Source organism: Homalodisca vitripennis, chromosome 3 (genome assembly GCF_021130785.1).
Source record: "Homalodisca vitripennis isolate AUS2020 chromosome 3, UT_GWSS_2.1, whole genome shotgun sequence".
Classification (NCBI taxonomy): Eukaryota; Metazoa; Arthropoda; class Insecta; order Hemiptera; family Cicadellidae; genus Homalodisca; species Homalodisca vitripennis.
The window spans coordinates 132,664,626-132,952,983 of NC_060209.1; the positions used below are offsets into that span (position 1 = coordinate 132,664,626).

The 288,358-nt window shown below is 33.8% G+C and overlaps 4 protein-coding genes across 8 annotated transcripts; 2 read left to right on the forward strand and 2 right to left on the reverse strand.

Annotated features, from left to right (window-relative positions):
* Positions 1–6,195: 6,195 nt before the first annotated feature.
* Positions 6,196–90,665, forward strand: LOC124357528 (putative protein FAM10A4). The gene is made up of 7 exons (XM_046809410.1): positions 6,196–6,353; positions 17,795–18,078; positions 23,110–23,277; positions 25,242–25,486; positions 79,305–79,538; positions 80,284–80,484; positions 87,534–90,665. Exons 2-6 carry the CDS (start codon positions 17,802–17,804, stop codon positions 80,479–80,481), a joined length of 1,122 nt encoding a protein of 373 aa, XP_046665366.1. The 5' UTR covers positions 6,196–6,353; positions 17,795–17,801; the 3' UTR covers positions 80,482–80,484; positions 87,534–90,665.
* LOC124357527 lies at positions 30,848–69,562 on the reverse strand. Its single transcript, XM_046809409.1, has 13 exons — positions 69,418–69,562; positions 46,167–46,271; positions 45,691–45,749; positions 43,660–44,932; positions 41,226–41,293; positions 39,723–39,927; positions 39,184–39,300; positions 38,664–38,836; positions 38,215–38,406; positions 36,237–36,419; positions 33,627–33,707; positions 32,503–32,688; positions 30,848–32,048 (listed from the first exon to the last, which is right to left on the reverse strand). The coding sequence occupies exons 1-13, from the start codon at positions 69,467–69,469 to the stop codon at positions 31,863–31,865; spliced, it is 2,880 nt and encodes a 959-aa protein (XP_046665365.1). The 5' UTR covers positions 69,470–69,562; the 3' UTR covers positions 30,848–31,862.
* Positions 90,666–94,303: 3,638 nt separating the features above from the next.
* Positions 94,304–215,690, reverse strand: LOC124357529 (proton channel OtopLc-like). Of its 3 annotated transcripts, none has more exons than XM_046809412.1 (13): positions 215,637–215,690; positions 189,126–189,185; positions 116,921–117,065; positions 113,260–113,374; positions 112,224–112,473; positions 109,435–109,589; positions 107,889–108,144; positions 106,998–107,154; positions 105,568–105,745; positions 103,097–103,294; positions 102,718–103,005; positions 100,851–101,101; positions 94,304–95,681 (listed from the first exon to the last, which is right to left on the reverse strand). In XM_046809412.1, exons 1-12 carry the CDS (start codon positions 215,647–215,649, stop codon positions 100,871–100,873), a joined length of 2,046 nt encoding a protein of 681 aa, XP_046665368.1. In that variant the 5' UTR covers positions 215,650–215,690; the 3' UTR covers positions 94,304–95,681; positions 100,851–100,870. The 3 variants fall into 3 exon arrangements, with proteins under 3 accessions (XP_046665368.1, XP_046665367.1, XP_046665369.1); XM_046809411.1 differs by having other exon boundaries at positions 106,998–107,157; XM_046809413.1 differs by lacking the exons at positions 189,126–189,185; positions 215,637–215,690 and adding an exon at positions 188,759–188,917 and having other exon boundaries at positions 94,305–95,681; positions 106,998–107,157.
* A 10,051-nt stretch (positions 215,691–225,741) lies between these two features.
* Positions 225,742–236,464, forward strand: LOC124358731 (achaete-scute homolog 3-like). 3 transcript variants are annotated; one of them, XM_046811029.1, is made up of 4 exons: positions 225,742–225,822; positions 232,884–233,041; positions 234,446–234,542; positions 236,325–236,437. In XM_046811029.1, the coding sequence occupies exons 1-4, from the start codon at positions 225,769–225,771 to the stop codon at positions 236,376–236,378; spliced, it is 363 nt and encodes a 120-aa protein (XP_046666985.1). In that variant the 5' UTR covers positions 225,742–225,768; the 3' UTR covers positions 236,379–236,437. The 3 variants fall into 3 exon arrangements, with proteins under 3 accessions (XP_046666985.1, XP_046666987.1, XP_046666986.1); XM_046811030.1 differs by lacking the exon at positions 225,742–225,822 and adding an exon at positions 231,082–231,166; XM_046811031.1 differs by lacking the exon at positions 234,446–234,542 and having other exon boundaries at positions 236,325–236,464.
* The last annotated feature ends 51,894 nt before the right edge of the window (positions 236,465–288,358 follow it).

Here is a 288,358-nt window from a genome sequence, read left to right on the forward strand (position 1 = left end):
AGTAGTGCAGAATACATATTGTATTGGTAAATACAAAGGACTTTTTTATAAATGGTAAAACAAATTAAAACATCTATAAAGAGGGCCTTCAGCATTATCTTACAAGTATTCTAAACATTATCTTTAAATACTATTCTACTGGAAGTGGCCAAATTATGAGACGACATTCCAGTTTCCTAAATTTTAGGTATTATAGTAACTAAAGTTTGTGCTTCTGCATTATATATCAAAGGCAAAGGCCTTTACTCGCTCATCACTAATTCTCTAACTTCCCGATATCACAGAAAGTTGAAATGTAATACACATAATATCTCAAGATTTATGGTATAAAAAAATCAACATTTTCATAGAGATTAAACACCCATAGAGGTTGAAATAGGGTTCCAATCCTAGAAGAACTATATTTTGTTTTAATCTTCCCGAAGTCTTAACAGACAAAGTAAAGAGTTTTCATGAAGATTAACCATGCAAATGGAGTTACAAGCCTAGAAGAACTATATTTGTATTTATCAACTTCTTGATGTCCTAGAAAGATAACATTTCATATATTGGTGTTGAAAATGGTTGCAACCCTTAGAAGACCTATATGGTAGTCTTTATGTTTGCTTTCTTTCATAATAAAGTCGAATTTCACAAAGAAACTAACTGATGAATCTTAATTATTCATTTTAACATGATTGATTATGAACTAACTTTATGATAAAATTCTTAATAAGTTATAAATACACAAATCAGTAATGATTTTAATGATTATTTTGTTGGTTGTTACTTAATAAACGGCAGCTTTCAATGTGGGCCATTTATTCAGCTACGGTTTATTCAGTTTTTTTAATTGTTGGTTATTCGCTGAAAACTTCAATGTAGGCTGTGCCTTGTTATAGTAAATCCACTCTAAATCAGTTATTAACTATTCTATTTAAATAATTTTTGTGTCATTAGATATGTAATAAAAATTTGTGATTCTTGAAAAAAATGCTGGATTGTATGATAGCCAAAATTTAAAAACTTTAATGGCGGCCATTTTGAAAATATTAAAGATTATTTCATGATATTTTTCAGTGACTGGCCTTGTTATCATACAAATTTGGTATAATTTAGTTTATTAAGTTTTTAAGATATTATTTTTTTTATAAAAAACACATACAGACAGACAGATGGGAAACTAAGCATTGGAGACCCATGTTCATGTGGTGAAATATGATTGTCTTGACCTGAGCAATAACGTGGTATACTTTACGTTTGTCCGTAGAATTACGAAACACCCTGTATAAAAGTTATGACAATTCTATTTAATTAAATTAAATTGTATTCACTCTGAAGTAGTCTCATCCAGAAGAGCAAACCTCGCCAGCTCGGGACTTGTCATCTTGAAGTTTCCTGGTTGTTTTTTGCGTTTTTCGTCAAGTGCATACGTTTTTGTTTCGCAAACATATAGTGGTTTACTTTTAGATATCAAATTGCTCTCTGAATGCTCCAAAGAAATGTGACTTGAAAACTTCTACGGCGACTGCTAAAACAATGTTTTTACTTCATATTTGCTTTCTTGATGAAGCCTAATAGTTCCCCATAACTGAGCTATTACAGCTGTATATAACCGCAACAATATTTTGATAATTCCTCTTGCTTCCGATCGAGTACCAGTTTTTTTTTCTGGTTCGCTCTCTAATTCTTCAAGAATTGTTATATTAGTGTCTGTACTTACCTAATACATAATCCATCTATATGTTGAACTACTGAAAAAATATACAACTCTTGACGGAGATTAAACAACTGTTCCGCTTAAAGACACGAATCTACTGCGTGAGTACCAAATAAGTTTAGAGAATTTGCCGCACTAGGGACATATAATGCAAGTGGACTGACTAATAATTATTGCTTGTAGACCAGAATATATCCCAGACATGTTGGTCGCGTTGTCGTAAGATTGTGCAAGCGGCACTTTATTATGTCCAATCCAAAAAGTTGTATAGCCTCGGTGACGGCAGTAAAAATATAAAAAGTCTCCTGTCTAACTTCTAAAAAGAACTTAAGAAATCTCTTAACTGGCTCTCCACTTCACTTCACACAGCGCATTACAAATTACAACTGATCAACATGTGAAATGTTCGGAGTAGAAATACGCACAAGAACTGAAAAGTATTGAGAGTTTCTAGCCTCATTTAAAATGTAGCTTAGTACGTGTTTTCCATGTAGCTCAATGAATTCATCGCACACAGTAGGTGAGAGATACGAAATGTTTCCTCTCCAAGGATTTCCATATTTTCTAATGTGATCGACCAAAATAGTTCAAACTCAGCAAGAACTTTAAAGCGTCATTATGTAGTTTCCATTTGAATTAGAACCAAATACTTCTGATCCACGAAAAGCTATAAAGCCTTTATCGCGACGACAACTCACAGCAGTATTATTTTCAGTAACTCATTTCTTGATAAATCATTTCAGTAAGTCTGAAATCAATTTTCTTCTATTTTCTCCCTTTTCTTTTAAAATAATTGTATTGGTTTTGTTGGAAACTGAGTTTTCATGTTCTTTGAGTTTCGACGATACATTTTCCAGTCACTGAAACTTTCTTTCAAAAAAGACGGATCAGGTTGTGTTTCTGAATCATAAAGACGGCAAGGACCACATAAACTACACTTTTAGTTTTAGAGAACACCAACCAGGCTCTTTTTTGATTTCCTCCATTCCCAGTTGTCTACTAGAACTACGAGTATTTACATTAAAACGCCTAAGAACTGTTCCAATACATCTTATTTGCTCTTGAAAAGTACGCATTTTTAGTTTAAACTAACCCATTTTCGGATACGCAATCACGCAATGCGTTATTTACAGCCTAGTTTGCCAGATCGGGATTATAGCTAAATGTTTTGGGTTCTAAACTTGTTCCAAGTTCATTTACATTGATAGTGTAGAAAGAGAGTTCATAACTAGAGATGCCAATAGTACTTGCACAGTACAGTAAAGGAACAGATTTATCTGTTCTACGTTAGTCCTCTTGTGGTTATGACAAATTTTTCAAAGTTCCACTGCATTTTTGTCCTCCAGATTTAATTTTACCTCCCTTTCTGAACCCAGCCCCAGATGGAAGTTTTTTGTTTGACACATGTTAAAAACTGAAATTTTAGGTGAATAAAATATACTTGTTATAAGCGTTACATTTATTTAAAAAGTTTAGTGTTCGATGAAACTTAGTCTTTAAAAGAATTTCATTTGGTTATTACAACAAAAATATCATGGGGTTACAAACCATTGCACAGAAAGGCTGTGTAGAACGCGCCCTTATGTACAGATAATAGTATAGCCTGTTTTAACAAATTTATTAACTGAAAACAAGTTCAAATTTACCGGGCTATGATTATTATATGACACAGACATTAACATAACCAATTCGTCTGTATCTCCGATGAGCCATCGCCTGACTTCAGCCCAGGGCTGGATTCACATATGGGCTGAATGGGCTATAGCCCAGGGTGGCAGAATTCAGGGAGAGGCAAATTTTGGTAAATAAAAGTAAAAAATAAATTATTCCAAAAGTTAAAAATATGTGAAAAAACTACTTGTAGTAATATGTAATGTAAATGTAATAAATTTGTAAACATAACAATTTGTAAATTGGAATTGTTTGAATAATCATTCGCTTTATATATTACATTTATCTCGTAGTCGTAACATTAATGAAATATGGTATGTTCCGGAACGCGACAGTATTCGCCCGCAAGTAGTCAGCCGATAGCTCTGGACCTTGAAGGTATTATTTGAAGTTGCCGAGCCCGCCGCAACTATAAGAAGCGTAACTTCAATGTTGACTATTCAAACTATTTTATTTGAGTTTTATTAGCGTAGCCGCATCGCTGCCACCGACGGTCGCGTCAGCCCACCGCGGTACCAAGGTAAGCCTACATGGGTGGTAGGAGGGAGGGCGCCAAATTGTGGGTAGCTCAGGGGCGGCAAATCTTCAACTCCGCCTCTGATTTAGCCCCATACCAGCTATCCACTGCCTCCTGCAGTCTATGACATTCAAGTAAACTCCTTATATTCTGCTCTGAAAACAAAGAGCAGTCGCTTATCCTTATAACTTCCTTCTTTATCTCTATGCATGTTGCGTTTATATTGGTTTTTACAATTTTATTATTTTTTTGGTCCCCGATCTGTGCTCCCCTCAGCTTGCGCCCTCATGTCATGCCTAGGTTACCCTTATAGGTAATCACTGGGCCTGTCTGGGATAACCATATTGACCAAATAATATTTACAATTAATTCTGGGCTGTATGCTCTAAGATACATGTCATATTGTTGTGGCATACCTGTTCTAAACACTTTTTATGCTCATGTTTAATCTCATATCTCTTAAGGTGTTTGTGTCAAAGAAGCGGCTTTTTCTCAAAATCTTAATAGGATTCTCATTTTACAAACAAAAAAACGACAAAAATAATGTTTAAATAATAAAAAGGGCAATTCTGTAAAAAAGTATTTTTCAAAACTCCAAATTTTAACAATATACGGTATATATATATATATATATATATATATATATATATATATATATATATATATATCAACGGAAATAGATCTACGGAAGTATATATTAGAAAGTATTTTAAACGACAAGAAAATTATCTAAAATTATATAATAAACCACATCCTCACAATATAAGGAATAAAAATCATACTGCCTCGAAACAATCTGGAATTGTTTCAGATAAAAGATCACATACTCCTGAGTACAAATTATTAAAACATTACTGAAAGCATTACTGACATACAAGATCAAAACATACGTAGAAAGGTTTTGAAGGACTGTGTTGTTGGCCAGGCTTTTTATTACTTAGAGGAACTATAACAATAATTGTTTGTTTGATATTAGGGCCTAGCTCAATTGTGTTTAATTAAATCTAATTTCAGGTAAACTCTTTGTGTTATGTCTATTACATTTTACTAAAAGTATATTTGTCAGCGCATGCGTAACTAACAAAAACGATTTTTTCTTAGTTACGTATAATTTAAAACAAATCTAAATCTATGATCGGAAGGATGTACATAAAACATTTAAAATTATTTTAAATCTAATTATATTTTATTAGAAGTTTAGAAATCAACCTTAAATATAAAAAGGCAATTCAACTTAGTCTGTCACTCCTATACGTCCGCATAAAAATCAATGGAGTACATATTACATATAGCTTACAAAGGTTATTTTGAAGCTTGGGATGTTTTATTCAGATATACCAAATGATGCAAACACATCTTTTCAACTACAACATTTTTGTGTAAGGGATATGCTTACCCGTAATCTAAACACTATTTGATTGTGTCTTGTCAGATTAGTCCAACTCTGATAATAATGGTGACATTAACGTTTTTCTGTTATACTCTGTGGTAACATAACATAAAATATCCAGCACATCCAATTACATATAGAAATGTAATATGTATTAATAGTGTACCTAAAATAATAATTTACATTTTAGTAAATTTTCAGCCTTTGTCGACCACAGTGTGGCGTGCTGCCGTAGCACACACTAATGGTTGGAAGCATCCTTGATCAGACCGTTGATATGTTTAGAATGGATAAATACTATGTTATTTAATATCGAAGGAGTTTTTATTGTTCTTTAATTACAAACAATGCGGGCATATTTTGTAAAGCCAGACATAATCGAATGGTTAATGTATTGAGATGTTACATACATATAAAACAAATTCATTATTCATTAGGGCTGCCATTTTCTGTCTTTGCACGACCATTCCTTCTATTATAAGCAACTTATAGTATATAAAAGCAAAACACAGTTACAATAAGTCTCCGTTAAAAACAAATATTAGTTTTTTAAAAGCATCTATAACATTTAATAAAAAGGTGTCTTAAAGTTGAAGACGTAGTCGGTAAATTTATTATTTGTATACACCCGTAATATTACATCATAAGAAACTATTTAAAATTTTGTAAAAACTTTCTTATATAATACATAAAGATTTATGTTTAAAATACTTATGTATTACATTCAATCAACAAATAGATTTCAAGAAAATTTTAAAATTCGCTAGGCTATCACTATAAACAAACATAACTGTAATAACTACCCTGAATTCGTAGTATCGACTTTGTTTGGTGTTTGTGTCTGAATTATACGCCATTGTTCTATTAACTCTATGTACCAACGTGCTTAAGCATATTTTTTTCATTCTCTATCCAATGAACTAAATACTAAAAAAAACTTGTTTTTACTGAACCAGTGCATTCGCATTGTATCATCATTTGTATCTACATATTTGGTGCCGTAAATTGGTGACTGAGGTTAATTTAGTATATACACTTGTAATTTGTGCAATTTGTTACTAAAATAAATAAATTATGTAAGTATGATACATGCTGCAATTTCTCTTAAAACATTTTTGTTATATGATACAAACCAACATAAAATTACAACTCATTGTAATGAGTTTTAAGCTATATCCAATCCGGCTTTGGCTATTAGGATTATAAAGGTGTAGTAAATAAAATACATAAGATTAGTATTGAAAACTTGAGTTGAGCATCGTAAAACCTTTGCATGCTTTTGTTACATTTAGTTAAAACTTGAATTCAAAGCTGTTTATCAAATTATTGATACCCTAGGCTCTGGGGGTTAACCCATTTCCATGATCCAATTTTTGTTGTAATTGTGCAGAAATTTGCAATGAACATTTTATCCCTTGGCCCTCTCCCCTTGAGGGATATAGCATGACCTCCTTTGGCTGCAGTATAATAAGCGGCCACCAGCACAATCGGATGATGAAATATTGAATGATTCAAGTAATTGATTTTCATGACCATCCAAAGGACTGAAAGGAAGATGTCCGACCAAATGATATAATAGATATTTCAAAGGACAATATGGTTTTGCTAGTTTTCAATCTTGGACATTAACCCTAGAACTGTTAATCGACAAAATTTTGTCGGTCAATGCCGCTTCTGTGGTGTTAACCATCAAAATTTTGTCGGTCAAACATTCCCTCGTATAATTACTTTTTACAATATACTCCGGTAACGTATCGATATAATTCATGCACCATTGGATTCGGGAAGAAAAATGCTAGGGAACAGATGAGTTTTATTCCTTTTTGTATTATGGTTATGACGTAGCAAGCTTGTCATTTTGAACGTAAAAGAAAACGACGCAGTTTGTTGTGACTGCCATATTGCCGCTGCCGTTCTGTATCACTTTCGTGCCGAGCTGTGGATATTTGTAAGTTTTAATAGTTTTACGCGTGTTTTAGTGTCGTATTTAATGTGTAGTGTGTTGTTTGATGTCGTAGTAGTGTAAACATATATATTTTAGAATAAATCAATTTCTATTTACTGAAATATGTTTGAGAAATTATCGGCTTTGTGTAGGCTATGGCAAAATGACTTGGCTAAAATTCATTTCACATAGTTTGTTATTGTTTTCACTTACTAAACGTTATTTATAGCACTCTTTTAGCTCTGAAGTAACTATTTATTTTTGGTAAATAGATAGTTTTCACAATAAAATATATATTTCCTGTAATTTCTTTGGTTATATATAATAACTGTTTGGGTTATTCTATAATTTTTTTAGTTATATTTATAGTTTTCTAACTACATAATATTTCCTATTACTTATAAACCATAAATTTATACATTTTGATATAGTACAAGCTTTAGAAACGATTTTATATTTTGCTGAATGAAAATTTTTTGCACAATTTTTGAATAATGGCAAAATGCAACTTTTTTTACTTTTCAAAAAACAATTTATGGTAATTATTTCATTAGTACTGTATATTCTATTTTATTATAAGTAAGAAAATATGCAATATAACATGTATTCATAGATAAATGTATTAGCAAAACTTGTTTTACCAAAGTCTTACGTGTACACCTGATTTTCAGAATTTATGCGCATCGCTGCTTTTTGTTCTATAGCTTTATGATGCTTTCATAAATGTGTATAATGTTTATGTTTTTCTGAAACTAGATAAAATTTGACACAGAATGGCTATCTCACTTTTAAATATATCTCACTATAACTTCATTTGCTAGGTATGGTCCCCCCAAATTTAAGAAATATTTTTCGTAAATTTTATATTTGATTAAAAAAAGTGTTTATTAAAAAAATTTGTATGGTTAATTTTACAATATAGTATAATTCTACGTTTAATCCTGAACACAGAAATATATACTTTTATTTATATTGCTTTTACTTTATATTTTTAATAATTTTTTAATAAAAACCTTGTGCGAAGCTCCAAAACAGCCCGACACTACAGGATGAAATGACCGCCAGTTCTAGGGTTAAATGTATAATATTAATATATTTTACAATTTAAAATATTGTATATTACTTTACAAATTATAATATACAATTAAAATAAATTCGGCTGCATTATAATAAGAGGCCACCACCACAATAGAATTATATTTATGATTATCTAAACTATATACCAAAAATGTTGACACGAATTATGCTATATAAAAACTATCTGTCATATGTATCCATAAAATGTAACAAACAAAACAGTTTAACATTAGTTACTTTTTACTGTTTTTAAGGTTATACTATGATTCTATTAAGATGGTGGCCTCTTATTATATTGTAGCCATAATTGCAACTAAACATAAATATTTACTTACCTTAAATATTGTATTTGTGGATAAACAACACTGGTTGAGAAGGAAATAAGACACTTACGTCAATTGCCGCCATTATTCAATTATGAAACACATGATTTTAATTTGGAATTTATTTACAAGCGCGTTTTTACTTTGAATACAATTTTTAATGGTGATGTCAAATTTAATGAAGTTTTAGGCTTTAAAAATGTTAATATGAAGAAACTGTGTTCTTATATAAAAGAAATGAATTTTGTTTTAAAATAGTATGAAATAACTGAACTGTATTAAAAGTACTCTTGTACCACATAGTACTATTACTTAACAGGATACACATGTTTTATAGCATTTAAAAAATGCTCAAATGGATCACCTCCAATAATCATAATGTCATGTCTATACATAGATTCTGCAAGATGATCGGCAATGCACTCACTTCTGAGACCGGTTTTTAAAGATGTCTTAGTGGCTCTCCAATTTGATTCAATTGTTTGTGTATTGTGTATAGTAACTTCGTACTATGCTTAACAGTAAAATTGTCAGAACCTTGTGTTTTTAGTCTAGAATAAGCTTTCCATAAATCAGTAACGATTGTTGTTCCAGGTTTAATAACATGTTTCATAATTACTGAGATGATTGATTTGGCATCGTGTTTATTTTCTGGGCAAATCTCTAAATGGAATCTACCACCTCTTCTCTCCCCTTTAGAAATGTCTACGTTAGTGTTTATTTCCATCATGCCTATTACCCATGTACCTTCTACCAGTCTTTCACGATTATATTTTCTTTTTCCAATCTTTGCTTCTAATAATAATGCTTGCTAATAATACCAAACTTTGAATTTCAAAAAAGTCTTCTCCAGTGTGTTTTTAGCCACATCATGTTTGTTCTAGCTTTTCTAGCAGCGAAACACTATCTGATTCTCACCTTTAATCCTGGTTTTCACCTCGTCATTACAAACTGGACACTGATTTAAAGGAGCTAGCTCCTTTTCTTGCAATAATTTACAACACTGTTCAGTATTAATACAAACATTTTGAGCCAATACTTGCATATTAATAGCCATATTGTTGTTTTCACTAGCCTTCTTAAATATAAATGAAATAACAACACTGCTGGCTATGACACCAATAGTATCAGCTGATAATGACATCACTAGCAACAGCTGGTAATAACGTCACCTGTCTAAATAAAGCTGGGAATGATCTTGTCGTTTTCACTAGCCTTCTTAAATATAAATAAAATAACAACTGCTGGCAATGACACCAATAGTTTTAATGGAAAAGACATTTTTTATACTTCCACAATTAATTTATTGAAAAAGCGCTTTTGCCGGTTAAGGCATCATCAGTTTGATATTGTTTACAGAAAAACATATGTGTAAAATAGAATAAACATGTGATAAAATAGAATAAAATTTAAAACTAACTGTCTTTACAAAACTATGAAAGCGCTTTTTCAATAAATTAATTGTGGAAGTATAAAAAATGTCTTTTCCATTAAAACCCACTCACTTCCACCAAGAATACAAAGAAGACACCAACATTATCAGCTGATAATGACATCACTAGCAACAGCTGGTAATAACGTCACCTGTCTAAATAAAGCTGGGAATGATAATTATGAATATCTATAGGTCAAATATTGTATTCAATAGTATCGAATATTCATATTGATTGTTATCATCATCTAATTGTGTTGGTGGTTGCTTATTATACTGTAGCCTCTCCTTTGATAAAAGTTGTCCGATTTTGACAAAATATTTCTAAAAGTTTACATTAGGGGGTTCAGAAAACCTGCCAAACAACATGAGAAGGGGTGTGGTGGTAGACTACAAGTACTTGTACTAGTTCCACAAAAATGAAAATCTAGAAATATGTAAGCACAGAAGAGGTAATTGAAAGTCAATGATGACTATGTCCAGAAAAGTTCTCTAGCGGTTACTATTAAACTGTCTCAATGTTGTACAATTTTTACCAATTTTATTCTAACACTTGTTAGCTTAGTAATGTCTATTTTCTAGAAAGCACAATAACGAATTCTCATTCTCCCAACTTGCTCTGGATGGGAGAGTGATTCATAATATCTCACCAAACAATATCACTTAATTACATTCTTATGAACCCCTGACCAAAATAATGATGGTAAAAAGGTAACAAAACCATTTCCTAAACCAAGGAGCAAGGTATCCTATCTTGTAACCATTTAAAACATTGTTCAATGTTTAAAAACACATGTTAAGCGGCCACCAGCACAATCGGATGATGAAATATTGAATGATTTAAGTCATCAATTTTCATGACCATGACTGAAAGCAAGATGTCCGACCAATCCATCCATCCATGGGCTAACCCCCTTAAACATATGTTAAGACAATAATTGCATGTTCATCACTATTGTTTTTGCCAATGTCATTAGCCTACTCATTACATAAACGAATTAAAAACAGCTGGAATGATTAATTATGAATATCTCTAGGTCAAATGTTGTATTCAATAGTTTTGATATTTCTAATTGATAATCACGATTCAATTGTGGTGATGAGCGCTTTATACTGCAGCCATGTCATGTGCACAACAAATTGTCAATTAACCCTGCACTGGGCACGTGGTGTAAAAAGGACTACTCAGGTTGTCAATATTGAAAAGGCACCGCTATTATTCACTTAACAGGACTGTCTTACCCCTCTCAACAATCTTGAAGCCTAGCCTATATTCTCTTCTCAGTTTGAATGAGTATCTGTACTGTGAACATAAAATTTTAAGGTGTCGCCAGTTTGACGCTGTGCAACTACATGTGGGAGAATTTAGTGCAGTCATTGTGATTCCACATGACTGCATTAGTGTGCTAGTTTTTCTCCTATGATTTGTTAATACTGAAAGTTTAAATATTAGATTTAATTGGTCGTTGTTAGAGATAACGTATGTATGACAGTAAGGGAAGTCCCTAAACGTAAAAAAGCTGTAACTAGAGTTTTTCAAACTTTGTAGTTTTAAATGAGTACTCTGTTTTAAATCTTATATGTAGTTATGCAGTTAATTACACACTTTGAAGTTATATAGTTTTATCTTCAAATTCAGTGATAGTTTCTTGAGAATTGTTAAAAAAAATGAGAAAATTTTCAGGTAGAGTTTTGATATATTAATTATCAGGACTCAAGCTTAACTGATAAGAAGAGCTCACCAGGGTTTTGGTATCCTAGATACATTACAGTATAGTAATAAGTCTCAGTCTTGGAGTTAGTACTAAAAAAATACATACAATACTGGTACATAAAATGTCATCATTTGTTAATGAATTGCATAATTGCAACACTAGTTCAAAGCTCAGTATAAAGGTTTTGTTAATAAACTAACATTCTAGCTGTCTGCTAACCAGATGATAGTCTTGACTAGTTTTTGCCTGTTGTCTGCTACGTGTACATTTGAAATATTAATATAAAAATATGGTTTAAAACAAAGAAACTCCTGTTAAACCTCAGCAGCATACTTCTTCACCTGAGGTTAAAAGTGGACCACAAATTGTAAAGAAAAATAATAATAAATTAGCTCTAACAAGCCAAAAGAACACTACCACGCCTAAACTACCTAATAAAAAAATGTTAAATTTCTGCCAGCATCAAAAACATGTGCCACAAACTATAATGAGTATTGATTGATAATGGTGTCTATCAAAAGAAAATTACACACTGAAACTAGAATATAACTGAAGATTTAAATGAAGTAAAACATTCCAATACACTCTGAGGATGTAAAAACTTTGAAAAATAAGCTAGCAAAAGCTGAAAATTCATTGAATATTGTAAAAAAAAGTTGGTTAACTGATGAACCAATATTAGTTTATACTCCACAATTGTATCAAGCAAAATGGTGGCTGGAAACAGCAAAGTTTTGTTATGGACCCATCCATTTGTCACACTGTAAGGTCTTTGGATGACTTTAGCCCCATTCTAGACATTCATCAACTATCAACTAAATATATAATAATTTTTCCAGTAAGTAATAGTGACAGTAAGTACCTAGAAGAAAACACTCCAGAGGGGACACACCAGAGTCTGTTGGATTTCAGTAAATATGAACAGAAATTCTTTCACTATGACTCGCTTAACAATTTGAGCATAAAAACAGCGCAACTTTTGGCTGTAAAGGTAGCACCTTTCATCTCTGAGATAAAAATACAAATTGTACGCATGAGGGATCCACAGCAATCAAATTATGTTGACTGTGTTATTTACATAATTTTTGCTGTTAAGCACATAATTTTGAATGCCTTTAATAGGGTTGCTTTTGCTGGACTCGACATTACCATGTATCACTGAACCTGGTAATTACCAGATTATATGTAAGCGAGCAATTTTGGTCTATGTTATTGAAAATAGGGATCATGTAAATAGAAAGATATTGTTCCATTTAATGAGTAAGTGACTTTTAGGCCTTCTAGGCACATCAAAAGATAGGTGTACTCTTTGGAGACACAATGTGCCAACTGAAGACTGCACAGATGAAGTACCTAAACAAACCTAAAGCATTGATGGGCAAGAGTTGGTGACATACAGCCGGTGTGAAGAGGGTTAATCAACTAAAATCAGCAGCACCCGCACCTGACCATATCAAAATATTATAGCTGTTTGTCGTCATCAGATGATGAGGAAAGTAAAGATCTATTGAACTCTGAGTACAGTGACTTTAAATCAAAAGAGGCTGTAGAAATATCAAAAACGAGTAAAAAAACATCAATATTCAAATTTTTATAACTATAAAGGTTACCTTTTGCTCAGGCAGTCAAGGCAAATATGTACCTCATAGAATAACAAACACAAGTAACGTTACAGCGGTTGACTTTGGCTACATTAGATCTAACACTGTGTTGACCCAAGTTGTGTACTCTGCTTCATTGGTGGATGATGGCAGCCCAGTAATTATTGTTGGAGACAATAACGCCAGCTTAAAAAATAGTTTTTATGATATTTATAATAACTTAGAAAGCAAACTAATTAAACTTGGTAAGGCAAGTTCAGCCTTTTTATCTACCATACCAATAAGAAATGACAAAGTAATAAGTAGTGTAGTGAATCAGGAACTGAGACTGGTTAACAATTATAATATAGTGGAATTAACTGCTAGATTGGAAAGTGTTTTTTTGATTAAGTTGAGCTTGTTTAAGAGATTTCATTTTACAGCACACGGTTTACACTTGAACAATAAAGGCAAAACTAAATTGGTGTACACCACTGTAAAAGTGCTTTCTTCATGGTCTGCCATGAGTACCTGAGAGTTTTCAAGTCCTTCTACAGACACCAACTTAAAATCAATGTCTAGCAAGACTTTAATGGTGCATGCACAAGAAAACATATCAATCAGGCTGAATACTGTTAATGTCGTTGAAGCAGAGATGAAAAGTATGTTTAGTAAGTTTAAAGACAAAAATAGGATAGGTGCATGAGTGCCGGAGTTGCAATGGCTTTTCGTGAGTGGCTTGGAAGGTCTCAAGTTTCAGACCAACTCAATGAGAACCTGGCTTATCAACAATCTCTTACTGGAGCTGTAGTTTGCAGTATTATAAGAAACCTTCCTCAACAGTCTACGAGAAAGCTTTTACTTTGATGGCAGAAGATTTAAAATTTAGGAAGTTCACAAATTTAATATGCTCTCCAATGGTTTACATCCGGGACCACATTCCAGTTGCAATATTTGTCAAGAACATTATACTACTCTAACACAGTACAAATGTAACAGTGATTGTAGTTACACACACGAGAATCCTGGTGGAATTCTTTACAATGGTCTTAGCTATTCAGCTTTTGTAAAACAACTGAAGGAAGAGATTCAGCGAGAAATGACAGCAACCCCAGTCAGCATAGATCAAAACCTATCTACCTGTTTGGAGTGTCGAGTGAATGTGAGGGAGACCAGTCGGAGCAAGCCAATTTGTCTGTTAACTCGAGTGATGTTAGAGCTTCAGAAGAGAAACCCTCCTCTACTCCCATAAGAGGAAAAATTTTAAAGGGATTTTGTGCTTTTCAACATCTGATAGGGGTAAACTGGAATACTTAAAAAACGTGATTGCATCAACAGTAAAAACCATAACTTAATCAACGTTCCTAATTCTCCAAGTTACAGCATTGAAGATTATACTATTTCTAGTATTGGGGAAGATTTGTCCTCAAACTTCGGTTGGTTCATGCATTACAATGTTCAAGTTTACGCACAAACAAAATTTCATAATTGAATTGAATTTTTTAATTTAATTTATCAGTTTCTGTAATTGAGTCAGTGTTGTTTCTTTCCCTGTCTCTTTACGTTTGCTGGTTTCAGGCTATTGTACAGGTCATGATGCACTTGTGGTATGAAAGGCAGGAGTGACCATTAAGTCACAGTGTTTTAGGGAATTAATTTCTCTTCCAGCAGGGTTAAGTGTTGTTACATTAGCCAAAACCTCTTTCAACACTATGGCAGTTAAAGATTCTTCCATTATATATTTTTTACAACGGTCAGGTTGATTTTTTGAACATATGGACCTCGATCCATGATTCAATGTCTGAGTAGGAGTATATATATATATCTTGGGCTGTCCTTAGTCACTTTGACCATCTCTAACGCCAACTTTTTATCAGTATCCGTAGTATTTTTTTGTATTGTATTCAAGACTTTATTTCAGGTTGAAAAAATATGAAGTGTCCATGTCAACTACTTGGAATGGATCTTTTACACTACACTCCTTAACAACGTTTTTCTAATCAGATACAATAAAAAGTCTTGTTACCTTTTTTTTTCAATGGCACCACAGTCACTGTCATTTGGCATGAATGTGTGCCCGGGTACAATAAATAATTTCTTTCAAGAACCAGTTTCTTTAGAGCCACCAGAAGCCATGTGCACATAAACCCTTTGTTACTGTTACATACATGAAACTCAAGGTTGTACACCCACAGGTACCTGAAATAAAATACTTTTTCAGTGGGTATTTTTGGCAGTAGCATTGCTTGTTGTTGACAATCATAAGTAATAACACAGTATTCATAAGATGGACTTTGCGACTCTCTTTTAGCTTTTGAAAGTAGCCTGCAGCCTTGATCTGCTTTTGTTTAAAAGTTCTGTCTCTTTGAACTTCCACTCATCACAAATTGAGCAAGTGTCAGTTAGGGTATATAAACCCAATATTAAATTTGTTGTTGAAAATAGGTACTTTTCATATTTTACAGGTGGGCCTACATCATCATCAGATCTGTTTTCAAGATCTTTAATGTAGAGTCTGTACATTTCTTTTACAGGCGATACACAGTGAATGAAACATTTGTAGGGATTATTTCCTGACATAGTGGTTTTTATACCTAGGAAACATTTAAATATGATTATTACAAAATTACTGTGGAAGCTTGTAAACATTGCTATCATGTTTGCCAAGTTTATCTGAATGTGGTAGTGACATAGGTCCACTTGATTGGAATGACTAATTTAGTTCATCTGCACATTCTTCGTCACTTAGGCCTACAGTACTCATGGCTCCTGCAGGCTTATCTCCAGTCCTTACGATTAATACTCACTTCTTAGAAATAAAAAATTTTTCCAAGAAAGATTTCAAACACACCCTCAGTCATTACTGTCTCCATTCAATAAAAATAACAGTATGATACCGTTCTACTTTAGCTATTAAAGTCAGTTTGTTTTTATAACTTCATTTGCAAGCATTTTTCTTAATAAATCCCCACAAAAAGGCATTTTGCAAGTTATATTCACCTAATTTATAAAATCCCTAAAAAATTGTCTTTTTCTATCTATATCTGTTAATGTGTGAAACTTACACCAACCTTAGTGCTGTTAAAACCATCCCACTGTTCCTTTGCTGGGACATGTTTATTAGTTTTGTCACTTATAATTCATTACTGTTTTTCAGTCTTTTCTCAAGATTTCTCTTTGAATTATTACAGTTTCTTACATGTTCCTTAGGCCTAACTAACTTAGGCATCATCACATTTATTCACATCATCATTCTCCATTTTTAGGTTAGAAACCAGTAACGTTTACAACCTCACAACAGAGAATATTCAGCTGTAATGGCTTCCCTCACCTCTGCCAATGTGGCATAAAACCCATCTCTATCTCTCTCTTTCTCTCTCTCATAAAATAGCTGGTGCTCCTACATTTAAGTATGATTTCTGACAAATCACTTCTTGAATTTTGGCATTTTCAACAGCGTTTTGAACAGAGAAGAGATATGTCAGATATCCAAATAGTTTTGTTATATAAGTAACAGGTTGCAGCACTAACCAGAACCATGGAAAAAATCAAAATTGAAGGCGGTGTGGCTTAGCCCCTTCTCTGTCTCAGGAACTTAATTATTTAAATATAATATATTTTACAAGTTATAATTACTAATATTATATAAATTGTTAGTAATGAAAGTAATCTAAAAACAACTGTGGAATAACATTTGTTTTAACTGATTGTTAATGTGAGTGAATAAACCATCCATCAGGTCAGAATGAATTGTGTATCTGTACACAAAACATAGTAAATATGTGTACATTATAACAAAACTTTAGTATGAATGATTATATTTTGATCCAGAGGTTTTGGTAAAATGTTGCAGGATAGTTATAATTACATGTAAGGAAAGATGGTGTATTGTTTCTTTCAGTTTATAACTAAAATAATAATTTCTGGTCTTGTAATGAGGTAGGCAAAAGTATTTGTTTGATCGATTGTTCTGAATACCCTGTGACATAACAGTAACGAATTACTGGCTAAAATCATAACAGTATTATTAATGTCTTTTGCAATGTTTTGTTTAAATTATGACAAAATTTCTTAACATATTTATTTCATCATTAAATCTGTTGGTAGGTTATAAAATTATAGTACTAAATACCGTCCAAAGCCTGGTGTAACAGTGTTGATTTAGTACCTAGTGGATTCTTAACAAAACTATGTAATATATGAGATATTTTGGTAAAACTGGTAGAGAGAGCTATTAATTTGAAAAATATTATATTCTTAACAACACACCACCAAGATTGGTAGTAGAAGGGTGTTATTGGCAAAAATCGTTATTTAATTGGTTGTAGTAGAATTGGCCAATCACTTTTGAGAAATATATGTAATGAGAGTAAGTCAATTTTTGTTAGTCATATTTTGTGTGTGTTCTGTTGATTTTAAAGTTCTGAATCATTTGCCTTTTCTAGATTTACCATGGCGGCATTGCCTAAAGAAGCTATTGCTCAACTGAAAGTGTTTATCCACCTTGTAAAAACTAATCCAGAATTACTGCATACACCGGATTTGAAGTTCTTCAAGGATTTTTTGGAATCCTATGGAGGAAAGGTGCCTGAAGTGTCGAGCCAGAGCCAGAGCCAAAGCCAGAGTTCACCATCCAAGAAGCCTACCCCTGCTCCGGAACCCAAGCCACCGACTCCGGAGCCTGAGAGTGAGGAGAGTGACATTGAGTTGGACAACTCTGGCGTGATCGGTGAGTCCATCAGCTAACATTTTCACTTTTATGATTTAATAAGTTCTTTCAATAACAATAGCATAATGCCACACTTCTTACTTTACAGGATTGTCAGAATTCTATGAATTGTTATTACAGGGTCCGTATAATAAGTATGGGAACTGGTTCCAAAAATCAATTATATTGTTACAATTACTTAATAACCTTCAAAATACTTCCCTCCTGCATCGATACACTTAGTTCGGCACGTCTGCCATTCGTCAAAAGTCCGCTTGAAGTAGGTTTCCGGAATACTATTGAGAACCTTTATGATTGCCTCTTGAACTGCCTCGATGGAGTCAAAATTATGTCCTTTGAGCTCCCTTTTCATTTGTGGAAACAAGAAAAAGTATGGTGAGGCGCATTGTCAAGGTGAAGTTTCTAACTTTTCACAATGGCTGGTCGCACTCATATTACGTGATTTTGCAGGCGTGTCAGTACATGCACTTTAAATACAGAATGAACAGTCTTTCTAGTAGGCACGAAATCCTTGTGAACCATACCATGTCGGTCAAAAAAATCAGTTAGCATGGTTTTTATTTTTTATTTTGACATACAAGCTTTCTCCGGATGCAAGGACCCCCTGCATATGCTATTCTTAGAAATTAGAAAAATAAAAGAAGAACCTGGAGAAATGTTTTTAAAGATATAAACAGCCTACCAGAAGCTGCCAGCTTAAAAAAAACTGTCCAATCTGATCACTCTAACCCAATGGGGTCCTTGTAAAGGTCAATGGTGACCTTACAGAGGATAGGAAGGAGATCTTAGAGCTGCTCTTGGAAACACTCTTTCTGGGGGTCACTTGACTCGAAAGAGAATACTTATTCTCTAGTCGAGGAGAGATCTAGTCGGGAAGTAGCCAAGTCCAGACAGCAGTCTAAAATAGTATTCACACATGAAAGAATTAAATGGGCAATAAGATCCTTTAAGCCATTTTAATCTCCTGGGGTGGATGGAGTTTTTCCAGCCCTTCTTCAAGAAGGGTTGGACATCTTATTAAATACTCTAATTATTCTGTTCAGAAGCAGCTATGCTTTAGGACATATTTCAAAAACTGGAGGATGGCACTGGTGGTGTTCGTGCGGAAAAAAGATAGGGATCTGACTCAACCCATTTTCGTACAGACCCTTAAGCCTAACCTCCTTCATGGTGAAAACTATGTAAAAAATAATCAATAGACATATTTAGAGATGAAACCTTACTAGCACACCCACTCAGTATATCTCAACACGCTTATGTAGAAGGTAAATCAAGTACCACTGCTCTCCACAGCTTAGTGGAAGTGGTGGAGAACACCTTTAATGAAAAGGAAGCCCTAGTCACTTCATGGACATTGAAGAAGCATTCAACTGAGTTAGCATATCAATCCATGGAGGCAGCTATGGAATAATTTGGAGTTCCCTCGGATGCAGTAAAGTAAACAGTAGCCCTCCTAAAAAGCAGACAAGTGAAAGTAAAGAACGGAAACGAATCGGTTACAATCAAGGCCTGTAAAGGCTGCCTCAGGGAGGAGTTTTGTCTCCTCTCCTGTGGGCGATGGTGGTTGATGATATTCTAAATAAAGCAGAGAAGAGGAGAACAAGGCTACTACATTATGCAGACGACCTTGTGCTTATAGTCAAAGTAAAAAACAAAGGCATGCTGGAACGCCTAATTCAGGAAGATCTAAATTTCATAAGCAACTGATGTCATGGGGAAGGGCTTCGGATCAACCCATCAAAAACAAATATAATAACCTTTACCAGGAAAAGAAAGTTCCAGCTTACACAACCTATCCTGGAAGGAATCAGAATAAAACAATCACAGGAAGTCAAAAATCTGGGTTTAGTCCTGGATGGGAGACTGACTTGGAACTTACTTACTGAGAACATAATATCTAAAGCGACAATGGCCCTTGGAGCCTGCAAGAGACTCTTTGGAATTAAATCGGGCAATTATTACATTCCCCATTTCAAGAGGCATAATAACATGTAGTAAATTTCATAAAATTCAGAAACAGCCTGATCAGCATCAATATTTGTATTGTTCAAAATAGAACCCCAATCTGCTAACCTTAGTTGCCTAATAAACAATATTTTATCTAATATTTTACAAAATAATGGACGGTTTCCATTACTCCATTAATATTTCGTTAACCATCTTGCACGAAATTTATGGTAACCTAACTTCTGCGTAACAATATCGTATAACAAACTCCTTGAAATTTGAGAAAATATAACAGAGTTTTGTTATTGTGAATCGGCGGTCTTCTTTAATCTTCTCATCGACATTAGAGAAAATTTCATCGGTCACAATGTTTGGACCTCCATTTCATTCCTCATCATACATTTTAGTTTAGCCATTATTAAACCTAATGCACCACTGACACATTACACTCCATCTTCAGTAATCACATTGTTCCCATAAACTTCACAAAGTTGGCGATAAATCTCAATTGCTATATTGTGCATAGCCAATAAAAACTGTAATACCGACCACACATTACAACTTGCAGGATTTTCATTTGTGTTACACATGTAAAACTGCTCTTGTAAAACAACAAGGAACAACAGTAACATCTCACTAGCACGGCTGAATAGCCACTGAATGGAGAAATGCCCTGACATCAAAATGGTCACAATAGTCCCACTCCTAGTGGCTACAGAGCGAAACGTAATCTACTTTCTTGATAGCCCTTGAATCTCTTTAAGAAATGCATAATGAATGTTTCTAAGGAAAGGCATACAAAACCTTCCAAATTCTTCTTCTATGTTGTATCACCAAGCTCAAAGAATTAAGTATTATAAGACTTTATTTCATTATATTATTATCTGTCACTTTTTAGTCATTCTATCAGTGTGTAATTGATATATAGCATATTATTAGTCCGTATTGTCAATTCTGTTTGACCCATTTCAGTATTTCCAGTATATACATATATCTTACAATTAATAATTAAATGAATTAATACAACAAATTATTGAGGGACCTGACAGAACGTGACAAAGGCACATTGTCCAAGTCTTTCGGCTCACACTGGTTGTAATAGTTACCCTTAATATTTAGCATAAACTATTAAACCTCAATATTCTCAGTTCAATAATCTTGTTATACATGTATTATGTATGAAGTATGTTTGCATAACATGTAACATGAAGATATATTTTTTAAAAATAATATGCAAAGGTGCAGAATAATTTTTACAGTTAAATATACAGGTTATTGAAACATTAAATATTAAAATTTCAGACTTTTAATTTGTATATTTTACTAAACATTTTATAACTGGCTAATAAAACTATAACTTATAACTATACTTAAAACTATAACTATTAAAAGTATTATAACTTATATAAAAACATTTCATATGGTCTTGAATTTATTTAATTTAATTGGTCTAAACTAAATGAATGATTGTTAATTGAAACAGTTAACTTGACATCAAGGAATGGATTGCTTCTCATCCATTATTACATCTTACTTCATTTAAAATTATAAAATATTGTGTTAAATTATTTAAAATTGAAATTAAAGAAATTATTAATTAATTGAATAATTAAGAAATTATTTTAAATGTATTTACTTATAACTTAGTCAATTATTGCTCAGTTATTTAAAAAAGTCCAAGCACACTTAATATTATTTAATTTTTGTATAGTCTTCACACAGTTATATTATTATATAAGATTACAAACAAAAGGCTTTATAAACAAAAGCTTTATTTTTGTGCTGTCGACATATTGTTTTCTGTGTTTTGTTTGTGTTTTATAACTCTAATAATTATGATCCTACTAAACATGTACATTTTAGTAGTTAGTTATCTTGTCCATGAAAATACAAATTTTAATAGTTTTACAGTACGAGATGATATCATCAGCAGTCACATAGACATAGACATACTTTATTTGCACAAGACGTTTACAATATGTACATACACATAGAAAACAGGTGCATCGTCAAACCTTAAAATTAATAAGGTCAATTAGTATCAATTTACAATTACAGAGAAAATAAAGTACTTATCCTAAAAACCAAGATACAAATCACTTTCAAAATATTCTTGTAATGAATAAAATGCTGTGTTCAATAGTTCATTTTTCAATTTTTCTTTGAACTCTTTTTGGTTCATTTCCTTATATGCCGCAGGTAAACCATTGTACAGCTTCAACCCCGCATATATAGGACTTTTTTTTAAAAGAGCTAAGCGATGGGATGGATATCTTAAAACGAGGCCATTTCTTGTATTATAATTATGCTGAAACCTGAGATGGTCTGGCAAAGCATTTTTTTCAAAGTGAATATAGTAACACAAGAACATGCATCTTCCTAGCTCTTGAAGAGATAATCGACAACTCATAATATTTTACAGAGTTGCAAATATCTTAGCATATTGTGCAGTTTTTCAATAAATTACCCCAACAAGCGTCATTGTTTACATTAATAAGATTTAAAAGCATACAGGATTATTGGTTGAAAATTAAATCCTTTTATGCAATTGACATCTTTTTACAGTCTAACTTAAATGTCTTGCAGTTCTAATTTCGTCATATAATGTATATTGTTTTTTATTAAAATTTGCTTTTATATCTACTTTTATGCGTGATTTTAACTTATGATATTTCTAAACACATAATGTAAAAAATAATACTACATTATTCTGAAGTATATTATTATACTGTACTCATAAATGTACTTTAAGAAAACATGAATCGATCTTAAAAGTTAAAAATTTTAGATAAAACGTGATTGCTTAAAATATTATTGTTCTTAATGGCATACATAAATACAGACATTGTATTTTTTGACCATGTCAAATACATCAGTGTATGTGGACGTTTTCATTAAATGGGTTAAATATCAATAGCATTACTGTATAATTGTAATAAAAGTCTTACATCAATTCCAATCCCAATCCAATCTTAACAAGTAGCATCAGTCAGAGCTGCTTACATTTGGAAATGACATACAATTTATTTCTGAGGTCAACTTTTCATATTACTGTTTTTTGTAAATTTGATTTCGTGTGCTCAGAGCCAGATACAGCAGAACCATTGCCGGAGGTTGATGAGGCAATGGAAATCACTGAAGAGCAGATGGACCAGTCCAACGAGAAAAAACGAGAGGCTATCAAAGCCTACTCAGACCAGGAGTATGAAAAGGCAGCGGAATTTTACACTGAGGCTATTAAGTTGAACCCAGGTACATATCAGTGTATGCATTTTATTATATATACATTTTTTTGAAGAAAATAAACTTAAAATAATACATGTATAGTCGTAAATCAATTATGAGTAACTATTTCACTTAAGATATCCGAAATAAACTACAAAAGGAAAGTACATTAGCTAAAACGATTTGGGTAATATGCCATATAAGACCACATAAAAAGGTATGCAGGGATTTAAAACAGTTGTTGTTGTTAGAATGTAGAAACCAAACAACCAAATAGTTCTCTAGTAACTGGAGATTTTATATAAATATCGCATTCCAGTTATCTATGTTCCTTCAACAGATAATATGAACTATCTACTGTTTCAAACCACCCATCTGTGTTTATTGTGTACTCTAGCTAGTAATGTTTACTAGCAATGTACCGGTAACCCTGTCAGTGCTACATCCGGTCATGCACTGGGGTTACAAGATGAAGAATTAATGTGAAAGAATTAATCAATTTAATGTATACACGAAAACACTGTTTAATGATTTTTTTCATATATCAAGAGATCTAAGTACAATATTCAATATACGAGGGCTGTTTTTTAAGTAAGGGCCGTTTTTTTTTTTTAAATAAACAACAATTATTTTTTTCAAAATACATTTATTTTCAGAATCTGCATACTTTTCTTTATTTTTCTACATAGTTGCCTTGTTTGTTAAGGCACTTATCATATCTTAAAACTAAGTTTTGAAATCCTCTTCAAAGAAATCTGCCGCATGCTCTGACAACCAGGAGTTCACGGCCGTCTTGACTTCTTCGTCGTCATTGTAGCGCTTCCCGCCAAGATGATTTTTCAAGTAACGAAAAAGGTGGAAATCGCTCGGAGCAAGGTCGGGGCTGTACGGCGGATGATTCAAAACTTCCCAGCCAAAAGAGTCGATCATTTCCTGTGTCCGAGCAGCGGTGTGAGGCCTTGCATTGTCGTGGAGGAGCAGAATTCCCTTTGTCAGCATGCCGCGTCTTTTGTTCTGAATGGCGCGTCGGAGACTGGCCAGGGTTGCGCAGTAGGCTTCTGAGTTAATCGTCATTCCTCGCGGCATAAAGTCCACTAGCAAAACACCGCGCCTGTCCCAGAACACAGTTGCCATAACTTTGCGCCGCGACAGCGTTTGCTTGGCTTTGACTTTGACTGGAGATGTTGTGTGCCGCCATTCCATGGACTGTTGCTTTGATTCAGGAGTGATATGGGATACCCATGTTTCATCTCCTGTGACAATTCGACTCAACATGTCGTCTCCTTCCTCGTCGTCGTAGCGGGTCAAGAAAGTCAAAGAACTGCTTAATCTCTTTTTTTTGTGATCCTCAGTGAGGAGTTTGGGTACCCATCTTGAGCACAATTTTTTAAAGTTTAGGTTTTCTGACACAATTTTGTACAGTACTGACCTGGACACTTGAGGAAATTCCATAGAGAGAGTGGTTATTGTGAACTGTCGGTCCTCATGAATTTTTGCGTCAACTGCAGTAATCAAATCTCCCGTGATCACAGATGGCCGGCCTGAGCGATCTTCATCGTGGACATTTTCGCGGCCATCTTTAAATTCTCGGACCCATTTCCGCACTTTACCTTCACTCATTGCCTTGGCACCATACACCTCACAAAGCTGACGGTGAATGTCAGCAGCCGACATGTTTCTTGCAGTCAAAAATCGTATCACTGACCGAATCTCACACGCGGCGGGTGATTCGATAATCTTAAACATTTTAAAGATCCACAGTAATGCATACAGGTTAGCTACAGAGCTGCAACTGGCATGAAGTTGTTCGCTAAGAATGCCGGGAGGCGGGGCGCACGCTCGTTACGGCAGGAACGCGAACTACTACCGTGTACGGGAGAACGGCCCTTACTTAAAAAACAGCCCTCGTAGGTATGTGTATTTTCCTTCAATCCAAGATGTGAAATTGCTTGATTATTTTTAGTAGATGACTGAACTATGTCATGTTGTAGGATCTGCTTTGTTGTATGCTAAGAGGGGTCAATGTTACCTGAACACCAATAAGCCCAATGCGTGTATTCGAGATTGTACACGTGCGCTTGTCATCAATCCTGACTGTGCGCCGGCATACAAGTTCCGTGGTAGAGCGCACAGGCTACTTGGTAACTGGGAACAAGCTGCTCAGGATCTACGGAATGCTTGCAAGATTGACTTTGATGAACAAGCTGATGAGTGGTTGAGGGAAGTCACACCTAACGTGAGTTGTATTCTTCATTTACTATTAATAATTGAATTTTCCTTTTGTTAAAAATGCATGATTATTTCTCATGACCAGTTAATATTTACAGTTTCAATTTTCGGACCTAAACTAACAGCTTTTGTGAGTTGTGGTCTGATAAATGAAACTCTTGTGTAATTTGAATCGCTTTAAACTATAGCTTAATTGTAACCGCACAATAACATTTTACCTGCCATGGCGTAATTGTAAAACTTAACTCTAGAATTGGCAACTGATTACAACATGGTTGGAGATTCAACATTATTCAACTTATTTTTGTCTATATAGAAATGGAGTTTCATGCAAAATTTTAAGTCTAAAGATAAATCTTTTATGAGATAGCTCACCACCAAGTCACTGTGTGGAATAATTAGGCTATATCTGTTAATTTGTCACATATTCAAACTTCTTATGAGAATACTGAGTTTAAAAATTTATTTTTCTGCTATTTTCTCTATGGCATCATGGTTACCCATAAGACCAATGTAAAAATATTCACTAACACTCAGCCAAATCCAATGGAGTGACTTGCACCATCACTGAACTCAGTGTTCCTTGCATAGAAATGAAGCTTCATGCACTATTTCAAGTCTATACGTCAATTGGTTTTTGAGATATCGTGGAGACAGACAAATATAGACAGATAAACAGAAATGAAATTCGTTTAGCCCCACGAGTGATAGGCATTGCTAATGCTCAGCCAATAAAACCAAATAACAAAATAATGTTATCCAAGTAAATTTTAAAAATGTTATCAAAATTTTAATGATTTGGAATATTTGAAATCAAATATAGTTTAATTATGTTTGATTCATTACAAACAGTTGTATTATTAATTGGAAACAGGAAAAATATATGTTACAAAATGACACTATTAGCAATGTAATTATATAAGGTATTTGTCTTTTATGTTTTGGCTACAGTATAATAAGCGGCTACCAACACAATCGGATGATGATTATTGATTTTACTATCGAATACTACACCTATAGATATTCATTCATAGTTAATCATTGCCAGCTTTCTTTATTTAGATTAGTGACGTCATTACCAGCTGTTACTAGTGACTTCATTACCAGCTGTTGCTAGTGACGTCATTATCAGCTGTTGTTAGTGACGTCATTACCAGCTGTTGTTGGTGAAGTCATTACCAGCTGTTGCTAGTGAAGTCATTACCAATTGTTGTTATTTTGTTTATGTAGGAGAAGGCTAGTGACAACAACAAGGAACAAAGGCAATGAATATGTAAATATTGGCTCAAAATGTTTTTATAAAAACTGAGCAATGTTTTAAATGGCTGCAAGCAAAGGAGATAGCTCCTTATTATATATATATATATATATATATATATATATATATATATATATATATACACACACACATAATAAATGCATATACAAATGCATATACTATAGTGATATATAGTATAATAACATATTATGTATACGTATATAATAATATACTAAAAAAAACATTCTAGTAGTCAGATGATGCTACATTATATATGTGTGTGTCCCAAAAATTAGTGTCAAGCAAAAGTCCAGAAATAGAGCATCCCTAAAGGTATCCCTTAAGTTTTTGTTTTTTACTCAAGTCTTGACTCAGTTCTTAACATTCATGGCTATAGCTTCGTAAGTAGTTAAATATAAATTTGTCACCATACATCTATCCATGTTGGTTTGAAAATCACTGAATATTGGAAAACATGAAATCCTCAACAATTCCAAAATCATTGAGGGCAAATTAAAAATGAAAATCTTACAATTTTTTCAGACTTATTTTAAAAAACCTGTACATTTTGTCAGCTGTTTATCCTAAAAATATGGCAGTGCTATCTCAATCGCATCATATCTCAAATTCCACTTACAACCTATGGAGCTCAAAATGTAAATTTTACTGGGAGAGGAAAGTTTGTTAAAAGTCGATGAAACATTGCTGTTAACATGTTTTATTGGTCAAAATTAGAAAAAAAAACTTGCAAAGTCATATCAATGAAGTTTTCCTAAAAAGCTCCTTTATCAGGCACCCGTTCTTTCAGGTAAGCATTATGAACTCTTAAAATCATATGCTGATCGGGAATGTATGAAGTTGAGGATCTCCATGACGGACAACATATTGCCTGAAGCATTACCTATTGCATACCCGTAATAGTAGTGTATTTCTGCATAATCTCTAGGTAAAACAGGCATACAATATAGTCAACTTTCAAACAAATTATTATCCACTTTAAGTCCAAAAATGGCAAAATTATCTTGTTAAGACAACGCGTATTCCAACACGGTTGGCTTATTCTTCAAAGTCCACAAAATAAATTAAAATTCACCATAAAAATGTGCAAAAGCAAATGGTTGTAGTGTGATGGAGAAAGACAAATGATTGGAAAAGGAACAATAATAATATGAGGCTTATCTCCCTTACCTTTTCCAGATAACTTTTGCCAATAAATTACTGGTACTGTAGAACCAATTTGAGAATAATATAGATAGTCAGGCTATCAGATAAAATCCAGTCCTAAAACTAAAGAGTTTTATTATTGTATGAGTATTCCTATTACAACTGTTTGTAGTACTTATTATAACACCAGGTTTTTGTAATGTTATAGTTCACAGTATTGTTTGGTTGTAAATTGTGTTTGTATAGTTTAATTAACATTAAAAAGTCTATTGAGATAAAAGCAGGCACCTTCTATCTTGGTCAAATATGAATTTAGCTTTCAAGTCCTAAAGTAGGGTTTGGAAAGAATCAAGGTGATTTATCAGACCCCACTTGGAAGTACTTGTGTTGAATGACTAGGGCAGTATTGTCAGCCTAAATAAACTTCCTCGACAAAGTTCCTAAAACGTTGGCAATGTGAATGAACAGAGAGACCAGTGGGACAGCCTGTCTGTTAGATGTACAAGAAAATAATTTATTATTTATTTTCCATAAAAATCATAGTATGAATGTTATTTAGAATTGTTAAAATGTAAGATATGAGTAATAGAATAAGCTTCTCTTTTGATTTAACTTGTTATAAACAATATTGTGAATCCAAGAAGTGGTAGCTCGATCTGTTGTAACATGCTATAAACTCAAGTTTTACAATGAGATTTACTAATGTGATCAGAACATAACCAGTTTGTTTGTGTAGGGTGAATGCAGTGTATTCATGTCTTTAGATTATATTGGCATTATAGCAACATACTTACATCAAACATTTTCAATAAAATTGTTTTACTAAAAGATGCTATGTTGGAATTTAACTGATTGTATTCAGATAAGATTACTTTTCTATTGTAAAAATCAAATTTCATTCCATTCATACATAAATGAACAATTGCTTTGAAGGAATAACATAGCAATTCCAGATTTTAGCCATCTGTATGGGTTGTAGGGTTATAAAGTTACATCTATTTTCACCTTTGGTTCTACTTCATAAAACCTGTTATGTCTAAGAACCCCATGAGGTTTTTGAGATAATGTTTTGTCCTGAAAGCAATGACTCCTTCAGTTGATATTCTATATTTATGGTTTTTACCTGTCATAGAGACAGCTAGCTCTATTGTTAGCCCAGTGACAAATATAAGTTCAGGCAGATGAGGCATTTTATTGTGCCATTTATAATGTGACATCTTCAAGTTTGGGATAGCATTTTCTATCATATGGCTCTATAATGGTTCTATATAGGAGATGTCTCAATGTGTTCTTGAGCTTTAACCACCAAAAATTGAACATCTAACCAAAAATTAAATCATTAATAATCCTAGAATAATTATTTAATTTGTGATAGGCCAAATTAAATGATTATTAAAAATGATCAGACAATAACAAAATACCAGAATGTGATACAATTTTCTGGAAATTTTTGCATTTTTGAAAATTATGGACTTAAAAACCATCATAATTTGAAAATTTCTCAATTCAGGTCAGAAATCTAATTGTGTATAGCAAGTCTTTTTGAAAAACGTAATCTTAATAGTCTGAGTTTAACTTCAGTAGTATGTTGTTTTACGTAGTAGAACCTTAATAGTAGGAGTTCACTCTTTCCAGTGAATATTTGCCACGATCAGTGACATCTGCTTTGAGGGAAATACCATCTTGGGCACAGGTCTAGACACAAAATTCCCTTCTCCTAGACCTAGAGTCATGTGAATTAGAGTATTCTGTAGCACCATTTATACACAGTTGCATGTCTGTTGTGAAATCGGTGAAAAGATCTGAATTCGTGTTTTTACATCTGTAGCTGTAACAGAGACTTACATTTTTACTACTCTTCTGTTTTTGTGTTTTTCCGTCTATCATTATTACAGTATTAATATACTGTAGTATTGGACAATTAAACTATGTTTCTGTTAAAATATGAGTTTAATTACTAACCTTGTTACAATAATAATACACTGCACACTACTGTACTGTAAACGTACTTTTTAAAACAAAACTTGTTAGCGAGGGTTAATACTAAATTCACTTGATATAAAGGGGTTTTAGGTAAACCAGTGTGACCCCTTATAACACAACTTTTTAGACTACATAGTATTAATGGTACAATCTTCAATTAGAAGAGTCCTCAACAAGAATTTTTTTAACTTGTGAGACTTATTATTTCACATTCTCAATATCTCTGTTAGGTATGAAGATGGTGGCTGTTGAAAGTTTGTGAAAAGAGTGGTTATATCTCTGTTATTAGGCATCATGGAACAAAATGGGAATGTGTGATCGAATTTTCAGGCCATTTGCATTAGTGATCCTTTTTACATGTTTTTTAACTACCCAAGATTTCAAGATAGTGGCATTGCAAACTTTTGACAAGAATACAATTAACATCAAACCATTATGAATCAATATCTTTACAAACATAATTTCTTACTGATTGCAACCAAATTAATTCATATATATATATATAGCAATTTTAATCATGTATGTAAGGATTCAAGAGGATGGAGTTTTAAGTTTTTTAAAGTGTTACGAGTTTATTAATATGTCAACAATTATAACTGTCATACTGTATAAATATCGAACAAATTAACCTTCAAACTAATTATCTTCAGTTTTAATACCTTTGCTCTGACTGTGATAAAACGGGATATTTTTTATTGTTCTTAAGTTTTATATTCGAAGTAATTATTTCTATAAATTTAAAATTGATTGGACAGGTACAGTTTTTGTGTAATACTAACATGTTTTTAATCTCAGTGTTTTATTTTACATTAAAGATTTTTTTAAATATAAAATATGTTATAAGCTTTCAATAAGCAATTATTATAGTTGCTTGAAACTTAATTTTTTATTATGAAGCTGTGCACTAACAGCGGTGTAAATATAAGTTTTAACGAGAGAAGGAAAATAAAGGATATAAAAGGGTTAAACAGTAACATTGTATTGTTTGTTGTAGTACATACACTTTATACACAGGATATTGCCAACTACTTACGTACAGAACACAAAACATAACTATGTACACAAAGGTCTATCTAACGAGCGAGGAGAGTCATGGATGAGTTGATCTCTTCAACAAAGGTGGTCTAGTCATCACTTGTATATTTTTGGTTTGTTAAATGCCTGTTTGAACAGTGGATCGACAAAGTGGTAGTCAAAAACACACAAGTGATGGGGATTTGCCGCAGTCACTTTTCAGTAGAAAGCGTAACGATTAGTGTTCATCACTGGTTATTTTCACATCACTGGCCGAAAATGTTTGAAATACAAAATAAAAATGTAACAGGGTTTGAACACATAAGGAAACAAAATAAATACAATAAGTCTGGTCTTGAACCCTCCTTGGCTGGGTTCATCGTCGTTCACTTCAGTCCGCTTTATCACTTTTGTCCTTGAACAGTCCCTCTCGCAGACCAGCAGAGTTACTTTGGCGGCAGTGAATCGTGTTTGGTTTGCAATTAGTTCTATCAAATTATTTACCTGTAAATATTGTTTCTTAGTCGTGGAATTTTATGAGTGTAATTTATTATTTGTAATTTCATACAACTAACCGAATTTAGACAGTTTGGTTAAAGAAATAATTCAGCCTAATTTCTTTGTATTAGAGAAAAATCTGAATTGGTAAATTTTAAAATCATTGAAGCTATCTATTTTGCAGTCAACATTGAAGAATTTTTTCTTCTCAGTTTTTTTTTAAGTCAAAAGAGTACATAATTTTAATAATAAATGATCAGCAGGTACTTGTTTCAAAAATTATAAAGTAGGATACATAGTTTAGTGTTTGTGAATCAAAATAATATATCCTCTCAGGTTTACTTGACCCCTTTTATTCAGTGGAGTTCATTAAAGTAGCTCTGCTGGACCATTGATGGAGAAGCAGCCACAATCATGTACCAGCATGTGGTGGCGGGATGGTGCATGATTGTGCACCGGCCACAGCTCAACTCTTGGCCGCTGCCTCCAGGACCCTCTCTGCCTGTTTCTTGTACTTGCCGACAAGCTCTGGGAGGTCGTACGCGATGGCCACATCCAACCGGTTGATGGGACAGCCACGGAAGTAGGTACAGGTGTCAGATAACCGTTGGAAATCGTATACGGGATTCAGCCGAAAGAAGTCTCGATAGACCTGAGAATAGAAAATATACTAATACAAGGGAATAAAATACATAGGTGGGACAATGTTTTGCCTATTTAATGATTGTATCAGTTTTAGAAATTTCAACTATATTTTTGTTTTAGAGCACATTCTTAGAACATTTTAATTTACATTAACATATTTTATTAAAACATTTTTATTACGTTTTATTATTTCAAACAACATTTGAACAAAGACTATCCTGTAAACTCAAATTTACTCATTCATAGATTTTCAACACACTTTCATTCAATACATTTAAAATCTAGTGGAAACTTTTTTCTTAGCGCATCATTACACACCAGGAGGCAGAATGCACCACATTACTGCTACTGATGGATGTTTGATGTTTACCATTCATATCAGTAAGTGAGAATATGTGGCATAAAACTCCACTCACTTTTAAGACAGATCCTATCACACAAAAATCAATAAAGACTCTTACTTCGGGATCAGGCAGATCGTAGCGAGAGATGTTGGTCAGTGTGCTCAGCCCTTCGTAGATGTGGTAGTTCTGAGGGTGTTCAATGATGTCATCAGCAACCTTCTTTCGGTTGCCAAAGAAAGTCTTGTGGTTGTAGTAAGTAGTCAGGTAACAGTCAACCATTTTCGCATGGTTTCGTACTCGCACCTACAAGAAGAGAATGTTAGTTTCTATAATTCTTTCTAATAATACACTATTTTTTATTTTTTCTAAGTATTGAGTGATTAGAAATACGATTTTCAACAGCTACTTGTTACTTAGAATGTCTGTTAAGGAACCATTGATTCAAATCATATTCCAGGAAATTGATTGTAATTACTGAGCAGAAACTGTCAGTTCTCTTATAAAAAGCTGTAATGCTATAATTGGAAGTTTATATATCTTTGTCTTTAGATAAATTTTTACGTTTTATTAAAAAAGTACATACATTTTAATGTACTTTGTGCAAAGCGTAAAAGTGTTTCAAAGGTTTATTCTTGTTACTTACACATACATTTTAACACTTTCACTGCAATATTCTGCAATAGTAGTAGTCTGTTATGACCTACTGGTTATTAGCATAAAATATTTTGGTTCTCTAAGCGTTGATTTGCATCCTGTACTATAGTAATAGCCTGTTATAACTGGTGTTCTGGCTACAGTCTACAAACACCAAGGCTTCAATTAGGTAAACATCAGAGCTTAAGTAAAAATTTATTGTAAATAGCAGTTTCTTTTTCAAATTTAGCTGTCAATTTTATAATAAATTTAAATCTGTCCAAATATGAAATTAGTTCATAATATTTTTGTAATACTTTTATTCCAAGCATATACCCAACATTAAACTTGAGTTTTGTTCATTTTTAGTTTAATCTTTTATGTACTCAAACTTCTTATAAGATAAAGAAATGTTATAATGGTTTCACAAGTGAGTTTAAAGTGATTAACCCAAGAGTAAGCAGATGAGGTCGGGTTTATGTAATGTAAGTCACTAATATGGATCTCATATCACTGAAGGAAGTTGTTTTACTAGTTTTCATACTATTGTAGTGGTGTCACTGATTCTCTGCTTAAATCTACACATCTATGAATTGGTATATACTTACAGCAAATCGGCGAGCGCTTGCTATCTTATTTTCCACTCTCTTGTCAATAGCTTGTCTGAGGTCTCGGAGGAAAGCTCTTTCCTACAATCAGTCGCAGAACAATTAATTGTCATTTAAATTTTGTTTTATTATGTTATTTAATTTTTAATTTTAAAGGTTATAAAGAAATTGAATAATCTCTCACTTTATAACATTGATTTTGTTTCTGTAATAGTTACATTGTTATAATACTAACACAAGTCTATATATTTTACTTAGATCATGTTATTTTCATTTTTACTTATTATAGTTATTGTTTGAAAGCTGAATCTGCCTTAAAATACTTGTCAAATTTCTCAGTTTATGGGATTGACAATATCTGTGCATGTATTGTCATTAGTTGTATCTGTTGTTACCTTTTGTATAATTCTGTCATTGGTCAAATGAACTTTATTGAAAAGAGAGTTTCTATCCATCTGATAGATAGAAATAGTCGTGCTGACTTCAAAATAGATCTCCAAATCTCTCCAATGTTTTATTGATTTCTGTTACAAGTGATTTATGAGATATTAAAAAGTTGTGTTTACTTTTTGTTATATAAGATAGTCTGTTATCCCATACTTGCTAATCCCATACAGCAGGGGTGCCCAACCTTTTCTACCCAAGGGCCACATTGTAAAGCCTTTATGGTCAGGTGGGCCAACATCCCAGGGGATTTGGAACCCCAAACAAAACGTATTGCCCGGGGTTTGTTCCAGAAATCTTGTGAAAAATATGATTTTTAAGGTTATTTGGCCCTTGTTTCCTGATTATTTTGTAATTTCTTATTATTTATTAGTTGTTAGGTAAAGGTTTATAATATATTATGTTTTTAGGTTCTTTTAGTAGAAATAAATATAAACCCAGACTTTTGGATGTTTGCTCTAATTCTGAGGGAACAATAAAAAAGTCACCAATAAATTGAATACATTGATTTTAATTAATCCTACTAGAATACTAGGACATACAAATTACGTGGCGAGTGGTGATCTTGAGTTGGGTAGGGGTTACGTCGCCGCACCGCGCGCTGTGCCGTGCTTTACGCACGCTCTATTCGCAAGCCGGCAGCCACCACCTTAGTCAGTGAAATCTGTCTGCAACTACTTTACTTCTTTCAACACTCATACTCCACCAAATGAATACGGTTCGTTCTACGTGTAATCGGCTGGACTGCTTGGTTCTCAAAATTTGTATTTATTTAATATTTCAAATGCTTGTAAACAAATTTGGTTGTTTTGGGCCGGATTCGGCCCGTGGGCCGTAGGTTGGGCAGCCCTGCCATACAGTACCATACTACCACAAACAAGTTTAGTGATGTCAGGTTAACCATCATGTCTTAACCTTGTATTTGGCAACCTCATCTCTTTTTGAGAAACTTCCACCTTTTGAATTTTCTTCAAAGTAGTAAGGAAATAAAAATTTAGTTAACAGTTAATTGTGAGTATTCAGAAACTTTATTATTTGTTCAGTAGTGCTTGACAACTCAAAACTCTTGCATGATTAATTAATAACAACATGTTATCTATTCTGCATTTTATGTCCAGCTTTATAGTGATAATATTAAAATCTCTTAGAGCTAAATCAGATTTCTCTGATCTCAGATTTTCAACGGTTTATACCAATTATATTTTACATTATCTTTTAATTCTGGTTCAAGATAGTCTTGAACTTAGAACCAAATGCCTCTGTACTTCAGTAAAACTTTGTTAGTTATTTGTTCCCCCTTATTTTATGGGGTAGGGGACTACAGATGCAAAATCTAGATTTTTAATAGACTCTACACAGTAAGCAGTTATATTTTATAAAAACAGCAGGAACATGGATCTTATCACAGCTTGATTTTTTACAATGATAAAATTTTTGTACGATTTATATAAATTTATAGTTTGAAGCCACCATGAGTATAATACAAATTAAACACAGACCAGTTTTACTTAGGTGTAACAATTAAGGCTTTGCAGAGAAATGACATTTTGATAGTCCAGAAGTTGCCCGAATTGACATAGATTGCAAACGAAGCATTGCAGTCTTGTTGCAGTGTTCTGTGTGATCATGATTTCTAGCAGAAAATATGCCTGAAAGTTTTAAGGATACCTTCCGGATGAGAAATATGTTTTTTGCCCTTACTTGAAGGCCTATGACACAAATAATTGCACTATAAATAACTTTTGGCAGGTTGAATGTTTTACAATGCAAGTATATAGAAAGTGTGACAGTGACATGTAACAACCAATGTTAGGCTGATATGATAACTCACTGGGCTTGAATACAAAACTCATTTCTTCAAGTGAGTGTGAAGATGAGTGTCAGGGTCGATCTGAGTACTTAATTCGTACTTAGTTCTACTTGCCAAATATTCACTGGACATTCAGAGATTCATTGGGGTCAGTGGGGGAATTTTCGGTTTTTTGTGTATTATTTTATAGGGGTGATATGTGATGAATCACATGCAAAATAACAGGATACCAAGGTTTTATTAGTTTAAAGTACTTTAAAAATGTTAATAAATGACATTTCATGCAATAAAAATAAGTGACATAAATGAGGAGAATACAAGAATAAGTTTTCTCAAGAAATGTGTGGGTACAGTACCTGAGCATGCAGCAGCCGGCTAGGGGCACCCTGCTCATATGGAATGGACCACAAGCTAGTAGAGTACATTACAGGAGGCTCCTGGCTGGACATGAGAGGGGAGATGTTCCATATCAGGGTACCCTGAACACGCATTAGCTCCTCGGGCTTCACCTGATCTGCCTTGTTCAGGATTATGCGTGTCTGGAACATTTGTAGGGAAGGAACATTGTGTTAGTCACATTGTACTAAACCTATACAAGTGAAGCTATTTTTGTCATAATTTTATTTAACATTACATATCAACTCTCTTCTTCTTATTCTTCATTTCTCTAGTATCTCTTCAGCGACTATATAATAAAGTAATAGGCTATATTTAAATTATCACAAAACACATTTTGCATATTTCACTATATAGGCGTGATGTAAACTTTAAAAAAGTAAGAAAACTTTAAAATTATGATAAAAAAATACTGAATGTAATTTTTAAATTACTAATACAGAAAATTAATCAAGATATTTGCTTATTTAACTAAATTTTGTTCAATCAGCAAAGAATTAAATAAAAAACCCTTATTTTAAACACTACCACTAATCTTGTGTTGTCATGTTTTTAAGAATACATAAGAGTTTAGGTTATAATTATGTTTTAGTAACTGTAGAAAGAAATGAATTATTATATAGTAAACATGTCAGAGCACAATATTTCTTATTGAGAACCATAACAAATAATTAATGAATGTAAAAAAAGCTAACCAATCAAAGTTTTGATTTGTACCCAAAAGAATTAAATGAGGAATTCTATGATTTGTGCGATGTTAGCATACATATAATCTTATTAATGCTTGTCATACTAATGTTTAAAGATGCTTCAATCTCACAATATTTCACATGACAATTATGCTTCATCAGCTCATGCACAGCATCGATGTTTTCTTTCATAACAACTGATATTGGACGACCTTCACAGGATTCGTCCTGGAGTGATCCTCAGTCACGATTGAACTTGTTATACCAGTTCTGTACTGTGTTCTTTATAAGGAATTTAGTTCATCTGTGCTCAGGCCACGTCAAAAGTTATGAAAAATTATTGCACGAAAATGTTTCCTATTTAATTCCATTTTCACCTAAGATAAATTTTTCAATCTGGTGTCAATAACACTAACAAAAATGAAATGACAAAATGTTTTGGTTGAGGTTATGTTTAACAATGTGAACTTTGCACTGAAAACATCAGCTGGTGCCTTCCAACAATCAGTATTATCAAGACCAGAAACTTAAATAGCAGCTCTCGTATATGTAAGCGTAGGAATTTCGCTAAAAATTAATTATTCCTCTTTGTAATTTTTAAATACACTCTATAGGGTATACAAGCTAAGTTATTCTACTACAAAGGTCTTGTAAGTGTGTAACCAGAAAAGAAATCTAAGAATGAAGCAGAGTAGGTTAGTACCTATTGCTCTTCCTCTTCGGATGACCCAACAATGTGCCTTTAAGTACTTCGTTACACAGACTATTAGGATTAACTATCATTGAGTTGTGTTTAGCTATACATTTTTTCTACTTTACCCATGGGCTTAACAGTAGTATTTTCATTATCTTATCCGTGTATAAATAGTTAATACTTTGAAACCGTATTCTACAAGTGTCATTACCAGCAACTTCTATCATGAAACATTATTTTTTTCTTATATAGTATCTTCATTATTCTATGATCCTGTTCCCAACAAAATCAAAATAATTAATACAATTGATATTTAACAGGATAAATAGGTCCTTCTTCAACAGCATTTGTGGTAGAGTCTAGCTCTTTAATTAAGAATAATTTTCAGTTTTTTAATGGTTTATTATCAACAATCAAATTATATTTAATCAATTGTGGGGCAGAGGAGGTAGGTACCTATAAATGTATATAAAGATACAATGTTGAGTTTGGGAACATTCTGCATAATATTGTATAAGGTCAGTGTTGAGATGAGAACAAAGCTATCTCTCCTACCTGGTATTCCCTACCCTTCAGTTGGTCTAGGATGGCCTCAGTCTCTGGCCCCACATCCAGTTTGCTAGGGTCATAGACTAGGAAGATAATATCTGCTCGGTCGATGAACCACTGACACGCATCGTTGAAAGGGAACAGCCTCTCTACCTGCTTGCGGATCTCCAGGATACCGGGTATTTCAACAATGTTTACCTACAGACATCACTCAGATCACTATGATATTGATACTATGACTAAGCAACATACAAAATTAAGGAAGATGCCATTGAAAACTAAGTGAACATTATGAGAATATGTTTTCCATCGGAAGTGTTGCAAGGATTGCTTGATTATAGTTTAATTTTATCACATTGTTGAAGTAAAGGTGTAAAAGCAAAGATGGAAAGAGAATGGCAGGAATTTTATTGAGATAACATAATCTATTAAAGAACAAATTATGTTTGCATCACCTTCTCTAAGAGAGGAGCGTTGAGTCGGAGGCCCCTGAGCCGGTCCAGCAGCCCTTGTCCAAACTTCTGGAGGCCTGAAAACGTCCAGTCTGCTGCCAATTGTGTGCCATCAAGCACCTCCTCTCTGTCTCCCCACATCAGTATGTTGAAGTATGCAGGAGATGGCTCTGCTCCTGGATTTATATGTTTATTTACAATAATATTCAGTACCCACACTAACACCGTACAAATTTTATTTTTATTCTTCAAAATGTTGTCTTAAATAATAGATCTCAATATATACTTCCTTGAAGTCTAAAAGTTGTTTTAAATTTCAAGAGATTAAATTTATTTTGTTTACTTAGATTTCACAAGACTATATAGTTTTTCTGTTGACTAAAAAAATTATCTTTTAGATCTTTATGGATATAAAGTTACTTTTTTAAAGATAATATTTAGTTATTATTTTATCACAAAAGTGGTTCTAAATAAGAAGAAAATCTCTTTGAAATTAAATGAAAATTTGAATAAAACTGTATACCTGTACGAAGTGATGAAGACTTAAATTCATTGTCCAGGAGGTAGTTGAGTATTGTAGACTTTCCACCACTCCAAGGACCCATGAACAAGATTAGTGGTTTGGAGAATATTTCTGGATCTAAGGAATTATCAGAAATATAGTCATTAAATACACTTTTACAACGAATTACTAATCGTACTAAAAACTATTCTAACTAGGCCAAAATTAACAATTTTTAATGTAAAAAATGGAACACTATGTTTTGAGGATAGAAATCTTTTCTGTTCGTGTGACACTATTCCTGATGAGAGGATGGAATATCACTTTACAATCTACCTGATGAAGAGGATTCTTGAAAACGTGTAATCTTAGAAATTACCCATTGTTAATAATAAACTGTATATGAAGAACCAGTATTAGCTTAGAATATGAATAATTCATAGAAGAAATGCCAGTAATTTGTTAAAATGTTAAAAATGTTTCCTAAAGTGATCTAGTACTAAAATCCTTAGTTTCTACTTATATCAGTAATGATATATATATAATTTAAGACAGATTACCTCCAAAATGTCGGTTGCTGAGGTCACGGTATTTGTAGAGAATCTCAAGTGGATTAATGGCATTATCATAAAGTTTCTTTAAGTCCTTGAGTGTAGTCTCAATTGTCTTTGCCAGCAGCATTTCTGTCTCAGCAGACTCAGGAGTGAGGTGCAATATTTCCCCAATGTGCTCACGTGGCCTGCGAATTTTTGGAGCTTCAAACTCCTGCAAACAGTTTTGCAGATTATTTATAATTCTTTTAAATATCATATTATAGCTAAGATTTGCAGAATTTTATTATTTACTCAGGGTGGCCACCCAACCAGGAAACCGGGAGTAAGCCGCGAATCTTCCCGGGAAAATCTAAAAAACAATTCTTCTGTGTCTATGAACTATGAAATCAAGAATAGTTTCACAGCTCCTTGAACCAGGAGTTCATTAAACCTAGACATCACATGTTACGTAATGTGAACTTGGGAACTTTGATTGTTGATTGACGATATGTGGGTGATGATGTCTGTCAAAATTATTTACAGAGTTGGTGGGCAGCGTGTGGTTGCTACAGTGTGTGTGATCAATGATGTGTTCATGAGTCTCAACTGACGCTGTTTGATCCAAGATTGTCTCTACTAATGTAGTGGAGTTTATCTTGGTTAGTTCTACCCCATACCTCGACTGAGCTAATATTGTCGCCAGCAGACAGCGTTTTTGTTGTTAGAGTGGCATTGGTTGGACCACAACTGGTGGAAATCCTATCACTTCTCCAATCACCTATTTGTCTGAATGACTTTCCTGCATACATGACAATTAGTCGGGAAGTTTGAACTATACAAACCAGACCATCCACACTGATTTAAACCACAGTCATTATGTTTTTTTTTTCTTATCCCAATAAAGAAAAGTATGTATGTATATTTTCCTTATTGTGATAACAAGGCACCTCACATATTGCACTGGAAATGTCTTACACCAAAAGTGGATTACAAAAGCTGGAAGCAGACACTCTTTGACAGAAATATATTTTTGACAGAATATATATTTTGTACATACAAAAATCAAACAATCAAAAAACAAACAAAAATACATCAAAATCAAAAATCAATACATGTTCAGTATGATCTATACAGTACTTTTATTGCATCTTGGTCTCACCTTGTGAACTTTCATGCCCCTGGTCATTATGTAATTCTACTCATGAAATGTTTAGACTCCATGTACCTATGTAGATCGTTCAAGAAAAGGATTCAAAGATAATATGCTCAAAATAATTGTTATTCAGTGAATAGTCTATTGATTAATAAATTGGTAAAGTACAAAAGTGTCTAATATTATTTTATAATTTGAACAAGAAAACTTATATCCAAACAGAATTTTAAACTTGTTGGTACACGGCTTTACGGTTCATCATTATTTGAAGATATATATATATATATATATATATATATATATATATATATATACAGGCTATAATGATATTAATGTTGGTTGTTATACATAACATAAAATACATAACATTAACTTACAAGTGTGAGTTGGTCCTCATCAGTGGGCTCTTGCTCTTTTATTTCTTCCTCAACAGATGGCTCTTGTTCTGAAATCATAACAGATTTTATTGGTTTAAAAAAACAATTTGTTTTTGGTGTTGATTATTATTTATTAATAAAAATTACAAATTATTTATTAATACATATAACAATACATAAAGTAATATGGAATTATTGAAATGTAGAACCATATGGGTGATTTGCTTCCTGATTCAAAGTAGAACTTGTTACAAGTGTTTATAGCTATTTGTATTGGGCTTTAAACTCGGGTATCCATAAGCTTTGTTTAGACAGTTCATACAGCTGCAGGAACCTAGCTTTGAAATTGCAACTATTTGGCTGTTTATTGTTTCCAAAAACCCTACCTGCTAATATATTTTAAAATATTCTCGAATCAATTAATTGTTTTCTATTATTCCTAAATATGACAGCTATAGGTAGCTATTGATAGAAGTAGGTAAGCTGAGTTGTACCATTGTATTAACATATGGTAGGTCAGTACACATCTATGTGCAATGGTGGGAATGTCATGCCTTCTGTTACTCTGTCCATTAATCACTTTTTATATAGTTTTATATTCATAGCGATTGTATAGAAGTGTGCTACTGACATAATATTCTGCATTGTAATATTTTTCCTATTTTATTCTGTTACCTACCGTAATATTGTGCAAGAAGCATTTCTATGACAACATCGTGCAAGCAGTTCTGGCATTTTTTATTAGAATATCAGCACTTCCTTGGTTCTTTATCATGAGTGTTAGCACCCTGGTGAGTTTACTGTAGTCATACAGTGCAGACAGCTATCATGTGTTGTTGTTGTACGTCGCCTGCCCTGGAGTATTGTTTTGTTTTATTTCTAGTGTTTATTGTGCCATGGAAATATCCGACGCACAAGTAGGCGATTGGCTTTGTTTGAATTTAAACATAGCCGATTAATACAAAGCTTTTTTACTATAATAGCTAAAAAAAACAAAATTTGAACTAATAATAACTATTTTGCATAAAAAAACTACATACTTAAACTCTACAATCCCGTCTCTGTAAAAAAAAAAGAAAAAAACTGTGATCTTGTTAAGGGATTCAAATAACTAATTGAAATTAACTTACAGTTTGAAAACCCCACTAATTATAAAGTCTGTTAAGCAATAAGAATGAATTGAAAAAAATCCTAAAAGCTACTGACGTGATTCAGGAATATTTTACAATGTACAGACCAGACAATTCTGTATGTTATTGGTGTAAGGGCAGACAGATAAATGTCCATAATGATGATAGAAATAATTGCTTGTCTATGTTAAACAATTTGCATTATTGGCTGAGAACATTGCACAGCAAATATCTGTTAAAAACAGTATTTTGGTTTAATGAAATTTGGAAATTTTTGTTATGTTTCTGATTTTATGCCTTAAGGTATATTTATGAAGTTTCTTTAACCCATTGCCTTATACATATTTTTACTATCAGCTCAACTGGAGTTATCCTATTAAAAATGCTAAAAATGTAATTGTTTTGTTATATGTTTATACAAAATTTATTTTTCAAGTTATTTGGTTATATTTTATATCTTTTTGGATTAACATGAAATGGGCTTTAATAATAAATAGATAGTGATATATTTGGTCATAATTTAAAAATAATAATGCTGTAAAAACTAAAAAAGTTTTGAAAAAAATTTTTAGTCACATAATATAAAATAAAATACCCCATTGTTGCTTTTATTCTATTTGAAATGTATTTCTCTACCTATCAATACTAGAATATGTGTGTGTGTATATATATATATATATATATATATATATATATATATATATATTATATATATATATGCATAGTTTGTCAGAATAAATATGTACTGAAAATTCCAAGAATATTGATTTTTTTCTCTTGTAGTACACTAATATTCTTATAGTAACTTGTTATTCATTTAAATTTCAATTAATTGTAGTATTGCAGTTTTTCTTATGTGTTACAACAATATTAGTCTAATTTATACTAACATTTGGTTGAAAAAGGAGTTAAAAAAAAATTATTTAGATGGGGCTGTACTTGTCACGGAACGGTTCCGTGATATAAATTTTGAGCCCAGACTAGCTGTCACAGAACCGTTCCGTGATACAAGGCCAATGGGTTAATATCTAATAATCACCTATCAGAATCCTGGGAAAAATAGATTACCAAAGTTTGCATTATAGTTAAATCCATTAAAATGGAGAAAATAGTTTCTATAAACCTTATGTCTTAAAGAACTTACTTTTCTGTCTATCTGTATGTTTGTGTTTTACATTGTCAAATGTTTTACATATAATGAGATGGTTTTTTCTAGACCAAGTCGAATGATCTTTTAACAAGATATCTAAGAACAAGTTTATGCTTTTAGAAAAATTCACTCATTATTTTAACTTTATTATTACCTGTAACATTTTCTGTTGGTTCTATTAGGGGCTTTTCTGCACTTTCTCCATCTTCCTCGGTAGCTGGCATGGCTTCCTTTTCAATAACTAAGTGTGGGTCAGTGGTTGATACATTTTCATCTGTAGGTTCTGTTATAGTTTCTTCAGATCCTTCCTTGCTTTCAGTAGTTGCTTCACTTGAAACATCAGGAGATTCAGTTGACACAGTTTCTTCTACATTTGCAGAAGCTTCTGCACTCTCTTGTTCTGGTGTGTGAGTTGTTTCTTCAGCAGAATTCTCTGTTGTTTCTTCTACTGAAGTTTCCTTTGTTTCTTCAACTGAAGTTTCCTTTGTTTCTTCAACTGATGTTTCCTTTGTTTCTTCTACTGAAATTTCCTTTTCTTCTTCTGCAGATGCTTCTGTTGCACCCTCTTCAGAAGTTTGTACAGTTTCTTCTCTGGAAACTTCTGTTGTTTCTACAGATTTCCCCTCAGTTTCTGTACTTTTTTCTCCCAATTCAGCTTCTGTTGAATCTGTATTTTCTAATGATTCAGTTGTTTCAACAGAGTCTGTCACTTCACCCCCTGGGATTTCACTGGATTCTTCAGCAGTATGATCTTCTGTGGACGCTAAAGGTTCTTCAGCTGTTTCAGATTTTTCTGGAGACTCCTCTGTAGTATCTTGAGTCTCCTCTGGTTTTTCTTCCTCTGACTCACCTTTTGTCAAATGATCTTCCTCGCTAGTTTCTTCAGGTTTGGATTCATCTAAAGTTTCTTCAGTTTGTTGTTCACCTTTTTGTTCTGCTGATTCTGTAGCTTCTTCACTTTTTGTGTCCTCTTCTACATTTTCTTCTTCATTTGTACTATCTTCAGGTGTTTCAGCCGATTTGTTCTCTGCTGTCAGTGCGTCCTCTGTGCTTCCTGTTGTTTCTACATTCTCATTGGTTTCTTGTGATTCATTTCCTTCTTCTATAGATGATTGTTCACCACCATCCTCCTTTACATCTTCAGTTTCTGTACTTTCTTCTGTTTTTTGTTCATCCTCTGTGCTATCATTAGGTGCGCTTTCTTGTGTTCCAATGCTCTTTATATCTTCAATAAGCTCATCTGATTGTGGTGTTTCCTTGCTTTCTGTTGTGCCTTCCTCTTCTGAGACTTCTTCAGCATTTTGTGATTCAATTGACCCTTCTGCTTCTGATGATTCTGCTTCTTTTGCTTGTTCATCTTCAGTGCCAATCTCACCCTCTATGGATTCTTTCGTAGTAACCTCTTCGATTTCTTCGATCGATCCTTCCTAAACAAATATAAGTGTTATAAACATGTATATGACTACGCATATTTTGTTTTGCTTATATATCTCTAAATATACCCAATTTTGTAATGGGCTCATTGACAACATTTTGCTGTAGCTTTTTGTCACGGGGATAAAATTAGTTAACTTAGGAATGGAAACAAATATTAAAGATATACATATGAGCAATTAAAAGTGTTCACTTAACGTTCTTTTCTTTTTTAGTTATTAAGCTTTTAAGACAGGTGTCGACTGTCATCTAAGTTATAGTTTACACGGCGTCAAACAATTCTTACACAGATAAAATCTTGAGAATATGTTGACCTCATTGTGGGAAGCTATTTTTAGTCAACAAATTAAAATTTAATTTCAAGTCCAGATTTTGCTATCCAGTTTATGTACATTAAATATGTGGCCTGTATGTTTTGATTAAAAAGAAATATGTATTAATTGAAACTAAGATGTTAATGTACTAAATTTCATAAAAGGAGTAACACCAGGAATGCTTATAGTGCTCATTCATGAGAAGTAAGACAGTTATCTTCTGTAAAAATATGTCTATTGGATCCAGACACACTTGACTTATTTCTACATAAAATCATAAAATTAAAAAAATCATAACACGTAGTCCTAAAAATAATAAACTGTTACAAAAAAGGAAAAATAAAATACCAAGTAATATGACACCTAACTTTTACTCACCTTTAGTGTACAGTACTCATAAGCTATAATAGAGTTTAGATTATTGAATACTGAGATACCTGGTCGGCTGTCTGAGAGGTAGATGTCGTCTGCTCAGAACCTGTCGCATCTACTGCCTCTATAACAGACACAAAACTCACTACAACCCCTGTATAACTTATCAGCACACAGTAGTTCAAAATTTAATTTGTAGTTGTAAAATCAAAAACTGAAGTACAATTAAGAAAAACACTGTGTATGACAGTACAAATGAGTGTGGAAATATAATTATAAGGAAATGGTTTTTTGGGCGCCATGTACAGAACATCCTTTATATTTTGTAAATGGTAAATTATTCTCAGTTTTTTACAATCTAAATCATTACAACTATTTTGGGATCAGAAAGTAAGAACCAAATTATACTAAATCTAAATTGACGGCTTTTCACTTTTTACTCAATGCTTTTTTTAGGGATGGAGTCAATTTTCATAAAGTATCAGTATAAAATGTTTAGGGTTTTGAGTATTGAGAAATGCAAAGAGGCGATGCTTATTACCTTGTGGGGTCTCTGGGGTGAGTTCCTTGAGAGCCTTCTCTATGTAAGGCCGACACTCACTCTCTGAGGGCACAGTGGACAATCCACCCCAGCCCTTGACTCCCTCTGTAACATCAAACACGATATAAATATATTGTGTTTCATAAACCAGTCAATAGTGCATGTCAGAAAAGAAAATTTACTTCCAGTTGTGTATGTTTTGAAAAGCAAACACAAATTTTTTCCAAACATTTCTTAATCCTGGAACTGGCTGTCAATTATTTCTCAAACGGCCGGTTGTATTTTATTGCATAAAATAAATTTTTATTATAAACTTATATGTGTAATATATTATTTTTTTCAGGAGAATTTGGAATAATTTATGGTATACAAACATTATGAATATACCACTAAAAATATGACTACCCAAAAAAGTGTTTCTTTAAAAAAAGTTGTGGGATTTTACTTGGTAACGTGTGATAATATAATAAGTATTAGAATCTTAAATAGCCACTTTATTCTTGATTTAATCTAGTTTCAGAAAATGTATAATGGAATCCAGGTTCTCTTTGAGAAAAATTAAATACATTGTAAAAACCACGAATATTACACAAAAGGCTAAATTTGTTACCAAAAGTACAATAACTTTAAAACAATTACAAAAAATATAATTCTTACACTAAATGTTTTAAAAATATATCAAACTTTAGAGAATTATATTCACTAGAAAATAATAATAAATTAACAACTAATTTTGTTAAAATTTGAACAGTAGTGGATGTACCTAAATTGTCACTATTGGTACAATCATTTTCAAAAATTAAAAAAGTAAATTGTTATATTGAAATATTTTATTTATTACTTTTATTAAATTAGTTGATTAATTTTATAATAAATAAATACTAATTTTTAACTTGTGCCTTTTGATTGGCTTAGCTTGAGGTTCCAAAAGATATAAAATGAAACCTAGCTGTCACTGTCAAGGCCTAGTTTGTTTGTCTGACAAGTCAACAAGTTCTTTAATGTAAAAAATCAGTAATTTTGGAACATTATTAAAATGAGAGCCTAAATAAAGCTATAACAAGCTATAAACAAATATATCCATAACTATAACTCATACCCATGATATATCACTAATATTGGAGTGTTCAAACACTTTCACTGCACTGCACAATAGCCTAGATTTGTCTAGGATTACTAATTACAATATATCACATATAAAACCATTTAATTACTAACAATAATACTACATGTTGATTTTAAAATGTTTATAATAAACTCGTTTAAAAATAAATTAACACTATCTCGTGAAATAACTACATTTTGTGACTAAATCTAAAGACCAAAACAGACAGACACCTGCTTCTAAATGGCTGCATGATGATGATCGTTCTGGCAAGTCTGTGCCCTCACCGTGACATCACTGTTGCTAAAACAGTAAAATAGTTTTACCGTTGAAATCAGTAATTCTTTCTGTTTGAAATGGTATATAAATAGTGGTGTTAGGGTTTACTCATGTACTTTATGAACTGTCAAAACGGGTGAGTGTCATCAACATTATAATGTTGATTGCCACTTGAGAATCGATCAGATCGATGTTAAAATGTTGATTGCCAGTTCCAGGATTAATGGTTTATTTATGTATTTTGTACGTTTTTTGTGATATTTTAAAAACTAATACAGGTTGTGTCCAAAAACTATACTATAAGTGAAACTTTTCTCATCATCAATCAACACAGATCATCAATTGTCTATTTGAGATCAAATCTGCTTTCATACATACTGTTATTACATTTTGTAATTTTATTATAACGTTTAACTAAAACAATAGGTTAAAAAACTAAGTAAGGGATTTGTGGTGCAATAACCCGACAAAGGGTGAGACTTGAAGGTATTAATAATAATAAATAAATACATAAACAATAAATATTAGCTTCTTTTGTACTATTTGTTAGTTTTAAAATAAAACCAAAATAATGGATTTAATTAAACAAAAATGTATAGTTATTCAGAGATACAAGACATATCTTAAAAGCAGTCACAGGTGAATAGGCTATTTAAGTATCCAATGAACAGGACTGTTGCCAATGAACTTTTTTTGACTTGGCCATGTGACAAGAGTACATTCAATTTCATCTGGACTGTCTGGCACGACACGATTGCTCCACATCCACATAACTTAGAGTAAAGCATAATTCTGTCACTGCCACTCAGTAAACTATTGTGAGCTTTGTCCGATGTGAACCAGTATAGTTCTACTCACGCCACTTGGGTTAAAATAAGAATCATCAACTTCCTCCTTGTGACAAAATTAAGTTTAGGAGATCGGTGTTCTTTGCTCCCATCACAATATCCTTTTATCGTTATCTTTATTCAAAAAAATTACCAGAGTTGTAAATACTTCCTTTTTATGTTATAACTTGTGAGTTATCATTTGTTCTATGACAGTTAGGTATTTAAAAATGTTTTTTCAGCAAAATAGGCCTAACAGTTTATGAAATCAGTTTGAGTAAAATAATTTTGTGTCTTATACAGAGCGTTTTAGACCAACCATCTCAAATATCTTAACTGTCAAATGGCTAACTGCAATGATTTAGTTTGAACAGATTTCCCCTCTAAATCGAGTCTAAAAATATGTTTTTTTTTTTATAATTTCAACTCAGTAAAAATTCAGGGTGTTCCAAAAACAGAGAGTCCCATATTCAAATTTCAAAAGTTTCTAATGCTTTTACATAATTTATTGTCATGTTGTACATAATTTTAAAGGTCCTTGTATCATAAAAATTTGCCAAAGAAAAAATTGCGTTCTATTTGTTTAGAAATGGTGTTCTAGTGTATAGAAAACAGTGTTATTTGTTTTGTTTTTTATTGCTGTGATATGGAAACACACAAAAATAAAATAGTTTTTAGTACTTCATAACACAATGATTTATAGATCCTTCCCAAGGATAATATTTAATAGCTCAGCTGACGGCCTATCTTACCCATTATTGTTTGATTCTGTTGACTAATTCAAGTTGCAGAACATTACTGATAGTAATTATACCTTCTAACCAACCTGGAGACACCATGTGTACCACAAGAATGAGGTGTATGAATTCACTATAGATTTTATGTGTTTTTTTTTCAATATAAATTAATTTTATATAATTTCTCTTTATTAAAATATAGTTTGTATTATAATGTGGATTTTTACCCAAAACTTGAAATAAAAAAAAAACAAAAATAAATCTCAATGTATTAACATATTTATAAATAATGTGCACCTCCATTTTGGTGCAAATGTAATGTTTTCAAAAGAATTATTCATGATTGGTTGCATTCAGTATACTCTGTTTGTTTGTTTTTATACATTATTAACATTATCATACATTAGGATTGGCTCAATACTTAGTGTCAGGCTGATTACCGAAGTATCCTCACTTCATTCCTGCTGCTGATGCAAGTACTGTACTTTCCCCTATGTATTAAATCGATTATTGGCTAATGTTGTAGGGCGAGATGATTTGTATCTCATGTTGAATCCTAGCATACATTGGAAATTTGATTATATCTAATTTTTTTATTTAAAAAGTAAAGTTTATTATTTTTTAAATAAAAACTGTTAAATATGTGTTTGAGCCAAACGTAAAGTTTTTTTGCCAAATTTAGAGTGACCCGTCACATGCTGTTCTTATTAGTAGTATTTTTTAATTAATAATAAGCTTTTATAGATAATGTACTTTATAAAGATTATATTTCAATTAAATCATTAATTTCTTAACATGCAGTTCAATATGGCACATAATAACATTTACAGAGTAAAACTTACAAATAGTTAGATTTTTGTATATCGTTATAATCAATGCCAAGTGAAAAATGTTAATTGTCAATCAGAGTGCAGTGGGCAGGATTAAGGAGCAGCATTTGTAAAAAGTTAGTTTTATTTTGATTTGAGAGAGTGTTAGGTAGAGAAACCTGAACTATTTTCTGTCCAGAGAAGTTAAAGAAGGTCCAGTGGTGACAGACTGAGATGTTGAAGGCATGTGTGGCTTCTATGTGTGGTGTATGTTAGGTAGAGAAACCTGAACTATTTTCTGTCCAGAGAAGTTAAAGAAGGTCCAGTGGTGACAGACTGAGATGTTGAAGGCATGTGTGGCTTCTATGTGTGGTGTATGTTAGGTAGAGAAACCTGAAGTATTTTCTGTCCAGAGAAGTTAAAGAAGGTCCAGTGGTGACAGACTGAGATGTTGAAGGCATGTGTGGCTTCTATGTGTGGTGTATGTTAGGTAGAGAAACCTGAAGTATTTTCTGTCCAGAGAAGTTAAAGAAGGTCCAGTGGTGACAGACTGAGATGTTGAAGGCATGTGTGGCTTCTATGTGTGGTGCATTCTGTATGTCTGACGGATGTTCTAATTTTAAAACAGAGTCACTTTTCCCTCAGGTGGGGAATCTTACTAATGGCAAGGTGTTATATTTGTTGGAATGTTCTTTCAGGTCATCTTGACTGATGTTGTTTTGTATTACTTTTCACATATATTTTTATTGACAACAAATTGAGTCAATATGAAGTGGCAGTGCTGGATATGGATTAATTTTGTCAGTAGCAAACTTTTCTTCACAGCTATTAAAGATACCTTTCCTGAAGAGAAAAAAATTAGAAAAGAAGATTTTGGTCAAGGAAATTGTAGACATTTAAAATGGTATTTTGTAATCAGGCCCATAGAAAAATAGCTGAAGATAAAATGTGAAAAAATTAACTGAAGAGAGCAACATATTTATTTTATATTTATAAATTATATCATTTCTATAAGTAGTTTATTTTTTTAAACATGTAATACAAAGTCAGAAGTATCCAAGAATATTTCTTTCTTTAGTCATAACTTATATACATTTTGTTAAAACATTAAGTGGCATAATTAATAATAATGCTCTATAATAATCAAATCAATAGGACACTTAATATGATTATCCCTACTACACTATCAGGAACCAGTGTTGTGGATGCAATCAGGAATATACTGTTCCACATTAAAGTGGTTTTAAAAATTGAAATTGCTGTATGGGGGTAAAGTCCTTATTCATTTAGATGAACTTACAAAACAGCCATAGAATTTAAAAATTTAAAAAATAATATCAAAATTGTGAGTTGACTAATTTTTGTGACCACTTCCTGAATACAGGAATGCCAACACCTGTGTCAAAAGTGAAGTAAAATTAAAAATAGAAAATTTTTATGAATTGTATGAAAAAACATTTGACCTTTTTTTGTTATTTTTTTAATTATCTCCCATGTATTAAGACATTTATAGCAATTCCTATGAGTATTTTATCAATTATACAGTAGTTTAATTTTAGTAGGTCATATTTTTCATCATTGTATTTTCTATCTTCAAATTTTTATATTTTTGATATTTGTTGTTCCTTCACATAAGCAAGAAACAATATTAGTATAAATCTGCTTGCTGGGATGGCTCGGGTGTTAGCCTGTCAAACTGATAATTTAAGATTGACCACAGTCATTGCTGTAAAATTTAATAAAAGCCTTTTTGTATTTTGATTCCTAGTGATCGTTTAAAATACTCTAAGTAATGCAGCAGTTATGAATTAAAGTGGCTTAAATACAGAAAAAATCATGTACATTTTTGTACTTATTGATGTTGAAACACAGCTTATGAGTTAGCAAGATTATCTGAATGTGGCATTTCATACGTTGATAGCCATTTCCGATAACAGTTATAGTCGGATTAAAATATGAACTGATTTGTTTTGCAGATGAATTGGAGTAACATTTGTAAAAGTAAAACGGATAATAAATATTTATTCAGACTTGCCAAGCAAAATTAAACACAACTGAGATTGTTGGCACTTTTCTTTTGATTTAGGGTAAGATAAGTCCTGGCTGGCACGGAATCGATAACTAGGGTGCTTCTTGTGGTAAAATGTTGCGCCAAAGTATTATTAGCCCTGTCTCCCCATTGCTGTGGTTATTTAGGGCAAAGCCCAGATCTCTCACTGAACAACTTAATGTCTTATCTCCTGGCCAACACTGCACCATTTGCTCCAACATACTGAAAGGCCATTTAGTACGTTTGACTATGTATTCTGTAGGTGAATGTTCGCTCATTGACTATATCCTCAACATATTTCATATTCAGCTCTTGTCTAATAGTGTTGTGATGTTTTTCTCACTATCTTTTGTACTTTAATTTTAAATATTGATACATACTTTTGGTAGTATTATGAGAGTAATCCTATTTAATTATTTGCTACCTAAATAATAAACTGAAATTTATATTACAAATTTTGCCTCTGTTGGTAAGAATTTATTAATTTTTGTAACTAGATTATTATTAAAAGTGAAACTGCACATGACCATAGCTAATTATGTAAAAACTACTTTTGTTCAATTCATCTTCTCAAATCTGTGATGAAATAGTGAGTACTTTCTATGTAAGCCAAGTCAAGTTTCCATATAGTTCCAAAAGGTCTTGATGAATTAAGACCAAAAGATAATAAATTATATTTGAATAATAATTTAATAAAAGTGGAAAGATTTTAAGTTTTGAATGCTTTATAAGAAATTAGCGTATAATGTATTATTAAACGTTTATTTAAAATTCAGCTAAAACACATTAGCTTTCAATTGGGTTATTATACTATTTCCTGTCCTATACTCCAAATATTAGCTATTCTTAAGAGCTGGGTGTACTGGCGACGATCTGCATTTTAGCATTTTATGAATAATGTTAAACTTCTTATAGTTGTACAGCCTTACTTTTAGTATTGAAGATATCTTATTTTAAAAGATATGATTAATATGCATCCTAATGTGTTTTGCTTTTTTATATTTCTTTTGGTTACTCAGAAGAATATTGTAGTTCATCATTTAATCTTTCATCATTGCTCTTTAAAAATAATTAGAAAGTATTTGGTTGTGTATTAATTATTTCATTAAAATATTACACCTACCATAATTCTGTTACCAAAAATAAATGTGTTAACGTGTTTCAAGTTAGCATTGTTCTTATGGGTTAAGACTCAGAGCTATTACATCCAGCAGCCAGCTGCCTAATCCATATTTTAACAAGCAAATTCTGAGTTTGTTAAATTAGTGCGTGAAAGAATGATGTGTTTATTACCATCAATTAATTAACTCTGATCAGCTGTTTCCTAGCAAGGCTAGTCCAATAACCAATTGGCAAATGGGTGATCCCATCTCCATGTGGATTTTGAGACGTATGAATGGGTGTTTGGCATTGTAAATTACTATGATACCGGTACTCTTTCTATGGTTAGACTAGGTTATGGTTTACCAACCCTTATGTTAAAACACGACTAGTGGTAGGAAAGTTGCTAAAGCTCTCATCATAACAGGTTGTTTGATTTACCTTAAATAGATATGAAAACAATATTGTTAAATAATTTTTTTACAACAATGAGTTATTGGCTGAGCATTTAGCGAAGCCTCTCCCGCCAGCTACTGATAAACAAACTCTGATTTCTGTTTGCTTGTATGCACAATATGTGTCAAGAGGGTTGAAAATTGGTATGAAAATTAACTTGTACTATGTCTATATCACAGGTATTGATTTTAGTCTGTCAAAAGTGATTCTGACCATATTAGTCTTATGTTGGTAACGAGAAAAGTAAAGAATAAACATATTAGTAAACAGATTAAAATGTAATAACTAATCACATAACATTTTATATTCGTCGTAATTAAGTTAATTTTGTTGAATTGGGTGGTTTCATATAAAGCTTAAACATTTTAGTTTAACCTACAATTTCGTATTGATAACAAACTAAACTGTGAAGGGCGTTGTACAGTGTTATGTTGATTGGGGTACTCATGAAATCTGGAGAGACAGAGCATGGATCTCATGTACAGTAATTAAAATGTGTGTTTTAACTCACTTCCTCTATATCTATTACATACAAATATTTTATTATTTTGACCCTACCGGTAATTGTTGCAAAAAACAGGAGCCTTGAAATTTGGAACATAGCTAAGTACTAGATAATGGTGTGATAATATGCACTTTACTAATTTACATAGTAAACATTTGTATATACTTATACAAGTGTTTGCACATTCCTAGGATAGTGCCCTTAAAACAGAGGGAATACTTCCTTGTACCTGAAAAGAAACACAGTAATGTGTGTCACTTTTGCTTCTCTAAAATATATAGGAGACAAGGTTATATGATCTAAAGGAAGACAGATGTTGAAATGAATAATGGTTGTGGCTGAGTGAGCAGTGAGCAATATTAGGGGCTACAAATGTCTATATCTGAATTAGAGTAAGATATATGCAGTGACATGACACTGTGTCATTCTCGCTTCTCTCAAATGTGAAGGAGACTAAGGTTATATGATCTAAAGGAAGACAGATGTTGAAATGAATAGTGGTTGTGGCTGAGTGAGCAGTGAGCAATATTAGGGGCTACAAATGTCTATATCTGAATTAGAGTAAGATATATGCAGTGACATGACACTGTGTCATTCTCGCTTCTCTCAAATATAAAGGAGACTAAGGTTATATGATCTAAAGGAAGACAGATGTTGAAATGAATAGTGGTTGTGGCTGAGTGAGCAGTGAGCAATATTAGGGGCTACAAATGTCTATATCTGAATTAGAGTAAGATATATGCAGAGACATGACACTGTGTCATTCTCGCTTCTCTCAAATATAAAGGAGACTAAGGTTATATGATCTAAAGGAAGACAGATGTTGAAATGAATAGTGGTTGTGGCTGAGTGAGCAGTGAGCAATATTAGGGGCTACAAATGTCTATATCTGAATTAGAGTAAGACATATGCAGAGACATGACACTGTGTCATTCTCGCTTCTCTCAAATGTATAGGAGACTAAGGTTATATGATCTAAAGGAAGACAGATTTTGAAATGAATAGTGGTTGTGGCTGAGTGAGCAGTGAGCAATATTAAAGGCTACAAATGGCTATATCTGAACTAGAGTAAGATATATGCAGTGACATGACACTGTGTCATTCTCACTTCTCTCAAATGTAAAGGAGACTAAGGTTATATGATATGAAGGAAGACAGATGTTGAGATGAATAGTGATCATGGCCGAGTGAGCTGTGAATGATGGGCTGGCTAGAAATAGCTATATCAGAACTAGAGGAAGGCATATGCAATGATATGTCATTCTTACTTCTTTCTATTGTATAGGAAAAGGAAGTTAAGGGGTTGTGTACATATAGAGGGCCATACCAAAGCATAAGAAGTGACATGCCCCACTGTTTATTTCTCACTTTCCTTTAATATTATATATTTTATATATATATATATATTTCTTGTGTTCGTGTGTAGGTGACTGAACTCCTCCTAAAATACTGATCCGATTTTGATGAAATGTTGTGTGTTTTCAATGGAATTCGAGAATGGTTTAGATTCACAATTTGGTCCAATTTAAATAGTTTTTTCATTAATTTTTTAATTATAAATTGTTGTTGAGTTTTATATTGGATCCGACAGACTGTGCTACGACACGTAATACAAAGCGAACTGATACTTAACAGCTGTTAATACTTTCAGCTGAAGTTCATCAAAAAGACAGAAACATTTGTTTACATTTAAAATTTTAAAAATTTTTATTGTAAAGTGCTTGATCAGTAGTGTAATGCAGGCTGCATAGAAGACGTCATTGCCTAATTTTAAATTTAGATTGCACCAATGATCAATAAACTATCTAATGCAATGAAAATACTATTAAACGCTATTATGAAAATAACCTCATTATACAAATCCGTGAATGTTTGCACATTAGGTAATCTAATTTGGTTAGATCGAAGGTAAATGAAAAGAGCCGAAAGAAGATGCTTTATGATCAAAATTGGTTTTCGTTGATACATTTTCTTGAAGGCACACTCCTCAATAATACTAGAAATGTCTTAGACAGAAAATTAATTTTAACAGACCGAATTTGATTCTTTATAACCTAATTAGTTTATCGAGATTCATCCATATAAATTAATTGTTCTGAATAACTTATTAACACCTAGCAAAAACCACAAAAGATAGAGGCAGGAAATATGGTACATACCTTCATAATGCGCCCAAGAGGCTCACGAAAGAACGACTATCAATTATCTCAGCAATGTTTAGAATGTGATAGAAAAAGAATACGTGAATATAGTGTACTGTTATTCAACGGGAAATTGCATGCAAAGCCGCGGGCAACTGCTAGTCTTTATATATATATATATATATATATATTTCTTGTGTTTGTGTGTATGTGACTGAACTCCTCCTAAACGACTGGACTGATTTTGACAAAATTTTGTGTGTGTGTGTTGAAGGAGATTCGATAATGGTTCAGATTCACAATTTGGTCCAATTTAAATAGTTTATTTAATTAATTTTTTAATTATAAATTGTTGTTGATATTGGAGTGTTTTATATTTGATCCAACAGACTGTGCTACGACACACAATACAAAGCGAACTGATACTTAACAGCTGTTAATACTTTCAGCTGAAGTTCATCAAAGAGGCAGAAACATTTGTTTACACTTAAATTTTAGTAAATATTAAATTATTCTAAAGTGCTTGATCAGTAGTGTAATGCAGATTGCAAAGACAAAGTTATTTAAATTTAGATTGATTAAATTTAGATCCATAATCCATCTAATGCAATGGAAAGAAATGCTATTGTTATATTTATACATTGTTATAAAAACTACCTTATTGTATAAAGCTGCGAATGTTTGCACATAAAGTAATCGAATCTGGTTAGCTCCTTTAACATTGTGTATGCCATTTTTACTGTAGTTATAGAAAAGCAAATGGGGATAACACACTCTTGCCCTTATACTAGAAGCATATATCCCTTATACATATTTATTGATCTGTAAAAATATAAAAATCAGTTAATCACCAAAATTTAATCTAAGTTGGATTTCGAAACCAACATAGAGACCAATTTTTTTGGTCAGTGCAACAGCATAAATCAAGTGTGGAACGGTAAATAAGTTAGACTGGGAGTGAATTTAAACAACCAGAACAGACTCATATTGACTGCAGCAACTTTGTAGTTGTACGATACACTTTCGTCATTGGGATAAAAAGGCTAACTCTTATTGTTACTGAACTTACATCGGAGAACTTTAATAAACTATCACTTTTACGACTTTTATTGTTACTGAACTTACATCGGAGAACTTTAATAAACTATCACTTTTACGACTTGAAGATCCCAAAACACTGTTCTTTAAACTTAAATCTAAAATGGATCAGGAGATTGTAATAGCTTTGAGTGACTATCAATTATCTCTAGACTGTTTAGTATGTCATAGAAAAAAATACATGAATATATTGTACAGTTTTCCAACAGGAATTGCATGCAAAGCCGTGGGTAACTGCTAGTATATATATTTATTTATTGTTGTTGGTTGTTATTTATTATAGAAATGAAAAAGTCTGTATTTTGTGATTTGCGAAAGCACAATTTCTAAAACCACAGCATGGTAAATTATCTATTGTCCACACAACTTGAACAATACTTTACTATAAGAAATTAAATGCTAGAATTTAAAATTTTAATACTTGTCCAGTCATAGACCATTCAACAACATTCAGTTCTTTTTAGTGTTGTTAAAATAAATGATTCAAACCTATTTGACTGAACCCGGGAAATTGGCTTTAAAACAAGACTGCAAGAATAAACCTGGCATTGTGAACCAGGCCTAGCTAGCTGGGTGGGATTGCTAATTGCTTTGTGGAAGTGGCAGGAACCCGACAGACAAATCTCTCCTTTTACAAGTTCACTTTAGTTAGATGAAGTAGTACACACCATTATAATATCAGGATTGTATTATATCAATTAATAAATTTTAGAATAACATAAAAAAATAATAATATGAAAAATGATTTTGGTTTTTTGTTGTTATTCACTTTTCAAGATTATTTTGTATGTATTGGAACGTCTATTGAGTTAATAATAACAAATATGACCATTTAACACATCACTGATAATGTATAAAGTAAATAATTTAACCTAACATTAATCAGTTAACATCGATATAGATTAGCCATCTATTTTAGCTTGATATTTTTTATAATGTGGAGAAATAATTTGAATGAAATTAATTTAAATTGTGCATAGATGGTGAAACTTGAATCATAACATAATATTCTTCCAGATCATTGTAAGAACCAAATGGGATTTATGTTGAAGTGGCCCATTTTGTGTAAATAACACTTTCTTCTGCATAACAGCAACAGCAGTATAGTTTCTGGGGATACAATAATTATATGACATGAACTTACTTTACATTACTAACCATTTTATACTTTGAAACTCACAATAATTACTGTAGTGCAACAATACTTAAATGTAACAATTGTTTTCCAACAAAAAAGGATTGTTAGAACAAAGCCAGATACCCATGTCAAATGAGTTTTTAAAATCTCTTAATTATTAATTTCTTGCCTTTCCTATATTTATTATTTACACTTGTATCATTGTTTTACAAGACGAAAGTATGTTTAATTGATCAAATCACTAATAAATCTATGCAGTTTATGTGTGCTGTTAAAACATGTACGAGCTATAAAATGTGAATCATTCATGAGAACCTTCTCAAGAGTCAAAAACTTTACTCGTTTTACTTAGTTCAAGATTTGTATTATGTATAACAGTAATTAAAAACATGAAGATAATTTATCTCATGTATTTGTTTAATTAAAATATTTAAATTCTGTGTTATGTGGGAAAACTAACTTCCTTCTTTCCTTTTATTAAAGGAAGATTTCAAGCAAATAGCACATGAATAATTCAAGCAAATCTAATTTACTTAATTATAAATCTTGAGCATACATCTATACTGATGATAGCAGTATATTTAACTATAGCCTAAAAAAAGCCTAAGGTTGCCTTTCCAAGTTTAGAGATCCTAAAATAGGTTGGTGCGAGGGGGAAGAGAAGCATGTGTATAGGTTAACGTGGCAAGGGCCCAGTGTAAACATTGTGCCCCCGGTTGGCCCACTGACATGCATTTCACACGTAATTTCCATTCCTGCACTTCATTCTCAGTCCTCCCCCACTGGCACACTCACAATCAGTTGCAGATTTATTGCTGCTCTGAGTCAGGCCAACTCTTACCAGTATTGCCTCAATCGATACAAACTCGAGTATTTAGTTGCAGGTCCTATGGTAGTTTTACTACAAAACAAACATGAACGGTATAAAAGTAATTAGCGGTACATTACTTTAAGGTTTTTATATTTATCCTTTTTTTGTTCAAAATGAGAAATTGTCTGGTTTTATGCACCAATTCTATTTGTAAAGACTGTATTGTATATTTGCGTGAATATTCGTATGAGTGCAAAACTATCAGGTAAAATTTGTAAAAACAAGTGAGTTTAAAAAATGTTAACGAAATAAATGTTGTATAAATACGTAATGAAGTAATATGTAACATTTATATTGTTGAATGACACGCATATATAACAATTTATGATAAATATTGTATCGTGGTAATAATCGTTTCCAATTAAAATCATTCCAAATGTTTTGAGTTTATAAACTCGTGTATGACAGTAATATTGATAAGCCATTTGATTTTGTTGTGAAGCTAGGTGACATTAAGTACCAATCACTTTCCTTCATTATTGCCAATACTCCATGACCAGGTAACAGAGTCTGTTGCAGTGAAAGGTTATTCCACAGTCCTTAGTTTGTAAAATGTGGCCAGTATACATTGTACTTACTTTACACAAAGGAAATGTTCATAAAACTCTATGTTTTACAGTGAGCATCAACACTTTATTTTTATACATTTTAAGTATGATTAAAAAAATTAATACAAGTTCATTTCTAGAACATCTAATTTTATATATGTTTGAATAATTTAGATAGTTTTCAGATATACTATGCGTTAAACATGTTTTTATGTATGTCATCACTTAAGACATGGGAGATTTGCTGTAATCAATACAATCCGAAAAGAATTGGCCCATTATATATTTTTTAATTGATTCTTTTATTTATTTCTTCATTAAATCTAATCAACTGGAGGATTCTTAGACTTGGATTTATTTTGATTAGACATCCCACGTAGGCTAACCGTATATGAGAGATTTCTGCTGGTTCCTCTAAAATTACCCAGCCCCACACGGGGTACTAACAGCAGAGCAAATATGTTAAAGAGGAGAACGGAACGTGGGGATGACATTGGGCCAACCTTGCTGGTGCCAGAGACACTACAAGAACTGAACGACAGAAATAAAAGCAAGGCAAATATAGGCCAGCCTCGCTAAATCTGTTCATATCATAGCATAGCGGCACTCTGATACCTCTCTGTACACTGTTCACTCCTTACCAATGTATTCCCTAGTTCATGAGTTAGTCATGGCCATGACACAAACTATATAAGTACTATCAAATACAAGTCACTCATTGATCACAAAATCTCTGTACCTATACACAAACTCTAATTTTTCATGTATGAAAAATTGTAAGGCTACCTTTAAGTAGGTTTCCATCACAGATCCTTTTCTGACACAACGAATTACCTAACACGGTTCTGAGGTCACAACATCATTTTATTTCCTAAGACATTAATTAAGCTTAGGAACAATAATGCTATTTTAATGTTGAAACTTCAATCAGAATAAGAAATAACTGTAACTGAGTTCTCCATGGAGGTAATCCTACTCTTTTTATATTAAATAAAGTTCCGATAGCAAAAAAATCAATGATTAAAGTTGAAATGTGCCATATAAAGATCCTCTTGACTTCATATATAAAGGGTTAGATCAATTTCACATGTTATTGCAAGAATCGTTGAAACAGTTTTACATGTCAGTTGGTAGTCATTTTGATGAGTATCAAATTATTTATTAAGGGATTTCACTGGTATCAATGTTTAATTATAGTTAAATAGATGATTGTTAATAATAAAATCATCATATACGTCTATGACTCACTGGACTGATTCACCCAGACTTCAATTGCTAGAAACTTGGTAGAAAAAAGGTAACCTCAGAACTCTATATTCACTAAAAATTATTATTAATAATTTTATTCACAAAATTTAGAGTCACAAAAATTACACAATTATTTTGTGATTGATTCAGCCAAATTTATGAATCTTTTAATTTTTTATATATTAATAACATTAAGTTTTTATTTGTATCCATTTTATGTCACCATCATCGTGAAAAATCTTGAAACTTCTTTAACTCAAAGCTGACTTATGAAACTGCTAAACATTTGAAAACATAAAAATTGGATCTCTTAGTCCTGTTAATGTGTCATGATAAATTCCCGCCATAGATCAACTATAAGAATTCAGTTTTATTCCTTTAAGAATGGCAGTAGTTACACAATGTAGAGTTTTAACATAACAAAATTAGTAATCCTGAAACACTTTTTCACCCGTATTTTCCGCGGTCCAAGTTATGAGAGATGTCTCATTTTAATGATTTCTAGCAATCTAGTATTTCTTGTAAATTTTACTCTTTTTATAAACAATTAATTAAAAGCCATTGGAAAGAAATGCAAATTATTTGATAGCTGTGAAAATTGCGATGCGTTCTCCACATTTCTTATATTTCCCATACAGTGACATTCTTATATTTCTTTCTGTCTCCAAAATTCTCTTTACCAATTTTTGTCAACTAAATTTGTTTTATTAATTTAATATTTCTTCACCTTGTAGACAGATTATTTAAAATTTGATTTTACTTTAACACCACAGAACAAAACCACTACTTGTTCTTTCACAAAAAAACATTAATTTGTATTTGTGCAATGTATGCTGAATGTAACAACTTTTTTGCATGTGCATTATCAAGAATAATAATTTCAAATGTGACAAAAATATCACTAAAATTGCCTTTATAGTAGTCGCCTCATAATAATAATTGTATTAAAATAATTTCCTTAAAACTTAATTGATTGTGTTCTTGTTAATGTCTATAAACATTGCTGAAAAGTTAAAATAATATATATTTTTAAAATTGCATGTTTAATCTCCTATTTTAACTGATTTTCTTTGCCTCTTTTTACTTGAATCAAATACAACAGATCCAACTGCAGTTTTATTGACTAATCGCTTTTTCAGTGGTGATTAAAGTATGATTTAGAAAAACTATTATTACTCAAATCTTAGTACATAAGTGTACGTCAGAAGGTACAGTACACCCTCATAGTGGATGGACCAGAACGTGCTCGAATCAGTGCTAAAATGGTCGGTTCTGAGTATGATGACATTACATGCGAGACATTGCCTGCTACCTACCAGTCTTTTATTGGATAGATTCAGTATGAGCATTATCGTTCTTTTATAGAAATTTGATACACACTACATCACATCACTAAGGTTTCTTTTATTGTTGGACCAAAACAACATGTATTTAATTTTAGTATGACATTTGCAAAATTTAACACATTTTTACAATATTTAATCAACTATAGGTAAACCGCTTACAAAAAAACCTTGGTTGATTTGAGTTCACGCAGGGTGGAGTAAATACCCCTCCGCCGCCCCTCCAAGTATCCCCACCACTGCTCGGCGCTCACTCTATTTGATCAGCTAACTAATCTGGCTCAGTTGCGACCCGTTCAGTTGAACCAGTCAGTGCAGAGTTACTAAGCATTCCCGCTAGAGCGTGATTTACCGGTCATCGTGTTGACTGAACAAAATGAACGACTGGATGTAATGACCGAGTGAATGAAAGGATCTGCTATAAAATAGTATTCGAATAGAGGAAGAAACAGCATATCGTTCAGTGAATGGATAGATATATAAGAATAAATGTATTATTTTAGGAATCTATTAAATGCAAATATATCTATTAAAACTTATTTAAAAATGTAATTGTAACTTACCAGATACATTGCTAAACATTTTAAACGTTAATACTTATAATAAATGGACTTGGTTGATTGATATGCCTTTGATTTATCATAAGTAAGGTTATCCCAACAAATGGGGAGACTCCCTAGTCCCCCTGTTGAGTTATACGATTACGGTTTTATTCTTAATCGGTTAGCAGTGAACGAAAGTAACGACTGAACAATTTTGAGGACCTAGTGTAACCTAATGCATAAACTCTATAGTTTTAGTTAGTTCCATATGATGTTAAGCTTTTTTTTCATGGATAAGAGTTTTTAAATGAACTTAATAATAATATTATAAGTTTTAAAGATCATTAAAAATAACATATCTGGTTTGAAAAAAGTATCAAACTTAGTCATTTGGCAGGAAAAAGTGAATGAATCGTTCTAGATAAACGGGTCTTTTGAAACACTCTGATCTGGATCACTTGTTCACTTGACTGACCCGTTCGAATTGAACGACAAATCTTTAATGGCCACTGCCACTGCAAGGCTAACCTCAAACAAAATGCAAGCTTCCTGGATACATCTATAGCTACATTAATCTGTTTAATTAATAATTTACGCTTAGACTGCGACACTTATATACGCATACACAAAAAATTATATAGTTATAGAACAGGTAAAGTAGCTGCAGTGTAAACAAAACTGTGAGAGCTAGACACGATCCACACAGCTGATAAACAGATATAGGTACAAGAAGGTGCTGGTCCCACTCCCCAGCCCAACTCCGGGAGGAGGGGCCCCTCCTGTGCGGTACTGCTCAGAAATTTGCTTCTGCGCAGGTTTCTTTAATAGTGGTTGACCTATAAAACATTCTTCTTAGCTGCTCTAATTATTTATGTGAATATTGTGTGATAAAAATGTAATGATTTCAATAAACCTTAGTTGTTACTGAAACTTTTCACTATATTTATTTGTTAACTAAGGTATTTAACTCTTATTTTTATTATAGAATATTTTACTATACATAATTTTTTCATCACTATTTATGAGGATTATATATTATATGAGGATGTTTTGTTTTTTTTATAACGGTAACATAAAAGTATTCATGTGATATGATTATTACTCCAGTATATAACGTGTCCTATTAGAGCACACTGTTTTATGCTTCCAAAATAGTAAACATCATTCTAGTACCATAATACCTCCAATGCAGTATTAGTAAGTAGACTCTTTTGTTGTAACAATTTGTCTTATATTGTATAAGAGCACACCCTTTTGTGTATCCATCCATCATTATAAACAATACTTTAGCACCACAATACCCCAATACTCTAGCAGTATTTGTAGGATTGTATCCATCCATCATTATAAACAATACTTTAGCACCACAATACCCCAATACTCTAGCAGTATTTGTAGGATTGTATCCATCCATCATTATAAACAATACTTTAGCACCACAATACCCCAATACTCTAGCAGTATTTGTAGGATTGTATCCATCCATCATTATAAACAATACTTTAGCACCACAATACCCCAATACTCTAGCAGTATTTGTAGGATTGTATCCATCCATCATTATAAACAATACTTTAGCACCACAATACCCCAATACTCTAGCAGTATTTGTAGGATTGTATCCATCCATCATTATAAACAATACTTTAGCACCACAATACCCCAATACTCTAGCAGTATTTGTAGGATTGTATCCATCCATCATTATAAACAATACTTTAGCACCACAATACCCCAATACTCTAGCAGTATTTGTAGGATTGTATCCATCCATCATTATAAACAATACTTTAGCACCACAATACCCCAATACTCTAGCAGTATTTGTAGGATTGTATCCATCCATCATTATAAACAATACTTTAGCACCACAATACCCCAATACTCTAGCAGTATTTGTAGGATTGTATCCATCGATCATTGTAAACAAAACTATAGTACTTCAATACTCGTAATACTGCTAGACCCTTGCATAGTAAATATTGAAACACACTTCTCTCTTTCTTTCCATCGTCGTAAACAATACTCTGGTACCACAATTCACCAGTTCTCAGGCAGTAATTACAGATGGGCTGGGATCAGAGTGCACTGCCGAGGCTCTACTAGCCATTCACGTATCATTGACCTCACATACACGCTGTCATTCTGTGATTGATTTAAAAGAACTGAACTATCGGAACATCTTTTATTTGAATACTAGCAGTTGCCCGCGGTTTCGCACGCAATTTCCCATCGAAAACAGTACACTATATTCACTTATTCTTTTTCTATCACACTCTAAACATTGCTGAGATAATTTATAGTCGTTCCTTCGTGAGACTCTTGGGCGCATTATGAAGGTATGTACCATATTCCTGCCTCTATCTTTCGTGGTTTTTGCTAGGTGTTGATAAGTTATTCAGAACAATTAATGTATATGGATGAATCTTGGTAAACTAATTAGGTTATAAAGAATCAAACTCGGTCTGTTAAAATTAATTTTCTGCCTAAAATATTTCCAGTATTATTTAGGAGTGTGCCTTCAAGAAAATGTATCAAAGAAACCCAATTTCGATCATAAAGTGTCTTCTTTCGGCTCTTTTCATTTACCTTTGATGTAACCAAATTCGATTACCTTATGTGGAAACATTCACGGATTTGTACAATGAGGTTGTTTTCATAATAGCGTTTAATAGTATTTTCATTGCATTAGATAGTTTATTGATTATTGGGGCAATCTGAATTTAAAATTAGGCAATGACGTCTTCTATGCAACCTGCATTACACTACTGATCAAGCACTTTACAATAAAAATTTTCTAAATTTTAAATGTAAACAAATGTTTCTGCCTCTTTGATGAACTTCAGCTGAAAGTATTAACAGCTGTTAAGTATCAGTTTGCTTTGTATTGCGTGTCTGTCGGATCCAATATAAAACACTCCAACATCAACAACAATTTATAATTAAAAAATTAATTAAATAAACTATTTAAATTGGAACAAATTGTGAATCTAAACCATTCTCGAATTCCACTGAAAACACACAAAAACTTTCTTCAAAATCGGTCCAATAGTTTCTGAGTCTATAAAGGACAAACACATAAACATTCATTCATTTTTTATATTTATATATAGATAACCTTGAGACAACTGAATAAATAAAAAAATATTCCAGTTCTTGCCTCTTGAGCCATGAGAACACCGAAGGATGGACTCTTAAGGAAAGTCCAATGTTCTTGGAAAACATGTCCCTCCCCCCCCCCCCCGTCCGCCGATTAGGCAATTGACCGGCCTAAGTTAGTACAAGCCCCTTGGCCCATCTGAACTAATTTGAAGAAGTGAAGTGTATTAATTCTGGAACATCTCCCCTTATAGTACAAGTTCATTAGAAATATAAAATTACTCTTGATCTTCATATGTAACAATATAAAATTGATTTTGTTTACGTAACAAATATACTAGATATATTTTCAAATAAAAGGAACTGAAAAAAGTACTTAAGATCTATTAACATACATCAATCAAACCAAATTGGATATAAAAAAGATTTAATAACTATTTTGATCAATCTGATGGCCACCCTTAGAAGACCACTAATGTTTAACCCTTTGCAGACCAGTACCAGGTGACGGTATCTCTATTCAGAACAGTCCAGGCCTATATCATTGACTTTGCTTGTTCTTTATTTAATATGAAAATCATTTTTATATAATGCACAACAGTATTTATACTCTTTTATTATATATAACCTGAAAAAAGGTTTTCACTTATTACCTTTTTTACTCAATGTAAAAGTTAATGAATTTAAAACCTTTTTTAACTGTAGACTGTAGAAATTCGTCCTGGCTCAGACAGAAGAAATACTCGTAGGTAGATTTTGTGATAACTGAAATATTTTTTTTCTCATGGGATTTACATCTACTCAATATCTAAAAACCATTTGAGATTAAAAAATGGCATATTTTTGAAATGTCATACACATTTCAGACCACTTTTTTCTCTAACATCTTTAATAATGGAGTTGTGAATATTTTAAGTTTGAAGGGCTGCCATAATATATCAAAATGGTGTACTAAGCTGGCCAATGAACTCAAGTCAAGATATTAATGAGATCAATTTATATACCAAATTAATATACAAAAAAATCATTTGAGATACAATAAAATAAAGTTACAAGATTTGTAGTAAATCTTATAAGCATTCCAGAACACTTAGTTTTGTTTATAGGTATATACAAGTAGATAAACGGAGTTGCAAATTTCTGCCATACTGACACACCAATGGCATACCAAATTGCTCGACAAACTTAGACGAGATATTCACAAGATCAACAAGTTTCATTTTGTTACAACATTTTAATGGGGCAGTTATCTTTTCCACAAGCAGCATTAGATAGCATTGAGTGGCTTTAGGCTCTGGGGATCATGTTCAGTGTATATATGTAGAAAGTTTTGAAGCATTTTTAATTAATATTACAGTTTCAGATATGTTTAAACAATTTAGACTATTTCAGGAAATCTTCATATTTTTATATTAAACTTTTTAAACATAGTTAAATGCAAAAAATACTTATTTCACAAAAATGGTTTGATTTATTTTTTTACTTTCTCCAAGTTTATTACCCTATGTAAAGTCCTGTAAAATTACAGAAAAATAATGTGCATACATTTACAGGTTGTACAATGTGTAAGTTTTCATAGAAAAATCATGAGATTTGCTCCTAGCATCATGTATAACAATTATTGTGTAAAATAAATCACCTTTATAAAGTATTATAAAAACATCCAGGAGAATTGTTTAGTCTGTTTAAATTTGTAGATTAACTCTAAAACTAAAATAACCATTTGTAATATTGTATAAATATTTACACACTTATATGCTGACAGCATACAAAATTTAGTTCCTGTATATTTGAAATGTGCACTGTTATGTAATGCTATAAATAATTTTAAATACAAATGTTACGGTGCAGACAGTTTTACACATTTTACTTTTTCAAAATTGTTGTATTCGCCTTGGAGTATGTACATGGGTTTAGAGATGATATTATAGAGGTTGTGATTTATGTTTCTTCATTTATAAATTCACACTGCAGAGGGATTTAGGTGATTTTTAACATGGTAGATAATATTAGTATATTATTGATATATTAAAATTCTTTTCCCAGCTTAAGCCTGTCATTTCAAATTGTAGTGTAGGGTTTAATCAAAGACTTGGTTTGACATTCTTCTTGGTCTTATTTGTACATGTCTGTAAATCAGATAAATCTTGTTTTCAAAACTATTTTCGAATTTTAGCTCAAGTGCTGTTTAAAATTTTAGTCTTGTATTTTAAACTTATTATTAAATTAAAAAACAGGATTTGCTTGTGTTTCTTGCCTTACCATTGACAATTTCTGTAAACATATTTTTAAAAGCTGTAAGTTATAATTAGGTTCACAAATATGTGTACATTTTTTTGATTAAAACATGTAAAAATTATTTAAATGACTTGAAAATGATGCACATTGAAGTTTTAACTGTTTAAGAGTAATTAATATAAAAGCTTGTTATTATTCATATAAATTCAAATGAGTGTAAGGAAATATGAATATAATTCCAATTTCATTGTAAAAAATTTGATAAAATACATTTTTCAGAATCTAGTTACTATACAAGTGTTGTTTTATTATTACAAATATAGTAGATTAAACAGGCACTAAAACTGGTAATACATGTATATAACATTTTAACAAATAAGAGTTTTATTATTTTTACAGAATTTATTTTCTAATTTTCAAATATGACAATTTTTATTCTTTCATAGTAAGTTCATGTTTGGAGTTTGATTTCAAGAGATATTGTGTGTTTTAGTTTGGTGAAGAGAAACATTTGTAAATGCATATTTTTTGTACATCTAGATATGAAATACGTTTTATATAATTTATACAATCGCACAGACTGTTTATGTCAGAATGGTATTTATTGATTTAATTTGTTATTTATTAAAAAAACTAAACCTTTTTTTAATCTGAATATTGTATGAAGAAGAACGTTATGTACTTGATAATATGTGGTTTAAGGTATATCAGCAAATGTCAAAATCCAATATACTCTTCAAATAGTATAAAAAGTGTAGAACATTTTAATACTGTAATAATAAATAACAACAATTTATTGGCATTAACATTGTTTTGTGGAAATATAAACTTATGTTTGTTTCATAGTGAATATTATTACTCAAGACACAAATTATATATATATAGATATTTCTAATAAACTTTGAACAAGTTCTGTTACCATCAAGTCAAATTAATTGTATTAAATATAAAAATATACTTATTTTATTAATGAGCACAATATTAAAGTACTTAGATTTTGCAATTAAATCACATGTCAACTGATAGGTTCGTAATTTATTAAAACTCCATTCCAAAGTATTCCAAAGTGTATTTTTTTATACAAGTTAAAAAACCGACAATTTAGGGTCGATATACCTGGGTGCCAGAGGGGAGAGCACAGTAGGACGAGTAGCCAGCAAGGTGTCATGGCGCACAGACACACAGACACACGCACACACGCCCGCACTGCACTAGAGTCTCTCGCGCACTGGACTCCCCGCCCTCCCTCCACTACACCCGTGCCCCTGTCACGTCTTTTTTTGTTAAAAATTATTTTCAAGCTCCAAAATACATTTTATTATTTGTTTTAAATTGTGTAGCCAATCATCACATCACTTTTGTAAACATAAATCACCGCCTAATGTATACGTTTGGCCAGGAAATAATAAGTGAGTAGGAAATATATTATCATTATTAAAATTGATATAGATACGGATCCGGAAACGAGCACAATTGTTTCAGCCATAGAGGTTCGGGAAATGTTTGTTTCTGGGATTTGGAGAGTTTCAAATCTTGTAATTGCATCTCTACAGTTAGTTTTAGTTTACTTTTACAGAGTAAAGATTAGTGGCCAATCTCAGAAATCTGCAAAGAGGTGATGAATACACTATAGCAGTATTTATGTTCCCAGAACTTACTGTAGTTTTAAATATTCTTGAATCAACGCAGAGCGTAACATTTTCCAGTTAAGTAATTAATTCTAAGGGTATAATTCATACATGTAAATGTTTATTATTCGAGATCAACAATAATTCACAAAATGTTCAATCAACAAAACATTAATATTTCGACTTGCTAACAAAAATTAGAAGGTTGGTAGATATTGTCGACGTTATTGATCTGTGTGTTTAATAGGACATCAGCATGCTATCTAATATATCAACTCAGATACAGATCGAGATAATAGTGTGAGGAGAGTAGGCTAGTGGTGACACTGCGAGCAGGCAGTAGCGCAGGCCGTGACGTCAGGAGATGACCGGGTTGTCTCTGGCACGCCGCCATTCCTCTTGTTGATGGACTTGACGCGTACCTGTACCTCGAGTTTTATTGGTGCAGGTTTATTGCTTATGACATTGTATTACTATCGTAATTGCATAGGTACAGAGAAACCCTGTAAAGACAGTCCTGTTTATGTATAGGAGATATTAATATACTATTTTATATTGGCTTCATTATTCCTCTCTTTCATTGCTATCAAACAAAGCAAGAGGTTTCAGTGAGAAATGAAACAGTGTTCAAACCCGAAACAGGGTTTGATTTCACACTATCCAGTCCTTTCATCGCCAAAAAATCGGCAAATGAATGTGCCTGGGTAACATTTAAGAGCGCTCTGAATCATTGCTTTAATATTCATACCTGCTTTTTCAGCCGCACAAAATTAGTGGTTGTCAGATCACTAAAAAATTAAAATAAGGGTTTTGAGTTCAGCTCCATTTCATCTTTGGAATTGGTATACTGGCACTAAGAAAGTTGTGACTGTTCTCCTGAAAATTGCTTAGTACACAACTTTGTGGAATGGGGAGTGTTCAGCAATTTTTAATGAGTAATCTAAACGTACTCTGTAATATCTACCAAAAACGGAACAATAGGCGTCCAGACAGTAGTCCTAAACTGGTTGGTGAATCAGCCAAACTCGCGCGGCCGCGGCGGCCGAGTATTTTTGCGCTCATTACCGCCAAATGTCGCTAACTTATCAACCCCCCTTCCCCCTCACCATCACTGCCGTGAACCATTAGAGTGATCACTATTTGTGATCCGTAATTGGGAACGTCTACCTCTCGCACAGTGCAGTAGTCTTCTAACTCTGGAGCCGCATGTGGGAATGTTATCTCACGTCTTTAGATCCATGTTAAATATTCCCCCTCACCATCACTGCCGTGAACCATTAGAGTGATTCACTATTTGTGATCCGTAATTGGGAACGTCTACCTCTCGCACAGTGCAGTAGTCTTCTAACTCTGGAGCCGCATGTGGGAATGTTATCTCACGTCTTTAGATCCATCAACTAAAGCACAATAAAAGTGTTTTCATGTTAAATATTCCCCCTCACCATCACTGCCGTGAACCATTAGAGTGATCACTATTTGTGATCCGTAATTGGGAACGTCTACCTCTCGCACAGTGCAGTAGTCTTCTAACTCTGGAGCCGCATGTGGGAATGTTATCTCACGTCTTTAGATCCATCAACTAAAGCACAATAAAAGTGTTTTCATGTTAAATATTCCTTCTACAAATCAACTGATTTACGATACGCTGGGTTCTTTGTAAATTTAACGATACGTTTACTAATCATCCCGCTCAACGAGAAAAATTACTTCAAAGTTGTATTGTATTGAATAATCTATGACTATAAACTATTTATTTTGAAAAGATGTGTTATCGAGGAGTATAGTGTACTAAACTCCAATGATCGGATCAAGTTGTGGCGATTGGTTATTATTCAGTTTGTGCGGCTGCAAATGCTCAAGTGCCTGGGCTCCGGTACTCGGCCATCAGTATCGCGCGCCACAGCCAAACCACGCTCCACTCACTCGCTCGCCCGCAGCGGCGGGATGCGCGCGCTGCTTATTTTTAGTCGCTGGCCGATGGCCCTTATAAGGTTGGTGGATCTTCGAGTCTAGACGTAACCTTAGTCTGAGCCGTTTGGGCCTTAGTCTCGTCTCGAACACGTAGACACACCTCCACTTGACGTGCGTGGTGTTTAGTACAGTACTTGTGGTGTTAAAGGGGAGAAATTAAATTTATTGCGAAAATTGAACAAGAATACATTTTTGCTTTAGTATCTAGCAGGACTTATGATTCTCGGATTTAGTAGATTTATTATGCACACTAATAATTTAATAACTTACTTGGTTTCAAAATTTAAAAAACTTTCAATATGCTATTTTTATGATTTAGGGACAAGGAAAATAATATTGGGTCTATTGAGTGAGGTGATCACATAAATAGAGAAATGCTTATTTTTTACATTGCCATCAACATTAATGAAAAGAGGGAAGGAATGAAATGAAATAAGAAAAGGGGAAGTGGTGGGAGGGGGGGTTATTAGTGCCCACTATCTCTGACCCCTTTTTATTCACCTAACTCCCACAATTAAGAAACTGCATGGCATACTATCTTACACTACTCTATACAGCACCCCCCGGCTCTGGCACTAAAATTGTTCATCATATCTGATATCCAAACCTACCTTTTCCTGTGCAGCTCCCACAGTTCTGGTGGTCAATTTGTTGCAACCTAGTGATGTTCATATGGATATCAAAGAAACTCTTAGTGTGACTTTCCTAAGCAGCTGAAAATATATGAGATCCATATTAATTTTATTGTAAATTCTCTTTTTCATAAGAGGAATATTGAGGTATATGATGTTCAAATCTATCTTATCCTGCACATTCTGGTGATTAATTCGTTCCACCTAGTGATGTTCATATGGATGTCAAAGAAAGCCTTAGTGGTGATTTCCCTAAACAGTTGAGATGTAAGAGATCCAAACCTCCCTTACTCTGGACAGCTTCCACATCTATGTGTCATCTTTACCGTTGATTAACAGAGTCCATACATAAGTAAATTACTAAATTCATAACAAAATAAAAATTGTTAGTAAAGTATATTTGTTGGCAACTATATTAAAGAGTAGCATAATTTCTAATTGAATTTATAATTTAAAGTTAATAAATAAAAAATCTATAACACTTATTTTATATTCCAGGTCAGTTAGAAATACTTTTAAAGCAATGTACCCTAATAATATAATTATAAAATTAAAAACATAATTACAGTACTTTTAGTGGTTTCATTTGTACTTCCATTACCCCAATTTTAACTTGAAAATATTTGAAAACCCATTTTAGGGATTAAGTATTTAAAGTTTGAGCCAAAATTCATTAAAAAAAGTAATATTATTTGTACTGAAGACAAATGGGTGTAAAATAATAGAGCTTGTTTAACCTTGTTTAAAATGTTGTCAACTGAATAAGATACCAAATACTATTTGTTGACATGAAGCGTTTCAGTTATTTTTGTTACATACAATTAATGATAGAAATTGTTCCATTTGAATAACATTTTTGTTATTTTAATGATTTATTTGTCCACATGAGGTGTAATTAGATTGTGAAATAGGAGAATTTGTTTTAATTTTATTCCAAATAATTTATTATTAAACAAAAAAATTACTAAGTGTTGTAAGATAATGATATTATTTGTAATATGAAAAAAGGATTTTATACATATCTTAATATATTGTGTAAAAGATTTAGATCCAAACTGTACTAAACTATATTTAAAACATTATTTTAATCAATATTGACAAAATAAAATTGGGTTCCAATCAAAGTTAACATTATCTAACTCATTATTAATTAATTTAAAAACAAACACTGGCAAAAAATTTAATTTAATTTGTGTTAGGCCTTCTGTTTCCAATGAAAACATCATCAGACGCACAGAAATGAAAATACTTTGTGTGTCTGATCTCAGTGGGTCTGATGGTGTTTTTATTGGAAACAGAAGGCCTCATACAAATAACATTTAATTACTATTAAAGTGTTTGTTTTAAAAATAATTAATAATTGAAACTCAATAAGAAATAAGATTTTACAATTTATTATCTATATATAACTCTTTCTAGTACAGAATGCTTTCCACTGGCCCAAAAAGCACTATTTTCACCCATTGCAGTCGGGGAGGAGATTCAAAAACTCAGCTACATGAAAGGGTAGTGCTACATTTTGAGTTGGCAGAATCAGAGATTGTGCAGCTAACACAGGGTTAACTTAAAATTCAGCATTTGCTAGTTTCCTATTATGTTCAGCACTTCATTCAGAATTTGGCTCATTGAAATAATACCTTATAGGATTGATTTTTATTCACCATTTTGAACATTTACGACTCACAATTTATTTAGATAAATAATTCATAAAGCTTGAAAATCACTACCACACTCACCAAGCAGAACTGGGCTGGACACAAAATGCACATGCATTTGACAGCGATGGAGAGCAACACTGTATGGTACGCAAACGAAGCAAGAATTGTTGTATGTTGGCATGTTTGGCCACTAGAATGCAGTGAGACCGGCAAACTGAATAATAAAACAACCAGAAAGAACGTTGCATAAATTTAATATACATTGTTAACGTTTCCTTCATTAAACTAGGTTTGTTTGTTGTAGATATACAACAACAGTGAAACAGTTTAAAATCCCTCATAATGTGTTTAGACCCAATGATCAGTACACATTTCAGCCTTCTGATCACTCTTACAGGAATTTGATTATAAATAACAAAAACGAGTAACATTGCACTAATACTTTTTTTAGTCCTTGTGTAAAATATAATGTTGTACTAGGGAAGGCAATACAATTTAACAGTATATATTTATTTAGGAGTATGACGTGAATATAATATTTTTTAAAATTACTTTTACTTATTTTGGTGTCTGAAGACCGGCTTTATAATTATAGTGTGAGGTATTTGTAAATGTTTGTGTTAAAGATTCCTAGTGAGTGTGATGACTCACAAAGTGTTACCTACACAGTGTAAAATGATTCACTGTGACTCAGGTGTAACATAGTAGTGTATGTGTGTTTGTTTGTGCCGGTGCACATACTTCTCTTCTTGTCAAAAGTCCATTACAGCTCTGGCACCAGTGAGTGCCTTGGCATCATCTCTCTATAACCTACATTCAGTTTAAATGTTTTCTAGTATTATTTTTTATATTGTTACTATAGTTTGCATTCCTTAAAAGTGGACTGTAAGGAAATTATTATTATATTATATTCTTGGAAATGTTCCCCATTTTGTAATGTAAAAATAACTAAAATGAAGACCAATAACAGTTTTATCAGCAAACTCTTTTGTGACATTACTTTAAGTCACACATCATCTGATAGTGAATAAATGAGTAGTTTACATGGATTTTATGATGCTAATATTTTTATATTAGCATACGTATTATGGAATAAGTGAATAATTTATATCAAATATATTTTGCTGTGGGGTGGTTGCGCTTACACGTAATGTATTTCAGAGATTATTGTATTGTGTATTTCAACAAAGCCTATTACTTGAGGGGTTGGAAAATTTCATTTTTGTCGTCTGTCCACATCATATCTCTTTATTAAATTGTTAGAAGAAAGATAACAAACAAAAAAAACAAAATCGTACAGCCAAAGTGTTAAACGTAACAATAGAAATATAATTTATTGAATATAAGTAATATTGTTATTAACAAAGTAATTCTTTGTTTGGTTTGTTTAAAAAAATTGTTGGAATAGAAGTAAAGAAAATATTGAAAACAAACTTTACACACTATCTTAAATATAATAAAAACAGTATATTTGCATTCTTTTCAGTGCTGCATTCCACATATACTCCTAAAACTTGTAATGCATGTTTCCTTTCTTATTTTCTTAAAAAAACTTATTATAAAGTGTGAATTAATTTTTTGAAATTTCTACATTTTAATAAAAATTGCAATGCAATAAATATAATTAAAATCACATACATATTTATTAAAAATGTTAAATGAGTCCTTCACAATCCTTTAATGTTTTTTAATATTAGAGGATTGTAAAGATATACTTATTTTTTTTCTTTATTATAAGAAGCGTTTGTGCATTTGGTGCTTTGGTATTACAGTATATGGAGGCCACTTTTACAGAGCACACTGCAGTGGATAAGTTAGAGTAGGTTATCATAAATATGATCATAGTTGTACCAAAGTTAAAGTTAACTTATAAAGTGATCTGTGTTTGAATTAGGGTGCTATCTTGAGGAATGTTTTTCTTTCTCCACCAGAAATGCATGTTAGATCGTCTCAATGTGACTGACGTTGGTAAAGTACCAATCAGAAATGCCCCTGGTCATCAGTGCTTCGGTGATGCCTTGCCAAAGAAAATAAAAAACATTCCTCGAGATAGTACTTAAATTCAGACTCAGATCACGAGAGCACTTGTAAAGTTGAACTGTAACTTTTTAATTTATAATATGTATTATGTATTTACCTATGTACTAAGTAGTAGATATGGACAGAGTATAATAGTAGCTCCTTATAATACCAAAGTACTGTGAATTTATTTGTCTATATTAAACAAGTGTATATATATATATATATATATATATATATATATATATATATATATATATATAATATTGTATATAATAAATGTATAGATTGTGTATAAAACCTCAAAAACTTTAATATTTTGTGTAATAATAAATATTTTATGGATTTCTTAATAACACTAGCAGTTAGTTACCTGTGGCTTTGCAAGCGATTTAAATGGCATAATTAAACACTCCTGAAAATAATTAATGAAGATACTACTGGATAATACTAGATAATACTGGAAGATATTCCAATCTCTTGATCCATTTCAGAAGAATTAAACTCTTAAGTTTGTAGAGCAATGTTTTGGAGCCTTGAAGTTGAAGGGTGAAACAGGTAGCATGATTAATAAACTAATTTCTCTACAACGTTCCATAACATTTGAATGAATAGCTCCAACAATTTCAGTAACACTTGAACTATATTAGGCCAGACTGGAGAAAGTCCATAGTGATGTTAATGAGAGCAGTAGTTATGATATAATATGAAAGAGTGCTATAATAATATTGAATCAAAAGAAGGCATGTTTAAGGTACACATTATTTCAGTGTTCACTGTTAATAGGTTCAAAAGTTAAACAAAATTGGCTCTGGCCTTACTTTAGGTTTAGCATGTGAATAAGCATTTCTGGTTCGAATCAATTATATTTTACACTAAGTTGTAAAACAAAAATATTATTATTTTAATAGTTTCAATCCTGTTTCAACAATATGCAAAATACATATATATATATATATATATATATATATATATATATATATATACTCGCCTTCGGCTCGCTGGGGGCTACGCCCCCAGGCCCCCAAAGTAAACGCTTGCAAATTCGGGGATAAGCGGAATTCGGTGACTGGTTAAGTCCGGACATTAAGTAAATGACAAGGGATTTAAAAATTGACCTTTTTCATAGATTTTTTTCCGGATTCGTAAAAACTTTTGACTTTGAGGGCATTTTGCGGTTAAACCGTTAGAGATACGACAAAAAGTGACTGGACCTTTCTTGTTGGAAATTTAATTTTGTCTTTCGATTGTGCCCTCAGATCTGATCTACGACCTATGGTTTAGCCAGAAATGAGCTCGGGAGAAAAGTCTGCACGGGTCAGCTATCTTGAATTGTTTAGTATAAACATAATAAAAACCGACCTCAAGGCAGTATTTTAAGTCGAACAGGGGGTTTAATATCACCAGGAGACTATCTAGTCAAGGCGAGAAATTCCCTGGGTGGGTGATTAATGTTAAGGAGGTTAAGACAAGAGGGGGTTTAATTTCGTCAGGATATTGTCTGGTCATATGAACAAATTCCCAGGGGGGGTTAACGTTACCGGGGGATAAGTCTCCAGGGGGTTATCTGGTCATACCAGGATCTTCCCAGGGGGGGGGGGGTTAAGAGATTTGGTGACTGGTAAAATTCGGACATGAGGTCATGGCAGGAAATTCCCTGGGGGGGTTTAATGTTACCAGGGGGGTTAACACATCAGGGGGTTGAATGTACAGGAGGTTATCAGGTCATACCAGGAAATCCCCGGGGGGGGGGGGGTTAATATTACCGGGGGTTAATGACACACTTGGGCCTTTTTTAGAGGGTATTGTGTCTGTGAACATAATAAATATTCCTCTGTCCCTATCTACTATTGACGCTTAGCTAACGCTCAGCCAACTCCCGAAGTCACTGAACCTTTTCTGTAGATCACGTGATTTCCTAAATCCCGTTTAAAATTTGTTTTGAGTTACGACCAACCGTTTAGCCGCTATCAAGCCCGGAATGTAAATTTTTAGGCGAAAATGTCCAATATTTTCACTTAATCGCGTTTTGCGGTCAAACTAAGGGAAATATAGTAAAAAGTCACTGGACCTTTTTTTGTAGGTCATCTTATTTCCTAAATAAAACGTTAGTCTTATTTTGACCTGACCTCCGACCAATGGTTTCGCCGCTATCAACCCCAAAAACAAAAGTTTCGCGTAAAAGTTACAACAAAATTGTACATAATCACGTTTTTCGGCCAAACCAATCGAGATAGGGCAAAAGATTACTGGACCTTTTCTGTAGATCGCGCAATTTGCTAATTTGATGGGTCAATCAGATTTGAGCTACGACCAACGGTTCGGCCGCTATCGGGCTTGAAACATTATTTTTATCGAAAAAAATCTCTGGAATTTCAAATGTTCGAGCGTTTTGTCGCTTAACCATGGAAGATAGAGCAAAAAGTCATTAGACCTTTTTTGTAGTTCACTTCATTCCTGACCATGAATTTTCCGTCAGATCCGAGCTAGCTCCAACGGTTCGCCCGCTATCGGGCTTACAAAAAATGCCTGCAGGGGTGAAGAATGCGCGATTTTTTGGGAATTTTTTTGAGGGGTTGAAAATGAAAAATTCTCACTTTTCGGGATTTTCCTGGTGGTTACACGTGGAAAGCTATCTGTGTACCAAATTTCAAGTCTCTAACTCATCTGGAAGTAGGTTAGAATTAGTATACGTGAGTCAGTCAGTCAGTCAGTTACACATGCGGTTGTATATATATTAGATATATATATATATAATAGTTCTTCTAACAGTTGCAACTCTATTTCAATCCCTATATATAACTGATATTTATGAAAGTGCTTTAGATTTTTTATTTGTCATGAGGGATACATGTGCCAAATTTAAACTTTCTGTGATGTCGGAAAGTTAGAGGATTAGTGATGAGTGAATGCGTTGCCTTTTATGTGTAAAGATTAAAGTTTGTTTGTTACGTGATACAATATCTGCAACTTCACAGTTGTATTGAAATAATTGTTAGACGATTTAAAATAAACAGACGAATGTTGCCGGAGCATGAATTCGAATTTATATAATCAGTTTAATATACAGTAATATTAGTACATTTTGTGTGCAGGCTCGCAAACTGGAGGAGCACAAGTTGAAGTATGAGCGCAAACGGCGTGAGAAGGAACTGCAGGAGAAGAAGGAGAGAGTGCGGCGTGCACGAGAGGCAAACGAGGCTGCAAGGCAGGAAGCAGCTCAAAATATGGATGAAGATATGGCTGGTGACTTCTCTGGATTGGGTGGTGGAATGGGTGCCAACCTCTTCAACCTGCTTAACGACCCAGAACTGATGCAAGCCTTTAAGGTGTGTACTAGAGAAATTCATAATCTTGCTGACAATTTATATTATATACAATGAAGAAAGATTGCATTAAAATAATTTTCAATATACAAATGTTACAACATGACATCTTTTAACCCTTGTCTGATATGTTTCTTGCATAACAATTTATTGTACAACTATCAAAAATAATTTTCAGTTGTCTTTATTGTTGGAAATACTAAACTAGTTTTATTTTATCAGAAATGAGTATTTTACACAGAAAATCCTTACCTAATCAGGTTTCCGCCCAACACTAATTATATTTATTAGTGAAAAAACAATGAGCAGCCGGTAAACATATATGTCAAGATTTATGTGTAATATGTGTTTTTTGGATTTTAGAATATGAGAGTTGGTTAAATATAAAATGAATTGTCATTTCTTAGATGGATAAGTAAAAAATAGTAATTATAATAAAATAATGTGTGGGGATGATGTTGGAGATAGACATTTTAATTTTATAAGTATTAAAATATTTTTTCTTTATTATATTAAAAACTTGTCCAGTGAAGACAAAATTTGCTCCTTAAAGAGTTTCACATTTATGAAGAAGTAAAAAAAGAGAAGTCAATAAGTGAATTATGTGAGTTAAATAATGTCTGCTTGGTGAGAACCCAGAGGTGTTTTCAGTGTTCCAGGAATTTTCCTGGAACCCACTCAACTACATGACAATTCCAAGATGGCTGTTACAGAGAAATTGAGATCAATTGTGTATTTTGTTTTGTAGGACCCAGAAGTGGCTGCAGCGTTCCAGGACATCTCCCAAAATTCATCCAATTACATGAAGTACCTTGACAATCCGAAGGTAGTGGCTGTCATAGAGAAGATGTCCGGCAAGTATAGTGGCATGGCTGGTGGCTTCCCTGGAGGCTTCCCTGGTGGTCCTCCCCCACCCCCCTCATCTGACGACACTGAGCTTGACTGAATTGTAGGTATCCACTTTTATACATAAGGCATCTAATCCTTATTTTCTATTTTGGTATCTTAATGAGTCAGTTTGCACTCCAAAAAATAGATAGTCTTTCCCATTTGTTTGCATGTTTTAAACCATAATTGTTATTTATTATTTAGAAAAATATATTAGCAGAATATTTGTTTATACAATAATAAAGGTATTTATATTATTCCCATCAGATAGTGCCATTATTTGGTTAAAACTGCTACTTTTCTCTGCTTCCTTAATCCTAAGCTGAGTGTAACGAGAATTTTAACACCAAAATATTTTGCTGTGTTTGGGTGTTGGTTATATATACTGTACACTGCAAATAGGCCAATTTTACTCATTCTAAACACAAGCTTGAAATCAGGTGTTTACAAGACTTGTGTATTAAGTGTTTTGAACATCCAAAACCTTCAAATGGCTACATTCAGAGCAAACATCCAGTGTTTACCTGATACACTAATAACAACAAAGTTGGTAACATGTTTACAAAGTAAGGATACTGTGTAGCTTAATAAAGTGAGTGCCAATAAATAAAATAATGGAAGATAAATTTGATGGTAGCAAAATATATAAAACACAGTGTAGTGATTACCACATACAACAAACAAAAATATTTAAAACCCATTTTGTGGAACACCTTCTCAAGAATACTACTATGCAACCGTCAAATTACACTGAACATCACATACAATATGAACATAACTACTACTAATATATATTCTCTTTGTAGTATAAACAGCTGTTATAGAGTTTTAACCAGAAATGAGATTAATTATTATGTTTGTGTTTTTGGTTGAGTAAGAAAATAAAGAAGTCATGTTTACAATATTTTCATTTTTCATATGTATAATAATTGGTGACGAGCCAAAAACAGAAATGCTACGTCTGAAGCAAATGTTAGAGGATGAAGTATCCGACAGGTGTTCACGTTCCATTTACAAAGGACGGTTTCAGAGATACATCTCAGTTAGATGTTACAAACTTGACACTACAAGACCTGGACGACAGGTTATCACCTGCTCATGAAAACTGGAAATGGTTTGGACGTCTGCAAGAGACAGTTGAACAAGGTACATCTGGTGATATAACTTTAGAGATTGACTACCGTAAGTGCAGGAACTCTGTTTTCAACTCAAACGTAAGATTGATGAATATGGTAACAAATATCACTGAATTCTGGTAGTAAATCAACTATGGCCAACCCGATTATCTGGCGATAATTCCACCTGTAGCATTCATTTAATCCATTTCAACAATGAGAGGACTTAAACAAAAATTATCAACCACTTGGAAACTTTTAGAACATCAAGGATGAAAAATTGAAAGGTTTTCTCTTGTTACTTGCATTAACACCTCTCCTACATTAAAAGTTTTATGACCTCTGTACACCAAGATATCCAAAGGAGAAAACATTCATAGGTTGTAAAACTTTGGGTAGATGTCTTGGAACCACAACCTAGTTGCTGCTGAACAACAGAGATTAAGAGATTTGGAAATACAGACTAGGTAATTGCAGAATACTATAACAAAAATGTTTGAGAAAGTCGTACTATTCACTAGCATTTTTTAGCGTGCTAAAGCTGAAGGAGGTTTTTCAAACATATTGAGTGAGACATTTACTATCGTTCAGTGATACACTACAATCAGTAACACTATGTTTCGAGATCTGCAATCTGATCTCTTCTTCAGGTAAATGATTAAACTAATGCATAACTACAACCTAGGTTAAAGTAAACAAAACATGCCAGAGCGTTGTGACACGTATAAGTCAGGAACCACAACATCCATGTTGTGTGCCTATTCTATGCACACTAACTGTAAAACATGCACTTAATAAAAACTAAACACTAATTATTTAAACTAAACTACAGGATACAGGTCTTAATAGGTCTGCACTCACCAGCCAAACAAATAGAACTGACTAGAGGCCAATAGTGAATGGCAATCGTCACAGCAGAAACAAGATGGCGGTATAAAAGAGGGACGGGAGTGGGTCTCTTTTTATTATTGGTTCATCCTAGAAGTATGAACCAATTTTATGAAGTGTTTATGAGTTATGAATCAATTTCTCTTGTATCCTCATTTTCGAAAATAATAGAAAAAATTGCAATAAGAAGAATGACTGAACATCTGGAAAAACAAGACCTATTATCAAAACACCAGCACGGCTTCCTGAAAGGAAGGTCCACAGTTAGTGCACTTGTAAACCTAGTTGAGTTAATCACAGATAAGTTAGAAGACAACAAATTCGTAGCTGCCGTCTTTGTTGACTACAGAAGGGCATTTGACTGCCTCGGACATGATCAAATTTTGATTAAGCTGGAAACCCTGGGCATCAGAGGGAAATCAGGGGACTGGATAGCAAGCTATCTTGAAGGGCACAAACAGTCTGTAGAAATAAAAAAATACACCCAATGAAAAAAAAACCTCCTTCAGATCCAGTGCTCGAACATCATTGAGAGGAGTGCCACAGTGCTCAGTCCTTAGACTCTTTCTCTTTGTCCTATTTACAAATGACTTCCCATCTTTCATAAATGATACCAATGCAGAGACAATAATGTATGCAGATGACACCACACTCATACACCATACAAAACCCCCACAAGACCTTTATTCAGAAATCATCTCATCAACAAATAAAACTCTTCAGTATTGTCTCCAAAATGACCTGGCAATAAACCCACAGAAAACAATCTGCATCAACTTTAGTCGACGACAAGATGAGATCCCAGAAATTCCTGATCTCCGGGTTAAAAGTGAAACCTAACTACTGAGAATCAGATCCATCCTGGACCAACCACACTAATAACCTAAGTAAGAAGATAGGGTCAGGCATTTTTGTGGTGAGAAGACTGATGTGGATTGGACGGCTAGATATGGCAAAAACAGCCTACTATGCACTTGTGGAATCTCACATCAGATACAGATTGTCAGTATGGGGCGGTAGAACCTAGCAAAGCTTGGAGAGAATTTTAATCCTGCAAAAGAAAGCTATCAGAATACTTGCACATCTCACACCAATAGAGAGTTGCAGAAAATCTTTCAAAACTTTGGGAATCGTAACAGTGGTCTGTCTATACATACATACTGTTATTACCTACACATACCAATGGGATTACAACTAAGGATAAAATGTTCACAGTTATAATACAAGACGAGCCAAAGACTACATCCTTCCAATTCAATACTCCACACAATACAGCAAGAAGCCATCATACATGTGACGCAAACTATATAATGCACTACCTGAATCCATGAAGAACCTCTACGAAACTCAATAAACAACTGCATGACTGGCTGATGGAACGACCACTTTACACACTGGAAGAATTCTGCACTACAACGAAAAACTCATAAGCAATGTAAAGCAAGACCAAGACCAATGCAATTTTGACACCATTAGATTTCTTAACGAAATTGTAAGTAAAGAATTTTTTACTTTGATCCTGTTGTTCAGTTTTAATAATTAGTATTTAGTTTTTACTAAGTGCATGTATTAGAGTTAGTGTGTGTGGAATAGACACACAACATGGCTCACTGTATCACTGAACAATGGCAAATGTTTGGAAAAATCCTATTTCCTTCTCAATCCTGCCATCGTCGAAAACAAACTTCAAATAAAAAAACATCGGGTCAGTTCATTCTGTGCAACGTAAATACATCCATTGTATTGGTTCTTGTGAAAGTAGTCATCAACCTAATGCATGATGGACTCTTGCCACAAACTCTCCTAAAAGACCAAGTAATCAACTTACTAAAAGATGTTACTGGTGTGAAACTAGTGAGCATTGTGCTAAGGACTATAATTTCATCAACGAAACGTGCAAGTGTGGTTACATTGTCCGTGTCTATAGAACTAAGTTGAGGCAACAATTTGTCCTTCAAGCTGATGTTGAGCCAGACTCCAAGGGGAAATTTGACTAAATTAACAAAATCTTTTCAAATATCAATGAAAAAATTATGACTCATGGTGGAAAGTGAGAGTGTTAACATAAGAAAAAGAACATTTTAGACTGAAAGAGTGTGTGAAACAACTTTTATTAGACCTTTGACCAGTTTCCTTTGCTCTCGGGGAGAAAATTGAGAAAGAATCTGCTGAAAGAAGCGGATATCATAACTAAGATTGAACATTCAGTAGTAAAGCCAGTAGATAGTAGATGTACATATTTGCACTGATCATAAGGTTTCTGTGAACCATCTCATTAAAGATGATAATTTCCCAATACCCAGAAAGTATTTCTGCATACTAGATGTCAGCAATTCCTACCTTCGTGTATTAAGGAAACATAAGGTCTTTATCGTGTTAATCACTTAGTGCCTAGTGTGAAAGTTGCACCGTCAGTCTAGAACCATAAAATGACAATGTTTCTGCAAGGATGAAATGGCATGAAGGCATTTTTTTATGATATATCGTTCAATGAGTAACACGAGAAGAAGTATTGAAAAGACTGTAGACGGTGTTTGAAAAGCTACATATTAACATGCTCAGATGAAATAAATAGAGATAAAAACAAGATTTGTTTAAGAAATATTGAATATCTTGGGTGTGATTGATGGAAATGGTCTATACAAAACCAGAGACAAGATTGGTGCAATCACTCATTGCAAACCATCCCAAAACGTAAAGAAGCTTAGGTTCTTCCTAGGCATGGCATGGAAAATTTGTATTACCGTTTTCTTCCTCATTTAGCCTCAATGCTTGCTCCCCTTCACAAACTGTTACAGAAAAACCAGAAATTCAGTTGGATCCATGAATGTGAGAAGAGTTTTCTAAGAATCAAGGGAGACATTGCTCAGAATGATCACCTCGTCCTCTTCAACCCTGATGTACCCTTGGTACTCGCAACGGATGCTTCACCAGTTGGATTAGGGGCAGTGCTGTCGCACAGATATCGGGATGGGTCAGAACATCCTATTGCTTTCACACACAGTGTGAAAAACAATGTATTCAAATCAACCAAAAGGTACAAGAATTTTCTGGGGCATTAAGAAATTTTTCCACTATTGCTACTGAAAGAAATTTATTTTGATCACAGATCAGAAACCTTTAGTATAAATTGAATACAGACCATCCGGACTTCATCTAATGCTCCACCTTACTGAACAAGAGAGAAATGAACCAGAGTACAGTCCAAGGACTGCTGGGAGAGACCAAATAAGTGAAGTTTTGGAAGAGTGCTAAAAAGAGAAGGTTGTCTCCACTACTGACTCTTAATGGATTACGGTCAGATCTGGAGGCACCACATTGGTCAGGTTGTACCTTGCAATTCTGATTGGGAGGACTGATTTATGTATTATCTTAGAACTCTTTGTATTATAAACAGCTGTTATAGACGGTTGATCAGAAATGTGATTGACTGTTGGTTTATGTTGTTAAGTTAGAAAATAAACAAGTTACGTTTACAGTTCTCCATTTTTTATATAACTGCAACATGAATAAACACTCATAAATAACTCTCAGATACAACTTAAATAGTTTTCTATATCCGTACTTAAATATTATGACTTATACAAAGCAGTAAAAAATTACATGGGTAAATGTACTGAATAACAAGGTAACTGTCAAGCCAATTTATTGCTTTAAATGGTGGAGAGTATGGTCACCAAACAAAGTCCATTCATAATACAACTCCTCCCTCCAGTCATTGCTAACTGGCTGTTCAGCATATGCGTGAACATGTAGTCATCATTTGTGATAGTGATTAAAGTTTGTTTACGTGAATTTGTTGTGTATTTTCATTTTAATTTATAGCAAAATGGTAATGTGGTGGATACGTGTGACTAAGTCACTGTATTGATGAAACTGGTGGCAATAAGTACAACTGTCAGAAGACAAATGTACAATTTATTAATGTCAATGAAGTTTCAGAAATGGAAAATGAACTGAAGCTACTATTATTATCTAAGTTATTACCGTCTGATATTTCTTAAACACCTGTACAGAAAATACATTATCAGAAATTAAACGATTATACTAGCACATATTTAAACAAAAATATTTTTAGGGTAATAATAAAATAAGGGGCATTACCCAAGCCCCATTTGCCAATGATGTGCCAGACTACTTGTTGAGGTCTTTATGTAGACCATCTTAAAGAGCGGTAAAGGAAAAAATAAAATGGATCAAAATGGTGATAAAGAACTTGTTGTAGAGAAAGGGGTTTCTGTCCAAGGACACCAAGAATGCTTTGTCCAACATTTAGAAACACAATCTATTACTGTTCTCAATTGTCTAAGATTGGCAGATTTTTCCTTTTATTTATTTTTTATTGATTATGTATTGTGTTACCTGCAAGGCTATGCTTATTTGATAATAAAACCTCTCTTATTTTCATTGATTAGAAACCAAGCTGAACAAAAACAAAAACAACAAACAAAAGTGTATAAAATGGTTTTAATAGACTTAAAATTCGATGTATATACTACCAACCAAATTTTATATTTTGCTAGGAAATTACTGGAGTGAGGTATGGGCTGGCTCCAGATCGAATTAGACTCCAATATCTAGCAGCAGAGTCTTCAACTCTAGGAATATAGATTTTTTTAGGGTCCACACTTATCCCTGGAAAGAATTCATTATGAGCATGTTCTTTGTAAATGATAAATGCATAAGCACCGTAATAACCGTGTTAATTTTCATGTTGTCATTATTATTGGATATAAGACAAAATTAATATAAACTATTTGTTAATGCTTTGGCAAATCCCATAGAGTGAAATACACCATCATTGAACTCAATGTTGCCTACAGAAATGAAGCTCCATACAAAATTTTAAATCTGGTTAATTTGTTCTTGAGATATCGTGCAGACAGATCCCTCGAGTAATAGGCTTTGTTAACGCTCAGACAATAATGTTGTAGGTCAATACAGCAGTCACAATATTCAGGTAGTACCATTAATTACTTGGAATCTAAATATGTGTTCATGTACTATTACAGGAAACAAGTCGGCCTTGTTCTTCACTTACTTTTGCACTATGTTGTTGTTCTTGAGGCTTCTCCATTATCACTGTATGTTTTTAATTCTGTTCCAGGGTCCGGCTAACCACAGCCTACAGAAGATGCCTTTATTATCTCATGTTAATCCGTGGTCACTTTTGTTTTCTTTTAGCCACTTCTGTTTCTATCAAATGTTGTTGAATGCTATAGTGATACCAGTAAATAATTTCAGTTACAGTTTATGACATATAGTCATTTTATTTTATTCTTATTCTACTTCCTCCTACTATTATTGTTTCAAATTAAATTACATTCTGCAAACTGCTGTAATTTTTGCCCCATTTAGTTTTAGTTTTTTTTAATGTTTTTAGATGCAACATGATTTATTTTTGTTTGATGTTTTTTGGTATCAAACAAACATGCAAAAATGGGTTTACATTATGATTAGACTATAATACACTGAACCACGACCTTGATAATCCAAGCTCGTCGGAGCCAGAGATAGTTCAGATTACCAAATTGTCTTCATTGTCAAACACTTCTTTGTTCAAATCTTTGAAAATGTGGAGGATTTAATTGGTTATTAAGATATTCTTTCAATAGTAATCTCCTTACATTATATTTACTCTCAGAAATACTAAAAGTACAAAACACAGGAGCTTGAAAGACACCATGTATTGTGACAATATTAGACAGACAATCTAAGTGACCCAACTGAGAAAACTAAAAAAAGCTGGATATCTAGAACATCAGTAACCCAAGAATGGGCTTGGAATCCGACATATGAGAAACCGTTAGAATATTAAGATTGTTTTATTGTTGTTTATAGAGTGATATGTGTTTGCTGCCATGATTACACATTAATGAGTTGCATTTTTTCTCAATTAAAATTGTGTTCACCATACCATCTTTGTACACAACTGTTTGTAAGATTACAACTATTTGGATTATCAAGGTTCTATTCTAATAACATAAGAAGAGAGGCATTCTTTGTAAAGGCAGAGGGCTATTTTAAAAGATAACAAAATATTGTATAACAAAAACACTTAAAAAATGAACAAAATTTTAGCTGCAAACAAAATTTAGGTAGTAAAGAAATTTTTATTAATTTTTTTAAACTTATCACTGTATAATTTATTAATTTTAAAATTAATAAATTATATTTATGTGTTGTTTCTATTTTGTGTTTCTATTAATTCGTAGTCAGAGTCAGAACAAATTATACATTACCTTATCTTTATACTGTTTAAAATTAGGCAATACATGTTACTTTTTAATTATTAAAAGTGCTTCTTTTTTGCAAGTGTTTTGGTTTTAAGTCTGCTAAAGTTTTAGCTACCAAAGTTATATTGCTAATTGTGTTAAGTAAATTGATTATTATGAGCTGATAGGTTGGCACTTCAAAGATCAATAAAGTGTGTTACATTTGCTGATACGATTGTTATTGTTTCCTAAATAAAAGCATTTTAAATGTTCATAAATGTTTGTGTGAGGTTTATTTACCATTTATGTAAAATGTCTTTCCCTTTCAGTTAGAGGAACATCTTGTCCACTACAGCCACTTACTTGAAAAATAAAACTAATTCATATTAGATTACTTAGGTTAGTTCTTAAGTTTGTGTTATTTAAAACATGTCTTTACATCACACAACATTACATCTTCCAATATCTGAATATAAGCTTGCATATGACAGTGGACAAGTAAAACAGATTTGATTAACTCCTACCTGAGTGCCAACACAGCTGTTGTAATTAGTTAATTGATGTTAGTTTATAGTGTAATTAATCTTAGTGTGGACTGATTTTAGTATTTTTGGTATATATTGTTTTAGAGAACCCGTAATTCTCTTTTGTTTAAACTTATTTCTTTTTATTTTGTGTAATGCATGAACAAATGACAATTAAAAAATTATTGTTACTTGGAACTGTCACAAATTAAAGTGGCAATTTTGTATTTTACGTTTTGTATAAAAACAATAATATTTAATGAGTGGCAGTGTATAGCATTTTAAATATGTATTAAACTATAATAATTCAACTTTTAATCATTGTTTGCTGAAAGAAACTGTTTTTATTGCAGTTACATTAAATTGTGTGTAGTATTTGTGTTCAGGTCAGGGTGTAATATTGCTGAATGTGTTCAGTGATAATTTGTGTTTCCAATTCAGAAAGAGTTTCACTAAACCAGACCTGTTTTCCGACTAGTTAACAATCAAGGGTATAACTGCCATACAAATGTAATGTGTCTAAATCAGTGCTGTGAAATATATAGAGTTTTTGTTTTGCACTGGGAAAATTCCAGATAGCTCAACCTGTTTGTTCTATACAATCACAGTTGATTATAGTTTGGTGTCTCCAAATTCTTACTTGTTATGTATTGTGTTTTCCAATTTACAGCCTTATTTTTATTCAGCACACTTTATTTATAGTTTCAGTAACCATACTATAACATTGTCTATTGACATAAAAAGCATTGATTTGATAAGATTGATCCATCTCAAACTTGTTCATTGATGTTTAAAAGCCGGTTGTACAGGTGAACATTGTTATTGTATCCCCATAAGAACAATGCTAAACTTCAACCACTTTTAAGCCCTTATCAGTCATATAATTAAGGGAGGTGTCTCATTTGAAAGATGTACTTAATACACATCCAAACGCTTCTGGTTTTTTATTGATATTTTTAATTACTATTCAGAAAAGGTTACAAAACTTTTTATGTTATTGTTAAAATAAAAAAAAAAACAAATAGACTTTAGAAGAATAAATAAATAAATTTGAAAGTTTATTAACCACATTTTAAAAATGAGACACCTCCCTTATTATATGACTGATAAGGGCTTAAAAGTTAAACATTGTTATGGATTAGGACTCGAGGTCATTTCAGTCTAGCCAGCTCTTGAGACGATTTTTTAAATCTGAACTTGTATTAATCCAGTAATAGTCTGGTCCCAGCAAGTCTGGTTTAGTGAGTTAAACTGTACTAAACACTACTAGTTATTAGTTGTATTCATAAAACACATGTTGAATATAAAATATATAATGTTATTGTTTCAGAGTGCTGAACTCAATTATGTTCTAGCTGCATGTCACTAAATGTTTATGTCTGTTTGTTAGTTTTGGTAATGTGTTTATACTGGTTGTTTGCATTCACCAAACTAGTCAGCTTGTAGGTGACATGGTGTAGTTTCCTTGCGGATTGTTACAATAAATCTCGAACATGATAACTGTCTTGTTTTCGTTCTTCCATAATTACCCTTTACTTTAATCTCTAACAGGGATAATCCACATTTTAGAATCTGTTTAAGGGGTAAGAGCATGAGTGCTATCAGATAACTGATATTAAAAAATGTCTCCTATTTTTGCATTAAAATAACAGTTTCTACAAAGATTTCAAATTGGAACAGACCCTCTTGTGTCTGAAGGCTTTGTTTGCTAAAGAATGAAATTTAAACAATTCATTTTGTTCTCTAGATATTTGTTTTGTTTGAGTGATTTACTGTCTCATTTACAAATGGCCTATGAAAAAACTACTTGTTTTCTGTTGTAGTTCTCCCCCTCCCTCACCAAAAACGCGTACATATGATTAGATTTTAAACTTACTGAAGAGAATAATAATCTCAAATAACAATAAGGTGCTTACTATTTTAGCATCAAATTGAAACTTTATAGAATATGTAGTTATACAAAGGCTATTATAAAATTATATCATCTGGTACTTAAACCTCTTGGTCACGGCCTACTACATTTTCAAGTAATCATCAAAGTATTGTGTTGCCAGTCACTTTATTGCTGCTGAAAAGAGGAGGTTGTTGTTTGGTTCAAGGTCCGGATTGTACAGAAGATGTGGGAATACTTCTGACTTGAAAACATCTAAGAGTTCTCGAATGTTTTCCTTCTTAGCATACAAGGATGTGACGTTTAGCATAAACAAAATTTTTTTAACCCTACAGCTGGAATGAAAAGAATTTTTGTCACTGATGGTCTGACGGATTTGGCAACGACGAATATTCTTTGCCAAAGTAGACATTTGCAGTTATTTAAATTTTAGGTATATAAATTATTTTTGTTTTATATAATCTGGCAGTGTATTAACCCATTAGCCACTCAATATTCTTGCGCTTAACCTTCTTTTAGAAATCCAATTAAAAATGCAAGGGTTTAGCAAATCTCACAAAAAATCAATTTATTGCTGTTTGGTTGATTGAGATATTGTTTTTAGCTAATTAAGCAGGCTACAATGTACTGTAATTTATAAGGATTTAAAGTATATACATTTTTCATTTTCAGAACAATTTTAAATTTTTTTATTTTTTGTAACTTGTATATGCAAGAAATTCTTTTTAGTACAAAACACAGTTATTTTCCATGATATTTGGTATAGTTTTAGAGAAAATTTAATTCTTTACTTAGAAAATGCTATTCTATTCATTTATCTTAATTTTTGTAATTTTTACATAAATTTTTGTAAAACGTGACGTTTGTATTTTACACAAACCCTAGCAAACACGTGAAAAGGTGAAAGGTTTTATAAAACCCGTAAAAAGTTCAATTTTATTTCTATTTGGTTGACTGAGCTATTGTTTTTTAGCTACTGAAACAGGCTAAGATATAATATAATTTACAGGGTGAGGTAGAATGGACTCCCTAGTTTCAATCAGTCACCAAAGAGCAAGCAGGTCAGTTAGCGGTGTGGGAGTAGTGGTGTTTGATGGGGGTGAAGACACCATTTTAGTTGTCAACATGCAGTGGACTATCGAGCATAATGGTTTTGTTGTAGAAACGTTTTTTTTTTAAATCTACGATAGTGTAGTGACGACGCAAAGGGCATTTCGTAGGCGGTTTGGTTTGACTTGTCATGAGAGTATTCTTGATGCTAAAACTATAAGGAAATGTATGAGGACACCGGAAAACATTGTAGCAGTAAGAGCGTCTATTGAAAAATCCCCATCGTGTTTTGCGCGGAAACATGTTGCTGCTCTTGGAATATCGACCAGAAGGGTAAGGCGAATTTTACACTGTCACCTTCACTTACATCCCTATAAGATGATGGTTGTTTAAGAATTTGGCCCAGAAGACTGGGTGAAACGTACAGATGCTTGCAATGCAATGTTAGCCTCTTTGCAAGGCGGCACTATTCTGTGGTCTAGTGATGAAGCCCATTTCCACCTCTCCGGCTCAGTAAATAAGCAAAACTTTCGGTACTGGGCAGCTGAAAACCCACTCTTTACCAAAGACCTCTTCATTCACCAAAAGTGACGGTTTGGTGCGCTGTATCCTCCATAGGCATTATTGGTCCTTAATATTTCTAATATGAAGGTGCAACTGCTACTGTGAACTCTGTGCTCTATTGTGAGATGTTAGAGAACTGATTTCCCTAAGAGTATGGTGAGGAATACAATGATGTCGTCGCTGGAATAACACCAGCTATGCTGGGCAGAGTTTTTGAACGACTGAATGTGTGCATTGCTTGTCAAGGTCGTCACCTGGACGATATCATTTTCAAAACCTAATGAAAATTAAATGGCATTATATGTAGTTTTCAGAAATAAAAAGCTTTTTTAACTATCTTGGATTTTTTTACAATTAACCCTTCAAAATCAGGGAGTCCATTCTGCCTCACCCTGTATAAGCATCTCAAGTATATGATCTTTTTTATTTCCAGAATAATTTTTTTGCACATTTTGAAACAAGAATTTTTTAGTACATAACAGTTACAATCTATGTTTGGTGTAATTTTGATAATTTATATTTTTAATTGTGCAGATTCAAGAAATCAACAAGGAGCACCTCTTTCCTGTCCCAACAAATCCAAATTAAAATTTCTCTACTGTCACATTTCCGTCTTACATGTGTAGCAAAGAGACAAAACTGGTGATGTTACTAAGTTCCTTAACCTAAATGTCCCACAAACAGTCACCATAATCTACCTTGCTGACATGGTTTCCATGCTTTTCTTGATTTTTGGGGGACTATATGTCTTTAACAAAACTGTAGTTTAGCCTTGCAGTCCATATGGTTCACCAACCCCATTTTTTTGTTACAATTCGATCAAATAATGAGTAAGACTAAGAAATTTCTATGTTGCAGCCATTCACAGATTCTTGTAGTTTTCCATTAAAAGTGTTGGGATTCATTTGGCACAAAATTTTTATTGTCTACCTTATGTGCAATGATTCCAAGCAACACCATTATTATGAATAAACCTTTTTTTGAATCTCTTCATTGACTTTTACAACCATTTCACCAATTACAATGCTTGGTCATCATTGTTTGAATATTTGTAAACCTAATGCACATTGTTGCACTCCACCTCCATTGATTACAATGTTTCCATACACTTCACACTTACTGATCAATCAATTATGGCTTTTTGCCAACAAAACCGTATTATTGATCACATCTAACAACTCGTGGGCATTTATTTTGTGAAACAACAAAAAATGATTAGAACCTCATTTTAGCATAACTACATGCCGACTGCATGGAGGCACTACAGATACCAAATGATCACACCAGCCCCACCATAGTTTTTTTATTTGGACTTGTCATTGATTGACCTATGAATATTATCATTGACTGGCAAGACATTCTGTATAAAATATCATTTATTCTGTCTGTGTATATTTCTTTTATTTTCCAAAGGTGGGGTATAGGAATCTGGAGATCTTAACTGCCAAAAAAAAAAACTGAAATTTCATCATTATGGTGTTGAAATTGGGAAAATACTACTAAAATACAATAAATTAATGCACAGTGTAGTTTTGTAACATTTTTTATAAAATAAATATATACATTCTTTGGAGTATATTGCACACAGTTTTATTTAACTTACAAACATTCAGTTGGTTTTTGTTTTTTAAATTCTGAATGTTGACCAATCCTAATAGAAAAACAACCCAACATGTACTGATTTTTTTTACTTAAGAGTAATTTGATAAATAGTTTAAATCTAAATACCAACAGTTAAATAAGCATTTCTCCACTTATACTTTTAAATTTGACATCTAACGTAAAACATGTATTAATTACATTGAATATTACAACTGTTTGTAATTTAGAAAAAAAGTAAAAATTAGGCCAAGTTTTTTTAACATTGATATGAATATTCATTTTAAATAAAGTTAATGAGTGATTTATTTAGTTTCATTACATATCCGGAACCAAAAATAAGTAAAGAATGCTTTGTTTATTCCTTGTATTAAACTAATAGAGCTAAATTCTAATTTTTGCAATGAATCACTTAAAACAATTTTACTATCAATAATATGCTCTATATTCACATAAGAACCTTACTTTCTACATTTGATTTTTAACACATAAAATACATGATACAAACTAATATGGCATACATTATCAAGGTACAACTTAAAAAATATAAATTAGAATATATTAAATTATGAGTGTTTTGGTATATTCTGTGTTAAAAGAGTGGCCAGAGTAAATTATTAATGGTGAAGAGTTTCTTACAAAATGTGAAACTGTTATGCTATTGAGTTAGTTGGAAATTTTTTTAGATCTAAAATATCTGCAGGTTATATTTACAAAAATATATACAAATTTAATCAAATAAATACATAACAGTATAAACAAAATTTACAATTTTTTTTATTGAAAGGATTATTTATTGGCATTTTAATTAATACTAATTTTTATTTTCATAACACTTTTTGTTGACTGGCCACAAATACTTTGTGTTTAAATGTACATTTTTAAAAGTATTTAACTAAGCTATATCTGAAAAATAATTCTACATTTATACTAAAAGTGGTAATTTACTGTGTTTCATGTAACTTAAATTTTTCAAAATAATGATGAAGTACAGTAATATAGAGTGATTTCAAGATTAATTTCTATTGTTTTAATCTACAAAATTAAATCTTTTTGATTGTGATAAACTACTTTGAGATAGAATGTCATACTACTAATGTATTTTAGATATTTTTTTTTCTTCAAATATTCAAAATTTTAGCATGTGCAGATTTGGATGCCAAGGTACTTTTCTGAATGGAGTAGACTGGCTAGCTGCGATGAAGTGGTAAAAGTTGGTATCAGGTTCTACAAAGAAACAGGAAGCTGGATCAGTTGGGTGGCTTTCGTGGTGTTTCACCTTTTTTCTACGAGGCGGTGGCAGTGCATAGTCGAAGTTGAGGAAAAATGAGCCATGGTGGGGAGCGAGATATACACACTCCACCTCAGGCGCGGGCACTCGCTTGGGCAGTTTGGCCCCTCTGCCTGTAGCCCTGTAAACAATTAGATTATTATATTGTTAATTTTGCTTTTAAGCACATTTTGGTTAAGAGTCTTCAAAGATACCATTTCTAAAGCAAGGGAAATAGGAAAGTAATTTTGTATCATTCTACAAAGAATGGTAGTCATTTGAACGAAAATTAGGGTCACACGAGGATCATTCAATAATTAAAGAGACAAACAGGTCTGGGGAGAAAACTGTTGGTAGAGTAATTTTGGTACTCTTATAGCTTTAAGTTGGCATCACTGGGATAAGCCCTGATCAGCTAATTGATTAACATTGTTTTTATAACCTCAAAAATACATTTAATTATGGCAAGTCCACTTGAAAATTTCACTATAGTTGAAGAATGTTCTGTTATTCGGTTTGTACTTGCTAAAGGTAAAAAACCAGTGAATATATACTCTAGAATGACTAAAGTGCAAGGTGAAAATTGTTTTAAGTGGGTAGAACATTTTTAAAATGGCCGAGACTCGGTGACTGACGAACACTGTCCTGGCTGACCAGTTGAAGTTTCAACTCCCTCACTGGAAAGTCGAATTGATGACATAATTTGTGCTCACTGCCGAGTCACTGTGGAAATGATAGTTGAAAAAGATCATGTGAGTATGGATACAGTTCATAACATTATTAAACTCAAGTTGAAGTACCACAAAACATGTGCAAGATGGGTCCCAAAAGAGTTGACACGGCTACACATGGAAACAAGGTTGAGAGTGTGCACAGAGCTACAGGAACGTTATGAAAGAGAAGGTGAGCACTTCCTCAACAAAATTTTAACATGTGATGAAACTTGGGTTCACCATTATGAGCCAGAATTAAAAAGGCAAAGCACGGAGTGGAAGCACACCAGTTCACCTGTCAGGAAAAAAATTCAAAACACTAGCACCAGTAGGAAAAGCTATGTTGACGGTGTTTTGGGATGCTGAAGGTCAGGTTTTTTTGTGATTATCTTGAACATCCGCATACAACTAACAGCCAATACTACTTGGATATGTTTTTGAACAAAGTGAAGCCAGCCGTGAGAGAGAAACGTCGTTGATCTCAGAGGAAAGATTTGATTCTCCAACAAGACAAGGCACGTCCTCATACTGCTAAACTAACCTGAGAAACCATTAACAAAATGGGCTGGGAAGTATTTCATCATCCCCCTTCAGTCTTGAGCACCAAGTGATTTCCACTTGTTTGGTCCGCTGAAGGAGGCATTGCATGGAAATAGGTTTCAGGATAACGAGGATGTCAAGAAGTTTTTGGGATATTGGCTCAAACACCAAGATAAAGAGTTCTTTGCAACTGGTATAAAAAGCTTATGGTCCATTGGAACAAGTGCATAAATGTTCAAGGGGATTATGTTGAAAAGTAGTAAAAGTTTTGTTTTGTTCAAATAAATTGTTTCCCCTCTAGACTGTTTGTCCCTGTAATGACCCTTGTATTATAATGAGGCCCAAAGGAGAACCGAAGTATACAGGGTGTTTGAAAAGTATGGGTACGGCTTAATATTTTAAAAACCATAGGAGATAACATCTATAAACTTTGCACAGTGTCATATGGCTATGTAAACTATTTTTCCTTGCTATTACCATGACATGCCAACCATGGGGGGACGGCCCACAGAGGAAAACATGGAAATCTTAAATTGAAGCATGGGTTCGAGTGATACCTCATTTGAAAGAGCTCACTTAGTAGAGTTGAATGCCGCAAACCGCATCTCAAAAGGTTTATCCAATCAGAAATGGCGGCTTGTTTTAGGTACACATTGTGAAGTACATTATGCGCTGCCATTTCTGACTGGATAAACCTTTTGAGATGCGGTTTGCGGCATTCAACTCTACTAAGTGAGCTCTTTCAAATGAGGTATCACTCGACCCATGCTTCAATTTAAGATTTCCATGTTTTCCTCTGTGGGCCGTCCCCCCATGGTTGGCATGTCATGGTAATAGCAAGGAAAAATAGTTTACATAGCCATATGACACTGTGCAAAGTTTATAGATGTTATCTCCTATGGTTTTTAAAATATTAAGCCGTACCCATACTTTTCAAACACCCTGTATAAACATTTACTTAAAATGACCAAAAGGAATATTATGTTTTAATTTTTTTTATGTAATTTTCTTCCACAAAATTATTAAGAATCTTTTATTTTCTTAAACTGTATTTAGTTAAGAATATGTAATTTCCTGAAGCAATAAATGAATTTAAAACATTTAGTCCTAAAGCTACAACTCTTACTGTAAGAGTTTCAAGTTTTCGACTAATGCCGTTTTTATTTGGGCATGATTACATAATTGATAAATGTCCTACTTCAAATGCCTGCAGTTCTTAATGAAGTGACTAATACCATACTTTTTCAATTTTTTTCTGTCTTTAGAAAAGTTATTTTAAAGAGCCAAGAAGTTGAAATAAATACAATATAATCCTAACCAAAAATCAATTGAGCGAGCTTTAGGGAAATGGCCATGAGCTATTTTCTCAAAACAGCAATGTTCATCATGCACTTTTACAGCCTTTTTTTGATCGAAGTATTATGGTATATCAATATTGTATACTTGTCACATATTTAAACGACCAAGTACAAAAATTGTTTACGTTTTATTTAATGTTCTATGAAAATATTTTTTTTAATAAAAAGGGTTTGCATGTGTATTAGTTATATTTTTAAAATGGGACAGGTCCCGTAATTCTACAACTAAATAAGATCGTACAAGTGTGTGATGTTTAACATGGTTCTTATGTAGCTGCAATCAATAGTGGTTACACTCCTGGTAACAATATTGTTGATAGTTAAAAAAACTTTGCTAATACAGTTTCCTGAACCCCTGATAATCTTTCCTGTTATACAAAATATAAGGACTGGGATGGATAGACAGTCAGTTTTGGAACAGAAGTCAAGGTCTATTCACACACATCAGTTGAGTCACAGTTCCGTCACAGTTCAGTCTCAGTTCAGTCACAGTTCCGTCCGGAATTTGTCAGTCAACTGTCGTCAGTCACTTTATACAGTGATCTTACAGTCAAGCTTATTTTATCATGAGTGAATTAAATTGGATAATATATAATTACCTCAATGGCTGATTTTACTATAGTAGAGTTAGCTGCAATAGCGATACCCTTAGATGACGAAGAGATTGAAAATAAGAGAAAAAAGCGAAGGATATGGGTTCATGATTTATGCAAGAAGAGGGAAAGTCAGGGAGAGTTCATCACGTTATTTAAGGGACTAATGGACGATGAAACTAAGTTCTTTAAATATTCTTAAAAATTTCATTCTTCACAGACGAGTCCATGTACTTAGGGTTAGACATATCATACAAAACTATATTTGCAAACAGTTTCTATCAATTTTTCATCGTTTATCTTGATGATCGTAACAAACAGTCTTTAAAATATAAACTCATTACAGAAATACAACTTTTATATAAAAACGCAATCCTTTAAAATAGCAAACACATCCGTCACGCGACCGTCAGGCGTCCGAACAATCCAAAAATATCGGTGGGAAGAAATATGAAAATGACTGACGGACGCCGACAGAGCGACTGACGGACCTGCGCCAGAACTGAGCCGGATGAGTGTAGATAGCGCAACAGGACATCCATTATAGAATAAATTTTTTGACTGTGACGTGACTGATGTGACTGACCTGTGACGCGCCGGAACTGATGTGTGTGAATTGACCTTCACCTGGAGTACCAAGTCTGTCCTCACTAAACCTCTTTCTATACCCTGCGTTCCTGATACTGTACTTAGTGTAGCCTTTAAAATAGGAAACGCAAACCCTGACCTAGTGAAGCTCCTATTGATTAGTTGAATCATCAAAATGCCAATGTAACTCATTCTGTAATGAAGATTGTTTGTTATGGCAGACCCTGGGCTGGTTGTCTTCTGACTAGCTTCTACATAACATAATAATTACAACATTTTTATTTCATAAAATATTTTAGAATCTTATCAGGTATTAAGAGCTGAAAATAGCCCATTGAAAACATTGACTATTTATTGCATATTTTATGTTATATATATTTTTCGTATTTCAGAATTTGAAAATATTGCATATTTCTGTGTAGGGAATTAAATTTTAGAACTTTTAGACTATAGGGGTAAAATAATAATTTTTTTCGTCTACCATAGGAAACAAGCAATTTCCAGAGCATTTCCCTCTAAAAATATTCGTGCTTCTATATTATTTTATACATTTTAGTATAATAAATCTTATAAATTTTCTGCATTTATAAATAAGTAACAAAACAACGAAAGCACATGATACAAAAAAGATTGTACATGATAGGTTTGAGTTGATGTGTGAATGTGAACTCATTGAAGTGCTATACATTACATTTTTCTTTAATTATATATTTTCTAGACATTTCTGAAATAAAAATGTAATTTTTTGGAAACTTTACACACACTTTTGTTTTACACCGTAACGATTTTGTGCTTTATAGAGTAATACAAAGAACTTAAAATTTCTGTTTAGGAAATGGTATACAGAAATTGTATACATTTATACTGATGATATGAATAAATTAATTATATTTTTGCTTAGCATTTGCTTGTCAAAATTCTGTTTTCAAAAACCAAAATTTCTTGTTTCCCTGGTCGTAGGTTTCTTTGCGCTCATGTAATCTATTATAATTAATATATTTACAATCTGCATTCTTGATGACGGGTATACACCATCTTTCATATCTCAAATCGGGTACACACCAGTCTTTTGTAAAGCGCGTTGTGTGTCCGATGGGGTACACATTGCTATGCATTTCCATATTGTGTTTTATTGTTTGCCTGTCTGAGTGGATTAATAAATTTTATCCTACGCTTAAATAAATACCTAAATATCGTGTACCCCGTCGGGCATACAATTGCTAAATATTTAAGGTAAATTAATTTTGTTTGGTACCCCTTGGAGTACACGGGGAAAAATTGAAAAATCATAATGAAATAATTTGTTGTGCAAAATTAGAAAGCCTACATACTTTTCTTGTTTTTTTAGACATTTGACATAAAAAAGACTAAGGTTTTATGACACTATTATTGAAAAATTCAAAGGAAAATAAAGTCTTGAAAAAAGCTGTTGTTGTGAATGTGTTAAGCTGAATAAAATTATATAAAACACGAATTTAATTTAAACAATGCTGTTTGTCAAATAATAATATTTACTAACCATTTGGATCTACGTGATTGTCAATTGTCTGGAAGACGGCAGCTGCGGTAAGCCCTCTGCCAGACCTCAAGTAGTAGCACACCGGAGTGGAAGCGGTAGAAGACCAGGAGGGGCAGAGAGAGACGGGAGATGACTCCCCAGGCCAGGACACCCAGGTACCTCAGCTGTAACTCCTGACTGAGCCAGCTCTGGCCGACAAACGAGTCAAATGCCCACAGAGCCACATTACTACATAAAAGGAATGTTATCACCTGCAACACAAAAATACTAATCCTATAGCAGAAACACAAATAAGCTTGACCAAATACGAAACAAAAATAATTATTTTATGATGAGCTAAAAAGGTAAAAATTAATACTTGGGTTCATTAGTATATATTAATAAATTATAATTCATCGTGTTTATCCCAGAATCGATCATATTGACTAAAATAATTTGATATCCTACTGTCAATCCGATTCAATTGTATGTGGTTTTATACCTCCTCAGCCCCAAGGATATCAGAGAACAGGATAGGCTTCTGCAAAAGCCTCGTACAAATATAACGGAGGTGCAAAGTCCTTTTAGGACTAAGCGCGGGGACAAACCGTCCTTTTACCTCAGGACAATAAAAATGTGGTTTTTAGGTGACATGTTTCGGAGGTTAACTTTCATCGTCTGAAGTTAGTGTTGGTGGATGGCTTTGTCATAAAATTAAAATGATACAACATAACACACAGATAAATAAATGGTTACCAAGTTGCAGCTTGTATGGAACGTCACGTGCAATCATGTTTTATCTTTATGTGCAAGTGATATTTATTAATTTATATGTGTGTTGTGTTGTATCATTTTAATGTTATGGTATTCAAAGAATGGAATGAAAATAAAATGTAAATATGCAATATTATTTATGGTTCATAAAATGTATCCCACTCCTATAAAAATACTGGTTACATTACTTTGTGTTTAGTACTATGATACATCCTGTGCAAATGTATAGGTCTCATCAAAGATCAATGATCTGATTTATGGCTGTTCCAGATTCAATTTTATACACTGTATATTTCATTGTTTTGTTACATTAGGAAACTAGCTGAATACTCATGCTTTGCTACAGGATCAAAACATAAACTTGTTTCACTTAATTTGTTATATGCCAACTATTACTGTGTATTATTGGGTACTGCAATTAGTAAGTCTATATTATATTATATTAGTATTAGTATATTATATTTCTAACTGAAATAATGTAGGTTTTCGAAGAAAATAAAATGTAAATAGGTAATATTATTTATGAATTCTAAAATGTATCCCACTGCTATAAAATTACTGGTTACAGTACTTTGTGTTTAGTACTATGGTACATCCTGTGCAGATGTACAGGTTTCATTAAAGATCAAAGATTTGATTTATGGCTGTTATGTAGTTCCTGATTCAATTGTACACTTAATATATTTATTGTATACTTCATAATAGACCTGTTTTGTTACATTATGGAACTAGCTGAATACTTGTGCTTTGCTATAGGGTAAAAACATAAACTCATTTTACTTAGTTTGTTACATGCCAACTATTACTGTGTATTGGATACTACAATTAATAAGTCAGTCATTAATATTTGTAAATTTATCGTGTTAAAACTTTCCTATACAGAAAATTTTATGATCCTTCCATTGGAGAACCACCAGACTGTTAGAAGAGCTTACTCGAGAGCAGGCCCCCACGTATAGCTCACTGTGGGAGAAACATGGACTCCATAAATCCACTCCAGCCATTGTTAAGATAGGATAAAAATAAAATGTCAAAGAAGCAATCACCTTAGATAAACCATTCTATAAAACGTTATCAAACAACCTTGGTTTATAACCAGTATTCCCACACTGACCTGGCGTCCTGGCTTGGTGAGCAGTTGGTGTCGAGTGACGGAAGTACGTCGTAGGGCCTCACCAATGAGACAGCTCTGTGCCGCAGACTGTGCCAGCTGCAGACAGCTCACCACCAGCAGCATGAGGTGTTGGCGTTGCTCGCGACTGTGATGTGCTGACGCTGACGCCACACTGGCACCGACTACCAGTCCGAACACTGAATACAGCTGGACACCGGTCAGAGTGGCGGTGGAGAGCAAGCTGTCTAGTGTTGACGGAACTCGACCGGACAGTGACAACTTCCGTACCTGACGCATACCATTGCTTTATATGCCACTTTCACAATTAAATTAAGTTTAATTATAGTAGTATTTGTTGATAAATGTATTGTATGCCAACCTGAATCAGTCCGAGTACAGTCATGACACAACTGATGGCCAATATCCCAGCCAATGTCCCTGTGATCATCCAGAACAGAGTCTCTGATGGGAAGCCTTCATCGTCCTTCACCACTAAGAAGATGATGATGACAACGATGCCAGCAACCAGACACAGAATGCCCAAGAACAGCCCTTTGCTGGCTCCAGCACAATCAATCTGCATTACATTACAGATCAAACCCAATTTAATTAAACAATATACGTATACATTTTCACTGTAACACTAATAATGAATAAATATCCCTTAAAAAATTCAAGTATAATTTGAAAATAAATGTGCATATGGAAAACAATTGTTCTACTCTAATGACCAAAATAGAAATACATATTTACGTAGACAAAATAAGGGCCTTACGGCCCACTTTTATATTCAACCTCTAATAATAAATATCTACAATATATACAAACACACACATACATGCAACAATCTATTTTTATAATAACCTATAAAACTTTATTCAAAACTGTTTGTAATCTAAAAAAAAACTCCTTAGTATTAAGTTTTTTCAACGTCCATTTCTGTTTATATGAAACACAGACGCGCCTAGTAAGCAGCAGGATCCTGGTTCGTGATAATATGGTTCAGGTCTTCCACAAAACAAGACTAACTCAATTTTCGTATTATGTCTGGTAAGAAATCCCAAGTTTTAGAAGCAGTAGTGGTGAAGGATTTCTTACATGCTTTAGCCCTGTGGTAGGGAATGAATGTAAATGAATAAGAATGCATTGTTCTCACATCTCCTAAAACTGCTAAAACTGAGCCCTATCTAACAGTAACTGACAGGTGATAGAATGAACTGATTCTAAAAGAAAAATAATTCTGCTAAGAGCAGCAGAGTATTGAACATTGAAGCTGCTAAGATGGAACATTGAATGTAATAAGGTGTTACATGTTCATCTTATTTGAGATCCAGGATAACCTCCAAGGAACGTAAAACTAGCAGTATTGTAGTTGACAAACTATTCTCATGCAACACACACTGCCTTCCACGGCTCTGATAAATTCTCACGCAAGGCTAGAATTTTTCGTAAAATGCTTATTTTTGAAGTTTTGTAAAAGTATTTGTACAGGATGGCACAAAAAGAACACGTGTATTTATAATGATACAAGTAAGTTTATTTTAATCACCCAATAATTTTATTAACACCAAAACAATCAGCAAACAAACCAATTTGAGGATTGGGAATGAAGAATTCCAAAACTATTTTATTCAAATAACATCAGAAGTTGGCGTCCTTGCGTGTTCAGATTCAGATTCAGATAATTCTTTATTCATAGGTATTACAGTCAATACATTGAATAGTGTCATTAACTTAAAAGTATTCAACATGTCTTAAAATTAGGCTAATTTTACTTTATTGCATTTATAATTCCTTAAAAGAGTATAATACTTTGATTGTTAGGTAATCCTTAAGTATTTTTTTAAACTTATTGAATGATGGTTCAGCCTTAATATGTTCTGGAATTTTGTTAAAAAATTTAATTCCTGCATACTGAGGTTTCTTGCAAAAAAAATGCCGAAGAATGATGAGTGGGAATGGCAAAATCTTTACTTTGTCTGGTGTTATACATGTGAAAATCACTATTAAATATTTGATCATGATATCTTTGTTTTAAAGATACAATTACTTCGTAAACATAAAGGCCATAAACTGTAAAAATGTTTAATTTTGAAAAGTGTTCTTTAACTGAGGTGTCAATGCTCATTTCAAGTCTCTCTTAAAAGTTCTCCATACCCTTTGTCAAAGTGTCCTGTGCTACAGCAGCAATTTATTCACATATTGCAGACTTCGAATGAACGAGGTACAACAATAAACCTTGAATTCCAAATAACTCCATAAGAAGAAGTCGCACAGCGATAGATCTGGTAAGCCAAAATATGAAAAAACATGATCAGGAAACATTTCTCTAACGGCTTCTATAGATGCATTAATCGTGTGGGCTGTGGCTTAATCCTGTTGAAACGATATATATATATATATATATATATATATATATATATATCTGTTGTGTCAATCCCCAAAGCTTCAAGTCATGGTTGCAAAAATGTGCGTAGAATTTCCACATAACTTGCTGACTTGCTCTTTTGGGATGAGAATTTGTTCTAACATATTTATTAAAAATTGTTACTAAAATAAGGAGGATAGCAAAGAAAAAATATTTACTTAAATAATTGAAATTTGATCTGCCCCAAGGCATCAGGCCATATCCATCTGTAGCACATATAGTTATAAAATTATTTTAACTAAAAACATTTTTATAATCAAAATACTAGTTTTAGTATTTTATAAATGTAGATTCAAAGTTTGGTACAATCATTGTAATTAACTGTATTTTAAGTTTTACTCAAATATAAAAGCAATTTTTTAACTATTCCTAAAAGTAATATTAAATAAGGTATTATTTATTACCATATAAATTAGCAATACCTGAGAGCTAAGATAGTGGGTTTCCAAATCACAGTTAGCTGAGGGTTTACAGTTTCCATTGTTATTATTATTGTTATTGTTGTTGACAAAGGCCTTCTTATGGATGGATTTTTTCTTGTTGACTCTATCTCGCCCAACATTGCGACCCATCACGTATGTCACACCTGCTGCGATTAAGCTGTAAACATTCAACAACATTCAATCAGTTTATTGTTTTAAGACTTTTTACAAGTATTAACAATGTCAGTGTTGTAGCACAACGCCAAGTCTAGATATACTTATAACTATAAATTACAGATTAACTATTACATTTCAACTTCATACTTTTTTATAATTTTATAATTTTTGTATGTTAAGGTGTAAAAATAGTTGGTCTAAAGGGTTTGACCCTGAAATAGTTCTCACAGGTTTCTTTTGAGCAGTTAAAATTTCATTTATTCTACTGCAATTTTCCCATAGTATGAGAACATACCTTAGAATGGACTGGAAGTAGGAAAAATAAGCAGTTCTTACATAGTTTTTAGGAACAAAAAACATAAGACGTCTTAATAAATAAGTTGTTCTTGACAAATTTGAAGCTATATAATCCACATGTATATTCCAACTCAATTTATTATCAAGGAAACCCCTAAAAACTTAAATTTACTAACCAAATCCTCATCATCAACATCCAGTGGACTCAAGCTGAAAAGTATGTTTTTAGTTTTTTCTCTATTTAAAAGAAATCCTTTCGATATAAACCACTATGAAGCATCAGTCACTGTTTTATGAACAATTTCTTTTAGTTGATTTATCATTACATTATGATAAAATTGAGATTTAAAAATTATTATCAATGGAGATAACTCTGCATGCATATGCTGATTATTCACACATAACCACATCAGGATATATACTTCTTGATATAGATACTAAGCTTAATTAAGTGTACAATAATATAGTTGCATATTTTAGCCTAATAACCTGAATCGGTGTTTTGAACCATAATTTCAAATCAGTCAAAGATTTCAAGATTGTTTTAACACATTCGTGATGGCTAAAAGTATCGATCTTTTTCAAATTACAATGCAATTTTGACCAAAAATGATAAATGACCATAACTTTGTTCAAAAAACTTGTTTTGGAGTGATTAATAATGTCTGTGAACATATTTTTAATATTTAAAATGTAACCGGATAATATTCAGAGAGTACTAGAAACCCCACTGCTGAGGTGGGCTTTTCTAATAGACAGCATGACACACCGGTGGGTCACTCCATCCATAAAAGAAGACCCGCGATCCACGAGTGGGTCATACCATAGCAAACGTGTTAGCACTCCTCCAAACAATTTATTCTTATGAGCTTTATATCAGGTAGTATATAAATATTCATGAGACGCAGTGTTAGTAGTAAATATTAAACATAATGCTCCTCACTACTTAAATTTACCTGAACTGGATGATGAAAGGGTAAAGAAAGGGCATGGATGATGTCCACAGCTGACCGAGGGAGTTAGTGTTGAGGCACTGGTGTAGAGCCACCACTTGGTCAATGTGGCTGTCAGAGATGGGTCGGTACACTTGACTAGTGAGAGCACTGGCATTGCCTACTAAATATGGAATCAAATATCAACTAAAATCTCTCCTTGGCAAAATCACAATTGCAAGATCACCTTTGGATAAATAAAATGAAATCACACACAAATATTAGGAAGGGATCGGTCCCTCATGCTGATCTGGATTTCATAGCTTTATGTGGGCATTACTTTCTGTATGGTTTAATAAAAACACAACAACCTCTAGTTTTGCTTGATTTGAAAACAATTATTTATATATCCAATTAAAACATTTATTGAACCATTTGTCACAGTTTAAAAATTGTCACTTTTAAAGAAATTTAGTACTATTTAAAATAAATAGTCTTGAAAGTAAGAAGCTCTTCATGGTTGGTTACATTTGAAATTATTTTACTAGCCATAGTATTATAATTGTCATGTTTTTTTTGTAATGTGATATAGTTTAACAAGAGCAACAAGCAAAAATACTTCATATTTAATGGGCAAGGCTATAATACTGTCATTCAAGTCATTAATGAAAACTGTCAGTTAATATACTGCCAAACAACAAAACAGAGATCACTCAAACGTAATATTACATCAGCTTTTTTCCAAATAATACAAATGCATAAAGTTAGCTTTGTATGTATGAAAACATATGTTTTCAAAAAAATAAATTTAGTACAGTACTTAGATGTAGGGTTTTGTTAATTTACGAACATGGCACCTTTAACATTATTTCATAACAATAAAAATCACAACTTTGAAAAGGATGTTTAACGAACCGTGGCGCAAGTCACGCTGGAACCTAGCAGTATCTGTGACAGAACGAGGAAAACCCTTTAGCTGGAGGGGGGTAGGCACAGCAGCATCGTAGCTGGAGGCACGAGGCACCATTCCGGCTGTCTGCGCCAGGTACACAAAGTACGTCCACTCATTCCCCGACTCCCAGACCACCAGACGAGCCCACAATGCCAGATTTGTTGCTGCCAGATGCATGAAACCAAACCTTGCTACCAGACCAAACCTTTCTACCAGCACCTGCAAGAAAAAAGTTTTTTTTATTACATAATCCTTTCAAATCAGCAATATTTACCATTATCAATAGAAGAAATATTATTTATTTATGGGTAAATGAAGTTAATTAAAGTCTAAGAACAGCATAATAAGAAATAAAATGAAAACAATGGAAATAGGAGGTTATGGATAGAGTTGTAGTATACCCATAATACAGAATCATTACTGCCAAATGTAGGTTGGACGACCCCACATAGTAAATCTAGTGGTCATATAGTTCGACCTCTTGAGCTTCTTATAACTGACATGTCACATTGGAAGAAAGGGAGGCTAGCTCTGTTCCATCCCCTCCCAGAGAAAGATAGCAGGGGATGTTACTTCCTATGTTTGATAAAACCTTTAGCGCTAAGGAAGCCTCACCTACTTCAACAGTCATCCTCCGCAGTAAACTAGATCTGTCTATCAACCCTTTTACTCCAATATCTCAATATTTTATGACACAGAAACCATTTCCATTGTATAAATTTTACTAACCACAACTTTTGTTTTATGACGCATGTACTATTCTCTATGAATATGTAAATAAAGAAATTGTCTATTGTCTATTATGATTAGTGACATGCTACTCCTGCACATCCATGAATTCCCCAGATATAAATAACATGTTAGGTTTGTTTGGAATTACATATAATATAGAAAGTAAACATCATAAATTTTCAGGAAATATTTCACGATGTTTCCTTATGGACACTTTACTGTACAGATTATCAGGGCCGTACTTAGCTTTAGCGGAAAAGATATTCGGCTAGGCCCTGTAATGTCCCATTACACCCCTTCACCCCCCCCCCCATTGTCCCATTGACAACATATTATTATTTTGTTAATGATAGTAAGATTCAGTAGTAAGTCACAAGATTGTGCTATCTCGTCCGTTGACACGGTCCCTTCAAATAAACGTGTGGCAGGACCCGGGCACTGGTAAAATAAACGTGTGGCAGGACCCGGGCACTGGTAAAATAAACGTGTAGCAGGACCCGGGCACTGGTAAAATTATTGGAAAAAACGGTTTTGAGTACGGGCACGCAGATCATTGTTCCTTTTACTGATTATATTACTTATTATTAAGAACTCTGTTACATTATCTTGGTAATTATAATTGTACTTTCTGTCTGCAATTCGTTTTCTTACAAACAAATGTCCTATCAGCTTTGAATGTACTACACTTTAGGGAATTTTCAAAGTTATTAAATTTGGTAATTTGAAAACGAAAACATTATTAATATTCTGATTGTTTAACTACTTTTAATACCACACCTGAGAGTTGACGAACAGGAAATGCATCTGCAGGAACGTGAAGAGACCATGTAGAACAGGGTGAACAAAGACCACATCATTCAGGCAGGAGGCCTCCATCATCGAGTGCATAGCCATTTCCAACCCATTAAACACTAAAGTGCCTAGGCCAAATGCTGTAACAGCCATGGTATCTCTGATTTAGTCTATGACAGTGACTTTATGATTTTAATTAATCTACACATAGTATAAAAACAGCCAGATTTGAATCCCAAGATTTAAATAATCTGATTACCAATTCTTGGATTAAGAATAAGATCATAAATTGTTCAAAAGAATAGAATAGAATAGAATATGATTTATTTTTGAAAATATTACAATAACACATTATATACAATGGTATACACAATGTAATAAATCAATAAAGTAACCTAAACAACCAAATGTATATACAATGTACAAACCTAATGAGCAAACAAATAAAAATTTAACATTCTTGTAAATAAAATTAAAACAAAAACACTCGTAATTAAAAGAAATATTTTCAAAAATAACTAGGGCCTCTAGAGGCAAGTGCCTGTGGAGAGGTTCCTTTTATAACAAAAATCGTTTTCAGCTCAAAGAAAATTTCAACAAAACTTTGATTTTTTTATAAGCTCCTAAAAAAAAATTGATTAAAAGTGTGCTGCTACAATTACAAAGCAAATGAAAATCCACTTAAATAAATTCAAACTAAAATTTACTGTTACCTTCTTTAATTAACTAGGAATCTATGCAGAGAAGAAAATCTAATTTATCAAAACCCAATAACCACTTATTTAATGTTTTTGAAAATAACTTTATATTCTCACAACTAATAATTGAAGAAATTATACTAAACATTTTAGGTCCCAAAAAACAATAACTATTTGAAAAAAATGCTAAGTTAGGCTTTGGAACTGGTATTTCTTAATTTGTTTTTGTAACTATTTTTTAATTCTGGTAAATTGCCACTTATGACATAAAATATTTTTAAAACTTTATAAACAAACATATATTTAAGGGGAAGAATATTTAAATCAACAAAAAGAGGAAAAGATTTCTCCATTCTTCGTTTTCGTTTAATCAACCTTATGAATTTCTTTTGTTGAGTTAGAAGTGGCTTTAGATTTGTTTCATAGGCTCCACCCCAACAAAATATTCCATAGTCAAGCCTACTATTGACTAAAAAGCGAACTAATATAATTGTGTAGAATGTCCAAATTTATAAAACTAATAATCTCCCTGTTTGCTGGGCATAGGATTAAGAGCACATATTTGAAATTATATTTTTAAATTTATGGAACCAATTAGCAGTTACTCGCAGTTTCACACGCAATTTCGTAGGTTTTGCACCTGTATGAGCACTTCTAGTTTGAGTGAATCATACTTCTGACTCCAATGCTGAGTTTGCTTTCCTTCCATGATCAAGAAAATATGTTAAAAAGTGTATTTTTATGGTCATTGTAATTTACTTCAATTTAAATTTTTTTGTTCCATAGTTGGTTTTTCCTCTTTTCCGATCAAGAAAATGTATATACACAGCTCTAAAAAGCCTAATTTTGTCAAAAGACAAGTAATTTAGGTTTCATAACAGTCTTTAAATGTAAATGAAAAGTTAGACTACATTGTCACTTATATCTGCTACTGCTAACTGTCTTTAGTATGTTTTGTCCCATACATGATTATGCCTTGTTTCCCTGTCAAGAAAATCAGTCTATAAATTTATAGTAAATCTTAGATAGTAACATTTTCTCTTAGATATAATACTTAATATTTGATAAAAATGTACAGTTAAAAGTACATTAACAATGAAATAGTAAATAATGCTTTTGTTTCTTTATAAATTGAAAAATATTGTCAATATTTTAGATCAGAGCTGGAATTGGTACATTAGTTCAAAGCACAGTCAAGTAAACTTTCATCTAGCATAGATCTTGCCGAATGCTTTAAAGAGAGTCTTCAGTGACCATCTTGTGTTTTAGGACATGTACTGTATGTACATGCTTAATCGTTGAAATCTAAAAAGTCGTGAAAAGAATGGTTATTCGTTACACATTCTCACTCACTATAAATGTAAACAAATTGAAAATAATAAACAATGTGTACACAGAACAGTTAATTACATTTGGCAGGCTCATTTAATTAATATTACACAACTTAAGAGACCAAGATGGGATTTTTCGCTAATTTAAAGACCAGTGGGCATGGCTCAGAGGGATTTTTGAAATAAGAATAAGCCTATATTCATTCCAAGAACCTTAATAATGTCCATGTAAATTTTCAGAACAATTGGTGAAGTAATGTATGCACAAAACAAAACAAACAAAGGCACTTCACATTTACAATATTATTGGATAAGATTTTCTAAATTCTTTACCATGCAGACTATAATTATTTGTTTTATATTTAAAATTCAATTCCACTCAGTCCTCTCAATAGCACTTGATTACAAAAATATTTTTAAGGGTTTTAAGAATCTGACTTTTTAAAAAGTAAACCTTGTAAATAGCAAATCTGACTTTTTTGAGTAATTTTTTAAAAGAAAAAAATAACTCAGGTGAAGATAAACTTTGGCAATAAAAAAGTTTCCATAAGTCATTTTCAATATTCATATTTGGCCGGTTAACGAAGTAATTTAAGTATATGTGTATTTTTATATATTCTAAAAGTCAGAATACATTGTTATATATTAATCTTAGTCTTTGATTTTACTATAAAGTGAACTGCAATAACTATTGTTCTCTTCAATAATTTGTTAACTATATTGAAAATGTTCTAAAGAAACTTACCTAAAGCACCAATACGGAGATAGAAGCTGGTGCCTGAGGCTTGATGCCTGGAAAGGTGTGCTCGTTTGAGAGATCCAAAGCGAGTGAGTGACAATCCCCCCAGTTCAGCATCAGCGATGACGGAAGTTGTGATGGTCGGCTCAGCATCAGCTTCTTGGTGCATGGAAGCACAGCTGTCCGCCAAAACCCAGATGTAGATGCATATGATGACAGCTATGCTCCCCACATATAGGTAGATCAAGTAGATACCCTGAGACAATCATCATATTTGTATATATACAATCATTATATATGTACAGATTGCTTCTATTTTATCGCCTTTAGCAATTTTCATTGTTAATAAAATATACCTATAACAAGTTTTTGGATATTTTGCAACCGAATGGGTCTTGCTATATTGGGAACCTATGTGTTTGAAAACTTCGTAAAGCTTTAAATTATTCAAGCTACTCAGTTTTTAGTAATGTTATCTTATTTTAATTTTGTACTTTTAAAACGTACCATTAACTAAAGTGATCAGAAGAATTTGTGTTGTACAAGAGTGACTAGTAAGATCTCTTGGGATGGGATGACAACCATGAAAGTAGTTGATTTACGCTGATTAGAGAGAGTTGTTTATGATATGTGATCACTGACTAGCTGTTTTGTTTTCCTGATTTCACTTTTTTAGCTGCAGCAACTGAAAAATCTCTAACAATGTAAATTTTATTATAAGGATTTTATTAATTTTTTGACACTAATATGATATACTGCCTCCTTATAAATGTGCAACTCAGTTTAGCTTACAAGTAATGATTATTGAAATATTTCAGAACCACTGTTTGATCTTGTTAATGTTATAAGATCTTGACATGGTAAAAATCATAATAGCCTAGGAGCCGAGAGCCAATTTGAATTATATAAAAAAGCACACAACTTGGTTTTTCTCAAATTTGATACTAGTGGAATTTCCCTTAAGAAAGAAATAAAGGCTGAACATTTATTAACGATCACGATTAACGATTAACGATTAATTTGATATAATAATGTGGCATACCTGTAACGAAAGTAGCTTGACTGGGTTGTCCATGACTTCTATGAGGGTGAAAGCCACCATCAGTATGACTAGGAGCTTGCCATAGAGCGAGCTCAGCTGAACCCAGAAGTGTCCACTGCAACAACACGGAACCCCAATAAGTATAACTAATCCAAATTTGTATTTTGTCAGTTTTTTATAATCTTGAAGTGTGCTCAAGTTAGAGTAAACAAGATTATAAAATCATGATGTTAATAGTCATGGAACAGTGATAATAGACAACTAATATATTACTTTACTTGAGAAATAGTTCTAAAAATCTTTTACAAGTCACTACGTGTTGAAGACTGTTGAGTGTACACAGTGGTGCATTTACCACTAGGCTCAGTATGCAGGTCCAAAGAGGTCGGAAACTTACAGGTTTATTTTAATATTATAAGTACAAACCTGTACTCATGACACTATTGTTCTAACATTTATTTTCTTTTAAAAAGTTTCAAATTTAATAAAAATATCTTTTATAAGAATTACGATTCTATTATTATTGTTACCTTAGATAGAATCAAGTCACATGTATTTAAGGCGAGAGTACACAAATTTGGGGTCCAAGAAAGTGTAACCCGCAACCATGTTTATGTTTGTTCTTTTTTACTGACTATTTTGTGTGTTCTGAAATGTACTTATCACCCTAAGTTGAAAGAGGATTAAAATATTTGAGGATTGACTTACTGCAAGTCTTTTCACCATACATAATATCGCTGTGAAGCTGCTGGCTCTATTTCAGTCACATATTTGATTGAAACAATTCCAAAAACACACTTAAGACTAGAAGATTTTCAGCACATACATCATCGAACCGATGTTCATGCGAATTGACCACAATCCTTTAAAGAATATAGGCTAGATTTTATAACACTGCTCTAACAGTGGCATTATGCTATGTGTAAACGTTGACAAGCTGATTAGTCTGACTTCTTAGAAATAGAAATAATTTTATAATCCAAACAAGAGTTATGGAATACCACCAAGTCAAGAATAAGAAAATGAGGTCTTAACCATTGATTATAATGTAGAGTTTCCATGAATCAAAGTTGCAACTGGTGCAAGACCATAGATTACAATAAGACCAAATAGATGGGCTATGCCTATCTTGCCAACATTGGGGCAGGTGAAGCCAGGTCCGCCATGTTGTCGTGGGATAGAAACTCAAAACTACGCTCCGATTAGTGTAAAAATTCAGTTCTCCCGTTTCAATCAACTCGTGATTTACCCTACTTAGAATAAAGAAAATACTTTGAAACTTTGTATGAGTGAAGTCAATAAGCTATGGATGCCTGTGGTATCATTCAAATGTTCAAAAAAATTAGTTTTGCAATTTAAATATAATTAAATAAAGTCGAGAATTATGTTTACATTTTAAAACTTGACATAAAAAAGTTAGTCGGCTGCTACTTTTGCCGTTTTTTGGTCAGGCAAGTTTAAAAACGGTGGAAAATGTTGTTGAATAGTTGAAGTTTTCAGAACATATTTTCTTTTTTAATTAGCTCTTATGGTTTGGCCAGAAAGTTATTGTTTGTGAGCCGTTAGTTTTACGAGTGCCGCGACCGCTTGGAGCTCAACGCTCCGTGCCGGGCCATCTGTTTCCTCGTATCGTACATTATAGCATATTATAAAAAGTGAGTAGAATACCCTTTATTTGTACTTGTTTACAGTAATTACTTCAAATAAAATCACATAAGTTATGTAATTAAGGAAGGAATTCAATCTGAGTCAATACTCTAAACTAAGAATAACTAAGAGTTTATTTGCTATTTATTTTTTGCATATATACTATAATATGAGCAAAGTTTGTATATGCGGGTAAATTATTAGATGAGGGAAACATGACTTTAAACCTTATAATCCTTCAGCTCAAAATATCCCAAAATACAATATCTAAAGTTTATGTTTACATATTGTAACAAAGTGTATAAAGGTTTAATAAAATATTTTGTTAAGTCTGTAAACATTTATTATACAATTAGTAAGGCAATAAGTAAGATTTATAGATGAATTATAATAAAGTACCTATGGAAAATTACTTAAATGTACAATAAAATATAGTTTCAACTCAGTTAATTAATTGTAACTAATCTGTAATACTCAGTTGAGAAGAGGAGGAAGTTTTAAGTCATATATTATAAATGTTAGTTTATTGACCTTCGTTTATTGACACTTTATCAAACAGTCCGAATTCTGAGAAATTGATCCTGAAGGAACAATCTTCTGGTTGAAAGTTTAATTTTTCCTTTTTATTGAAGCATCCAAAAGCAACACATGACATAGGCATTGTGTGTTTGTGAAGACAACATCATCCACAACATAAACAAGTTAAACAAGACTAAACAACAAGATGTTTAGCAACACGCCGGAAGCACACGCGTCAGTAAGCAGAGTGTATAGCAGGTCACTACAGTAAGCTCGACAAGGGCGAAGTGAAGAGCGGGGGTGCAAGTCGACGCTCCTCAGTAGGGTGACTCACGCCCGCGCCGCCATATTGTTGAGTATTAGCCGCTCCGCAGTGGCTTCACCTGCGAGCACCCGATGTCCTATCTATTGGTCTTATTGTAATCTATGTGCAAGACCTACATTCCACAGAAACTAGGAGTAGGCTGGTGCTAACAAGTGCAATAGCAAGCCTAAGCGGCCAGAACCTCTGCTAACTTGGCACCTGTTATGAGGTTACCAAGTCTAATGAGGAAGATAAACTACATTCCATTTAAGTGATCAGTTAAACTGTTGAGATACAAGGTCATGGTTAGGTAGCTATTCCATATTGTCTTCAGATTAAAAATATAAAATATAACTATATAATTCTGCGCCAATACGAACCTATGCATAATCTTTGTTTGACCTCATTTAGTTTTGTGAGATAAATCTAAACTAATCTTAATGGTTGGCAAAAATGAAAATTGAAGACAACAGAAACTACTTTGATGACAAAATTTAATGTTCCAATATTAATTAAATTACACTGTTATTTCTATGACTATTTTGTTGCGTAATTTTGGTATAGAAGCTTATCTTCGTGGTCCTTTTCAGTGATACTTAACTATTATATTTACAAGATTAAAGAGGAAATATTCCAAACATGTCATGGAAGATTTTATTGAAAAACTTTTGATTTCTCATTAAAAATCTGCAACTCTAGTGTTTAGCTATGGAGAAGGTTATTTTCCAGTTATCAAAATATACTATGAGAATTATACAAACTTTAATGAACACTTGAAATCTGTATGATCTGAGAAACCCCACTCGGTCCTTCTTAAAACCGTATCACTGTCTGCCTGTTTGTTTGAGCGGTAACTATTGGTAGAAGGTCCTATAGACTTGAAACTTGGTACATAGGTTCCTCTTTCTCCAAGAAAGAACTCTATTTATTTTGAGATCAAACGGCCAAAAGCCAGCAAAGTTGCTCTTGAGCAAATGGTATATAGTTATTTGCTGGGCCATGTTGGTTATAATTCATGGATAAAGTTGTATAAATTATGTATACTATTTATGTATGAAACGAGAATAAAGGTCAAAGGGCAGCAGAGTTGCCCTCATAGTCAATTCGGTAAAGCCTTTCTTTCTATACGTGTTTTCTGTTTTTGCGATATTACTGAATGAACTAGTGTTATATGATGAAACTTTGACTCACAAAGGCTCCTTGTGCTCGAGCATGTCGTTGTGGGAGGGGGAGAGCAGGCCGAGGAGACGACCCGGCCTCAACTTGTCCCGCGTGGGCTTGAGGGAGGGCGGCTCAGGCACCGCGTTCAGACTGTCCCTCTCCGTCTCATGGTACACTGCAACAATGGAAAATTATCAGTGAGGGCTGGGCGTTAAGGAGAGGTGTATGTATTACACAGGGTGAGAAAGGCATGGGCTTGATGGAGGGAAGAGATGTCAGTGAGGGCAGGACGGTAGAGAGGTTTATGTAGGTACTACACAGGGTGAGAAAGGTGTGGGCTTGAGGGAGGGAAGAGATATCAGTGAGGGCAGGACGGTAGAGAGGTTTATGTACAACACAGGGTGAGAAAGGTGTGGACATGAGGGAGGTCAGCTCGGGTGCCGCGTTCAGACTCTCCGTCTCATGGTACACTGCAACAATGGTGAGTTATCGATGACGGGCGGGCGGTAGAGAGGGTGTAATATACTAATTAGTGTGATATAGTGGCTGTAGTTATAGTAAGGTTACAGTAAACATTGACGAGTTCCACATTGTCTTATAAACAAAGTTAAAACATGGAAAAATATTCAAAAACATAAAAAACTTTGAAATATTTTGTTAGTTTTGTCCAGAGTTATTTGTATCACCCCAACTAATAAAAGTATTGTAATAGATCTTGATTAAATATACAGATTGAAATGGGTAGTTTGTACAAACTGAAAAATTATTGTAATATTTTTAGGAATACAGGCTTCCAGTTACATTTGTAAAACAAACCATTTTTCTCGAGGACAATAATACTCATACACTCAGCCAGACTTGATCAAACTAGAGTGTATCAGTCAGTTACGTTATAATACAGAGACTGCTTGTTGCTACAGGATAATCAACCAACTAATTGGAAGTGGCTAGTTAGGCTTTGCTCCGGTTTATGTACGTAGATCTTGTCAGTCATTACATATCAGCATCTTAGGAATTATTTAAATGTATAACAGAGCAGATGAGATTTTTGGAGAAAATGAGGATTAACGGAAACTTTTTCCCTACTTTCATACTTAGTTTTGAGTACCTAACACATTACAAAGCAACGCCCTATAGACCGGATTTTGGAGATGTATGGAGATTTATAATATGAAAATGGTTTTTTACTCAAAACAAATCTGTGACAAAAGGTGCATTTGATTATGTGCCAATACAAACCGTACAAAGTGCCTCCCAAATGGGCCTGGAGAATTCTTTTGATTGTTATTATTCTAGTTATTAAGCTTCTTTCTTGTTAACTTAAATTGCATTATCAAGGTGTTATCATTTGAAATAGGCTTGGTCCAATCAACTTTGTATAATTTTTCCCTAAGGTTTTATTATAATATACAATTATTATTACTTAAATTTCATTACTTAAATTCCTAAATATTAATTTAAAACAACATCAAACTTTTTTATTGTTTCCAAACAAGTAAACACACACACACACACACACACACACACACACACACACACACACACACACACACACACACACACACACACACACACACACACACACACACACACATATGATACTTTGTAAACATAACGGTTGGATTATGTTGAGTTATTATATGTAAATACAACGTACAGTTTTATAAAAATTTATAAGATTTATAAAAACTGTGTTCGTCATATGGAGCAAAAACGTGTTTCGGCGAATCGTAAACGATTGCGCACCGAATGCATCCATTATTGTTCCTAGTGTTGAAAACTACTATTATTCACTATCAAAACTCACGGTGGTCTTAATATTTCATAGACAAATAAGAAGAGCAACGCGTCGCTTAAGCGGTCTTCGCGTCTATTTCCAGCACAACGATAGCACTGTTTTCTATAAGTAAAAGTGTTAATCTCGTTGCACTTAACGCTACAGAGCTCACATCCATCAGTCTTGTGGCTAACGAGACCTGTCGCCTGATATAAAACCATCGCTTATGATACCTAACGGAAGAAACAAGTTTGCGGGTAATAGTCAATGAAGATAGGCTATTACTGTAATTGAAGGTGGTAATTCAATGTTTACATGCACGACACTTGCACACCATGCAGGTATTATGAGATATAGGGCATCGAGGCAGTAAAGATTGATGAGGAAAGATTACTTACAATTAATTCCCTCTGTGAAGGGGGGGGGGAGGGGTACAAAACAGGCTTCAGTATTTTTCCAGACTAACAAGAGAGCGTAATGTCCAATGATTCAAGGGATAACTTGCAAAAATATACGGTGTGGGTAAAAAGTTAGGAAACATCTACCGTAACTATTATTGTTAATTTCGAAAATTCAATACTCAAAGTGCTTTACTTGCTGATAGGGTGCTTCTTAAAAGTTTATGCTATATAAAATGTTGGGCGATTTCAAGGTTCAATATTAATATTATTTCAGTTGTAATTTTATAGAGAATACAGCTTATGGTGTGTGGTTTACTACATTATGTTCTATTGATTAAGTTCATTAAAACTACATGCATATTGACCTAGACTTGCGTATAAAATTCTCAAGACACTGGCCACGGGCTGTTCCCCCAATGTAAGCGTGTGATCGTTATTGTACAAAGTAGTTAATATAGCCATATTGTGCAAAGTTTGAAGACTATCTGCTATGGTTTAAACAATTTTAAGATGGTTCCAAATATTTTACTCACCCTAAATATAAAGTGATAAAACCTTCTTTAAAAGACTGAAAAGAAAGTCGAAAGTCCTTAAAAACTACGTGCATGTTTATCGGTTCGTCGCCTGTTTTTCGGTTTCGTATTCTATATTCATAACATAGTTCGGAATCAATTAAAATTACTATTAAAATCTGGTCTTTAGACAGGTTTCGCATGAAACAAGTTTTATGAGGTTGACACAGTTCTGTTTACTTGGTTATAAACATCGAGTATCGTAATAAAGATAGCAGGAATTTGAAGATTGCATACGCAAATCTAACGAGATTACGCGCGAGTCGGCAGTAATACAGAACTACCTATGATGTAATACATTATTTATTTAGATACAATATTGGAGATAATAACTAAACTGACACAATAAAGTTATTTACTTGATTCCAAATGATTATATATACTTTTATCAGTAACAATATTAACTGCAAGTCTCAAGTTATTTTAAGCAATATTTTTTCACTCAAACTGGCCAGTATAAATTCAGAAAAAAATTAGAATGATTTCTTTTGAATATTCAGATATGCTATGCCCTAGTACCAGAAGATCTTATTATAAAACATATTCTTCTGGATAATGCATCACGTCGAACTACCGTAATTGCTAACAAATATATGGATACAAATTATTGTAAAATATTATAACTTAATATGAATCTTAATAATTATTTGTATTATTGGCTGTTTAAGGTATTATTGCGATAACGGTCCAGTCGGTGAAAATAGTAAAATTCCTGGCAATAAATGTGTAAAACCCACTGTTTACTAAAGTCATTTCAGTAATCGAGTAACGCAAATCACGCTTGAGAGTTCTACAAGCCTTGTTGAGTTCATGGCATTTTCCTTATAAGAAGAATTCTTCGAGTAACATTCGATTTCCTCCTAAAGAATGTTTTCAGGTGGCTTCAATACCTGTCAAGTAAGGTATGGTTTCGTGACTTTTTAAAGATTTTATGATTGGTGTTTAATGGTCTAAGGGTAATAATAGCCCAGATACTCAGATATCCATAACAATTTGGAGATCTGACATAAACACAAATACCTCTAAAATATAGCTAAAACCCACTAACTTTTCCATTACTGTAATCTAACAGAGAACTTGATCACTTGCAAACCATTAAAAATAAATATAATATGTTTTTGTACATTTGCCATTGTCAATATTACAAAAATAGTATATTACGTGTCGAGGATTTGAATCTATCCTCTTATTTATGTGTCAAAATACTTAGTGACATAAGCTTTGAGCACTTACCTAGTTTTAAATTTTTGTGTATGATTAATATTTTGCCTTAAGACATTTTATGTAGGCTAATTATTAAGTGTTCAGGTAGAAAACCCTTAGCATATCAGTCTTGGAGTGTATAATCAGTGACGTACCACCTTATAGAAACGCGAAGTCAGCCAACATCGTCAAAATAGGCGTGGACATACAGTCATAAACACGTGGGAGCCGCTTTACAGAAAAACATACAGTTAAAATTTTTGGAACTATAAAAATACACACAGAAAGAAAATATACGTTGCAAAGGCGTTCGACGTCTCAAACTCAGTTCTTTCATCCAAAAAACTTTCCAAAACTATATAGAACATCATAAACAATAAAAATCAAGAATTCAAATAGATCAAAGTCAAAATTGTGGATAGATTTGCGCGTGATGCGCGTGATGCGTCATGCTTAATGACTAAAGTTTAAAGCGAGTTTAAAGGTTTTGCGCGTCTTTTGCTTGTGGGAAAACTCTTTGTCCATCACAGCAAGGGAATCCCGCATGTAGACTGAGTCCAATAGTCTCACTGGCTCTGGCTCCCGTAGTTGAGAAAGAATTCGAGAAAATTATTCAACAACTCCCAACAAAAAATCAAATGATATCAAATCGAGACCTATGTGGTTAATAAAAAATAATCAAAGAATATTGTGAAACCACTTACTCAGTTAGTCGGTTTGTTTTTTATCTCAGGAATTATTAGCTCTGTCCTAAAAACTGCAAAAATGTATCAAACTTTTAAGAAAGAAGATCCCTATTCTGTTAATAACTATCGGCCAGTCTCAATTTTGCCAGTTTTGAGAAAAATATTCAAATACTTGTCAATATTCATATTAACAAGAATGCTTAAATATTTAACAAACACAACCTAGACAGCTTTCTGAACACCAATTTGAATTAATGAAAAGAAGGCCCCTGTTCAATTAATCATTATTGAGCAATCTCAACTTTGTTTTACTTTTCAACAATTGCAACCTGGACAGTTTTCTGAATACTAATTTTAATTCATAAAAAGTAAATCGACGATAAACACAATTGCGAGTTTGGTCGATATATTTGATTGTAGAGCGGTTAGAACATCAGGATCACACATTAAGTGTGTTCTTCGACTATTCTAAAGCATTCGACTGCGTTGACCATTAAATACTGCTTGAAAAAGTAGATTCTCATGGCATCCGAGGCGTGTCGTTTTTATAGCTTAGATAATTTTTAAGCTGACAGGTCAAGTGATTCAGATCTCAACCCAATTATCCAAAACAATTCAACTGAGTTATGGAGTTCCTTAAGGCTCTATACTTAGCCCAATCCTTTTTCTGATATACGTCAGCGATGTAAATTAATCGCTTCTGCACCGTGAAATCATGCAGTATGCTAATGTCACGACTCTCTGTTTTAGAAATACATCACAAGAATGTTTGGAGTAACAATTGATCTCAACAACTCCTGCAACAGCCTTAATCTTTAAACAAACTCATAAAAATAAAACGTGTTGAATTTCACACTACGACCAGTGAATTTCCAATACTGTACGGCCGTCATGATGGCAGATTCCATATTGTAGAAAGTCCACTTCTTAAATTTCCATAAGAAGGGAACTTGATCATCGTTGACTTGAAATAATCACATTAACCATGTATGCATAAAACGTCATAACGAAATATCTATTGCGAAAAGAGCGATTCGCGTTCTCGCCAAGTTGAACTTCAGAGAATAAAACAGTTGCAACTGTTGACTCTACATAATCTCTACTTTTTGGAAACAGCTTTATGATTTATGTCTAAATGTGTCCTAGTCAGGGACTGGGACATACATGGGTATGAGACAAGAAGGAGAGATAACTACCTTACTGGAAGACACAGAACGGTAGTTTATTACCACTTGCTTCGCATGCAGATGTTCAATTCATCAATAGATTGCCCAATTTTATAAAAAATGTCCGTAAGTGCAAGGCGTTTAAAATTCGTCCGAAACACTTCATAGCGTCAAACGAAATTTACATCGTTGACGAGTTTCTAGCATTTAACTGGGAGACCGCCCATTGGATAAATGACATCGACTTTTGACCAATGATAAATAATTTCGGAAGTAGGTCAAAATTAGCTATGCTCAAATAAGACATGAGGGTATGAATTTGTTGTAAGTGTGAATGTTATGGAATTATGATTTGAATGACCAAAAACCTAAAATTAAAAATTGACATTTGCCATGAAATTGTTATTGTAACAAGCAAATAAACGCTTTAGTTTACTTTTAGGACTATCGGCGGAACGTGGAACGTGTGTGTTGGCATCCCGCTTTGAGTGCAAGAGAGTGACAGCGACAGAAACAGACAGAGTAACCACACGCTTGTGGTACTACCTACGGAATGTGCAGCCTATGCCGGTAGCTTGAGTGCAGGGGAGTTGCAGTAACAGTAGCAGATAGTGGGACCGGTGGTTGGACACCTAGGTCACGCTTGTAGTCAATAGGTGCAATGTGCGGCGTGTGTGTCCGCATCCCGGTAGCTTGAGTGCAGGGGAGTTGCAGTGACAGTAGCAGATAGTGGGACCGGTGGTTGGGACACCTAGGTCACGCTTGTAGTCAATAGGTGCAATGTGCAGCGTGTGTGTCCGCATCCCGGTAGCTTGAGTGCAGGGGAGTTGCAGTGACAGTAGCAGATAGTGGGACCGGTGGTTGGGACACCTAGGTCACGCTTGTAGTCAATAGGTGCAATGTGCAGCGTGTGTGTCCGCATCCCGGTAGCTTGAGTGCAGGGGAATTGCAGTGACAGTAGCAGATAGTGGGACCGGTGGTTGGACACCTAGGTCACGCTTGTAGTCAATAGGTGCAATGTGCGGCGTGTGTGTCCGCATCCCGGTAGCTTGAGTGCAGGGGAGTTGCAGTGACAGTAGCAGATAGTGGGACCGGTGCGGTTGTTAGGTCACCTAGGTCACGCTTGTGGGACTATCGGCGGAACTTCGGTCACGGTCCCGGGGCTGGTATTTCCTTCGGTTGTTTATCGTTATGCAAATACAGCAACTGCTTCTAAGAAGTTGTATTTATTGACTGTAACGTCTAAAACAGTGATGGCTATGCTGCTCTGTTGAATATCATCAATGTTACCAAAATATACGCTGATTAAATAAGGAAATAGTGTGCCCCAATGAAATATTAGAAAAAAGATATTGTAGACAGTACAATGAAGTTATAACATTTAATTTATATAGAATATACAGGCCTTATTTTCGTCTTGCGATAGAAAACGTTTAAACTCCCTCAATTTATTGGGAGAAGTTCATAGGTGTCACACATTGGGTCAATTTCACAAAAAAAAAAAAAAAAAAGAAAACACACCGGAAAATATTCCCAAAGATTGAATAAACTGTTATGTTAAAAACCTAAACATTCATGAGCATAATTCTTTTATTTTACCTGAATTGTTAATAAGAACGTGCGTTTTATCTGGTATATTTTTAATATCACTATCACATTGTAATAAAATCCTAATACTTATAAATTTCTTCTCTTTATTTTGTTTTCACCGATGTACCGTCTATGGCGACTGATATTTGAATATTTTGAGTTGCAAGTGGCGCAGAGGGTATCAATCCTTCAAAGTGTTGAATTTTCCAAATAATAGTTTCGTCTAACCGAGAAAGTTCTAACATCTCTATTTATATCTGAATTTTTTTAAACATTATTAAAAAAGGGTGTTTAGCTCTGTATAGTGACAAAATGTACCACGAATTATGAAATTAGAATTTTAAAACAACGTGTTTACTTTATATTGGATGTAATTTAAGTACATTAATCAGTTAAGTTTGGCAAAGCATGAATGAATGTTAAAACTGATTTCTATTATACGTATAAATAATCTAAACTTGTCGCAAGGTAAACAAACAGTGTAATATAAAAATAAGTATTCACAAAGTATGTAAGAATGTAGGCTACAACATTACAACCACGAAAGCGTGAAATATAATCGAGCACACGTCCAAACACGAGAGAATAAATACCGAAGTCATAGACGTGACCAGCAATAATAAACGTCGCCGACGCGAGCTTTGCAACATTTATGGCGCGGAGAACGGAAGCGGAGCGGATAATCGAAGAAAAACAGATAGATCAGGATTGCAAATTAAAACAGGCGTTTTTGTGTTAATTATGTGCTCACTCAGTAAACGTTTCTTGCGAACTGAAAGCCTTTTATAGCAATCCCGTCTAAATGGCAATCAGACTCAATAATGAATGGAATGGATTAACGGGATTCAACAAATGGGCTATTATTAAATCTGTGAAGATAGGCAATACATCAATGTTCACCGTGTTTGTCAAACCGTACGTTTAAATAGTATCTTAAAACTACATTGTGGATTTTAAATGTTTACTAATGAAGAGCAATACTCTGTTTAAAGAAATTATTTTATTTGTTGTTTTGGCAATTGAAGGATTGTAAACGGGATTTTTCAGACATTTACCATCATTTAGCAATTTAAAAAAATCAGTAACACAACGTTTCAAGATTTACAATATGATCTCTCTTCCTTAGGTTGACAACTAACCTAACACATAACCTACAATCACTGAAAGATATTCCAATCTCTTGATCCATAATGGAGCCCTGAAGATTGACAGTGACATTTTTTTATTAGTGCCTCTTAAATCTCTCTCAAATACTTCATGATTATTTTATTTAATATCTCTTACTATTTCAGTAACAATTAAACTGCCATTGCCGGTGTGGAGAAATCATAAGCATAAAGGGAGACTAAATTCGAAATCCTAAGCTTTTTCAGTTAAGGTATTCTTGTTGTAATAAATGGTGGCATTTAACTGTAGTTGAGTAAATTCCAATCAAAACAAGGCCTGATAAAGAAAAGAAAAGCTTCTCCATGTAACATGATATATGTAGAGTATAAACTGATTTTGACAGATCAATAACAACAAACTATTACCTTTTTAAATGTGTATAAATTATTATACTTATTCTTGACTGTAGTAGACGATTAAAATACATGTATTATATGCTGATAAGTCAAAAAGAGAATTTTCAAGACCAGCAGGGCGTAGCCCCGAGAGATTTTTGATATAAGAATAGGCCTATATCTTAACCGGGGATCCCACTGATATCCATGTAAACTTTCAGTACAATCAGTCCAGTAGTTTTTACGTGATTGAGTAAAACACACACACACACACACACACACACACACACACACACACACACACACACACACACACACACACACACACACTCACTCACACACTCACTCACTCACTCACTCACTCACTCACTCACTCACACAAACAGCTATTAGATTTCTATATGATGGGATGGTACATACAGAGTATCTTAGTTTTGCAGTAAATATACTGTGTTGAAAATAAACGTGCTCACATCACTCACACCTTTTTTATGTTATTTATAAGCAATTTAGGAAGCTACAATTAACTGACATTAATCTCACAAGATTATTTAGATTTCTGTGGATTTCTGCAGAAGAAATCCATAAGAATAAAGCGGATTCCAACCCGTAAATAACCCGAACCCAAAAACGGAACATTTACAAAAATATAAATATTCTAACAATCTACGGTATACAGGGTAGGGTGTTCACTTGAAAACTTCAAACTCGTATTAATAGACTTATAGCCCAAGTATCAAAATTCTGTAAACAGGAGTTATAGTACTAATTGGGGAAACAAACAAAAATATTTTCAAAATGGGGTGCTAACCCCCATGCCCCCCGTATCCAAAGCCAAAATTTTGAACTAATACCTTGTTACACCTCAAAATGAAGCGCATATAAAATGCTGTGGTTTGGTAAAAAAATCTGAAATTGGTCAAGCCGTTTGGTATCAGTAGCCAACAATGTAATTTCTTACACAACAATTATTAGTCTACAAATTACTGTACCACTACTAATAACAACAAAATTACTCACTGAATACTGTTGTAAATCCTTTGTAAGCTACCAATCAAATGTTCAAATAGGTTGTTGTTCAAGCAAAAAAATAACCTATTTTCAAATTTTTGCCCACCCGTTCTAAAAGTTTCTCTGGTCAAGCATCTGCACTCAGCAGTGATCCTGTGTTTTAAGTCTTGGGCACCAGTGGGATGTGTTTTAAAAACAACTGATTTCAAGTGACCCCACAAAAAAGTCTAAAGTTGTTAAGTCTGGAGACCTTGCCGGCCACTCAATTGATCCTCTTCTACCGATTCAGCGATCCGGGTAGTGTGCATCTAAGCCATTGTCGCACAGGAATAACATAATGTGCAGGATCTCCATCTTGTTTAAAATAAACATACACCCTTTAACAGCAACTCTGTAATGACAGCGCAGCACTATTTTAGTGTTCCTACTTGTAAACTGGCATGTAAATACGTGAAAATGCAATAACATCATAATGTGTGCATGTCACGAGCAATGGGCCAGAATTCGAAAGTTCTACTACATTGTTGGTATATTAATCAGTGAATAGTCTACTTTAACTTGTAACAGCTCAGTATAGCCATATAGATACATCTGTACTGTATAATATTTACACTGATCATGGAAATATCACTGGGTTGTTACAGAGTAGCATTGTATAGTAACTATTGCATTCTGCTGTAAATTTGGAAATAAAAACATCACAGACAAAAGCGAAGATGTCCCTGTAAGAACAGAGGCGAGCGCCAAGCCTGCTTGCGGGAACCAGTTCACTAAATCACCAAAGAACCAGTTCATTTCACATCCCATTTCGCTGCACTTAATGTTTTTAAGAGTGAACAGATCCGGTCCTCGACCCACTTTGTAGCGTGAAACATTTCTGTTGTTAAATATGTAGCGATTCGAATGATTAGAGTGAAAGTGGAATCAAGTCCGGTGTGTTCTACAATCGACATGAACTGATTAGTAATTAGTCAGCCGCCTGTTATAATAACCGAAGTTGTTCTATGATACTACTTTTAGTTTTCTATCCAGTTATGTATATGGTGTTTTATGAGGGTTTACTTTGCAGTGAACGTATACTACACTGTTCGTATTTTCATTCTTAGAATTGAACTATACAATTTCAATTTTAAGGTCTTTAGGCATTCAAAAACCACTTATACAATTATTTTTTAAATTGTTATAACCATCTTCCTAGCCAACTTATCTGTAACAAGTCTCCCAAAAACCACTCCTAAGAAAATAAGTTGTCGTTGGAACTACTTCGAAATCCTTGAATAGTGAGCCTGAGGTTGGAGACGGAGGCTTCACGACCTATCAAGTAACCGACACGATATGACTGGTCGCAGAAACGCATTGTCTCAATCTACCAAAATCAGCTTCTTGTGCTCGTAGTGTTTATGCATCTTTGGTCTGAAATAAAATGTTACTGCTTGATGAATACAATCCAAAAATGTCCTCTACTTATTTTTTACTGCCAGTAGTTAAAAATCTGGGTGTTATTACAGTTTCTAATTCACTGATTATAGTCCAAAATTTACAGAATTCGAAAATGGTAAGCTTCAGCTTAATATTTAGAGCAATTTTATGAATAATATAATTCTTAATTTGACTGATTTCCCTGGTTGGATTGAATAATTTTAAAACCTGTATTCTATTATACATTTCATCTATTAATAGCCAGTAAATCATTCAGGTGGTTCATGTGATTAATACTAGCTCTCTTTTTGGTCTCATGTTTGCAAACGTGTAGTATTTCCAATGCTCCCATCACAAGTTGAATGTAAATGGGGCAGTATAATATTGAAGTGCAAATAAATATGAAAAGCCTACAAGCATTGGTGATACCAGAGATTAGTTTATGCGACCATTAATATTAAAACCTGTCAGAAACTTCATTTGCAGGTTGCTTGATATAGTTGCTGTTGATGTAGACACGAAACCGGTCTTACTGGGCTTAGTGCTACTTTCTGTACACGAGAAGGTTCCGTCCAGGATTCTCTAGGTCTCCTTGTCCGTTCCTGTGGATTCATTGAACGGACTTCTTCCTTCCTCTTCATATTCAATGGAATACAGATTACAATATTGATCTACTTGGCTACATGACAGAGTTCTGATTAATCTGAGGCTACCAAACTTAAATTCTAGTCACGTTCACTCTTATATTTATACAGTAGATTAATTATAATTAAAGAAGTAACATTTGTACTAGATTTAGTAATACGCATAGTAATACGCATGTAATAAGCATATATTTATATTTTAAAGTTCAAAATAATTTATTTGTAATTCTTGGAATATGTATATTTATTAAAAACTATATAAAATTATGTAATTTACCTAACCAGATTATGTGCTACGACATAAACACGCATTTCGAGAACTGGAGTCTTCCATCTTCTACAATTATCAAATCATAAATCAATTTTAAACCTGCAAAAAGTATACAGATAAAAAACCATGGTGATGATAATAACAAAATGAAAAAGTAGACAAAAAATATGTATGTCAAAAAATTATCAGTCTTGTTTTTGTGTTTTAGTTATGAATGTAATTTTTTGTTTAGTTATTGGAAAAAGGTGTTTGGTATTCTAAATCCAGTTATATAAACCCAAAACGCGCGTAGACCTCTAGTTATGGTCTCTATGGCTATTAGTCCTGTAATTTAGCCGACTAGCCCTCTTGTTGATCTGAAACCTACATCACGGTTCAAAATGCCATGACGTCAAGGGTCCAATGTGTATTCCTCATGATGCTAAAGGTTATGAGGCATTTCTTCTTGTACCAACAATATCGAGAATACACATTTTTATATTTTAAAGAATTGGCTTTCAGATATAAATGAAATGAAAATAAGATTTCAGTATTTTCTTAAGTAAAAAAATCTTTTTAATTATAAAACAAAACAATTTTTCATCTGAATCGAACGAAATATCTGACATAACCTAACGTGGTATATTTAAAATAAAGATTTGACAAATAATAATTAACTATTTTTAAGACACTGATAAATTTTAAAATTATTACTTTGTTTGCTAATATACGTTACGAGGAACAATCTTTACAGTGTTCATATAATATACAAAATTTAATAGATAAAATATTGATATATTGTATTTTGATGTACGATGATTAACAAATTAAATAATAATTAATATGCTGACATGTAATTCTAAAATAGTAAGCTTTGTATTCTTATACATTTCTTTCATATATATATATATATATTATATATATATATATATATATATATATATATATATATATTATAGTATTTTGGAAACCGAAAACACATAATTTTCAAAATACGCGACAAAACCGGAATTAGTTGGATGGTTAAAATAAAGCTCATGTTAATCATCTGGGTCACATATTTTATTTTTATACGATAGTCCAATTTCCATAATGACTGGTTTGTAATTCGATAGATGAGTTTGGCCATTATTTAGAGTGACTGATGGCCCGCGCATCACTAGAATGGTTTAGGTTTAAGCAGTCAGAAACGACAAGTAGTCACACCTTCAGCAAGGAGTACTGATTGATATCATATCACGGCAAGAGATTCCATCAAGTAGCTCTGCATCATCTGGTACATCAGACAAGAGTAATGTGGAGATTGCGGTCAATTTGCTCAAGATGAATTGCCGCTACAACCCGGACATTTATAGCTTATGAAATGTTTGCTTGCTAACGTTTCATTGATTACGCCTCACTGAATTCTTGCATATCTTTCCTGAATAGGTTAGTTTATGGTATTATCGGTTTATAATTGCTGTTCTTCACATGCTCCCGTGAGCAATTTTCTGATATAATTTTTGTGTGTGAGAACTGCGAAAATATAACTTGACATAATAAAAACCTTGGCTACAAAAATGGATAAAGGTTGTAATTTAATGTAATTAAAAATCTATTTGTGATTTTTTTTAGATACAATTAATCAAATTTTATTGTTTATTATATGAAATCTATTTAGTTTCAGGATAAAATTTTTGAGTTTTTAGGACTAATTTAACAAAAATCATATGTAATAGAATTAATGTTAATGCACATTATGGTAGTAAATTAAATTTCATATTGAAATGAGGTAGGTGGCTTCATTTGCGTGATAGCATAAAGAGAATATTCTCTATAATTCATGCCAGTTAGATGAGACATATTTACGAAAGTATTCATGAACATTTGACATTAATATGTCCTGGTTCGTAACAAACTATAGTAATTAATTTTCTAATTTTGTCTGAATTTTGTTGTATGAGTATCATCAGATGAGAGAAATTCAGCTCTTGTTTAATCATCTGAGTGAGGATGCACAAACTCAGGTTAATGCAACAGACCCAGGGTTAATTGAAAGCGGAGAGGTCGTGCGACGGTCCAAGCGCAGTTTAGAGTCGGGAGATGCTAAGCAGCAACACCGCGGGGAGCGAGATGTTGGCGGTGGTTACTCGAGCACTCTACTCACATTACGTCCGGTCATTTTCTCTCATTAGTCAGACCAAGAAAGGACCATGCCATAGTTGCATCATCACGAGTGATGACTTAATGATGTCTTGTTCTCCTTCTCTTATTAATGTGCGAGGAACTCTTAATCACTGATATCACAATCATGATTCACTGGAAACAACTCGACTTTTACATTCTTACTACGTGCACTACCATTAATAGCACGAATATCTACGTCATAATAAGCAATACGTTCATAATTTGTAACTTAAGTACACATTCTAGATAAATACCTCACATAAATATGTGAGGAATTTATGTGAGGTATTTAACTTCACACGATCGAGGAATTACCAACTAAATAAAAACTAATAACATTCTAAATCTTTGTACAGACCTAAAGGAAAATTATGTTCCATAACAAATTCTACAACTTGTACGATATTATTAATAAATTTCACATAATGTGAGTGTGTTTTGCTAGACATACTTAATCGAAAATCCGAATCATTTTGAGGTAGTTTATCGAAACGATCTAATCTAACAATAAGGACAGATCTATCTAGTGTTGTTAGTACTTTTACTAATGTTTTGTTCCTAAGAGCAGTCTGTCAAAAAAGCCTTGTTTCATTTTTGCTGCTTTTAAAACCTGCCTAAGATATCACTGGAGAAGGGTCGAGTTTCAAGTGTTTTACTAGGGGCAGTCAGTCTAGGACAAGTATAACCGCTTCCAGTTTCACCCGGACTAATGAATCATAAACAGTGATATCTGCGCACTCGCCGTAATACGAGTTTGCTGGAGGTCTAACCCAGGAGAAATAGGTCTTACAGGTCAAGAGGATTTAGAATGAGCCATTAGGCAGCAACATTAGAGAGTTCCAGGTTTACACAGTTATTTTGCAAACTATATGGTAATAACTATACTATTATTTAAATCTAATGGTGTCTATCTATGAGTTCGTGTACGTGTTATTCAATCATGTAAAAACCTCTAAACCTTTGTACTGAAATTTTACATGGACATTCTTCGTATCCCTGGTTAATATATAGGCCTATTGTTATTCCTAACGACCCACTGGTCTCTAAAAGTTTGCGAAAATCCCATCTTGGTCTCCAAAGTTGCATTACAGCAAACAAATATTGCTAATTTAAAGAATCTGTTGTATTTAATTAATTGTAGATTGTAAACATTGTTTTTGAAAGCACAACTAATGTTTAGTTAATTTAACCACTATTTTCAATCTAAATTTTTGATAGCATAGAGTAAGCTTGATAGTAACAACACTTGTTATTTCAATGTTTACTGCGACCGCAGTTGAGCACAGAGAAAGAAAATATAAAGGATATTTTAGTGAAAATATACTTTTAACTGTTCATCTTAGCAAATGTTTCGTATGCAATGCTTTGTCAGTACTGTAATGCAGCTATCAAAGACAAAATTATTATCTAACTCATACTATAATTTAAAGACTGTTATAAAACCCATCTTAGTTGTCTTATGACAGAAGTAGGCTTCTTAGACCTACTTAATAAGTATAATTTTCAATAAAGATTAATCACAAATAATACTTGCTCCGCCAGGACTTGAACCCGGGTGAGCATGTTACCACTACACCTCAGAGCTATTTACTTTACGATTCAATTATATTGTTTTTGAACGTTTCTGTCGCATATATGTTTAAATGACCAAACTAACATATGCGCGGAAGACTAAATACCAATTATTGGCATTTAACACTTCGTTCTTTCATTAAATTTGTATTAGCGGTGGAGCAAGTACTGTTTGTGATTCAAATCTTCATTGAAAATTCAATCAAGCTATTCTTGATCAGTATCAAACAAAGCAAAATCAAGTATGGCACAAAAGTACTAAGATTGGACTAAGTCACAATGGCCAAATAATGCACGCGTTTGCACTATAATGAGTAAGACCAAACAAAGTTAATAAAATATATACAAATATATACCTTTTACTCTCACTATGTATTCAAAATTACTTTAAACAATATACAAACTTTAGTGATAGTATTAAATGTCTTTTAATGACTGATCATGTGTTTACCAAAAGTAAGAAAATGTTTACTATGATAATTGTATAAATCTATTTATGGCAATCACTTTATAAAGGTCAGAAGTTGTATAATTTGCAGTGAATTACAAGAGTTCACGTTTGACATAATAATTTTAACTCAACTTATTTATACTTATTATTCAAAATCACGTAAACAAAATCCAACAATCAATCTTATATGTTACGAAAATCCGATATAGAGGATGGTACAGTAGCGTACCCAACAATTTGATAAAATTGCTTCCCGAGGAGAGATGCCTCCCGGAATGACAATGTAAGAATTAATGTAATCGCCTGGAGGATCACTACTGTATTATACTCTGCAATCTTTTCATGCAGATTGTTCACCTCAGCTGGAAACTATGATTCACGAGATGAAATTAGTTACTTGGATTGAAATGAGGTTTTACACAATCATTGTTGTTTCCCATAGACCGTGGTGATTGAAGAGCTCCAGCTCATTTTATAGCTTGTTTACTGAACTTCAGCGGAGTCTGTTGTTGTAGACGCGGATAAATTAGATAGAGCTGCAATGGAACATGATAAATTTTATGCTAAACATAGAGACACAAATTCTAGGCATATTACAAACAAAATTTTGCAAGACTTATCTTGCAAAATTTGATTTGCAAAATTAGATGCTAGTCTAGGTGAAAGATTTGTTGCAAAACAGCTGGAGCAATGTTTTTGAAGAGAAAATTAGGAATGGATATTTGAAGAGAATTTGAAATTTTAGCTATATAAATGGAAACTAAGGTTAACTTCAGCAAAACTTAGAAAGAAAAAATAAAATCAGCTTTTAAGAATAAAATACCTCTTAGTATTCAATTTAAAATAGATCAACTAAAAAATGGCGAAGATGCAATATTTGTGACAAATAGACAATACAATAAACTTGAAAAAAACACATGAAAAACAATAAATGAATCAGAATAGAATTTTCTTATAATCAGCTGAAAGAACTTAAAAATGGTGGACTATTGAAAGATACATCGAACCTGTCCTCATTCTATACGATGAGGATTAGAAACGGTCTTGACACATGCAGACACTTGGAGAGTTGTACCAGACACTTGAAGAACTGTAAAAAGCAGAACTTGAACAGTACTAGTGATGAGGGGACAGATAAAACAACGCCAGAATAGGTGACTCGCACTGCCGAGACATCCTCTTTAGATGGTGATCGCTCTCCACACGTTTGTAGTCTTACCAGCGGGAGTTCATTTGAAAATAATCGAAGTGAAAAAAAGAGATTTCAAGTTTTACTAGATTCCAACCTGGCAGTTTCACGAAAAATCGAGATTCCAAGTCACTGGAATGTGTACTGCTTGATGTATTTATAAATATATCAGAGCATTGCTCATCCTATTATTATTTAAGTAGTCTTTTTCCAGCAATGAGGTATTTTATTTCAGATTAGAACTTATAAAAGTATCTGAATACACAGGTAGCTTTTGTAAAGCCCCCTTGATTCGGAAACAATGAAACCTGGAGCGCGATTCTTCTCCTTATTCTATTAAAACTTATATTCTGTTAAAACAGTACATTATGAAGAACTGTTTGTGTTTCGATCTTAATTATAACTATGTACAACATTTAGGTAATTCAATACATTTTTTGTTGGAAAATAATTGTAATTCATAGCCCGTTAAAATAACTTCTTGAAGACATACAAATGGTATCATTCCAAGATAAAGGACATGCATGAAATGTAGGAATTTGATAAAATGTTTGACTCAAGCCCAAATAACTAAGCTACAATATAATAGCTTTAACATAGGTTATAGCTTAAAGGAGTAACAGGTTTTTATTAGTTTATGATTGTTGGAAACAGCATTTTTTTAATGTAATATCATTGAGGGAAATGGCACAGACTTTTCTTAGGGAAATGAATTTTGTATAAGTCACCCCCCCCCCAAAAAAAAGTTAATGGCGGGAAATGGTTTTGTTTAAGTTTTTGAGTTTGTGTTTTGTTTTGTGTAAGTTTTGTCTAAATCCCCTAGAACCCCCCAGAGAAAGGCATTCTCTCTAAATCCAGTCATATTTTCATGTACATACTTTGAAAGGCACCTTAAGTTCTGCTTCAAATGTCTACGACTCCTCCTATAAATTCTACTGTTTATTATTTTCCTGTCTGAAGAAATGGTATCTCAAAAGGCTGTGACCACAACTTTCCATAAATATAAAAACGATGATTTCAACCGAAAATCGACTGCACTACCTTAAATTAGATATAATTAACAAAAGAATAGCTTTTGCCAATTTTCACTACGTTGTCAATATTATCTGTAAAAAATGCTTATTTTATTTACTCTTATTTGTTCAATTAAATGATGAGTTCACACTTTTATTAGCTTAGCTTACTTTTCTCTAAAAAATTAAGCGTAAATTTGAGTAAGCAATAAATATGTTTGTAAACAGATTTTGTAATTATATTTGCCCTACTATCATTAATTTGTGATTAAGTGATAATTTGTATGGAATTTTCTTTTCCATCGTTATAACAGTTAATTTATCGAGTGGTAGACTGGTTAAGTACTGCAGAAAGAAACGTGCAGTGGCGTCGATCTAAGGTGAATATAGAGTTGCCGACTTTGTAGACAATTTGTGCACACATATGGTGTTGTCGACCAGAGTGTGCCCTGAATCGTACCTCAAGACGACTCGGAAACAATGAAACCTGGAGCGCGATTCTTCTCCTTATACTGTATTACAGGGATAATGAGCTTATAAGCTTACTAGACCACGTTTAATTTTGATTCCTGACCTTGTTTGAAAGCTTCTTCACTAGGGATTGAGAAACTCGCATGTTCATCCGGTTGAGTTAAAACGTAAACAGCTGAAAATCGATGTATGATATTAGACACCGGCAACTTGATAAAATTCTAAACGTCATCATATGTTCGTTGCTGCAAGTGTTATTAATAATAGTTTCTTTAGAGTAAAGTCATACATAAATATTATAGTTAAGCTGGGGAACAGAGATTAAGTATCATAATTCACAACCCAACAAAGGTTATCATGAAGAAACAAACTATTAGAGATTCAAATCAATTGTGAATGAAAATTAAGTATAACAAATTGTATAGTCATATTATTATTCAGATAGTATACTGCTATAATTCACAATGTTCTATAATATGTCTTTTTTATTTTCAAACCTTTAGTACGTCAAACAGAATAGATTGATCCTCTCTGTGAGACTTGGTTTCGAAAAATTGGAATCGAGCAATTAAATTTCGTTTCTAAATTACATTAATTAAAGTTTAAATTTATTTATTTACATTGTCTTCTTCTTGAATAAACATTTTGATAGTTAGTATATATTAAAGAACTTACTTAATATTCTTTCAGATTTGGAAATACAAGATTTTACTTTATTACTAAACATATTGTTTTCAGTGGCAATTTGAAAGTTCCTGTTGAACAAGGAAATACACTTTTTGTGTTATAATGAAATAGTTAGTAGTAATAGTAAAATTAGTAGTAAATAGTACGTAGACTAATCAAAGGAATGGAGTATTCAAGAACCCGACCGAACGTAAAGCCTTTATCGAACATCTGGTAACAATTTCCTGCATTAGTGAAAACTGTTGAACGATACTTCAACATTTTATTCTTTTATTAATTGTTGGAAGTTTAAGGTTTTGCAAATGAATAGAACATAGACAGTCTGGGGCTGACTGGGAACTGTGGTTGCACACATAACAACCAAACTAAAAATATATATGTTGTTAGTTATGACTAACTAACATAGCTTCAATATCAGTAGAGATTTTCCTTTGGACCGAGAGAAAATCTTATGGATGAAGTTTCACGACTCTAGTACCTTTGTATAAAAATATATCGGACAGATATATCAGAAAACGACACAATTCAAAAGAACCTGTGGGTTCTCAATAATGGCGTTGACGGAATTCAATTGACGGAATTACAAAAACCACGATTTTTACTAAATTTACCTTAATCGTGGGAATTTATAGTAAGCGACGAAGACAGTAAACAGCACACCACTTCTGGAGACGAACGGTTTAAGAATTTTCCAACACAACGTAATGGTGCATTTTCCACCTACAGTTTTTCACTGCTTACTTTTAAGCAGCCTTTTTTATTTCGGCAAAAGTTTTAAAGAATGGTTTATTCTCACGACCTGCTTCAATCTATAGACCTCCCACGCTTGGAACTGACAAGTTTGCGAACGCCAACGGCAGCCAACTAGGGCAAGTCGTGCGATTGCTACGGGCGCACATCGCGTTGCAAATTGCAAGCAGCATCGGTTAAAATGTCGTACCCGTTGAAGGGTTATTAGTAACCTGTCCTGCGGCAGACTCGGCCAACCGGTGCCTCTGACGCACTGTTATTAATATCCTATCCGTAAACTAGACTTTGAGAAATCAGCTATTTCTAGGACATGCGGGGGCCACAGTCCGAGCATGAGGTTGTGCATGTTCTAGTAAAATGATTGCCTACTTGATATGATAACTGGCAATGTAATCTATTAAAGCTAAAGGTAATCTATTAAGTTGCAGTAGTTAACTACTGTTATAGCTTCTCCAACCAGTTTGACAAACGCAAGTGTATGATAAGTGTTATTATGAATATTTTTTAAGAATTCCGTTTATTTATACTCAGTTGCCACCGTTTTCATATTAATTTTTACTTGACACTTTCATATTTTAAATTGGTAGAATAGAATAGGATACCTTAATTGATATAATGCAAATGTAATTAATTTTTTGTGAGCCTTCGTGGATATGATGATGTGTTCCTTGAACACGAAAGGTCTCACAAAAATAAAAAGTATATTGATGGAGTTTTTGATTTCAAATTAATTAAAAATTCCAAAGAAGAAAAGAGCTTTTAGAATGCAAAAGTAATGTTAAATTTATATTATAATTTATAGATCATAGACGCAAAGTTGATGTCACTTTACTAACGCTAATTGCATTAGGGCATTGAAATCGTGGATTTACAATCAATACCAGTAGAATGTTTGTTAATCAAAACTGTGTTAGTCATTTTCTAAAACTGTAGAACTAATTTCTCACGACAAAGAATCTCTATTTTGATTTAAACAAACTTTAAAATCATGTACTGTATGGATGAGAAATTTAGTCCATTTCGAAGCATTTGCTAAACCTTTTAATAATAGACAATAAATTATATCTATTCATGAGTCTTTAGCTCCTTTCACTAGGGTACTTTCATTAATATGTCAGATGTTCAAATGGCATATGGTTGTACTCAGTTTGAATACACATGCATTGTCTGAGCGTCAGCGAAACCTATCACTCGTGGGTCTAGAAAAAACTTATTTCTGCTTGTCTGTCTATCCATCTGTATGTCGAACACAATATCAATAAAAATATATGACTTAAAAGACATATAAAAATATTAAATTATTGAGTTGTTTTATTTTATTGTAGAGGTTCAGTGTAACCTATTTAGAAAACAAACAGATCGAAAAAATTTTGCATGAGGCTTTATTTCTTTATAAGCAACTCTGGGTTTGATAACAGTGAATGTTACTTCCATGTGATTTGGCTGAGCGTTATCAAATTCTTTTACATTGGTCTTATTGGTATGGCAACGTGAAATAGTACAATAAATAAATTTGTGAACAAGATGAGTACAATATACGAGATCTTTAACATGTGAAGTACACAAGTAGTTTGTTCATAAGTTAAAAAATAAAAATAACAGAGTGGAAAGTCAATGTTAAAAGTCATTTCATAATTTGTGTGCGCCCTCTTGCGTATTAATATTTAATTTTTGCGTATTAAATTTTCCTACCTTACCGGAAAGTGTAATTTTTTTAAGCAATGCTATGAAACGTAACTAAATGAATAAGAAATGTGAGTAGGTTATATATTGTGGCAAAATATCCCGAGAAAGATCTTCTGTGGATTCAGATATTTCTTATGGTAACCTTGACTTGCCATCATGATTACATATAAGATCAAATTAATAATGTTCGCTAACGCTCAGTCAAATCCCATGGAGGGACGTGCACCTTAATTGAATTCAATGTTACGTATATATATATAAATGAAGCTTAATGAAAAATATCAAGTCTATATGTCAGTTTGTTTTCGAGATAATGTGTGGACAAACAGATTGACGGATGAAAAGTTTTCAGCCCCTCGAGTGATAGGCTTCGCTGACGCTCAGCCAGAAATAAAATACTATTAATTAGATATAACTTTAATCAATCATACAATCAAAATTTAAAATCAACCCAAATTAACCATTAGCTACAGACATTATGTTCAATTGAACTTCGTTTTCTTATAAATATTGATTTACTTGATGAATAGTCTATTTATTTAGTAACTATATTTTTATCGAACTTAATAACCAAGAATGGTTTGATTGGTCTCGGAAGATTATTGAAAATAAAAACACAGATTGTACTATACAGATTTTTAAATATAAGTATAAGTTTTGTATTCATAGAGTTATATTTTGAATTGGTTGTAAAGGAGACGGTCGAATTGAAAATAATAAATTTATATATGTTGACAGATATTAGCCACAATTAACACCAGTACGTTCCTTAATAACTTATTCTGATGTGTCATGTGTACGCATGAAAGTGAGATTGTGCCACGCCGAGTGTGAGAGTTAAACACAACGCAAGTTTGAAACAACAAAAAGTTTGAATGGTGTGAAGACGAATTGATGCTGTGAATCTGATTGTGTATAAAGGAACAGACAATAGGAATTGTTTCCAACTGACATTCTGCATTCAGAATTATGGTAGAGCTAAGATGTAGGTGAAGTTAGAGATCTTCGCCCATTATTTTGCGGCGTTTTCCATTGTTTCTAATACAAATAAACTACCCAATCCTATGTTTGGGCACTAGAGAGCTAAGGCACATAAAAACACATAAACATTGATCCAATTTCATTTATGATTGATCGAAGTTTTACGTGCACATTAAAAGTACGTTTTAAGGATGTTTTAAAATTCAGCATCAGTGAGTGATTAATAGAATTAAACTCTACACTATGTTTAGTATGAAATATTACCGTTTATTATCTCTGATGAATCTGAATAGATTAACACGTTAGAGATAACATAGCCGTATATTTAACAGGGAGCACGCGACGATCGCTACACGGAGACATGTGCCGTTAACACTGATGTATTATGTCTATTAAAAACAGGTTCCTGGCGCCCTCAAAATGAGAGGGCACGGCCACGCCGCCGCCGCCGCTGCCGCTGGAATTGTGTGGATGTCTTTATCCTAACCACTTTCAAAGATGTTCTGTTTGGGAGTTTGTTGCGCAGATAACCAAACTCTTGGTTTGTTACACTTTTGGTAATATTTTTAGCTACATTTCTTATGATTAACTGAAATTTAAAATTGTAGGTTTCTTTTGTTCCAGTAAAAATAAAACACTCCAAAGTAAGCCTGTCAAGGATATGGCGATAAGAAAAACGTATGATAGAGGAATAATTTGTATGGACTAAACGTAGAAAATACACTGACTCAACTTTTGTTGAACTCGATGTACTCGTGGCGTGTTATAAAAACACTAAGTGTTAGGCACCCTTCTGAAAAAAAAAAGAATGAATTATAGTACAGAATTATAATATGTCTTCCTAATAATAACACTTCCGTCACATATTGTTTATAGATTTCTATGAAAATGTTCCAAAGCTGGTTATTTTTACTAATTACACTTAAAATGTCAATGACGGTTAGTTGTTTTTGAGAGTGTAAAAGATTTGAGTTTCATCAAATGTGCCAGTATGGTTTTTAATGTGCATTGGCGAATTATACAATTATTATTTTTGGACAGCTGCTAATCTTCACGAAGGGTCCTATTATTCCAAATAAGGAATAGCATTTTTATTTGAAGACTGACTTTCTCGGAATTGCCAAGAAACTTAAATATGTTCAATGATTTGAACGGTATACAATGCTACCATTTGCTGGACATTAGCTAAAAACTTGAGATTCCGGTGCAATTTTTTTCACTAGTTATATGAAATGCAGATATAAATTATTAACTTACTTTATGATTTTGGAAAATGATCGCAATTTTATCGTAACATCTTTGTTCTCTAATGTAGGAAATGTTATTATTTTATTATTAGATAACATGACGTATTATCTTAAGGCTGTCGTGAAATTACTTTGAGTTTTTCCTCATAACAACAATGTTCAACCTCAAATAATGGTAGAGCCTCTTTTTTAGTTGTACAGTTACGAACGATATCTAATTATTAAGACATCATTTTTACTTATACAATCGCTTTTCACTTTATCTTCGAAAGTTTACACTTTTAGAATATTCAAATGATAAAATACAAATGTTAAGATGAAAAGATACAAATGAGAAAAATCAAATTGGGGTTTTCTCAGTAACAAGTTAAAGTTTACAAAAATCCGTAATATGTTTGGATGCACATTAACTTCACCCTGAAAATGACACATGTCACATAGATCTGAGTGTTCGAGGTTCTTATAAAGCTGAGATTAAGATGGCCGCGAGCGCAGTCGCTCAAATTAACTCATCGTGTGTCAAATCAATAAAGTCATGCGGTGGTTTCATTCATATTTCATCGATTCAATTCATAAAGATTAGAAAGTCAGCAGCTTGAGGCTTCAAAGAACATGACATGGCGTGGACACTGGACAGGTTGGAGGCACGATGCGGGTTGTGACAGCAATGTTAATGAGCTGCAGCGGCCTGCAGAGCGAGCAGTCTACCGGAGTAGTATTGGACAGCTGACGGGATGACAGAGTATGTTGGCCATTGCCGCTCAGCATTATGTCTCCCTGACTGACAAACTACAGCATCCCTCATGTCTCTACCCGCTTCACAGATCAACTGAACTTTCTAACGAGACTTCCATCACAAATGTTAAATTACTAAACATAACTTAAACTGCAGACAATTTTAAGGCCTTAGTTTTGGTCGTAGATTTAAATGCTTACAATAAAATGTTTTTATAAATAATCTTAAAAATATTTTTATAACGAAAAACGTTTAGATGAATATTACTTAATTAATATAATACTTACCTATTAAGCATCATTAAACTTATTAATGACTAATGGACGCATTCAATCCAAATCTAAGTCAATCTGCTAGTTTTTAAATGGACTTGCACATTTGTACACTAATATTCTAAACGCACAGGTACGAAGACATCTAATGTGAAAATAATGTTACTTATCCTAACACAGCTATACAGTACATAGCTGAAAATCCGTCAAAAATTGTTAAACTGTTAAAGTGCCCTTCAAGAATAAAGGTGTACAATTGAGACAATGTTCATGCCTAGATTACACTATATTTTTTTGTCTAGACGTGTCTGTTGTCGAAACGATGTAAGTAGTTCATTTTGAGCTTCTTCGTTGCCGAATTTTTTTATCTCTTCATACGAACGCGACTCCAGATTCCAAAATTTAAGTCTGTGACAGCGTCAGACACTGCCTTAAGAAGAAAGTAAACGAGCTAAACCCAACATTCACAAGAAGAAATGTTCAGCATGTATGAAATATACGAAATAGTATCGGAGAAATACACTCGGATACTGATGTGTTCTGCATAAGTTTACTGGATATTTCTAATAGATGCTTACTGCAATCTAGTACGAATGATCAGGGATGATAACTAAATAAATTTATAGATACCTGATACACACTTTCAACAACCTTGAGCATAACATACAACTGGGTGTGAAAAAGATCTCGGGGTAACTTATACAAGATATGAGTACGCCACACCACGTTACGCGGGACAGGCTCCACTGAGGTTGCATGCAAAATTTAAAATCGTTTCATTCTCAAGATGTCCTGAGATCAGATAGACGGACAGACACAATATAAAAAAAGAAATGTTAACATCCCACCGGTTGAAAAATAGTTGTGTCAGCCAACTACGTGATAGACTAAAATGACGTTCAGCCAAATTCCATGTTTGGACATGCATCATCATAGAACTCATTCTTGTCTACAAAATGTAAAGTCTCCAGATGATCTTTATCGAAATATCTTGCCACATGATACATTCAAATTTTAGTTTGAATAAGGGTTCATAACAATGTTTAAATAGTGACAGATTCGGTGATGAGATAAGGAGGGTACGCGAGAGTGCGCTAAAATCTAATCTTGTCACCAACTTTTAACGTTGATGTTATTTTTTTCTTTTTACCATATTAATAATGTAAATGTGTTAATACGTCACATGTCATAATCGCATATTATTGTACTCACATTGTTTACAAATTTATTTATTCTGCTATTTTCTCGTCACCATCATGGTTACCGGTTAGATCAACGTGAACATATTTCCTAACGCTCAGCCAAATTCCATGGAGTGAAATGCACCATCATCGAAATTAGTGTTGGATATTTATGTCAATAAAATTATTATTAATATAAATGAAGCTTCATGCGAAATTTAAAGTCTACAGGTTAGTTCATTTCCAAGATATAGTGCGGAGAGAAAGACAGAAATAAAAGTGTTCCAGTCACACGAGTGATACGTTCGTTAACGCTCAGCCAAACAAGTAAAACACTAAAATTAATGCTGGGAAATAAAAGACTATTTTTTCTATAATCTTTTACAACCTGTATAAGCGTGGGTGTATGAAAACTATCATGCTTGTGCTGTCCTCAATAGATACCTTTACATTTCCCGATTTCTGGCAAAAGGTCATCTAATCTATTTCAGTTATTAAGTTTGCTTCCTAGTTTTACGCATTATACATTTTGCAGTTTGCTTCCAAAAAAGAAAGTAAATTGAAATATATTTGAAAATCTAGTACAAAACAATCACAATCTATTAGAAGAACCTGAGCTGCAACTACCTAAATGATGTATTATTGCACCAACTGTTCTTAAGCGGCGCTGCAAATGTTCTATCTTAAACATTTGCATTACGGAGTCAATTTACCATTAGGTTTCTGTAAAGTCATTGTTAGGCTAAAAAGAGAACGATATTGATCCAAGACCCACAAATCAAATAATAAAAAGAGATTAATTCGGCCCACATTGCAGAACCAGTTTCTCTCCCTCCACGGCGCCACAATTACACGCGTATATCTCGCTCGGGCAATGTATTACTTTTGCATCGGGACAGGGTATTATAAATCACAGAAGCCATTATATCTGCCGAAGGTGCGTCACATCGTAGCTCTCCCTGTCATTATGACTCCCTGATACCGTCTCAAGTCTGACCCACAGATCCGAACGTTCCAATTGAGTCGCGATTCGCGATAGAACAAGGTTGTATTGATCGTATCTATTGCATGCAAGTCCCAATTATTCATTTAAATCTTTTACTTTAATTACAAGTGGGAGGTAACAGATAATATCATTTAATTACTACTAAGTTCTGTGTTCGCGTTTGATGCGCTACTTTGTCTTTAACAACATAACAGAATTTGCAATGTTGAATGTTGTTTTTATAACTCAGCGTGACCTGTGGTGCCACGCATGCGATATGGACATGTCCGAGTACATAACAGTGTGTTAAGTATAATGTACACGTACACTCACTCATACATTTACCAAATTAACACATAAGTGCAAAATGTTAACATGTTGTGACATGCTCTTTCAATGACAACAAAAAATGTATGTAATTGTTAGGAATAATAAAATAATTGGAAAGCTATTAAACCCGATTTTACTGGATATTGCAATTTATGTTTTTTATAGGGACTGTATATAGATCTCACTCAAATCAAATCAAATCAAATTCTTTATTGTTCATTGATATGAGACATGCATGGAACATGGTCAGATATTATAGAACCGATTAATACTAGACAGAAGAATACAACATCACACATTTAAATAACAGTTAAAAACAGTTTAAAATATAAAATAGTACAACTTAAACTACAAACAATCTTATCTATATCGTCCACTAGGCTGGAGCACCTCTCACCAGTTCGTTAATGGAGTAGAATGCTTGTCTTTTAGGTATTTTTTTAAAGTTGTTTTTAAAAGACGTCTCAGTCTCGCACGCTGTGATACTAGAAGGCAAAGCATTAAAGATTTTAGGGCCCATATACGACATTGATTTTTTAAATGTGTTATTATGGTGTTGCGGAATGATTAGAGCATCTCTGTTTCTTGTAGAATACATGTGGTTAAATGATGGGAAGGATTGAAGGTTCTTAAATGTAAATGTGGCAACCGAATATATATATAAAGTGATGGCAATGTCATTAGGCTTTCCCTAGGGAAAACCTCCCGACAGCTCTCACGATGACCCAGACCACACATCAGTCGAACATCCTTCTTCTGCAGTTTAAAAACCCTACAGATCAACCTAACTGAAGCCGTCCCCCAGAAAATCAATCCATATGTTAAAATGGGCACAAAGTAAGAATTGTGAAATTGAAAAGTAAGAATCTTATTTCACTAATAAGAATTACAGGAATTTGAAAAGAAAGATGATCTTTAAGATGTGTTAGGAATGTAATAAACCAATTAAAAATATATATAAATTATTCGTCTAATTTATATATATTTAATATTATTAAGGGACCCGATAGATTATTTTTAAATTTTTGACGTTCTCAGTTGCGTTTGGATGGAAAGATCATATATACTTAAAATTTGGAAGATAGGTTCAAATATTTTGGTAGATTGGTCCAAGGAAGAATTGTATTGATTTTGGGGTCAAAAGGTCAAAGACCACCGGTTGCCCTCGGAGAAACGGCATGTAGATATTCTGTGTCATGTTTGTTGTTACCATTTATGGATGTAGTAGGAACATATGTTTGTATGTATGTATATATTTATAAACACACGTATACAAAGACTAGCATGCAGCGCGAAAGCGCTAGATGTGGGACACCCGATACTGTTTACTACAGAAGCGGCGTTCTGTGAATATATACTCGTTAGGTTCCTTAGAATCCATTTTTTATTTATTCTTGATCATGTTGATCATTATCATTGATCATTATCTTTCAAATCTAATCTAAAATAAATTGAGGAAGACTCTGAAAAACTTTGAGTAAAAAACATAGACAAGTTTATAAATAATTTAAACATTAGGTAAGCCCATAATTCCAATCAATGAATAAATTATAAATATATTTACACGTAGTATGTTCATGAATGTCATCCGCGCTCTGAAGTTCACTATTGCTTCCATGAGCTTCATTTCAACATAACACCACGCCTCATACGCCCAGCTCTACAAGTGCCATTTGAATTTCATATAAATTTGATGCATTATTAGTTTCAGGTAATTCAAAGACTTGATTCAAGGAATGGATCTTTAGTCAAGTGAACGAATTAACCAATTTAGAACCTAGTGTGTTGAATTTTACACTTGAACCGATTCGCAAGATTCTTTTTTACGCATTTTGAGATTATGCTACATTTTGAACATCGTATGCTCAATATTTCGATAAAGGATTTTTTGGATAATGTATTATACTGCTATACTTAATAGAATTGAATTTATTTGCAGCTATACAATTAATTTTAAAGTTTTGTCGTACACTAGTACGTGAACATTTTTTTGTAATTTTAAGAGACATTATTTCATTAAAACTAGATTAATAGAAAATATTAAACCGTTTTTTACAAACAAAAATTGGTGCAAATATGTGTTAAACATTTTGCTGTTACAGGATAGCAACCATGTCCAAACCTTTCACGAGCCACGGTTTAGCACTTCTCACTCCTTAAGAATCCACAAGACGTTCTAATTATATTTGAAAATGTATATATTATTTACCAAACATTTATATCTAAACAAGAAACCATAAAGCCCTGTATGGTCCGTAAGTGTTTTTCTAAAAAAGATAAATTATTAGTTATAGACTTTTCACACGTTTACGTAGTTCTTCAAGTACACACCTAATTAATGCTATTTGGGTTTTAAAACGTTTTATTTCAAGTATATGGGATCACGCAATTTAGTTTTACTTGAATCAGAAGGGCCTTTTTTAATTTTCAACCAAAATATTTGTTTTACATCGTATGATATAGGCTATACTTTCTTTAAATTTAATAATTCTTTGGGTTTAGAAGAATAAACATGATTTTTAATTCCTAAGATAACGCTTTGTTAAATAAACTTTGTCCTATTTAATAAAACTACATGATTGCCACCTCTCAATCATTTATTTTCTCATTGAAGTCTCAAAATTAGTTAATATACTATACTTTATTAAACGAGCATCGTATTAATTCTTTAAATACTTACCTTTATAGCTCTAATTGTGTTATTTCCTCTTATTCACCAAGGCTCCATGAAAGCCTCCAGAAGATAACATTAAAAAGATTTGCCATTATTGGATTTATTGAACCATTGTTCTACAATAAAAGAATTAAAAACGGTATACTATAATACCTCTTTTAATAAAAAAGGTATGGTTTTATATATGTCAGATGAAGTTGTTAAAGATAGACAAACGTGTTTATATTAGCAAATTAATAACCGGCTTAAACAGCTACCAAACCGGTTGCCACCGAGTAACACATCTCGCTCTATAAAGAGAGATGCTCTACAATTAAACAAAGATCCTGAGGACGAAACCTGTCTCACCTGGCGTTAAAGTCAGTTATTAACCTCGGTGTCGACCACAATTTAATCAATCATACGCTTCACTTACGCGACGATGGCGGTAGGCGGTAGCTGCGGTTCGGCAACTAGTGCCGAAAGCGGGATCCAAAGATTACAGGGTTATAGGTTCATTTGCCGAGAGCCCTGCAATCGTGAGATTTAGGTGCTGCGGTTATACCGGTGTGGGATGGCCTGACCCCTTCATCAGAGCATCCGATACCATCACCGTTTTAGCTGGCAGGCTTTGAAAATTGGTTGATTGTTGATGACAAGACTTCGGGTCTGGAGATATGCTGAAATGATAACTGATTATAAATCATCTTACTTGTAATTAGTATCCAAGCTCTTAGATACTTATCTGGAAGCCAAGTACTGGTGTAGTTACAATTATAGGTTAATTTTTTGTTTCATACATTTGTGCATACATAAACTGAGTAACAAACTTCTACTGTTCACCTTAAGTTATTGGTTTTTAACTCTTGATAAAAGCCCCTAAAGAACGGGTTGTATAGAAACGATCCTGAGTTTGAACCCACAACGGCAATGCTAAACAGCAGATGATCGTAGAGTTAAGGAGGGTGTCAATTCTTAACTTTTGAAGATTTTGGTGAATCTTTGGTGACTCATGTTAGGGAGAAACGGAAAAACGTGTTTAACTCATTGTCGTGTTACTCTATCTATTCGTGGACAGTAATGGTATGAAGAAGGCCAACGGTCTTCCATGACAAAAATAAAAGTTACAATTTTACAATTTATTTGTAAAAAAATACATCAAAACATTATCGTGAAAAAAAATCAATATTTAAAAAATTATGGTTGCCTGTAAAGTCGGTTTTACGGGCGAAGATTTTACGTGACAACGTCTTTTTCTCGGTAGAATATTTATTGATATGAATATTATTAAATTGCACAATAGGAACAAGGAATTGAATGAAAATAAGAATTGCACAAATTTTAACTATAGAAATATATTTTGTTTACTAAAACATTGTACATAATTTGAAATTAATTAAAATTTGTTATTGTAAATGGTAAAGTTGAATAAAACATTTACTAAAATTGGAATTTGAAATTCTTGTTAAACACAGTTAAATTCTAACTCCGCGCGTGGTGATTGGTCGGTTTAGTTCGTTTGTTTGGTCGCACTGTTATGACAGGTTAGAGGTTATAATTTGTTATTTTAAATGTTTGACTAGCAATACGCGCTGTTTCTTCTCAATCGACTGAATTACGATTGATTGCAGAGTGATTTAAACTAATAATTTACTTAACACTATCAACATTTGTCAATAGTATGACATAACCTATAAACTCAGTTTCTCAACTTTTGTGTCAATCTAACAATTAATCAATCAATCATAGTTTACGATAATGAAATATCAGTGTACAATTATTTACCTTTATTGTTGTAGTAGTTGTAAATGACGAATCTAAGCACTCCACATTTTCACGAATAAACATAGTTATCTGCTTTATCCCGTGCGGCGGACCCACAGTTATCTGCTTTATCCCGTGCGGATCCCGTGCGGATCCCGTGCGGCGGACCCACTGTACGGGCATCGTAACGTTACCGGGCGTTACACTTTTTCATGAGTGACTCCGAGCCGCAACCTAATTTAAGACGTTGTCACGTCAAAAAAAATCAATATTTAAATAATACAAATATATTTCTATAAAACATACCTCAAGAAATATTGTAACTTTCCAAAAATGTCATTGACTCCTTAAAGAGCAGGATTTTCCTTACTCCTTGGCAATAAATAAATAAACTTATAAATGCAGATGTCCTATCCAATATTTGACTAGTTTGAAAATAAATTACGCTCTTCTTCGAAAACACACTCTGGTTCAAACAGGTTTACATCTTTGGTTGGTTATAAATACACCTCTTCTACCCATTTCTTTAATTTTACATCTCGGATCAATGTTATTCGTTATTATATACAAGAACAGTCGTTTTTATTAAACTGGGTAGTGCTAAACAACACTACTTGTTATTATTTTTTAAATTAACTTTAAATAATTAACAGTAAATAATCTTTTTGTGCGGAAGTTATTAATATAGCTTTAATTATTAGAAACTTTAATCAACTAATAACTGTAGTAATATCCTGTGATGGCTCCGACAGTTATGTGTTCACATATGGACACACATCACGATCGGAAATTATATTTTCACCGGATGGCGCGAGAGTTGGCCATCAAAGACTGAATCGAAAAAGAGCGACTAATTAGAATTTGAAACATCTTGCGAACTAAACAGGAAAATAACACTTTTATGTGATATTGCATTTTTTATAAATATTGGCTGTTCACGAAACCAGGAAAATAATAAATTCTCTTGTTTATTTCTATCACAGTCTTGACAAGAAATTAGGCGTCACAAATGCGAGCTGAGTAAGGAGAAATGCGCGCGATCAGGAATAGTTTCCTGCGTCTGGACCGCTTTCCACTTCATTCACTTTCTTTTTTAACGTCCCGGTCTCCTTTATTTATTAGTAGTATCTTACGAGGGATAGATAATTTAAAGAGATAAAAATCGCCATGATTATGATATTTATTACTAGAGCCACGAGCGTTTAATTTATTATTGAAAATGAATGTAAAATGTTAGAGTTTGTCGTGAAGAGGTGCGAAGGCAGCAGCAGCAGCAGCAGCTGGCACAACTATGACAGACAACATTAGTACCGTTACTTTGGGCGCTAGTCATGCTGGGGCCCGCGACCTCTCCGTGTACTGACCGTGTGACTGGCAGAGTAATAACTTTAACTCTTAAAGATATTATCAGGATTGACTTTTAGATTTGGGAGATCGTTAATGTACAAATTGATATTGAACGAATAGCAAAGTACAACAACATAACTTGTTTCGTAAATAAAAATAATTTTCAAAACTTTTAAGGAAGAATTAGACCTCACTGCATGTTCCTCTAATGGACTTTCAGTAATGGACATCCACTTAAAACATATTCTTCATACTTAAAAATATGAAACATGAATATCAATAACATTTTACCATAGAATTATTATCTTCACGTTGTTTTCTCGTGTTGTATAGCTGTTTTACATAGTACAGAAAGCGCACCACAGTTTTAAACTGATTTTCCACTTATTAAGCAACCCATTATTAAAGATCGGATAAATGAAACCTAAACAAAGCAATTGTGTTGTGTCACAATGACTCTGACTCAGTAATTACCATATCTTCTGACTGTAAAAAAGTATTTATCTGTGACCTACAGACTGGTTCTAAGTGAATTTATTAAACAGTGACATGAACTTTCAATAAGGATTTTGGGCAGAGAATGTTTTAATGTAAATAACAACCTCCAGCAAACTTCACTTGGCCGGCAAGCGTTAAATTACATCTATTATAGAAATGAGCCACAATCTCATACGTAGGCTGGTGCTGGTGTTTCAGGAGTAATTTCAGGAACCCTGTAATCATATGAACGGTACGTGAAAAATAACCGAAAACGAATTTACCGATGATGATAGCAGTGGGTAGCAAGTCTTCTGGACCCGTTGCATTGCAATCATATGGTTTTGTTGTTGTCTGGACACTTTCGCCCGACGACCCACTGCGAGGTCGCAGGGTCGCGGACAATACATTGGCGTTATTGGCTGTGGTTTCTAGAATATATCACTGAAGGGTTTCCCTCGAAATATAATCGAATCTCCATTTTCTTTTATGCAAATCAAAGTGCACACTGAATTTTAATAGGACATTCTTCTTCGGTTTTCGGGGTCACAGAAAGTTTTGGAGGATTTCATATAAATTCACTTGGATGTTTCCATGCAAAAATATTGGTTTCCAATCTAAACGATACGTTCTATAACACAATTCTTGAGCTTCTACAAAATGTGTAAGTTTTATTTTTGACTACTTGAGTTTAAACTTATACAACGTATATTCCTCTATTCCTTTAATTAGTATGATATAATAGATTTTAAAATTTTGTTAATTAATGAGTTTAAATCAAAATGGTAAATGGATGAGTAAAATGGCATAACAAGTTATCGTTAGTGGGCATATGGGATAAAAATATTAAATGCTAATTCTTTACTTTGCATTATATTGGGATTGTACCACACGAGAGAGGATATACACAATTATGGTGATGTATCTAAATGGATACATGCCAAATAAAGGTTTGAGGTGTTTTTGAAAGGACAATCTCCATAGGAGGGTTTCTGATGGAAAAACTTAAAAAGTGAATTGTTATAATATATGCCTGTAGGAAGTGTTCGTAACCAATTTTAAAATAATTTAACTTATGTCAACAATGATTTGAATGGCATCTGCCACAACAAGTTGGTGTCAGATTAATCAATAAGCTCCCGGAAAGTATAAAGAACTCCAACAATAAAAACCAATTCAAAACTCGTATAAAACGCCTATTGGTGTCTAGAGCGTTCTACTCTGTCGATGAATTCATGATGAGCCGCTGGGATTTATGAGAGGCATAGGATCTGGAGTCAGTGAGAGTGTGCTTGGGTGAATGTGTGGAAGGGCTGGTTTGGATGCATGTGTGAATGCCTTAACTTTGGCATGTGTGAAACAATTTACAAAATGATTTACTGACATTTGCAATGCAATGTAAAATTGTAAAAATGCAATAAAATATGATTTGATTTGATATGAACTGAACTGTTGAATTACCTCTGCAACCCTCTGGAAGAATCTCTGTTTCAGTCACCAGGAGTGTCGACGAAGCGACGGACCCGAGAGGTGCGAGCGCGGAAACTATTACAATGACTGACAACAGCTGTTACATTCTTCACTACCACTTCAGACCACTTTCTCCACCATATTTATTATGGCCAAGTTCGCTCTCGCACACGCTTTTTCTACGGACCGATTGGTAGGAAGCGTTGCCTCCTGTATTAGCTTCACTATTATATTACAGCTCGTTAACACCGTAGTAATTTAGATGTTCTGTTTGGTAGGTTAATTTATTGTAGTAGTTAGTTTACCTCTCTTTAGTGTAACAATTTATCACACGATTCTTGAAGCTATTAAGTTAAAAGAAGCTAGTTAATAGAAGAAGATCATGCCACGATATATATGTTTTAGATGCTACTAATGAAAAAAGTAACAAGATTATTAATAGTTAATATTATGATATGGCAGTTATCCAGAATAATATGTCACTTAACAAACATGAATGTAAGCTTGGGCGTACTTAGGGGGGGCGCCAGCCCCCAAGAAGCAAAATAACAATAATTAAGTAGTTACAAAAATAATAATATGAAAAAACTTAAGTAGAGCGATGGCAATCAGTTAGTCACTCAACACACTGCAATGGTGTAACAATCTAGAAATATCCAGAACCATCTAATGACCGGTATAGGAATCTGTCACAACCTCAACGACCACGTCTCGCCTTCCCCCACAGTTTTGATTCTGAGTACGCCTATGGACGAAAGCATTATAGAAAAATATAAAATGATTTATGACTGCACTTCTTTTCAACCATTGATAAAATGAATTTTTCCCGAAGATAATGGGTCCTTTACTAAACTATAAACCTTGCCTGTTTATTCGTTTATGCACTACTACCTAATCCGAGTTTTATTAAATTATAATTTACACTTTTCGTAGCAGTACTCATCTTGAATAACATAAGGATTAAAAAATAGCTTTAGACATAACAACTGAGCAGATCAACAGTACGTTGGCTAGAAGAGAATCGTGCAGTGTCCGACCACCTTCAGAATGGAAAATAATCATTTTGGCCGCAGGATCCCAATTTCGAGAGCCACTCGAGGCCAACGTCCGAGTCTCGGTTTCTTTACACTGGATAGAGTAGTCTATCCAACTATTCAGTTCGTTTTCTTGGCTCTTCAATCATACAAATTTGATTCCATTACTAAACGTCTTAATATTTTCATTTGCAGTGATTATAATGAGGCCATGCGAGAACTAGTGTCGGATAGGTTGTGCATCTATAATAAAAAAATGACAATCTTACAGAACTGAGTTTTGAATCTCTTAAAAAATAAAAGATGAATATGGCATTTGAAACGCCAACTATTCACAATTTCGAGTCATCTTCTAACATGCTTGTGAACGTAGTAGAAACGCCACAAGTGAACAGTAGGTTTGTTGACGTGAAGGCGCGTTGAGTGTGGAAGTAAGGACGAAGAGGACTCACTGATGTGGAACAGCGGCTATGAAGACATTAGCGATTAACGTGAGCAAGCGACCGTTAGTCCCTGTGCGGCGCGGAGTGGTGCGGATACACGTGGTTATTCGGATAATGCGATTAAAAGATTCTCCTCAGTTATTATTGATAATGTTGTCTGATTCCTTGGAAGAAATACCAGACAGGATATTACAGTATTTTATTGAACTTCGCGCTCTTTCCTTCTGGATATTTCAGTATTCAAGAATATTCCGTGCTATGGAAAAATCAATGAAATTCTCCAAAGTGAGAACACTGAGTAAATAGTTTGTATACACTTTTTTTTAATCAGTTTGTTAACAAATTTATTTATTATGGTATTTTCTAGTTGTAATCATGATTATCCATAAGACAAAACAAATATAAATATGTTTACTAACACTGAGAAAATTTCGTGGAGTATTATACTACGCTTAATCGAACTCGATGTAGTCTATATACAAACGAAGCAAAATGTTAAATCTGTATGTTAGATTGTTCTCGAGATATCGTGTGGATGAAAACGAAAATATACAGGAAACGAAAATTTTCCAGACCAAAAATGAGACTAAAATAACAACAAAGTAAACGTGATGTTACGTATTGCGTGCCAATGATAAAGTTTGCTGAATACAGAAAAGACTAGCTACATTTTGTCTTATATTCCTTCACCTTTATCTATATATAATTTGTCTATTCTTTTAAACGTTTAAGTATGAATAGAAATGTTGTTTGGCCTATTAGATTATTATGAACAGAAATGTTATCATCAGAAAACTCTTAGTAACAACACTTAGCAGACGTTATATTAGAGCTATTTGATATAGCTATGATTAGGATAACATAAACAAACATTAATTATAGAAAAGAAAGAAACTATTCAAATATTGTATTTTTTATGGTGCAATATATATTGTTATGGTCAGCAGTTCTTTTACTATTTGAGGAAAACAACATTGATACTTTGGATTGCCGTTCTGTCCATATGTAAGAACGATTGATGGATGGATGGTGTGCTAGAATGTGGATAGATTTTCAATGGATTGGATGATGGTGTGCTAGAAAGAGGTTGGAATTTCAATGAATTGGACGATGGTGTGCTAGAATGTGGATAGAATTTCAAGGATAGGATAGTAGTACATGAGATGCGGTTTAATGACTTACCTTCTTCATATTGAGTGCTGCAGATGTAGACGCCTCCTGAGCACCTCGGGCCCACCATGGGCTGTTGACTATTGTGTAGTTGGGTTTTAAATTCTTTTCAGTACACCACCTTGACAAATCACGTGGATTGATCCTTTTTGTAACATTCTAACAAAGAAAATGATAATAGTTTGAGAAACGTCTCTACTGCTACTGTGTGACAGTATTTAACTGGTAGGCATGGACACCAGAATGCCGAGAAGCAAGATAGACCGGAATACTGATTGAGTCGCCGAGTGCTGCAAGTCTATTCCAGATGAATACTGCATTCTAACATATGTCTGGCGGGTTTTTGTATGTTTCTTTAGTTCAAATATTCCGTAAAGTTTATAATCCTAAACTCGCCCCATCCACATGTTTTATTACTTTATGTGTTAGTAATTAGTTTTCGCGATATTCCAACAAAAGAAAGACCATTTTCTATATTTCTCTATAACGGTTTAAACAGAGTATTATGTTTTAATTGGGGAAAAGTGGTTATTTTCTGTATGCAATCAATTAATACCATTGCGTACAGAACACACTTTTGATTTATGTGATCTAAAACTTTTTTAAACAAAGTTAAACAGAAAAAAATCATATGTGTGTTATTTAACGGTTATTTTATTATTATCACTGTAAATAGCTATACTGTCAAGTTTATGTATAAACAGCTGTTATTTACTTGTACTAAAAAAATAATAAAATGTTGAAGCGCACAAAAAATTAACATTTTTTATCATCAGCTGATATTTTAGATCCCTGTACAATCACTGATGCTATTTGATTATTGTGATGTAAACAGATTATCTCTGAAGAGATAAAAAAAGCGAAAGCACAAACTGTATGTATGGGTTTAATCAACCGTGAAAATTTAGATTAGCCTATAAAGTTGAGTCCATGCCTTCATGGTTCGGACTTTGTATTAAAGTTGTCTCCACGAAAGGTGTATAGTTTAATATTTATTTAATATGATACAATGATATATCGAAGGACTCAATTAAAAGTAACGAAAGAGTTATTGCTCTGACGGAGAGACGTACAACTACATGATTTTAAGTCGTTGAGTAATAGTGTGAACCTACATAATTAATGCACCTACCACATGTTATACAATCTGTATACAGCATTCGAATTACTGAAATGCTGTTTTGTATCGTGGCACACGTATTGTATTTGGTACACTATTTCATATATTTTCATTTGTAGTATATTTACCTTTTCGCTTATTCACAATGTTTGAGTTGTGTTGGATTGTGTTGTGGAAAGTAATTTTGAGGATACGTGAATCTTATTGTTTAAGATTCCTTATTCCAAACAATGACCAGGTGATTGATTAGTCAGTAACTCTAGTAGTCTACTCTAGGATTCATTACAGTACTAGTGGAATTATATACACCATTACGTGACTGATGAGATAGGAGTACATGACATATGGAGTTAGGAAATAAACTGTTATATAATGGTGTTGCAACATACTGTCACACTATACACCGAGTTACAAACACTCGAAGTTTTCTTAACACCCGTAATATAACTGTTCTACACAACCACCTGTTCAAATTTAATTAATTTACCATAGTATTGATATCAGTAAAATTCCCAAAAATATGTAAACCTACAAATAATTTTAACCATTACGTGTAACCATTAAATTTTATGTCAGCTGTTTGAACATAAGGTATATATCACAAATGCACAGAATTTTTCGAGGAGGAGTTAAAATCATTAAGGAAAAACTGGAATAAATTCGATAAATGTTGCTTATGATGAAAAAGAATGACTTTGATGTGATGTAAGTGATTTTTAAAATGAACAACAACAAACCAGACAGAGTTTGTTTATTCGCAATTAATTTAAAATCTCAACAACGTAAATTTTTGTTCGGTTTACCAAATTAATTTAAGTTTACGCAAACAGATGGAGACTCTCGTCGCTGCGAGCAGCAGGAGTGCCCTTTAGTATCCTTAAGTTTTAGTACCCTTAAGTATATTTTAGACAGTATTCAAACGATATGATGCTGATCTGCCTCCAGACTCTTTTTCGCAGCGTTTAATTATATTGTTTTACTTTAAGATTATTCAATGATTGCAATTTAAATGCAAATTGCAGGTTATGATTACATTTCGCGGATCCGCACCTTGGGAGTGGGCGGTAGGAATGATTTGATGGAAATTTTATGTCACGTAATTATTTTAAATTGACGCCTTGTAAAGAATTCCAATTAAGTAACACGCTTGGTTGTAGTAACACATGTTTTTAAGGTAGCACAATCGGTGTAAGATTGGAATTATATGGCTAAATAAATGATGATCACAGGCCTTTAAGTTATCTTATATGAATACAAATTAAGTTAAAACGTATTTATATAACACGAAGTGTGATAGGAATTTGAAGCAGAACTTTGGAGAATCTGAATCACTCCCAAAGAAACACTGTTGCAGATGCAGATATTAACATTTTGCGGTATGTACAAATAACATAACTGCAGCAAGTGACTTTTCGTTTATGCATTACAAATGTAGCTTTTTACAAAAACAAAATAAATTGTTTCTTAAATTTTACCTACTAAAAAAATGTATTATCATAAGTCACAAATCTTCATCATAAACGTAAAAATGTCACTCCTTGATGCCGTTTACTTAACCACATAATTACTGTTTATAATTTACACAATTAGCCAACAACTCATATACGAGTACAAATTTCACATGGAAGTACTAATTTAGTACTAATATTCAGTAGTACTTATTTGGATCTGATTACAAATTTAGCTAAGTATCCCACTTTAAATGCTTGTAACTCCTCATGGAGTTATAAAAAAAGTGTTTATTATTTTAGCCCTATGTTATCTTATAGGGGTATGAACTTAAAAAATTAAAAAACTTTTTAGTTGAAAATTTGATTGTAATACTTTAAGACTACCATTGATGGATGCAATATGGGTAAGTGATAAAATTTTGTAAGGGCTGGAATTAAAAAATCCCGTGCATAAATTTATTGTTTAAAAACGAAGTTACATAACTGGAGTATTTTAAATTGAAAACACGATGTTGGAGAGCATGTTTAGTAATCTACACTCCCTGACTATGCTGATATCCAAACACAGGATTGGCCAAATTATTAATTAATGTTTTGTATACAGTAAAGGCTAGCCTAGTAGTGCGGAGTATCGCATTATAGAGTTAACGTATCTTGGATCAGGGAATCAGGAACGTATTGTATCTGCCTATTGCTCTCGTGTCTAATTGGTTTTACCTACCGTTTATGTCTAATTACTCAACACGTCATTGCCACAAACAAAAATATAAAATATACGAGCAAGTACAACGTACTTGATCGAGTTTACACTTAGATTTATCATAGGAAACTTTACGCACTTCCCTTAATAACTAAAGTTGCAGAACATAAACAATACAATCTTCTTGGACAATCGTCATGACAATAATAATAATAATAATCATCATTATTATAATATGTAGAGGTTATTTCTGGTGAGTTCAGTTTTAAATTTGAAACAAAGATGCAAATTATTTAAACTGATTGAACAATATAATTATACCCTACTGCTTAAGAGATAGCTATAGTGAAACTACCATGAATTTTACCCAATACGAATTATGCGAATACTACACTGTATAATAAACTTTTACGCCCAAATTTTTTGTCGTAGAAGAGACATCAGTATAAAAATGTCTTATTTTAAAGGATTATACGTATCCAAACATTTAAATTTTTGTTGTAAATTAAATTTGATGAGTACTTAAGCGACAAAGTACGATAACATTTGAGATTTTTGAATACACGATAAAAATAAGAAAGAATAAAACGCGTCTGGATGAGTAACAGTCATATCTTTAAAATAAGACATCTTCCAAAGAGTATACGACTAATTAAACTAAGGTTTAAATACGTATGAAAATTAACACTGTTCTCTTGTCTGTACTAAGGGGTCAACATAATGTTACCACCACATGTGGTAACATGTGGTATCGACACCACTATCATTGTACTCTTGAGAATAATATAAATATGGTCACCAGTACAGCCGACTCTTAAGATTTGTAATTGTTATATTGTTATTGTTTTATTCGTTTCAAGATACGTAGCAGAATAATTAATTAACGTTCAAAAAGTGTAAACGATTTGCTGTACATTCCTGAAGTATTTACAATTCGCACTATCTCGTTTCTTGTTTATGAGTAACCTCAAATGACTGGATGATAAAGTGGATGATAGATGACTGTCCATGGGATGATATAGGTCAGTAATGACGGCGCACTGCCGCCGGGCCGACCACGGGATAAGTTATGCAGGAAAGTGGAGAGAGTTGGTCAATAATTAAAGCGCCTCACTCACTACTGTTTGGGAGAAAGCATCAAAACAAAACTTAGACCACTGTCGTCTGAGGCTCTAAGCTAACTATGTGGTCTAGGTCTACAGGTATACTCGATCTCCAAGCAATTTCACTTGCTGTAGAAGGGAAAGTATAAGGCATTGGCTGAAGTACAACTTGCAGAGTGCAATGCAATTTAGTTAGTTGCTTGGTTACACAAAGTTTAACAATTATATTTTGAACATTCTGTAACAATTCATTTCAATAGCTTATTTTCCATTACATTAAAGCCATCAACTTGGCGAGTATATTCCCTGCTTCAATGAGAGACTAAGAGAATTTAGTAACAACAAGTCTAAACATTTAGATATGGACAGGAATTTATGGATAAACCTGTGTATATGGAGAATTGAATAATAACTCAGAGAGTACTATAAACTAGGTTGGGTCTGATGTTATTTGAAAGTAAAGTCTCACTACGGTATTTATAATTCATTAATTTCTCAACCAAGCGTGCCCGCTTTATGAATAACTCTCGCCTTAAAGCATATATTAAAAATATAACTGGATATTTTTCAATGTTAAGTATACTAAAACTTAGCGTTATTAAATTATACATTCTGCAATAGCAAATTGTTTTTTAACACTGTATCATGTTATGGACTACACATACTTAAACGGACGCTTAACGTTAAGTTAAGACATAAACGATCAAAATTACTTAGCATTACTAACGTAATTAATAAATTAAACAATTTGGGGATTAAAGGGATCACATTATTCACTTTTGTGTTTATATGATTATTATTTTACACGCAGAAATAAAAAACAGGAAATAATATACTACAGTATGAGATCAGACTAATAAAAAAGCAATGTAATTTTGTCACAGGATAATTTTAGTCCAGGTTTCAAACTTATAAATTGTAATAAAAAAGTTTGTATTGAAGTTTATTGAAATTTAAGTACGTACTATTAGATTTGCTCAAATACTCTAGATGAGATTATTATTAATTAATACTTCATAATAGTGTGTATTAAAATAATACAGTAGTTATCATTAGTGTATGAATAGGAAGTTAATTCACGTTTAGTTGATTAAATAGAGGGCCTAATAGTATTATGACTCTGAGTTTTACCAGTCAAAATGATTACCCTGATCACTCATAGTAGATGTATCATGTATGAATCCAATTTTGGAAAAAATAGAACATTGCGAGAGAGGAGTTAATGACATAATACGCCGTATACTCGGAATAATTGCTTCTGAACGTAATGTCCCGCGAGGAACTTACCAGTACTTAAAACTGATAGTGACCACAACATTTTAACAGCTTACGACAGGATAATCTATTAAAAAACTCATTACAAAGACGAAATTGAAAAACAACAATAGTATTAAAATTTCGTCAAATTTAAAATGATCCTTAAATTTAATGAAACGTGATTTTTTTATAACGATACAGATTGTATTATGTTAAAGATCTTCAATATCTACTAGAACTTTCATTTTAGTATGTCTCGGTCCAACCGATATAGAGTTACCGAACTATCAGTTTGTCTCGTCTCAGTGCCAAAGCTGGTGCCATTGACAATGATCTCTAGGCTGGACCTATGGGACCGGTTCTATTGCGTTGTTAAAACGACAGGTGAGGTGATTACCACTAGAACTTTCATTTTTAATATGTCTCGTCCAGCCGACATAGAGTTACCGAACTATCAGTTTGTCTCGTCTCAGTGCCACAGCTGGTGCCATTGACAATGACCTCTAGGCGGGACCTACGGGACCGGTTCTAGTGCGTTGTTAACACGACAGATGAGGTGATTACTACTAGAAATTTAATTTTAGTATGTCTCCACCCAGCCGACATAGAGTTAACGAACTATCAGTTTGTCTCGTCTCAGTGCCACAGCTGGTGCCATTGACAATGACCTCTAGGCGGGACCTACGGGACCGGTTCTAGTGCGTTGTTAACACGACAGATGAGGTGATTACTACTAGAACTTTCATTTTTAATATGTCTCGGTCCAACCGATATAGAGTTAACGAACTATCAGTTTGTCTCGTCTCAGTGCCACAGCTGGTGCCATTGACAATGATCTCTAGGCTGGACCTATGGGACCGGTTCTATTGCGTTGTTAACACGACAGATGAGGTGATTACCACTAGAACTTTCATTTTAGTATGTCTCGGTCCAACCGATATAGAGTTACCGAACTATCAGTTTGTTTCGTCTCAGTGCCAAAGCTGGTGCCATTGACAATGATCTCTAGGCTGGACCTATGGGACCGGTTCTATTGTGTTGTTAAAACGACAGGTGAGGTGATTACCACTAGAACTTTCATTTTAATATGTCTCGTCCAGCCGACATAGAGTTAACGAACTATCAGTTTGTCTCGTCTCAGTGCCATAGCTGGTGCCATTGACAATGACCTCTAGGCGGGACCTACGGGACCGGTTCTAGTGCGTTGTTAACACGACAGATGAGGTGATTACTACTAGAAATTTAATTTTAGTATGTCTCCACCCAGCCGACATAGAGTTACCGAACTATCAGTTTGTCTCGTCTCAGTGCCACAGCTGGTGCCATTGACAATGATCTCTAGGCTGGACCTATGGGACCGGTTCTATTGCGTTGTTAAAACAACAAGTGAGGTGATTACCACTAGAACTTTCATTTTAATATGTCTCGTCCAGCCGACATAGAGTTACCGAACTATCAGTTTGTCTCGTCTTAGTACCACAGCTGGTGCCATTGACAATGACCTCTAGGCGGGGACCTACGGGACCGGTTCTAGTGCGTTGTTAACACGACAGATGAGGTGATTACTACTAGAAATTTAATTTTAGTATGTCTCCACCCAGCCGACATAGAGTTACCGAACTATCAGTTTGTCTCGTCTTAGTACCACAGCTGGTGGCATTGACAATGACCTCTAGGCGGGACCTACGGGACCGGTTCTATTGCGTTGTTAAAACAACAAGTGAGGTGATTACCACTAGAAACTTTCATTTTAATATGTCTCGTCCAGCCGACATAGAGTTATAGAACTATCAGTTTGTCTCATCTCAGTGCCACAGCTGGTGCCATTGACAATGATCTCTAGGCTGGACCTATGGGACCGGTTCTATTGCGTTGTTAACACGACAGATGAGGTGATTACCACTAGAACTTTCATTTTAGTATGTCTCGGTCCAACCGATATAGAGTTACCGAACTATCAGTTTGTTTCGTCTCAGTGCCAAAGCTGGTGCCATTGACAATGATCTCTAGGCTGGACCTATGGGACCGGTTCTATTGTGTTGTTAAAACGACAGGTGAGGTGATTACCACTAGAACTTTCATTTTAATATGTCTCGTCCAGCCGACATAGAGTTAACGAACTATCAGTTTGTCTCGTCTCAGTGCCATAGCTGGTGCCATTGACAATGACCTCTAGGCGGGACCTACGGGACCGGTTCTAGTGCGTTGTTAACACGACAGATGAGGTGATTACTACTAGAAATTTAATTTTAGTATGTCTCCACCCAGCCGACATAGAGTTACCGAACTATCAGTTTGTCTCGTCTTAGTACCACAGCTGGTGGCATTGACAATGACCTCTAGGCGGGACCTACGGGACCGGTTCTATTGCGTTGTTAAAACAACAAGTGAGGTGATTACCACTAGAACTTTCATTTTAATATGTCTCGTCCAGCCGACATAGAGTTATAGAACTATCAGTTTGTCTCATCTCAGTGCCACAGCTGGTGCCATTGACAATGATCTCTAGGCTGGACCTATGGGACCGGTTCTATTGCGTTGTTAACACGACAGATGAGGTGATTACCACTAGAACTTTCATTTTAGTATGTCTCGGTCCAACCGATATAGAGTTACCGAACTATCAGTTTGTTTCGTCTCAGTGCCAAAGCTGGTGCCATTGACAATGATCTCTAGGCTGGACCTATGGGACCGGTTCTATTGTGTTGTTAAAACGACAGGTGAGGTGATTACCACTAGAACTTTCATTTTAATATGTCTCGTCCAGCCGACATAGAGTTAACGAACTATCAGTTTGTCTCGTCTCAGTGCCATAGCTGGTGCCATTGACAATGACCTCTAGGCGGGACCTACGAGACCGGTTCTAGTGCGTTGTTAACACGACAGATGAGGTGATTACTACTAGAAATTTAATTTTAGTATGTCTCCACCCAGCCGACATAGAGTTACCGAACTATCAGTTTGTCTCGTCTTAGTACCACAGCTGGTGCCATTGACAATGACCTCTAGGCGGGACCTACGGGACCGGTTCTCTGCGTTGTTAACACGACAGGTGAGGTGATTACTTACTAGCTGGGTGGAGAGGTGCCGCGGCGGTGTGGCGCTGTCGACAGACAACTTTCCTAGTGTTGGGCAGCGGTGTGTATCTCACTTTCGCACTTTCGGATCTACTATTAGTTACTAAAGTAGCAGCATCTGTATTGCAAAGTTTAATTTGTATTTAACTTTATTTTTATTGATGTTTATACCCAACGTTATTTTACAATTTCACAATTTAACAGAAAAATAGAAGAAAAACGTGAATACGAAGCCTTTAAAACAGATAATTACTACGCGAGTCGGCTACAAAGATTATTTGTTATTCCAACTTGTTTTTTTTTAAAGTTTGTGACTTCCGAGCAATAAAAGCAATAACAGACGAGATTACTCAGAAGGCACCCCATATTAACGTTATTGCTTCACTCGTTTAACGTAGCGCCTCATGTACTTACAGTTGACTGAGTGAATATTTTTAGCTTAATTTAATTTAACAAAATTAACGCATTCTTTATTCAGTAGACTCAGAACTGCTAAAGCTGTAGTTGTATAATTTAAAATAAAAAAATGTAATAAACTAATATTCCTAATTTTTTATTAATTATAATTACTCACAGCATAATAAAGTAATACACATCGTGATGTTACATACATACTGATTTAATATAAGATACGAGTCAGTAACTTTATAAGTCGTGTAACAGGTCTTGCTGAAGTTGAATTAAAATTTCAATTGTATACCTCATTTCATTCTCAATATATCCTGTCGACAGCCTGACAGACAATATAGTCAGCCTCTTATAAACAGTGAAAGACAGTCCTTTATAAAACGTTTAGTAAACAACACCCTGAGTTCAGCTAATTACAAACAACCTCTACGAGGAAGGAATTTAACTTCTTATACTTCTAACTTAACCATCATTTTGAAATTGGACTGAACAAAACATTACTATGCCACTGAAAAGTACCTTCATAAAGTATGTTTTCTCTTTATTGTTTTAGAAAGGGGACGCCCCTAGACAGGTATCAGTTTCCTATTTCCTGCTTTAAAACCAGTGGCCAATGGAATTTTTTAAATTTACCGGGTTTTCTTATTCTACAAGTCCCTTTAGTGACCACCTTGGTTTTAGCCCCATAAGAACAGTGTTAAAACTACATTTTAATCTTAGTTTTCGTTATAATTGTGAGAAATACCTTAATAAACTTGTGATTAATACCCACACTCGCCCTTTTTAGCTGTTGCATTTTTAACGGTTATTGTTATAAAAACCACAAACATGGTTTATACCTCAGCGTTCAAATATTCAAAAAGTATACAATTTAACAGAAATCCCCAAAGGCGTCTCGATATTATATTAATCTTATATTTAAAGTAGGGCACTTTCCACAATTCTCGGCCAAAAATAAGAGAGTAAAATTGATTGATGTCTGGTAATGTTCTTACAGAGTAAAACTCAAGGTCATTTCACAACAGCCGGGTACAATAAATTTAAACAAATCCTAACATATAATTAATGAACATGTGCTTTCCTCAACTCACAATGTGAAGTCCAGAAATAATTATACCTAGAAAGTGGCATATCAATAAAGTTTGGATTTTTGTTTGACACCCCATTTACCTTAAAAATGAATAGTAACGTTCCCTATAGCTCACTCTCCCTAGGTATGTGTCTCATAATACAGACTTTATCGAACCACAGCACAAAAAAATCTAATCTTATTCAAGAATACACCCTACTCGCAATAGGGTAAATTCGCTGGCTGTACACGGCGCGGCGTGGAGCAGAAGATTCCACGACTCGGTCAAACAGAAAGGACTTGTGAAGCAGCAATTACGTGGTTGCAAATCTTTCTCCTTGCATGTAATTTGTGTCTTCTAACCATAATCTCCATCCACTTGACCTCAAGTATTAACCTGAGGTCAACCTCAAAATCCAATTATATATGTTCTGTCACCATTAACCCTCCTTCCTATAAGATATTCAAGGTCTAGTTTAGATAACGGAGCATCGGATTGTATTCGTTCAATCAGAAAATAAATAATTATTAACTGAACATGAAAAAGCTATTGTTATGAAAAAGTATGTGACCCTAATGAAATTTTACGTAACTTCTCAAATATTTTTTATCAAGGATAATTTCCTATAAACTAAACTTACAAATAAGGATCAATCCAAGGAGCGACGCGGCGCGACAGGACGCGTTATGATGAGGTTATAACGAGCGCCACCACACAACTGCGCGTAAAGAGGCCGGGGATTTCTCTCACAAATTGCAGGGCTGGTGCTCCAGTTAGCCCCCTCCCTCTCACATCTGCATCTGTCCTGCCGATCGCCGATACCACCACCCCAAGGTCGGTTTCACTGAAACCGAAAACTTCACATCAGCGATCGCCGTGAAAGTGAGGCGTGGGTCCGACAGCCGGCTCACTCGCTAAGCCTCGCGGCAAAATTATAACCGGGTCGTTTTTCCCTCATTGAAATTACCATTACCGACGATCCCACTTTTTGTTAAACGGCCCACCACGTGCTTTAATATTTACGGTGTGATAAAAATTTACGGCCCCACTCCTTTACAGGCCGACGCGTCGTCGCTTTATTGAAAAACGTGCAAGTATCACCCTCGATTACCGGCTATTATGGACTTCCCTAACACCCTTAGCCATCTCCCAGTCTGAGGAGCCGGTTTTGACAAAAGGAAGTCAATATCCTCAACATTGACTTGGACTGTTATTATATTTAATAAACGAACGGACCTCAACATTTTAATTTGTCTCTATATGCATCAATCGTGGAGTTATTGTATACTTAGGCCGTTATTTTTTGGTAGCAACAGGAAATATGTTCTATATCAAATTTTATTACAGCGCTTTAAATAAGAGGCATGCTATATTTACGGTAGTGTAATAAATTTGTTGTAAAGATCTAAAACGCGATCTTTGGCTGAAATAAATATTTATATTTGAGAAATTGTAGAAATATTTTCCTGGCCTTTAGTTATCTACACGTAAATTGTGTAGACATCGTTTGCCATCGTTCAGTGATACAAAAAATCAGTAACTACGTTTAGAGACCTGCAATCTCATCTCCTCTTCAGGTAAATAACTAACCTAATACCTAATTACAAACTAGGTTAAAATAAACAAATCATTCCAGAGCGTTGTGACCACCATGTAGTGTCTCAATTTCACTAAATCTAAAACATGCACTTGAAAAAATTAAAAACACAACACTAATTATTACAACCCCCAACACTGAACTACAGAATAACACGTAGAGTTATCTCTTTTAATGTCGTTTAATGAAAAATGTCTGCAAAATTATTCACTATTTATAATTTATTTAATTTTTATATAATTATTAATTATGTATTAATTTTTATATAATTAATTTTATTTATTTATTATTTCAAAACAAGTCAGGCTCACGAACATTCAACTCTGTATAAGATTTTTGAGAGCAAAAACTCTCTCAGTTTAAAAGTAATATTCAATTATGATGAAATTGGTCACGCTTTTGGGCTGAATTCTGAAAGTATTCCTCCTAGTTGAACATCTTGAAAACATTTTTGGTGAGTTCTTTATTTAACTTTTTACAGTCTCTACGAAATATAAAAAGCGTTTCCCAAGCTCATTCTTAATTCATAACAAGAAGCCAAAGACAAGTAGGACGACAGGACTGTCTGAGTGTCCGCGTGCGACGTTGGCAGCGATCAGGAGACTACGTGAAGCAGAGACGATGAGGGGACGTGCTCAGGGACGGTGCGTGCAGCTGACCGTCTGATCCTGGTATCGATGTTATCTGCGAGATATTATCGTCAGTCCTGTAGCCTGTCAGGCCTCAGGATCCCACGCGATCTGCTGTGACGTGTCCCAGCAACATCTCCTAGGTTTTCATGGACAATGTGATGTGAAAGATATGGATATTTATTACAACTGTCCAATTACTTAAACTACCTTTCATTTTTAAATTTCATTTTAATTCACATTTTCTTATAATACGAAAGAAAATGTTTGTTCTCTATTTATTTTAATTGCACAGACACAACACCCTTCAGTAAAGAACGACCCGTTTCTTACCCGCATGAACATTAATTCCCCCCTCCTCCGGAGTTTTCCGGTATATGCTACAAACTTTAAATTTGGCATAACTCTACCATATCCCATGTAATTCCTAGAAAACACCTAATAGTAGCAAATTCTACATTGAAATTACTCTTAAAATTCACGAAAGCTGCCCAGTGCAGTCTTTGCTCCCAAGATCCATACCGAGAAAACCAGAAGGCCAAATCCGAGGTCAGAATCGCGAAGCAAAATTAAATTTCCGACATGAAAGGTCTAGTCACTTTTTCTCTTATCTCTAACGGTTAAGCCACAAAATGCCCTTGAAGTCAAACTTTCGTTAAATCCGGAAAATGCAATAAAATAGGTCATCTCTAAACTCACAGATTCCTGATCTAATGCTTGGATTTAACCTTGCCCGAATCCCGCTTAACCCCGAATTTATTAACATCCTACTTAGGGGCTTGGGGGTGTAGCCCCCAGCCAGCTGAAGGCAAGTTTTCTTATATTTTTGGCTGTTAATTTTATAAATTAAAGCATATACTATGTACCAAAATAATAATGATCACTATTGATTCCGAATCAAAATATCCCTTCCAGCTCAGTCGGATTAAAGATACAATTTCATATGTAGTCATCTCTAAATTTCAAATTAAGATGTATTATTATTTTAATATATAATATGTTTAATTTGCACAACACTGATGTGGCAACATCTCTCAATGTTGATATGTTCATATAAAAGTTTGAGAGTAGTTCGATTATATAATCGAAAATATTTTAAAAATCCTTAATCTTGAAACTCCAAATTTTCTCTGTAAATCGTTATTCGATTTAGTTAAAATTTATCATAAATTATTTGTGTAAATATATTTACTTATAACGGATCAATTTAGCATATACGAAACACGTAATTTAATGTAGACTACTAATTGAATTTAAGATGGTTTGGAGTTGAAGAGAAAAGTATCAGTAGAAAAGCTCCTGTACTAGAATAGAATTCATGACCCTCCACAACCATCCATAAATAAAAAAGGAATTGTGATCCAATAGGACTTTACACTGAGTGAAGTCTTGAGTCAGCTCCATTTCATTTTCCGCTTGACTCCTTCAATCTGAATCCACTTCTGTTTGAAGGGATTCACTAAGATCGAAACAGTACTAATTGACGTTCCATCCTAGAAACGCAGCAGCATCACCAGGGTAGATACTGAGATAGGGAAACAACGAAAAGTTGACACTCGACCAAGCCAGTCAGCGAAGAAGACTTTTCAAAACGTACTCTCGGGAATACAATCAGCGATTATATTTTCAGTGTATTTGTCACAAATGTTCTCTTATTAATTATATTATTGGACCTTTTCAACTTCATGAACTCAACTCCCACGAAGGTTACGATCTATGTGTGAACTTCCTCATGCCAAAGATTGGCCAATGTATGAATTGAATTATATGTGATGAGATAGATACATTTGATTGAACACACACTGTATTAAACCTTTCCACCGTAACTACGATATAAGCAGTAGGTCTAAATGAACTAATGTTCAAGGTTTCACTCATTGAACAAATCCGTATTATTAAGCATCCCTGTATGACAAAATGATCGTATGACTGTTTAAGTATTTATTGAAAAGGTACAAGCAACATTCTAACTTTATAATCTCCACTATGACGCAGCGCCTTTTGTGTTGTACTTAGGATATTAATAATTAGGTCAATTTAGACAATTATTTCATTATTTTAAATGTAATAATAATGTTTTAAGCATTGTTTGTTATTGTTGGATTATTAGCTTTCACTTCATTATTTTTGTTAAATGTATATTAATGTGGTACTAATTTTACATAAAACTTAAATAATGTTTATTTAATTTTCTGCAAAGATTTTTTTTGTAAATGACGTCAAACATATGTCTAAAAGCTTTGGAAAGAGGAAGTGTTGTTTGTTACTTAACACTAATAGAAAACAGCACCCAAGCACAATAGGGCAAACTGACGTTAAAAATTTTGTGAATGTTCCGACAGGAAACAGTTAGAATTGGTCTGCCGGAAGACAAGAGTAATAAGATGGTAGCATAACATCTCCCACGTTTACAGTACTTTCTACAGTCCCAGCTGACAATCCAATGTGAGGGGGAAATCACTTCGTGAGCCATAATTGTTCCACGGACACAGAGTATTAATTGGTACCGAATAAGTAAAAACTGATCGACTCGAAACTAAGGTTTTGTTCTTAACAAACGGGGAAGCTTATTGTATGTGTGAGCATGGCACAAAACGAGGGTTAATTTATTTTAATACCAATTACTCGTATATACAGAATGTGACAAAACTTTCAGTTTTATTAGTTATTAATTTAAAATAAAATTCATGGATCATGTATATTAGTATACAGGGTGTATTACACAAACTTTAGGATATACAGTGGATACCGTGGATACAGTGAAGCAAGAAATGAAATGTGACGAGACAGTAAGATAAATGAACACTTTACAAATAATTTGTTAATGTTCCATTGCCGAACTGAAAAACCTTATTGTGAGGTAACTTGAGATTGGTCTTGTATGGTCGGACTAAACTTGCAATATATTTGTTATCCGATTTAGAAATGTAAGGTGTCGTTGACATTTTTTATACGTTTTCTACAAGATGTAATTTTTGTCACTTGCGTGTGAAATTAGAATTTATAGATAATTTTTAGTTTGAATATTTTACATTGCCACAGTTTTGAAATTTTATTTGGAAATTCGACCAAACTTTATAACAGATATTGTCACCATAACAACTTAAGTTTGGTTAAAGTTGGATGATTAGTTTTTACAATATGATTTTTGTAATAGAAAACACATATAGATATACAGACGATAAGCAGAAGAAATACACGATTGGTTACATTTGATTTTGTTGCTTCATTCCGTCCTAGGAACAATACCCTAAAGTTTGTGTGAAGCGTTTTGTTACCCCTCTATTTCTATCTGATATACATGCTCCATGGATTTTATTTTCTATTGATAAACTTATTTATCAACGGACCTTACAGAACGTTACGAAAGCGTGATTAACCAATCCAACGAAGTAACTTCATCATGTAGTTGGATGAATACTGTAGGACAGTATTCATCAAGTAATTACAATTTACTCATTGTTCTTATTTTATTATTATCTTTAGACCCTAAATCAGTTATTGTCCCTTGAATTAAGAACTATAGTGCGGGTGGATAGGAAAGACTGACGGACGGACTGGTTACGTGATATTGAGAAGGTCCTGGCTGATCCTTTAATAACATCGAATTTTGTTATTAGATAAAGTGATTTTTATTTAATGCTTTAGTTCGTGTTAGGACCCTGTACTTTTCTACAAAATATTGAAACAATGTAATAACCGTATTGCGTAAAAGTATTACATAACTAGATTACTAGCTCTAGGCCTTTTATAGTTCTTTGTAAGAATAATTAGTTATGAAAATGTTACAATTATTGCACTTTCACCATTACCGAAGCGATGTAGTTTATGAAGCGTAAAATCCATTCAAATGACAAGATTATTTTAGTTTTACCTCCCTTTCGAAAATCTGCTGCGTTTCACTTTACAACGTCAGGAAAGAAATAAAATGACTTAAAATAAAGGGTAAAAAGGTGGATGTAAATGTTTGGTTTTAATTGGTGTAATTTAAAGATAGAATAGATAGTGTTTTAGTAATAGATTTGGTTTCTGAATGATGGGTCATATTTTTGGTGTATTTGAATTAAATTTATTGTGTATTTACTTATCACACATTGAATCAATAATGGGTTACAGTACCAATAAATTTATAGAGAGAAAACGTGGTATTGCGAACATTGTAGCACACAAGAACCGGCATTACGTATCTATCCAATTATACGCAACACGTTTTGAATTGTTTTCTAAAATTTAATATGCATGTATAAACACAATTAGGCCGCATTTTAAATCCCTTAAGAATATACATTTCCTTTTAAATTAATAAATTCACGATTGGATTTAGTTCTTTAACTGGAGAGTGTGAATTTGGTTTTTCCAAATGGGCTTATATAAAACTGGTTTCGTTGAATAAGTTCGTAGTTTTAAGAACCATTAAATAAGTTTTGCGGTTTAAACATTTATTTTTATTTTATAATTTTCATGCCTACTCGGAAATATCTAAACTTCAGAGCTCCACCCCATTGGTGTTAAATGTTTCAATAACAAGTAATGAATCATTCAAAACAATTTAACCCAATGCCAAGGAATGTTATAGTATAGAGATATGTGTTATGTCATAAATGTCTCATTGATTCACTCTCCGCTAAGTGCTCCACTGACCTTAAATCCTTCGTTCATTAATTCGAAATAATTCAGAGACGAGGGTATCGTACAATGACCATAACTTATCTCAGGAATGCTTGTAATTATATAAGTGTTACTTGTGAAATCGCGGTTTTCTGCGGAAAAATGCGCGAAATGCATCGAGAGACAGTTCACTATTATGTATATATGATTGTACTATATGATTACACGTACGACAGTTCTCTGAGTTACGAAACATTTTATTTGAAAAAGTGTCTAAGACCAATATTTACATTTTTATATCACACCATTCCATGCCAATTGTACACAGCTGCTTAACTGTAAGAATACAAAATAACACCAGCCTATTCTTGTGATATTTCTCACAAGACCTGGGTCTTGTGAGAAATATCAATTCACATCATCACCACAGATCTACTGTGTCATAATTAATCTCTCTACTGTGGACTCGTCTCACTGACTATCGCCAGTCACACCTACTCAACCGTAATGAACATCACTTTAAAATGGACAAGTTGCTATTAACAGAGAAAACAGTAAATAAATGTCCTCTACAACACTAAAGGATGAGTGGCGCGATGACAACGTATTACAGTGAGAGGACTTCTATGACGCCCAACTTGAAAGTTAAGGATCAAAGTTAATGAAGGTGACAGTGAAAGTCTATTAGAGGATGGCCCACTTCATCCCGCTCATTAGTTCCATAATGTATCATCATAATTAACATATAGTACCCTATAAATGTGTTAATATTATATGCAATGCTTCATGTCCAGTCTCTCAATAATTAGTTTAATTGTTCATCGGTTTAATTGATTTAGCCTAAACGCCAACGTACTTCCTAAAAACGTGTTTACTTTATGGTCCTCATGGTAACAATTTAAGGAAAATGATAACCGAGCAAGACCCCCAGAGCCTAAAACTATACATACCCCGTTCCTAAGTTCATATACATACCGTGTGTTGCAAATTTTATGCACTCTGAAGGAATCTTGGAAACCATAAGAAATACAGCAAAGATTAAATGGACAAAGTTGTGCGTAATAACAAGACCAACAAGTCAATGTGGTTAGGTTAATTTATTGGTTGCGTCGTTCACTCGCTGCGCTCAAAAACCTGTTTTAGTGAAAATCTTCAAAATGTCATTATTCTCTTATTAGTATCAATATTGTAACGTTTTTCACATGAAATCTGCATTCTATTTCTTTAAGTAAAATATATAAATATATATGTATATATATATATATAGTCAACATTCTTTTAGACCAGCAAGTATGAAGTATAGGTTTCGTGTCTTTTTTTTAAATCCAACGACCCATTTATTTACTTAATTTAATAAATTAGAATTTATACTTAATTTTAAAAATTCGATTTTTTCAGATTTCGAAAATACCATATATGTTATATCGCGATTTCATCAAATTAATAATAAACCCCAGTTTTTAAATTTCACAACTCAGTTATTTAAGAATTAACAAAAAAGGTTCCAAAACACAGTTTCGCGAATTGTAATTAAAGTCCGTAAACCTTTGGTAACAAATAATTTATTTTAATCTCCAAAGGAATTTGATAAATTATTTTCTACTGATTACGAGTAAATCCCATAAGAATAAACTCTGTTATCACAAAATATGCCTACGTCTTCCGTCTAACCCATAAGGACTATTTTTCACGGTTTGAATTATTTTGGTCAAGTTTAAATGTATATGCTGTAAAATAAAGAAAATGTCTTTTAAATATTCTTGTTTACACTGACTGCTGAACAGTGTGTGCTGTTTCTCAGTATACAGTCATCAAATTGCAGGTCACATACAGCAGCCTTAACAGATGTAAAAGTGTACGTTTAAGTTTATTACGTGTCGCAACTATGTACTTAGCAACAAACACAATTGTTAGCTATTAGAACATTCTTTTTATTGGTACAGTAATCAATAAACATAATACCTTAGACTGTATTAATCCAAGCGGAAACAAGTTATTGAGTATAAAACAGTGTGCAAAATTATTAAGTAACGACTTATACGAACATACCGAGAGGCGACAAATTACTGATCGAAGTGCTATTGTCTCGCGGCAAAGGAGAAATCATAGTCTTTATGTAGGCACTAGCAATCTGTTCTGGTTGGAGATGTTTTATAGTTTATGTGTTTATATAGTGTTTATGTGTGCTTTGTAGCGTTGTTTATAGCTCAAGGATAAGCAGTATAAGTGTTTAATATAAGCAGTTTATATTATCATAATGAGCTTTATTATTCGGATCATAAATTTTAACTAGAAGTATTAATAGTATGCTTTACAGTTTACAGTTAATTAATATGCGTAAAAAGACTTAGGTTAGTCTTTTAACAAATGACAAAATGTTGATCACATACACTAAACTAGCTGTTGGCCACGAATTCTCTCATACTACCTCTCAATAAATTAGGGATATGATAATCATATCTGATTATGAGATGAGATCATGAGTATTCCTGTTTTAGATATCTCGTTAAGGTTTTCTGAAGTAATCGAAGATCTATGAAAGAAATTCTCTGCATTGAATTGCAATTTGCTGCAAGACGTGAGTGCTTATTGCCTCCAATAGTGACGTAAGAGCCTATTAGCCCTAAATTTCTCTCGGAATGTAAAAACTAATTCTAAAACAAGTGACGGCTTTTGTGGACTAACCTCATTAATTTTGTGAATTTCTTTTCGGACTTATAAAAATTAAAGTACCAAAGTAAAGACAAATAACAACACAAAAAGTTATTTTAATCAAAAGTAGGCTACATCCAACCAATAGATTACAAATTACTCGGAAAAGTGGCCGGCTAGAGTATATCAAACTTGTATTGAGGATTTATAACTTAATGGAATAGTCTGAATGTCTCAGAACTGCAATTTCAGGTCTGGATTATGTTGAGTTCGTTCACATTCGAACTAACGGCCTCTGAACAAGAATACCACGACAAGAGAAAATGGACATAAATGGAAGTCCAGTGGCGAGCCGGCTCTGTTAAAACTGTCAGTACGTGATAAAGAGTCACCACTGAAATCATGTGTGAGTTGATGATGACGAGTTGCATAAAAGTAATTTTGTACGCGAAACGGAGGCTGGAGCTGTATCTAACGTTGTTGGGTACACAACAGAAACAGTGTGACGTCGAAGAAAGCTGCGTCGCATAGCTGATATGGTCTGTTAACAAAAGGCTAAAGTACACTAGTCTGCTAATCGTGATTTTCGTTTTAGTGAAGAAAGAGAGACTGAGGGAGAGAAAGAAGGCAACTTATCTTAGAAAAGTAGCTAAAGAAAAGCGTTAATAGCTGGCTAAAATAAAACGCTCTTTTGTTTTACCATATAAGAACAATTTAAGAAATGATTAAATACAGACACTTATTGATTGTAGGATCATAGGAAATGTACCGTATTAAATATCAGATTAATAGGCATCCACTTGTTTAGTTTTTATTCAAAATGTGATTTGAATAATGTATAATATGTAATTATCTATATATATATATATATATATATATATATATATATATATATATATATATATATATATATATATATACAGAGTGTAACATAAATACACCGACAAACAGAAGGTTGTTTCTGGGGTCAAAACAAACCAAAAAGTTCCTATAAATGTATGTCCTAAAGTGAATCATTCTCCGTCTATCTGTCTGGTCGTGTTTTTTACATTAATTTTTTTATAAACAACCATTAAAGGTAGAAATTTAAAATTTTCAACATATGGAATCTAGTAAAGATCAATTTAAAAAATATAATTTATTGGAAAACTGCAAATATGATATTGTACTAGGTTAAGAAAAATGCCACAACTTTTTTTTATCCCTTGAGCGATTTCAATAAATGAGGGTCCGTTTGTTTTGGAATAGATGTATACATTTTCTTTATTCTAGTACATTTTTTATACAGGAAGAGGTTTTTAAGAAATTTATCATCAACAATCCGCCGTTTGGAATTTTGTTCATTAAAAATTAAAATGTTTTCAATTGACGATCTTTCACTAGAAATAATAATATTTGTTATATATTATATTTATATATATATTATATTATTATTATTATATTACTATTATTATATATTATTAATTATTTAATCCCTTATATTCTATATCTATAAGTTCTATTCTATAAGTCCATGTATACTGTCTTTAAGAAATGCACTTAATAAATAAAAAAAAAACACTAATTATATTCAATGGTTGGTTATTGAGCGCAGACGTAGTGAAACATTCATTGGTTCAGTTGTAATAATGTGTTTCTCTTATTAAAAGTATGTCTCGGAGATAATGTGCACGGAGTTGATACACATGTCGGTTGTGATTCCTAACTTATGCGTGTCACAACGCTTTGGTATGATTTACCTATATAATATATATTGCAGTTATGTGTTAGGTAGTTATCCGAAAAGGTGGTCCAGTATTATATTAAAAATAAACCAATAATTATTCTCTAATCACAAGCTAATACTCGTAATATTCTCGTCTACAATAGTCTAAACGAAAAGATAAAAGCTTGCAATTATTAAGTATGCCAAATTACCCACATTCATTACATACATTATTATATTTGGCTCATTATATTTCAACTGTTCCCAGTATTTGTGCATTGCGTGGTTCCGTGAGCATTCAGTATAAAACCGACTGACACGTCACGCCATCGTGTGTAGACGGTGACTGTTAGTTAACTGTTACTTTGCTCCGACTGTAACCACCCACTCAACACGTGACCAATCGGTGTTATTATCTCTTAAAAAATTGATAAAATGGGACAATCTGTAATTATGTGAAACTATTTTTGTAATTCTTAATTTTTTATGAAAAGTATTGTTTTTATCATCCGTAATCACGCAAAATCAGGTAGTATTTATACAATCCACGCTGACAAATAAACTAAAGGGGCTCTGAGTATTATTTTTACGATTTCACATTAAGAAGCATGAATTTAACGCTAAAATTACCTTGTGTACCCTAAGGAGTAAACAGTAATATTACATTGATTTAAAAAGTGTATTCAATTTTTTAGTATCACTCATATCAATTTTCAATTAAGACGTCGAATATCAAGTCATAAAGTCCATGGTGCATAGAATGAATGTGTCCTGTGAAAGTAGATTGATGAGAAAGACATTAACTAGGAAAGCCTTTTGACTGGGAAAACTGTGGGACGTATATGAACAACTTTAGGTATTGCTCTGATTTGTATTGGTTCAATTTTTACAGTATATGGAAATAATGTTTTAAATATTATTAGGCTTAATTCTTTTAGAAACTCTTCTTGAGATTCTCACACTCAAACTCCAACTCTTATAATATCATAATATCGTAATATCGTATGAGTAAAGAAACATTATGGGTACAAAAAGTGAAGTACGAGTCTTGTTGTCAGCTAATGTGAACTCCGTAGTCCGTGCTGGTTTCACCTAGTTAACCTGGAAAGTTATACACCGAGTAGCAAGAGACAGTGACAAATATCCGCGCGATAATGTCGCTACATGTTCAGTCACGCATCGGCATTGAGACCATTCCGTAGTCGTTTGTCCTGGGTCGTGTTACCTATTTCCTATGCCTGATTCAATGTAAATATATCTACTGCGATTGATAATAAATCGTAAAATTATAGCTTTTCAAACTGTTTAACGAAGCAAAATGCCGAATCAGTTTGTTTAGAGAGTTATTTACTCGTTATTTTTCACGTCGTCTTTTTTTAGTATAGGTTAGTAGCCCACAAAAAAAAAAAACTCAAAATGCTGTTGATGATAAGGCAAACTTTTATTAAATGCCGCTTTCTTAATAGTGTACATTTTAGTAAATGTAGATGGAAAATTGTAAGTTTTTATTGTCAATGCTAACGTAATTATACAATACAATCACAGGTGTAAGATTTTTTTGAATAGTTTTTATTTATATTGGTAAAACTCCGTGTAGCATTTATAAATTTAAGTTTCTAAATTGTGAAACTCACATGGGCGGCTCGGCGGAGGGGAGTTCCTAGTCGGTTCAGGGGGAGTCAGGTAACTGTGAGACAAGGTCCAGTTCTCCCTCCCTGGAGTCAAGGGGTCCACCTCCTGCAGGAACTTCCTCCTGGGGGATACTTCCGGTCTGGCAGCCTCCTCCACCAACTCCTCCTCCTGCAGCAGGAACGTGCCGCGGTGAATGGTGAAGCTTCGCCTCCTATCCGGTCCATCGTCGGCCGGCAGGATGTCGTCCATGGTGGCTCGGTAGGGCAGCACCAGCCCCGTCAGCTTCTGCGAGTACGGCACATCCCCGCGTTCAAGAGAGTCTCCGAACCTCTTCTCGACCGCTGTGGTGGTGATCTGTATCCATCTCGGAGATCGCGAACTGACTGAGTCCTGGAGGCTGGCGAGTTCACCCACCATAACGTGCGTGACGTGTGAGGCAAGGGCGGAACAGGAGAAACTTGTGTCACACCGGCGCGGCGGCTAACAGGACTCGCCGGGGGCACTCGCCCGACTCCTCTCGGCCTTTTAGATAACAAACTAACGCTATACTTGAAGTACCTTTAGTTCTACAATCAGCTTTCACGTTAAATTACAGAAGGTTTGTCTGCTGGAGCCACGTCTTTAGCACGATTCACGTAAAAACAATCGGTTCTCGAATAAATAAGCAAAGGTTTACATAAATAATTTAGGGTATACTTTCTTGAAAGTACCAGGCGATGGACACAGATTAAAAAGACTGGCTATACATGTAATAATAATGTTAAGATAAAAGTTAATGATTCGGATAATTTGAACAATAAATACTATTCACTTGTATTTAACACTTGTATATCCTACACAAAAATAGGGTATGCACAACCTACACAGCTTAACCTTACGATGTCTTCTGTCGAACTGAGACTTGACCACCACTACCGATGACCCCGGAACGGTGATCGAAGATACAGGCAGCATAGCAAATGCGGTAGCACCCGACAGGAGAATACCAATGTGCGTCAGTACTGTTACCGACGATAGATTCCTCCACACTTGACCTCTTTAGAGCCATCCAAGGTCGTTTCTATGGGAAACATGCATTTCTTGAATGATTAAATGTTACAAACTTTGATGGATAGTATGGAAAAATACTTTTCTCTAACATACAGTTGATTTTAATGGTACCTCGAACATTCCTGATAAGTGATGCCAATCTCTTCCAAATCCTTGGCAAAGCCTAGTTTTGTCTCTCTAAAGTCATGTGGTCTACTTCTTTGCAGAAATAACTTCATCTGGGACATTTCCGGTGCAAAGTCAACTAAGTTTATAAAAGCCTTCTTTCGGAGGCAAAGCTTAGCTTTGTCTCTCTGAGGTCATGTGGTCTACTTCCTTGCAGAAACCTCCTCTGGGACATTTCCGGTGTAAAGTCAACTAAGTTTATAAAAGCCTTCTTTCGGAGAATAAAGCTTTTCCTTATAATATAGTATCTTATATAGTATGAATATCAGGCAGAATTTCCAGGCATTTCTCGTATTAAAAATCCAAACAGCTTTCTTGAAATCGTTTTGTTGTCTTTGTCTGTGAGATAGCTTTTCATAAAAACCGTAAAGACCTTAAAACTGTAATACTACAATGATTTGCAGACCGTCCACCTATCTCTACTTCTACACATATTATGTGCGATGACTTTGATAGAAGTTCCACGATACTTTAAATCTTGCACATGCTAGTGGTACAGAGAAACAAACCTTTCATTGTTTTTCTCTGCTAGTAGGTTTCTCTTGGTCTAAGGAAGAACTCCATTGATGTTGGAGTTAATTCAGTCCGTCTGTCTGTCTGTCCATCTGTACGATAACTCCTTCGTTACATTATGTCGGATCCTACGATACTCCGTTGTATCAGTATATTTATGTAAATTTCAGTAATTCAACTCCAAAAAGAAAATCAACTCAAAAATGGAAATTTGCATCGGTTTACTGTAACCAATGTGAATTTTCGCATAATTTCGCTGTTTATTTTAATAATTTCAATAACAAAGCGTCTACTGGATTTGTGAATACAATATACCTTTCCAGGCATAAACGCAACAAATCGTAACAAATTTAGTTGAACTGTATTTAAATTAAATAGCAGTTTTTAACAACCTTACATCGCCACTTTGATCAATTTTGGGTGTCTGCTAGTAAAATAAAATAGCTTTTTGCATTAGATACTAATACTTATCTACATAAGTATTTTTTATCTTATCATCTGAATAGTTTTCAAATGTTCACCCAAACGTTTTATGTACATTTCAATGTTAATAGCTTTAGATCTACGTATTCAATTGGAAAGACTTTGAGGGTTTAATTTTATATTTGTTTCCATTGCATATGAAAACAGTTGTACTCAAAATGAAAACAACTATCCATGTTTGTGCTATTATTTAAGAAAAAGCAGAAGGTTTTAGTGTTAAAAGAAAACTGTTCAAAATGTTATTAAATTCGCTCTATTTCGAAATAGTAGAATTTTACCGAATATGTGTTTACCCAATCTTTACTTAGCCACTCATGGGCCCCGAGTAATTTAAGTTATTATCGACTTAAAGTAAATTAACTCCATGACAGCGAGCACAACCCCGTTATAACTATCTTCTAAAAGTGGTTCACTAAACCCCGATTTTGTCATTTCATCTGTTCCATCAGGGAAAAAAGTAGCAAGTCATTTCCACAGCCGCCATCTCTTACTCTCACTCAATATTGAAACGCCTTTGCTATAATTAACAGTATCTTATTAAAAAAAACCTACCCTTTTTATCAACAATATAGTTGTCTTTTAAAACGTTGGCTGTGGTAACTGTGGTTTTACTACGCAGAGCGTGGACTTCTGTAATATGAAGTTGAAAAACATTCTAGGGTGAAGTACTAAACCAAGGAGAATCCAATTATTTAATATTGACTTCACTGACTGCCGTCACTTAAAAACACTCACGGGTAACTTAAAAACTTCCTTTACCATACAATTATGGCACTCTCTGTTACGACAGTAGGTGATTTGCAAATTCTTTTTTCCTACTAAATTATACTATATTCAGTTATATCTCCACAATCGTTTCTAGGAGTTGATTGGAGAATTTTAACCGATTCAAACTCCAGTCTCCTTTAAGTGAGCAAAAGGAACAATAAATTACCGATCTTACATGGATATGAAAGGTTTGATCTACGCAGCTATTACATTTTTGTGAAGGTGACGTGTTTGTGTGTGGCCCCAGAGCTACTTTGTGAGAACACAGTTGTGGCTAGTTAGTTAAAACCACAAGCTATTGGCGAAGGACTTGGTGTTAAAACGCTATATAATATATGTATTTCGAAATGGAAGTTTGTTTCAATGATCTACGATTATTGCATATCTCTGCTATTTAGATCGAATAAGAAGTATAGAAGGAACGCAATAGGATCGAGTAGAGAAGGACGAAAATATTGATTGACAATAATCACCAGTCAATAAACAGGACACAAAGATAGTGAGTGCGGTATTTCACAAAGTAAGCGTAGCTCGCTAAGTAGGTCGCAGATCATCGCTGCTCGTTATCCCGCTTGATGTCTGCAAGTCCTGTTGTGTGCTGAAGTGCAAACTCATAACCCCCACAACCCAATGTCTAGCGGAGAAACGTTTAGTCGTGAAACAGACTCTGCTTGTGCATTCTCACGCCTTGTCTATTTAAATCGAATTCACTGCGGGAACGACTTGTTGCGGAAACTAGTTGTTAACAAGTTGGTGCTTTAGAATGGTTTTATGAGAATTAATAGTTTTCTGAACTAAGTCGTTGATGAAGAATAGAAAACTGTAGCTCTTAAATGTAAATTACTTTTCTTATTATCTTTATAACTTTTCACAAGTACTCAGTATCCACTGGTAAACATTTCCACAGGTGTTCTGAAGAAACTTAAAGCCCATATTTTTTTAAAAATTATCATCCTCGGTCAAGCCACACACAGCTTGGTTTTCTGAAAATTGATAAAGAATTTTTTTCAATTAAAAACAATAGATTTTCTGAAGTAAGACGTTGATGGAGAATAGAAAACTGTAACTCTTAAATGTAAAGTAATTTTCTTACTTTATTGATAACTTTTCACAAGTACTTAATATCCACTGGTAAACATTTCCACTAGTGCTCTAAAGAAACTTAAAGAATTTAATTTTTTTGCAGTTTTCATTGGTCATGAAAAAATTAACAATAATTTCGCTCGAGCCACCCACAGCTTGGGTTTTCTGTAAATCGACGAATACATTTATCCTAATCAATCTTAACTCCCGCTAGTTTTGGTTGAGGTCGAAAGGATTATTGTCTCAAAAGGGTTAAGATTCGGAATTTTAATATTTTCCTCCAATTATATTCTTCACAGCTTAGCATACTTAAAACCAATTGTGAGACATATTTGTAAAATATTTCACCTAGTATTAGCTAAACATATACGGACCATGAAAGCGGCGATTTTCAGCCTCTTTACCTATTTATCTGGTGGTGATTATTTGTGTGTCTTATGGTCAGTTTTAAGCCCACCAAACTAGAATACATATGTTCTGGGGAATAATAAAAAATACTGACACGTAATTTTAACCCTTTCGAAACTCTCCCATTTTTGAAATGACCCTCACCAACACCAAAACTAGCGCTTCTGACGATTGAATTCTTTCTATAAAAAGAAACAATTATAGATTAAAAAAAAACAGGTTATCTGCTTATACGGTGTAAATTCATTCTCGGCTCCTAGACCTTCAGTAGTTAACTACTTATATTTATTTCGTCGTAAATTTCTTACGTATATGCCAATTGAAATGAATAATTATGGTCGAGTAACTCTACCAAGTGCATGCTGCCATAAAGCTAAGAGATAAGCGAATATATGGCACGGCGCAGAACAAGTACAGGTACAGTCTGTGATAGATAGATGTAAGTGAGGCTCACGTACAACTGTACGGCGAGGCTGAGGGTCACACGTGCCTAGCCGTCCAGCGCCGCGGGTCGACCTCGTACCCGGCCAGAAATGCTTTCTCAAAAATGCTTAATAGCACTTTCTTAAGCGAAATAATCTTTGTTCTTAAATGAAATCTTTGTCCGTTTATCACGTATACTACCGTTTATACTATACTAATACAATATATACTTTACTAATATTGTTAAATATACAGAGTGTCCCACGAAGAGGTTTAAACGTTTGATTTTATATTATTCGCCCATTTATGCACCGAACATTTTCAAACTCTATACAATTAATAGAGTAGATGTTAAAATATTCTTTGAAAATTAAACACTCCTAACAAATTGTAGGAACAAAATGGTGACATATTAAAAATTTTACCATTTTGCTTCCTATAAAAAATCATTTGTTGAATTAACTGATTTGATTACTGCGTTGCAGTTTTAAAGAACAGCTGTTTAATAACGCTCATTGTTTGCAAACAGCAGTTTGATTGAAGAATATTCATTGTGCTATAAAAACATAACCTAACCTCCTATAGTTTGAATGATATTTCGCAAATCCTGTCAAGCGATTACTAAACGACAATCTTCATGGCCGTTGGATTGGTCGTGGAAATTATATTTTAGATTGGCCACCCCGGTCCCCAGACTTAACTCTGTGTGATTTCTTTCTATGGGGTTACTTAAAAGGACAAGTTTATACTTGTAGCTTCAATAATAATGTGGAATTAAAACATTCCATTGAAGAGTAACTTCTCCGGATACCGCAGAATTTCTTTGTAAGAGCTTACGATTCATTTGTTAAGCGCTGTTATCAGTGTGTCGCTGTGAATAGATTACAGTTCGAATAATTGTGGACTGTAACAGTATATTTGTTATTACTACGCTAAAATTTTGTTATTGAAATGCTTTAGTTCTCTAGAATATGACAATAAATAATTTTACAGAACCAAAACACGGTTTCTTTTACTGTTTTTATAGTATAGTTTTTCAAAAATGCCACCATTTTGTTTTAACAATTGCTAGAAAGCTGCAATTTTCACAGAATATGTTTAAAACCTATGTAATGAATTGTGTAGTGTTTGAAAATGTTCAGTGCATAAATGGGCAAGTTATTACTATGAGTTATTAAAATCAAACGTTCAAACATCTTCGTGAGACACCCGGTATTTTAACACTTGAGCTAAAATGGCTAAACATATAAGCTTTTTTAGTACAAAATAGGTTCACTTTACAGTAATGTGAACCCGATTATCTAGGTTACGACCATTTTTGTTCAAAATTATGATATGGAGTAAAACTAACATCCTTTGACTAACCAAGAGACGTAAACTAGATAGGTATTCAACCTTAAGTATATAGTTTACATTATATAAACAAAGACTTCGAGCTTTTAGGACAATATTGAGAATGAAGCGTCGTTTATCAATACTGATCAGTACTGAAGAGTGTGTAACATGTTCCTACACGCATGTTTCTGCATCAGGCACAACCTGTTCCGGCTCATAGTCTTGTCGTGGTCGCGGTGGTAGACGCATTTCTTTCGGCTATAAAAGGCATATAAGGTAATGGCGGCAAAACCTGCCTACAGATGATGGTACTTTCCCGGCGCGATGATCTACTGCAGTGTGCCGCGTTTTGGTTACTTGAGTAACAATCTCTCCCGTCATATTGAATTTAGCATTTCGCTAAAACATTCCGTATGAAAAATGTCTGACAATCCGAACCTGTAGTCAAGATTTCCAATAACTGTTCAATGGAGGCGAAATTGAAAATGTTGAAGACATGTTTTTAATTTGCTAATAATTTACAAAATAATTATTTCTTTTCATAAACTATCGCCAGCTACCTTTGTACCGTTATTTAGTTTTACTTCATATAGTACATATTTTCGCAACCCAGTTACTTGTTACTGGTTAGTATAACATAATTTAGTTCCAATTAACATTTAAAAAGCGCTTTATTCATAATTTTAACTCCTATAACTAAGAAAACAGGAGCATTCAGGATTTAAACTTAGCAATGGGCGCAAAAAGTATATACCTACCGGACACTATACCGGACCTATATTCATCCGATGTTCTTCGGGAACTTTGTAGCTGCTGAACCTCGCTACCGAAGCAACATCTCGCGCGCCTTGTCCAAAAGTAAAAATGTATATTTTCGTATTATAAGTTAGCCCTTTCATGCGAGACATCTAAATTTGAATGTAATGTAAAGTAAAATTATAACTTGTAAAATAACTTACCTTTAATGTATTTTATTTGCCAGATCAACTTGGATAATATTTGTGGCGATGTCCTTCTGACGAGACCACGTTGTCGTGATTATAAGTGGTTTCGATAAATGGCTAATAACGTCGCGATTTTGTTTTAGGCGAGTTGCAGTTCGCTCTTCGAGCTCACTTCTTGAGTTCAAGCCCAATTACTTCATGTTTTAGATTTCCAGTCTACTAATCTGGCCCTTTTCCGACTGCAGCTGCATTGTCGAGCCAAGAATGCTGACGCTCGCGTTTGTGAGACAAGTTCATCGTAAAGGGAAGTTACTTTTAAAGTTTTAATAATTATTAATTTCGGAGATACAATCCATAGAACATCGGAATATTTAGGCCCATCCCATGGTATCATATTTTAGTTCATTCATACTCTATTTGGCAGCAAAGTGGCAATACTTTATTTTATTTTACTAACTAGAAGTGGTGCTTTTATGTATATTTGCCAATATTAAACATATACGTAAACTTCGAATTTAGAGTATTCATTATAACACACACACACACACAACACACACACACACACACACACACACACACACACACACACACACACACACACACACACACACACACACACACACACACACACACACACACACACACACACATATAAAACATAAACAACAAAACCTGTTTGATGGGACAAGAACCTCGCCTTTCTTTTTAAGTATGGGCAGTACATCGGTAAGTTGTTGACTTGTGTATACAGAAAAAACTAAATTAAGACATTAAAATATAAAATAGCCTCACCTAAATACCATGCTACATTTTATTCCTTACGAAAGAAACAGCTGGAGCTGGAAACATGAGAACAGATGATTACACCGACATTGCCAGACATGGCTGAGTAAGGCTCGATCCACAAGTACACAGTACTAGGTCTGTTCTATATCCTAGAAGTCTGGAGTTCACATGTCGGAGTGGGGTAATGAGGTAAACGCCTGCACGTCTATCACGTTCACAAGTAGCGACCGACCGTATCTGACATAGGCACGTCCGCGCTTCATGGCTGACACGTTCATCACACGTGATCCTTCTGGTCAGTGTGATTGACTACATAACGCATCAATTGATCCAAGTTACTGGTCCAGGAGCCGGGAGCCAATTTGTGCATTACCTTGAAATCGATAGAAGGATTTCTATTTCTATTTCTAAGAAAGAAATGAATTGTTAGCCGCGCTAGTTTTTGGAGAGTTCGAAACTGAAGTACATTAAGAGGGTTAATATATTAAAAAATATATATTTCCGCACTTTATATGTTTTAGCTTGATGCAGCTAAACGTCAACCAACCGTCAAATATGGAAATAAATGTTACAACAGTGTCAGGCAACCGCATGCAGAACGATTATTTGGATGAAAGTAGCGGCTACCTCAGTCTCCTCGTCTAGATGTTTAACGGTTGGCAGCATTGATTGTACTCAAACGTTTACAATTCTTTGTAGTCCAAGCATAAATAACTGAGGAACTTGTTGCGATTAGTAACCGCTACGCATTGAGGGTTTCCTTGTAAACAGGAAATTTGTCCATTTCTTTTTGTTGTAAAAACGAGACAACAGCCCATAAAATAATAGAAAGTTACTCACGGAAGTGACTAATGTTTCATTGCCATAATAAAATTTCGTTTTTTTATTAATTGTATTGTATACAATTATTAATTGTATTCAATTACTTCGCTCATATATTGTATAAAATTTGTATAGAAAATACGTAACTTAATTATGGCTTAACTTTGTGTAACAGATATAAAAGCACATATTCAAAAATAATTTGAAAACTTGGTACGGAAGCATCTTTTAGTTCTTAAACCATTAATTTTTATTATCAGCCCCGAAAGGCTAAGTATATATTGATTAATACACACCCGGTAGGTGTCCGGTAGGTATATACTCTTTGCGCCCATTGCTAAGTTTAAATCCTGAATGCTCCTGTTTTCTTAGTTATAGGAGTTAAAATTATGAATAAAGCACTTTTTAAATGTTAATTGGAACTAAATTCGTACTCGTTATTGTTTATCTGTTCCGTAATATTAACCATACTTGTTTCCTCCCACTCGGTTTCGGAAACTCTCGAAGTGAGTCAGCGAGTTTGTTATCCGCAAACTCCACTGCAAATGGCAAATTCGATATCCTTTTAAAATTGCGTTTGTGATTCTAGAAGTAAAACATTTTACTTCTAAAATATCATTCCACTTATCTATACATACAGTACTAGTATGTCTTCTACTGATTCATTTTCATAAACAGCATATTTTAAGTCAGTCTCGGTAAACTTTATAGAATAAAAAAAGCTATGTAAAAATTAGTTTTTACCGTTTTCCTATAATTAGACAGCCTCCTTCGTCTATCCGTTAGCATATGACGTTACAAGAAACTGTGTTGAAAAGAGCTTTATTTTCCTCGTCCAGCTTACCTTTTCCTGAAAATTTTTAAGTGAACACAAATTTCATCATGATGTTTAATAAATTTTGAAAAGAAACCAGTCGTGCTCAAAATCTACTTATTTGTTTACCGTTTTTAGTCGCCGTAATTCCTTTTATACTCTTGGTTCGTTTTGGATCTATGGATACAATTTGTTTTAATTATGTGTCCTATGAAAGGCTTTATTATCTACTTTATGTTACTCCATGTTTACTTATCTACTCACAACTTCCCTGAAATGTTCTGAATGAGATATATGGTCCTTAGAATAGATTAATATGGCATCAAAACAATTTAGAGCGTAAGGAAACGTTATGTCCTCAAAGTTCTTTATCTAAGTAATCTGACAAGAGACATCACTACGTACGTAAACACCGAAAAAAACCTTTCAAAAATGTATGCTTTCCAAATGTGTTCTAAAAAGGTGAAGTCTCGGCTCTCTTTAGACATACGGCCTTTCAATAAACTCTTATTAAGATAAATGATCAAAAAATACTTAGCACCGACATTGCGCAGGGTTAGAGATGTCGGAGTTACATTCCGGACGTTAAGCGTAGCGACAATTTATCTTTCAATGGTTAGAAATCTTGGTTTAATTCTCAGTTTAGACCTAAAATGTTTGAAGCTATGTCTATGCCTCAATACAACTGTTTACTTTATGATTAATTGAAAGTTACTTAAATTTAAATTTCCACTTATAAGAATGAATTACGCTTGGTATTTCAATTTAAATATTATAATACAATACAACTGTAGATGAAAAACAATCAAATACTTCAATTAAACACTTTATTCTTGTTATCCGGTTTCTTCACCTATTTTTTTCTGACATTCATGTTAATCAATATTAAATTTATTTCTCTGCCTTACTTTATATACGATAAAAATCCTTCTAAGAATGAAATATAATCGTTATTACATCACCACTTACCCCTGGAAATCCCCTAATGCGCACTTTTGTTAAAAAGATAAAGATAGAGAACGTAATTTCATTGCGGACGCGACGCACAGCTTGTTGCCGAGGTGGTTTTTGCTACTGATGTTGACTGAAGAGGCGCACAGCTTTGCTTTGAGAGACGTACTGACTGGATTCCTCTCCTGTCTTCTTTGCTTTCGAACAACGTGTTTTAAAAGGAAAAAACGTTTCTATTGAAGAAGGTTTAATCGGTATTTAATTGGTTTCTCCGCCTCAGTGCGTGCTCAGAATACAGCACAATCCAGTTTCGATGTACAAATTGAAGACATGTCAATGAAACAGACAAGGTAATACATTTCAAATAAAAATTGATGGAACTCACCGCTCTCTGTTTTGCGTTTAGCTTTGGAACCGTAGACTCTGGAACCTTCTTTGGGGCCTCCTGCAAAGAAAAAAACATTATAGGCATTAGAGAGCATTTAGAATATACACTTTAATGTCTCGTATTATTCCATTATGCTCTTTAAAGATATTGGTTCATCGTCAAGAATCGTATGTCTGAAATATTATTTTGTATTTTAAATTTTATCAAGTTGAAGGATTATTATATATATATATATATATATATACAAAGCTACTTTCACATAACAGATACTTTTAGGTCATGTATAAACTATCAACTGAAACGCGTTGAATAGATTTCATATAGAATACCCACATTGACTTATTGTAGATCTCATGTTAGAATTAAGCATTTTGGCTGGAAAAGTCATAAATTTACTAAAACAAAGCCATATTTTAACCTTTTAACCACCTTTTAACCTTTTTAACCAAAACCAAATGAGAATAATGACAAAAATACATAAGATCTCCCAACATGTTTATTATCTGCCAAAAGCAAGTTTATTATAAAGCCACCACGCGTAACAAGCACTGCCATTTCTACTAATTTCAGTTTATGATGTTGTCCAGCCGGTTAATGATCGCGGTAACCTACTCCCAAATCTGAGTTGAGCTCTTACGTTCTTTATATAGGTTTATAAGAAGTTTATTGTGCCCTATATATACGGTATGCCATACACAGATATCAAGTTATAAAGTACAGCCAGACTACGAATTGCTCTTGTGATCTCTACAATATATTTCCACAGATTGTCACGCCATATCCATGTATAAACGAGATCCCAGCTTAGGAATTTAGAAACGTGACTAATGAACAATATTACTGCATAGAGAAGGTACTAAGAACAGTTTACTAACCCAGTTACTCAATGTGTGTAAGGGTTCTAGATCTTCTCTTTGGGTTCCAAACACTGGAAAATAAATGATGTTGTCTTGACCATTTCATCACCAAAATATATGTGTTCTTCACTATCGTAAGCAACCTTTCACAGTTTGACAAAATATATCTGTTACGTTTATTGATCTCTTAAAAACATTTAGCTAGTTTCGACTCTAAGAAATTGGATCACAATGGCATTTCTCTCTCAATTATTTATGTATTATTAATGAACCAAAGGGATCATTGAACTAATTTACTTTAGTCTCCTCTGCTTAAAAGCACTGCCATGATTGGAGCGAATTGTTTAACAAAATCCTTAATAAACCTTGTCTGAAGAACAGGAGGTGGTGATATTCGAGATCTAATGTAAATTAAATCTCACAAATATTATTTTTAGGAAATATGTTTTAAGTTTCGTCCAAGTTCGATGTCTACAAAGCTTACTATTGGCTACAAGTTTGTCTCTGTAAGTTTCAACTTTATAAATAGTTAAAATGCGCTTAAGCACGTAGTTTGTTTGGAGTTCTGTTGGCATTCCATAGAACCAATAAACCTTTCACAACTACATAATTAATGTAAACTTGTTAAATAAATCACCCCAAAACACATTCTAGTAAAACCCATCGAAACTAGTCAGAAGGAGAGGTTTTACTGTGCACTTTTGAAGAGAATACTTTTAAAACAAGACCTGTGGAGTATCCACACACAATTCATACACACTTTCACTAGCACTTTCACATGTCTAAAGCACAAGCAAAAACAGTTATACTAGGGGACTCAATGCATATTTCTATTTGGGACCCAAACATACTTGTGCATGAACAATTTCATCAATACTGCAATGGAAATATTGCTTTAGGAAGCTATAAACGTAACTAATTATCAATACAAAAGCACCAATCTGAAGACATTAAGTGGGCTATTCCCAATTTCAAGAGAGTGAATTGATGGGCATATTAATTCGACATCGGTCTACGATCTAGACACTGGCAGGCTCCATAGTAAATTATAGGGAATAATAATACTTGGTTTTTTATTCTCTTTGAAGTCTTAAGGTTCAGTCTAACGTTTGGTTGTACTTACGGCTATAAATGTTTCAGTTCCATAAGAAAAATATCAACCTTGGATATGTTTACGACCTTATGGGAGTTGTCCCATTTAAAATATATAATTAATATGGATTAAAACGCTTTTTATATATTTTACATTGTTATCGGTTTTGGCTGTTCAGATAGATTTTATAATTTTTTAACTTTTAATGCATTTTAATTATGTATTTAAGATTAGTAGACTCCCATAATTCTACGAACAACATGGGCGTAACGCATGATGTTTAACGTCGTTCTTATGGCGTAAAAGTCATTTTCCTACAGGTAAGTATGTCCTAAAACCATTAGCTTTCCGGCTATCTATCTGTCTGTATGTACTTATAAAAAATACATCTTTTGAACCAGTTAAAAACAAGTTGTGAAACGAGAATTGTATTAAGCTTTGGTACACATTTTTGAAAATAACATATTAAAAAATCCTTTTACTCGTTTCAAAATGGCGGACGTTATTCAATGTTGACTTATGATGAATATTGATGGAATATTTTAAATGTCCGCCATTTTCATACAGGTACAAGGATTTTGTTAATATTTTATTTTCGAAAAGGTCTTTACAAAGGTTAATACAATTCTCAAGTTTCATAACTGTATACTAATTGGTTCAAAAGATATAATTTTTGGTGAAAAACACATACAGACAGATAGACGGAAAACTAGTTTTAGGACATTATACTTCGTATTACGTTTTGCTCATTTTTTATGTGTAGAACACAATCCCAAAGTAATGGATCACTTTTACTGAACACCATGTATAGTACTAGTCATCTGTAGACAGTACAGAATTTTTCACTTCTCCCATTTTCTACTCGTACACGTGCCCCGTACAGAAGGCCTCAATAGTTTATACGAAGTCCCTGGGTCATTTACACCTAGCTCCATGCCTCGGGTCGAACATTACAAGCAATCTGTTGGCACTGAACCGGTACCTCCGCCAACAACACCCGGTATTTAGGCTCTCTGAACTTTATTCTAATTGGTCTGCCAGACTGGTTCCGCGTCATATGTAAATGTTGCTGATGCTCTCCAGGGTGGTGAAGCCTTCATCATCAATCTGCCGTCCGTCCGTGCAGGCTTATATTACGAAAACTTATACTTTTCTTACGCGTTTATCAATGGAGAACCGTTTTAAATATCGTAACAATTTGGTTGCAAATTGAAATATTAAATTTCGACTAAAACCCAGATCCGGTTCCAATGTTTCAGTAATCGCTCACTTAATATTAAATTATTCAGATGTTTGTATAGTTACCCATCAGAATAAAATATTATCATCCTGAACCAGAAGTTGGTGAAACGCATAATTAACATAATAATCCTGTATTTTTAAGATTTTGCATATACAAAAAGGGCACATATAGGTTTATTAAATAATGTAATTAAGTCTTAATATCGTGTTAATTGTTAATTATGTTAATTGTTAATTATTAAGAATATCAGTAATTCTATCGTAATTTAAATCCACCTTATTTTGCTCTAAATCGGCTTCATACAAAATAGCAGAACGTAAACAACACAAATTTCCATAACCTATTTAATTTTTCATAGACCTCTCGTATATTCCAAATGATATATGTTAATATATGACAATATAATATATGATAATTGATTCCATATTAAAAGCATGTGATAATTATCTTTTTGTTTAAAATTTCAATACTTATGGAAACAGTGTTCATAAATAGTAATTTTACCTTTGCATCTCATTGAAACTTACGTCACTGAACCACCCGATTTATTAAAAGCCAAAAGCCTGTACCACGTTCTGACAGTGTAGTCCTGGCCTCTGGCAACTCTCGACCATTATCAGGTTATCGTCAGCCTCTGATAGCTCTGCTTTGTTCTTTTTCAAAAATTTCTTATCATTTATTCCTTATAAAACGTTCATAAAAACTGTGGTTAAAATCCATCCGATCACAAAGCGTCTAGAGTATATACGGTTTAGAGTATTTATACAGGGTGTTCTGAAAAAAGGTGCCCATAAGTTCAGGGCGTGATTCCTCACATCAAAATAAGCAAAAAAAAAAGGTCTAATTAACATAGGTCCGATAGAAAATGCCTTAGTTACCAAGTTATACAGGGTGAAAGATTTCGTCTGAATTTCAGTTCCCCTGCTGCAACGAAGCCCTACGGGTATTTGTTGGCTGTTAATTAAGATGTACAATTTAGCGTACTTTATGTAAAAATGAACTGAAAAAATTGCATAATAAAACCGTTTCCAGACCTGTAGCTACAGTAATTTTAAGATATGTGACGAAATACGCGGAAACTTGGTCCCGAAAAAACAAGTTTACATTTAGGTTTGAAGCAGATTTTACTATGTTAAATGTACAATAAAACACAAAATATTTTTTCACGGGTACTTGTAGTGAAAATTTAATTTCGAAGAGAAAGATGTAAAATAAGTCTATAATATACAAAACGCAAACTTTAAAAAAAATAATCTCAAATAATAATCCTTAATTACATACAAAACGCATGAAAATAAAAAATAGTACAAAATCTGTTAAGCGCTCTACAAATGTAATATTGAAATTAAAACAGCTGTTTTATTACAAAATATTTGATTTGAGAAACAAAATAATTTTCTATTTAAAACATATGTTTTAACAATGTAACATTGTTTTATAATAATTTTAAATAAACATTTACAAGCAGCTATTTTTTCCATTGCTCATTAAGTGCGTGTGTTGATCTGTACTTTAATACTAGTTAGTGCGAGTGCATCGTTGAAGTTAAATTTTTGATCAGCTTATAAAATATCTTTTATTCATCATGGCAGGTAATATGAATATTATGTTACACTAATGGTGAAATGGCAGACATGCATTTAATGTACGGTCTTGCACATTGCAACTGTCGTCAGGATAGACGAACTCTATCAGGAACAATTTTCCTCATAGACAGTTATCGACTCATGAAATGTTTTCTTCCATTCATAGAAGGCTAGCGAGACACGGGAACCTTTAAATCTGGAAAAAGTTGGTAGACATCAGGATCGGACACGTACAACGTGTACAGCTGAATTGGAAGAAGGGGGCGTGTTGGACGAAATAGAGATATCATCCTGGAAGAAAAGAAGTACTAGAGAACTAGCCTTGGATTGCGGCTGTGTTAGTAATTCAATTGTCTGGAAGGTTTCTTACACGAGCCAGCAGTTGCATTCTTATCACTATCAAAGGGTCCAGGCTCTTTTGCCCTCGAGATTACTTTCCTCGTGTTCAGCTATGCCAATGGCTTATCCGAAGGTGCAGAAAATCCACATTTTTTAAATTACATTATTCTTTTACTGATGAAGCAAAATTTTCAAGAATGGACTCTATTCTTAACACCACACCAATACTCACATGTGGGCAATTGGAAAAAATCCACGTGCTATTTCAGAGAACCGTCACCAATATCAGTTTTCTATAAAACGTATGGGCTGCTATTCTGGGTGATAAAAATGTTTATCCGCTCCCGTTCTTTTTACGCTGATTACGCCCCCTCAATGGTTTTGAAAATTATTTACATTTCTTGACGACTAATCTGAATGAGTTACTCGAAGATGTGCCACTATACACACGCAGCAAACATGTGGTTCATGCAGGATGGAGCTCCAGCTCATTACACATTACAAGTAAGAGAATTTTTAAATGAAGCATATCCAAACACTGATGGATTGGTCGAGGAGCCCCAGTAGCGATGGCCTGCAGGTCACCTGACCTCAATCCTCTAGGACTTTTTCTTATGGGGACATTTAATAGGACGCTTGTCTACGACTCGCCTAGTGGATACTCCATAGAAGAGTTGCGAATAAGGATTGTTAAACGGGATTCAAAGGATACGTGAGGACACCTGGGATCTTCGATAAGAGTTCGGCAGTCTATGAGAAGACGGCTGGATGCTTGTATTTTGAATGACGGGGAAACATTTTGAACATCTACTGTGACGTGGTTAGTTTTTTAGGACAAGTGTAACTTTTTTTGTTGAATGATAATTCAGATAACCTTTTTATGTATGATAATGTATGATTGTTAAAAATATTTACTTGATAAAAAATAGAATAGTAACTCATTTAATTTGTTTTATCAAACAGCTGTTTTAATTTCAATATTTACATTTGTAGAGAGCCATTATACAGATTTTGTCTATTTTTTCATGCGTTTTTTTGTATGTAATTAAGATTATTTTTATAAAAGTTTGCGTTTGTCTATTATAGACTTATTTTATACATCTTTCTCTTCGAAATTAAATTTTCTACAAGTACCGTGAAAAAATATTTTGTGTTTTATTGTACATTTAACATAGTAAATTCTGCTTCATCAACCTAAATGTAACTTGTTTTTTCGGGACCAAGTTTCGCGTTATTTCGTCACATATCTTAAAAAAAATTACTGTAGGCTACAGGTCTGGAAAACGGTTTTTTATTCAATTTTTCAGTTTCATTTTACATAAAGTACGCTATAAATTGTACATCTTAATTAACAGCCAATAAATACCCGTAGGGCTTCGTTGCAGCAGGGGAACTGAAAAATTCAGACGAAATCTTTCACCTGTATAACTTGAGTATGCTAAGCATTTTCGGACCTATGTTAATTAGACCTTTTTTTCTTATTTTGATGTGAGGAATCACGCCTGACTTATGGGCACCTTTTTTTCAGAAACACCCTGTATGTGACTGTTTCGAACCTATGCCTCCATCATATGACAATAAATTAGTATTTAATGTTTCTATACTATAAGACCCATATAGTATGATTTGTAGGGTTTCCATATAGGGACAATCCACATGTTTAATTTATGAGTGAGATTTAAACATATTTGTGAATCTAACTGCTTAGGAAACGAAGACTTATTAAAGAATATGTTGAGTGCAATGATTACATTTCATTTTGGTTAAAACATCACAAACGCCTTAGACTAAAATGCATTATCAAAAACCCTAAGAAGCTATATTGGCTTATGTTGTAATTCTATGAATTTTTGACACTATATAGTATAATAGTAGTAATAGTAGTTGGAAAGTTACAAACTCTCGTTTACAAAAGTATCACATGCCAAGAAACCACTTTCCTGCCAGTCGTTAAAATGTCATTGCACCGTCCTCGTCATTCGTTTACGATCAACCAAATTAAAGGATCAGGATCAAGGAGGCAACGCAGCTGGTAGCTTTCGTACAAAGCGAAACCCACGTTTTGCTGTCGTTTATCGTCAATTATTGATATCAAGCAGTCTCTAGAACCATCGTAGTTCGAAATGGGGTTTAACCTTTTTGATGATAATCTTGGGTCGAGTTTCTATTCTCGATTTTTATATAGTGCAACCATATACAACTCGGGACATAATGCTAGTCAACTTAGTTAATTAAGCTACTAGCTTTCACGCGAAGAACCGAACTTTTTTCACATATCACATACGTTTTATTGACAAAAGAGTTTCCATCAGAAGACAACGGTGAATATATCCGTTGTAACCAATTGTATACCAGTTGTAACTAATTGTAACCACAAGTCAGTGGTTACATTTAGTTACTATCATATCAAAAAACAAATATTAATGATGAATCCTCGTAATATAGTTTAAACGAAATTGGATATCGGACACATAGACCGATTTTCATATTGGTGTTATAGGCTACTCAAAATGTTCAAGATTGTAGGAATACAATCATATAAATGATGTAGTCCAACAACACAAAATTTAGTAGTAACTCTCTGTTTTATACAAACAGAGTTGTTAGTTATAACAGTCTACGATATCTCGTCCCTCATCTCCCCACTATTTAAATATTAATTCCCCATAAACATTTTTTTCTTTAGAGTAGTGTACAGTACGTCGTCAGCGTCGAAGTCAGGTTGAGTCTTATAATGATAATATCTAAACTTCCATGAATGCTCCCAATGACCTTCTTTCATTCTCATATAAAAATTTGGCTTTATGATGACATTTAAAGATCTCAAGTACGATTAGTAGAAGTTATCCTCAAAATGGATTTGCTATTTTAAAAGTGTATCAAGCAAGGTACAAGACGAGTACGTACTTCATTTCAACCAATTATTTTGTTGTAATATAGTCATACTATCATCAAACGAATATTAATGATGAATCCTCTTAATATAGTAGGAACAAATTAAATGTGATACTTTTAGAACAAGCCTCAATATAGAATTAAGGATAATTTTTTATCAACATTCTCGATCGCACTTTGATACAGTTCTTAATAGCATATGGAATTTTATTATTTCAAAATCACTGATGGACAAAATGTTAGTTGATTGAGCAACTTGAAAGAACATGTGTTATAAGATGATGTAATTTTGTCTCACTAGTATGAACGCATTCCTTCTGAAGCTAATTGTAACCACTCTCAGTTACGAAGAGTGAAGGAAGTAACCGACTAGCGAGCTCTTGTTGTGAACCGAGGCAGGCGTTTATTATCCGAGTGCCGCACGGTGAGTGACTAATTGCAGGATGATTGCAGGTGGACAATTGCAGCTCGCAAGCCACACGTCTCAGCCCGCCCGACCATTGTCTGCCACAAGCATCAGCCTAAGGGTTCTTGGATTATCCAATGTTGCCTTATTGGATATTACATACTGCATTGTTTACATTATGTAAGGTTCATTTGTATTGTGTTGATAATGTTTTATATTTTACTGCGGGAACTTGACGAAGAAGTACTATAATAAGTTGACAATTTTGTTCCTTTGTAAGATGATGTGAGCCTGATAGATCAATTTCCTTTATAAAAAAATCCATACCACTCATACTCACCTTTGTATAATTCCATTCCATCGTTTCTTCTGCAATCCTCCTCGGGTCAGATAGTTACGAGAAGGTATGGATATGGATATGGTTGGGATATAAGCAAATCTTGACTAAACATATCTCGTAGTGTAAGCTATATTTAAACTTAGCTTTATGTATAAACAAAAATAAATGCAGGTTAATTTTTAAATTAGATCCTTTCTAATGGTTGAAATTATAGCAGTCGGTACTGTTTTAGATGAGAGAAATAACGATCTGGAGATTATCTCTAAGGATATTTTGATCCCTCCGCACCTGCTTGTCTCCAAAATTACCGTTAAATATACTTTTAATGTATTCAATATTGTTTATTTTTAAGATATGTCTTGGCATTCACAGAGCAAAGGACATCAGAATTAAGTGAACGCAAAAGTTTGTGCTCTCAATAAGGTGTTAAGCGAACGTTGACTCTTTTAGTAGGAACGCCATATTCGGTAGTAAGGGAGGAAAGGAAGGTGGCCCAAGATGTGATAAAGATATCAGACGTACTGCTGAAATGTGGAATGTTGGATAAAGCACGTATTTTACCATGCATGCCATCAGTGGAAGATGTTAAGTACTAGCAGAAGAGATCTTGTGTTCATTACTCAAATAAGTAGATGCTAAAAAAAATCGAGTTCATGGATTATACTGGATATGGCAGAGCCGCGAGAGCCACAAGATATGCCTGATTGTGTTTTCAAAAGAAACTAACAGTTATAACGTAACTGTTAGTTACGTTATAACTGACAGAAAATGTGAATCCATTGTTTGGTCACACCCTATATAACCACGTTATCCGCTTCCTCAGGAGCAAAGTATGTATTTCTTCTTAAAACCTGACATTTTTAAAGAAATAATCTTCACCACAAAGATTCTTTGTAGTGTGAACCTAAACTTATAGTACTGCGTATCACATAGGCAATAAAAATTAGAATGGTCCATATATATTGGTTCAGCACATTCATCTTAGTTTTTGGCTATATTGGTTTCCTTGACAGCTTTCCTCAGACAGATTCATCTGCATTTTGTTCTGAGGGCTCTGTAGTAAGCCATCCTCGTAACTATCTGAACCCAGTAGGATTGCTGAAGAAACGATGTAATAGAATTATACAAAAGTGGGTTCGTATGGTATACAGATAGCTCCATGATGGAAGGAAAATTTGGTTTTAGGGTAAATATTTTCCCCAGAAAAGGTCTTAGCGAAATCAATACAGTCTGTTTTATCTATTCTACCTCAACCTACAGCAGTACGTGATCATTAATCGTGCATCAGTCGTCGCGTAGTGATTCTGTCTGAAGGCTGCTCTTAAGGTCCATTCTCAGTGGAATTCACTGCAAGGCTGGTATGAAGATGCTTTAAAATTTGATTCGTTCTAGCTAGTCGTAATTCTGTAGATAATTGGTTTTTCAGGTCATGCCGGTTTTTATGGCAGTGATTACGCTAATAAAATGGCAAGACTTGGCTAATAAAAGTATTTATTTGGGCCTGACCCAAGTTGTAACACAAGTATGTCAACTGCCAAACACTTAAAACAACTGTTTAGAGAACTGTTAGAAAAGCACTGAAATCGTTGGCAGAGTAAAACTTGTTAAAGGTAACAACATTGGATTTACGAACAGGTTGAAGAAGCTAAGTGAAGGCCCTATGAAACCATCTCTCCTATTACTAGACGGTCACTAAGGAAGTGGCACACTTTAGGATCACCATTGAAGTTCCTGGGTAGATTGTGCAATTAGCCTAAGGATTACCGCAGAACACAGCATTTTTTGGATTGTAAAAGGTTTGAGCTTTGTTTTGAATATCTCAAAAATTTGAATATCTGATTTGATATAAAATTGTGCAGGAACCCTTAGTTGAATATCGTTGATCGTATAGGGTAACCATGTTCACTAACAGCATTTTGAGGTGCTCAATAGCATAAGTTGAAGTGCTAGGAACTACGAAGTTTTCTAATGCTCCTTTTTTGTAGACTGCGGCAGACACCATAGTGAGTCTTACATCGTGAAGAATAATCAAAATCATTCAGTATAGAGCCGCCAAGTTTCAATGGAATCTAATATAGTTGTAATAATAAATGCCAGAGAACTTCTTGCTTTGAAATAACTAGGATATCAATGTAGAGGAACATATTGATTTACTAATAATTATGTTATATGTATAAGAATAAGTAGCATAAAGTTTAAATGTATATTTTAAAATAAATGCAGGATGTTTGACAAGTTGTAGTGAGGTTATTAGTAGGTTAACCTTGTAGATTTGTGGATTAATTTTAATTTCTGTCCTGTGGGCTCTGCTCCCCATACAAACCCGGATCCGGGTGATGTTTTATGAGTTTATGTCCCAAACAACTAAATGCCTAACCATGTACCTTAAAGTGTGGCTAGCACATCTGCTCGAAACATCAATCGCTCTCCAATCTACACGAAAGCACGTGATACAGACGAAACCAAAAGTAGAGTTGTCAGGGCCTGGAACGAGTAGTATTGCAGTGGTGCGTGAATTTTGGAGTGGCCTGTATTACGTTGAGCCATGAAAGGGGTAGCTATTGGCGGGTGGAGGCAGACCGTGCTGAATGGTTCGATCTGTACTCCATGGAATCTACTTAAGACATGAGGAAGGAGATAATTGGATGGTTAGTGCCGAGCCGTTAACTATGTGACAGATCGTACCGAACTTGTCATGATCACATCAGACGGCGTGCTTCTGTATGCGGCTCGGTGACTGGATGGACACTCGGTACAAAAGTTGTTCTTCGTCACTAATGAGGATCGCGTGAACCAGATACGTGGAAGAAGTGACAGCTTGTGTCGTATTTACACTTAGGCGGTGTTCCTGGAATGAGTAGACAATCGGCCAATGTGGCGGGGTTTATCTTAAAAGTAGAACTTGATCGTCTCAGAACACAAAGTTCATAATAGGTTTAGCCACTAGAAGTAGGTTTGGGTCCCAATTATGAAGTTTTATGGAAATAACCACCCCCATAATATTTCTACACCCCCAGTGATTTTATGTTTTTAACTTTAACAATATGACCCCCAGAACAGGTTAGGTACTATGTGCACCCTTGCGGGGTGGGTTGGGTATGTTACGGTTCACTATTTTGTATATCAGCGCTTTCCTATTTTTCTTCTTCACTTCCATCATTATTCCTTTTCCTGACCACACTTCAAGAAGACGACCAGGGTAGTATTCTCCTTTTGGGACTGTTTCTGGGAAATAACTCCAATGGCTTGCAGGATAGCTAATACTCTTAGCTCACAATAGAGACTTTATGACGTAGGGAGGTATGGAGAACTGTTTTTGAAATTTATATAGCCGGCAATGACAAAAAATAAACGAAAAACAAACTATCACCGAATTGCTAAGTCAGGATCAGGAACAAGTGATTGGTATCAGCCCATCGCACTCAGAAATGTTTAATAACTGATTTTTTGGTAACGTCTTTTGGTAGTCAATATATAGACAGGATCAAGCTAATCAACCATCTGGAAGACAAAAAAACAAAAAGCTTTCATAGTCAAATTATCTTCCATGAAGCAATGTTGCGGAAGGATATATAGCAGAATCTTTCAAAAAACTTTCCTGGACTTTCTTGATTAGCACTTTTATGATTCCCAGCATCATAAATTAGTCAAAAAATAGAAAGAGGTTAGAGATTGTTTTGTTGGAATGTGTTAGATGCCTGATGAAAAGCACACCATACCCTCAATAACATAAAACATGTCTTTATTTTTCAGGCAGAGTTAATCTGTTTTAGCCATCTTTTTTTCCATTCCAACTCAAAGAGCAAATCAAATCCAATCTAAGGAAAGGAAAGTGACTATACCAGCCACACATTATACAAAAATGCGGAGAAAATGATCAATTCCAGAGGCACACGAACTATAACAGACACTTTAGAAATCCTTAGTGAACATTCATAATTTGTACTTAAAGTACAATTTAGTTGTGTAAATAAAATGTAGGTCACGTAAATAATATTCAAGTTTGTTTTGTAACTATCTCATTTTTTCAAAACTTTCAACTTGCTTATTACAATTACCAAAATTGTTATTATGGTCATATTTACTATTAATCAATTACATTTTGGAGTATTCTTTACGACATCAGAAATGGGTAAAAGAATGGTAACAAAAATATTTCTTTATGAAGTGTATGGTTTAATGTTTACAATATATCTTGATGTATCTTAAAGCATTAACCCAAACTGACATCGTGGATTTTAAAGGCTTAGCATCGTAACTCACATGTTGCTTGGCTTGGGATTCTCCTTAAAATTTATTTCTTCAACCATACGAAGCCAAGAAAAAAATAAATGTAGAACCGGTAGAGAGTGGAGGTGCTATATAAAGTCCCGCAGGGTTATAAAGCTATAAATTAAACGGAACTGGAACTGGTTGTGGGAGATAGGCTAGGCCGTGGTGAGCTCTGAGCACTGAGCACTTCTCTGCGGTCACTTCATTTAGACTTGTGCCTTTTAATTGGTTTCAGGTAGTTACTGTAATTTACAGACAATTGCACGTCCCATCGTCGGGTTTAATTAATTGTTTGTTTCACTTGCTCTAACTGCGCGTATTCGTACTCGCCATTTCCTTGTCCTCCGCGATAAGTATAAGAAAGTGCACCTAAACCGATTATGATAAGGTGATAAAAAACTAATTTCAGTATAAAAAAAGAGTAACAGTTCTAAATATTTATAGCTCCAGTATACACATTTTATTATTATCTTATTATTTTAAGTTTTATTGCATGGTTTTTTTTTCTCAGTAAAAAATTTCCTCAGATAACATATTATTAGAAATGTTTAATTTGGATTTTTAATTATTTTTATTATACTTTAAGTTAGGATGTTAAATTATTATAATATTTAATAAGCAACTTTTTTCAATTACTTCAAGTTTCAATCTTCCACAAGTGTTTCAAAGGTTTCAGAATGTACAAATAGTTTCAAACAAAAAATAAGCTTAATAAGTAAAGTATACATTTAATGCAAAGCCATGTGGAAAAACAGACATTTCCCCTTTTAAATTCATAGAAGATTCTACTTGAACAATTTTACATTCATATTTTAGGGATATTTTTAATCCCCCGAAAGTGAAGTGTTAACTTGAATTGGAATGTTCAGTGATTGTCTGATAATATTGATACTTTGTGATATAAAAATTCCAATTTTATTACGTTTTAGTCTAATAAGAGTATATATCTTATAGATTTGCATATTTTTGATATTGAAAAATACTATTTATATAATATTATAACCTTCAAGATTATATCAAGTTGGAGAATATTGAACTTATCAGCCGGTTTTACTTTTATAATATGGTGAAAGTTTTCATAATGAATTATTTATAATATAATATATTCAAAATAAGGTATTTTAATTATTTATGTACGTTTGAAATTGCTTGTACAAAAACCAAAACTTTGCTCTAAAAATATCCAGCCTCTATAACCAATCTGAGAGGACAACTGTTATAACAGCCTCTGAGCCTATCTGGCTTATAGGAGCTTCCTTTTCTATTTTTTCCGATCTGTGTAAGATTCCTTCCTCTGAGACAATATGGCCTTCAGCCACTGCCCATTAGATCTGTGGGGGCCTCTCTGGAATCTTTGACCACTAGAACTTTCCAAGCTCTGTAAACCTCATGCCTATGCCTTTTTATGGGATTATGAAAGCCCATGCATCTAGAACCCAGCAATACTTATATAAAGAGATGTTATTACTATTGTATACACTAGTAGTAATGTAAATTGATTAAAGACACCACTATATGACGTAGTATAATTATTACTATCCTAAAATTATAAAAGTATATTTAAAAGTGAACGTTTCTTATTTGGAATAAAATATAATAGATAAATATTTGTCATTTTGAATCCTGAAATATTAAAAATAGTCAGTATTGTGTTACATGTATTTTAGACTAAAAGAAATAATATTTTGTAAATTTTAAGGCTTTGAAAAGGAATATTAATATCGACGATTGATATATGTAATCATTGAAATTAGATGACTATTTTTGGAAGACCTATAAAAGAACGTTTTTGTGGCTGGGTGAAACGGTCACTGGAAGCTAATTTCCCACAGCAATCATCTTATCGCGCACCTTCCACGATTCCAATCCAATCTTCGACTCTCCCAGTCAGGAAAGCTAGAGGTTTAGACCCTAGATCGAGGGCGTCTAGATTAGGAAAGTACGTTAGCAAGAACGTGGTGCCGACAAGAAACAGTAGTTCCTTCTATTTTATAATAACCATGCACAAATTGTGTTACAGCACGGTGGAATCGATGTTGCAAGCGTAACATACGTGACCGGTAAGTAACGTATACTAGACCGGGGTCGTGGGAGCACTCGGACCTTCACTCTCGTGGACTGCTGACCTTTCTCACAGGCAGTAGTACTGTCCGACTGTCAACTACTATGTCAAACCCCATTGTAAACAATATCGGCATTAGAGTTTTAGACATACAATACAAATTTCTGATTGTTAATTTTGAACAATGTAAGTTTTAGATTATTCAAATATTATTACAATACAAGGCCCAAAGCCAATTTATAAACAAACAACCTAGCTTCTCTTGAAATTAATAGAGACATTTTCCATGAAAAAGAAATTTTCGGCATCGCTAGTTTTGGTGGACGTTAAAATGGGAAGTGTTACCAAAAGGGTTAAAAAGGTGAAAATTGTAATGTTTGTCATCATATATTTTTTAGCTTGACCAGCTTACAACGTCAGACACATTAATGTTAAATGTTAAATCAGCATATATTAACAACCAGTATATACTTAACGACTATTTGGCGAGAGTAGTGATTTTAGCCTATCTGGTTCTCTGATCTATGTATTACTTATGTGTATGACGACTTATTATTAAGTGTGTCAAACTAAATATTATATCATCTGAGAAGAATTATCAATTAGTATTCTTAACAATTCGATACCCTCCCATTTCGACACATTCGATTGGCTAATCATTTCTTTGGAGAAATTGTTCATTTTATTTCAAGAAAAACCAGTTTGTCTTCGTACTTAGTGCAAAGGGGCTCTCAGCTTTAGGTAGTCCAGGATCCATTTAAGCTTCATAATTAATATAATACTCTTTTTTAAGAAGAAGACGATCTCCTTTTTAGCCTTACATTGTCCGTCCTCATGGACCACTGGGCTGTGTAAGGACCTTATCAAACAGAATAAGGGGAGAGTTAACACAGTACACAAGGTCGATGGCACTGATAAAAAGTGCTACAGACAGGGTTTTTAACCTGCGCTATTTCCAATACAGATCCGACGTCTTTAACCACTCGGCCATCGGAGCTCTCAACTTACAACTCTTGATGGTCGGTTCAATCATCTCTGTCCCCCCCCCCTCAATCAAACTGAAAGTCCCAGGACTTGGCCACACAGTTGCGCGAGTCGCTCACGGGATTCGGCGGATAAGCAGTCCCGTTTGTCTCCTTTTATTACCTGTTTAATACTACTTTATATAGTCCATTAAATTCATAATGGCCTCGTTCATTATACGCTGCTTTGACGCGGTATTTGTAATCACGCAGAAGATTCCAGTCTTCCATTAATTAAGCTTAACCGGTCTGCCATAATAATGATAAATAAGACAAGATATGTCAAGAATGGAAAGTTTACTTTATCAGACAATCTTGATAAGTGGCCAAAGGTGTTAATAATTAGATTTTTAAATGAAGTTTTGTAATCTTATGCGTGAAACTACATTTCCAATCATATAACTGAATTTACGTAACAACGTAATATGTGTTGAGCACAGTGTTAAGTGCTAGAATGTTAAATACTAACCAAAATACACATTATTATTTAGATATACAAATTATTAGCGCTCCTACATGATTTAAAAATGTGATCAAATTCGCATAACCATTATATGTTTATACTTACTAAATATATTGTATGAATAAGGATGAATGCTTTGTTGGCAAAATATTATTTGACAAAAGAAATGTCAATTGGATATTTTACTTCCAGTGAATAATAATTGCAATCAGTGAAAACTATACACGAAACAATTCCAGGACGGCTCATATTGTTTGCACGGGTTAACTTAAAAAAAGTGAAGTAAAAATGGCAAAAAACCTTAAGATCAACATAAGGCATAAATAGCTACGTGGGACAAGTATACACTAAGTACTATAAAAAATTAAAATTCAGATAAATCTAAATATTAGTGACCATTGAATGGCTAAACTTTTAAATCTTAGCAAATTGGGTAATAAACATGCAGTTTATCTGGAAATAAATTTCAAAAGTAAATTTTAGATATATTATAAATTTAAAAGATTATATATATATATATATATATATATATATATATATATATAAGTTTGGATGTCTAGATGTCTAAATGTTTGGATGTTTGATACTAAATCACACAAACCCCAGTAATACCATTTGGTTAAAATTTGGCAAGTACATTACTTAGATATTAGAATCAAACATAGGCATATGTTTATTCCAAAATATCACATACAATTACTTTAAAAAATAATTTATAGAAAATTTATATACTACACAGATAGGCAATATGTTTGACAGTTGCTTGAGTCACAAACACGCAATGTCACATTACTTCCTAGTTGTATGAAATATCAGCTGTCGTTATGGGACGCATATTATAGTAATTACAAATAGTATTATCTAACTATTATTACAAACTCCAGCAGTGACCATTTCAAACCAGTTAGTTTAATCTTGATTCAATAATGTACAAAATTGTAAATGTGTACATGTACGGTACTTGAATTTGGTTTCCTTAGACATTGTGGGACGGTATATTTACAGCAGTTGAAGGAACAAAAACGGAGGGACTGGGTATGAACATGATTCAAGAAACCATTCGCTACGTGACTACTTTTTTGGGGAAATAAGCGTCCGCAATGAGTTCGTGAAGTGGATTCATAAAGCAATACACAAGACGCAAATGCATTTTTATTACATAAAATCATTGATGAGACATCGTTTCCATTTCTTACTGATGATGGATACGACTCTGATTAGATATATAAATACTTATATATATATATATATATATATATATATATATATATATATATATATATATATATATATATATATATACGAGTATATCAATATTTATATCATTCCTGGAATTGACCAAGAATAGAATGATATGGTGAACATGGATCTGGAAGCAAGAATATATACTTTACTGTATCAGGTTTACATATATTCCTTCTTTAGAAAAACGAATACACAGGTTCAAGCAAAGGCAGCGATTCGAATGACCAGCTAAGTAGGCATAAATTTCCTTTTATTAAAATTAAACTAATCGTAAATATTATTAGTAAATTGGGAAACTTTACAGTTGAATACTTTATGTATCTCTGTGAATATTCACGTAGGTTCGTCCACACATTATCTTGGAAGTTGTTTGAAGTACTCTAATGAGATTTAGCACCAAGGTACAAATATGTCTTTTAAAGAGTAAAGTACAGTTGGAAGTTTAGTTTCTACACTCTTCTTATAGCCTAGATGTGGGAGTAAAGGGATAGAATTAAACACTTTTTAACTGGATTGGACTTCTCAGTCCAAAGTATTTACTATGTATATAAACCAGTAAATTTGGCCTAAATATTGGATTGTAAAACAATAACTCTTAAGAGTAAGAATAACTAATCATTTGTTTTGATACTGTTCGCCAAATGTCTAAGAGATCATTCTCTGAACATAAAAGTCAACATAACCAAAATCATTTCCATATTGCATCAACCTAAAAGGATTTTTTAAATTTATAACCTAATTTAAATGTAATAAATTTAAGTAATGTTGAAATATTACATCAGCCAATTCTAAAATCTAGGCACCACACGGTCTAAATAAAAGATGATCCTGTATTCCTCCTTTATAAATTGTATTTCTTTTTCGAGACTTAAAAACATTATACACTAACAGCTGATGACAAAATTATTGTATTTAATAACTTCATGAATTACTTGTATTACTTTATTTGATGAAAAACGTACTTCCAATCGCTCTGGATGGAATGAAAACGACAAATCTGGTTTGTAGAAAGTTTTTTTAGGGCCGAACCAAAATCAAGTCAATAAATTATTGTCGAACGGACTTCTTAATGAGCGACAGGATCCATGCCGAGAGAGTTTACGCTGCAGGGCGCTGGGCATCGGCCTCCTTACTTCACTGAGGAGAGGAACATCCAGAAACCGACTAATGAGTGGTGCTAATTAGTTGGATTTGTAACAGACTGATATACGTAACGGCTAATTATGCATTTATAACAAACATTGCTCCGTTGTTTGTTATTTTAACATATTTTAATAAAACTAATTGGTTACAATTATTTAGTATTTAAAAACCCATTGGCGATGTAGTGTGGACGGTAAGAACTGTCACGTGATTATCTTCACACAGGATTAAATGAGGAAACATCTATTTAATAATAACTTGTTAAAAGCAAATTTTTGACATTTTTAACTATTACAAAATAATAACACAATATGGCAATACTATACAAAGTACTAGGTATTACTTAAACGTATCTTAATCTGTTAGAATTCTGAAGAAAGTAAGAAACATAGAACACATTGAAGAAAAGTTAAGAATTCTGAACACATTGTTTCTAACTGCATTGAACTTTTGCTGATAACTTACTCTTAAAGGGTAGTTTACGTATATTAGGAGAATATTAAAGAAATTCTCGGTTGTGCTTACTCCGAAGTTTTGTAGTTGCCAATCGAATTTATCGTACTTAGGTAACGAAATATTACGGAGGAAGAATTCCATTGTACAAATGTTACGACTTTAAGAATAACATATTAAGTTTTTTGCCAAAATCTGAACGTGTGAGGTCCGTAAACTCGTCCAGATTAGATACACCACAACGATGTTCGGGTACAACTAGACACAATGACGCACAATTAGCACTTGCGTCACAGTAACATGTCAACTAAACATCTAGATGGCAATCTTGCCCGCCTCCTGCATGTGAGGTGTTAGCACAATCGTAACAAGATGTTGCGTGAATAAACGGATTATTCATTGTATGGCGTTTCTTCCTAGTGATTTCCAGAGAATAGAACACCCGAGACCCGCGTTAGTCGGCTGTCACTCAGCACCAGCCGGGGTCAACGGCTCGGGATCGTAGCAAAGCAACAGTTCATGCCGGCATGAAATATACTAAATATTCACTCTAAAAATAAGGAATATTTCGTGTCAGCAGGATCGCTTTACACTATATGGGATTCATTACATGGGAGTAGCACTTCATTACATGGGATTCAAGGAGTGCAGTAAATGTTTAGTTCTTTTATTAAAATATTCATAACAAAATATTATTACAAAGTTTTATTTGAATACAAGAAGATTAAAGTCGGTCTTTAGGTAATATTATAATTAATAATTAAACTGACACCTATATTACTTTTTGAGATAGAATTACTACATGCCCATAGAGGAAATTATGTTTTGTATTATTTTTATAGTCTTTTAAGATAGGACTCCCTTACATACAGGAAAAGAAGCAACAATTCTTTGACCATTCTACTCCAATTGTAGGCATTTCAAGTAGTAAAATGCCCTACTGACGACGTTGAAATCAGGTTATAAGATAAGAGTTATAAAGATTAAGGTAGTCATTTTTTTATCTAGAAAATTACCTTTTTCAACAAAATATTATGCCTTACTTTATAAATGAATAACAACATGATAGTCCTCTCATGTTAATATTTCCAAATTTGACAGCTGTTATTTTTATATTTTCTGTATTTAGGGAAGTTATATTAAAGGGCTTTCATTTAAATAAAACAAATATTTTCCAAACCTAAAATCAATTTCACCACCAATAGAAAATTGTATATTTTGTAAATATGTCACTTTTCATATAAGAATTGTAAAAATGTGAGGAGATAGACATGTTGTAGGCTATTAAGATCTTCTTAGCCACGACAGTTTTAGTAGTCGATTTTAGTCTTCTACACTAGCTGAAATGGTACTCGAAGAGAGAGAGAGCAAGCCCTCAATCTTTATCTAAGTCCGCTGTGACACAGAGACAACTGGTCTGTTCTCTATGTGTGTCTGAAGAGACGAAACAATGTCGAAGCAGCTAACAATGTAAATATGCCATATCATTATCTATAGCCGTTTATCAGTAGACCTCCTCACAAGATACTCCCGGAAGCGACGTTAACCGTCTACAATGACTTGTGGGAAGACCAGAAATATTTCAATTTCTTGCCTTAAGGGAAGGTATTTTAAGAGCTGTGACTAAAGGTTTAATAAAAACCCCTCAATAGAAGAACGATTGCGCCACATTAAATATCTTGAACTAGGAAGGTTGAAGAACCCTCAAACTTGAAGGCTGGCACGGTGCGGTCCGGCCGTCAGCACTCATCAGCACAGTTGATGGTACTTGGTGCTCGCACTACAATGTCCTGTAGAGTGCACAGTCGTGACTCTAGGTTAGGTTAACAGCCGGTGTTTTACCGAATCACCGCTGCCGACAAGTGCTCCGCTACTTTCACACCAGCACCTGACGTCTCGTAAACCTGGAGTCCGGGGAGCTCGGGGAAAGTTGTGGCGGCAGTCATAAACAGTGACTTGTCCACTTACTCCTCCCTGCCAAGGTCCTGCTGATAGACAGGGTGTACCTGTCTACTCTACTGCAGCGGGTCGTTAACCTCCACTGGTCGAGTGGTTTTCCTAGTAAGTGAAAAGTTTAGTATCTATCACACCAACTCAGGTTGAAGACGACAGAGAAGATCCTTTGAAATGTTCTATCTAGGATTGCTCTTGAAGATTAAGAAGTTTCTCTGATCATGCCTCACAAACAAACGTAGTAAAGAAAGATGACAGTCAGACACTGTTTACGAATAACCTGTGAGGTATATCAATGGATATTGGATATTTCTTCTACCAAAGCCGTGAACTACGCTATTGTTGATTCTATATTTCGCTCAGTGAGATTTCAAGGTAAATTCTACTTATGTTATCAAGTTTTGTAGTATATAATCATAAATACCTAAATTATATGATGAATATCCGTCAACCAACCAATGCCAGCCAACATTACACTGGTTCCACAGTAATGATTACTAACTATAAGTCAGCCAAAAACAAGGCTAAATCTGACATTGAAGGAGAAGCTCGTCAAAGTATTGCGGTAGACAAACAACATAAACTGTGAATAAAATTTAAAATTATAGAACAAGTTGTGTTGTTTTTCTACCGCAAAAGTTATATATGTTTAACTTATGTTAACAAATGACGGGAAGGACGGCAATAAATGAGTCGATGCGAATACTGATTCGCATCGACTCATTTATTGCTTGGTTTATTGACTCGATTCATCTATTCTTTTTTGTTAACATTTTGACAGTTTTGTACTTAACTATTTTTACAAGTAGGAGTTCGTCACACTTTAATAGGCTTCGCTGAGATACATTTTGTTGATTCACTAGATGATTCAACATTTTTTAGTATACGGAATTATTAAAAATGTATAAATTTAACAATACCAATCAAAACACTAATTTAAACACTATTATCTCAATGCGGCATAAAGAAATTGATCCCTTTATGTATAATAATCGTATAATACCCGTGCACTAGGCGGAAGATAGTTTACTTTCATGTCATGTAAAATACTGCATATTAGAAAATGTCTGGCAACGTATCGAAAAAGTACAAATATATGAAATAAATTAGGGCATTTACCTGTTACTAGAATATTGCTGCTGTAAATAAAACCCTGTTTAAATTGAGGTAAAAGCCGATTAGTGAACAAAATGATGTGCCTGAGAAATGTAGAAGAGTTGTTGATGCTGAACAGAGTCGGGTTTTGTAGAGACTGCGTGGCGATAAGCCTACTGACAGTATCCTGGCGAGGATAAGAGCAACAGTAGAGTGACCTGGATACTACCATCATTGTCGTCTCTCTGTTGTTGATACTGTATGAAGAAGACAATACCGTGATTATCGCATTATGTAGGCAAGTGGATGAGAGAACGGTTCTCCATGTAGGTACGTGCCTGCGTACTTCCGACCGACCAGAGCAAACAGTTCCTGGCTAACCGCTGCACCGGTGCGCACGCATACATCCCTGTCATGTGGTCGTGACAGGACCACGGGTTTGCTTAGGTTTCTTCTTTCACAAAATACTGCAACGCTGAGAATTTACATCTTCTTTGGTGGCTTTAAAAGATTTAAGTATTTTTAGAAGTTCCAAGTCTATTTTAATTGTTGAAAAGAAACATTTCAGCAATTAGCAATTAGCAATGTGTTGTAACTAATTAAGTTACAACACACACTGTATATATTACTCGGAAATTGCTTTCCCTAGCAACGATAAACTAGAAAACATTAATGCCAATTAATGTTGGCTCATATCGGTTAGGTTTGTAATAATGACAAATTATGTATAAAGAAGTTAAAAAAACTAACTTATAGTGATTTCAATAATGCGGTATTAATATAAGAATACATTCATAATTTGCGTAAAAGGATAAGATTTTTCTTTCTTTATCTTAAGCTTCATAGGGGCTATTAATGAAATTACGCATAGCGATTAAACAATTTTGTTTGTTCCATACTTTATTTAATACCCATGCTTCATTGTTATGCATTGTTTATGTTTCAAGAAATACAATTAAATAGTGGCATCGACCTATGGTTATAACCATAATCAACACGTTAAACCAAAACCTTATTTTTTATTTTTGAAGTTTCTGTTATTTCCTCGTATTTAGACTATTCACTATTTGATCAAGTAAGTGACCTTTTGTTATTTTAGATCGTCGGTTGCAAATTCTTGTCAATTACCAATGAATATACAGGGTGGAAAAAGGTCCCGCACGGGCTTGATAATTCCCGAACGATCACAGGCAAAGCAGTAAAACTTGGTATATCATTACTGTACCTATAAATCTACTTTTTGATGTTACTTCCATTTCTTTGTCATGTCAGAGGGATGGCCCGCAAGGAGTAAAGAAATCTTAAATGACATCATAGGTCGAGTAGTACATCAAATTAAAGGTCTTATTAGTAGAGTACAATGACTCAAATCCGAGCTCACAAGATTTACTCTTTAAAAACTTTCGTTGGCTTAAAGTTTGAAACATTTACAATGTAGGTCTTGTTCTAGATAGTTTAATACTCTTTTCTTGGCTAAAGTTGTGAAATTTAAACCTATTAAATGAATACTGTACTTAAGAAATAGTTTTAAGGTAGTTAGTGACTCTTCAGATTCACTGGAGAATGGTTTGCAAGGAGTTCGGCAAAAAAATGTTAAGTAAGCTTCTCGTAGCGAGGCCTTGAAACTGGTATGCAATTGGCATATTTAGGATTTATTAACTACGCTAGAATCGTCTGCAAGTCGCTGACAGGTTCTATCACACCGTCTTAACATGTATACACGCATGATACACGTATATTAAAATTGAATAATTTAGCCCAGGCGCTCTACAGATGTGCCGATCGATCGCTAAACACGCAGGCCCATTATTTCGACCATAATGTGAGCTAATGGTTTCGCTAACGCTGTCAGTCACTCGATGTGGTATAATTTTCTTGCCCAGACTATTATATCCTTTTTTCATAATTTACCGAAAGCATATTTCCTTTATGTGCAAATATTCCTTTTTTTAATATGAGTCATTTACACGCAGAATAACGCGTAATTTCCACAACACGTGTGATGTTCCTTGTGAATGTTCTGTGTATTAATATTTCTGTTGTACTCGCATATGAAATACATCAGCAGGGCGAAAACACGACTGGTGCAATCGATTTTTTCGAGGAAAATATTTTTTGTTTTAAATTCTTTGTCATTTAAAATAACTTCCCTGAAGGCAGAGAAAACATAAAACATGGTTTATCACTCCACGAGGAGTTATAAGCAATCATTCAAAGTAGGAAATTTAAGCAAATTTTTAATCAGGCCCAAAAAGGCTGAAAATAAAAAAAGGAAAAGGTTTGCAGTATGTACATGAGAATTTTCAGGAATCGACATTATTTTATTAATTTATAACTACTTTTTAATTAAATATAATCTAGGAAAATCGGAAATAATATTTTTTTAAGGAAATTAAACTTTCTTATAAATAAAAATATTACTCCCTCCAGGCAACTTTCATGTATGTACTATAAAACGTTCATATCTTTATTTTTAACCGATTTTACTATTTTATTCAGCCTTACAATAAGATGTCCCAAAATTTTGTTTCGAATTGTTACAAATTCTAGAGGAATAATTAAACAAAAATCATTGTTTTCTCTATTTTCAGAAATCGGATCTGATGTAAAAACTTTCTTTAATTAAAAAAGTTATTCTTACCTAAAACTCGTTTACTCTTCTGGGGTTTCTTTTGTACTGAATAAATTAAAAAGAATTTGCTAAAAGAATACAAGAGCATATTTTGCAAAATGAATGACGCGAGGACTTTGTTGATTTCTGGTCACTGGTAACAGCGGTACAAGTTTTCGACTCAGCCAGTTATAGGATATTAAAAGCAGTTCACAATTCTGACTTCAAAAATACCAAAACAGCCAAACAAGTACGGGTAGATAACATCTCGAGCAACTTCACTTTGTGAAACGTGATACTGCACATATTTCATGGAGCTGTCAGTCCCTTGATGTAAATTACCTTAATTTCTGAATAATTAATGTGGGTTCACCGCAGTAATATCATGCAAATAATTTAGGTGGGCGCGGTTTCACTTCTGCCGAATAAGCAATCTAAATAATATGCCAACCCGAAATACTGTCTGCTGGGTCCTAAAATTATATAGCGACTTCATTATCGCAAAAATCTTTGACTAATCCAATTTTATCATAATATTCCCGTTAAAGGAGACATTATGGTTATCTGTCAGGTGGATGAGAAGTAAATAGAATAACGCTAAATACACAAAGAATCTAATAGGTGGAATAATTAATCTACACTGCTATAACAGCAGTGTATAGCAAGATACTCTATACCAAGTATAAATATCCTAATCCGCGAAAGTCACGTGGGGTTGAAAGTGATGAATCACAACATTATTTAAACAATAAATCTTAAATACTTTCGTGGCTTATACCTTAGCTAAATTGCAGGTATTCAATTAACCATATTCAATGCCATACATCTTTTTTGATATTGATGGTGGTGGGTTGAAGGGCGGTGATCATTAATTTAATAAAATTTATTTTTATTTGTTATTATATTTTATATACACATCAAAATTTTATAAAAATATTTATCTCCATTTGTTATGTTGTTATATAATGAATGTTTTGGACATCTAAAACTTGTGCATTACACAATAATAATAATGCTATTACACTATTACATATTATTACATGAAGTATGTAATTAATTACATATGAGTGTTACTTCCCAATAATTTAAAACTTTAGATTTAAAAATGTAATATCTCGATTGCCAGACGATATTGTATTGCGCGCATGCACTCCAAAAACATATTCACATTCAAAGGTTTTTATATTTTTAATGTATAAATTGTAGTAGACTTAGATACTTTTTATTTAATTTCTTCGCAAAATTGTTTATTATGATATTGAATTAAGTGTAATATATGAATTTAATTATTTTGTAGCTAATTTACATACTAATTTTTTTTGTAAATAAAAAAAATGTTTGTTTCTAACAAAAAGTAAAAATGTGTAACTAAAACTATTAATTTTTCAACTTATACTTGATTGTTTCCAGAATGTGTAAGATTAACTTACCAGCTTGAGACATGATATCCAGAGCCACGAGACCGGACAGTACGGAGACGCGCGAGCCACTGCCTGATGGTGCGGGGGGTGGGGGCAACCCACGAGTTTGTGAGGGGGGAGGGGAAACATCCCGGGCGGTCTCGCTCCACCCCGCACACAACTGTTGAAAACAAAAGTGTGAAGATCTCTGATAAGTGTGATACAAGAGTTAATGCCACGGTCTGAGAGGAAAAGTGGCGTTGGTCAGCGGAACATTGTACAGCATAGGCGGTACTTCCGGCGTGCCGTGGGTTGTGTTACAGTAACAGCGGACAAGAGTTCTTCAATCTCAAAAAACTGAAAAACACATTGGTTAACTAGTCTAGAAGCAAAGAGCCAGTTTTATTTGCATTTACGAAGGCACAATCTCGGTTTACATGAAATCGATAGAGAAATTACTGCTAGAAATGAGTCAATCGTCAGACGCAATACGTTTTGGTATTTGGAGTCCAATGAGAAAGTATCGAAAGCGTTAAAAATAATAAGAAATACTTTTCTCACCTTATTATTTTCCTGAATTTACAGGCCTAAAAACTATCCTTCACAGAAACAATAGTCGTAATATCGTCAGATAACAAAGTAAAGAGACATGAAGTCGTCGCTTTCAGCCGAAATATCAATCATGCACAAATATGAACAGGTAAGGTTAATTTAAACTTTCGTGACTGACGGTTGGTTTTTAGCTTTGTAAAGCTAAGAAAATATGATCTAAAAATAAATTACTGTTTAAAATAACTAACCCTTGCAATGCCCTCCTAATCCGATACCCGCCAAAAATATTGAGGCTAACGGTTGATTTTTGTTTTATTTCCGGATACATTTTTATCTACCTTTATTTCCGTAAAAAACCAGATTGCGTGCTTGTGAAATTCAAATTGAATCTCCGCTCCTCGACTATTATAATGTATTTGTATTCTTGTGTTATAGAATGTATCTGTGTTTTTAATTGAGAGTATTAAGAAAGCAAATTAGAGAAAGTAAAACTTTGAAACCGTTGTAAGCTAAAAAGGAGGCTTTATGAGGAATTGCCTTAAAACGGAGTTGCGTTCGGCGTGGCGGGCGATTAATTCTTACAAATTCTGTCTATATACAGTGTGAGTTAAAATATGCATACAGACTGTTTAGTTTTTTCATGGATAAAGATGGAGGGGTGGATCTCAGTACACCGTTGTAGGAAATAGATGAGAAATTTTTAGTCAATATTACAACTTTACAAAGCTTTACTTTACAAAAACGGGTTTTAGGGGGGCGACTCAAAATGTATGTGAAGACCCATTAAGTGACCTCATTTGAAATGTCTTGATAAAATAAGAAGAATAGTAGAAACTAGAGCGTTCTATCTCAACCCAGTACAAAACGGCAGCTCATTGAAATTAATTAAAAACTAATTAAGGCAAAGCATAAACATCCAAATTTAGAAGGTAAATAACTTCAATAGACAACCACTTTCCTTACACACTCAAGCCTGTTCTACATTTATTACCTGCTGCAGGGCAGGCCTCCCTTATCTCATCTGGTTTTAGGAAGTCCAGTATAATGTTCAGTTTCTGGTTGGAATTAACAAAGTTAACACGTGTTTTTGTGATACATACGTTGAAATGGAATTAAGTGAATAAGAGCTTATTACTTTCCTGATGTTGCGAGGTTACGGAGACCGGGTGAGATCTTATGATGAAGTAAGAAATTTATTTAATGACACATCTCAATTGAAGCCCTGTATCTAATTAGGAGTTCCAACGTTTCCGCGAAACAGGCAGCGTTAAAGACTGCCCCAAACCTCTATACTTTCAACTCACACGGGTTTGTGTGTGTGTGTGTGTGTGTGTGTGTGTGTGTGTGTGTGTGTGTGTGTGTGTGTGTGTGTGTGTGTGTTCTATTGTATCAACAGCTGCTATGTTGATCAGTCAGCGTAGCATATTCCCAGAGTGTCAGTAACGCCTTATAAGAAATGAGTCAGAATTAGATTGGATAAATTATACAGAACCATTTTTAAACCTAATCCAGTAGCTACACATGCTGACGAGGTTCGCTTATGGCTTCCCAGACTCATAACATCCAAAATTTAGCATGACAGATAATTAACATATCATCAAAAATGGCAATCAATTCATCAATGCCAAAATGACAAAGAAACTTTTGTGCATAGGAAAATGAAATACGTATATAACACCTAACACCAAAATCGCCCAGCTGAGTAAAAGATATTACGACACAATACACAATTTCAGCATATGCTGGGTATAACGTCTATATTTGACTTTTTGACGTTTAATATTTCAGTTTTCTTGTTCTATAACTCTATTTCTGGTTTTTTATGAATTTGGCGTTTCCATTCCAATATTTTGTCGTCTATTAATTTTCGTACATATGTCTCAGGTTGTATATAACACCAGAAGAAGATGATATATACCAACTCTTGAAACGTACTGTTCAATCTTCTGTAATATATAACAAACGCATACGTTCGAAATTCTTTAATCTTATTCAGCATTAACAGATGAGTTTAAACCAAGAAGTTTCTAATCTGCTAATTGCAATTATTGTCTCAGATTATTGTTTGTGTCGATTAACACCCACTACTGTTGCTACATCTTCCATAGCGAATTATTACAATTAAATTCCTTCTTCGTTGTTTTAATTAGTCGACTGTGCTGTAATTTACCTACCACATGCAGGATGTACCGATCATAATCAAGTATTCTCACCCAATAAATTACCATAACCAAAGCGCAGGTGGTAGACACATGTGAAGTCCAATTATTTGGTCGCAGGTCGTAAATTTTCAGTAACGAGGTAAAATTTGTGTTATGCCGTATGGACATTTTAATTGTTTGAATATTGATTTAGTTTTTATTCTGCTTTTTATTAAATACTAGCTGTTTCCCGCGGCTTCGCAGGCTTTACGTAAGCCTTGGCCATGTATTTGCACTTCTGGTTCAAGTGCATTATATTTCTAACACCGATGTAGAGTTTGCCTTGTTGTCACGATCAAGAAAATCTGTGTATGTTTATTATATAGCCATTATACAGTCAAGCTTTAAGTTCAACCATATATTTATCATAAAGACAAACATATATTCTAACTTAGTGCCTTCAAATAGTCTTTGGCAAATTAATATACGTAACTGTCTCGTAATTGCAGTTTATAATGTGCAGGCGCTTTGAAAACTTTTATATTTTGCAGCGCCACCTCGTGGTGAGTTAAATAAATGAGTATAGCATATAAACCTTCTCCATCGAAAAGTACATATGCATTCAAATTTTTATAATGATCGGTCAAATAGTGTACGATTCCATAAAGGACAAACACACAAACATTCATTTATATATATATAGATTACATAATTAAATTTGGAAGGCCTATATGAACAAGTTTTACAATGAATAACACGATATTCAACATACTTTAAAATCAATAGAAACAATACAAAGATTGTATGGGAGTAATCTTTACATTTTGCCACCGAAACTATATATATATATATATATATATATATATATATATAGATATATATAATTAAATTTGGAATTTGGATATATATATATACAGGGTGTATATTATGTATCACCTGTATATATATATATATATCATTGCATATATATCAAGTAGCGTCTTTCCTCCTCATTGAGTCTATAAATTGAGATAGTCGTTCTTATACCTATACCTGGCAAAACATGGCATAAAAAGAAAAAGGTTCAGGGACTGTTTTGTAATTTTTTAATGTTCCAAATTATATCGGGTTACATTCAGTACACCTCACTGGACAGAACGCTAATTTTTGTATTGTTATTATTATAACCTGCCTCATAGGAATTACTACTTACAAATCGTTTGTAAGTAAAAACTAAGATCTATATAATTTAAAATAAATACACCCCAAAAACAACAAAATTGAGCGTAAAACGATGTGTGGTCACATTTATCGGTAATTGCTTTATTATACATATATTAATGTAAAACTTTATAAAAAATTGAGTTGTATATTATTGACAACGACGATTCTTATCAAAATATGTTTACTTACTTTTTGTGGAGAAGAGTTGCATATATGTTTCGAAAAACATACTTTCGTTATATACTTGATGATTTTCATCACTTTGAAAATCTCACTGTTACGAATTGATTATTGTGTCCATTTATTATGGCACGTACGTCAAAAACTTTGAACGAGCTATTTAAAACACAACTTTCTTCATATGATCCTCTTGTATGTTAAGATAATCCTAACTTACGTAATTACATAACATTATTATCTGAGAACGAAAGCTATAACTCGAGAGGCTGGTAAAATTTAATTTTTGTCTGTCTGTTTGCCCACGCGGTAAATCGAAAACGAACTTACCTGTAGACTTTAAATTTTACATGAAGCAACAGTTCTATATGAGCAACACTGAGTTCGCAACCCTCCATGGATTGGCTGAACGTTTCCGAGTATTTTATAAAACGATTAGTCTTATGGGCACGAGAAAATAGGCACCATGGTGGCACGAGAAAATATAGAATAAATAAATTTGTAAGAAAACTGTGTACAAACATATGACAATTCAATAAGTGACACTCTTATTCATAGAGTACGCAAAAAATATTATAGAATGCAGTTAATGTTGGTGAACATATTTGAATTCATCGCACTTTTCCTTTGCTAGATGACCGGAACTTTTATTATACGGACACTACCATGAAACCCAAGCTAATTGATAAAATGTGATTAAATCATGTGCCAAGATATCTCAAAAAGTATTTCTTCCTTACACGTTGAATTTGGCATAACACTTCATTTCTACATAGACATGAATGAGTTCTACGATGGGAACTATGGGATGAGTGTTCTACAGTGAGTGTATGTCGAACCATGGGATTTTAATGAACGTAATTATTTAGTAAATTTCTTTCCTATATGTCTATCTGTCCGCGGGACGCCTCAAGAATGAAATTAGTACAGATTTGAAATTTTGCAAGTGACGTCAGTGGAGCTTGTTACGCGATACGTGACGTGGCGTACTGCTGCCTTGTCTATTTAAACTACGATTATACAGTATTAAGAATTTTACAGTCTTTTCTTAGATATCCCTACAGTTAATGGTAAGAACCAAGTCGGTACACATTGGTAGCATTTTCAAACATTATTAAGTAGTATCTAGTTTTCGTTAGGTGAACCATAAAAACACAACCATCCCGGAACCTTTCTACGTCGGTAGCATCGGTCGTTGGCACGATTATTGCTAATTGAGTTGATTAGAAACGGTTCACTTCAAACTTGCGATTTCTCTATCAAGTTATTGCTTTATGAAATACAGAGATTACAATCATTGGAAAGAAACTTAGAGTTATCCGGTATTCGCTGTTTTAGCTTCTAAATATAAATATATTATAAATTTATATAATATTAGAAGTCTTAATCCCAAGGCTCGAGATCCGAATTTTGTGTCATTTATACATATCCAGCAAAAATGGCATTAGATATTGTTAATGTCAACTTTCAATATTATTAGGGCCATTGCAAACAATACACAATTTCAAAGAAAATTTGTATATTTTCATAATTACTATTTTCATAACAAACTATTAAACTTTCTTTCTTGAAATAAAACAAAAAAAGTTCTATAGAATATTTTTGTACTTGTCGTAGAGTATACGTTCTGTTCTTATGTGTTATAATGCTATACAATTTTACTTTTGGTCAAATGTTGTGTTTCGTAAACCATAAATAAGTGTTGTATTTAGGTGTCCTACAAACTTAAGTTGAAACGTGGAGTATTTGTCGTTAATGAACATATATATACTAACAAACCTTATTGGAAACAAATTGAATTTTGGAATGTAAAATAAATACATAATAATTTCAAATGCATCTATTTGTCAATATTATTTGATACAAAACAATGTCTCAATCACAGGCAAATTTTGAAGCATTACAACTTCTATAACCCATACATTTGTTTGGATATTTCAATATTTTAAGTTTAATTTCTAGTAAAATATGTAATTAAAATTGGTGTTAGTTACTGATTTATGTCGGGTTTATACACTATCAATTTAAACTTAGTAAATTTTAAGAGCCATATTCCAGAACTAATAGAGAATGATCATTTCGGTTTTATTTATCTTCTAGTTTATTTTGCGACAATGTCAACAATGTGTCGTTATACTCTTAGTTTGTGATTATTGACAAAGTACAAGACAACACATAGAGAGTGCAGCACCAATCTAACACAGTGTTGTAGGAAGTTCCGCGTTCGCTCGCTAGGGAACAGCACGTTACGCTCCAATACGATTTTGTATATTTCAGGCTCTTTTTTACCACTATTTCCAAAATGTTCCTTTATCGGAATAAATTAATCATACTGGGTGAGATCTGCTCAGTTTATGAACTCAAATTGGTCACAATTCACTTGTTATATTGTATTTATATCCGTAAATTCCAAAGACCATACGAATGATATTATTAGTGACACAATCGCTAGAAACGTCGAACGGGTTTAGAAAAACTTTTCACGGGTTTACGTCACCTTCAAACATTTTGAAAGGTGCGAACTTATGCCTCACTTTTGGGGGGTAATTGTTTGTAACTCTTGATTTCGTCTATACTTGAGCCATACGTATTTTCAAATTATTTTTATGAAATTTTTCCATATAAATTCTACTGGTGGCATCTGAAGTTCTGCTGAAGTTCAAAAGTGTCTTCATCCAGTTCAGTAAGGCAGGACAAGATGCGGAGAAAAGAATGTCTCACAATGATCTGACTAAGAGATGCATAGCGATGATAGCCTATAACACCACCTGTAGGATGGCGCTGATTGTTGAAGCTGCAGCAGGAGGAAACGCTAGAGATGATCATTTTAACTCATTGTAATATATTATAAATATTAAAACGCTTAGATATTACATCTAAAAGATATAAACGTTCAAACGCTGTTATGATCGAATCTAAATATGTCAGTTTCCGCGATTTAATATGAGAAATTGAAAGTCGGGTTTGACATGCAAAATGCGCACATGGGATTGTTGAACTGGATTCACAAAACAATTCTTAACGATACCCCAGGCCGAGAGATCAGCGACCACAACAAGAGTGCTGCATTCAAGAGTGGCAAAACGGAAGCTCCCGGCTTCAGTAAATATTACAATATAATCACAAATAATAATTTATCTAAAATCTCGCAATCAGAGTTAGTTCTTTAGCTTAAGGCTTTCCACTGGCACTTTCAATAAATAGACATTAGAAGATTTTGCTTCTCAAATTGGAAATATGAAAATGTGCGCAGAGACGGATTTGTGCGCCAAACAATACTATAAACGAATTCTGATGGGGCACCGGATGAAGTTTTGTACTGGCTGGTTTGGTAAACTTTGACTGATCCAGTTCGTTTTGTACACGTTATCCGAAGTTGGCTTACTAACGAACATTACTTTCCAAGTTTCCTATCACACTACTTTCCTATTTACCTAGTTGAGGATAGTATACGGTGTTCATAAATTGAAGATTCTTTCTGAAAGTCAGTGCACGTACAATAATTATGCAATGTACAAGGGACGTGCTACAAAAAACACATGATATCTAATTTGTAATGCTCCAAATATAACGTGTAACAACTAGCTGAAGGCTCTAAAAATCTCTCTAACCGAAAAACTTAGGACACTCATCGACACGCCGATGTTCAACAAAACTCATCAACTAAACTCACAAGGAAAATATTGGTCAGCGCCCCTTCCATGGGCGCTTGAAATAGATTTCATACCATGAAGGGGATATAAGGAACTGATAAGTTTAAAAAAATATAGTAAGTAAATAAACATCTTATAAATAGAAGTACGTCAGTATTTCATTCATTAAAGTCAACTAGACGGAGACATTTATTGTTGTTTAGCCATGTTTTTAACTTCGGTTTATAATCAAATATAGTATTATTTTAAATAAGTCTCAAAACATGACGACTCGGAGGTAAAGGTTTAAAATGTTATTGTAACGTGTATATAGCAAGGTTAATTTCTATAAACCAATTACAAATATTTTTGTTTTAGTATATGAGCGATCAATTGGGTTGTAAACTAATAACCCTTTATTTTAACAAAAACAAGTTCCAATGGAATTCAATGATTAAACTCAGTTTAAATTAATAGACATTTTTAATTAAAAGTCAACACCAAAAATAGATCAACGCCAAGCTATCTTTTTTACATTTAATTTATTCTCACTATTTAGTATTTATAAGCCATCAATGTTCACATGTCCAGCCTTAAAATTAACAATGAATCAAATCATTCAATAATTATGTCCTTCAAGTTCTCAGTGCTAATATTTTCAACACAAACTCAAAATAAAAATCTTCATTAAATTTCAAAATAAAATAATCTTCATCAAATATAAAATGAAACAAATAATTAAATAAGACTTCTTCTCAAAATAAAAATCAAACAAATTAAGGTAATATTAATAACTAATATATGAACAAAGACAATGTCCAACCAGTTAAACTCAAAGTTGTATCAATTACAAAGTACTTATTACCTGTAATTTTCCAATTTACAAGATTATTGAATTATCCAGAATAATCTGCTTGGCTTTGAATATTAAATTTATGAACTTGTAAAATATATATAGAATCTCAAAGTATAAAATAAATGTTCTTTATCAGTAGGCTATTCCTTATTGAACCAACTTGAACAGGAAAATATCATCAAGCAATTTTCTATTTAGCCTAAATGTTAAATTCTAACTGTTCACAGTACCTCACCATTTCCAGAAGACTCCACCAACTAACAAAAATAACTGTTATAGATTAATTAATTGAAAATACAAACTTTAAATTTTGAAAAGAATTTTAATCTTAAAACTCAACCTTCCTACCGAAAAATCTATACGGCAAGAGTAGGCTATCACTTCTACACGAACTTCTCTCTCTGAGCACCCCGCAAAGACTCTCCTGAAAACCCACTTGAATCAACCGGAAGGCTCTCGAAGTACCTCCCACCATCCAATCAACCTAACATTGGCCAATCAAAATTGACCAAACACAATGTCTGAACTGGATGGTACCCATCCAATCCAGACCTGTAACTTATGCTCAATACCTAGAGACAAAAGGAAGCTTCTAGGCATTCCTCGAACCTGAATCAACAAGAAATTCACCACTGCTAGAAGGATCACAATCTTACAATTCACTTATTATATAAATTTACAATTCTCTTAATAAAATATAAATATTCCTATAAATAATTAAACAATATAGGAAGCATCCTATAGTTGTTAATCTGAATTGTTATAATAATCCCTCAATCCAGAAACTCAATGCATTGATAATAGATGTATGAAAAACATAACCCTTAAACGATTTAGGGGAATGTTAGAACTCAGCGAAAACGAATTTAAATAGATGAGATTCTTTCTATCCTCTCACAGTTAAACAAATTCTCAAGAACTTTGGCAACTTGGCACAGTTCACTAGCCTCAGTTTGCTTAGCTTACATACAAATGTGTATTTACAATTACTGTATTGCTTCAACAGATCAATTATAAAAGCTTATTTAATTTGTCATATTTATGTTGTCTTTTGTACGCCCACCGTTCTATTAAATTTAAGGAACATCGGGTAATTTAGGTAAATACTTTTATTTACATCGTCTACTTAATAACTTTAAATCAGCAGACAAATTAGGTTCAAGTTAATGAACTAGAAATGTTCGGTTTATAACCAAAGACCGGAATAATTTCAATGTCTGAAAACATGAAGATACATGATTTATAATTGCTATAATAATCACTCAATCCAGAAACTTGGTGTTTGGATAGTATATGTTTGAATAAACATAGCCTTTAAATGATTTCGGCGTATTTTATTAATGACAGAATTTAAATTATGATTAAATAATGTTTGTGAATCATCGGGATGATAATGAACAGAAAAAAGGTTTTTCAAAAAAAGTTCTTATTCAACTTCTTTTTTGCTTACAGATTTTCAAAGTTAACCGTTTAGCATTACCTGTCGATATTGTGTGTATGCGCTTACATAATAATATAGATCCCCGTGTTGCCAGCTGTTTTGTGCTACTGCACCCTGATGTATCACTCGACGACCAACGGACAGGTGCTCGTGCAGGTGCATGCGGGTACGTGCGGCGTCGTCGACTGACACTTCAGTCCTCGCACCAGGACAGGTAAGCACTCACCTTGGGATCCATTTGTAATTTTAATTAATAAGTTAAGATTACCTCTGTCTTGCCTTAATTTTTAAGTAAAGTGAGTAGAACGGTAATGATTTTGATTGCGACGAGTGGAGGGAAGATCAAGTATCTTGGCAGTTTTTTCCAAGACTTTAAACAAAGCTTTTGCGGGTTGAAATATAAGGATTGTAATCAGCTTTCATGTTTAATAAATACATTAGGTAATACATTAAAAAAGCTCTAATTTAACACTAAAGGTTAGTATCATCTGATCTGACTACTTGATAATTTGTCTTATATATTGTATTAAGTGTGTATTTATGTTGCTTAAAACTTTGTATTTGTGGTTTATATTATTTTCTTCATAATGAAGGAGCTGAATATATTACAAGTACCAACAATACTGAATAAATTTATATAATAAAGTAACATACTTTGCTACCAACCGAAATTATCGTATTTTAAACAACTATTGAGTTGGACATCTGATAATCGTAGTTCTCAATGTCGGTGAAGTTGACTCCGTATTAAATTTCGCGAATTTAAAATTGAGATAGACCATAACATTTTAGTTACTTGTGTGCAATACGATAAATTTAGTTCACGAACAGCATTACTAATACATTTATGGGACACTAAATTACTAATGGTATTTATTTCCAATAAATTACTATGGTATTTATTGCCAATAAATTGATAATGGTATTTATTGTTAATACTTAATTTCAATTCAACTTCATTTCAATAATTAGTTAAAATGTGACTAACCTTGCGTGGTTTAGTAGATAATATATAATGAAAATTTATACAAAAATGTTATAAGTATAAATTTTATATATGAAATGTTTGTATAAATATCTAATTAATATTTTGCGACTCAACATTTGTTGTTCTCTATTAAAATTTATACAAGCGAAGTTTTACTTAAATTTTGTATTTTTCTTTACGCTTTTTTGCCTTGAATACACTCAATTTCAGACATCCATTTATAGTGTGTTTAGTATGGTTTGATTTTATCGGTTTATTTTCAAATGATTTTTAATTCAACATATGTTTTGCATTTCTTCGGATATTAATAATTTTATCGCATATTAATAATTTCATTTTGAATGTTCATAATTTGCTAGTTTCAACATCTGATTTAGAAAAGCGGACGAAATACCTGTTTTAATTAAAGACCCCAAATTTGTTATGTTTTTGTCCACCATTTTAAAACGGTTAAGTAGTTCGTTGGTATTAGTAGACCTGTTTATTTATATTGTTTTGAATAAAATGGCCTTAAAGTCACGTATAACAAGCGACCTATATTTACATTTGAGTATTTTTACATTCTAAAATTGGACCCCATTTTCCATTAAATGTAATGCTTTTTAATGGATTCTCTGGATTTGATTTATCAGATTGAATTTTGGTTTCTTTAATGCATAAAATTGTTCTCGCGATTTAAGATAGCTTATTGTATTTGAGTATACATACTAAGATATTTAATATCTCTTAGCATAAGGGTCAAATATATTTAAAATTTAAGGAATTTTAAAATAAACATTGATATGTAAACAATTCTATGGTACTTAGGTCCTGAGATTTCCGATTTGCTGTAATTCAAAACTTTAAAAGGTCCTTTGTTCTTATAATACTTTTGATATATTGTAAATTTCGGGATGACAGCCTTACAAGTTTTAAGAAGCAAACGATGACATGCAACAATATTACTGCTATCATTTATAATAGATTCAAATTAAATTTAAATATTTAATGTGTTTTATAAAATTGAATGCCAGATCCATTCAATTTAACATTTCAATATAATGGTAGTATATCAACTTGTTATATTTTTCACGATCATTCACCAATACAGAATATTCATTAAAAACTGTATACTACTGTATTTTAAAATCCTATAAAGTACAAAAGTTAGAGCTTCCTCAATTTAGAAAATAATAAAATACCATACCTGCCATTAAATTATCATTAAATTAACCTTAAAACATATAAATTGGAGTTTCGTTACTTCTGTCTAAAAAGTATGATCAATAATATATCATTGCCTCCGTAATTTATGAGTACGTATTTGCGCTTAGCCTGTAAGATTCTGAAAGTCTAGTGATATCTATAATCATTAATTCTTTATTAGTAGCTCTGTGATTTTGTACTACAGATCATTATCCTATATCGTATACATACAGTATCCAACTGTATTTTGGATCTATAAATGTATGGCCTAGTACTTTAAGGTGAGTTAGGTATATATTTCCGGTATGAAATTCGTCTTGAGCTTATTTTATATCACTTTTTGAATAAAATGCACGTTAAAATGCAAATAATCTATATAAATAAAAATGAATTTCCGTTTCGTTAGTCTCGCTAAAACTCGAGAACGGCTGAACCGATTTGGCTAATTTTTGTCTTCAAATGTTCGTGGAAGTCCAGGGAAGGTTTAAACGATGAGAAAATATAACAAAAGTTCACAGGATTCCGCCCCACTGGTCTCTAAAAAGTTACGGAAATACCCGTAAGAAGTGCATTGCAGCAGCAAACATGTGTTATTAAGTGAAAGAGCTTGTTCAAAATTAATCAGCTGTTCTTTGTAAACAATATATAATGCGGACAAAAGAAATAATTATAATATGTTGAATTATATGTTGATCAGAAGAGCAATGCAGATATCAAAATTATTATCTTACGTTGGCTACAAATATAAAGAATGTTATAAAAACCAACCTTAATTATTGTTGTTTTTTTTGACAGAAGTATGGTTCTCAGAATGTGCGCACTGAGTTCATGGCAGACAAAGCAAGCTAAATCATGGCATCGGAGATATAACGAATTAGATCCAGAAGTGATACACGCGCAAAGCCTAAAATAAAAACCATTCGGAATTTCGCTTAACATCTGAAGCTCATAATCATTAGACTGTAATAATAAATGTACCTAAAATATGCCTATTTTCGTTTCAAAATTACATTGAGCGCCATCATTTATTACATCGTATGTGCGCTAATGAATTCGACTTGTTGACTCCTGTCCACGCTTGGCTTAATATAGTTCAATTGTATGCAAAAATCATAGAATATTTGGTGAAAAATTCCAGTTATTTCACAGGTGCATATTAAACACTGTTTTAAAATTTAAGTCTTAAATAGATCATGAGCTTGGAGAATTCTTAAGTGGCTATAATTTAATTTCAGAAGCTTAATAACGCCTCGAATCATCGAATCTATGGCGCTATGTTAAGAAAATTCAGCTGACAACAAACGTGAGAGTTGCATTGCTGAACGATAAATCTGCTGAAGATTCCTCTGACCAATTGCTGACTAATCTGTAATTGTAAAGTACCTGTCGACGAATCGAGCGGATTCATTTCATTTCCTCCGAATTTCTGTAACTTTGTCTCATCGAAAGACGAACTCATCAACCAAAGTATTCCCAAACATCATTACTAACCTCAAAAATAATGAATGGTTGAGTGAGCGAGCAATTTTGGCAGCTAAGAATAAAGATGTAGATGACTTAAACTACATAATTCAGAATGATATAATTTGTACACTGCATTCTTTCAAATCTACTGACTGTGTAACAAATGAAGGTGATGCCACCAACTATCCAATTTAATTTTTTAAACTCCTTGGATGTACCTGGCTTACCAACCCGCACAATTTACGACTAAAGATTGGTTCATAGTAATCATGCTTCAAAACTTAAACCACCCAAACCTGTGCAACGGAAACACATTTGGTGGTAAGTAAATTGATGAACAATTTTATTTACGCCACAATACTCAAAGGAAAATTCAAAGGTGAGGAAGTTCTCATTCCGAGGATCCCGATGATCCCAACCGACATATGCCATTTGAGTTTAAAACGGCTTAAATTTCCGATCCGTCTTGCATTCGCCATGATTGTAAATAAGTCACAAGGCCAATCTTTGAAAGTTTGTGGTCTTTAATCTCGAACACCCATATTTTTCCCATGGCCAATTATGTGTGGCATGTTCACGGGTCGGAAGAAACTAATAAAAAAAAAAAACAAAAAATGTAGTTTATCACAAGGTGCTACAATAAAAAATGGCAAATAAAGAATCATTGAATAATTATATTTTTTTATTTACAATTATCCTAATTTAAAAAGTAAAAAATGTGATCATGTGATATTGCCTTTAAGGCGGAACAAAGTTCGCCGGGTCAGCTAGTTGTACTATAAAAAATGTTCACCCATAAGTATGTACACTTGCTTTTTATTTTACAGCTATAGTGCTTAGTTACTAAACTAATTAAAAAAATATATATAAGTATATTAAAATACTCTTATGCACAGAATGCAGACAATAAGTTTAAAATAGTTTTGCAATAAACAGTTATTATGATTATTTTACAAACTAAAAATATATATTGTAGATAATTAAGATGAATAAATAATAATAATAATATATAAGTAAATAAATAATATAAATAGTATTTATATTCTATAAAATTAAAATGTGAACTAAAGAAGAACGAGTAAGCACCCCAGTGGAACGCCGAACAAGTAAAAGCTGCAATATGAGTACGTATTGATATTGCCAGGAGAGCTAAACCAGGCGCTTCGTGTATGAATCCTATACAGTATAATGTACAATGCTCCTTTTATGTAGTATTCTTAAAATGTTATTTTAATTTTGAATCAGTTGTATTATAACACGAATATTATATTTTTTTCTCAAGCACAAACTACTCTTTAAAATTAGTATCTTATGTATATCTTAAACGGACAGTGACCTACTGGTTTTTTTATTTGTGAATTATTTGTTTGAAGTTTTGTTTTTTTGTTGGTTATTTGTTAATGTTTGGTAGTCAATAAATCGAAATTCCTGTGTTTAAATGTTACAAGAATCTCAATTTTTGTAGTATTAAAACTTGTAAAGATATACAAGAATACACAGAATAATATTTCTTAGAATAGAAAAAAAAATTAATGAATCCTATTTGTTAGTGTACATTGGTTACATACAGTACTTTATTATATACAGTATTACATACATTAATAAAGAATGGTAATATGAGTAGAGATAAAATATATTGGTTATAATTATCAAATTTAATTAGTAACTGTTATTATGTGTTTCTAATAATAAGTCGATTTTTATTTATTCTTTATTATTTTTGATGCAATGGTAACATGAATATCAGCGCTCGCGTGTTAGATTTTATCTCCTGATTGGATGGGCGATCATTCTGTGATAAACTCTGATTAAAAACGGTTTCATTTCCACTTGTAACTCGCGTCTCTCCCGGTAAGTTCTGAATGTAAACCGTTATACAAGTATAATGTGCTTATAACCAGGAATTCAAGATTATTTACAGGTAATTCATATTCACAAATTATGTAGTTAAACATCGTTAAGTTATCATTGATCCCCCTTCCCTATTGAATATTTAGCGCCGCGATTGAGACTACTTTCATAACTACTTGGTTATTTTTAATTATTTGTATTTCATTTGAAGAATAGATGCAGTTCCTAAAAATGTAACGTTTATTTGTTATGTCATCATTTTATGTGTGTTAATACTCCAGGTAAAAAACAAATCTAATCACATATTACCATTAACATGTTTTATTAGTAAAAATAATCGCCTACCAAACAAGCACACAACAAACAATTTAAATTTTATTATGTAAATTAAAATTTTGTATATTTTTAGTTTTTTATCCGATAATTTGGTTAAGTGGGGGCATCACTTCAAAATAACAAATTAAAAACCAAAAGCCTATTTGAAGATTTGAAAATTGTAGTTCAATTATTTTTTATACATGCACAACTAAATTTATAAAGTTGCAAGAACGTCGAAATTGAAGAAAAACAGGAAAATTAGTTTTCATGTTTTTAATTTTTACACTTTTGCAATTTCCTCAGTGTTCGGAGCAAGAACTATTTCAATGTATATATAACGAGTATTACAACCCTCATCTCTACAAAACGGTCTAGTTGCACGTGATAATTTCCTTGTCCCTTAAAAATTTTACACTGTGTAAATAATTAAATATGTTCCATTCACTTTGCAATGAACACAGGATCGCTGCGTTCGATGTTTGTGTAGATAAATAGTAAAAAAATCTTGAACTTTGTTGCACTTCATCGTTTAAATATCAAAAGCATGTACTTGAAAATAAACTAAGAAGCATTTGATGCGTATTAATTATATCTTTAAAGTGAGACATCTTCCATAACATTACGAACAAAAATGAGGGCGTATAAACTGCATTAGGTTTAACATTCTTCTTATGGGGAAAACCCAAGGTCATTTTACTGCAACCTGCTCTTAAGTTGTCTGTAGCAGTATTTAAGAGTTGGTTATAGTGAAACGACGTTGAGGTTTACACCATAAGAACAGTGTTAGACGTCAAACACTTTAACGGATTTTTAATGTATTGTAATGGAAGATATCTCATTTTAAACACATAACTTATAAACACCAAGAGACTTCTCAAATTTTCTTGTAAAGTGTATACTTTTTGAATATTTAAATGATAAATTTATCTATAAAAAAATATTGTTCAGAATACATTAACCGTTTATGACTATAATCAAGACTCCCGCGCCTTTTAGTCATACGCATACTCCAACGCATTAAATGGGTTGAACTCATTATTGACGTCTCCCTGTTGTGAAAATTATACAATGGTCTTGTTATATTGCTATTTAATGTATACTAGTGGCCCCTGTGTACGTAATAATTTACAAAATGTGTACTTTTATATCTTTCAACTAATACAGGGGTAAATTCTGTACAGCATTACTGCGGAATGTGTTGACTTAGGAAGTGTTGTTATTGTCAAGACTTTAAAGGTTAACAAATGTATCAGCCTCTCTCCTCAAACCCGTGAGGCGGAGCATTATAATGCATTTGAATCTTAAATATGCCTATATAATATTATGCCAGTACTTAAACTTAATAGCTGCAGTAATTGTGCGGATTGGAAGCACAAACACATCCATGTATAGATACATTATAGTATAGTAGGATTAGCCACTTTATATGTTATTGTGTATTAATTTCAGTCTATTGTGTTACAAATCAGGTGGACATGAAGGTGTCAGCGGTAGGGGGGTCCGAAGTTCTGAGGGCCAAGCCCCCCCAACTGGTTGCCCGACGCAACGCCCGAGAGAGGAGGCGAGTCCAAGCCGTCAACTCAGCGTTCGCTCGACTGCGGCGAGTGGTACCTCTAGAGCACTCCAGGTACCGTTCACACCTACAATATATTCGGAACTACTCTGTAGTATATTGAAAATGAGTCACTTCTGTTCAACTTAGAACTGTGATTAACTAGTTGACTGCGGCAGACGCCATACCGTGCAGAATATTAGAGAGAGTAGCCAGACTCCCTCAGTAGGCTACAGAGCCGGAGTACAGATGTAGAGTACAGAGTACATTTTTAGATAAACCAAATATTTCATTTTTATGTAACCTTTTTTGACCATAACGCACTATTTGCTTGTACATTGGCAATAAATAATAGTTTGTCTGGGATTTTAAGTGCCTATTACTATAATAGGTAGAATAGCAGGACGATAGACAGGTTTCACAATATCCATTTGTCGTTGTACCTTCAGAGCTCAGTATTAGCTACTACCTCATACATGTAAATCTCTTGTAAGGAGATTTCAGTGTAATTTACCAAGGAAACAAGTCAAGGACTTCTTTTATAAAATTAGTGTTCGGTTACCAAGGAAACAAGTCAAAGCCCTTAAACACATAAAAAGTGTTTTGTTAGAAAAATACATTATTTTTTAGTAGTACCGTTGCGTTTGTTTTATTTCATATATACAGTCCGCTTTGTAAAGGAAATTATAGTGAAAGTTACCAAGGAAAAACGTCAAGGGCCTCTTTTTATAAAATAAGTGTTTGGTTACCAAGGAAACAAGTCAATGACAGGGAAACATGTTCAATATAAAAACAACAGTAACTGTTAGGTAAAAGTGAAGGAATTGCTGACTGGTTTAAATAACTTATTTCATACAACGAAATGGAACTCTGGTCATTTTTAATAATCAAGTTTAACTATTTAGAATTTTTTTTAATAACTGTACGATGTAATTTAAAGTACATTATAAAAAACCGACAGGGCCTGCTTAATATCATGTCATGTCTGTCAATAAGCTCTTTATAAGTAAGGTTCTAGAGATTTGAAACTTGGTACATAGATTGGAGTCAAAATGTATAATTAAAGTCAAAAACAACAGCCTAACATATTTACAATGATCTTTTAGGCAATTGGGATGGCTAGGAGAAAATTGCAGAATAAACGAACTTGTAAACAAACAGTACAATAGTATTTCATTTTTCATGTACATTGTAACACACGTTCTGTCTGGTCCATGAATACACAGCTGTATCGGTTTACTTTATATGAGTACAGCACGTTACTGATAATTGTTGAAAAGTTATCTTTCTGTCACTCCAAACAACTCCAAGCATTTCTTCGCCTCACTAAAAGCTACAAGACTATCAATATTTTTAATAATAACACATTACTGATGCATGTGTGTAATTATAACTTTAAAAAATTAGTCATCCTTCAATCTACAGTGGTGCACAATCCACCGCCTATACTGAAATCACATTGCATGTTTCGTGTTGCAGGGGCAAGCGCGTCAGCAAGGTAAAAACTCTGCAGCGAGCCATAGAGTACATCAGCAGTCTGCTGAGTCTACTGCGTCATCCTCAGCACCATCCTTGGGTGCGTTACCTCACTATCATAGACTTCCTCTGTAGATCTTTTATGAAATAGAGCTCGCTGATCAAAATTCTTATAGTTATAGCCTACACGGTGGTTTGATATTTTATGTAAATGTAGCTATTTAGAATAAATTAAATTTGGTTTAATTTATGTTTATGTTAGCACCTGAGAAATGCACCTTTTAGGATCAAATTCCTCTTAGCGAGCTAAATAAGTGCCAAAATTGACAATGTATGAAACACTTCTCATTTGTTGATTTTAAATTAAAATCACTATTCAATTCACCCAATAAATATTAGGCTAAATTAGTGTTTTTAATGTTTTTTAACCAAAGAAAAGATAAGCACACTCATGAGCTGTTTTAAAAAAAATTGTACGTGTTAGTCAACTGATAGCCAGTTTAATAGAAGTTGAAGATCTGAATAAGAGTTTTAGGTTTTTAATTTTTAGGAAAAAAAGTTACGGAATTTGAGATTGGCTGTTTTTGGATGAATAGTTTTAAGCATTACTTATTAAAATTTGTTTGCCTTTTATTTCTATTCTCGACAAGAGTAATACACAGAGAATAATGAATAAAGAGGAATGACAAGCCCTTCGATCATTGAATATGACATTTTTATCGGATAATGTAAATGGTGATATTGAACATACAGCGGTGTATAACTTGTAACTTAGATATTGTTGACGGTATTCGTGTTGTTTGTTGTAAAAGAGCGGCGGAAATATGCAAATGCAAGCAGAATACAAAGAAGGATAATAGGAGGAATCCCTGAAAAAGAAATTCTTGTTCTAGCGACTTATTTTTTGTTTGTTTGTACATTGTTCTTAAAGTTGAGAGACCGGGTGGGTGTCACCCAAAAAAGGTGACACCCGGTGCGGCCCGCCCCCGCCGACCCCCTTTGCTATGCGACTGTTACCAAAACCGTTGAAAACCACCAAGACCAAGTTTTAAACATGTTACAACAAATTGGAGGAATTTTTACAAAACAATAGTAGATGGTTTATAAAAGGTGTTTAGCCTGTGTTTTTTTTATTTTTTTTTTTATTTCAAGAACGTCTTTATTTCAGCCAGGTTAACTACAATGCTAATCACAAGAGTGTGCTTACGAGGACTGGAATCATTACAATGCCTATCAAGTGCCTACCTTACTTTCTTTTTACGCAGAAGGAATAATTAGCCAGTTCTCATGGGTCACAGGAAAATTGTATTTAGCCTACAGGCTTCCTAAGAGTATCTGAATATATAGTAACTCGACGTCTTGTTGCTGGAAACCAGGAAAGCAGAAGAAAATAAATACTTCATCGGTGTTTCCTAGCTCGACGTAACAAACCTCAATAAGGATTCTCGGAGAATGTAATAAACCGGTAATAAAACGTATCATGAAGTAGGCCTAATGTGGAAAGCGATCTCGAAAGGAAGCGATGTTGTAAGTCAGTAAGGTTTTAGTGTTTTTGTAAGGGACCCGCGCTCCAGCGCTCCAGGCCAGCCCCGATATTGTATTAGCACTTAGGCCTACCCATCGTTAAAAATACAATTAGAGAACAGCTAAAGCGTTTAGAACCAAAATATTTCACATAAATACAGTATTTGTATAGATGTATAATTTCACTGGCTATAAAATATCAAATGTCACATTAGTTATTTGTTCATGCTTATAAATAATATTATCTGTAAAATATAATAGTTTTCAACTAAATTCCAAGCATTAAAATATTAATTAAACATATTATTAAGAGTTCTCTATAATGTTATGTCACTAGCACTGTTAATGTTTGTTGCAGGAATACAGAGTGTTTGTTCCAGTTGCTGACGCCTTACAGTACAATTTCCAGTAAACTTGAAACCCATGACGTTTTGGTATAACTCCTACTTACGATTCTCTCTCAATATATATATATATATATATATATATATATATATATATATATATATATATATATATATATATATGTTTCTTGTTATAGCTAAGAATTTGTTTCTTCACACTGAAACATGTTAATGAATATTACATATAATAGCACTCTTAAATATTTATTGTGTTTTGTTGTATAAACAGTGCAAACGTTTAAAATATAGGCCTACTATATGTATAGTGCAACTATTTATGAATGATTAAATACGTAGGTCAATTTAAATATGTGAAGCTGAAATTTAGTTTCCATCATATTAACAAAGTACAAATAAAGTTAATTACTTCAGGATTTAAAATTAATATTTTAAAATGTCAAAAATTACAATAAGTTGTGTGCTTTTATTTTCTTCAGAATATTTCTCAACCACGAACAACTTTGTAATTACAAAACTTTTTTTAAATAAGAGATCAATTTTATCATCCAAATAAAAAGAGTTATTTTCTGGTAATGTAATTCTTAGTACCATAATGATCCACTGGCAATATGCAGTGAGGTTGTCTAAAATGTTAGAAAGTAGATAATTCTTTATCTTTATTAATTATTACTGATAATGTAAAAGTTTACCTCATAACTTAACAATCTCTAGTCATTTCTAGTTTAAATTATTTATTATTTACAAGCTAAATGTAGTATATAATTTAAATAGAGAGTAAAGTCTTAGTGAATGTAATTTATGTGTGCATATTTATTTCACCTCTGGATTCCTTTTTGAATTTAGTTATTGGCTAAATTTAAAAAGTATTAATTTGATTTACAAAACATTTAGATAAGTTTCTTTATTCTAAGCCGAAGGTTTGCAACACACAGTGCTCTTACTAAATGTATTCTCTAGCCACAGTATACGACCGGTGTCTGGTACAGTATGGATGAGTCGCACACATTTTTAGAGTTCCAACGTGTTCAAGGCTAACGCATAATAGAGTCGTTATTGCTAAAGTTTATTTGTGAATATTGAGTTTTTGCTCTATTTCACCTTCCGCTTAGTGCGTCATTTGAAATCTGACACTGTCACAGACTTGAGTCCTGAGATCTGGGGTTCACGGCTGTCTGAAGAGATATAAAAAGATCGATGATGAAAACGTTCAAAATGAACTGTTTGCATCGACTTCAGAAATACATACACTACAAAAGAGGCTTATCTTTATCTTGTTTAAAGTACTAAACCGTCCTGTATACCCATAATTGTTAAAAAAGTTATATTGATGAAATAACTTAAATATTATTATGTATGCCCTAATGTGTTTTATCCAAACACATACGCGAATACGTATAGAATTCTTGTCTGAACACAACACGAGCAATTAAAATCACATTTCGGGTGGAAAACCGTATGAGCCAGTAGAACACCATGAAGACTATATTTAAGTAAGTATTAACAGTGTGATTTAGTTAGAGGTCACAATTTAAAAATTAAATAATACGCATTGTAATTTACTTAATTGGTATTATTTTATTTTGACACATTTGTTAGAGGTTGACATTAAACGTGAAAAATCATCTCCGTCAAATGAACGCCACATGGAGCTCTTTTGATGTGATGTTCGTTAATTGTGTTTTTTTTTATTTGAAGATATATTTGCGATTCTCATCCTCCAGCTCCGAAATCCAGCTGGGTTTGTTAGCATTAACCTTCTGCTTCAACTAACCCCAAAGATAATAATCCAGTGGTGTGAGGTCAAATGATCTTGATGGTTTGTCACCTAAATGACAGATTAAACGGCGGGGAAACGTTGAGTTCAACAACTGAACGGTTTTCTCGATCTGTATGACAAGTGCCCCGACTTGAAACTACAAGTCGTTCAAATCGTTATTACCACTCAATTCTATAGATTGCTGTCATAATCGATTATCATCTCCCGATAACGTCTCCGATCACGCCACCAACCCAAAATCCACCCCTAACAATTACCTTTGTTGGATGCATTTATATCATGCGAATAACATGAGATTTTAAAGTCTCTAAATGCGGCAATTCATCTTTGCTTATTATTCTGATGAAAATGAGCAACAATAGAAAAGAAGATTTTTATCACAAAATTGTCACCATTCCTATTATTCTCCACACTCAGTTAACAAATTCGCGCTGCTGATCATCTCCCAGTTTCAATTCTTGTGAATTCAATCTTGTATGCATGCAAGAACAGATCTTTTGTCATAATACACTGCGTTGTACCGTAGGAAAGGCCTAACTTCTGGGAGCGGCGACGAATTGAGGTTGACGGATTTTCTCGAACACCAGCGCTTTTTGCGGCGATATTTGCCACTGATATCCATTCCGCGAGCGTACTGGTCTTAGAACATCTAACATTGTAACCGTTACATTATATTTATCAATTAGTTTTTAAATCGCCGCACATGATGGACAGTTATGGTTACCAATCATTATCACTTCGGAGTGCTCGAATCGTGTTAGTGAAATTTAAAAAAATTGTAGCAACGAAAACAAATTCTTCAATCGATAACGCTCCTTAACAACGAATATCATTAAACATCAATGTCCAATTACAAAACATCAAATGTTTGTCTTGCCTAGGAGAACAGTATTGCCTGAACAACCCTATATTTCATTCCACTATCCGCCATAGGTCATTCATGGTCTAAGATAAAAATATCAAAAAGGAAAATAAGTTTTTTTTCTCAATAAATTTATATAAAATACGCACTTCTACTTGCATAATGAAATAAATTTAGTTTTTTAACATTGAACACATATAATACACACCATTCACAATGTGCGAAAAATCACAGTCTTCACAAATCTTTTTCAAACTTTTTCATTTTTATTTTTTTATCTTTCACTTAAAAACAAATAATCTACACATGACCATTGCTAGAAAATCAAGTAATAAATATTACCAACGTTAATATTGAGCTTGAATATTACAGTTAAGGCGATCGTGTAGAATTGACGGCGTTATACGAATGAGACGTGGCTAGTTCAGATATTGGGGGCTCACTGGTATCTGTCATTTGTATTCTGGGGTATTAATAAGGAAGCGGACTAGTGGAGCGGCAAGTGTCCCAGAGTATGTCTGCCGACTGCTGTGTACACCGGGCTTATATAAGTGGGTTGCCGCACAGGGGAAGTGCGGTAACGCGTTCACTCGAAGACCGGCTACGGACAGAGTTGGCCAACAGACCTGGCCGACACGACACCGACACTCGCAGGCGCAGGCGTCAACTCGTATAGATAGAGCCTAGACCTACTTCCTATCCTGCCACTAAACAAGCAATGCTCTGAACCAACGGTTCTTTCGAGATAGGTACTCAGTGAGTAGCACTGTAAAGTGGGGATGAAAATGAAAATTTCTCATGAAAAACGTGACACGTGTAAATGTTGAAATATTGCATAATTATTTTAAAAACAAAAGCATTGTGATACTCTTGTGAAATATCCACCCACCCAGCCCATCTCCAAGAGCTCAACTGTGAGCTGGGCGCATTAGTCTTGCACCCTTTAGGATTATTTCCCAGAAACTGTCCCAAGAGGGAACTAACGTGAAAGCCTGGAGCCTGGAGTCTCTAAAAAACCTCTCTTTAATACCATTTATAATTATTTGAAACTTGACATTCATAAAACGCACCTACGATGTATTTGTTTTTAGATACTGTTCGTATTAACAAACTGTCCTTTTCAGACAATTAATTTTAGACAATTCTGGTAGAGAATCCAAAACAACCCTAGTTGTTTCTTTTCCGTATTTACGTGAAATCCATTTGGGCCAGTAACCTTGCCTTGGGATAAAACGTCCACACGTCATAAATAAGCAAAATATATTATAAACATTGCAGAATTGTATACATAATTATATTCCTAACTTATCTTATTTTGTTTCTTTAAAATAAGAGGCCAGACCTTTCTTTCGACTAATAGCAACTATTATTCAATTATAGTAGTCATAATAAATACTTTGTGAATGCTCGCCAGCCTATGGCATTCCCACTAGCCTGATTGAAGTATCCTAAACAAAATTAAGGTCCAAGCATGCAACACTTGCACAACGAGTCTTTACTTCAAACAGGTTGTGTAAAATTAACTCACATAGTCACACTTTAAAACCCATTATCAAGTTCAGTAAAAATATAAAGTTAAAAAAGTCAACGTTAAAACTATTTGCAATGCCAAATAGTTACTTCTAGCAGTCACAAGCTCCAAAATATGAAAACCGGCTGAGCGTCTCTCACGAAATATATACTCCGGTATTCTTGTACTTCATTATGGGCTATACACAATAACCATGTAGAAAAAAAAACAAGTTAATAATAGTACAATGAATTGAAAAGGCAGAAAGTAAACAACTGGAATAAAATAGAACAAAAATAACTTCTCTGAATCGGCTCAGTTCGTACGATTCTATGTAAACCCTAGTCTCTGTTCCAGACAGTTTTGTATCACATTGAAGGAGGCTACAAACAAACATCTGTAAATCATTAGAAAAAATCTTTGTCCTTGAATAACAAACTGTGCTTCTCGAAAGCAATACTGATTATGTGTTCAGAAAACAACAGGAATTTATAAGAACACCAAAATCCTCGGCAAGACACTTGCTGTTGAACATAGAGCTCAAAATTCCGTAAACATTATTAGAATAGTATTAAAACTAAACACTACAGCTTTACTGAAGTTAAGGAATATGTGCTTAATTTCAGCTTCTACCATAGACAACTCCAACAACAACTCCATAGACATATAGAGAAATCTTAATATATGCAGCATAGAGTTGGGTGTCGCAGATCAGGGTTAATATTATAATGTTGCAAACATCAAGAAAAACGAGGTCTAAAATGGAACTTTGAGACATTCTTAAGCGGTTTAAAAACTCACACAATACAATTGAACACTAAATACTCCATCTAAAAAGCAGTATTTTATCAACCGTAAAAACCAGGAGAAATTTCACCAAAACCTCTTTTGAAAACTAGAAAAGACAATACCAATCAGGCTTCATCGAACAGCCGCGGGACTAGTTAAAGGTGGGGAGATGATGGACTCGCTTATAAACAAAATAGTGTTTCTCAAAATAATCTTCTCATGTGTCTTTGGTATGGTACCAAAGAAAAAAAATTAGATCTACAATTAGAAAGGCCAGGTCTAAAATTAGACCCAGATAGAAAGAAATTCCTTTGTCAGTAAACTCCGCCTGATCAACACCACAAGCGCAAGGGTCTTTATATCTAGTGTCAAAACTCCTTATCATCAAAAGCTTAATAAACGGATGGGAAGTTCTTCCAAAATTCTAAGCGCACCACTGCGGAGTGTTGGTAATTCCCTTGTCGACACTAACAGGTGGAGTCAAAGAAGAATATGAACGAACTAGCCAAGATACTGCAAAATTTGGTCATTTTTGACCTTTCTATTATAGCAATCCAGTCCAGCTACTTCCCTTTCCTCAGACCGGAATAGACATCATAGTATTGATAACTCCATACCACTCAAATTTCTTTTGACATGAACGCTTCCTTGCATGCAAATGAATACTTTAGATGAAAGCCACAAAATTATTCAAGAACGTGAAACTTCCTTCTTTTTATGGGTGCTTCATATGTTCTTCAAATAAACAATACAGTGTCTGACTTAATAAAATTAGCAACATCACTGACAGTAGGGTAAAAAAGTTCATTCCACTTGAAAGATGAAGGCTGAGGCTTTAAACTAAAATAATTTCCAAATGGATTGAAATAATTTAGTGTGCACAGAATTATTTAGCAAATAAATAGATCTCCAGAGGAAGATAACTCCTGATCGTCTTCTTGATTGATGCAATATCAGGGCTGCAGGCAATTTGGGTGTTTAGTGTATTGTACCTATCATTTATTCATTACACATTAGCATTATTTAGATTTTTAATCTTGTGAAGAATACTTAGTTTTGTATGATGCAGGAACACAAACACTAATCACATAAATGTACCAGTTACTATTAATTCTCTATCCTTTTCCACCATAAACGCACTCTTACAACTGGAAGCCGCAAGCTTTTTGTTGACCAAATTATTAACTGGTATCATGGCGTATAGAAATTATTTTTTATTTATTAATGTATTTTAGTAATTGTATGAAATATATGTAAAAAATAAAGATAGTAAACATGTGAGATTTCTATGTTGACTGTTACGTCAATCTATCAGAATTCCCTCTATCTGAATTAATATTTTTAATATTGAATATTTATTAGTTTTTAGACTGTGTCAAGACATTTCAAACTAAATATCCAAATTAGATGAAGATATAATATCTTAACACAGACATGATTTGTGTCCCGTTTCTTAGGCTTATGTGGACAGTGCATAATGATCAGAAGAACCGGAAACTTAAAACCTAGTCTTCGCATAGTAATAAAAGTTGCATTACGCAAACACCGTTCACAGCATTAAATTGCAATACCCCGTCTCATTAATACAAGTAAGTGAAGTCTTACGAGTCAAGGAGGAATGTGGATTGCGAAAAACATCCTTCAGATCTCAAGCGAACGGATTCATTTGCCTAGAGAAATGAGCAAATCGTGGTGGGAGCAGTTCCTCGTATGAAGAAATGGTAACTGAGAGATGGAATTAGCATTCAGTGTTTAATTAACAGTAAACACGGCTTGGCGGCGCGGCGTGGCGTGGCGTGGCGCAGAGCGGCGGCGGTACGGTACGGGTGTGTGGGAGTGACGGCTCGCAACAGCACCGGCCCGGCGATCTGTTCCTCTTACGTAAGACTTACACAAGTGCGACTTTCGCTGTCCCAGTGACCGAGTGCGGCGGCGACCATCCTCGACTGTTCCCTTCCTGAACCCGCCCGCGGGAACGGCACCAGGAACAGTGGAACTGGTTCTCCGAGAGGAAAGACCCGGTAGGCTGGTTCACTGGGTTAACAGATGCCTCTAAGTTAAACACTCTTTAGGGAAGGTAGCGTCAATGCAATACGTATACAATACATGAAATACGAGATTAGTACGTTGACAAGTCTACAACCAAAGCGAGAGGAAGAGATTCTCCTTGAGGGATTTATGTAAGTTTCTCAGAGAGTTTTAAAGGAAAATACAAAATTTACAAAATTCAGTTGTTCATCAGTTTATCATATCAATTTACTCATATTTATGTACTTTAAATAACAACTCTGAGACTAAATACCCATAGACATTATTGGAGTTTTGGAAGTTTATTTCATATTCAGAGTTTTAAATTTTGTTGTACATTTTTGAAAAATTTACCATTCAACGAAGTAACATTTCGGGGATTTAGTCATTATTTTTGTTTTGAAATCAAAACCATCTATACATGATAAAATTTCCCCTTCCACCACTAATTGAAGAAAGGTATATTTCATTTAGGGCATAATATACAAATTAGAAATATGAACAAATAAATATGCGTTAGTTTTTCAAGTTAGGTTTTACAAGTTTTTTACAATTGCGACTGTTTAAGTTGGTACAATCGGTTTAATGTTGTTTAAAGCCTTTTGAATAATTTATATTCCTTTCCTGAAGACAAAAATTACATTTTCCCCTTTCCACGAGGAATTCAAGAGACTTAAATCGGCTTAGGTAGCATTTACAATTGTATTTTTGTATATAACAGGCTACTGTAAAATTCATATCCATATCTTCAGCTATTATTCCTTGTTTCTGTTTAAAAAATTTGCCACAATTCCTAATTTACATGCCTTGTGATAAGGCGAAACACATTTTTTCAATTTTGCTTGTCATAGAAGCAGTTATCATAAAGGTTTTGGCCCTGGAATTAAAAGAATCCCTCAATGGTTATTAACTAAGTTGTAAATATTCCTTTTTGAAACGGCTGTTATCTTTACATCTTAAGGGATATTGAAAAATGAAAGATATTCAAATAGTTCACATTTCCTGATAATGGTTAAGTATTTATCGTACAGTATCAAATTTAAAACTGTTCCACAAATTCTAACGACTAACGCCAAAAACTGTTTGTTGGATGAGATTAGCTTACCAATCTATAGAAAGCATGTGTAAAAGTTACTTTTTTCCCAGTTGTGTTTGGTTGAATCGGTTGGGAATTACGATAGTTACTGTATCAACTGTAATCCCTGATACAACACATTTTTGGTATATTGCATAGAAACTGGAATAATTTGATTACAAGGGTATCTTCAATCTTCAGCATTTAGATGTATACAGGGTGAATCAGAATACCCGTCCGCGATATATAGTGTCTGAACCGAGAAACTTGCATTCTTCGTTTTAATAGTTAAATATTTAAGCAAATCCAAATTTTAATCCAAGGTTGTCTAATATGGGGGTTTTTGAAGGCATCGCGAACAGATGGTCTATCTCACCCTATATACAAAAAGATCGGAATGGGAAAGGGTTTGGAGACCGTTCCTGATATTACATCTGAGGATGATAGTCAATTTTCTATGAAATATTCAAAAGTTATTTGTTAGATTGAATACATTTCCTGGTTAGTTTCTGCAACAGTTATTTAACCTCCTGCCATATAATTAATAAACAATAGGGCCTTGAAGTGTACAGATAACGTTTAGTTTCACGGTTGCCAGATTAAATATTGTCTAACTCTACTTAGTTTGATCATCTGTATTAACACCGTCAAGTTCTAAGTAAACTTGGCCCTAAAATCTAACGCTTTGGTATAATTCCCTTAGTATTAAAAAACATCCATACTTTTATTTGGTACAGACAGTAAAGTTTAACGTTGAATGGTTTAATTAGCCAGTCAGTGCAAACAATATTACAAACGGGTTTATCAAAGTAACTGGTTAAATCACTGTGATTATTAGTGGAAAGAACAAGAAGAAAAGAATCAGCAGAGTCAGGGGTGTAAAGAATCAAACGCTTTCACCAGATGTGCAATAAGTCATATGAACGGTTCCAGACGATTGCAAGTCACATTGTTTTACAGCGTTGTGGTGGGCAGAAATGTCTTATATTAATAATATACATCAATGTATAGTTCTAGCTTGCGGGATACAGATTTACCATAATTAAGCTTTATTGACTTCTCAGCTCTGTGCCCGAGAAAGAAAACACGGCCTCAGAAAAGGAAAGGAAATTATATCCTTGCAGATAAAAAAGCTTGAAGACTTTAAAAAAGATTACCTTAACTGTCTGACAAAATATGAAACCACAGGGCAGCATCAGTACAAAACCGAAGCATATCGAATCCCAAAAGAATATAACCTCAAGCTCAGATCCACAAGCATCCACAAAACGTAACTATGGTGGGAAGGGTTGATTCAATTGAATGTTGAGTTTAGCTTCAGTTCACCTTCCTTTTATTGCAGCGTCTGGTATCTAACGCTGTCTCAGACTTGACTCCTCGAATCAGGAGTCACGTTCGTCTGAAGAGATCCAAAAAAGACTCGACGACGAAGAAGCACAAAACGAAACATTTACATCGTTTCGACATCAGAGGCCTATAAATAGGTGAAGTGACACAATAACATACAGTAATCCCGATATTTTACATCTACCTCTCACAAACTAGAAAAATCATTTACATTATAAACACCATAAAGCCAAAATAATTTCTGGTGTTGATGAAATAACAGCAAAGCTTCTAAAACATATCAGTGCTAAGTTAGTACCACCAATGATCTATTACATTAATATATCCTTCACATAAAGTGATTTCCCTTCAACACTCAAGTAAGCTAAAGTTGCCCTGAACTAAAGAAGGGAAGTTTACTAGAGTCTAGTAACACCTTGATATTGGATCTGCAGTCTTTGTTTGTGATTTTTGTGCCAGTAAGAAAGGCAAAGTGGGGGAAAAGACGATAAAATGTCAATTATTTGACCTATTCAATTTAAATGATAAATCTCATTAATAGAAGTGTTTTCGTTATATGTCATATAATTAATAAAATTTGTAGACTCATGTGTCTCAATAAAACTGTACATTTATAAAATGTCTTTAATATTCTAACGGGTACGTTTTATTTAAGATAATACTCCAAATTAGGAATACCTGTTCTCAATTTGGGTTAATTGACACTTTGGCCTATTTAATTTATGGCTATTATGACTAAATAATTTTATTTTAAGAGCGTTTATGATTGCAGTATACTGCACAAAGATTCCTTTAAAGGAATATTAATTTATACCTCCAATGACTAAAAAACTATATGAGGATGTAAAAAATTACCCTAAATTAGGACAACTTATTCGATTTGGGTTGAGAAGTCTACCACGGTCAAAACACACGTACTCCCGAAGTAACGGGGAAATTCTTAGGAGGTTTATACAACATTTCAGTTATCATTTATGATAGATTTTAGTTGTAGAAGTCTTGGTTTTTCGGACTTCGGTTTGTCTGCTCATTGAAGCATGGAAATGTAAAAGTACCACATCATAATTTAATGGAAGCCAACCCAGTCCTTGACAAGAAAGTCGTGACATTCTTAAACATTAAACGTGCAATAGATTTCCAAATTAAGGTCAGGCTTATAAACAGTGTTTGTTTTAGTAATGTATTTTCCAAAACAGGACCTTTACATCGGGTGTAGGTGTTTGCAAATTCATTAGATGTTTTTAATTTTCGTCACTGACTTCAAATCTGGAATAAGATTTTATAAGGGTGTCTTTGTCTTTTTTTCTCTACATTTTACAACTACTAATATTATAAACTTAAAAAATTGAAACTTATTTTTTTCCACAGTCCTGCTTTTGATAAATGTACTTTTGCTCTGAAAGTACTAAAGAAGAAAGTATTTAACTTCTATTTTATGTTTTCAGTTATATTTTGGACTATGATGAAACATAAATAATATTATAATCGTGATTAATATGCTTCATTTCAACATGTCACTCAAAGGCCCTAGTAAAGCTAAACAGACTTCACAAATACAGACAAAAGCGTTTATGGGCAAAGGACAAATATTTTGAATAGCAGAACAAATTACAATATTTTAATACATTTTGGAGAGGTGCCTGATGATGGCAAATCCAATAATTCAACAAATACCTTGCACAATAATACAACTATATAATATTGGAAAAACTTTTTTTAATTTAACCATTGATAGTAAATTATAATCGTGGTTTATTTAATTTAAACATGTAGGTTGAGCTGTCATAAAACAACGTTTTACACAAAAAGTTTGATTATATAAACAGGGTCCTTTTAATTAATATTGCAACAGCCTTTAGAGACCAGTGGGGCGTAGCCCCGGAAGGGATTTTTCGATACTCAGCAAAGTATTCATATAGCGATTTTCAATAAATATTGGTTATGCACCAGTTTACGTTGTGACAAAAAAAAAATTACAAAACGCACTTTCGCAATTTATATTCTTAGGATTAGGATTGTTAAACTGCAGAGATTTGGCACTAAAGTTTAAAAGTTAAAACCATCTAACTCATTAGAAATACTATTTCAACTCTTTTATACAAATTACTATCAATGAACCGAAGCGGTGATATTTGCCCAACATAATGTACCAAAAAACTAGTTGGTTCCCTTTACAAAATTGTGTACGCGTGTCTCTCATTTTATTGTGTGATTTAATAAAACATCAGAGAAATGAGTGCAACGAGCAAGTCTTCATTCTTTTACCAGATTGTTTAAAAATCCAACCAAGAACTTATAAATACGCCAAAAGTCTTATCTTTTCGAATAATATTATTAAATGTCGTAAAGAACTTAGTTTTAATTTTATTTTCCATTCTTCCCCTTATAAACCGGAAGCCAAAAAAAAAAAGCGATGGAAAGAGGTTACTTATTGATAAACTAAGCCTTTTTAAGGTTTACGTATCTCATACATTTTATCTTAATATACGGGGGCATAACGATCAAAAAATCAAATTATTAGCACACAGAAATGTTGGGGACCAGGAAGAAGTAGAACCGCTTTTTTAATCTAAAATGGTTTCCCGAGAGAAACTAACAAATCTATACTTATAATTTTTTCTATGGTCGGCGGCTACAACGTAAATTATCAAAATAAAAACCGTAAAAATGAAATTAGACAATAAGTATAATATAAAACATTAAAAATACATACTTTTTCACCGCAGCCAACTTTTTGTTATATTTAATGTATAACACTCATAACGAATTTATTATCAAATTACACAGTAGGATAAACTTGCAATAAGAAAAGCTACCGCCCTATCCATTTTAAAAATTTGCGATAAAAGCCGCGGGGTATCATTTTTTATAATATAACTTTTATTAATTAAAAAAAATTACAAATCTACATACAGCCATATATATTAAATATTAAAAAGTAAAATGTACAAAACTATTGAGCAACAATAATGAAATTCATATATGAAATATCTAAATATGAATTATAATAATTTATATACTATAGATATATTTATATATATAAATTTTATGTGTTAATTATTTTAGAAGAGGCATGGGTTTATTTGGGAAGGGAAAACACATCCCTCGTTGGTTCTTTGGAACTCTATAGGATATTATTATTTTTTCATTTTCCATTTTTATTTCTGTTTATCTAATTTAATTGGCTGAGCGTTTAGCGTTAGCGTTACTCTATCTATCCGCAGATATCTCGAGAACGAATTGGCCTATACAATATCGATATATAAACTGTATACCTACATTATAAATCTACATAGGCGAACTTCGAGTTAGATGATGGTGTTTTGTCCTATTCCCATGAGATTTGGATGGGAATTGTAACACTGTCATCAGTCTGTCTTGGGTTTCTTAATCTGTCTGTATTTCGAGGATAAAAATTAGCTACATGACTTGAATTTTGGATACAAACTTCAGCGATAATCTGTTACGCTTACGATTGTGTTACTTGACCAGGAACAGTACTTTCAACCGCTTAGGGAAGAATGATGAAATTTTATGTACGAGCTACAAAACAAAAATTTATTTGTAACACATACTTATTTATTTAAAAAATGAAAATAAATTTTTAAAAATCTTGAGAACGAATTAATCCTCCATACTTGAAACTTTTACTTGAAGCTTAGTTTTCCAGTTTTTTACTTGAATAATCCAGATTCGATAGTGCATATAAACCCCATGAGATGTTGATTAAGCGCTAGCCGAGACCTGTTCTCCTTGCTCTCATTTCTCGACGATTTTAGTTCCATTAACAACTTTTTTTGAAATTAAAACACTATTTGTTATCCTTATTTCGAATCAAGAATTAATGTGGGGGGTGTATGTCTCTTTAAAAAAAGAATTCATGCGACATCCCAAATGTATTGTAATTTCCAAAGTACAATAATTGTAATAAATATTCAAACGAATACACCCTTTTAGATAAAATTCAAAAGCGTTGTACAATTGACAATTAATGAGTGTGTAGTGTTGTCATTGTTCTCATGGGATCATTGTAATCTCAAGGTAGTTTCCACTAAAACTGGCATCTTTAATTTGCACAGGTTTTAATTCATAAAAGGAACATTGAGAGCTGTAGTAAGACCTGAAAATTTACAAGACCACAATTCTAAAAAGTCCAAGGGTCCCGAGGTGTGATAGAGGATTGTATTCTACGCTTCTGACGGTCACCGCACCCATCCCCCCACTCGGAATAGGAAACAGACGGACTAAACACGTCCTCTGAACAGCACCTACACTTGGTAGTGTCACTTCGTTTCCCACCCGAGTGACAATTCATATAGCTGATATCGTAGAACTCTATGGGTTATTCTACTCAATACAACCAATACTCTAAATGCATGAAAATTAACCTAGTACTTACGTCTTAAGATTTGCCATAGTATAGATCACGCATCATGTGATTAAAGTAGGCCTTGAGGAATTTATTTGTGAGACACAGTGAAACCCTGATTTACTATTACTTTGCATTCATGTATGCCACTCAAAACGTCTGTTTACCAATAGCCTCTAATTTTGCTAAGCCAATATTACATTAAATAAGCCATCTAACTAAAATTTTGACATTCTTATACATTTGGTTAATTTACTATATAAGAATCTAAAGATTCAAGTGGATAACAACAATTTAGCGGATATTGAGTCCATATGGTTATTTATAGATAAAAATGAGTTGGTGTGCCAATTCATGATCGGTCAGATTCAAATATATAATAAACGCTACCGAGGTCATAAAATATATTGTTATACCAGCGGCCCTAAGCACTATCGGAATAGATTTTTCCCTACCTAAATCAACGAGTATTTTGACGCACACGTGTTCATAAGTAATCTGTCACAATATAGTCATGTGTGTTAATATGTTGGTGCATTAAAAATATCTGATAGTTCAAGTTCTTCCTACCAATACCTTAGTATATTGTGTTACAAATACAGTAAAATATGCTCTAATAAAACGAATCACTCTGCCGGGATCTTAGTGTACTTTTTTCTGCTTACTAAGCATTCCTATACAACAAGTTCCACCTAAGTAGTACTCTAATGTATTTTGAAACGTATTTCGTCTTCAGCAATCTAAAAAAATCTAAACCTAAATCTTAATGGATTTTATACATCTGTGGTCCCGATTACTCAGCCAAAATAAATTCAAACCAACGAGGTCATGTATTTTGGTAATATTATATTTTGGTTCTGGTCTTATAAATGGGTTTAGATTCAGTCTTTTTTACAATATTAGTATACAGTGCTATTTATAATCTTTATTGCATATAGCCTAGTAATGTAAATGTTGTAAAAAATTTTATGATACCAGTCTATTAGTCAATGACTGGCATTTCACTCAACCTATGTACTCACCATGAAACATATGAAAATTAACTTTATATGACACATTAGAGGATTAACTATGTACAAAAAATCAAAAGTGACTTAAAATATATAGTATGCCTATTTTTGTATTTGTATACAAGGAAAAGCTTTTTCTTGAATACAGTTTTTTTCTTGTATAACATTTTCCAACGTATACTTTTTGGGCATTTAGTGGATTAGTATTTTATTTAACTTTACAAATTTGTTGACGCCCTTCAAAATTTGCCGCTCAGGACAAAGGCCCGACCTGTTCCCTTGTAGTTACATTCATATATGATATAGTCAATGTAGCAACAGTATCTTTCTATACTGTTGTATACATACAACTTACGCAGTATGTTACTTACATATTAAATGAGTTTAGACTCGCGGTGTTAACGATTCAAACACCAACAGGAGAAGTCAGATACCAATAACAACCAAATACGCAGACTTGTATAATAGCACGCAACAATATTTCATTTTTTTTATATATATTTTAGGCAAATTGGCATGGACAAATATGAATATAATCATACTAATGCAATAGTTCATGTGTTATGAAGAATATTTATTTCGTGTTTTGAAGGTAGTGAAAACTTAAAATCACGAATTTAAAACCGGTTTGTATGATTATAGGCGCAAACGTTTTAATCAACACAGGTATGCACATTCGTTGAATTAATTAATCGTCAACTCGTATTAATTATTTAACATGCAGAGAGGGAAAGGCACATGGTTTGGATACGCCCAGCTTTCAACACAACTGGTATAAAAGTGTTATAGATGCATATATATATATATATATATATATATATATATATATATATATATATATATATCAACAAGCACTCTCAAGTGCGTCATATGCCAATTAAAATGTTAGCTTAGAATAATATATAGGGCTTTTAAAGTGAAAAGTCAGAGTTCTCGTAGAGTGCACAGTATTCAATACTAATCGTACATACCAGTCAGAGTTGGATATATTTTAACCAAAATTTATGTAAATTCATTGGATGAAATGTAAACGCATGTTGGTTATCTAGTGCTCGATACACACCGATTTGGCAAGATCCTTTAGAATGAACTGGTCAATATGTCTATTGGCCGCTTGAATCATAATCAAAATATACATTTGTCATTGTGTCCGTAAAGAACATTTAAATCGTAACAATTTTCACTTAGAGCACCATTGCAATTCTACGGAGAAAATATAGCGGATTTCTGGGATAAAAGTAAATACAACCTGTTTTAGTTGCTTTTGAGCATGTATTTCACAAAATTGTCATGGACAAAAAATTATTTCTATGGAGTAAAGAATACTAGCCTATTGGACAGCCATCCAGCGCCTCTATAACTAATCTAGTGAGAGCCTAAAAAGTAAGCTCCCACAATAATAATTTTAAGATCCCAGACAAACTTTATAGTCAGTCGTATTGTGGCAAATGTTACGTAATGCAAAAAAACTTAGAGAAATCATAATACAATGTGAACCGTGCAAGGTTAAAGTGGTGTATAGGAACCTACTAGTGAATATACTCGTTGATGATCTCACGGAGCCAAAGGGTTCCACTAGACACTGGACTAATAGCAGTGCCGGTCCCGTACATCAAAGACTTATAGAAATATATCAGGCTATCTAGTTCTAAAAGGCGGGAACCATATTTACACGTAGAGTAAATAATACCATATTCAAATGTATCCCAACTGTTGGCGTCTTCCACAAGCAAAGGAGTTTCCAAAGGACAGGATTTTTCCGGACATTTGCCATCGTTCAGTAAAACAAGAAATAAGTAACACTACGTTTCGAGATCTGCAATCTGATCTCTTCTTTGGTAAGATTTGTTTATTTTAACCTAGTTTGTAATTATGTATTAGGTTAGTTCTTTACCTGAAGAAGAGATCAGATTGCAGATCTCGAAACGTAGTGTTACTGATTTCTTGTTTCACTGAACGATTGCAAATGTCCGGAAATAATCCTGTTTCCTTCACAATCCTTCCATCGTCAAAAATAACCTTCAAACAAAGAATTCCAAAGGACGGTCAACTTAGAAATCTTGGTCCTGGTGCTTTAGTACAATGGGATTCCATAAGTCACATGCTTCTAGAAAATGGATTTAGGTAATTGACGGTCCCAATAGTATGCAACTCTAAGATGCACTTGCTACTAAAGACTGAAGGTTTTCAAAGACATATGATTACTAGACTTCAGAAAACGCATCGTAATATATGGCCAATAACATTTCGTCTGAAAGGCACATAGAACCCTTGAGGCCTAGATGTGAGATGATTTCAGAAAATGAAGGCTCCCATGTATCTCAATTATTACATATTCCAGTTGGTTCAGGCGACGATATTTTCCAGACATCGGGATCTACTAGAGGCTATGGGGACCAAAAGGTCAGGTCACTGACAAACTTGATGTTTTTAGTTACCATAGATCTACAGTCATATCTATCCTAGACAGTACTCCCCTGCTGAAAAGAAGTGTGGTTTCCCTGGTTCCAAATGTTTAAAACAGTAAGAACATTCAGGATGCTCCCAGAGGTCGTAAGCCTTAAAAACAGGAGATTCCCAAATAGTCAATTAGACAGTCACTTCTCAAATGCTATACCGTGTTATAGTATAATTGATTATAAAGACTACTTCCCTACAGGTATATGGTCTTACTTTAAGAGATTTAGTGATCGGCTTGTTTTACCAAGAGATGTCAATTTCGATTGTCTAAAAGCTGGAAACTCTTATCTCTGGTATTCTTCAAGGATAGGAAATTTCAGAGCACCTAAATATCATAAATCGAATATTTATAGGCAGGAGATTAAAAAGTCCGGCATAATTTACCTGATTGTGTAAAACTATTATAGTAGTGTGTGCGTGTGAATGTTTTAGAATGGGTGGATGTTTTATCGTATGCATAAATGTGTATGTATACGTGATTTTTCTGATAGTTGTATGTAATTTTATATAATACATTAATTTAATTTTCAATTATTTTAATATATTTGTTTATACATTGTTTTGAAAAATTATTTATGATTATTGGGCATTAGATTGTATTTTTGTATTTTTTCATAACTGTTTTTTATTCTTCCAATTGCCTAATTAATTTCTAATAATCACTTTATATTGTATAAAAATCTGCTATGCTTCTTTCCTTTGGTTGCAGTTTTGTTTGTAGTCTTGAGCAGACGTCGTGGAAAGCAGTCTGTTAACTTTTTAGTTTTTTTTATGTGAGAGCAAGCTATAAGCTATAAACTGCTTATTTGTGTATTGTATGTCTGTTACACTGACCGGCTACTTGATTTTGGTCAGTGACTTCCTAAGTTTGTCATTTATTGTAAACATGTATGTAAATTTTGGAAAATAAATATTTATTTAATACTGGTGGTTAGGAGGTAAATGAAAGAACGTTTGTTGTCACCTAGGAGTTGTTTTAGAGGCCACAATTAGCCACATATTGGATTTTATAATACCCTGGAGGCCAGTCTGAGCTAGGTTTTAAAGTTGGGCTCTCATATGTACATTAGACAGTTCTCAGGATAAGTAGTTTCATACGCCGAGAAATACGAGATGCTAATTGTTCAATATTTCAGATGCTCGTAGAAACAGAATGCTTTTTCATTCCTCTGCTCAGTTCCTAGAAAATAACTTTAACAAATGAGGAATGAACCGGTTGCCATTTACCACCTACTCAGCCATCGGCTGGTATTAGGTAAGATCTGGTTGATATAATCTCACAGGATGAAACAATTGAGAGAGTGAGAAGAACCATGTTCCATGAGAATAGGCCGTTTAGACTATTAACCGCAAGGAGTGAGCAAGGTAGCCTAAGGAACAGGAGTAGCAATTGCATAAATAGATTTATAACCTAGGAAATTTACAGTTTACGACAAGGGAAATGCAAACAATGATTCAAACTGCTGTATGATGTAATGTAGAAATTTTCGTACTCTATTTTTTTTACTGGAACATCACTGAGGAAAGAATTTATATAAATGGAAATGGTACTGAAATGGAACAGAGACTAAGTGAACAAGATATTTCAAGGTTCTACAGTGACAACCTTACTTAGTTTTACAAACAATATCAATTTAATCTTTACCAACAGTAAGGCTATTGATTTTTCACTTCCCAGATGTCATCTGGTTATATTTTTCAATTAGAGATACTCCGAGTTCATAAAAATATAATTATTATCAATAAGTATTTTATATGATTGATTCTACTTACAATTGGCTGAGCACCAACAAAGCCTATCACTCAAGAAACTGGATAATGTTTTTACTTATGTCTGTCTGTTTGACTATATGTATGCGTATCTGTCCGCACGATATCTTGATAACGAAATCCCTATAAAAAACATTAATTTTGTATGAAGTTTAATTTAAAAGCAAGAACGAATATGATGAGAATCTATAACACTCAATGGGATTTGGCTGAGATAATTTTCTAACGAAAATATTTACATTTTTTTGGCATTACAATCACGATAACATCGACAAAATCACAAGAATACATAAATTCTTAAACAAACAGTAAAATCATGTGATATTTTAACACGTGACATTGCCATGTAGCCTAATTAAATTTTGCGTGTAACATCAGGAAAGTGTGTTACGGTATAGGTGGTATGGCGCATTTCTCTCTTGCATTAATTTATCTTTGAGATTTATTTAGGCTTTTATTCACAAATTTGTTTAAAATTGTATCTCGTAAAATCACACAGTAGTGTACACTTTACGTTATCGTCTTTCCTAAACCAATGACTTCAATAAGCCAGAATATCAATTGGTAACGACATTTATTCAATACAACTTCGAAACCCAATACAAAATTATAAACGATTGCAATCGTAAGAAGTGCCAACATTGGCTCAGCTGTCTAAGAGTGCTCAGCTATTTATCTCGATTCGTTCTAGAACAGGGGTTACTGAATTACACATTAAAACACTAAGTTTGAGTTGTTATCCTAATAAAAACATAAATATGCCAATGGATAAACAATGTAACACCCCTCTGTAACACCCAAACTTAGTGAATGAATAAACACAATGCAATAATGCGTTGAATAATTGCATTGGATAATAATAATTGTCTTTTAACTCAAGTCCATATATACTTCACTTCACCCTTGGTCGGAGATTGTATCGAGAGGCTTGTACATCAGACACATCCGTCTTCCTCCTCACCATCCATGTTGGAGACTGAGTGAAAATGTTTTTCTACCGCTTTCAAATCACTGGCTTGGACCCTGATGTGTAGAGTCGCATGTGTACGCCATCTCATAATTTCTGATTCACACGAAGAGGTGGGTTTCATTTTTGACCCAGACCTGCGTCGTCCACCTTATTAATGGAGGTGTGTTTGCGTCTTAGGACAAAGTCACCAGGCTTGAAGCAGTATTTCTCAGTAATATCATCTTATTTGCATGTTCAACTCCAGCACATGCTTGTTCTTCTCTTCGTCTATATTCTTTCTGATCCATTCTCTCCCAGTCCACCATGCTAACTTCTTCATTCTTTTTTATGCGTCGATTTTCAAATAAAATTCTTAGCGGAGTTGACGCCCAAGGAACAACTCGGCAGGAGAGTAACCAGTTATGCGATTTACTCGTTAGCGAAGAGCAAAGGGTAACTGGGAAAGTTGTTGGTCCCTGGTTTTATGTTCTTTATCTCTTAGATGGATGCACATACTTGTTTTAAGTTCTTGATTCCATTGCTCAGATGGATTCGCCTTAGAATGGTAGATAGGAGTTGTCCAATGTTCTACCTTCCATTCTCCGAGTGTTTTCTGCCATAACCTGGAGGTGAATTGTGTGCTATTGTCTGTTAACAGGTAGCGAGGATACCCGTAACGACGGGAGATCTCTGTTTTCAAACTGGTAGAATTCGAGCTGTCGTTGCTTCTGGGATAGCGAAAGCTTCTACACAACGGGTGAACAAATCAGTTACCATCAGGATATTTGTTTTCCCCCGTAAACTCCTTGGATATGATCCCATAAGGTCGGGTGCAACTACTTCCTAAGGTCGCACGCATGGATGCGTTAGCTTTCTGGGTACTGGGATTTCGTGTAGTTATATACTGGACATGCTTTGATATACGTATATTGAGTACTATGTAACCATTGAAGAGCGGAGTTATCAGTGTACACCTTCCTTGACATTTCCCAAGAGCCCAAATCACAGCCAGGGCCTCTTTTAAGCATTACCAGTAACTGCTTTATGCTGGTTGAGATTTCCGGTTGGAATATTAAATTATATTTTTCCGCCGTCAATCCGTTCCTCAAACATAATCACCCCTATCACTCCTAATCCGATATCACTTGCATCAGTTTAAAGGCATAGTGTTCTATTTGTATCAATATAGGCTAATCGTGGTGCCTGACAGATTGCCCCTTTTATAGTTTAAAAGACTTAAATAGTCGAATTTTGTTTAATAAATTGATTAAAGGAGCGGCTTTAGACTCGAAGTGTGAAACAAAACTGCCATACCAACCACAGAGTCCAAGAAATTGTTTAATTTGCCGTTTTGTCTTCAGTCATTCGGCCTCCTCGATTTCTTTATTTTTCTCCGGCTATCTTTATAGACCTTCTGGTGTTAAAACATGTCCTAAGTATTTAACTCTTGCTGACATAAAACTGCATTTCCTTAACTGGCATGTAAGATTATGCACTTGAGTATTCGAGTTAAATGACACAGGTTATCTTCTACATTCTTACTGTAAATTAAAATTTCGTCTAAATACACCGGGGGAAATATGCAAATTGTGCTGGTGCATTCTTAAAACGGAATGGCATGACTGTTCTCTCCCATAAATATTTTATTAGCTTTGTAATTCACTTTTACACGATATTTACAAAGAAGGTCATGTCCCAAAATTATATCCGGAGTCAACTCGTCTACCTTGCATGGAATATCGATAAACAGGTTAGAACTTTTGGCAGTTAATTTTGTGATTACAGTTATTTTATATACGACATCTTTAATTGCTCCGAATATTGTCAAGAAACGTGTTGGTTACAAAAGAGTGACTTGCTTGAGCATCTAGGCCAGCTTTGAAAGATCGTCCTCTATTTCAATGGCTGGACAAGGAATTTCCAATTCATCAGTGATTTGACCCATTCAGTTCCTAATAACCACCCTCTTTTTATATTCTTTGATATACTTGCTTGTGACCGAGGCTTCTTTGATTCCTCGTTTCTATCCCACTCGTAACTAGAAAGGGCCGAATTTAGTTTTCCACCGTTGGATACTTACCTTTCATGTGCCCAACCTTGCCACAATTGTTAGATTTACACAGGAGCTTAGGCTACATTTGACTTAACTCTTGGGATCTCGACTTCTTCGAAGCATATTTGCGAGGTCTCTCGATTCGACGAATGATTTCGGGCTTACAACTTTAACCCAAGATCTTACCTTGTAATGCAAAAGCTCTGTAATATATGTCACCGACTAATTACAATTTGTCTTTTCCAGATAGACTCTTATACAATTGGTATTTTTAAATAATACAGGCACTTGCTTTCATTCAGGTTGGTTTTATTTCCGTCAAAAACTTTTTCTGTGCAACAGCTCAAACCGCTTATATTTTGTCACCAACTAGCAGCAGATCTTTTAACTAATGACATAATATCAATGCAGATTCTTGTGGCAAATTAGTTCCTTTCAAAAACAACATTTCTGACCGAAATGTCTCGGGCTTTCCTTTACGACTTTCGGATGTACATTCCAGGTGTTATTGACAGATTTCGGTAGCTGCACAGTTTCCAACTCTATATTTTAATTAATGTTGTATATTGTGTATCAAATTTATTACTTATTTCTGTATTTTTCCACATCGTCTTTTCGTCATACTTATGTTTTCTGATCCTTCAACTCAGCCACTATAACTTCTAAAAATCTTACCTCGTCACTCACCTTTTTCACCACATTTTTATACGGAGAATCCAACTCTTTAATCAACCCAGATTGAACTTTTAGTTTAGTTTGCATTTCGTTTAACAAATCTTCTAATTGGGATTCTATTTGTGTTCAGAAATCTCCTAATTGATTACGGAATTATTAGGATTGATCTTCAATTTGAAGGCGAACAGCCTCTCCGAAGGTTTATACAGTATTCCTTTATTTTGTGCTTCGTTCTGGATGTAGAATTCATCTGGATCTATAGCATTATTTTCAAGATCCAGTTTCAATCTCTCAATTAGTTCGGCTTTTCGACTTCCAACAGGAAATTTTTACTTTGGAGTGACTGTTTTAAAAATTTTATTTGAAATATAATTTATTGTTTAAAATAATAAATAGAAATTATTTAATGTCTTTTGAATAAACGCTCGGCAAATCATGGTTCTATTCAAACAGAGAATATTTTGTTTCGTAAACAAACAAGAAACAGTTACCTCGTTTCGATCCGTTTGCGGTGTTTCCGCCGTAAGAAGATTGCAATCGCAAGATATTCCAACAATGCTCAGCTGTATATTTATCTCGATTCATTGTAGAACAGGGGTCACTGAATTACACATTAAATCACTAAGTTTACGGTGTTAACCTAATAATAACGTACCTCAGTCAATGTACATTGCACATTTTTAGAATAAACGTTTAATTAAAATTCATTATAATACTAGTGTGAAAATTTAGGTTAAACAACGAATGTCTGAATATTGTAGTGTACAGTACATTTGTGTCAATGCCGTAGGTTCCGGTCTATTTTAAACAGCTTGTCAGCTTGTGTGCCAGAACGATAGATAATCCTCCTAATCCGCAAACCGCCTTAACTCAGCGGACATTGTAGTGATAACATGATAGTGGCTGTTGTACAGTTTTATCGAATTGATGATATTGGGTTTCACGAACAAGCAACCCAAAACACAACAATGAGTTGCAGACTGTCTCAAGGTTGGGTTGCGGCTGGGTGTGCACACGGTACACTTGTACTCTTTTCCGCGTATGGTTGCTAAACACTTAACTCAAGCGGAACAAGTGGTTTTTTCAGAAGTTTGATAAAATAGTGATATCACTTTTGTCTTTTCGCTCATGCAAGTTTCCTAGTCTCTTACAAATCCCTGATAACGCCTATGCTCTCTTGTTTGTTGTGTTATTATCTCTATAATTGTTAAGAGGTTTGATAAAATATGACGTTATTAACAGGCATTACTGATTACTGAAATAGCGATTACACTCTGCTCAAATAATAGAGTCGAAATGTATGAAACACTGGAAATTTACCACACTTCTCAAAACTACAAGTATCTTCTTAATAAATAAAATTTTCCATTCTGCCGAATTTTTATTCGGACTCTTCAATTTATCAATATCATCTCCAAGAATAGAACTAGTTTTATTAAAATGCCTAAAATAAAACATTTACGGAAATATATTTGTCTAGCGGTATAATCAGTATTCCGTTCACATAGAGTTTCAATCTGGTTACTCATAAATATTCATACACCCTGACAGCAAAAGCATTTGCGTCAATTAAATACGATATCCGTCCAACTCGTATATACTCATCAGTAACCTTCCTCCTATTCGAAATCTTGGCTAAGATTGAAATACTTAAGTTCAATAATATTATTTCAAGAAATAATGATAATTTTGGAATGGAATTCTGATCATACCGTTGCGTTAGAACCTGTTGATCCTTTCTCTCAGGAAATAAGTTGTTTGCCCTCGACACTAAGAATGTAACCAGTGTAAAATGTCTTTGGGCTGTAAACTACGAGAATATTAGGTTGAACGCTTGATTATATTCTGCACTATATTACTCTAAACCTGCATCTACTCTGAGCTGCCATACTACAGCTATCCCAGTTCTTGGCTCTAGTTACGAATGTATCAGAGTGATAGTAAAGATATAGATTTCCCAATCACAGTAAATCATCAGCCTCTGATTAAAGCTCGAAAACTAATGCTGTTGGCGAACAGTCTTGATCAGACCAGCTACAGTGATCAGGACTGTTTAAATCAGAATAAATGAAAAAAACCTTACTTACCTCTACCTTACTAACCTCACATGAGCAGAAAATGCACGTGGCTTCTTCCTTAGCCCGTTGTTGTGACAACAAGACCTAACCGTAGCGCAATTTGCTCTTACAGTTGTCCATAAATCTGCCCTAATTACAATCCTGCCGCATGTAGCAGATGGTATACACCCGTAAATTCAGGAGTGTATATATTTTAACGCCTTCACTTAGCTATAGGGTTGTTCAGACCTTAGATTCCAAACATATATTGTACTTCATATAACATTTATAACAATACTTTACTATTAAAATAACAATTATTTTTTCAAACTGATAATATTTTTAATCTAAAAAAGTTTCAATATATAAAGTTCATAACGTATATCATGTCCTGCAGACACAAATTCACACGTCGTCTTATGTTGGTTGTGACAAATCGATTAAGTTAACCCGAATGTAGTGTATATAACTGGATGTTTCTTTCCCCTTCTTGTAATGTATTTTTTATTTGTTTCCATTCACTTATCCCCGACGTAAAAATCTTACTATCAAAAATATGATTATGAAGATTGCCAAAGAACTCATATCCAAGAATCAATGAAGCAGTTTAATGGTTCAGTAAGTGTAACCGTACATCACTCTTTAGCATACCAATACACAATGTCAAAATAATAATTAGGGATGTGAAAAAAAAACTTTATTATTGAAATATTATATTACTGTTTGTTTTAAATATTACTTTGTGAGAACTCTTGGTACAAGTGGTAGTAAGTTAACGCTTGTTTGAATCAAGTGTACATACATCTTGAATTGTTCGAATATTATAAGGGCGAAGGCGATTACTGCGTTGCAAATCGTATAGATGTTAGATGTTTTAATATCTCGATACTTATTGAACGTTGCTCCCGATATAATGAATGTCAAATCATATCAAATATTGTGTTGCCAAAAACATCACAAAATATATAGCAATAGTAAAAATACAAATTTTCAATTTCAACCAAACACGCCATATCAAAACCCAGTCAAACATACAGTTCTCTCACTCTTATATGAACCACATGGTTGGATTGTCCCTTTGTGAAAGAATGATTAAACACTTTTGCTCATGTTTACATATCAATTAAATGAGGCTAAGCAAGTTTTTCAGACGTTTGACAAGATACATTATGCCATAGGCTTACTTTCTCTCCTGTACGTCTTTATCCGTCTTGCTTTTGTTCAAATGTCGGTTACAAAATCTATAGCTAAGAAAAATTGTTTTAAATGTTATAGAACATGTAGCATAATTTATGTTCATCTGGTGATAATAGGCTTGCAAATCCCTTTATAAAAAGTAACTTGAGTAAATCGTTTCTTCGTTTCTCAAGAATATCTTATCAATAGATAACTGTCTTCCCGAAGTTTACACTTAGTATTCCAGAGGTATATTAGGTGAGGGGGGATAATACACAGATTTCACTGTTAAAGCGAGAACCACCTCCAGACTGGTGTTTAACTGCCGGTTTACGAGTTAGAAGGTAAGCACTAATATGCGTGTGTCACAAGAGATCGGCGATGTCTGCAGTATTTATTGTTCAGACGACCCTCTGCCTTTCGTCATCATCTTTGTTCCTCCTGCGGTTTCCTGATGGCGAAACAAGACCAGTAACATTTGCGGGACGAAAGGGCACAGACAGAGAAAGGGAGAACGAGTGGGGAGATGCCGCCGATGAGATCCATGTTTGGCTTGGACGATTACCTCTGAGACTGCACATGGCAACGCCGCCATTAAACGCAATTTCAAATCGGACTTTTTGTGGACAATGAACGTCAGTGTAATTGGTTCCGCGCTCTCCAAATTTGACTTCCTGAATGACTTTATGGTTCAAGAGCCCTCGAGCGGGCGGCGCACCGCAGCGGCGCTGTTTGCTAGCCTCTCATACGCGAGGCCTTGAGTGACTTACCTGCTCGAGCAGAATCACTAAATCATCTAGTTGATTCCGATCTTTCGTATTAACAAGTTTTAGTTGATTATCGGTTCCTATCCGTTGTACCGACCACACTTACTTCTTTATTTGAAGTTTATTTTTGACGATGGAAGGATTGTGAAGGAAACAGGATTTTTTCCGGACATTCGCAATCGTTTAGTGAAACATAACGTTTCGAGATCTGCAATCTGATGTCTTCTTCAAGTAAATAACTAACCTAACACACAATTAAAAACTATGTTAAAATAACAAATCATACCAAAGTGTTGTTATGCTAGGTTACCTGAAGAAGAGATCAGATTGTAGATCTCAACACGTAGTGTTACTGATTTTTATGTTTCACTGAACGATGGCAAATGTCCGGAAAAATCCTGTTTCCTTCACACTGACTTATTGTATAACTCCTGTAGGAAAATGAAAGAAGCTTATATTGGACATGGATAGACAATTCCTTGTATTTTTGTGACGTTTCATTTTATCTCAATGGGCAAAAAATCCGTCGGAGGAAGTAAGTTTTTGTTATTTTTTTCTCTATACTAATATATTTAGTTAGGATCTCAAATCCATGTATGACAAGTTAATAAATGGGTTGGATATGTTACTAAACGGTAAAGGCAGGTTAATAAACTTGCTTGACAGTTGTGATTGTTGTTCACTTAGGATAAGAAGCTGAGGAATCATGTACAGATAAAGGACACAATCTCTGCCATGTCATTTTGAAAGTAGGAGAGACTAACTCTGCTCCAGTCTCATCCAGAGAAACTGGGCAGGTGAGACAATAATTTCTCATATTTACTCTTAAAACACAGGCTAAAGGAGACTCATCCACTCCAACCACCAGTCTGCGCAACAAACCCATCGACCAACCATTACAGATATCTGTATATACGGGTTAGTGATACGCCGCTCCTGGACACCCTTTGGATTGCCCGAATGTAACACATTAAAACGCTCCAGGGTAACAACTTTAACATTATGTAAGTTTTTGCTATTTTTGCTTCTTTTTTTCTGGGATATCGTGTTTTTAGAGTCTAGGAACATAATGTTTTATGTACGAGGATCCTTCAATAAGTCCTCCAATAAGTTCCAATTGTTTTTTTTTTTTTCACCATAATGTCCTTTCAGCTCTATACATTTTCCAATCTTTTTTCCAATTTTTAAGCCTTCCAAAAGTATAATTTTGGAAGTTTAAAATTTTTTGGACGCTGAGCAAATTTTTTAAAATTTGAAAATAACTCAAATGGGGGCCAAATTTGGCGAATACGGTGGATTTTGCAACGTTTCGAACTTAAATTCAGCCATTTTGGCCACCGACCACTAATTGTTCTTATTGTCCTCGATTAGCAAACGCGGCACCCATCTCTCGGAAATTTTTTTAAAAAATAAATTTGTATACAACATTGAAGCGACTGCATCTTGTGATATCCCTGTAACCTCAACTATTTCGCCGATGATTCAAAATCATTTCCCGGAGTATTTTAATCATTTCGAGAGTAGACACTTTCACTGGTAGCTCCGATCGATGTTCATCACTTGAAACCGCGTTTAAACTCGTTTACCCAATTGTCAACTGTTTCAAACACAGGAGCAGATGTACTATAAACTGCATTCAACTCAGATTTGAATTCTTTCGGCGATAAGCCTTTCAAAGAAAATTGTTTTATCACCGCTCGAAACTCACCTTTCTCCATTATTATAAACAGACAAAAGTCGTCCACTTCAATCATCAGTAGTAACGAAACTACGTGATAGATCGAGCTGCAATGTTGACAGCTGTCTTGTCAATAATGCTCCATACTAACAATTTTCTTTTCAATCTCACAAGCGCCACCTTTAGGATTTTCTAAGGACTTACTAAACGACCCTCGTACTTAATAAAAACTAAATTCAAAATTGTTTCATTAACATTGAAAATCAAACTTTTAAATTCAAGAAATGAACTCCAACAAGATAATATTTGAATCGCCCCCAAAACAATGTTGGTAAGGAAAGATCGCAAATGCCTTCGTTCGCATACAATAACGTCATCCTATTCTCCATCCGTACTGTAAACTATTGTGTCGTCAAGTACATACTGGCACGTAGACACTTGCATGTGGGTCTCGTACTGTCGAACACAGTGACTACTGGACCCTACAAGTGTAATTATGTACGCATGCGCTGTCACATCACGATCATGACAACGACAGCTAGTGACAGGCTCTGCCCCGGTCACATTGCTCCACACCGCGCGCACCCGTCTCGCATCTTGAGTCTCAGGGAGCAACGGACTCGGTTTTGTTTCTTGTTGGATTCCTTCCTATCATTAGTGAATCTGTGGGCGAATGTTTCCGGACCGGAAGCGAGTCTCTGGCCAATGAGCGGCGGCGAGCCTGACCCCGGTCAGCCATTGGTCCTCTGCTCAGCCGGACCGCCGCAGGATATTCTACTCGATCGCTTCGCCACGGCACGTCTTCCTCCACTGAGCATATCTCGCGTCTGTAAAAAATCAACTTTCTTCATGAAACTCAGTGTTTATAAAATTAAGTGTTGTAAGACCGAAAACAACAGTTTATTATTCAGTTCTTTGCTTGAAGTATATTTTTGACGATGGAAGGATTGTGAAGGAAACAGGATTTTTTCGAACATTTTCCATCGTTCAGTGAAACAAAAAATCAGTAACACTACGTTTCGAGATCTGCAATCTGATGTCTTCTTCAGATAAATAACTAACCTTACACATAATTAAAAACTAGGTTAAAAATAAACAGACATTTTGTAGAATCCCAACTGATTAGTGAGATTTACAATAAATACGCTAACGACTTGAAAGTAAGAAGTGTAAAAAGAAAAAGTTCGTTTGTTATGCTCACTTTAATTTTTACGCTCTCAATAGTGACCAAGTCTCTCCTACCACAGAATGTTTGACCAAGGAATGAATTTCATTGTCTGAGAAGCTACTATAGTTGATCCGTTAGATTGTATAGGCAGAGGGATATAATTTCCTCTAGACCCTAAGATTATTATATTCTTACATACTTCATACACCTCAGCCATTTACAACTCGTATCACCTACTTAAGTTCGTAAATCTCAGCAAAACATGGCTGAGCACTCTCGCCACCGCACTGTCAGAGCCGTAGTGTGTCATTGGGCCTGGCCCACACCTCCTCTACGCCATTGTCCGCCCACCCTACGCTCGCGCATCTTCTACTGCACTCTCATGTCCTGTCCTGTCATTAGCACTCTCCGTATTCATGAGTGAGAGTGAACAGGGCGGGCCGGATGCTGACTGACACTCTACCCACAGACACTCTACCCAGTCTCGCTCTCAACAGCTGGAGAAAACATTCACGGAAGATAATGATGAAGAAATGAAGGAGATTCGTGAGACATTTGAGCAAAAGGTATAGCAGATCCGAGAGGAAAACAAGCGAAGGTGTTACCCGCAGCTGCTAACCTTTATCCATCATTTATGAATTAAGAAATCTTGTATGCATAAAACGAAGAAACTCGGCGTTCAGTGCTGGAGAATCCAAATGTAATTCCTAAGGAAGGCCACAGCAATCTAACCTAGGTAACCCAAGAAATAGTGAATTTGGGAAATACATGTTCAGTGAAAAGACTATTCTCTTTGGTGGAAATGGGTCATATCACAAGAAACTTTTGGGACTTCCAATTATCCAGATCCATCACGAGATAGGGTCCCCCACCCAAGTACCGAGTCGCCAGGCAGTGTGACACCACCGGCTCGGGTGACAACCAGTTGCGGATCAGTTGGTTTCCATCGCTCCCCATTAGTGTCCCAGACCCAGTCATCCGGATGCCGGGTCTGTGGTCGCCTCACATCGTCTAGCGTTACCGTCGTGACCTCCGTCGTCCGTAGTCTTCCTCGCCCTGATCATAGTCCCCACTAAGTAATTGTGCTTGAGAATACTTAGAGGAGAAATTGACATTCGAAACTTAACAAAGACTAATTTTCTAAATATTCTTACCTCAAACGTTGCGTTATAGAAACCTCACGTACAGCTCGTATTAAAGTATAGGCCAAATTCTGTTAACTGCTCCAATTTTACCCTTTTTACTACACGACTATTTAACCCTAACATAACTTCATAATTAAGTTCGTACTTCAAAAGTCGACTTTGTTAAAGACTATTAAGAACCAGTTTTACGGCACTATCAGTGAAGCTCCCCGAATCAAACGTCTCATTAACAGACTTACCACCGGCCAGCCGGACTTGGAACTCCTACTAGTTTCCATCCAAATACATATTTCCAAATTTGTTCATAATATTTTATAGCTCTCCATTTATTTATGGTCAGATTCTCTAGAATTATATTAGGATAGGAACTTGTTAGACGGATGTTTTTCGTGAATTCCTACCAGAGCGGGAAGCACCGAATGTGATGGGTGAACCCATCGAGTTGGTGAGTAGGTTCACTTATCGGGACCATTTCTTTCTTAAAGGATGGACAGTGGGTCCACACATTTCCTTGATAGTAGGAACAAGGAAATCTCAACATTGGCATAGGATATACATAGTGTAAATTAAGTTCTGATACGCCTGGACATATTCCAAACTGATAGCAATTTCGATGTAAAAACTTTACCATACCTATTAAAATACTTTTATGAACTTTGTGAAGGATAGAAATATTTTCCCCTCTCAATATATAACAAAACTTCTCTACGACAATCCTAACAAAGGTTATAGACAAAGAATCCCTTACATATAAGGGTGTAAATTAAATCCTGATACGCCTGGATATATTCCAAACTGATTGGGATATGATTGTGCAACCTTCACCATACTAAAATTAAATTACTTTTTTGGATTTTTGTACGGTTCCCAAAATGTCACCCCCTTTTAAAAGGGGGGTAGAAGGGAGTAACTTTAAATTTTCAAATTTCAATCCCTATCTTGTGACATGCTATATTAAAGGTCTATTTAATAGAAACACAATGACACTAAGAAAACACCTGTACGACGTTTCTAGCAAACGTTGCAAATGACGCAAAATAACAATATTCTGTAGGAACAATGACAATGTCTTACGTACATAAACACAATGACACTAAGAAAACACCTGTACGACGTTTCTAGCAAACGTTGCAAATGACGCAAAATAACAATATTCTGTAGGAACAATGACAATGTCTTACGTACATAAACACAATGACACTAAGAAAACACCTGTACGACGTTTCTAGCAAACGTTGCAAATGACGCAAAATAACAATATTCTGTAGGAACAATGACAATGTCTTACGTACATAAACACAATGACACTAAGAAAACACCTGTACGACGTTTCTAGCAAACGTTGCAAATGACGCAAAATAACAATATTCTGTAGGAACAATGACAATGTCTTACGTACATAAACACAATGACACTAAGAAAACACCTGTACGACGTTTCTAGCAAACGTTGCAAATGACGCAAAATAACAATATTCTGTAGGAACAATGACAATGTCTTACGTACATAAACACAATGACACTAAGAAAACACCTGTACGACGTTTCTAGCAAACGTTGTAAATGACGCAAAATAACAATATTCTGTAGGAACAATGACAATGTCTGACGTACATAAACACAATGACACTAAGAAAACACCTGTACGACGTTTCTAGCAAACGTTGCAAATGACGCAAAATAACAATATTCTGTAGGAACAATGACAATGTCTTACGTACATAAACACAATGACACTAAGAAAACACCTGTACGACGTTTCTAGCAAACGTTGCAAATGACGCAAAATAACAATATTCTGTAGGAACAATGACAATGTCTTACGTACATAAACACAATGACACTAAGAAAACACCTGTACGACGTTGCTAGCAAACGTTGCAAATGACGCAAAATAACAATATTCTGTAGGAACAATGACAATGTCTTACGTACATAAACACAATGACACTAAGAAAACACCTGTACGACGTTTCTAGCAAACGTTGCAAATGACGCAAAATAACAATATTCTGTAGGAACAATGACAATGTCTTACGTACATAAACACAATGACACTAAGAAAACACCTGTACGACGTTTCTAGCAAACGTTGCAAATGACGCAAAATAACAATATTCTGTAGGAACAATGACAATGTCTTACGTACATAAACACAATGACACTAAGAAAACACCTGTACGACGTTTCTAGCAAACGTTGCAAATGACGCAAAATAACAATATTCTGTAGGAACAATGACAATGTCTTACGTACATAAACACAATGACACTAAGAAAACACCTGTACGACGTTTCTAGCAAACGTTGCAAATGACGCAAAATAACAATATTCTGTAGGAACAATGACAATGTCTTACGTACATAAACACAATGACACTAAGAAAACACCTGTACGACGTTTCTAGCAAACGTTGCAAATGACGCAAAATAACAATATTCTGTAGGAACAATGACAATGTCTTACGTACATAAACACGATGAATGCTTGATATCTTTTAGTAAGACTTTGTCGGGCCCAGCTTATTTATTTACGTAGAGTCTAATGCTTCTGGTGTACATATTTTAGTTAAGAGATGTCCTTCTCCTAGATGGCATTACAATGTAAGGGATTATGTGCCCATAACATTTGCTAGGATCTTCGTAGAGATGCTTTGTTCATACCATTGTGTCTCCATTGAATAGACCTTTAAAATGACATGTCACAAGGTAGGGTTTCAATTTGAAAACTGTAAGCTACTTTAATTTGAGAAATGGAGGGAAATATTTTTACCCTTCATAAGGACTTAATTTACACCCTTCATAATTCACTCGAACTAGAAAAGCTCACAGGAAGCCCACTAAATTGCGTTTGAAACTGCGAGGAACTACTAGTTTTACTACATTAATTATAATCGTGAACCGTTCAAAAACTGTACATCATTTGTGTTTTTTATTAACTTAACTCCAAATTTCAAAACGTTTAATGGTTAACGGTTTATTTCAAAGGGGAATAAAACTAATAGGGCTTAAAAATATATTAAAGAATGTGTCGCTGGTAAATACTAGCAATTAAACATATTATCTCACTGTCTGGATTAACTTTACACTTTGTCGCAGCGGGATATAGTAAAATGAATAGCAATTGGAAGTTTCAATAAAACTAGAAAATCTCTTTATCCGGTTCTCATCGAATAGCTGTTTGAGTGATATTTAAACCCTATTGTTAACGGCATATGGTCGCTATTATGTAAGCTAGTATGTCTCCTTAGGCAGAAATTTTCGTTTATTTTTTTTTTTGTTTATAAGGCAATAGCCACTGTTTAAGGTAATAAAATGTTTTGTCTTCGTGTAGTTATCTATTTAAAGTAATTTGGTACAACCATAAAGGTGATATATTAGATATTAACTAAATGGTTGTTTAATTATTAACAATGTAAATAAAACAATACACAATCAATTTCATTTAAGGTGTCCTACGTGTAAGTGACTACTCGCATATATAGTATTACTCGCCTTCGGCTCGCTGGGGGCTACGCCCCAGGCCCCCAAAGTAAGTGCCTTAAATTCGGGGATAAGATTGGTTTGGTGATAGGTAAAATTCGGACATGAGGTCATGCCCGGAAAATTCCCAGGGGGGTTAACGTTACCAGGGGATAAGATGTCAGGGGGTTATTTGATCATACCAGGAACTTCCCAAAGGGGGGGGGGTTAAGAGATTTGGTATTGGTAAAATTCGGACATGAGGTCATGCCAGGAAATTCCCAGGGGGGTTAACGTTAGGGGGATAAGACATCAGGGGGTTATTTGGCCATACCAGGAACTTCCCGGGGGGGGGGGGGTAAGAGATTTGGTGATTGGTAAAATTCGGACATGAGGTCATGTCAGGAAATTCCCAGGGAGGGGTTAATTTTACTAAGAGAAGGTATAATCAATACAAACTTACCTGTAGATGTTGATGAATCATTAGGACATTCCGAATTACTCAGATAGAAATATAATGATGTGTGGAATTCATTTAAATATAATCCCGATTAGTAATCATATGTGATAACTTTAGTTTTGGTTGAGTTTTTTTTTATTTCACTGCATTAGCAGTACGGCGTGCGAATGTAGTGTAAGCATCACTGATAAGAATGAAGAGTGAGTAGGTAGAAAAAGGAGAAAAGTCTAGAAAAGTGACGTCAGCCACTTTTGTAAAAACAGCGTGGACCTACTAACAGTCCTACAATCAATGTAATGCCGGAAGCCCGCACTAATGACCAGAGGGATTACTTAGTAGTGTCAGACATTTCAGACACTAGAAATACTTGCTTACCTTGTTCTAGCATAAGGATATTGTTTTGGTTTCTATTACTCTATCAGTAGTTAAATAATCGTGGGAAAAAGTTCAAGGTTTGAGAACAATTAACACATTTTACGAAAAATAATTATTTTGACCAACACGAATGTTTTAGCTGCACATGACTCAAGTGCTCAAGTTCTGTATAAAATGTGTGGTTAAAGGCCATAGCTGACGATGAAAGTTTTCAAAGGATAACAACATTGCGGATGGTTTTCATTGTTGACTGTTTATCGAGAAGTGATATCAGCTTTCTTATTCAGATACCACAACCTATAAACATAAGGTTCAACATTTATAAAAGGAGGACACAAGAAACAAGTCAGTATAAAAGTAAACCATAAAAACCTTTACCTGAAACTTAACGCCAAAAATGTGATCAATGTGGCAAATTACCGCAGTGCCTAGTAAGCTAAGTCGTAAATTTATCTCTGACTGCGGTGGACGATGCCCACCACTATCCCGGCTGCCTAAAGTCGGTACATGTCACAGAGAAGGTGTTTAAGGTTTCGTTGTATTGTATTATATAGAGTTGAAATCTCAATCAGCTTTGGTCTTTTTCACTCAATGGAAGAGGTTGCAGATTGTGGCTTACCTCAAGGCTTCGTTTTGAGACAATTGATGTTTTCACCTGTGCAAATAATCATCCTCGTAATATTAATCACTTCATCAAGTAACACAAGTGACACTACACACAACAGCCTCAAAGAAACTTTCCAAAATTGGTATCGTATTCAAAACATATTTTACAGGAACGAACTAAATTCCAATCTTAATAACAATGTAAAAATCTTAGTCAAAACAAAAATTGAGTATGTTATCAATATATCAAAAATACACGATTGTCATTTAATGTACAACCGAATTTTCACTTCTATTTTAAAAGTAATCCAAAACTGAAATCAAGACACGAAATTTCGGAAATCATGGTTATGGTCAGTATAAATATCGTGTCTTGTACCAGTGAATAAACACAATCCAGTAATTTTGTCCTAGATTTCGTCGGTGTTATTAATAAGCCTGGTGGACAGCGCTGTAAACAATTACTCCAATGAATCTGTTTTTTCTCTTCTGTGCCTAAGTTTTCCTGGCAGTAAACAAAATTTTAATTTGTAGAAAACACTTAAAAGATTTGTTTATTATTAGTTACCGGCCCTACTCTTTTCTGTAACTCCCTTGGAAAAGTACCAAGTAGACTATTTATTATCCATTATCTCCTTCTTATTGTTGACATAAAGCTTACCATTTGCTTATACTTGGTTCGATATTGGTACTTTCAGAAACAAACAATCTTGATTCAGGGCCGTATTTCGGTTTTTTTAGAAAAGGACAATCACGCCTTAGTTCACTTTATCCAGCCAACCATATAGTAAAAAGATATATCATTTTAAATTTCCAGGAACGAATATGATAACAAAATGATTATAGACCACAACAATTTATTCTTGAAGATAATGGAGTAATTCAGCTTTGTAACTGATACTTCTGGCAAAACTACGAAACTCTGATTGTAGATTATCAGCAAAATTTACTGGCTCTTAAAGTTACCACATGGTAGTTGAGTTAACTGTGAGATCTTCCAAAATGGCTGAAACCCTAGATGACGTGAGTAATTAGGTGTAAACACCATCAATACGGTAGGAAATAGGGAAGATATATGTATGCCCACTATTGGGAACTATAAGGGTCAAAGGAAAATAGTATGCACCTCCTTCCTCCCCAACTACGAACTTCCTGTGAGTGACGTGGACAAAAGTTTCCTTTGTTTAGTTCTTCATGCGGTGACCTTACCTCTGGATTTGTTGTGTCCTAATTTCCAGGGGACAGTGAAAGCTATTTCCAGTGATGAAATCAACAAACACGGAACGAGTAGCCTACGTGACTGCCCGCGACTCCAGCGGCGTGTTTACCCGGGAACATACGGATGTTTGTGCCAGATGAAAGGGAGGACCTTGACAAGACAACGGTTATCAGTTCCTGGGTTGTGGACCTGAGCCTGGAACTAGAGGAGAGAGTGGGGATGTTTGGCTTGTCCAAGGTCCGCCCCTGGAGCTAGCGGAACCGGTACCGGTGTCATCTCATCAGGCTCGTCGCTCTTCCGCAGAGACCACCCCGACCCCGCTCTTTGGTGCTAGCAAATAAGTTCATGGAATATCCTCTAAAACCCCATTTTGTAAGAAAAAATAAAATCGCTCATTTCTATATTTGAAATAAACAATTTCGAACTAAGTATATAGGCATGAGCATTATGATGTTTTCTTATATAAATTACAAATTAATTGGCTGAGCTTTAATGAAGCCATTAATAATTTAAATGATAGGTCAAACAATTGTAGTATGGATGTATTTTTCCAACAAGTGGTGCTACAGCTGCGTATAAAAAGTGTCTTAAAAAGTAATACTCATGGAAATTGCATGTCATGTAAGACTCTCGCGTCTCGAAGGAAAGACGAATCTGTGAATAAATAAAATTAAACCACTATGATTAGGCAACTCTAAAAACTGCTGGAGGTTTTGGCTACAATTCAAAAGAATGTATTCAAAAAGTCTTTCTTTCCACTTTTATACTCAGTGCTTAACCATGTTGTATTTCTGAATGTATTGCTTAAACCAGATGTACAGCTGTATGTACTTTTAAAACTCCAGACCCTTCAATAAGGTATGGGATAAAAAACATTTTAGTACTTCCCAAACTTATAAACGCCCATTTGTAAGATTTCTGCTCTCAACGTGTTTGTAACAAACATTTTTCAAAGTCGTTCATGTTTCTGCATTAACTCGTATAATCCCAAAATGATTACACTGATACCGTAGAGTTATCTAGATATTTTCAATTTAAATTTTAACACTCTATGAACCCACAGTTACGAAATACATGCTAAGTTGGCTGTACATGCTAAGTTTGTGAATGACATCACCTTTGGAAGCAATGTAGAGTCTTGTATCAGTGGGACAGGATTTAGTGCAAAAATTGGGATTTCTTTAACCATTACCATTGCTCTCATTTACCAATTTACCAGGAAGCCTATAGAATCATCATGTGTAATATTGAGGAAAATGTTGCAGACATAGAGTTCCTTAAAACGTGATTGCTACGTAACTTATCGCTACTCGTGTTAGCCTTTCGATTGATTTTCCTCTTTTACATGATGGATGTCCCTGATAAACCAATTTGGTATCCATGCTATAGCAGCGATATATGGTAGAATGCAGACATTGAGATTTACAAGGTTAATACGTTAGCCTTCATATTACTAGCTTGCCGTTCATGTCACTGTTCCAGACAGTACCGCCATTGGGGAAACCCACATACCAATTGTGCAAAACCCAGACAATAGTACGCTGAAAGGGGGTTTCTCCAGTAGATTACGACTTAACAGAGTAGTCAGGATACATCATGTACTTGCCTTCTTTTTATGGTACTCAGTTGGACTGCATGTAGAATATACTACATGGAGATGCGGGATAGGATAGAGTACGTGGGGTACGACCACAAAAGAGGTTAGACGTGGTTGAACAAATTTTCAATTAATGTCATAGATTTAATCGTCAACCCACTCAAAATTCTGTTTAAAAAGATATAGAACAGAATAGACGTAGAATATAGGCTAAGATCCATTGGCTTGATCGAATAGTGGCTAATATCAAATTAACACGACAAAATAATATATCTGCTAATCGCCAAACTAAGATCAAGTATTACTTAGTTGGATCCAAAAACTCTCCATCTTATTTCCTGATTGCATGATGCAAAACATTAAGCACAATATTTTGAGTAAAATATGGCAACTTCATAAACTGTGCAACGGATATTAAAAACAGAAAACTAGAAGGCAATATGACTAAGGGCAATAATGAAATATATTTATTCTGAGAAAACATTAACTTATTAAAAGCTGGTATTGATTAATTATTAAAAAGCGGCTCTAAATATGAACCAATCAAAATGTAATAAAGTGAAAACCACATGGAAGCAATCAATATAAAACGCCATATTGTATAGCTACTATCAAACAAATTAATTAATTTTAACTTGGATTATGCACTAAATGCTGCCTATGAATTACTTCCCTAGTAAGGCAGAATCATCTCTCTGTATGACTCATACTAAGCATAACTTCTTATGTACGACCACATAAGCACGAAGTACTGTTTAATGATAGTAACTTCTTAGCGATTATACTGCATTCGTAACTACCTATATGGTGTAACTATCGATATTTATCTATCACACACGCTATCAATATGATGTATTGTATTAAAACCATACGGCAGCATCAATTTGTTGTTTACGTAACTACAAAGACTGTAATAAGAGAAAAGTGTGTATGTAATGTATAAGTTTTATAAAATACGCGTTCCTTCAAATTTGGCATCGCCTTCAAACATTTTGTGGTGTCGAACAAAACTTATTTTCACGTTTTAGTTTCTTCTTGGTGTTATTAACAATTTCCGGTTTTTTAGAGCCATTTTACTTTTATTTTAAAATATATATTTTATGGAATATATTAGCAAAATATACAGCAGTCAACTATCTTTCTTTTTATTTAAGCTCTTAAAAATTATAGGGAGCTGGATGTAAAAAGGATATTTATTTACAGAAGGTTAGCTTACATCAGACAAAATGGACAGTGAAAAATTACATTATAATTAATTGCATCATTATTTCATTTCCTCACTCGATTGGCCTTGGTTCTCGGTTGGGTAGACCAGGGTTTCCAATGTTGTTGGCAGCCAAAGCGAAGCCAGTAAATCCGGTCGGTCCGAATAGTTCCTGGCCGCGTCCACGAGTGTGTGTCCGCACTTTATCCCGGAGAGTTTTAGCATCATAGTTGTTCCATTGGATATTAAGGCACAGCCGGAATTTTTAAACTCCATTCCATGCAACGGGTTTTTTTACTGAAGTAGGTTTCTATTACTTACACATGTACATATTTTCTTGGTCGAGGCAACGGGGCAAATTCAATTGTGGCACCGGAAATATATATATATATATATATATATATATATATATATATATATTTTGTTCGAACATCAAGAGCTCTTACACTCGAAAAACTGGAAATAATTTGTATAAGTCACTAGACGCGTTTTAGCCTCAATATAGAACGAATGTCACTGAATGAGCTTTGGTTTAAAGTGGGTTAGACAAGCATATATTTCATAAATGATAAATTCAGTAAACTTCGATTACTAATAGCAAATAGTTAAAATATCCTGGTGTTTCAAATACAAGTGTTTAATAATAATCGAGCATGTTTAAATAAAGAACAGGTTTTAGATAGATTTGTAATCTGCCTATTGCAGTGTGTTAATGTAAACATTCTCTATGTATGTATCATCACGATTACGGCCGCAATTCTCAACGCATTCTTTACTTTACGAAACCTCCTATAAAGATCTACAAGTGAATAGTAAGGTTAAGTGTGTTCTGTTCTGTGCAAATCGGAACAAAGGGGCAGATCTTCAGCATAACAATTTTTTTCTACACAGTTACTATATACATATTGTAGTTGATGGGTTTTAATTAGAATTGAAATATAAGTTCTACGTGGCAGAGGCAGTGAGAGCTTCCACGGGGCAGGTCACTGCCAGAACCCAATACCTGATGTAGACGTTGAGTATTACTAGAGGCCAGAGCATGCTAGAGGCCAGGAACTGCTGGAGGCCAGGAACTGCTGGAGGCCAAGAACTGCCAAAGGTGAGGATGTGCAAGTGGCCGGGAGGTGCTGGATACTGAGGTCTTGGAGGCTGAATAGTTCAAAAATCAGGAACCTAACAGAGGCCGGAAACTTTCAGAAGATAGGAGCTCAGCATTTCAGAGCTAGGTTAATTTACATTCTTGTGATATTTACAGAGATTACTTTTACGTTTAGTGGTGTAAGTTTCAATGTACTAGTCGTATGAACTGCAACGGAAATCGACCTGAATCTTGCTGCTCGTGAGGCAGAGACGTTTTTACAATAGTGAAACCTTCATGAAAATTAGAATGGATGTTAAAATAGTTAATTAGACTTTTATCAAATTAAATATTTTAGAAATCCGAAATATTAGTTAGCTAAGCAGAGAGTTATTTCTTTTAGTATCTTAGTATCTTTAAGTATCAGAAAATTCTTAACTGTGTCCAGTAAGAAACGTAATAAATAAAGTTCATTTTTTATACCTTCATAACATATTTAAGTTTCTATGTCACTGTAAATAATGATAACACACATAAAAATATATACTGTATACTGGCTAGTATATACACTCAAACATATATATAAAGTATTAAAGAAACAAAGAAGTTAATTGTTTCGTGAAACAAACTATCACAGGAATCCTCTTGACGTTAGAAGTTGAGCTATAATTCACACTATATGTTAATACTTACATTTAGTTTTAATTTTGGATCAGTATATTATAAAGTTAATTTCGGGTATTAACTAATAATATACTACAGCCATGCACAGAAAGAACTTCCACATAGCTTAAAACCATTATGTTAAAATATGTAAGTTTAATAACTAAAGCAGCCAATGAATTTCCTATAATTACTATGATTATAGGACTGTAGGTCTACGCCTAATTCTTATTACAGTGGCTGACGTCACGTTACACAGGGTGGGATAGAGAGACCACGCAGCCATATGTGGACTACCGATCCTACTTTTCAAGACAGGCCTGGCTATACATTAGTGTTTCTACCTGAACACTCTTCACTGTGGCAATGCTTCTATTGCACTCGTATATCGATCGTGTTGTTAAGGTAGTAAATATTAGCAGCAGTTTACTCAAACAAAAATTAGAGCTAATTAAAACACAAATTGTTGTCTGTGTCAACGATCTTAAGAACAGATAATACAAAAGTGCTTGGACTTGGATATAAGGCAGGAATACTTATAGCAGGAAAATGATACTAAATATGTTCTATAGCCAAATCGCGTCATTGCTCTTGAGAATGAAATAATTGCTTGGTTTTAAAACTAGAATTGCGTTGAAACAGTTGTTACTCAAAACAAAATATTGGCACGATATCTCATAAAATATATCATGTAACTTTTTCATTGACGCAGTCGTAATATTTAATCGCTAGAATCGTATTTTATTGCTTCACATGTTTCTTGATAAATTGTACAATAATTTGTATTCACATCCGAGAGTCAAGCACGTAGTTCAGTCAAAATAATCTTCAATTCAGTGAAATCTTCCAGCAAGATTTGGCTAACACAAATAATAGAATACAATTATCATTGCATGAATAAAAGTTATAACACGTCAGGTTTCGTTTCTTAATTATGATTAATCAAATTATTTCAATTGGATTGAAATTTTAATTTATTAATTGTATCGTAATAAAATTAACTTATCTAAATGTAATACGTCACAAACTCTAGACCCCCAGATTCATGTTTCTGTGCGCCAAGAAACATGATCTGTTTCAACGATCTCAGAACGGAAAACATAAAAAGTTCTCAGGCTCAGATAAAAGGTAAAGTACTTAGAAAATAAAAATGAAAAAGTTTATGGATCGTAGATGCTCGATTCTCAAATTTTAGAATATTAATTAATTATGATTACTTTTTGAAACAAACTCAAACAGCTATATCTGAGTAAACCATCGTATTAATGAATAAATGGTTTGTATACGTCTACAATAAAACTGCACTTACGGGTGTTAATGCAGTAAGTTAATGTTAATTTTCATTATTTCCTGTGTGGTGAGAGTATCAAATATCTCCTAATAATGTATAAATTGTTAATGGCTTTTGTAAGTAGAAGTAAAATTGAGCTTCCGCTTTATTCCTTCGTTTATATAATACTGGTAATATACCAGGAGTATTAGGCGTCAACTGTCAATAATTCAACAAACTGGAATAATTTTCAATAATTCATGTCCAGGATATATCACATTAGTGTAACTAATTACTGGAAATTGTTAATTATACGACCTCAAGATATTTTGTTATCTTAAAATAATCACGGCCTAAATCGAACAATTTTTCGCAAGTTATTTAATCCTAATATTGATACCATATTACAAACTACTATTTTTAACTGTACTATTAGATATTTTACTAATAATTACGCACTTTAAATGCTAATTCAGTTATGTAGACCGAAAGACTGGAAAATAATTTATTTCACAGCTCTGTTCGGATCTCGAATCGCCCGCTCAAGTATTGAAGTGAGAGTACTTGTCAACTTTCGTCAAAAGAAACTCGTGAATCGGACAGAGGGGCCCAGGCCGTGACCGTAGACATAGTGTAGGTAAGGAGTAGTCCCGACAGTTTTGACGTGGACATATACAGTCCGTTTACCAATTACCAAAGGGCTGTGAAGGGATAATTTGACTAAATCTTACTGGAAAATAATAAAAAAAATACTAAAAGTACGGTAAAACTGTAAACTACCAGAAATATATGTTTACTAATTTTAAAATTAACCCGATGGAATAATCTACAGAAAACCATATTTTATATTTCAACCTCTACTTATTCCATTGGAGAGAGGTCTGGCATTAAATAAATTCATTTGATTAATTTAATTAAATAATTTCCTTGCTAACATTTCGCTGGTTTTACGTTAGGATATCCAACGGGCTGAATAGCAAAACTAGAATATCGGGGCGGCAAGAAAATTTTTGTAACCGTTACTATAATTTACATGGTGTTGGATACTTAAACTTGAAATTACTGAATTATAAAACTGTTTAAACAAGGTAACAAACCAAAAAGACGCAAACTGGATTGTTCTCCGAGAAATTTAGGTGCCCTTGGTATCAAATCACGGGCGTGTGTTCCGCAGCTGCGGGGGCTATTGCGGAACCATTTTGTACAGTTCTTTCCTGAAACCCCATCGATTAAAAGAGATAAGATTTTTTGCAGGAAAGAGGAACCGGTGGTGTGGTGGCCAGTGGACCGCAAACTGCTCCACTGCTACCTGCTCTGTGACACGCGCATTGTGGCCTTTGTGTTCGGTGTAGTGACAGGAGATCTATGGCTCTGCCACCGCCTCCCTGGTAGCCTAGTCTGCGTCCTTGTCCTTGTCCTAGGGCTGTGGGTCCAGCGGCGCTAGAGCGATATCTACCGAACGAACACATGTAGTACAGTGGAGACATTGTCTGTGTGCACTTGTTCGAAAACACAGTTAAACACTCTTAATACTCGTATAATATCATGCGAAATTTACCAAGCAATCAGTTAAATGTAGAACTAGAGTTAAATTCTGGATTTAATTATAACTTGATGATATTTTATACTATTAAATGAGTGAAAAACCATCCTTACCTATATAACAAGAGTCAAAGTATACAATACGAGCCTCCCGTTACAGTTTATTAAGAGACAAATTTCCAGTTTGTCTCTCAGAGTTCTACAAGTCGTCTAGTCAGGACGTTATTTCGTTCGCCACATACAATATACAATAAATGTTATATACAATGAAATTTAAATAAGTTTAAAAGGTTATGCAGATAATGCTTGCAGCATGTATATCTATAGAATAAATACGAGTAATATTGAAAACTCCTAGCCAATATAGCCATAATATCTTACAAATAAATTTAGATGTTTTAATTCATGTATCTATTTTGAAATCGTAATTCACGGTAGGTTTTAAAATTTTTTTAACTTAAATTTATTTCACACATGTTTTTAATTTAGTCTTGTATGTTAAATTTCTGAAACCCAGTATCTCTGAGAACTCAATGCGTTTTCACCCAAAATAAAAGTGTAACATTTATAACTGTTGAAACAGATTTTTTCAGAAATATTTTATTTACGTCGTTTTGTTAGGTTCTGAGCTAAAATATTGAAGTTTTAATCAAAATCTATAAAGCAGTCTAAAAATGTTGAGTTCTAATTGGTAGAACTAAAGGTTTTTTATAGTTATTTATTCCGAATAAGATACAATTTTCTGTTTATTTCAATCCTTATTCATTTAAGTTTACGCTATACGTAAAACAGAAGATTTAACTAAGCGGCCACATATTAAAAACCAGCTCAGCCGGTGATGCAGACGCGGACCGGTCATCACACGCCGTCAATGGGAATACCAGTCATCCCTTACCAGGATTTGAAATACTGACGGAATGACAGCTCTGGTCCAAATTTTGTTTTTGTTGGTCTTTCGTTGGAACATTCTTTTCATTCTAAACTGTTATAATTTTAAAAGTATTTTAAAAGGCTTTTTATTTGTTCCCTGAAAGAAATATATAGGGTAGTAGCGAGTAATAATTTGGTCCAAACGCCTCTTCAGTGTCACATTATATTGCATTTAAATTAGGGCGAAACTTGAAGTGATGCAATTATTTTTCGGGTGGATTAATTAGTTTAATTTCATAACCCAGTTCTTTCGTATACCCTCTCTGAAAATGGGGAAAAAGAAAAATTTAATCGATTCACAAAAAATATAAGCATTTTGATCAATTGTTTAACTACATACAACTTATGGCTCAATGACTATTTCAAGTACCTCACATTCTTTGTGGAAGTATTTAAATTATTTTTAATCCTTTTTCTTTCTTTAAACAAGGCACAAAGCTCTTTAAATACGAATATTTTAATAATTGACCTACATACGATTTCTATACCTAAAGTTTTACGCAAGTATCACCATCTCGGGTCGGGACAAACCTTGTGCAGTACCCACACAAGACACGTCAGTAAACTAAAACACGACTTAACGGAAATGTATTTCCGAGTTTGTACGGCCTCGCCTCAATAAATAGCAACATATTTAATAACTAAATATTTTTCTTCACTCAGGGAGCGTTTTCCTCGCTCCGCATAGTGTCGCAAAATTAATAAAACCTGGCAGAAAGTTGAAAGATAAAATTTTATTCAGAATATCTAACCTATGACTTTTCATATCTTTTTATGAATCAATCTTTCCAATTTTATGACCACTAACAAATAGTAACTTTCTCTTCAGCACGCCTGTAAATCCTGCTCACTTGTACTGGCAGTTTTGATGTGTTTACGACTCAGTATATAACTATTTTCATCTCTGAATTACCTAGTGTTTGATAATAATAATCGTAAAACTGTTATGAGTCTTCAGGTGAGCTTCTTAATGCTGTGCCACAATAGTTTAATTGAAATATTAATGGACGTAGATATTTAATATAAACTTTTTCGTACTACTTAGTTATAGTTACAAATTCAAACAAACCCTAGATACAAATTTAAAATCAAAAGTTAAAACTATCAAATATTGTATCAAATGCACTAAATTAATCCTTAATAATACATTTCCAACCAACTTACATTTTAAACATTGTTGAAACATTATTTCTCAGTTTTTTCCCATGTTTTCGCAATTTAGCCACACTGTGCCAGAGAGAATTTCCGATATATTTGCGGCCCTTCTCCTTAATAACTTGGTTGTTAGTTTTGTGAAAATTGTTCTCCCAAAAAGCAAAAAAAAACTCATAAATCTATTGAAAGGTGTTTTAAGAATTTTAAAACAGTTTAAACAAAATACATTATTTCATGAATAACCAAACGGAAAGAAAACCATTATGCGTAAGCAAAATAAAGTTTGTAAGTCACTAAGCACCTTCTTGCTTTCTTTGAAAAAAATCTTAAGAACGTTCCCAAAGTCCATGTCAGATAGAATTTCAGTATTTGCGTAGAAACTATTCAGGAATTATAATTTTTGTTTCTTTTCCAGTTTGCAGACCCCTATGTACGTGTGGCCGGTAACCAGGTGCAACCAGGCCTATTGGTAAATGCATCAGTGCTGCAATAATCGTACATGTGAGAGATCGCTTGCACACTTTTAGTTCTTCTTGGCCAAATATACATCATGATTTTCAAGCTCTTTAATTAATACATTTCTACATAGGGAATAAAAAAATGGTTAACCTACATTATCCTACTGGTACAGTACATGTTAGGTAGGACACATCGGTATGGGGTATTCAATGGTTTTATTCATGAAAGTCTCAATACTCAACAAGAATATAAGAGTTAATAATAAATTAGAACTATGTCACAGTAAAAAGTTCTAAAAATTTGCAAAATATGACTCCTTTTGCCTATTAATGACGATTTAGAAACATTTCGGGGATTTGGCGCATTCCTAGTTTTTTTTTAAGAATCATGCGTATTAAGGGCGGCAAGAGGGTCGTCTGATAATAACAATACAACCATCTGACATACAATATTTATATTTCATAAATAGTTAAAGTAAAAAATAAAAACGTTGATAATAATGTAGGAATTATAAATAAACATTATTAGTTTATTTCGACAAACCAGCTGTTAAGCAGTGCTACTGTTGTATTTAGGGATCAGTATAGTGATATATATATATATATATATATATATATATATATATATATATATATATATATATATATATATATAATACTTAGAAGCTATTACACCAGGACACTCTTATTTTGGATATTTAATTATTCCTTTAGAACCCCTATTAATGTTGTAAACCTGTTTAAGAATACCGCAGAAATTTTTATTCACCAATTTAATTAGTTCATTACGCAATAGCTGCTTCGTTGATTTAGTCATACGATACCTTGTACCTTGTACTTTAGTATAACTTTAGCAATTTTCATTGCGGCAAACCCCTAATTCGGAGATATCTCCAGAGACAACTGCTATTCATGTAAGCGGAAAAATAAATCTTTTTCTTAGCTCATGTTATCTATTGTAATAATATATAGGGGCATACGTAGCTACCTAACCTTTATTACTATGCATTTTGCCAAGTAGCTGACAAGAACATATGAAATTGGTTTCTGTTAGTTAGCCTACTTGGCATTCAAATATTTAACTATTTTTTTCAAACATCTTGTACTCAATTTCGTGCATACTATTCAAAAAAGATTAAAACTATGAACCCTCCCTCATCCATGAAACTCCTCCCTGAAATGACAGAAGTTGATCTGGTGCATTTGGACACTACTACACTCCTCCCCCCCCTACCAATTCAATTTCTCATTACGCGACTGTGAGACAATGCTGAACCTAAGGAAGCGATTAATTGAACACAACAACATCACTATTTAAGTAAATAACTAAATTGGCTGTATTATAGAGGGAGGATACAAGAGGATTAAACCACCTCTATAATTACAATAATTAATTATCAAGGATAAATCGCTCTAAGATAATAGTGAAGTAAATTACGGTATCGATACCTGTATTAGAAGAGCGTACCAACCATACATAACTGTTTCAGTTTTAAATTTCTACTCACTTCTGCCACAACAGATAAGATCTACGCCGGAGCGAAGTAGTGGAACCAGCTGGTCAAATTCTAGCAGGTCTCGGAATCAGCTGAGACCGGAAGTGGTTTCAGTGTAGCCAACATTCCAGGAGGGTTCAGTTCCGACAAAGAGGCTGGGGTGAGGCGGCAACACTGTAGAGACTCGGCAACAGCGCGAGCTCGGCGGCCTTGCGGCTACATCCTGGTAGTGAAGTATTGTCCGCCCTCCACACTTCCTCAATCCCTTCCTCGTCTTATCGCCTGCGCTGTTCCCTGTTATCTGGCAGTACAAATAAGGCAAATCGTGTCCAGACCACTGGTAACCTAGGAGCAAGTAGCAGTCACGCCTGTCCTTCCGTCCTGGAGCTAGTTATAATAGTTTAGGGAAGCATAACCAATCTGGTTTCCAGATGTATAGGCTAATTACTGTTGAACTAATCAAGACACACACAAATTCAATACACTTCCACAAAAATCAAATTTTCAAATAACCATAATACATTTTTCTTACAGTATTAGTATACTATATGCCTCTAGAAGTTATTATAATCTGTTATAAATTATAAGGTGCAACAGTTAACCAATTCTACTAAAGCACGCGGCGGTGGTCAGCCCCTTCACCATTGAGGAAAAATTCACTTTACTCATATTATATACTCATGTTTCTTAGGTGATTACAGTAAGCTCCGCTGAATACATATGTCACATAGAGTGTGCATTTATGAGAATTCATAAGTAAAATAAAAAATTATATCAACTACACTTCCAGATTTTTTAAAATGTAGTTATGAAGTAATGGATAGGGTTATAAAACTCTTGCCTACTTTCTAGTTTAAGCTATCTTGTTTAAAAAAAATTCGATAACATGCATTGTAATTCCTCATCTCCAATTTCAAGCGACGACGATTTTCTGATTAAATAACATATTGTATCTGCACTCAGTGCAGTATAAAGATGTCTCTAAAATTGTAAACACATAGTTTTCCTGCAAAGTTTTAATTTTGTTGCATTTATAAAATTACAAACAGTTTAAATCTCCTAATTTATTTCGTTGGATCTAGATTTACGTAATAATATTTTAATTTAAAATCAAATTAGACCCGACGTAGAGTTTTATTCCAAAATTTGACGTGACGATCGTGAAACTGAATCTTCTGTTGGCGTTTTGGTTAAGACTTGCGTTTATCTGCAAGACTGTATTTGTATTTGATGGATAACCAGGTATGTTGATGGCAGATAGGTTGAAAATATCTTAACATCACATATTAACATGATTGTTGGGTTCAGCTAAAACAATGTCAAAGATCCTTTTGTACAATTAACTTATGTAGTAAATATATGATACGAGATAACTGAGTTTGTTTATAACTTATAGACCACTTGGACGATGGCAGTGTGGTAACATGAATTTAAATATTGTGTGAAAACATTCCATTCTCTATAGATAATGTATTCAACTCAGACCAAACGAATAGTGTGGCTGGGTCACGTTGGCTATTGGTGTATTCGGCCGCGTCTGATAAGTGCCGGTATTGTCAGCGGAAATGCCTAGAGGCCATAGCGACGCCCGGGCATTCTGAGAAGCGTTGGAGCGCCGAGTTGTGGCACATGACACGCAGAGACACGGCGGTAATTGCAATACAGACGGTGCGGACCTGAGACCGGATACTCCGGGTACCTCGCCCCCTGGCACGGAGCCGAGAGGCGATGTGACGAGACTGTGGGCTCAGGCTCACAGGACACAGGTTCGTGTGCACAGTTCACAAGCGAAATTGTGGCTGCACTGCAATAACAATTGTGTTGAATCTTCGTGCACAATATATACTAGCTTGACGTGTTTTTGGAATGGGGTTTCAAACTAGAAGGTTTTCAAACAGGATACATAAATAAACATGTTACATTTTGTTGTTATACAGTACACCTATCTTTTGTTTGAACCTTTTGTTGTCCAAGGTACGACCAGTTATCTTTGGTTGTTCAGATTGGATAGTTGAAAGGAACAAAACGAAGGTATAATCATATGGTCTGCCTTCATTTTACACAGGCTCAATGAACATTTCATAGAATATGCCAATGCCACGAAGTGTATAACGTACATATCCAATTATGTATAACGTACGTTCCGTGTGTGACGGTGGCGTAAATAGAAAATTATTATTAATGTATTATATATATTTATTTGATTGTATTTAGATACAAAATCAGTATTACTTCATGGTTAGGTTAGTTTTGCTTGTTTATAACGTCAATAAAAATAATAGTTATGTTTGCTTAACAACTCTGTTTATTACAATTGTAGGAAGTTATGATTAGGTGGGTTCATATCTGTTCGCTCGCTCATGTTTTTATACTAGTCCAAGATGATGGTCAGGGGCAGTTATGATCAGATCCTTTGGACAATTATTGGAAAGTAAATATGTTCAAATAAATCATAACTTCTATTAATTTAACTACATAAAAAACTAACCTAACCATAACAATATAATACATTTTTAACTTCAAATAAATAATACAAGTAAATACGACCAAGTTAGTTTCGTTGGTATGCCTAAGAACCGACAATTATTTCGGAGAGGACACACCGTTGGGTTTGATGGTTATGGTTTATCAAAAAAAGGGTCTGCCATAAATACGCTTTACGGACAGTGGCAGTCAATGTTTCGGAAGGAGAGTTTGAGCCGAGGGGGCTCCATGCCACTACGTAAGCCATTTCTGTGCTAGATAATAACAATCGTACACGTTTGAATCATAGTTAACCAAAAATATATGATGAATTCTCTAGCCAAAATAATCAGGGATAAATAACATACCAATAATTTATATGTGGTAACATTAACGGGAGAACAACGAAACTGCCTAAATAAAACACTGTACATATAATTTTAATTTTTAATTTTATTGTAATTGCAGAAAAACGTGAGTACTTAAACTTAAAAAAGTGCAGAAATCAGTCTTAGTACTCCTTATATCGAATTAAACATTTAGTCCTACCTAATTATAACTAACTTGTCCATTTGATATACGGTGTTGTTTTTTGTGGTGGATAATTTATTCAAGGCTACAATTTCTTGTGCCTTAACGTAATAAACAAGCTTTTTGCATTCTGAAACCCGTGGCGTAGGTTCGATCACTGAAAACCGTGTTTCGATCTAACTAGATCTCTTCAGGTATGTGTCGATCACAGATTTCAGTGATCGACACGGCGTTTAGATTGCAAAAAGCGTGGGGATGGCGTGAAAGCATAAAGGCACAACAAACGATTACCTGGAATAACTTATCCAACCGTAATTCTGTCTTTTTAGAGCGATAACAATGTATTAAGTAACACATTTCTGCTCTTAGACATTACGTTTATTATAGCATTATACTGATATAACACTACAACACTGACTGACCTTTTCGATTCAGTTTCGGGCTATACAGTAGTATCCTTCTGAACGTTCAGGATAGTTAACTGGACGGCTCACTTAGAAAGGAAGTTATAGGCAATAGGTTTAAGGAAGCGACATATAATACCTCATTTCACTATAACCTTATGTGACAGAAGTACTATGTCTACGGGTCCGTGGGCAGCGCTACTTGTGGACACGTGACCGCGACAAACCGCCGGAAATGACGTAATTGCCGACAGGAAACTGGGAGCGGAGCAATTTGTGCATTAAGAAGTGAGCGGCAAGTGGTTGTCCTTGGGGACTACAGCTACAGCATCCGCCGCAGGACCTGCGCGGCGCGGCTGTACCATCATCTCTCGCGCGGCCAACAGTGCTTTACTGGGCCATACCTACACTTTGCTATTCTGCTCGTACAGAGCCTGCTTCTGAGATACTA

Coding starts and splice junctions, on each gene's coding strand:
- LOC124357528 (XM_046809410.1), top strand. CDS start 17,802: ATGGCGGCATTGCCTAAAGAAGCTATTGCTCAACTGAAAGTGTTTATC. Junction 25,487..79,304: donor TGAGGGAAGTCACACCTAAC/GTGAGTTGTATT, acceptor TTTTGTGTGCAG/GCTCGCAAACTGGAGGAGCA. Junction 79,539..80,283: donor AACTGATGCAAGCCTTTAAG/GTGTGTACTAGA, acceptor TTTGTTTTGTAG/GACCCAGAAGTGGCTGCAGC.
- LOC124357527 (XM_046809409.1), bottom strand. CDS start 69,469: ATGACACCTTGCTGGCTACTCGTCCTACTGTGCTCTCCCCTCTGGCAC. Junction 39,301..39,722: donor CAGCAACCGACATTTTGGAG/GTAATCTGTCTT, acceptor ATAATTCCTTAG/ATCCAGAAATATTCTCCAAA. Junction 38,837..39,183: donor GTCTTCATCACTTCGTACAG/GTATACAGTTTT, acceptor ATATAAATCCAG/GAGCAGAGCCATCTCCTGCA.
- LOC124357529 (XM_046809411.1), bottom strand. Junction 112,474..113,259: donor TCAAGCTACTTTCGTTACAG/GTATGCCACATT, acceptor TGATTGTCTCAG/GGTATCTACTTGATCTACCT. Junction 101,102..102,717: donor TCACCAAGCCAGGACGCCAG/GTCAGTGTGGGA, acceptor TTTGTGTTGCAG/GTGATAACATTCCTTTTATG.
- LOC124358731 (XM_046811029.1), top strand. CDS start 225,769: ATGCGGGTACGTGCGGCGTCGTCGACTGACACTTCAGTCCTCGCACCA. Junction 225,823..232,883: donor CAGTCCTCGCACCAGGACAG/GTAAGCACTCAC, acceptor GTTACAAATCAG/GTGGACATGAAGGTGTCAGC. Junction 234,543..236,324: donor ATCCTCAGCACCATCCTTGG/GTGCGTTACCTC, acceptor TGTTTGTTGCAG/GAATACAGAGTGTTTGTTCC.